General features: G+C 55.9%; 65 protein-coding genes across 73 annotated transcripts; 28 read left to right on the top strand and 37 right to left on the bottom strand.

Annotated features, from left to right (window-relative positions):
- Positions 1–8287: 8287 nt before the first annotated feature.
- IUM83_07931 (WRKY transcription factor 19) lies at positions 8288–9805 on the bottom strand (the record flags this gene model as incomplete). The annotated part of the gene is made up of 2 exons (XM_067932270.1): positions 8288–8533; positions 8702–9805. The coding sequence occupies 2 exons, from the start codon at positions 9803–9805 to the stop codon at positions 8288–8290; spliced, it is 1350 nt and encodes a 449-aa protein (XP_067783003.1).
- Positions 9806–12836: 3031 nt separating this feature from the next.
- IUM83_07930 (WRKY transcription factor 19) lies at positions 12837–13817 on the top strand (the record flags this gene model as incomplete). Its single annotated transcript, XM_067932269.1, has 1 exon — positions 12837–13817. The coding sequence occupies one exon, from the start codon at positions 12837–12839 to the stop codon at positions 13815–13817; it is 981 nt and encodes a 326-aa protein (XP_067783010.1).
- A 1574-nt stretch (positions 13818–15391) lies between these two features.
- On the top strand, positions 15392–20729 carry IUM83_07929 (uncharacterized protein; the record flags this gene model as incomplete). Its single annotated transcript, XM_067932268.1, has 2 exons — positions 15392–16266; positions 20303–20729. The coding sequence occupies 2 exons, from the start codon at positions 15392–15394 to the stop codon at positions 20727–20729; spliced, it is 1302 nt and encodes a 433-aa protein (XP_067783145.1).
- A 10400-nt stretch (positions 20730–31129) lies between these two features.
- On the top strand, positions 31130–32561 carry IUM83_07928 (putative adenylate kinase; the record flags this gene model as incomplete). Its single annotated transcript, XM_067932267.1, has 3 exons — positions 31130–32151; positions 32341–32428; positions 32496–32561. The coding sequence occupies 3 exons, from the start codon at positions 31130–31132 to the stop codon at positions 32559–32561; spliced, it is 1176 nt and encodes a 391-aa protein (XP_067783037.1).
- Positions 32562–34570: 2009 nt separating this feature from the next.
- IUM83_07927 (uncharacterized protein) lies at positions 34571–34957 on the top strand (the record flags this gene model as incomplete). Its single annotated transcript, XM_067932266.1, has 1 exon — positions 34571–34957. The coding sequence occupies one exon, from the start codon at positions 34571–34573 to the stop codon at positions 34955–34957; it is 387 nt and encodes a 128-aa protein (XP_067783140.1).
- Positions 34958–38447: 3490 nt separating this feature from the next.
- On the bottom strand, positions 38448–39307 carry IUM83_07926 (Enzymatic Polyprotein; the record flags this gene model as incomplete). The annotated part of the gene is made up of 2 exons (XM_067932265.1): positions 38448–39036; positions 39180–39307. The coding sequence occupies 2 exons, from the start codon at positions 39305–39307 to the stop codon at positions 38448–38450; spliced, it is 717 nt and encodes a 238-aa protein (XP_067783138.1).
- Positions 39308–39819: 512 nt separating this feature from the next.
- Positions 39820–41403, bottom strand: IUM83_07925 (Retrovirus Polyprotein; the record flags this gene model as incomplete). Its single annotated transcript, XM_067932264.1, has 1 exon — positions 39820–41403. The coding sequence occupies one exon, from the start codon at positions 41401–41403 to the stop codon at positions 39820–39822; it is 1584 nt and encodes a 527-aa protein (XP_067783147.1).
- A 2340-nt stretch (positions 41404–43743) lies between these two features.
- IUM83_07924 (uncharacterized protein) lies at positions 43744–44208 on the bottom strand (the record flags this gene model as incomplete). Its single annotated transcript, XM_067932263.1, has 1 exon — positions 43744–44208. One exon carries the CDS (start codon positions 44206–44208, stop codon positions 43744–43746), a length of 465 nt encoding a protein of 154 aa, XP_067783137.1.
- Positions 44209–44737: 529 nt separating this feature from the next.
- IUM83_07923 (Coiled-coil domain-containing protein 43) lies at positions 44738–45433 on the top strand (the record flags this gene model as incomplete). Of its 3 annotated transcripts, none has more annotated exons than XM_067932262.1 (1): positions 44738–45433. In XM_067932262.1, one exon carries the CDS (start codon positions 44738–44740, stop codon positions 45431–45433), a length of 696 nt encoding a protein of 231 aa, XP_067783149.1. The 3 variants fall into 3 exon arrangements, with proteins under 3 accessions (XP_067783149.1, XP_067783150.1, XP_067783148.1); XM_067932261.1 differs by having other exon boundaries at positions 44831–45433; XM_067932260.1 differs by having other exon boundaries at positions 45113–45433.
- Positions 45434–45590: 157 nt separating this feature from the next.
- Positions 45591–45800, bottom strand: IUM83_07922 (uncharacterized protein; the record flags this gene model as incomplete). Its single annotated transcript, XM_067932259.1, has 1 exon — positions 45591–45800. The coding sequence occupies one exon, from the start codon at positions 45798–45800 to the stop codon at positions 45591–45593; it is 210 nt and encodes a 69-aa protein (XP_067783105.1).
- A 1789-nt stretch (positions 45801–47589) lies between these two features.
- On the bottom strand, positions 47590–47988 carry IUM83_07921 (uncharacterized protein; the record flags this gene model as incomplete). Its single annotated transcript, XM_067932258.1, has 1 exon — positions 47590–47988. The coding sequence occupies one exon, from the start codon at positions 47986–47988 to the stop codon at positions 47590–47592; it is 399 nt and encodes a 132-aa protein (XP_067783143.1).
- Positions 47989–49442: 1454 nt separating this feature from the next.
- On the top strand, positions 49443–50818 carry IUM83_07920 (uncharacterized protein; the record flags this gene model as incomplete). The annotated part of the gene is made up of 5 exons (XM_067932257.1): positions 49443–49535; positions 49603–49647; positions 49708–49764; positions 49837–49894; positions 49971–50818. 5 exons carry the CDS (start codon positions 49443–49445, stop codon positions 50816–50818), a joined length of 1101 nt encoding a protein of 366 aa, XP_067783036.1.
- A 95-nt stretch (positions 50819–50913) lies between these two features.
- IUM83_07919 (uncharacterized protein) lies at positions 50914–51796 on the bottom strand (the record flags this gene model as incomplete). Of its 2 annotated transcripts, XM_067932256.1 has the most annotated exons (4): positions 50914–51021; positions 51088–51286; positions 51360–51606; positions 51688–51796. In XM_067932256.1, 4 exons carry the CDS (start codon positions 51794–51796, stop codon positions 50914–50916), a joined length of 663 nt encoding a protein of 220 aa, XP_067783016.1. The 2 variants fall into 2 exon arrangements, with proteins under 2 accessions (XP_067783016.1, XP_067783015.1); XM_067932255.1 differs by lacking the exon at positions 51088–51286 and having other exon boundaries at positions 51428–51606.
- A 532-nt stretch (positions 51797–52328) lies between these two features.
- IUM83_07918 (uncharacterized protein) lies at positions 52329–52748 on the bottom strand (the record flags this gene model as incomplete). Its single annotated transcript, XM_067932254.1, has 1 exon — positions 52329–52748. One exon carries the CDS (start codon positions 52746–52748, stop codon positions 52329–52331), a length of 420 nt encoding a protein of 139 aa, XP_067783017.1.
- A 3349-nt stretch (positions 52749–56097) lies between these two features.
- Positions 56098–57210, bottom strand: IUM83_07917 (Thioredoxin-related transmembrane protein 2; the record flags this gene model as incomplete). Its single annotated transcript, XM_067932253.1, has 5 exons — positions 56098–56175; positions 56259–56454; positions 56551–56755; positions 56833–57004; positions 57082–57210. The coding sequence occupies 5 exons, from the start codon at positions 57208–57210 to the stop codon at positions 56098–56100; spliced, it is 780 nt and encodes a 259-aa protein (XP_067783060.1).
- Positions 57211–57671: 461 nt separating this feature from the next.
- On the top strand, positions 57672–60589 carry IUM83_07916 (adenylate kinase; the record flags this gene model as incomplete). The annotated part of the gene is made up of 2 exons (XM_067932252.1): positions 57672–59988; positions 60063–60589. 2 exons carry the CDS (start codon positions 57672–57674, stop codon positions 60587–60589), a joined length of 2844 nt encoding a protein of 947 aa, XP_067783024.1.
- A 101-nt stretch (positions 60590–60690) lies between these two features.
- IUM83_07915 (uncharacterized protein) lies at positions 60691–61350 on the bottom strand (the record flags this gene model as incomplete). The annotated part of the gene is made up of 3 exons (XM_067932251.1): positions 60691–60844; positions 60937–61150; positions 61212–61350. 3 exons carry the CDS (start codon positions 61348–61350, stop codon positions 60691–60693), a joined length of 507 nt encoding a protein of 168 aa, XP_067783022.1.
- Positions 61351–61967: 617 nt separating this feature from the next.
- On the bottom strand, positions 61968–63395 carry IUM83_07914 (UDP-glucose 6-dehydrogenase; the record flags this gene model as incomplete). The annotated part of the gene is made up of 1 exon (XM_067932250.1): positions 61968–63395. One exon carries the CDS (start codon positions 63393–63395, stop codon positions 61968–61970), a length of 1428 nt encoding a protein of 475 aa, XP_067783023.1.
- A 1587-nt stretch (positions 63396–64982) lies between these two features.
- IUM83_07913 (Excinuclease ABC subunit A) lies at positions 64983–65888 on the top strand (the record flags this gene model as incomplete). Its single annotated transcript, XM_067932249.1, has 3 exons — positions 64983–65079; positions 65149–65441; positions 65505–65888. The coding sequence occupies 3 exons, from the start codon at positions 64983–64985 to the stop codon at positions 65886–65888; spliced, it is 774 nt and encodes a 257-aa protein (XP_067783020.1).
- Positions 65889–101578: 35690 nt separating this feature from the next.
- Positions 101579–103294, top strand: IUM83_07912 (Lysophosphatidylcholine acyltransferase; the record flags this gene model as incomplete). Its single annotated transcript, XM_067932248.1, has 1 exon — positions 101579–103294. The coding sequence occupies one exon, from the start codon at positions 101579–101581 to the stop codon at positions 103292–103294; it is 1716 nt and encodes a 571-aa protein (XP_067783021.1).
- Positions 103295–103390: 96 nt separating this feature from the next.
- On the top strand, positions 103391–108958 carry IUM83_07911 (adenylate kinase; the record flags this gene model as incomplete). Its single annotated transcript, XM_067932247.1, has 3 exons — positions 103391–103798; positions 103868–104542; positions 107918–108958. The coding sequence occupies 3 exons, from the start codon at positions 103391–103393 to the stop codon at positions 108956–108958; spliced, it is 2124 nt and encodes a 707-aa protein (XP_067783018.1).
- Positions 108959–109917: 959 nt separating this feature from the next.
- On the top strand, positions 109918–114000 carry IUM83_07910 (myotubularin-like protein; the record flags this gene model as incomplete). Its single annotated transcript, XM_067932246.1, has 3 exons — positions 109918–112137; positions 112366–112647; positions 113254–114000. 3 exons carry the CDS (start codon positions 109918–109920, stop codon positions 113998–114000), a joined length of 3249 nt encoding a protein of 1082 aa, XP_067783019.1.
- Positions 114001–117879: 3879 nt separating this feature from the next.
- Positions 117880–118908, bottom strand: IUM83_07909 (Phytanoyl-CoA dioxygenase; the record flags this gene model as incomplete). The annotated part of the gene is made up of 2 exons (XM_067932245.1): positions 117880–118599; positions 118678–118908. The coding sequence occupies 2 exons, from the start codon at positions 118906–118908 to the stop codon at positions 117880–117882; spliced, it is 951 nt and encodes a 316-aa protein (XP_067783163.1).
- A 3806-nt stretch (positions 118909–122714) lies between these two features.
- On the top strand, positions 122715–123656 carry IUM83_07908 (WRKY transcription factor 19; the record flags this gene model as incomplete). Of its 3 annotated transcripts, none has more annotated exons than XM_067932244.1 (1): positions 122715–123656. In XM_067932244.1, one exon carries the CDS (start codon positions 122715–122717, stop codon positions 123654–123656), a length of 942 nt encoding a protein of 313 aa, XP_067783161.1. The 3 variants fall into 3 exon arrangements, with proteins under 3 accessions (XP_067783161.1, XP_067783160.1, XP_067783162.1); XM_067932243.1 differs by having other exon boundaries at positions 123288–123656; XM_067932242.1 differs by having other exon boundaries at positions 123411–123656.
- Positions 123657–124570: 914 nt separating this feature from the next.
- On the top strand, positions 124571–127710 carry IUM83_07907 (uncharacterized protein; the record flags this gene model as incomplete). The annotated part of the gene is made up of 2 exons (XM_067932241.1): positions 124571–125050; positions 125122–127710. 2 exons carry the CDS (start codon positions 124571–124573, stop codon positions 127708–127710), a joined length of 3069 nt encoding a protein of 1022 aa, XP_067783165.1.
- An 851-nt stretch (positions 127711–128561) lies between these two features.
- Positions 128562–129554, top strand: IUM83_07906 (alcohol dehydrogenase; the record flags this gene model as incomplete). The annotated part of the gene is made up of 1 exon (XM_067932240.1): positions 128562–129554. The coding sequence occupies one exon, from the start codon at positions 128562–128564 to the stop codon at positions 129552–129554; it is 993 nt and encodes a 330-aa protein (XP_067783164.1).
- A 740-nt stretch (positions 129555–130294) lies between these two features.
- On the bottom strand, positions 130295–132287 carry IUM83_07905 (Choline/Carnitine O-acyltransferase; the record flags this gene model as incomplete). The annotated part of the gene is made up of 2 exons (XM_067932239.1): positions 130295–130311; positions 130388–132287. The coding sequence occupies 2 exons, from the start codon at positions 132285–132287 to the stop codon at positions 130295–130297; spliced, it is 1917 nt and encodes a 638-aa protein (XP_067783167.1).
- An 898-nt stretch (positions 132288–133185) lies between these two features.
- Positions 133186–134172, bottom strand: IUM83_07904 (alcohol dehydrogenase; the record flags this gene model as incomplete). Its single annotated transcript, XM_067932238.1, has 1 exon — positions 133186–134172. One exon carries the CDS (start codon positions 134170–134172, stop codon positions 133186–133188), a length of 987 nt encoding a protein of 328 aa, XP_067783166.1.
- A 514-nt stretch (positions 134173–134686) lies between these two features.
- IUM83_07903 (U6 snRNA-associated Sm-like protein LSm2) lies at positions 134687–135139 on the top strand (the record flags this gene model as incomplete). The annotated part of the gene is made up of 3 exons (XM_067932237.1): positions 134687–134689; positions 134777–134935; positions 135011–135139. The coding sequence occupies 3 exons, from the start codon at positions 134687–134689 to the stop codon at positions 135137–135139; spliced, it is 291 nt and encodes a 96-aa protein (XP_067783169.1).
- Positions 135140–135276: 137 nt separating this feature from the next.
- Positions 135277–135658, top strand: IUM83_07902 (uncharacterized protein; the record flags this gene model as incomplete). The annotated part of the gene is made up of 2 exons (XM_067932236.1): positions 135277–135323; positions 135487–135658. The coding sequence occupies 2 exons, from the start codon at positions 135277–135279 to the stop codon at positions 135656–135658; spliced, it is 219 nt and encodes a 72-aa protein (XP_067783168.1).
- Positions 135659–135819: 161 nt separating this feature from the next.
- On the bottom strand, positions 135820–136833 carry IUM83_07901 (Inositol oxygenase; the record flags this gene model as incomplete). Of its 2 annotated transcripts, XM_067932235.1 has the most annotated exons (2): positions 135820–135835; positions 135977–136833. In XM_067932235.1, 2 exons carry the CDS (start codon positions 136831–136833, stop codon positions 135820–135822), a joined length of 873 nt encoding a protein of 290 aa, XP_067783173.1. The 2 variants fall into 2 exon arrangements, with proteins under 2 accessions (XP_067783173.1, XP_067783172.1); XM_067932234.1 differs by lacking the exon at positions 135820–135835 and having other exon boundaries at positions 135949–136833.
- Positions 136834–138303: 1470 nt separating this feature from the next.
- Positions 138304–139252, top strand: IUM83_07900 (Inositol oxygenase; the record flags this gene model as incomplete). Of its 2 annotated transcripts, XM_067932232.1 has the most annotated exons (2): positions 138304–139160; positions 139237–139252. In XM_067932232.1, 2 exons carry the CDS (start codon positions 138304–138306, stop codon positions 139250–139252), a joined length of 873 nt encoding a protein of 290 aa, XP_067783171.1. The 2 variants fall into 2 exon arrangements, with proteins under 2 accessions (XP_067783171.1, XP_067783170.1); XM_067932233.1 differs by lacking the exon at positions 139237–139252 and having other exon boundaries at positions 138304–139188.
- A 372-nt stretch (positions 139253–139624) lies between these two features.
- On the bottom strand, positions 139625–140773 carry IUM83_07899 (cAMP-dependent protein kinase regulatory subunit; the record flags this gene model as incomplete). The annotated part of the gene is made up of 1 exon (XM_067932231.1): positions 139625–140773. One exon carries the CDS (start codon positions 140771–140773, stop codon positions 139625–139627), a length of 1149 nt encoding a protein of 382 aa, XP_067782993.1.
- Positions 140774–142875: 2102 nt separating this feature from the next.
- Positions 142876–145608, top strand: IUM83_07898 (Ubiquitin-specific protease; the record flags this gene model as incomplete). The annotated part of the gene is made up of 2 exons (XM_067932230.1): positions 142876–143927; positions 144036–145608. 2 exons carry the CDS (start codon positions 142876–142878, stop codon positions 145606–145608), a joined length of 2625 nt encoding a protein of 874 aa, XP_067782992.1.
- Positions 145609–148742: 3134 nt separating this feature from the next.
- Positions 148743–150146, bottom strand: IUM83_07897 (Calcineurin B protein 10; the record flags this gene model as incomplete). The annotated part of the gene is made up of 1 exon (XM_067932229.1): positions 148743–150146. The coding sequence occupies one exon, from the start codon at positions 150144–150146 to the stop codon at positions 148743–148745; it is 1404 nt and encodes a 467-aa protein (XP_067782979.1).
- Positions 150147–153312: 3166 nt separating this feature from the next.
- Positions 153313–154693, bottom strand: IUM83_07896 (Transcription initiation factor TFIID subunit 3; the record flags this gene model as incomplete). Its single annotated transcript, XM_067932228.1, has 5 exons — positions 153313–153376; positions 153464–153570; positions 153652–153767; positions 153848–154270; positions 154369–154693. 5 exons carry the CDS (start codon positions 154691–154693, stop codon positions 153313–153315), a joined length of 1035 nt encoding a protein of 344 aa, XP_067782995.1.
- A 2808-nt stretch (positions 154694–157501) lies between these two features.
- On the bottom strand, positions 157502–159524 carry IUM83_07895 (succinate dehydrogenase [ubiquinone] flavoprotein subunit 1, mitochondrial; the record flags this gene model as incomplete). The annotated part of the gene is made up of 2 exons (XM_067932227.1): positions 157502–159037; positions 159123–159524. The coding sequence occupies 2 exons, from the start codon at positions 159522–159524 to the stop codon at positions 157502–157504; spliced, it is 1938 nt and encodes a 645-aa protein (XP_067782978.1).
- Positions 159525–160092: 568 nt separating this feature from the next.
- IUM83_07894 (Centrosomal protein) lies at positions 160093–162834 on the bottom strand (the record flags this gene model as incomplete). Its single annotated transcript, XM_067932226.1, has 1 exon — positions 160093–162834. The coding sequence occupies one exon, from the start codon at positions 162832–162834 to the stop codon at positions 160093–160095; it is 2742 nt and encodes a 913-aa protein (XP_067782994.1).
- A 1475-nt stretch (positions 162835–164309) lies between these two features.
- On the bottom strand, positions 164310–165293 carry IUM83_07893 (putative alcohol dehydrogenase; the record flags this gene model as incomplete). The annotated part of the gene is made up of 1 exon (XM_067932225.1): positions 164310–165293. One exon carries the CDS (start codon positions 165291–165293, stop codon positions 164310–164312), a length of 984 nt encoding a protein of 327 aa, XP_067782999.1.
- A 424-nt stretch (positions 165294–165717) lies between these two features.
- On the top strand, positions 165718–166701 carry IUM83_07892 (putative alcohol dehydrogenase; the record flags this gene model as incomplete). Of its 2 annotated transcripts, none has more annotated exons than XM_067932224.1 (1): positions 165718–166701. In XM_067932224.1, the coding sequence occupies one exon, from the start codon at positions 165718–165720 to the stop codon at positions 166699–166701; it is 984 nt and encodes a 327-aa protein (XP_067782997.1). The 2 variants fall into 2 exon arrangements, with proteins under 2 accessions (XP_067782997.1, XP_067782998.1); XM_067932223.1 differs by having other exon boundaries at positions 166474–166701.
- A 1338-nt stretch (positions 166702–168039) lies between these two features.
- On the top strand, positions 168040–169434 carry IUM83_07891 (Glycoside hydrolase; the record flags this gene model as incomplete). The annotated part of the gene is made up of 1 exon (XM_067932222.1): positions 168040–169434. One exon carries the CDS (start codon positions 168040–168042, stop codon positions 169432–169434), a length of 1395 nt encoding a protein of 464 aa, XP_067783096.1.
- Positions 169435–169947: 513 nt separating this feature from the next.
- IUM83_07890 (putative alcohol dehydrogenase) lies at positions 169948–170934 on the top strand (the record flags this gene model as incomplete). Its single annotated transcript, XM_067932221.1, has 1 exon — positions 169948–170934. The coding sequence occupies one exon, from the start codon at positions 169948–169950 to the stop codon at positions 170932–170934; it is 987 nt and encodes a 328-aa protein (XP_067782996.1).
- Positions 170935–171224: 290 nt separating this feature from the next.
- Positions 171225–172208, bottom strand: IUM83_07889 (putative alcohol dehydrogenase; the record flags this gene model as incomplete). Its single annotated transcript, XM_067932220.1, has 1 exon — positions 171225–172208. One exon carries the CDS (start codon positions 172206–172208, stop codon positions 171225–171227), a length of 984 nt encoding a protein of 327 aa, XP_067783125.1.
- Positions 172209–173450: 1242 nt separating this feature from the next.
- Positions 173451–174434, top strand: IUM83_07888 (putative alcohol dehydrogenase; the record flags this gene model as incomplete). Its single annotated transcript, XM_067932219.1, has 1 exon — positions 173451–174434. One exon carries the CDS (start codon positions 173451–173453, stop codon positions 174432–174434), a length of 984 nt encoding a protein of 327 aa, XP_067783117.1.
- A 289-nt stretch (positions 174435–174723) lies between these two features.
- IUM83_07887 (putative alcohol dehydrogenase) lies at positions 174724–175710 on the bottom strand (the record flags this gene model as incomplete). The annotated part of the gene is made up of 2 exons (XM_067932218.1): positions 174724–175281; positions 175360–175710. 2 exons carry the CDS (start codon positions 175708–175710, stop codon positions 174724–174726), a joined length of 909 nt encoding a protein of 302 aa, XP_067783126.1.
- Positions 175711–176224: 514 nt separating this feature from the next.
- On the bottom strand, positions 176225–177619 carry IUM83_07886 (Glycoside hydrolase; the record flags this gene model as incomplete). Its single annotated transcript, XM_067932217.1, has 1 exon — positions 176225–177619. The coding sequence occupies one exon, from the start codon at positions 177617–177619 to the stop codon at positions 176225–176227; it is 1395 nt and encodes a 464-aa protein (XP_067783127.1).
- An 11065-nt stretch (positions 177620–188684) lies between these two features.
- On the bottom strand, positions 188685–189462 carry IUM83_07885 (alcohol dehydrogenase; the record flags this gene model as incomplete). The annotated part of the gene is made up of 2 exons (XM_067932216.1): positions 188685–188691; positions 188762–189462. The coding sequence occupies 2 exons, from the start codon at positions 189460–189462 to the stop codon at positions 188685–188687; spliced, it is 708 nt and encodes a 235-aa protein (XP_067783128.1).
- A 2010-nt stretch (positions 189463–191472) lies between these two features.
- IUM83_07884 (alcohol dehydrogenase) lies at positions 191473–192250 on the top strand (the record flags this gene model as incomplete). The annotated part of the gene is made up of 2 exons (XM_067932215.1): positions 191473–192173; positions 192244–192250. The coding sequence occupies 2 exons, from the start codon at positions 191473–191475 to the stop codon at positions 192248–192250; spliced, it is 708 nt and encodes a 235-aa protein (XP_067783129.1).
- Positions 192251–193791: 1541 nt separating this feature from the next.
- IUM83_07883 (putative glycoside hydrolase) lies at positions 193792–194412 on the bottom strand (the record flags this gene model as incomplete). Its single annotated transcript, XM_067932214.1, has 1 exon — positions 193792–194412. One exon carries the CDS (start codon positions 194410–194412, stop codon positions 193792–193794), a length of 621 nt encoding a protein of 206 aa, XP_067783130.1.
- A 1727-nt stretch (positions 194413–196139) lies between these two features.
- IUM83_07882 (Glycoside hydrolase) lies at positions 196140–197324 on the bottom strand (the record flags this gene model as incomplete). The annotated part of the gene is made up of 1 exon (XM_067932213.1): positions 196140–197324. The coding sequence occupies one exon, from the start codon at positions 197322–197324 to the stop codon at positions 196140–196142; it is 1185 nt and encodes a 394-aa protein (XP_067783131.1).
- Positions 197325–198009: 685 nt separating this feature from the next.
- IUM83_07881 (glycoside hydrolase family 6 protein) lies at positions 198010–198966 on the bottom strand (the record flags this gene model as incomplete). The annotated part of the gene is made up of 1 exon (XM_067932212.1): positions 198010–198966. The coding sequence occupies one exon, from the start codon at positions 198964–198966 to the stop codon at positions 198010–198012; it is 957 nt and encodes a 318-aa protein (XP_067783132.1).
- A 3446-nt stretch (positions 198967–202412) lies between these two features.
- Positions 202413–203774, top strand: IUM83_07880 (uncharacterized protein; the record flags this gene model as incomplete). The annotated part of the gene is made up of 1 exon (XM_067932211.1): positions 202413–203774. The coding sequence occupies one exon, from the start codon at positions 202413–202415 to the stop codon at positions 203772–203774; it is 1362 nt and encodes a 453-aa protein (XP_067782941.1).
- Positions 203775–204235: 461 nt separating this feature from the next.
- IUM83_07879 (39s ribosomal protein mitochondrial-like) lies at positions 204236–205129 on the bottom strand (the record flags this gene model as incomplete). The annotated part of the gene is made up of 1 exon (XM_067932210.1): positions 204236–205129. One exon carries the CDS (start codon positions 205127–205129, stop codon positions 204236–204238), a length of 894 nt encoding a protein of 297 aa, XP_067783013.1.
- Positions 205130–205360: 231 nt separating this feature from the next.
- Positions 205361–206327, bottom strand: IUM83_07878 (39s ribosomal protein mitochondrial-like; the record flags this gene model as incomplete). The annotated part of the gene is made up of 2 exons (XM_067932209.1): positions 205361–206059; positions 206139–206327. The coding sequence occupies 2 exons, from the start codon at positions 206325–206327 to the stop codon at positions 205361–205363; spliced, it is 888 nt and encodes a 295-aa protein (XP_067783151.1).
- Positions 206328–206493: 166 nt separating this feature from the next.
- Positions 206494–207204, top strand: IUM83_07877 (Ankyrin repeat-containing domain; the record flags this gene model as incomplete). Its single annotated transcript, XM_067932208.1, has 1 exon — positions 206494–207204. The coding sequence occupies one exon, from the start codon at positions 206494–206496 to the stop codon at positions 207202–207204; it is 711 nt and encodes a 236-aa protein (XP_067783011.1).
- Positions 207205–207464: 260 nt separating this feature from the next.
- Positions 207465–208774, bottom strand: IUM83_07876 (8-amino-7-oxononanoate synthase; the record flags this gene model as incomplete). Its single annotated transcript, XM_067932207.1, has 2 exons — positions 207465–208416; positions 208482–208774. 2 exons carry the CDS (start codon positions 208772–208774, stop codon positions 207465–207467), a joined length of 1245 nt encoding a protein of 414 aa, XP_067782945.1.
- Positions 208775–220045: 11271 nt separating this feature from the next.
- Positions 220046–221458, bottom strand: IUM83_07875 (heat shock transcription factor; the record flags this gene model as incomplete). Its single annotated transcript, XM_067932206.1, has 1 exon — positions 220046–221458. One exon carries the CDS (start codon positions 221456–221458, stop codon positions 220046–220048), a length of 1413 nt encoding a protein of 470 aa, XP_067782946.1.
- A 2895-nt stretch (positions 221459–224353) lies between these two features.
- On the bottom strand, positions 224354–226193 carry IUM83_07874 (TKL protein kinase; the record flags this gene model as incomplete). Its single annotated transcript, XM_067932205.1, has 2 exons — positions 224354–224395; positions 224493–226193. The coding sequence occupies 2 exons, from the start codon at positions 226191–226193 to the stop codon at positions 224354–224356; spliced, it is 1743 nt and encodes a 580-aa protein (XP_067783012.1).
- Positions 226194–227647: 1454 nt separating this feature from the next.
- On the top strand, positions 227648–228571 carry IUM83_07873 (Mitochondrial 2-oxoglutarate/malate carrier protein; the record flags this gene model as incomplete). The annotated part of the gene is made up of 1 exon (XM_067932204.1): positions 227648–228571. One exon carries the CDS (start codon positions 227648–227650, stop codon positions 228569–228571), a length of 924 nt encoding a protein of 307 aa, XP_067782944.1.
- Positions 228572–228942: 371 nt separating this feature from the next.
- Positions 228943–229827, bottom strand: IUM83_07872 (glutathione peroxidase; the record flags this gene model as incomplete). Its single annotated transcript, XM_067932203.1, has 1 exon — positions 228943–229827. One exon carries the CDS (start codon positions 229825–229827, stop codon positions 228943–228945), a length of 885 nt encoding a protein of 294 aa, XP_067782943.1.
- A 1109-nt stretch (positions 229828–230936) lies between these two features.
- Positions 230937–232658, bottom strand: IUM83_07871 (Glutathione peroxidase; the record flags this gene model as incomplete). The annotated part of the gene is made up of 1 exon (XM_067932202.1): positions 230937–232658. One exon carries the CDS (start codon positions 232656–232658, stop codon positions 230937–230939), a length of 1722 nt encoding a protein of 573 aa, XP_067783139.1.
- A 1782-nt stretch (positions 232659–234440) lies between these two features.
- On the bottom strand, positions 234441–235933 carry IUM83_07870 (Phospholipid hydroperoxide glutathione peroxidase; the record flags this gene model as incomplete). Its single annotated transcript, XM_067932201.1, has 3 exons — positions 234441–235534; positions 235620–235766; positions 235846–235933. 3 exons carry the CDS (start codon positions 235931–235933, stop codon positions 234441–234443), a joined length of 1329 nt encoding a protein of 442 aa, XP_067782947.1.
- Positions 235934–236856: 923 nt separating this feature from the next.
- Positions 236857–237714, bottom strand: IUM83_07869 (putative phospholipid hydroperoxide glutathione peroxidase; the record flags this gene model as incomplete). The annotated part of the gene is made up of 1 exon (XM_067932200.1): positions 236857–237714. One exon carries the CDS (start codon positions 237712–237714, stop codon positions 236857–236859), a length of 858 nt encoding a protein of 285 aa, XP_067783090.1.
- A 5236-nt stretch (positions 237715–242950) lies between these two features.
- Positions 242951–243925, top strand: IUM83_07868 (putative carbonic anhydrase; the record flags this gene model as incomplete). Its single annotated transcript, XM_067932199.1, has 3 exons — positions 242951–243245; positions 243323–243590; positions 243658–243925. The coding sequence occupies 3 exons, from the start codon at positions 242951–242953 to the stop codon at positions 243923–243925; spliced, it is 831 nt and encodes a 276-aa protein (XP_067782918.1).
- A 668-nt stretch (positions 243926–244593) lies between these two features.
- IUM83_07867 (Kelch domain-containing protein 4) lies at positions 244594–270543 on the top strand (the record flags this gene model as incomplete). The annotated part of the gene is made up of 2 exons (XM_067932198.1): positions 244594–244757; positions 270129–270543. The coding sequence occupies 2 exons, from the start codon at positions 244594–244596 to the stop codon at positions 270541–270543; spliced, it is 579 nt and encodes a 192-aa protein (XP_067782921.1).
- Positions 270544–273464: the final 2921 nt, after the last annotated feature.

The following is a 273464-nucleotide window of genomic DNA, read 5'->3' as shown; positions in this document are numbered from 1 at the left end:
AAATATTCGGTCGTGTATTCGTACTCGTAGTCACCCTTGATATGGCGACAAACTCGGCCAACATTATTCCGACAATGTGGAGATACGCCTTATGAGTGAACAGCCGGAGCTCCGTGTGTTAGAATAGAAGCAGCTCAAGGAGAAGAGTACTCGGGTTTTGGTCAAGACCACCATGACGACGGCAAAGCTGGTTCATCGAGCTCACCGGGTTTGCGGAGATAATTGACGTGATTTTCCCTCACGAGGTTCCACCATGTCCATCCTTGAGAGTTTACACGGAACTCCGTGTACCACGGAACTACCACCAAGATGTTATATATACATGGAACACGCTGATACATTAATTTCAACTTGAAACCAGTAAACCACCTTCAAATTCATAGATTCCACACTAAAATTCATATACAGTGGATAAAAAAATTACGCCCAACCCCGGATCACGCAAAATAATGTATATTACTCCATTGTACCTTATGTAGCATCCTCTAGCTCGACGAACAGCCTCTAGTCTTTTCGGCATTGCTAAGACACCCGTTCGAGTGCCGTTGGCGTCAATGTTTCTCCAAATATCCAGCGGATTCTTCAAAAGGTCATATATCGTCTTCGCCGGGTGTCGGAATAGCTCTCTTTTCATGATGTAGCACAAATTTTCTATGGGGTTCAGATCCGGGCGTTGTGGATAATGCTCCAGTGAAATAAGTTTTAGCTCTCGTAGACATTTGCTCATGAGGTTTGCTGTGTGCGCTGGTGCGTTGTCTTGGACGAACAAGGTTTAGAACTAGAAACGGCTTGGTGACGGGGACCGCTTGGCATAACAACAATCGATAGTAGATTCCCGCACTGTCCGCTCGCACAAATACACCGTTACGACACCATCAGCTGTAATGGAACTCCAGGCCATGAACGACTTCCAGCTGAACTTGAAGGGGGGATCCCACAGCAAGAATTAACGGCCTCATTTGGCCGCCGCCAAACCAAAACCAGATCGGGAGTTCCGTGTAGCACTACCGACGTACCATCACATAAGAGAACTCGGCACTAAAACTGGGAGTTCATTCTTCCGAATTGCTTCGCCTAGGCTAGTCACAGGGTTCAAAAATGGTTTCTTCCGTGCGGAACGACCGTGACCGCGGATTCGAACATGCACAAGAAACGAAGACACAGCTACACTAGTCTCATCATAGAACTGTGCGGCAACCCGAGCCGCAACCATGAAGCGATTATTTTCGATGACCCTCAGCATCCTTCGATCGAGTCATGGGTGGGTCGGTCTTGCGGGATCAGTCCGTCAGCGGATGGGACTTGCAATGCCCATTTTTATTGAAGTTATCGATTGTGGTCCTGGCACTCCATCGAGGGATGTCAAGGTGCTCGCATCTTCTCTGTACTGAGCTTCTACTACCATTTGCGGATCACCCTTCCTCGCAGATCATGTGAGTGCTCATGCCGCCCTGCTGTGGCCAGGATCAATCTTGTGAAATAGTTGAGTGGACAGGATATGGAGTGAGGAAGCGACTCGTGTAGAGGATACGAACAAAATAAATGAATGCGATGTAACCGTAGCTGATTGATGGAATGTGGAAATTAGGCGATGGTGATTGGTAGAAGCTTTTTTTTCCAACCAGATTCCAGCACAAGCATTTATGGGCCCTGCGTTTTTTGACCATGACTTCGACATGTATATCTAGATCGAGACGCTTAACGTTCAAGTACAGAAACGCGGGGTGGGATTCATTTTTTCTGCCCGCTGTCTACAGGGTTTAGGGAGCTAGTAAAGCGATAACCCCCCAGCACAGCACGTATGTGGTGCAGCTGACGTTATGGCGTAAACCCCTTCTCATTGCGCGATCCCCTCGAGAGGGATCGTCCGGAAGTCGCACTGAGCTAGGTCTCCGTCCGCCGATGGGCTTCTCGTTATGGAACTAGCACAACACCGTACATAAGCTAACGCTTTATCAAGGTGGGCCTTCTCGATTGGTCCGTGTTTCCGCGAGGGTAGGTTCCGAGATCAGAGCGAGTGAACTTAATCCGGCCCAAGCCTGGGGTTTACATCTGATAGTCGCTCGAGCTAGCCAACCAGCAGGAGGCAGCACAGGGGTAATCTAGATGAGATGTCGGCGCTGACAGAGCTACGGACTCTGGTGGACCAATCTGCTGCCGCCCTTCCCGCCATCTTGCGCAAGAAGTCTCAGCGAAGACCACCGCCTATAAAACACATTTGGTAAATTGCAACGCAAGAAAATCGTTATACCCAATGCCAAAAAAATGGAATTTGTGTATCACTAATTCTATTGTTTTGCGTACCTCAGCTTGACAGAGTTATTAGGCTTTCTCAACGCCTTCAGCAAGCTCATGGTCTTGTTCAGGATGTCTGAGTAGTCGTTCAAATACCGACCCAGAGTAAAACTGAGTCGGTGACTGACGCAACCTACCATAGGTATCCCCGTATTGGCAGCCACCCTTGCCGTCCACTGAGCAGTTGTCTCCCACCGCAAGCAAGACGTTTGTCTCCAACATTTTCACGTCTCATAGGCGGGGTGCTGCATCGTGTTGTGGTCCATCAGGTTTACCGTTCCCCGCTTATAGTCTTGCATCTGGCGGACTCAGCAACGGCACAGGTGGAACCCAGTGGGATCATCGTTGATATCAAGTATGGGCTTGAAGAAAACGGTGCATACGTACTGACTCGTATTTCACGGGAGACAGGGAAAGTCCATCATATTGATACCAATGCGAAATGAAGGGTTGATGGCGCTGCGGACCGGTGTTAAGTACACTGTGGTGGTTGGGATGGCTGGTGGTGCGAGTTTCAGAGTATCGAATGATGCATTGGTCATTGTCCTGAATTGGTATGCGCCTGAGAAGGCTTTTGTTTCTTTTGCATTTCTTCTGCGTTCTGCGCAGACAAATCCGTATAACCATCTCGTGGCATCAATACAAAACCACCGTTGTTTGGGGTATATTCCGAACGACTTACGAATTTGTCTGCGCCTAGTCAAAACAGTGAAACACAAACGCCATTACTGCACGCCCCTATCACGTCTAGTTCCGATCACAATCAGCGCGGATACTGCACCACAGAGGCCAGGCGGCAACCACGGAGCAGGCTAAGGTGCAACCCAGGCACAGGCGATACAGGTATAAGTACAGGATCTGCCCGCAGTCCCCAGCAGCTCCGCGACCACTCAGCGTCGTGCTGCCATGCGGACAGTAACTTGGCCGTGGAGCAGGCGCACTGCACCACGGTGTGGGCAGCTTGGCCAAGCTGGACCTCTGCCTGTCATTCGCGTCAACACAGGTAACCATGAGCAACATTCTCAAAACCGAGCATGTTCAAAGACTACGGGCCGAGCGTGCTGGACTAACAGCGGCAAGGGCAGTACAGCCTACCCATGAATCCCGTACGACCAGCTGCATAAACGTGAGTAAATGGTGAATGGGCCTGTCATTTACCACTCGTCCTCTGGTTTGCTGTGCCGTGTACCTAGGCTAAATCTCTGTTAACTTCAGCACAGCACGCAGCACCGGTACAGCCTGATCGATGGTGAGGTGTTCAATCCTGATTATCCGATCTATTTTATTCTCAATTTCCTGCATTATGTATTGATAATGCGACAGTCTCGTACGAATTTTGCTGCGTGAAAAGTCCTGCCACTGCAGATTGCGGTATGGGCCAACGTGTGCGCTTAAATCTTAACAACACCAGCACCCCCAAGCCCATTCCAATGCCATACTTGGAATGTCAAAATCTGATGGCACTCGTGTAAGGCGGGATCTACTACGAATGAGGTTAGTGCTCTGTTGCTAGCTGCAAACAGTTGCAGCTGGTTCAACAACACTGCTGTTGGCGTGTTGTGGAGAGTGTCGATGGATTTGTTGACCTAGTCCAGCACCCCACGAATTTACTCTACCAGCGCTGTAATACCACAATTTTGTAGTGCACGATATCAATTAGCGTCTAACGAGTAGGTGCAAATTGAGCTAAAGTGAGTAGACAATTCTTCCTTCATCAGAGAGGCCATCGAAATTTTCAGCTTGATGTAGATCGTCATCTATGTGTGGTACCAATAGGTTGTCATTCATGAACAGAAGAAGACGCTTCGATGACATCTGTACTGCCATGCTCAGGATCAGCTTCCTGCAGCAACGCGTCACTCAATACATTTCTTATGTTCGTATAAAGCGACTACAAGTAGCGACTGATGTTACGCGGGTACATCGTCGTTGTCTTCTCAGTTACTACATTGTTCTTCACACCCTTGACTTGGCTTGCGATATCCACCGCCTCCCTGGCGTCCTTCCCCACACCGCCCTCAAACGTCACGAACACCAAATATACCCTATGAAGTACGAGCACAACAAACGCAGACAAGATTTTGCTACCTATCATTATCGGAAGCAGACAGGAAATGTCGTCTCCACCTCGTCCCTGCTTCGTCTCCGCCCTGTCCTTACGATAACTTGACTATCTGAAGTCAGAAATTGCAAATAACTTCGCATATCCGAAAATTTCAGGCTACCCGCGGTACTATTTGCCTACAACAAAATTACTTAAAACCAAAAAATTAGCGGAGAGACAACTCAAATGGTCTATGGCCAGGACGCGGCACGGCCAAGTGCAGAAGGACGACGGTGACCGTCGCGTCGCGCCGAAGGGGTGAAGACCTGGACGGCAGCGCGGTCAGCTGAAGGAGGACGACAGAGACCGCCGCGTCGCACTGAAGGGGGGGGGGCGCTGGAGCACAGTAAGTGTTTGCATTGGATTTTGGTTGCGTGTAATAACTGGCTGACCATGCTGTTGTGGTGACTAGAGCCTACCCTTGAGACATTCACTGAGTGCGTTATGATCAGCCTCCTGTCTGTATGATTCCAGGATTAATACGGCTTGTTCGTGACTTGTATTTTGTTGTTTGGTGATCGCCAGAACACGGTCAAAGATTCGCGTGCGTCTGAAGAAGTATCGCATCTCAAAAGCACTGTTGTGCTACGTCAAGCCGAAGCTTCCTTCAAGATCGCGAACTGACGGCCCTCAATGTACGCCGACGGACCAATTCAAAGAGGGTGTGCCCACAGTGTGTGTGCCGGACGTACTTCACGCAGAAGTACTGCATCTTGTAGAACGAGAATACGAAGGTACAGCAACAACTCTAGGAAACATCCCGTTGAGACGTGTGGAGCTGACTTAATTGTATACACTTCCATGAAGGTTTCGACGAAGGGAAACACCTCTAGCTGCAACGAGTCTGGCGGCACTAGAACATCACGTTCTAAGAACGTACGCCGATCCAGGGGAAAGCCAGCAAGTGAGCACATGGCATCTCGCGGCAAACGTGTAAGGTAACATCCTTCCATGGCGCCAGCATTCCACCGACCTAAGCGTCTAATCTGTGACTCTGTTGCTCCAGCCAGCACAGCCATTCTGGAACCAGCCCCTCGTGCAGTATGTATCTTAGCCTTGGTATGCAAGCCAAGAGCGTTGAATGCTTTCACGGTAGCGTCATAATGTGCACGATATGTCATCGGGGCTTTAGCTACTTTTCCCGACTTCAGTACTTTAATGTCGTACCCATGTTCAGGCTCCAGAAAATTTGGCACAGGTTCAGAACAATCCAAGAGCACCTAAAGGACACACCTCCACATTGCGGTGCCTAATACACGATCCAAACTCTTGGCGTCCATATTGGTTTGTTTCCCTCTTCTCCATGACCATGACAAGCGCTTGGCATTTAGAATAGCCCTCATGTTCACGAACTACGCTGAACAGGTAAGGCAGCTCCAAATTGCGCGCAGATTCTCCTCCGCAAGCAAACATGGCACAGGAAATGACTCATCCGATTCCGTACGCCACTACCGGTTTTTAAATTCATGTAGCATCGCGAAATTGCAACAAAAGCATCTGTTGTTCAGTATCCGTCTAGCAAGGAGCTGAGTCCACGATCTACGTAGTCTCGCTTGTTCTTTTCATGCTTCTCGCGTTTTAGAGTTAACAGTAGTGCCTTGGTAAGATTACTGCGTGAGTGTGGCTGTGTATTGGCACCCCGTGCTTTGTTAATCGCTGTATAAATCTGAGATTGCATTCACATACATCTCGACAGTCGCGACGCCTACCATGCGTTTCGAATTGTTAATTCCAACTTCTCGATCGACCTCCACTTCTTGAAGAAACAAATGCCTTTTGGCCGCAGTGACTTGGTAGCGTGTGGTTTCATGGAAGCCCTTACGATCACACCACGCCTTGAACTCGCGGTGCTTTGGGGCGTATGCGCGGGTCGCGTTAGCTGGTCATGCCTCTCGACACCGGTCCAGTGTTGCATGAACACTCTCGTCTAGATCGGCTTGTAACCCCGGTGGCTCCATTACACCCCTCCAGCACAAACAATGAATTTTGAATTTATAGTCACAGCGTTTTTGCGATCTCCGACGGTTTGCTGGCAGGAGGGGACGCCGTCTCTCAAGTATAGTGGAGCCAAATATAGTAACCCCTATCCCTAGGGAGATAACCTCTCGATATTATTTTCTCCGTATGATTGGACACAAGTGTCAGAGATTATATTATTGTTTTGAATTGCTATAATCCATCAACGATGGGAGGCTCATCCCAAATCAAGGAACACATTACGTGCATCTAAATTTGGCCTGCATGGGCACCACCATATACATAATAAGTTTTAGGAATCGCCGATCTTCCTGCGTCGTAGACAGGGACTCTTGCACTGGAGAAGCTATCAAACGGATCGAACAATTTCTGCCAAAACCACGACAACATCTTATTGTAGCTTTCGAAGATGATAAAATTAAACATGTGGCCGTATTTTCATAGCCACTTTTCGTGATACTACCGCATCGCCCCTGTCCTAAGCGAACTGCAATGTATGCAGTTTACGGTACATCTGTTGCCAAGTTTCAGAATTAAATGATAAAGAGTAAAAGTTACAATAATTCTTGGTATTTTGGACGAATCAAAAAGTATGGACACGGCGGGAATTGTAACCAAGCGAGCTTGGACGCGGTGCTCTTTCCCAAATGAGCTACGTGTCCAAGCTCGCTTGGTTACCTTCGCAATTAAGTCTCATCAAAGTAATGTGTTGTATTGTGCAACTAGAAAAACTCATCGTCGGAGCTGCTGGAATAATCATCATCACTACAAACCTGTTTGCCTGCTGCAATTTGGGTAGAAGTGTGCAATAGCTTCGTTTACAGAATAGCCAGCAGCCAGGAATTCGAGAAGGCGGCGCTTGTGCGTATAGTCGACTGCAACGCGGGTGTAGCGCTTTGGCTTTTTGCCGGTTCCTGTGGTGCGTGGTCTACCCATAGCACTTTGAACACTGAGACCGAATGGCTGGTGGCAGCCTATAATTAGCTGGTCAACATGGAATTTTAACTACGGATATGCGGTGTCAATGCATTGTTTTCATTGGCTAAAATAAAATTCGCTTAGGACAAAACTTCGCTTAGGACAGGGGCGATACGGTATTGTTAATTTCGCATGACGTGAAGTTTGTATGGAGTGGATACAGTAATACAACCATCGTATTGAACTGAACATACTCTTATGGTACCTGCAACAATCATTAATAGTTCCTGTCATACCTAATTTGTTGGCAAATTCCGATTTTTTTGGCGTAAAAACGAAACATGATCAGCCAACTTCAAGTTTATCGTTTTCCTACTAGCATTAACACAGAGAAGAAGAGGAATGAAGTTGATTAAGTGGGAGGTAGACTTGTCGTAGTGCTGGCTAAGCAAAACTAAATCAAGGCTGAGGTATCCATACACGCGTAACTGCGAGTTGAACGTCGTCATCAACAGGTTCAGGGAACCCCAGGCGGCGCATCGGCGAAAGAGGTGCTGGTAGCTACTAACATTAATACAATACAATGATCTTTGCACTGTTTTGCTTTGACGCGGTGCGTTGCAATGAACCAGTGTATGGTACGGTAAACCCTATTCGTTGGGTGCAGGCATATTGTGGGTGCAGGCATGCCCGCAAGTGACCAGGCAAAAGTATGCGTACGGCAAAGCCTTTGCAGTTACATCTAGTTAAAACTACGTGCGTGTTACCAGAACCTTGCATTGCTGCTGCCATACCGCTCTGCTGGCGATCCCAAAGCGTCGGGGCGTGCATCTATCGCCTCTAGCTAGCATCTCCCTGACGTCAGCGTCGACTGATGAGTTTTTCACGTACCGAGGTTGAAGCAACAGTCTTTCCATTCGTCTACAGCGTCAATAAGGCAAAATATATCTTCATTGTACACGGCCTCTTACTACTGCAACACGGATCTCACACCTACAACTCCACGCCCTCTCCTGCCTCCTTCTGCGCAGCCTCGTGGATCTGGCACAGCAGTCCGCGCCGCACCGCTCGCGAGCAGTCGGGGTACTCGCAGCGCTTGCCGCCTCCGTGCGAGATGCAGAAGCCGTTGCCGCGGTCCTTCTTCTCACATGCGCCGTACTGGCACTTGCGGATGCCGCCGTGGACGTAGCAGCGGCCTTTGCGCTGCTGGCCGCGCGTGCAGCCCGGGAACTCGCAGCGCTTGCCGCCACCGTGGGCGCGGCAAAACCCCCCGCCTTGTGAGCTTCGATTGCAGCCGCCAGGCCCGGCGTACTGACATCTAGCGCCGCCGCCGTGGGCCTTGCAGCGGCTGTTGGACTGGGCGCGTCTGGTGCAGCCGGCCTCGATGCACTTCTTGCCCTTGGTGACCTTGGCCTTGCCGGCCACGTTGCCGCTGCGGTTCTCCTGGCTCACGGGCGAGGCCGACGTGGTTCGGGCCGCTTTGGCCCTGGGCTCCACGCCGGGCTCGCTCTTCATGGCCCTGGGCCTCTTCGGCCGCGACACTAGGGGCGGCGTGGCGAAGTCCGCCGACACAATGAGCTCCTTGAGCGCCTTGCTGGTGAGCGAGGCCGGCGGCGAGATGGTCAGCGAGAAGGGCGGCCGCTCCACGGACGTCTTGATGGCGTCCAGCAGAGCCGCGGGCTTGCGGTCCTCGGCCGCTTCTTGCTGAGCGTTTCTGACCGAGGAGATCCAGAGTCCTGGACTCACAGGATGCTGCGGGGTATACATGTCTACTGCCCCGGGGCTGGGCTGGTGCTGGCCCATCATGGGCGACAAGCCCATGGGCTTCATGCTGTGCACTCTCTGGAAGCTGTTGCCGCTGGGCGTCGAGGCCTCCGGGCCCTGGTCCTGCAGCCACGCCGGCGACAGCGGCGGGTAGCCGGCCGCTGTGTAGCCGTGGCCGAAGTAGGCCGGCCCGCTGACGGGGAACACGGGCATCATGCCGGCGTCCAGCGGGCCGAAGTTGACGTTGACGTTGACGCTGGCGGCCGCGCAGCGGGCCGGCGCGCGGAAGGCCTGAAAGTGCATGGGCGGCGCCTCGGCCACGCCGTAGAAGGCGTCCTTGAGCGTCTCGGCCGCGCTCCGCGGCAGGTCCAGCGGCTCCAGCAGCAGCGCGTTGGCCGGCGGCTTGGGCGCCGCGTCCTTGGGCAGGTCCGGGAAGTCCTGGTCGCTCAGCATCTGGCTCAGCACGTCGTCCTCGTGCAGGCGCACGAAGAGCGGCGCGTCGTCGGCCGCCGGCGGCTGCAGCGTGAGCTGCTGCGAGAGCGCGATGCCCCCGCCCAGCAGCGAGTTGGGCGGCGCCGGCACGACGCAGCCGGAGCCGCTGCCGGGCGGCGTGGGCACGGCCAGCAGCGCCTTGACGCGGCCGCAGGCCGGCAGCGCCGGCGACGGGAAGAGGCTCGAGGGGGACGCGGCGACGGCCGACCGCATCTCGGGCGCGAACAGAGATTCTACAAATGCCACCTCGTCCATGGCGCTGGGCGCTGCTCGGAGAGCGCAGCGGAGGATGCACCTGCGGCCGTTTCCTGTTGAAGTTGCCCCCGAAAATATCGGGCTTGGCTACATCGCCAAACGTTAGGCGCTTTGTATGTGCTTGGGCGGTGAGAAACCTCGAACCGAAATGCTCACCTGATTTTCGTTTCCAGTCCGCCCCGGCGGGAGAGACTTTGCCGGCGTTGCTGCGGTTCCTCGAAGGCTTGGCTTGGCTTGGCTTGGCTCAGCGCTGCGGCGCGAGGCGTCGCTGCCTAGGCTGCTGCTGCTGAGTGCGTGTCCGCGCGAGGAAATTCGCGGGCGGAGGCGAAGAAGGAGTGGGGCGCTTCGAGACGCGCGGCGGCCACCAGTGGGTGTGGCAAGTCGGACTCAGAGTACGCCGGCCCAGCTGCTGGCAGCAAGCACATGGCGAAGTGAATGCTTGTCTGCTGGACCAAAGTTTGGCGAGGCCGTGAAGGGCTCAGTTACCACTCAGCGACTTGCCGGTCGAGCTGCTCGGAGTCGTTGCGGCGCAGATCAGAATTCACTTCGCGCTGCTGCTGCGCCTGTTCGGGGGATACCAGCGCATCGCGCCGCGTGGTGGTGTCGCCCGTGTGCATGGTGCCCTACGACATGCACCTCGTAGCGCGGAGCTACGCTTGATCACACCGATAATAATGGATTCGCATGCTGTCTACCAGCTGGAGCGCCGACAGATGCCGCGCGTTTTGCGTTTGGCTGAACCGCTCAGACCAACCGATGTTGACCAGGCTCCATGCCAACTACTGGTACGAGTTGATGCTGGGCAGCGTCGGCGCGGTATCGGACACGCCAAGACTTGTTTGTGGCGGCGCCGTGGAGAACACGTCAGCGTGCGATTCTACGTGTAGTAATCGCCGCCACCACCGCCAGCGCCAAGTGGGTTCTCGGTGGAGTGGGCCCTACAGCTTGTACATGTAGTATGTTGTGCCACTACGCGTGTAGTGCAACTACCAGTGGTTACGCGATCTCGCATGTGATGATGCGTCTCGTATGGCGCGTGTTCCCGGCTAGGATGATCCTAGTCGCGAAAGTGTAGGACACCGTGGCACCAGATGAGCGTCGTAGACATGAGCGTCGTCCACCCTGCTGACGGCAGGTTGCTGCTGGCTCGGCGGAGATATCGACGTCGAGCGCTCACGCCTCTCGGACAGCGACTCACGCAGCAGCGCTTGTGGTCCGGCGTCCTGGCCGAGTCTCGGTGCTGCTGCTGCTGCGTAACGGCCGCATATTATATCGGCGACTTCAAGTATCCGCCCGTGGGATCTCCTGCGTGATGCCCCTCGCACTAGGCGCGCTAAGCAATCCCGCACTCGAGGCGGCCCACCACGAGTCGTGGTGGGAGAGCGCTCGTCGAGATCATCTTGGTGCGGATTCCGCGGCGTGCTACGTTGGCAAGTTTGAGTTCAGTCCCAGTGGCCGGCGAAAAATGCCACGTTGGAAGTGTTCGGACGTGGATGTGCTCATGGATATTCTTCAAGTTCTTGTGCAGCTCGGCGAGCGATTGGCAACACGCCGTGGACCGACTTCGCACGAATCTCCTGCGAGTCGGACTCCGACGCGTTCAACTTGAACGCGGGCGGTTGCGTGAGTACTTTGTCAGGCCCGGCCCGGCGCAGCGCGCTGCCGTGCACCGCGTTTTGATGGGCGACAACCAATCTTTGCTTGCCAGGCCCGTTTGTTGCAGCCAGCTCGGCGGTGACGGTGACGCCATGAACTTGTCCGAAGACATATCATTTCTTATATTTTGACTTGTGCACTGGACCGATGAGGCCATCTGCCGCGCACTAGCGTAGCGTTTCCGACGACCCCCGTTTGAAGTTCAGTCGCGGGGCCATGTCTGCACTTGGGGAGACTTCACCAGCAAAGCCATGCTGTAAGATTCTTGTAGCATTTGTGCAAGCTGCACACACGACGCCTCCAGCCCTTGTACCTACGTACATGTAGTGGACTGCACCAGTCCAAAACATCCTTCCCTGCGGCTTTCTCATGCATAGCATATGAGACTGTGTACGTGCACAAACAAGCGTGAGTAATGTCACAATGCAACTCCAAGCTGTGACCGTCAACGATCGCACGTATGCACGTCATGCCTGCCACGGCGAAGCCTGGCGTCGGACTCGGCGCAAGTTTCAGCGCTCGACCGGTACATTCAATCTCGGCAGGTACCGTGGAACCCACGAGCGCAGCGCCTTGAACGCCATGCTCTTTCCACAACGGAGACGGTCTTGTCGTTGGAAGATCCGCTCCACCTTACTCTTATCCACCGCGCCGCCACAAAGTAATCCGGCCTCGAAGATAAGGGCAAGTGGACAGCCCATGCACTGCCCTCTCCTTTCCCTGCCATTCGCACTTCACATCAAGCGCAAATGCCGCGAGATCGCCGTTCGCCCTCACGGTGACGAATCCCCCGCCCTTAACTGACTGGCCTCGCCGCACATCGTGTTTAAAAAACCAGCAACATTTTCCATACAAATTTCAAGACCTTTTTCTCCGCCGCGATCATGGCATGGATTTGTTTTTTTTTGCAATCACACAACCAGCCAAAAAAAACCTTCAATCCATACTGTACAGCCAGCACGGCGAGGAAGAAGAAGGAGCCCACCGGAGCCTTGGCGCCAGTGCCGCCACTCAACGGATCAGCAGCATCCAGTCGTGGGTCCTTTGCCGCTCACATGGCGCCGCGGCAGGTGCCGATGCCCCCACCTGGGGGCGCCACTTGCTGTTTTTCTAGGATCAAGCGACACAACAGACACGATCACCGGCTGGGCCGCACATAAAGCGTAGCGTGCCACGCTCTTGCTCCAGCCTCGTTTACACGCGAGCCCCCCGTTCTCTCCACCCCAGTCAGCTCAGCTCACACAGCTCGGCGGCCGTGTCGGTCACTCGCCAGTGCCATTTCCAAATCCATCGAGCGCTAAGCACGACAGATACCCACGCTTTGCTCTCTCCGAGGGCATTCGTACCCCACCCAAGCAGCGCCGCAGCCTATAGCATGTTCGACCCGCGCCTGGTCTCCCCTGAATCGCCCGTTGACTCCGCCATGTTCCCGCCTGTGTACAACCGCTCCACGTCCTCTTCCTCCACGGCCTCCATGTCGTCGTGCCCCGACCTCCAGCAGCAGCAGCAGCAGCAGCAGGCACCTGCCGACCTGCCGGTCAAGCCGGCACCAACCGCCGGTGTGTTCGGCCTGAAGCAGCAATCCCCCGCCGGCGGCTCCTTCCGCAGCGAGCTCGAGCCCTTCGAGTTCCGGCCTAACCGCAGCGCGGTACCCACCCCTCGCACCCAGGCCGGCACGTCACTCAGTTCGGTGTTCGGAGACCAAGACCTCATCGACGCCATCATGTGCAGCCTCAACACGGAGCAGGCCGCCGCCAGCAACCTCAACGTGGCCATCCCCGTGCTCAGCCCGCTGGCCTTCTCGATGCCGCGACGCATGCAGCAGCAGCTTCAGGTCCCTCAGCCGACGTCGTTCACCGCTCTGATGCAGCAGCGGCCGCACGCCATGCCATTGATTGGCACCACCGGTCGGCCGGTTATGAACGGCCCGTGCCTGCGGAAGCCCGGCACCTTCCTCAACAAGGACGGCCGCTGGATCAAGGGCAAGCCGTGCCGCATGGAGGGCTGCGATAAGCGCGCGCAGTCCAACGGGCTCTGCAAGGGCCACGGCGGTGGCGCGCGCTGCAGCTTCACGGGCTGCTCCAAGTCCTCGCAGGGTGGCGGCTTCTGCCGCGCCCACGGAGGCGGCAAGAGGTGTATGCACGAAGGCTGCGAGAAGGGCACGCAGCGCAACGGCTTCTGCTACCTGCACGGCGGCGTGCGGTCCTGCAGTGTGGAGGGCTGCGACAAGAAGGACCGGGGCAACGGCAAGTGCTTCTCGCACGGCGGCGGCCGCAAGTGCCAGGCCCACATGTGCTTCAACACGATCCGGCGGGGCGCCTTCTGCGACCTGCACAACGGCAAGCTCGCCAAGTAAAAGAGAACAAGAGAGAAGAAGAGGAAGAGAGAAGGACCCGCCACGCGCAGACACTTTTTAAGTTAAGGAGAGAGGATTGTTCAGCAAAGTCGTGGCGTGTTCATGAACATATTAAACTCCCACAGCCCATGCCAATACATGTCGGACGAGCGGCGTCATGGAAACGCCGACGTTTTACACATTCTGTTGTTTCCATCACATTCTTGGCCGCAGGCTTGTCATGCGTAGCAGTGGTGACCAGGGCAAGGCGAGGTAACCCCAGGCCGGCCAGCCAGCTGAGCCGTGGCGTGCCAGCGCCGGCTGGTCTCGACCACCAGGGCCTGGCCAGCCGGACGAGCTCCTTATCCGACAAGAAAAATTCATAAGGATGTCGCCACATGGCGCTCGAAGGACGCAACCGGGGACGTAGACGCAGCAATCGAGATGGCGTTCATCGTGATCTGCTGACCCCGCCAGCCGCAAAAGCTTGAAGCAAACGTATCACTCACGACGAGTTGAAGGCCTTCAAGGCATTGCACCACGCACCGCGTTGGGGCTGCCTGAGAATCGTGGGCGATTGCAAATCGACGAGGCCGGCGTGGGACTCCGACGATTTCCCGGACGCTGGCGATAGCCTCAAGGAAGGACTCGCGCCCTACTGCAGCAGCATACCCACCCGCCGTCTTTACTTGCCGCTCGCTGCTTGCCACATTGGACTCCGCTCCGGGTCCGGAAACTTTCGCCGGCTGGACGAACGACGCGTGCGCGCGCATCCCCGCAACAATCAGCGCCGATGGGACTTGCAGTGCAACGCGTTGCAGTGCAAGCGGGAGAAGCGCAAGGCCGCCGGCTGGAACGGTGGATTGGATACCTTCGGCGATCTGTCATCGGGCTGAAGCGGCCTAGGCCGGTACATGTACAGTAGGCGTCGTCACGGTTGACTGCAGGTGTCCACCTCCCTTCACCTCCGCGGGCGCCGGCCTCTACACGCCGGCCAAGGACGCCACCAGTGATGGCCTTGACGGCGAGCTGATGGATTCTCATGCAGCAACAAGCCGCCTGTGCGGGGTCGTCGTCGCGAGGCCGCGAAACCTGGCTTCGCCAACAAGGCGACGGTCGCCGGCCGGCAGGGGTCGGAAGAACGGGGCCTGTCCCTGGCCTGTCCTCGGCGCGCCGCAACGATGCCGCGTCCTGCAAGAGCGCGGGCGGCATCAACGCGGCGGGCCACCGACGGGCCGGCCTTCAGCTTCTTCGTGAGATCGCTGCAGAGCCCTGTTAAGTGCCGCAGCCCATCGGAGTGCAAGGCGATGCATGCACATGGGGGGCGACTGGAACTAATGCTCCCCGGCACTCGCCGCAGAAACACCCGGCGGGCGACGGGTACATGTATTACATGTACCGGTACAACCTGAAAGCGGAGATGCTGAGGCGATGGTTTCGCCAACTGACTGGTCGGTCGGTGTGTCCGTCACCTGGCCACCAAATGCCTCGAGCAGTCTCCGCGTCGTGGATGGTCGTTTCTGCATGTACAGGTAAAAATAAGTGCCGGCCCGTGCAGGCAACATGTTGGCGAGTGCGATCGCGGCTTGTCAGACATGGTCCGGCCGTTCGCGAATGGCGAGCCTCCGCCCCCCTTGGCTCTGAGCTACGACACCGTATTGTGCACCGAGCTGCCGGCCTTCGACCCGGTACCGACACTACGGTCGGTCCTGTTGCGGCCACCGCACCTCAAGCGGTTCGAGTACTTCCTGCGCAAGACCGGGTGGCTCACCATGCCCATTTACGGCTGCGGCCTGGTCCTGCGGATCGTCGTGTGCTCGGTGCCAGCGCCTCTGGGACGCCTATTGTCTCCGTGGGCGGCCGTCCTGCACATCCCGCCGTGTATCGTGTTCGCCGCCGGCATCCGCGTCGAATTCGTGAAACTCATCCTGTCGGCCTTTGACTTCTGGTTCCCGTTCGCAGCCAACACCATGTTCATGATCGTGTTCAGCGCCGTGCTGCGAGACATCCGCGTCTTGCTGGTGGTGGCGGTCTGGGTGGCCTTCGGGTGCTCGTTCCTGCAGGAAACGTACTTCCGCGACTCGCGGAATATCGCCATGTCGGCGTTTGTCGAGGCCTTCTTGCTGGTGCTGCTCATGGGCAGCATCTCGCTCAATATCATGGACGAGGTGTACCATACTGACCTGATCGTAGCCGGCGGCCACAGTTTGTCGACCAAAGACGTGCTGGTCAATGTCATCGGAACCATGGCGACGTTGATGATCCGGACGATGTACCGGCGACTGAGGCTCATGAAGCGGCAGGAAAAGATGAAGGGCACGGCAGTTCAGTCACTCGGGTATCGGTGCTTCATTGCTCTGAACCCGACCGGGCCGGGAGTGTCAGCGAACAATAATGTGGTGCCTCACCCACTGGGGCCCCTATTGTTTTTCTCGTCCAAGTCGATGCTCGATCGGAAAAAGACCAAGAGGTCTGCTGCTGCTGTATTGGACAGCAGACACTTGTCGAGTTTGGTACTGCCCCCCTTGCAGATACACCTCGTTAAAGATGCGAGGAGATACGACCCTAGAGACACACTTTGGAGACGAGTTGGCTCGCTCCACCCGCTACACGGATGGCAAGTCTTTGGACTTCAGATCTGTGCAGTCACGGGGTTTGTATTAACGGTACCCTCGATTTTCCTTCCGCTGTCTGGGGGCTCCGACGCTATGGGGACAATATGTCTCGTATCAACTACATTATTTTTCGGAGTGAGCATGTGCTGCTGCCAACGCGTCCTATTCAAACGGGTGGTAGTGTCCTTCGACTATCTGTTTCTCGTTCTCCAGCTTATTGCTGCACACCTGTGTCTAGCTGACATTTTTTCTTGGCGGTGGACTTCAACATGTGGCGTGACAGCCAGCTATCTCTGGGCACAATGGACGCTAACGATCGACTCGCTGACACCGGCTATGAGGCATCGACTGTTTGTGAAAAGCTGGATGCCGACGTGCTGCATCATGCTCTTCATCGTCATTCAGTTGCTGGTTCTACTGGATATGATGATCTTCGACTTCTCCAAGATCCGTGATCGCGTGTTCTGGGACTTGGAATTTCTCGGACACCGAGCTCAATTCAGAGTTGTAACGTTCCTGTGGAGTCGAGTTGTCACCATTTTCATTTGGTACGGTCGGCTCTTCTACATATTGATCACGCGAGTCCATGAAAATACACTGATCATATTGAGAGGTAACGTCGAGTTCGACTACCACACGTGGCGGCTGCAAGCAAACATCGCCCGAGAAACTCGGAGAAAAGCCAAGTGCGCGATTTCACCCATGAATTCGACGATCCCGGAGTAGACCCTGCAACAGAAGCTGTCCTAAGGAACCATAAACGTAGTGATTTTGAAGTGTGAAGGCGTTAGACGTACTTGAAAGCAAGCTCTCACGTGGAGGGCAATCAATCTCAAGAATGATGAATTATTCTTGTCGCTGCGTTTGGACAGTTCGAAAGTATTGCTAGATCGCGCGATAAGCTTAGCGAGTAGAGCTTATCTTTTTTTCCTAGTGGTCTCATGATCCATCCATTCCAGTCTGCCATTGAGACGAAGCCTCTTCCTCTCGGTGATGAACAGTACAAGATCGTTGCATGGAAAAACGAGCTGCTTTCGTTCGACCCGCTTCCAATGATCAAGACGGTTGTACTAAGCCCAAGAAGTTTGCAAGGCGTCAATCGCTTCCTTGTGCTGTTTTCCCAATCCTGGGCTCGTTCGTTTTCGGGGGTCTCGTTTTTCGCTTCGCAGCATTCATAGTGCCGGCGCCCACAGGACGAATTCTAGCTCCGATTTCAGCTATCGTGCGGATTCCTGGGATGGTTATTACTCTAGCGCATATGACACCGAGTACGTGAAAATCACCATGCGCGCATGTGATTTCTGCTTCTTGCAAGCTGCTAATACGCTGTGGGCTGTTATGTTCTGCGTCGTCTTGAACGACCTACGCCTGCCGGTCTTGCTGTCTTGCTAGGTGAGTTTTACTTGTTCGCTTCTCCAAGAAACGTACCTGTTCTAGTCGTACTTCATCGTCTGTGGGACTCGCTGTTCTACGTGGGGTTGCTACTCTACATATATTGCTGGAGCTTCTGGGCGACGTTCGCCACTATAAGTTATTCGCGGCGCGTGGTCACTCACTTTCGACCAAAAGTGTGATTACAAGCGTCATTGGGGCCATGACGATGCAATCGTTGCGAAATCTGTACTGGCGGTATCAAAGTTTCAAGCGCAAACCGGAAACACCCACGCAGGTGTAATATCGATCTATCAACCCTCAGCGGCGTGATAACCGCAAACGTGTTCCGTATCAGTTCCGTGATAGTGGCCAACCAACCCAACACGTATCCACTGCTCGCAATGGATCTCGTGACGAAGTCAGTTTGAATTGATCCTCAAAATACTGTTCAGCGGCGTATAGGATAACTGACTTCTCTCTCACCCTGTAAGATTGCTTCTTTATATGGATATGGAGGAGTCGGCGGTGCTGTCTCTCTTTTTACCCGAAAGTACTCGCGGAATCAAGGCGATTGCAATCGTGGGGTTGGTTATGAACTACCTCTTCACCGAAGTTTGGCTTTGTTGTTGCCAATGCCAGTTTCTCAACCGTCCTTTCGCTATTGGTTTCTTTCATTTCAAGTTAGGGATCGGTGTCATGGGCATCTTCAACTGGCGATAGATTCCTAGTTATCGCGTGGCCTTCAGTCTTCTTTCGGGCATACGATCTGCTAGTCGATGCGCTGACGCCGGCCATGAAACGGCAGTGTGCTTCAGGTTTTGGATGCCTGTGGGGGGCATCGAGGTGATTTGGACAGTTCACATCCTGCCGCTTGTGGGTGTATTCCTAGGCTTACAAGACAGCGTATTCCTCAATGTATCGATTCTCGGTCGACAGACCCAACTCCACGTTACCCCGTTGCTGCTGAGTCGAGTGGTGGCCATGATCGTGTGGTTTGGGCACTATGCGTGCATTCACGCGGCGGAATGGCAACACGCTCGTTTTTCTGCGATGGGATGTAGAATTCGACTACGAAGCCTGAAAAAAAAAAAAAACAGATAGGGCTTGCATCGCGTAGAACTACCCACTTTCTCTAGTGCAACTCGATAGCAGAAGGTGGAAGGACCTCTGGTGAAGGCAGTAAAATGATCATTAGCGTCTGAATTTAGCGACTCAAGACTTCTGGGCGTTATACATAGGTCGCTCACAAGCAAATTTCCGTGACGACATGATCGAGCCATTCCATCCTGTAGATGCTACCCATACGCCTACCGAACATTATGATCACTGGTTCAGGATCGTTGCATCGGACGATGACTTGCCCGCTTTCGACCCTCTAGTCATGGTGAAGACTGTCCTGCTAAGCCCTAGCTCCGTCAAGAAGTTCAATCGAGTCGCGCTAAAATATACCCGAGTCACTGAGCAGTCTGTCATCTGTGGAGTTATCCTGCGCTTCGCAACGTTCGCGCTACCAGCGCATCTTGGGCGCATGATTGCGCCAATTGCAGCAATTTTACACCTCCCGGGCATGATCGTGTTCACCGCGGGGTTCAGGACTGAGTACGTCAAGATCATTTTACACACATTTGATTTCTGGTTTCTGTATACGACCAGCACGATCTGGGCCGTCGTCTTAAGCGTTGTTTTGGGCGATATTCGCGCGATGCTCGTGGTGGTTTGCTGGGGGAATTTTACCAACGCGATACTCCAGGAAACTTACTTACGCAACACGAATTTTATCATGATCGTCACAGTGTTGGAGTTGGTATATTATATACTGCTACTGACATGGATGTCGCTGAAATTTGTCGACGAAGTGCACCATTACACTGTGACAACTGCTCGCGGTCAGACATTGTCAACCAAAGACATCCTAGTCAACGCTGTCGGGACCCTGTCGATGCTGTTGGTGCGAAACCTCCATCGTAGGTTTGCGCACGCCAAACGCGAGTACAATGATCCAGGAACGCCAATGCATGCTCTCGGATATAGATGCAAGATCGGTCTGGGAGCTGCAGAGCCAACGACGGCATCTATTGTGCCACGCCGGCAACGACTACAATCTCGAACTGGAAGTAACGTTGACACAACGACGTTAGCAGCTGCACAAAATCGATGTCTCAAGCTTCCGCCGCTGCAAATGCGTCTGACAACAGAGTCAATTCGTCTTGATCCTCGGAGAACCGTTTGGCCTCGAATCGGGTCGCTTAGCCCGCTCGCAACCTGGAAAACCGTTACCATCTACTCCTTTGGGGCAACAGGAGCGTTTTCTGCAGTACTTTCACTCTTTCTACCCAGGAGCAGTAATGCAACTCGACTGGTCGCAGTGGTTGGGCTACTGATGACTGTTCTCTTCAGCGGGATTTTCGCTTGCTGCTATCAACGCCAGCTGCTAAAACGAATCGGCTTGTCTTTCCAGTTCATATTTTTCAGCACTCAAATTCTGACCACTGGGTTTTGCGTCGCTGATATCTTCAGCTGGGAATGGGGACCTGCTTGCGGAGTAACCAGCCTTTTGCTGCTTATGTTCACGATTTTGACTGTGGACGGGTTGACTCCAACAATGAAAAGGAGACTGCACTTCAAGTTTTGGATGCCCGTCGTTGGTATCATCCTGTTCTGGCTGGTTGAAGTAGTGGTGCTGATCGACGTATTGGTTATGGACAACTGGAATCTGCAGGACCGTGTGTTCTTGGAGTTGGACATCATCGGCCGCCAAATTCAATTTCGTGTTTCTCCGTTCTTCTTGAGTCGAATAGTGATCATTTTTGTGTGGTCTGCGCGGTATGTGAACATTGTTCTTAAGCGGCAGAACGATAGCGTGTTGATTCTGCTGCGCGGTGAAGTGGAATTCGACTACGAAGGGTGGAAAAGACAATCCAGGCTTGGTTCTGGCGTGAAGTAAGAACGAATTTTACAACAAAGAAGAATAGTCGGGATCACTGCACAATACCTACCAGGAAAAATGCCCCGAGTCGATAAAACCGCCGCCATTAGTTTCCGGGTACTATGAGTCTCTCGGAGATGAACAAGAATGCGGGCACAGACACACACACACGGCCAAGTATGACCACTGTCGAGTCCATCTGCAACGCAATTCGATTTTTTAAATTGGGCGGGGGTGATTCTGCCTCGTTGCTACTCAGGACTGCGGTCGTTACGGAACTATGAATATATCCATGCTCGATTTGCTGTTTTCCCCTTTCACGGTCCGCAGTATTTGTCAATTCGATGTTGTAGAACCATGGATGCCTTTTAATTACAAGCCACTCGTCTCCTGCATTTGGAGCGCCCGGAATTTATTGAGAAAACCAGCAACTGCTGAGTCGATAAAACTGAATAATAGTGTGGAAATTGCAGTGATATTGATAGCTGCATCACAAGATGAAACTACCAGAGCGACTACTTCGAGTCTTCTCAGGATCCGCCCCTTCAACTCTCGCGTACACGATGCTTACGACAGCTGGAACCGCGTGTTGTTGCGTGGGATGGGAGTCTACCAGCTTTCGACTCCCTGCCAGTGATCAAAACGGTCTTACTGAGCTCCGGCTCTGTCAAGTTGTTCAACCGAATCGGAGTTCGAGTCATTCCGTCCCTGAGACCTCTTGGGTTTGTCGGGCTTTCAGCACGAATCGTGCCTTCCGCGACTCCGGCGTTCGTGGGGTGCATCCTCGCTCCAATTTCCGTGTTGTTGCAAATTCCGGGCCTCGTCGTGCCAATAGCTCACATGCCCACATGAAGATTCTGGTATGCACCTTCGACTTTGGTTCTTGGAGATGGCCAACACTCTGTGGGCTATCGTGTTTTGTGCTATTCTTAAGGACGTGGCGTGGCTCCCGTGCTTTTTTGCTGGATAGATTTCGCCTTTTGGCTTCTACAAGAAACCTACCTACGTAACTTGCGTCTGATCGTCGCTGTAGCGCTAATGCAGTGGATGTTTTTCCTATTGCTTACAGTGTGAATATCGCTGGAGTTCGTAGACGGAATCACGCACTACAAAGTGCTCGCAGCAGGAGGCTAAACGCTTTCCACTAACGACGTTCTAACCAGTCTCCTCGTAACGATGACGATACTCTCGTTTCGAGATCTTTACCGCAGATATCAACATCTCATGAGGCACGATCATAAAAAAAAACAGAAGCCCTGATGAAGGCGCTCGGGTGCAGATGCAACATTTCGCTTAGTACTTCGATCCCACAAGTCTCCAGCTTATTGACAGCATCGCTTCGCAGCACAAGCGGTGATCAAATCAAGACTCAAGAAACACAATGCCGTTTCCGCAACGAGGCGCAGCTTTACTAACGATGGCGACACAGCATGCAAACGTCCGTTGTTGCAAATGGTACTAGCCGTGGAACCCACTCGTATTGACTCTCAAGACACGGTGTGGCCTCGAATTGCACCCTTTACAACCTGGGAAATCGCTGGTATTCACGCGTGGGCAGCAATGGGCGGGACATTCGCGACACTATCGCTCTTTTTACCGAGGAATAGCTCAAGCGCTGAGGTTAGTGCTGTTTGTGGTCTGATAGCGAGTTCTGGTTACTGTGGGGTTGACACATGCTGGTCCCAACGACGGTTGCTCAAGCGCATGGTGCCGTCTTTCAACTTTTTCTTCTTTGAACTCCAAATGATTGAGACGATTTGTGTGTCACCAATATGTATGAGTGGAGGTGGATCCCTTCGTGCGGTGTTGGCTTCAGTTTGCTCTTACGTTTCCCACAATGTGAGACGCGCTTACTCTCGTCATGAAGCATCGGCTGCGCTACAAGCACTAGACGGAGTTGTGATCTACATCATGATACAAACATTACTTCTTCTAGATATGTTGGTGTGGGGAAACTTGGGACTACAAGACTGGATTTTCCTTAATCTCACATTTTTGGATCGACGAGCGAAGTTCCGCGTCGTACCCTTTCTTTCAGTCACTTACGGTTTGGTCAGCACACAACGTATATGTTGAACTGACACGCCCCGATGATAACGCACAGATAACTAACTATGCGTGGGGAAGTGGAGGTTGGAAGAGGCAAGTGAAGCTGGGCCCACGTTTAGAGAAACATGTGTATATTACTGCACCGAAGCACACTGGCGAGCTGACTCGAGTCACGATACAGACAACCACGATAACATTGTACCTATGTGGAACTTAGAGGGGGTTCACTATCTGAAAAATCAACCGCGAGGTAAAGCGTTACTTGTAGCAGGACTGGCGTCGGGTGTCCTATTTTCTTCCTTCGTAACATTAGCGCCATTTATTCAAGTCCTGTCACTGTCTATCTCGAATCCGCGGGTATGTATCGTCGACACTTTCAATTAACGCTGAATTTGTGCGACTACAAGGCAGATATGTTAGACTTTCAGCATCAAGACAACAAATCAGTTATGATTACCAGTTGATGACTTTTATAATCATATCCTCGGAGTGTTTTACTGTCCTGGAGCCCGGTGTTTTGGTATTTGAGAGCTAGAACCTCCGTGAGCAAGTATTTCTAAACTAAATTGGTGATCTACGACTGTGGCTCCATTCTCTTCCTACGGGCAGGACAATAAGTGTAGCGCGGTGGATACCATATACGATGACAACACATTTACAGAACTGAGCAAGTCGCCAAAAAAAATAGATCACCCTAGATCCTTCTCAATTAACTTATTGTGATCCTGACTCAGCGTAGAGTTCGTGTCGTCGTACGTCTGAGGAGTTTCAGTGGATGATAATTTATCCCCCATAGTTTGACAAGAAGTCTATAGTTATCAATGCCAACGTGCGGCTTGTCAATGTATTGATAGTACACAATGTCATTCGGGAGACAAGCTCAACTACTTATATTCATCCAGCATGATCCACCCGCTTGAGCTTTCAAGCCAGCCCACGCCACCTTTTACTAGGTTTGGGAACTATCAGATCGTTGGACTTCACCTTCCCGCATTCGATCCGCTACGCACGGTCAAGACCATCCTCTTGACTCCAGCTTCTGTAAAGATGTACAACCTTTTGGTGCGAAAACACAGTCACTTCGTGCGGCAGACCGTTGTTGTCGCGATCACTTTGCGGCTCGCAACATTCGCCGTCCCATCATCAATGGGACGCGTTCTTGGTCCGATGTCTGCTGTTTTTCACATTCCTGGCATTACGGTGTTCGTGGCGGGCATGCGCACCGAATACGCCACGATCGTAGCACGCACATTCGACTTCTGGTTCATCCAGCTTGCAAACGCAATCTGGGCTATTACCTTCTCTGCTGTTTTGATGGACCTCCGGGTGATCCTCGTGGTCACTTGCTCGGCGGTTTACACGATTTCTCTGTTTCAAGAGACTAATCTTCGGACGACTTCTTTCATGGTTCTGGTCTCCGTATGGGAGTTGGTATTTTGTTTGATGCTGATGGCGTGGCTGTCCCTGGGACTTGTTGCTGATGTTCACCACCACGCTCTGATTATTGCTAGGGGTCATACACTGTCCACAAAAGACGTGTTGGCCGATGCTCTCGGAACTATGGCTACGATGACGCTGCGAAATATGTACCGAAGGCATCGACATGTTCAACATCAACGGACCGCCCCGGAAAAGCGAATGCAAGCGCTAGGGTACCGCTGCATCATTGCTCTACGCATGATTGGGCCTCATGCTGGATCTCTGGGCAGTGTCGTCATGTTTCCAGCCTGCAACGCGAAGCAAGTATCAAGCGGTACGAAATTGTTGAACGTGATCAAGGGTAGATCACAAGCAAACCGAACTGAGGATCGAGTGGTATTGCAAATGTATCTCGCCACAGAATACACGAAAATTGACCCTCATAAAACAGTGTGGCCTCGCGTCGGCGCGCTCGAACCCATAGCGACGTGGAAAAGTGCAGTGCTATACGCTTGTGGAGCAATTGGAGCTGGACTTGCAGCGCTTTCCGTTTTCCTGACGGAAGACGCCTGTGGGGCTGCAGAAATCGCCGTATCTGCACTCGTAACGAGTGTTTTCTTCAGCGGAGTTCATTTGTGCTGTTGTCAGCGTCACTTACTGAAAAGCATCATGACATCTTTTCACTTTCTCTTCTTGCTGTTTCAGACTGTTGCAATTGGTGTGTGCGTTGTCGACATGCTCAGGTGGCGTTGGCATTGTGCGTGTGGCGTGATGTGTAGTGGGATCTTGGCGTATACTGTACTGACCGTCGATGCACTTACGCCGGCCATGAAGCATCGTCTTCGATTCAACTATTGAATGGTGGTAGGGGGGATCGCACTCTTTTGGTTGGTACAAGTAGTGCTGCTTCTCGATGTGTTAGTGCTGGGTCAATTGGACTTGAAGGATCGAGTCTTCTTGGACTTCGTGGTTATGGGAACCCGATCTCAATTTCACGTGGCGCCTTTCCTTCTGAGTCGTGTGGTTACTGTCCTAGTGTGGTCCGCACGCTACGTATTCGTAGCTCTGGTCCACCACACTGACAATGCCCTTGTTCTGCTTCGTGGGAATGTTGAGTTTGAGTATGGAAGTTGATAGAGGCAAACGAGTTATGGACCCATCCACCGACGATGAGGATAGTGGCTGCTTGTCATCAATATGCGATTGTACTACTAACATCGAAATAGCCGCAGACAAAGTAGTGTTTTGATGCCCACCAGTTGAAAGGCGTCAGGAGAGTCACCGCTGGAGCATTTTAGCAAGTTCATCCAGTCTCGGCATCCCGCCATGATCCATCCCTGGCGGAGATCAGACGAAACTAAACCAGCACCTAGCGCTTCCTACTATGAGGTCATCGCGTGGGGCGACAAACTCCCAGCATTCGATCCTGTACGTATGGTAAAGACCGTCATATTTAGCCCTACCAGCGTGAAACGATTCAACCGTGTTGTGCTCAAATTCAACTCCCCACTTGAGCAATCAATTGTGGCTGCTTTCATTTTGCGCTTCGCAACGTTCATTGTGTCGGCTCCAATTGGGCGGATCTTGGCCCCTTTCGCTGCTCTCCTGCACATTCTACCCATCGTCGTATTTGTTGCTGGCATGCGTGTCGAGTACATCAAGATTGTCGTGTGTACCTTCGACTTCGGGTCTTTGTTTGCAGCGAATACTCTTTGGGCTGTGGTTTTCATTGCTGTTCTGAGAGACACACGCGCGGTACTCGTGGTTGTTTGCTGGATAAATTTTACCAACGCGCTTCTTCAGGAAACTCACTTGCGTAATACAAATTTTATGATCGCGGTAAATGTAGGTGAATGCCTCTTCTTAATGATGCTGATGGTTTGGCTGTGGCTAGAACTTGTAGATGGCGTGCATCATGACATCGTGATCGATACTCGAAGACGAACCCTGTCGACCAAAGACGTACTCGTCAATGTTATCGGGACAATGTCTATGCTTTTAATGCGGAACATCTATTGCAGATATCAACTACTGCAACAGCACAAGCGTAAATTTCAAACGGCGACGCAAGCGTTAGGGTACAAGTGCCAGATTTCGTTGAGAGAACGAAGTCCAGTAATGGTGCCACCATGCATCAACGTCATGCCTATAACCAACAAACCCCAGCAAAGTACCTTGTTGCAAATGTCCCTCACCACGGAGCCGTATCGATATGATCCACGGGATACTATGTGGCCTCGAATAGGGGCATTAACCCCTCTTTCAAGCTGGAAAACGGTTGTGATCTATGCGTGCGGGGTCACAGATGGATTGTGTGGAGTGCTGTCGCTTTTCCTACCGAGGAACGCGTACGGAAATGGAACTATTGCAGTGACTGGGATGGTTATGGGGGCATGCTTTTCTGGTATTTACGCTTGCTGCTGTCAACGACAATTGCTCAAGCGAGTTATGACCTCGTTTCACTTTCTTTTTCTTGAGCTGCAGATCGTTGTTGCTGGAGTGTGCTCTATGGACCTTTTCAATTGGCGATGGATTCCTGTTTGTGGTATCACGTCCGTTATACTGCTAGTACATTCGATTTTGACTATCGACGCGTTAACCCCGGTCATGTAACGCCGACTGCATCTTAAATACTGTCTTTTTGTGGGTGGGATAGCACTCTTTCCAACCGTGTTAATAGTTATCCTGCTCGACATCTTCATTTTGGATAATTGGGATCTTCGGGACCGAGTATTTCTGGACTTCTCGATTCTTGGTCGCCGAGCACAACTCCACGTAGCTCCATTTCTTTTAGGTCGCGCGGTCACCATTTTTGTCTGGTCTTCCCGGTACATCTATATCGTCCTCGCTCGACACGACGATAATGCACTGATATTACTGCGTGGAAATGTCGAGTTTGACTACGAGAGCTGGAAGAAACAAGCAAACTTCAATTCTCGAACGAAGTAACTACATGTACAAAATAAAAAAATAATCCTTACTTAAAAAATGTTTTGGTAAAAGCGGGCTGATGAAGGTCTAGAAATACCCTTAAACCGATGTTACCATCGGTCTTCTATGTAGTTTACTTCAAGTAGGCCAAATAGAACGTTTTTGTTTTGTTTTGCCGCAGTGGTGCCCCATTTGCATCGGTTGCACGAGTATTGATAGCACGTTCCATGCGCTTCATCATATTCATGACTCCTGTGATTGGCAAGCATGTCCAGCGTGATACATCCCTTCGTCCACGACGATCCTACGTGCTCTGCTGCTATCTGCTACCAGATCGTCCCATGGAACTATTACCTACCAGCATTCGACCCGCTTCCTATGGTCAAGACCGTGCTACTGAGTTCAAAATCCGTTAAGCGCTACAACCGGACCGTGTCTACTATTCTCCCCCTGATCAAGCCATTCGTGTATACCGCACCCGCTATACGTTTGGCAACATTTGCGGTACCAGCTCACATATTGCTCCAATCTCGGTGTTCTTACAGCTGTTCGGGATGGTCACGACTTCAGCTCAACTGAGCACTGAGTACACCAAGATGCTTCTACGAACCTTTGACTTTTGGTTCTTGCAGGCTGCAAACACAATGTGTACAGTCGTTCTAAGCAGTGTCCTGAGTGACCTTCGCGTGGTTCTGGTCCTCTTTTGCTGTGCTGATTTTACCTGCTGGCTTCTGCAAGAAACCTATCTCCGCAATTCCCACGCGATTGTCGTTGTCGCCTTGGCAGAGTGGTTGTTTTACGTCCTCTTGATGGCAGCAATATCGTTCGAGCTTGTGGATGAAGCTCACCATTACGCAGTGATCACGTCTTGTGGTCGCACGCTTTCGACGAAAGATGTACTAGTGAATGCCATTGGAACCATGACCATGATATCGCTCCGTCACGTGTATCGAAGATACCAGGGCATTAGGCCCACGAAAACGAAGTCGACCACTGCCATGTGTGCGATGTCATACCGAAGCAAGATTGCGCTGATACCTGCAGGTCCATGGGTAGCTTCAATTAGGAACACCATCGTACCCCGAGATGACAGCCGAGATATAACTCTTGCTAGATTGCGTGACCCACCAAACACGACATCTCGAAGTACCGGTCTAGATGTACGCCCGCTGTTACAGTTGTACCTTTCTGCAGAAGCTGATCGTTTTAATCCAAGCCACACCTTATGGCCTCGCATCGGATCACTGACACCGCTCTCAGACTGGAAAGTTGCTGGGCTGCACCTGAACTGTGCCACAGGTAGCACGTTCGCAGTATTATCGATCTTTTTACCAGAAAATACTCTTGGAGCTTGTGTGATTGGTGTCTGGGGCCTGGTGTCGACCACCGTCTTCACTGTAGTTTATGTTTGCTCTTGTCAGCGTCAACTGCTTAAGCGCGTAGTGACTTCTTTTCATTTCCTGTTCCTCTGGGTGCAGATCCTCGCAATTGCTCTGCTGGAGATGGAAATGTTTAGATGGCGCTGGGTTCCTGTCTGTGGTGTAATATCTTGCCTCTTGCTGGCTCAGACGATACTGACTATCGACGCATTGACCCCGATCATGAAACACAGACTTCACTTCGCATATTGGATGCCGGTCCATGGCGTCGCACTCTTTCTGTTGGTTCAAGTGGCAATACTTGTTGATGCCTTTGCGCTTGGATACCTAGACTTGGAGGACAAAGTCATCTTGGATGTTAAACTTCTCGGACGACACTCCAGATTTCTCGTGGTCCCGACTTTAGTAAGTCGAGTGTTCACAGTTATCGTGTGGTCCGGGCGCTACGTGTATGTGCTGCTTACTCGTCAGGATGACAACGTCCTTATTTTGCTCCGGGGCGAAGTGGAATTTGACTATGAAAGCTGGAAGAAACAAGTGAATCTTAATCATGGTCGAGAGAGCTAGTGAAAATGAAAACTGGCCGACTCGACGTTTTAATAACGATCCATTCGGACATCATTCTACGTAGTACTACAGAATCTATTATTTTTTTCTCGTGCGTGTGTGCGTTCTGGTTTGGTCGCAGTCGCGTACTCAACCATGCATGCGTGTACGCTCAACCATTGGGCGGCCATCCTTTGTCGTGCTGTTGGGCTAAATTCACACCAGTTATAGATAGCAGGTATGTGGATTTATCCCAGCAGGAGTTAACGTTGGTGTTTAGCGAGCCATACGCAGCATGATCCATCCGTCGGAGCCCACCAGTGAGAGGAATAACTCTTCTGCTCGTAATGGAGTATCGTACCAGATCGTAGCCTGCGATGGCAGATTGCCCGCCTTTGACCCTTTGCTCATGCTGAAGACTGTTCTATTGAGTCCCAATGCCGTGAAACAGTTCAACTACACCGTCCTCAAACTCCAGTTACCCGTCTTCCAGACTATTACCGTAGCAGTCGGCTTGCGCTACGCTACGTTCGCAGTTGCAGCGCCGTTAGGACGGGCATTAGGTCTGGTTTCTGCGGTTTTGCACATTCCCGGCATGGTGGTCTTCCTTGCAGGAATGCGCACCGAGTACCTAAAGATCATAATTCCGACATTTGACTTCTGTTTCTTACAAGCTGCCAACACATTGTGGGCTATTACGCTCAGCATTATTCTCGGAGACCTCCGGGTGTTTCTTGTCGTTGCCTCTTGGGCAAATTTTACTAACTCGCTCTTCCAAGAAACATATCTACGAAATACTGTATTTATGATTGCATTTACGCTGTTCGAGTGGCTCTTCAACGCGTTCCTGATGATATGGCTGGCTGTGGGGCTTGTTGACGGTGTGCATCACTACACATTAGTCACTGCTCTTGGTCGAACGCTCTCGACGAAGGATATATTGGTTAATGTCATGGGAACTATGGCCATGGTGGCGTTGCGTTATCTCTATCGGAGGTATCAGCACGCCAGACGCCAAAAGAAAAAGAGAGATACAGCAATGCAGGCGCTCGGGTACCGATGCAAGATTGCATTCAGCGTGGTGGATTGCCCAATATCGTCAAGTAACAGCGACATCATGCCACACGTAGAACTCCGACCCACGCGAGAAAGAACCTGCTCAAGTCGATTGGACACACACTATTTGGTATCGAAAAGTAGCAATTACCCGCCATTGCAAATGTATCTTGTTCCCGAACACACAACGTTCGACGCCCAGAATACCGTTTGGCCAAACTGCGGAGTGTTCAAGCCCGCCGCAACGTGGGAAATTGTGGTGTTGTATTCATGTGGGGCAACGGGAGGCTCGTTCACAAGTCTTGCGCTCTTTCTCCCAAAAAGCTACTATCGTGTTGAGGAAATAGCTGTGTCTGGGCTGCTAATGGCCGCTGCGTTCAGCGCGACTTACCTTTGCTGCTGTGAACGTCAATTGCTCAAACGCGTCATGACCTCATTCCACTTCTTGTTTTTCGCTGCTCAAATTCTTTCAGCCAGCATGTGCATCATGGACATGTTTCATTGGAGGTGGGTTCCTGTTTGTGGTGCGGCCTCAAGTTTGCTTCTCGCCTTCACAATCTTGACTGTCGACGCGTTGACTCCGGCCATGAAGCGCCGAATCTGCTTCAAGTTCTGGATCCCGGTGACTGGACTCATATATCTTTGCGCCGCCGAATTGCTCGTACTTGTTGATGTGATGCAGCTCGGTATCTGGAACCTACAGGACCGCGTGTTCTTGGATCTCTCACTGTTCGGCCGTCAAACCCAGTTTCGCGTTGCACCATTTCTTTTGAGTCGTTTGGTCACGATCTTCGTGTGGTCGGGACGCTATGTATATGTCGCATCCTCACAACGCACTGGAATGCGACGCAGCCATCCAGCAGCAAAACTGCCTCGACATCAGCACGCGACGCCAGTATTCTTATCTCCCCCATTCCCATTTGGGCGGTTTTTCAGCTAGCTGTCGCTGCGAGTTCCGTGCCGCTTATTCCTCAATCACCAATTCACCACCAAGCAGCAACAACTAACTCTCGCCTGCCCACAAGTCGCTGCACCAACATGCGTCGAACTCACTCCAGCCAAGTCACTGCTCCGCTTTCAGCGCGTCAATTCAGCGCTGCCACGTTCCCACCGCTGCCCCAACTCCAACCAGCCAAACTCCCTTCTGGCAAAATCGCTCCCCCACGACTAGTGATCCTCGGCCCGCCGGCAGGAGGCAAGGGCACTCAATGCGAACTGCTCGTTGAATTGCTCGGAGTCGTGCACTTATCTACGGGCAACATCCTTCGTCAAGCTATCCAAGACCGGACGCCACTGGGCCTCAAGGCTCAACAGTACATGGACCACGGCGAACTCGTGCCTGATGATCTCATCGTCGACGTTGTGCTCGGACGACTGGCAGAGTCGGACTGCATGACTCGAGGTTGGTTACTGGACGGGTTCCCTCGCACTGCCCGTCAAGCCGAAGCTCTGCTTAAAGCTCAAGGTGGAATGGCAGCCCCCGACTGTGTCTTGGAGCTGGAAGTTCCCGACAAGGAGGTGATCCGCCGCATCGCCGGTCGTCGGGTGGACCCCGTGACAGGTAAAACCTACCACGTCGAGTTCCACCCGCCGCCGGCCGATGTGGTCAACCGAGTCGTGCAGCGCAGCGATGACACCGAAGAGAAGATCCACACACGACTGACTCAATTCCATACACACGCCGACGCTGTCCGCAGTGTGTTTGAAACGTATCGCGGCGAATTCGGAGCCACGATTCAAGTTATGCGGGCAAGCGGGTACCAGGCTCCTCCGGCCATTGCCAAGTCCTTTGCCGACTTCGCATTGGAGCGTGCTGCTCAACGTAGCCTGGCGCTAATCCGACGGGACATTTCCAAGCGTCTGCGTCGACGTCTTGAGACGGGAGGCCGCGGACCGCACCACATCCCGAATTCGCAACAGAAGCCTTCGTATCCGGTCCGAGCTCGCGTTCGAGCGCTTTATGCCCCACTACCCACTCGCTTGGCGCCTGAGAGCGAGCAACGGCTGAAGCCAGTGCGTGGCATGCTGCGCGAGCTGCTGCGCCGGCTTCGAACTGCGTAGTCACGGTGTAGTGGGTTTTGGCGTATCGGATACACTTTTTGCCATCAGCTTCAACATCATTTAACCACCATAGAGCAATACACACTAAACCACTAAATTTGCATCATTTCATAGTCCAGTTGGTGTTGTGGTGCAATTGCACCCATGGGCTGACTGGGTTAGAATGACTGACACCACGGCGCTGGAAGTGCTGCGTGGCAAACGGACAATGTCCCGGATGAAAAGCAGGATCGGAGCAAGGAGGCGCCGGCTGCCTTGCCTTTCGCAGTGCCGGTGGTTTGTTTTTTGGTTTGCGTGCCTTTGAGGAGCGAAAGTTTTCTAGATCCAACACTGTTGCGAACAGGTTGCGAGCTGCTCGCCGAGCAATTCGGGTGGCTGCAGTGAGCTGGAAGCAGGCGCGATGCAGTAGGCCACGTTGCAGCAGCTACCGAGGAGATCCGGCGCCTTCCCTTTGTCGAAGCTGGTTGATGAGCGCAGACCTGATGTTCAAGATCAACGCTTTCGATTCCACGTCGACAATCCACAACCCAGCTGCATCGAGGACTCTGCCCCGCTGGACCGAAGACAGCATAGCCTCGGTCTTGTTCGTGGACTGGGTTTGAAGGCTCCCAAGCAGGAGTCGATCGTGGACCAACGCGAAGCAGAGCGGCAGGCGATCGAGTAATACGGAGGCTCGTCGAGTTGTGAACTCAATCTCGCTCACTTCAACTTGCTTCGGACCCTACGCACTATCGCAATAACGCGCGGTCCTGATTGGCCATCTGAACTGATTTTTCGCTTCGCGTGGCGACGCATAGACGTGGCCACCAGACACTTCATCCATCCAGACGCTGCTGAACCTAAAAAAAAAGGTAGACAAGACGGCTAGAAATCACTACTGCAGGATACTGTTGTGACACCTACTGCGTGATAGGGTACATCTGTAGCAGCAGCACACTTCGATGCCAAGCCGCTGCAGCTAACTTCTCAAGGTTCATCTCAAATACCTATGCCGCAACTTGGTGAAGAGGCAGGACAAAAAGTCTGAGACCATAGTAGAATCGATCGCGCGCTCTACGTCCGATTTCGCAACCCCTGGGTCGCTCAATCCGGTGTAAATGCTACGCTATCGCCTGGGTTTTGGGCCAATTCCAAAAGATGGCTCGCCTTCATTGAACCTCCACAGCAACACAGCAAGTGATGTCCAATCAACTATATATATAGTTGCTGCCTGTTTTCTCTGCTACGTCGACGAATGGGCCCCGAGTCTTCTGCACGACCGCGCGCAAATGGTGGTCGTGCTTCGCGCCGCGTGCGGTGCGAGACCAGCACGACCAGTCGGTGCCCCGACTGCATCGTACAGCCACCGTGGCTGCCACGAGACACTGCCAATGGCAGAGGGAGCCTGGAGATGATCCTTGAGAAAAGCGTAGCTAGCTCCGTGTCTGAATTTTGCTGCTGCCTGAAGAATACCCGTCGTTTGCTTCGCAGGTTGATACCAACCACTCGTTCGCCGTAAGCGCATCGTTAACAGACGAACAACACCAACTATAAGCTCCATACACGACAAAGAGCTGAGTACGCGGGCCGTGCTAGAGTGTTAGGTAACATTGTATTGCGCGCTGCCTGGTTGAAGTGTCTGGTGGCCACGTCTATGCGTCGCCACGCGAAGCGAAAAATCAGTTCAAATGGCCAATCAGGACCGCGCGTTATTGCGATAGTGCGTAGGGTCCGAAGCAAGTTGAAGTGAGCGAGATTGAGTTCACAACTCGACGAGCCTCCGTATTACTCGATCGCCTGCCGCTCTGCTTCGCGTTGGTCCACGATCGACTCCTGCTTGGGAGCCTTCAAACCCAGTCCACGAACAAGACCGAGGCTATGCTGTCTTCGGTCCAGCGGGGCAGAGTCCTCGATGCAGCTGGGTTGTGGATTGTCGACGTGGAATCGAAAGCGTTGATCTTGAACATCAGGTCTGCGCTCATCAACCAGCTTCGACAAAGGGAAGGCGCCGGATCTCCTCGGTAGCTGCTGCAACGTGGCCTACTGCATCGCGCCTGCTTCCAGCTCACTGCAGCCACCCGAATTGCTCGGCGAGCAGCTCGCAACCTGTTCGCAACAGTGTTGGATCTAGAAAACTTTCGCTCCTCAAAGGCACGCAAACCAAAAAACAAACCACCGGCACTGCGAAAGGCAAGGCAGCCGGCGCCTCCTTGCTCCGATCCTGCTTTTCATCCAGGGCATTGTCCGTTTGCCACGCAGCACTTCCGCTAATGCGAAAGAGAGCTCGTCGTTCGAAGTCAAATTTGTCGCTGGAAAATTCCGCTTCGCTTCGCGTTCTTCAAGCAGCCGCATAGCCGCGCGCCACGTTGGACCCGATCAACTCACCAGTCTCACTCGGTGATTTGCACGACACTGCCAAGAGCTCCTCAACCACTTAACATGGCGTCGCCGTCGCTCGACGTTCACCGCCGGTCGCTGTCGGAGGGTTGCTACCTCGACTTCCTGGCATCGCTGGGCGAGGAGCTCGAGCAGGAGCTCGAGTTCGCGCCGCTCTCGTCCGAGCAGCTCGCCGACGACCTCTACCCGCTGCTGCACCAAGGAGGGGAGAGCCTGGCCACGCTGGAGCAGCGCTCCAAGTCCGAGAGCTTCATCTGCACGGCGCAGGGCGTCGTGTTCGAGGACACCAAGTGCCAGAGCTACCGGAGCAAGCTCGACAGCCTCGTGGCGCTGGCCGCCAGCTCCTCCAGCTCGCAGAGCAACGTGCTGCTGGCCAAGAAGGCGCTCAGGTATCGCAAAGTGCTCGAGCGCCGCCGTCTCATGGCATAACGTCATCGCCAATTGGAGGCCTCGCGTCCGCGACGAGAGGGTCGTCCGCACCTGTAGACGCTGCGTGGCAGACGGCCAAGAAGCTAAAGACCTGGAATTCGCGACGCTTGAGGCTCGCGTGCAGGCTGCAATTGAAGCAGCTGGTGTTGTGTATTTTGGAAGAGAGGATCTAGTAGATGTCGTCTAGTGAATCACTAGAAGTGATGGAATAGCCTGTAGCTATGTATTTAAACGCTGAGAAATCGCAGCGAAAGCACTCGTATCATACTATTCCTATCTCTCCGCCCTTGCCTAGATAGAACCCCATTCCGCGTGGTTAAGCGTGGTAGAAGTGGTAGAAGTCGACGACAACACCTTCGTTCCGTTTGTCAACACCTGACAAGTAATACATCATCCTTTTAGCGACGGTGTCGGGGACTTCTCCTCCTTCTTTCCACGCCTTGAACTGCATATTCTGCAATTGGGTGATGACGTATTTGTTGATGGTAGGCGAGGAGGCATCGTCCTTCGCGGCAAAAAGCAGCTTTGCCAGGTCCACCTCATCAAAGCGCTTCAACAAGATTGAGTAAGTGCCGCTGAGCGCTGTGTTTGTTGAATACGCGTTCTTCTGTTCTAGCGCCCTAGCGTATGTGGCCCAGGTGCTGAATGCCGGACTTTGGAAAATCTTGTCTCCTGCCTTATCCAGTTTGAGGAGCTTGAACGCCTCGACTCCCGTTTTGTCGGCGCGAAGCCATTGCGCCAAGTGTATGTTCTGCAGTTCTGTAGCAAGCGCTTGCGTGGTAGATACTTCCTTCGCCGCGTTTAGTATCTTCGCTAGCTCTTCGTCTCCATAACGAGCTACCAGCGTCGAAACGATGTCGAATCGACCCGCCCTTCCCACTTTTTCTGAGTATGAGATCCAGCTGCGGAATGCCGGATTCGCCAAGACTTTGTTCCCTGCTTGATTCAGCTCGAGGATCTTGAACGCGTCGTCTACCGTTTTTCCGCTGCTAAGCCAACTCGTGAACTGGGCTACTTGCAATCGTCCAGCAATCGAGCTCTGGTCAGATACCTCCCTCGCCGTAGATAGCATTTTTGCTAGCCCTTTGTCTCCGAATTGAGATTTTAGCGTTAAGAATATCGCCGTATTTGCTGCTTCAGGATTTTTCTTGAAGGTACTAGTCACGGTTTTCTCCCACTCCTGAAACTTCGTATTTGTGAAAATGTCGGGGATTTTCTTGTCAAGCTTATAGTGTTTAAATAGTCGCTCGACAGCCTTTTGCTTGTTCGACGTAAGCTTGTAAATGGTCTTCGCAACGCCGGGGATATCGAAAAATCCTCTCTCTTCAGAAAGGAGTCGCTGTCTTGCCAAGATGCGAATTCGATCGTGCCCGCGTAGAGTGTATTCCGGGGTAGCATTGTCGACGGCGATGCCCGTCGGCGAGACATCTCTGGCATATGCTAAGAAAATGTCGGCATATCCCACGCGGGGACAGATACCATTACTCTAGACTATTCAGTTGACACCTCCTGGAGCTGAGCCTCGCCTAGAACGGGAGCATGACATCATGGGAGTCTCCAGCGTTAGCTGGCCCTTCGTCCACCGTTGACGACAGGGATAGGGACAGTGAGGAGAGAGCGATTATCGGCGACCGCAACCCCGGTAGGTCTTTAGGCTGCTCCCCGCAAGCGTTCCGGTTTACATGCAATATACAGCGGACTCGGAGCGACGGCACAAGTGCGCTAGCCGTGCTCCATGTCCCTCGGCACGACGCCAGCGCGCATACTGACGTCGAAGCCCCCGCGATTTCTCTCCGCGGTCCTCACCACCCTACTGCTCTACCACGAGCATACGTAACCCCGAACAGCGTACCTCGTGCAGTGCCGCCGTACCCCAATTCCCGATAGGTAGCAACACTAACTCCGCGTCCGACACCAAGTAGCTTAGATTAGTTCGTCGTTAATGCTCTTCCCGCACTAAATCTAGAACTGAGGGCCAGGCTTGCCAGTCCGCAAGGCCGCACCCTCCTATCTACCGAAGTCCCCCCGATCCGCGCCTATCCTACTTGCTACGGTGTCCTTGCTAACCTACTCACCTCACGCTATCTCTCAGCCGCTCATCGGTTCTTCCTCGTCGCCTCTCCTTCTCCGCATACTGCACGTCGTTCGTCCTAGCCGTGTCGTCTCTCCTTGCGATCTTCCCGAGTCGCCCAGCTTCAATGGCGACCCTCTGCATCCCTTCTAGATCCCTCGCGCTTGTGGCACCAGCCCGCTGGCTTGCATCCGCCACCAACTGACTGCTCGTTCACTCCTTCGTCACCGTCCTCTCGTCATGGTGACGCTGTCAAGTCGATCACCGTTCGCCCGTCGTCACCCGGGTCACCGTCGTGGAGCTTGGCCACGAGAAAATCCCTACTACTACACGCCATCCCCGGCTGCGAGATCGTCCTCGATCTTGCCGCTATCCAGCAGCTCTTCGAACTGTTTGGCCGTGAGCCAACGCTTGCCCATCGGTCCACCCCGTCGAGTACTGTACTCCACTTGATGCTCCAATACATAGCGTCCGGCGCGATTACGCACGCGTCGCCTCGCCCGTTCAACAATGTAGCCTGCCGTGGCCACCTGCAACAACTCTGGCAGTGGTGCTGGCTGTCGCCGACGCCCTCGTCCCTGCCGCATCTCGACCGCTCCCACCGAAACTGCACTTGCGCCCTCTCGTTCAGTGCCGTGGCCGTCGTCTCGGACTTCGTCGTGCGGCTCGGTTGTCGGCCGTCCTTGCCCGACCGCTTGTCGCTCTCGCTCACCGACTTCCCTCGTGGCTTCGTCACCGGCACTACGCCTTCGTACTTCGGCACGTGCACCGCCGTGTAGCCCCCGATCGTCGTCTGGACCCACTTCCTCGGCTTCTGGGGCCTCCTGCTCGTCACGTGCAGCACGGCGCCGCGCAAGCCGTGCTTCTCGTGCTGTATCGACTTCTACTTCTCGTCGTCCTTGGCATCGTCGCCTGAGCGCGCCTTCCTCTTTCGCTGCCCGCTCCTTAGTGCTGCTTGGCGTTGCGTGGGTGCCCCAGTCGGCGTATTACCACCAGCGTCACCGCTCGCCGCGACTATTCTCGGGTTCGTCGGTTCCAACGTGGCAGTCGCATCTGCCACCACCAGTCGTTCATCTTGTCCAGCGGCACCTTCTGCCCGTTCACCGGTATCGGTGCTTCTTCCAGCGCCACCACCGTTTCTCGTTTTACCCACTGCGTCTCCGACAGGGCCAGCAGCTTCAGGTTCTGGTCCAGCTTCACGCAATGGCACCACTGTCACACTTGGCACTCCATCGCTTGTGCCACTAGCACCTGGTCCCAGCGGCGCTGCATTCGCCGCCCGGCCGTCGCCACGCGAACCAGTCTCGGCTTCGTCGTCTTTCTCCGCCAGCTCGCCGATTGTAGAACTTCTTGCGGCGGCGTTGGTCCTTCTCCAGCGCCTTCCGTCTCTCTCGCCATGTTCGCCACCAATCGCCGCTCTTACTCGGCGAACTCCCCGACCTGCCGCACACCGCTCACGCGCAGCAACTCGTTCGGGGCTCTCAGCCGTCTGCCCATCATGAGCTCGTTGGGGCTGAACCCCGTGCTCGTGTGTCTCGCGCCGTTGTACGCATAGGCCGCACACAGCAGCCACTGATCCCAATCATTTTGAGCCTCGGCCACGTAGAGCGCGACCATATCCTTCCACGAGCGATGAAATCGCTCGACGAGCCCTAGCAACGCCGGCCTGTACGGTACCGGCGTCGTCTGCTTCGCCTGCAGTGACTTCACCAGCGCTTCAATCACCGCGCCATTCAACTCAGGCGCGCCGTCCATGACGAACTCGCGCATCGGCCCATACACCATCACAATCTTCTCCAAGATGAACTTGGCGATGTCCTTCGCCGTGTGGTTCGGGACCGCCGCCACTACCGCGTACCTCGTAGTGTAGTCGGCCGCCGCAAGCACATAGCGGTTGCTGTCGGGCGTGACTGGTAGCGGGCCAGCCACGTCGAGCGCCCATCGATCACCAGCAGCCCCTACACCTTGGCTCCGTAGCGGAGGTATGACCTCCTTCGGTCTTGCCTTCCTGCTCCCGCAGTCTCGACACGCACGCACCCATCGTCGCACATGCGCGCCCATGTCCGGCCACCAATAGTTCACTGCGAGCCTCGCATACGTCTGCGGGGTTCGTAAGTGACAGGAGTAGATAGAATCGTGACTCTCCCGTACAAAGCGCCACCTTCCCCTTTCTTCATGTGCACGTCGACCACCGCGTCGTCGCCCACGCCCTCGAGTGCGCTCGCTTCGCTGCCGTCGCCTAGTTCAATGCCAGCTTCGTCACTAGCGCCGCCTCGCATCCGTCGTTCGCGCCCGTGTTGACGGCCGCCAGTAGTCACCGCGGAGAGTCTTGCTGCGCCATCCCCTGCGCTGAACATCTCCTGGCGCCTCGATACCGTCTCGTGAGTCACGGTGCTGCTGGAAACAGCTCGGGCTGGTCGCCCTTCGCCATCCCCAGCTGCAAACGTCACCTGCCGCCCTTGAGCCTTGGCCTGGTGCCGCCTCTCGTTCTGACTGTGCCTCCGTCTCTTTGTCTTCCGTTTCATGGCGTTGGGCCAGCCTTGTTGGTGGGCTGTGCGCCGCTCGTCTTCAATCTGCTTTCCCGGGTCCGGATCAGCGAGCTTCAAGGCCGGGTCCCTTACGCTCGCTGTCCGTTTCCCGGCTGCTTGCTCGTTCCTGACCCGTTCTGTCCGTACACCTCGGCGAGGTCCGCCTTCTTCACGTTGCAATCCCGGACGAAGTGCCCCTCGTTGTTGCAGTAGTGGCACTTGGTCCCAGGGCGCGGCACGAACGGTGCCCTTGGTGCCCTCTGCTAAAGCCGTTCACGGTACCGTTGATGGCGCCCTTCACGCGTCTCGAACACCTCATCCTGTGTGGCATCTCGCGTGCCGTACACGGTCGCGTCGTGCTGACCTTCGACCTTTAACGTCTTGGCTCGCTGCCTGGCGTTCTGATCACCGCCTCCAGGCCGCTTGCCGCGTTCTCCGCCACTCGTCGTTTGAATTTTCGAATCTCCGCCCCGGGCGGCGCTTGTACCAGCGGGTACCAGTTCAAATCCTGGCGGTATCGCCCGCCACCACTCCGTCGCACTGGCTTTACCGGACAGCACCGGTCGCCCCGAGGTGTCGTACCTTGGTGGCCTCGCGGTCGTGCCCCACATCGGGCCGTACCCGCTCACCACACTCCCGTAGTTGCCGACCAATCCCGACTGCTCCTTGCTGCTCGACGCTGTCACCGACGCCGACGCTGTCAAGGGCCCGCGCCCGTTCGCGGCCTCGCCCTCGTCCCAGCGCGCCATTGCCGACTCCAAGCCAACACCATAGCCCTCACCGTACTCGCCTACGTGTGGCACCGCCATGTTCACGGCCTCATCCAACGTTCGTGGACGATGTCCGCTCACGTGCGTCGCTCCCTCGCTGCTGCTCATTCCTTTCAAGAAGGCATTCACGAGCCAATCTTCGCCTACGTCGCCGCGCTCACCAATCTCCCGTAGAGACTGCGGGTACTCGACCAGTCTCTCTCCGCGCATCTGACGCCGCGCGTTGAGGAGATCGACCACCTCCGGCCCCGTGCGTTGCGTCATGTACTTGGCGCGGAGCATGTCGGCCAACGTATTGATGTTCTCCTCCGACTCCGGTACCGACTCCATAACGGTCGCAAACCAGCGTTGCGCCTCGCCTTCCAAGTTCGACGCCACCTCGTGATACAACGGCTTGTCGCGCCACTCAACGCCCATGGTCACCGCCTGCCGCCGGACCTCGGCCCGCACAGTCTTGAGCCACATCGTGTCCGGCATGGCATCATCCAGGCCCTTGAACTTCGTGAGCTTGAGGGACTTCGCCTTCTCGCGTACGATGATCGGTCGCGCTGGCTCCGCCCCACTCATCGTCGTCGTGACCGGTGTCGCTGGTCCACGCCCAGTTCCAGCACCACCAGGACCGCCGTCACCACCAGTCCCAGCTGCGTCTCCTCGACTCCCAGTCAGCGGCGTGCTGATGGTCGCCTCCGCGCTCGTGTCGGTTCCCCTCGGCGTGTCCGCGCCGGTGCCGGCGTTGCCACCGCCCGGCCCACGCTGAACGCCACTCGCATGCGAGTCGCCGTCTGATCCACGGCTTCCTCTCATCGTTCGTTGTCCGCTGTCAGAGCCGGCAGCGTCCCCTCCTGCCGAGGTTCCGCCGCCCGATTGCCCGATCGTCGTCGCCGTCGGCGTGTCGCCCGACGCGCGCCGAATCTCGTCCGTCGCCAGCATGACGGTGCCGCCATCCCCAGTCACCAAGGTGACAGCCGTCGTGTGCTGCCTCTTGGCCGCTTCAGCCGCCGCAGCCGTGGCTCGCTCCGCCGAGGCTGCGCGGCGTTGCGCACGCTCGTCTCTCGCCGATTCGTTTGTCGTCATCATGTCCGCTAGACACCACAGTAACACATCAATTAATCACACTCGTTCATCGTTTCGTTTTCGTTTTCGTTTCCGTTTCCACTGCAAGGTCCACCCTCTCGACGCTAGACCCGCAAGAATCTCACGATCCCTGCACGGTTAGCCCGTGTACTGACCACCATGTCTGCATATCCCACGCGGGGACAGATACCAGTACTCTAGACTACTCAGTTGACACCTCCTGGAACTGAGCCTCGCCTAGAACGGGAGCATGACATCATGGGAGTCTCCAGCGTTAGCTGGCCCTTCGTCCACCGTTGACGACAGGGATAGGGACAGTGAGGAGAGAGCGATTATCGGCGACCGCAACCCCGGTAGGTCTTTAGGCTGCTCCCCGCAAGCGTTCCGGTTTACATGCAATATACAGCGGACTCGGAGCGACGGCACAAGTGCGCTAGCCGTGCTCCATGTCCCTCGGCACGACGCCAGCGCGCATACTGACGTCGAAGCCCCCGCGGTTTCTCTCCGCGGTCCTCACCACCCTACTGCTCTACCACGAGCATACGTAACCCCGAACAGCGTACCTCGTGCAGTGCCGCCGTACCCCAATTCCCGATAGGTAGCAACACTAACTCCGCGTCCGACACCAAGTAGCTTAGATTAGTTCGTCGTTAATGCTCTTCCCGCACTAAATCTAGAACTGAGGGCCAGGCTTGCCAGTCCGCAAGGCCGCACCCTCCTATCTACCGAAGTCCCCCCGATCCGCGCCTATCCTACTTGCTACGGTGTCCTTGCTAACCTACTCACCTCACGCTATCTCTCAGCCGCTCATCGGTTCTTCCTCGTCGCCTCTCCTTCTCCGCATACTGCACGTCGTTCGTCCTAGCCGTGTCGTCTCTCCTTGCGATCTTCCCGAGTCGCCCAGCTTCAATGGCGACCCTCTGCATCCCTTCTAGATCCCTCGCGCTTGTGGCACCAGCCCGCTGGCTTGCATCCGCCACCAACTGACTGCTCGTTCACTCCTTCGTCACCGTCCTCTCGTCATGGTGACGCTGTCAAGTCGATCACCGTTCGCCCGTCGTCACCCGGGTCACCGTCGTGGAGCTTGGCCACGAGAAAATCCCTACTACTACAAAAACAAGCACGACCAACAGTTTCCCGTAGCAGAACCGTTGAAGAAACACTGAATCAGCGGTCATCCTGGACACAGAGCAGTGCTGCTTGGACTGCAAATTTCAAAGTGGTAGTCGGAGCTCTGACGCTGAAGACAGACTGGGAGGGGGGATTATGGGGGTTGAGTCGTCAGTGTTAATGTAGCTGGAAGTGAATAGTAAACTGAAGGTCTCCTACTCCAAGGTACTCGGGCGGTTTGATTGGACAACATGGATGGCGTCGTAAGGCTTCAAGACTACAGTAATCTGCGAAGTACGGGTGTATGTACGGATTGCTCCGTATAACAGTCTTCGCGTTATCCTGCGGATCCGTCGTGCGGAGCACTCCATGATGCAGATTTCATCATAAAAAGGCTACGTCCTTCCCAACAACGCTGACGAAAATGCAGCTGGGGCAATTTACGAAGGGATTACCTTATCTTAGTGCGTCTTCGGGATAAGTAAAATCGTAAATCAGTATGGCCAAAGTTTTAATCATGGCGAGTGCGAGGCTAACTACAAAACAAGCATTCACCGATCACGAACACCCATGGGCAAACGAGCTCAACAACCAGGTATTTGTTTCCCCTACACATCGCGCCTAGCCGAATCGAGGATTTTGAGCATGGGGGTGGAGCCTAGGTCTCTTAGCGACACCAGTGCGTCGGAGGACTAAAGTACACAGATGAGAGCAAACGAAGATTGTGTCTGACCCATTGACGAACAGATAGGAAACTTGTTAGGCATGCCGCATGCCTAATAAAACTCCAAGGCCTACAACTGTACCGCAGGTGGTATTGTGGTAGGTCTTGGTGACACTTACGAGGGAACCCACTTAGATAAGGGAATACGTACCGTATGCATTGCTGGCAGCATCGTAGACGCTTTCTGAATGTTCGCTATATGCTACAAACCCTAACTCTCCATTGATGTCTGGCCAACCGATCCTATTTAGTATCTTCGTCGCATAACTGGATTTGAGGTGCTCACGTGCGTCGTCATCAACGTCGTAGCGTCGTAGCGGCAACCTGGGTTGCGGAAACGAATTGCCAAATACAGTCAAACCTGTTTATATGAGGCCCCGTTGGTGGCCATCTACAACAATGACTCAAATAAAATGGACTCAGTTAAAAAAATTATGTGGTGCACGTAAAGAAATCGCGCATAATTCGCTGCCGCTTTGCCTTCACCGTAGTCTCCCGAACCAAAGCGGTCACGGTCTGTAAAGCTCTTCGTTCTCTATCAGTCTGCTCTCCGCATTGAAGCAGAAATGCAAACAGCTCCATGCATTGCGCTTCTTAAAGCTTTGGAGCCAGCCGTTGCTAAACCTGAGTTGCGTGGAATCGATGCCTAAGCGCTCCGCCAGCTCATGCGCCTTCAGCAGGAGCACGTCGTCCGCCATTGCCGTTTTAGCGTCGTTCTGAAAGAAAAATTCCCTCAGTTCCCGCTCGAACTGTGGGAATTTCACTCGGCGCCGCTTGGTTGCACTCAGGTCGACGTGGCTGAAGTAGGAAGAAGGCAGGTTGCGCAGTCGGGCAAGTGTGGCACGGCTGACCCGGGCCTTGAACGTCGCGTAGATCCACTCAGCGAGCATGGGGTTGTTCATGCCAGGATTCTGCTTGAGCTTTAGGTGCACTTGGAGCTTTTGTTCTAGCGTCAGACAGGTTCGAGGAGACATTGCGAGGGAAGGGGGCTTGCGTTGGGCGTTGGGCGTTGAGCAGTGGGGGCTTTGAAGAGTGTGTGGTCGTGAACAGTGTGAATCAAATAAACAGGTTAGACCTAATTTGGTCCTCCAAAATGTGACTCATATACCTTGTATACATATAAACAGCGGCTATACAAAAACTAAGTAAAATATTTGGTAGCAACAAAGCTTGCATCAAATAAATGGCAAGGCTCAAATAGGGAGGATCATATAAACAGGTTTGACTGTATAGTGGTAGGTGACCTACCGCTCGAGTATCAGAGCTCCTGCTCCCACTAAGGTCGTCCCCCATGTGCACCGCATTCCGCCAAAGAAATTGATGGCAACGTCAGAAATGTTTTTTTCCCTCGAAAGTTATTCATGAACAAGATACCATAGGTATGATAACGACAGCTGTGATTTATCGACCTGCTATTTTGTGTACGAGACACCACATGTACCCATATACCTCCATTCGTACTTAGTCGCCTCGCCCCACTCCAGCCAGCCAGGGTGCACCACCATGGAGGCGTGGGTGCGCGACAAGGTGGCGCTGCTGGCGCTGGACGCGTCCGTGTACGTCGAGTACGCGCTGGGGCTGCTGCAGGACGACGACATGGACGTGTCGGAGCGCGTGGCCAGCGTGGTCGCCGTGTTCTCGGGCGCCGCGGACGGCCTGGTGGCCCCGGAAGTGCTGGAGCGCGCGCTGGACGAGGCGCAGATGACGCAGGACGTGTCGCGGCTGCTGCAGGCCGCGCAGCAGCAGTCGCAGCAGCAGCAGGAGCTGGAGCTGGCGCAGAAGCAGCTCCGGGACCTGCAGCTGCGCGAGAGGCAGAAGCAGGAGGCCGAGGCGGCCGCCGAGCGCGAGAAGCGCAAGGCCGCCGAGCGCCTCAAGAACATGACGCGCGAGCAGATCGCGGCGCGCGAGCAGCTCATCAGCGAGTACGGCTTCACGGTCATGTCGGAGTTCGACGAGGACGGCAACGTGGTGAAGATCAAGGACAAGGACAGGAGCTCCGCCGCCGAGGACGCCGCCGGCCCCGCCAACTCGAACCGCCAGCGCTTGCAGCAGGCGCAGAGTGCCATGCGCGAGAAGATGAAGAAGGAGCACGAGAAGAAGGTCAAGTACGAGAAGGAGCTGCTGGCCAAGGACAAGGCGCGCAAGGACAAGGCCAAGAAGCGGACCGTCAAGAGGGAGAAGCAGCGCGGCTGCGGCTAGAGAGCGAGCTGCGGCCAGGTGCCGTGTAGAAGGTCACGCGAGGGTCGTGTTGCGGTTATTGTACGGGATATGGTTTACTCTAAACTGTTCTAATAGGATATCGGTGCAGGTCCAAGCCTGTTTGAAGGTCCCCGGTCGTGGTGGAGGGCTGTCTTCTTTAGCTGTAGGCGCGTCGGCGCTCCAGGGTTTTGTTGCGGTACCGCAGAGCCTTCTGCGCCAGGAGTGCGTTGTGGTTGGAGCTGCTCGGGTTGGCTGCAAGCGCCATGAGGCTTTTCAGTCGGGTCTGGTACTGCTGGCTTTTCGTGGCCTGGAAGACGATCCCCTGCGCCGTGCAGATGAAGCCCTCGGACTTGGAGCGCAGCTCCAGCGGTTCCTGACTGCTGTTATCGCGTCGTCTGCATGGATGGAATTGACGCTCGTCCAGTTCGTTTTGCGGTTGCGAGACTGAAGGTTCTGCTTCCTCGGCGATGGAGGTCAAGAGGTCAATATTGCAGCCTTCAGACAGCGAGCGCCGTCTTAAAACGCGCGCGCATGTCTCTGCAGAGCGTGACGAATCGCTGTGAGTCATACTTGGAGTGGAGTGTCGAGGCCAATGCAAATGCTGCAATGGATCGTCGCATACAGCGCTATTCGTGCTACACGACGTTGCGGACAACAACGCATCATTGTCGGCGTGGTTGAGCAAGTTCGGATAAGGCCGCTCTAAGCGTTTCTTGGAAGATTTTTTCAACGGGGTAAGGCCTAACCAGCGGCAACGAGGCATTGAAGAATTTCCAGTTTGGCTTTACAAACAGGCGCTGCTCATGAGAGCATGCACACACACCATTGCATTTTTGATTTGGTTGCGTAGACTCGCAAAACGGTCCCTGATCAACGGCCAAGCTTCGATCTAGAAACGCAACGTGGGGTATATGCGCGACTGGGGCAAGACATTTGTGGAGTAGTCGACCCCTAAAATTGGCAACATGCTGGAGAAAAGAGGATACGGCCTCGGTTCTTTTGAGTTTGTGGATTGGTGTTTGGCGGAAGTCAAGCGCCTATCCTACGTATCTGGAGGCTGTAAGCCTGCTCGAGAATGTGGCCTGAAATGGAGTGAGGGCTTCCTCCTCTCCTCTTTAAAACTTTCGTTACCATTTGTGACGCATCCGAATAGCTCTTTCGCTGCTCGCAACTGGACAGAACTCTTGTCTTAAAGGCACGTCAGCATCATGCCATCTCGTTGCCTGCTGGCCCCAACTCGACTCCTCGCATGTCATCTACTACAGTAGCGTTATGGATTCTGTTTTGGGCCCACGGCTCAAGCAGTGTCCAGTCGTCTGCAGAGCGAGATGGTAACTGCAGCGCGACGATGAGTTCCCACTCATCCACGATGGCAATGTGCATTTCTGGAGTCATGCCGTGTTGGAAGAACTCTTGGTGGTGCGAGGAGGACTGATCGTATGATGACGACCCACGCACGCCCATGACGAGTCTTATGACCGAAACCACGGTCGTAATCTACATGTACGAGGACTCCACTCATCGGCGATGGCGACTAACGTTTTCTTCATGACGAGCTTCTCGGCATGACGCAAGCCCGCTGCTTACTACGTAGTACCTACGGTCATGGCGAGCGATCAATCTCCACTCATCCGGGATGGCCATAAACCAGCAGAACCGCTGAAGCCACCGCGTTTCCGTTGCTTGGTCGCAACAGCGGAAGAAAATCGAGCCCCGAACGCACCTCCCACGCAGATATCGACTACTACATGTATCTCGCTCTCTCGAACGTGCTTGCCGCCTCTGCGGCCGATGTGTCAATGCACAAATGCATGTCGCTGCGATTTCTGGGCGGGGGTTATTAAATATATAGCTACACGCTATTCCACTACTCGAAGGGGGGGACCAACACACATCCCGCAACTTGGGTGCGAGCCACCTCCACACCATCTCAGTGCGGGTTTCCTTGGATAACACATACTCCCCCGGCAGCGGCGACCCGCGGGCTGCTTCATGTGCAGCCCGCGCCGCCGACTTAAGGGGGGGTAAAGGGAGCTGAGCCTCCAGCGTCGCGACAACGGGGTGACTCTCAGACTGTCCGGGGCCGTCAAGGCGACGCAGCGTCTAAATGGTTCGCCGACGGCCTCCTGGCAACGCGAGGCTTTGCTACTCTCCTCTCACTCGAGGATGCGGCGGCGCTCCATGACCTTGCGGTAGCGCAGCGCCTTCTTGGCCAGCAGCACGTTGCTGTGCGAGCTCAGCGCGTTGGCATTGGCTGCCAGCTTGACGAGGCTGTCCAGCCTGGCCTGGTACTGGCACTTGGCGTCCTCGAACACGATGCCCTGCGCCGTGCAGATGAAGCTCTCGGACTTGGAGCGGTGCTCGAGCGCCAGCAGCGCCTCGCCGTTGTGCACCGAGGCCAGCACGAGCGGGTGGTGGTCGTCCACGGGCTCGTCGGGCATGGGCAGAGCCGCGGACTCTTCCACGTCCTCGCCCAGCGACGCCAGGTAGTTGAGCTTGCAGCTCTCGGACAGCGAGCGGCGGCGCGCGTCCAGCGCGAGCGACAGCGACGTCATGGCCAAAGGGGCTTTAGCTGGTTGGTGGTGAATCTCAGAATGGCAGCGGGAGACTTTCGCCGGCCTAAAGCCCAAGCAGACAGTCGCAATTCGACGGAAATTTCCGTCGACGGCGACTCATCCCAGCGCGATTTTTCGGCTGATACGGTATCTGCGTGGGCTCCGCCGGCGGGACCCGCCGGACATCAGACTGTGTTTGCTGCGTTCTCGTCGTCCAGCTCGGCGACGTCGCGCCCGCCTGCGAAAAGTTGGCAAGCAGCAGTGGAGAAAACAGCAGTATGGGCTCGAGTGCAATGGTGGAGGTTCCGACGGTCGCAGTGCTGGCGGATCGTCATTCCGTCAGTTTCTACGCTGACGCTTACAACAATGGCGCGGTTTGACGCTGCCAGCGGTATGCGTAGGTGGAGACGAGCGCAGTGCATGATGAAGCGAGTGTGTGCTGGCACATACCAGCGTAGTGACGACGGGCAAGACAATAATGCCATTTCGTCTTTCGAAGGTGAGTAGGGCGCAAGACAACTTCAACTTCGAGGGCGGCTCGTCGGGTCCTACACAATCAGCGGTTTATTCCTGTAGTGTGATTGGCCCAGAATATGCCAATGGAGACTTTGCATGCAGGTGACTGGCCAAACGCGCAACGACATTTTTTTAGTAGGAAGCGTTTTATTTCCGCGGGGCGCGTGAGCTTTGAAGCCGCGATCTACTGCATAGCCGCGCGCGCCACTTCAACTTCGGTCAAAAGCAGCAGTCGCGCCTTGCACCCGCAGGGGCTTGCTTGACATTGGCTTGCAGTGCACGACGGAGGTTTCCTGCCTTCTGGCCGGAGAAGCCCGATGCGACGGGAACGTGTTAACGGAGCAGTGGCCGCTAACGCAGTTGCCGCAGTTCGAAGCATTCACCTCGGAGCTCCGATCAGCCGACAGCTCCGGTCGCAGACAAGCCGGCGCCAACGGCTCACGTCCTCGTTGGCCCCGCAAGTCATTCACACCGCATCCCTGAGCTTTCAACTGGAGTTTGCATGCATTGCTCCGCGTAACGGCGCCGACACAGCTATCGCACAGCGGAAAGCCTCGGAGTCCCTCGCTGGATACGCTCCGTGCTGTGCAAGCCCTTGATGGCGTGTGCTTGCGTGCTGCGCAGGCGAAGTGCGAGCAAAGTGGCATCCCGCGAATGAGAAGGGATGAATTCTTCTGCTCTCATTGAGAGCCTCTCAGCTCTCAGTCCACCGTGCCGATCTGCCGTTTTGGATGGTGATCCTCGGGGGTGAAGCGCTCTCCACGGCTCTCGGGAAGCACAACTGTTGCGCACTTGCCCTGAGTCAGGCCCTGGCTGACTCAAGGGGGCGGAGAGGCACAGCTCATCCGCACCACCGAAATCCACGGCGCGTAACGGACACTAACGGACCTGAACCCCATTTGCGAGAGAAGTGAACTCGACCCCGAGGAACCAAGGTCATGGGGGCACTACGCCGGCCGACAGAGAGCTCCAAGGCAGCGGTGGCGACCACCACCAAGTCCCTATCGGCTGTGTCGCTCACCAAGAAGACGGTGGGTAGCACGGGAAGATTCACCCTAGACGTCGTGAAGTGTTGATCGCCGTCAGGTGTTTGTACAGAACGCGTTGGTTTCGGATGTTGAAGAGCTCAAGAACAACCTCGAGGTGTGGCTCGTGCTGCGATACTCCTTGTCGTTGATGAGGCGCTGATTGCTTGATCTGCAGATTCAAAGTCGAGAGGTGACTCAACGCGATGAGACCGTGCAAGAGCTCGTTGGCAAGGTGATGTCGACTGAATGCTTCTCCCTACCGGAATTTGTATAATTTTCCTCAATGCGAATGCCTTGATTGCAGGTCGACATGCTGCACGATGCCTTTAATTCGTTGTCCGACGTGTTCACGTGTGAAATTGGTGTGTTGTTGTCTACCAGCTACTAATTGGTGGCACTTTGTCCTCACACTTCTGGATCATTGTTGTGGCATTTTAGAGGAGATGCAGAAGCACTTTGCAGCTACGACGTCGCTGCTGCAAGACCGCGTGGCCAATTTGGAAGGCTCGATTGGGCTGCTTGAGTCGCAAGTGCCACGAATGGATGGCAAGCGTCGGCAGCTTCAAGAGACATCGGAGCGGCGCTTCCTCAGTGTTCAAGAGACGTGTTCCAAGCTTGAGTTGGCCTTGTACGAGTCTCAGGCAGAGCTAGCGCTTGTGAAAAATACTTCGGAAGATCTCATGACGCGTGAACGCGAGGCTGCGCATCTGCAGAAGTCGTTGCAGATGTCCCAGGAAGATGCATTGGAGGCCCTGAAGAGACTGAAGGAAGAAAGCAGTCAGCTGCAAGTCGAGCTGTTTGCTCTAAAGGAACAAACCACTGGAGCCACGAATACTGTTGCAGGAGATGTGCAGGTGCTGGCGAAAGAGTACACTGCGCTTCGTAGTACAGTCTCCAAGCAGCAGTCCCAGTGGCTAGGAAAGCTCAGTGCCCTGCAAGAAGCAATTGACCGACAAGGCAAAATGGACAAAAGTCAGCTAAATCAGCGTGTTGACGCACTGTCAGACGCAGTAGCGTCGCAAGAGCACCGCACGAAAGATGCTGTCGACAACCTCCTGAAAAATCACGCTCGAATTCGCTGTGCAGTCGACGAAGCCATGACGATCTGCTCACGTGAAATCCGTGCTCTCAGCAACGAAGTGAAGGCCGTCCAAGCAGATCAACAAGAGAAACTTGACCAAGTGGTTCAGCAAATGGCAACGAGTTCCATTGAATGCGGCCAACGGCACGACGAGCTACACCTTTCGCTTCGCTCCATAGCGCACCGACTCAAAGTCTCGCTGTAGCGTAGCACTATTAGCACCGCTTTACACTACACAAGACGAATAAAATAGAGCTTCTACATGTTCAGAAGATCCTCTACACCCCAGTTCGATCTCCTTTAAACGTAAAAAGCTCCAGTCTGCGTCCCAGTCACTGGAACAGCTTCAGGCGCCACGTATTTCTGCCTGTACTTGTCTTTCAGCGAGGCATACTTGCTCGAGATATCCTGAACACAAAACCCCGAACAAAGTCAGCCTGTTCGATGAAGCAAATATTTATTCGTCGCCCCCACCTTCTCCTTCTTGACCGTCAGCAGTTCATCGTCTAAATCTCGGAGTGCACCAAGTTGCTGATAGCGGTACTTCCGGTGGCGTCGTGCTCGGTGCAGCTCACTACTGCAGCAGAATCTCATCACTTCCATCACGAACAGCGTCAGTAGTCCGTACGCCGGAATGAACTTGTCCTCTTCAAGATGACGCAGCTGCTCGTCCCTACCAAAGCAAAAACAAAAAACTCAAATAAGATCCCAACATCCTCCAGCACATAATATTTTTCTCTGCTTACGTGATCTTGAGCTCTTGCTGATGCTGACGTAAGAACCGGTCGATAGTCGCTCCTTGGGTGAAAATCACCACCGCCAGTGCCAACTCGGCCAGCGCCAAGAGAATGAGCAGCGACGAGGACAGCGAGAGGCACACGGAGCAGCTGCGGTTGGACGCGCCGCACCAGCTCATGAGCACCGACAGGATCAGCAGACCCCCCACCGCCAGGATGGGTGCGTAGAGCCATTCCGGGGCGTAGTGGTTGAGCCCTGAGGAGTAGTGGATGTAGTAGATAAGAATGAGCGTAAAGTGATGTTTACGCATGCAACCAGATAGATATCGGCACTGACCGAGGTACAGGCTGTACACGGTGAGCGCCACGCCGCACACGAGGTCGACGCCGTTGAAGACGAAGAGCGCGCTGCCGGAGCAGCACTCGCTGCACGAGTCGCCGCACATTGTTCTCAATGGATTTTCCTATGGGCGTTTCTATGCGGTGATAAACTGTGACATCGGGTTGCAGAGATGGTCGGGTGGAAGGACACCTGCGGTGACAGTTGAAGAGCGGGATGGATACATTTTAGTTGAAGTTGAAGTGGCTGGTTGCTCATATCACCTGCGCCTGGGCTAGGCCCTGGGCTAGGCTTGGTTCATGATGGCAGAGGCGCTGGGATCCCGTGTTAATGCGATGGAGGCACTTGAAGATGCCCCCGAGGGCTCTCGCTTGTCGAGGAGCATAGAGGGGGAAACTGTTTCAGCAGTTTCGAGGCGCGATTGACCAGGCAGGAACGCGTGGCGTGGGTTCTTGTCCCTGGGATCCGCTGCAAAAATGGTGGGGACAAGCTCATGCAGGATGTTCAGCAACGTGCAGCTTGTTTACTTAAAATACTGTACTTTCCGGGTGTGTGCGTCTATGGTTAATAAGGGGGACGGAGGTGCGACCGGGGCGCTGCCTTCCTCGGTAGCATGGGGTAGTTGGTGGGTGGGTTCTCTAAGACCGGTCTATCGGGACGGGGCAGCTCTGCGTGCGGAATGCCAGCTCGGGGACCCGCAGGTCGTTGGCCGCGCCGTTCGGTCGTCGCGAGCGCATCTCACGGTACTTGAGCGCCTTCTTGGCGATGAGCGCGTTGCGCTCCGAGCTCTCGGGGCTCAGCGCGGTCTCGACGAGGCGTTCGGCCCTGGCGATCGTCTGGCGCCGGAACTCCTCGTCCTGGAACACGACGCCGTCCGACGTTCGCACGTACAGCTCCGTGCAGCGCGGGAACGAGATGGTTCTGTCTTCCGGGAGTGAGGTGGGCGGCGACTGCAGCAGCAGCGACGCCTGGAGCGCCTGCGCGGCCTTCGTGGCTCCCTCGGAGCGCGAGCGCCGTCTCGGGGGCACGCACACGTCCTGGGAGCTGGAGCCGACCATCGAGCAGTGAGAGTGAAGTTGTCTTCCCGCTAGCCGGCGAATCCGCTAATGATCCTGCGGGCGGGTGGGCACTGGACGGCGGCGGCGCGTGCGTTACTTTGCGCGAAAGGCTGTGGAATTTTCCTGCAAATGATGCCGAGTCAACACGGGCGTTTCGCGCGAGGATGTCCATTGGATTCGCTTCACGCTCGACTTGTAGGCGCCGACTGGCGCTGGCGTCAAGGCGCGCGTGGACGCCGAGGCCGGAAACGCACCCACCTAGTGCCGGCAGCACTAACGCCGGGGCTGGTCAAGTGGCCGAGCAAAGCCCATGAGACGACTCGCAGTGGCGCCAGCAGTGGTCAGTGCCGCGCATGGGATCCCCGCCAGACAGCTAGCAGCGCCAGGTACGTACCATCAGAGAGGGCGTGTGGTTTCTTCCACAATCCACTGACCCCCGTGCGGAGCTTGCACCTCGGTGCCGCAGTTCGCGGCGTGGTGCCTGCTAGCAGCCACCTTCCAGCGTGTGGTCGGTCCCCCGAGTTCGCTTTTTCGGAACATTAGGCGGTCCCACGCCGTGTGTTGATGTTGACCACGGTCTATGTTGAGTCCGCCCATAACTTCAGTTGCCGCCTGCATGCAGGTGGCTGCGAGCCTCCTCCGATCCTCGCAGTGCGAGGAGTTTGTATAGCGCAGCAGCAAAGAGATGCAGGGATCGTCATCGGAGAAGCAGCCGAGCCGATCCTTCGTCACGGGCTCGAGCTTGCTCCATGATACTAGGCTCTCACCGCGCTCAGACACTGGTCTCTCGGCAATCGTAAGACGGCAGGTCTGACCACTGGGCTCCAGCGAAGCCCTCAAACTTTCTAAAGCAGGCAGTTACGACCCAGTCACACTGGAACAGGGCCGTATGGAGCCAAGACGTTGGTGCCTGTCGTGCACAGCATAGCAGCGGTCCGCGGACCGTCTCGCAGCTGGAGCAACCTGCTCGAGCAGGGAGTCTTGCCTGCAACTAGCTGGGAACAGGCTGGCAGCTCGGGCAGGAAGGAAGATGTCAACCAGTCGCAGCGATCTTAGTTCAGTTTCGCAGTGACTGTTTGCCGGTGAGAAATCTGCTGTGCCCATTATCGCAGCAGCACCTCAGATCCCGAAAAATAAAATTCAAAACAAAATATATTTATATGTTGATAGTTTTTTTATTGAAGCATGCTACGTTATTCAGTCATTTATTTCTTCACCACGAAGTAGGTCAAACTATCTATTTCCTTGATCAGCTTCAGTTGATTTATATTGTATTTTCGAGCTCCCTGCCTGTAGCTTCAACCAGCGAGCATAGTTCTGAGGCTCCCATGTCTACGCTCGCTCTACTACAGGCCTGGCCACCACCAGCATCAACCAGGCCATGCTATTGACTGTGTTGAATTGCGGCAGCTTCGTCAATTCGCAATTAAATGAGTATTTCAGTTTGCGTGGGGTCGTGGGTGCGTGAGGTCACGTTTAGTGGTATCTCTGTGTGCAAGTGCGTAGCTTTCACGCCCATGCTAGCTCATCGGTTACCACGGGAAGGAGGTAACGCTGCTTGTTCTGGCATCAGTTTAGCATTTACGCTATTCTCCAGCAGCCGTGGTCTTCATCGGTACTATAGTTGTCAGGCCGTTCATTCGAGCAGCTCGTGCACGGAAACTAGGTAGTTGCGTTTGATGCGTGCAGACAGCCACTCATTGTGCTTTGCGCAAGTTGCATGTTGCCCAACCTTGCATTTCGCTGGACAATATAGTAGACGCAACTGTCTCGGAACAGGCGAAACTGACTTGGTATTGCGAGGACTTCAAATTTCTCATTGAAGAACATCCTAGAGCAGGCAGTCGCAGTGGCATTTTCGTTTGGTTTCGTTTACAGGGCGATTAACCCAGCTCCACTACCTTGGAAGCCAAGTTGTAGCACTGCGGCGGTACTACTTAGTTCAATAGTTTAAACGACTAGCGAGTGGTGGTGTGGGTCCCTCGCTGGACACTAGATCAGTCGATTCACGGACGGAACGTTCGCTGCGCTGCTTGCTACGGCGAACTCGTTCAGCTCACCCTACCCCCTGTCCGTTTCGCCTGTTCCGAGTATCTAGCATATCTTCCGCAAAATGTCTTACATACCTTCTAGCGAATTGCACGCACGGCTGCATTGAGGTCTAAGAGCGACCGGCAAACTTGGTCGCTGCGAAAGTTGGCATGTGCTTAGCAAGGTTCGGGTGCCACGGATTTGTTATCGGTAGGCAAGAGTAAGGAAAAGAGGATTGGCCGGCCTTGCGATGAAGCACAGGCTAGCATTCAGACGGACCAGCTACTTCTAACTAGTTCTCATGCTAGTTTGTCTCCCATAGAAAACCAAATGCCAAAGCTTGGGCGGCGAGCCGCCTGATGATTGACTGCTGCTAGGGTGGCAATGCCTCTAAATGAATGCAGCGGCTTGAGGGTTCTGGAGAAACCCACAGAATTCCAGGCAGGCAGTTATGGCCCGAGTTGGGGGACGTATCGCGTCAAGACATCGAGAGCTGTACCGGTACAAACTGGTCGCATCTCGTCTTGAATGGCAGCGCAGGAGGACGCAGCAAGTTGCTTGAGCAAGCTCGGAGACCTCAGGGAACTTGTACTGCCATGAGCCAAGCTAGTCTGTCGCAGCGATCTTAATTCAGTTTCGCCGTGACCGTTTGCCCGTGAGAAATCTCTCACGCTATGCGTCCTTCACTACGAACTTGAAAGTTTCAGTCCAAATAGCTCAACTGCCGACCATCTTCATCTGATGGCGATCCCTCCACTCTCTGTCGCTCTGTTGCCTTAAACAGTCTTGAGCTGGGTACAACTAACTAACAGTGAGCTGAAGTTATCGGCGGACCCAACTTGGACTGTGTTCAACACCCAGAGTGGGACGTAGTGTTCCGAGAAAATGAGAACACCGAGCAGACTTGGCATCACTTGATCCTCATCCGCATGCCCTAAAACAATGGTCCGTGCCTGGCGGTGCTGGTTTGCGGAAGAGAATCCATGAGTCAAGGCACTGACCACCAGAGGCACCTCAACCCGCCTCATCCCTCGGCTCCACCACTATAGACTTAAATCGACGCTAGTTTGACTTGAACGACAAATTAGCGACGTTACTCTCCTTGATCCGGAACACCACGACCTCGCTGCCCACCTTACTTAGGACTCAGGCTTGACTCATTCCGGGTTTCTTTCACTCAAGGCTGGCAATGCGATTGGTCATGACAGCAATGCATGTAGAACGAAGCAAAACAAGCGTCAACTGCGTTCTGAGGTTATGGCAACTTGTTTACCATTTAGCTCGGAATCCGTTAGGATGCCAACCCCGCAATTTCGCGCTAACTGCTCTTGGGTTTGAACGCGGTCGGTTTGCCTTCCTTGAGCTCCTGTAGCTTGAAAACAGCAATAAGACCCGCCTGCACGCCGCGAATAAGCATGAACACGAACGCGTGAGAGATTCCACGAAGCAGAATGCTTTCAGCCGCAACGTGCACCCTACCCAGTCGAGGATGGTCTTGGTGACCTTGCCGTTGTCATCTATGGGCGGCAAGCGCATGACCTCTTGTCCGTCCTGGAACAGGATCATGCTGGGGAGCTGCCATGACGATGTCGACACATTGATCCGGTTCTCCACCGCCAGATCGGACCACTTGTTCACATCAACTCTACCGAACTGCAACGTTCTCGACGAGTACCTGCTCCATAGTATTCCGGTGCCGAAGCAAGTGACGCCATCAGTACCCAGCACTACACTCAAAACGTCAGCTCAAATATATATCATCGGCGCGTACCTGAGCGAGAGGTCCGCGAGCATGGGCTCGTGCTCCACGCACGAGTCACTCCAGTCAGCGTAGTAGAAAACCAACCACGAGTTCGGCGGGCCTTTCTTCCTCGAGCCAGCAGGTTTCTTGACCAACTTCTCAATCATCGCCGGGTTCAACTCGGTGATCTTGGACGGGCCGTCGTATCGAGGCTGTCCCAGTGCAGCGAACAGTACTGCAGCACCAGGGCATACGTTGTGTTAGTAGCTAAGCACAACAATTATTGTGCAATAACTATCAATAATTCATTACCCAGGCAAACCACCGCATACCACCCGAACAGGGTAATATCCAAGTAGTACAGCGACGCCAGCACCGCCAGCTTGCCGTACATGAAGAAGAGCGAGATGACCCCGTCCGCCGTCGCCTTCTTGCGGTAGTTCAGCAGCCACGACGCCAATGCCAGCAGGAAGATCTCTTGCTCCTAATTTCAATAATTCAATACAACTCAATAATGGTTATTTATGCAAAACCCTCAAATAAGAATATAATTGAATTTACCAGTGGCAAGTTGAGGAAGTTCTCGCGCTCCAAGAGGGCCTCGCTGGACCGCTGGAAGCGGATGGGCGCGTACATGAGCAGCGCCACCGCGTTGCACACGTAGTACGGGGCCAGGAACCGCGTCCACATGCGCGGGGTCGGCGCCTGGGCCTCGGCCGGTGGAGTCGCGCGGGGCGCTATCCTCAAGATATGTACACAATCACTGTGATAGGATCCGAACGGTCACGATAGCTTCGTCTACTGTTACCAATTGACGCAACATATCTGCGACGTGTGAGAATACTTACCAGCAGCGGATACTACGAATACAGGTATTAAAATACCTACGAACCACAAGCGAACTTTGCCACGATGCTAATTATGTCATGGCTGCCCAGCACCACAGCAATGCTGGAAGTTACTACCAAAATTCCCTACACGGTATGAATTATCTTCCAGCGGGAGAGTCAGGGAGAGACTTTAGTCAAGTTTTTGCTGCGAGAGGCTTCGAAATAGAACGCTATTCCGGGCGCATGATCCGTTCCATTCCAGGACGAGTTCATAACCAACCTCTCTCTCTCTCTCTCTCTCTCTCCATCGAGCTCGGGCCCATGGAGCTGTCGGTGCGCGCATGCAACGGCGCGGACGAGGCGGCCGTGGAGTCGCTGCCGGCGCCGGACTCGGGCACGCGCCGCAAGCTCTTCGGGCTCACGCACGCCGGCGCGCTCATCGAGACGTCGCAAGTCACGCTTTGCGCGGAGCAGCCGCCGCCCAAGGACGCGACGGGCGAAGACACCTCAGCACCAGCCGCTCTCGCGGGCTTCGCGTCGTTCGACGACCAGATCCCGGCGGCGCTGGCGCGCTGGCCCGAGGTGCGCGACTACCTCAAGAAGCGCCTGCTGTTCGGCAAGCCCAACGGCTGCCTGATGCTCATGGCCTTCCGCTACGACCCGGAGGTGAGCACGGAGCACAGGGTGCTGGCGGCGCTGCTGCACCAGCTCTTCAAGCTGCAGCCGGAGCTGGGCGGCGTGGTCTTGGCAGTGCACGTGGGCGTGGACGTCGAGGAGCTCGGGGTCTTCTCGCAGACCTTCTCGTGCTACGACGCGGTGGGGCTGAGCACGGGAGGCCTGCTCATGTTCTACCGCGCAGTGAGAGCGGACTACTGCCCCAGTGTATTTGTACGACAACCGCTGTCTTCCGAGGCTGAGGTGGATCAGCTGCAAGCCATGGTGAGGAAGAACGAGGACCAGAAGCGCCACGCAGCCAACGCCTGGTTCGACGCCGCAACGGACCCGACTCGAGTCCTGACGAACCAGGACGAGCATCGGGCGTGCTTCGTCGCGCAATGTGTTGACACTCAGCAGCCGTGCGGTTTGTTGGCGTGTACAGACTCCATCGACACGGACCAGGTTGACAGCTACGCGCGGTTGTTCTCCGATATCTACCGGAAGGCGAACCCAATGCCAGAGGAGCTCCCAACGCCGACACTGACGTCAAGCGCAGCACCTGCTGCAACTTCAGATTCCTCGTCAATGCCGCCTCCACCAGCAGCAGCCAGCTCTTCGATCGCGCCTGCGCCAGCACCAACTCCGCTGCAGACAAACCCACCGCGAAGTCTGGCTCGACCTGTTGGTGGGCCTCCTAACATTATTTTGCTTGGGCCGACCGGATCTGGCAAAGGTACACAGAGCAAGAGATTGGTGAAGCAGTTTGGCGTTGTGTACGTTTGTACTGGAGACCTACTACGCGAGGCTGCGAGCGATCCGTCGGGGGACTATGCGGATCTGAACCGCTTTATGAATGCCGGCGACCTCGTTCCAGACGACATCGTACAAGATCTGGTGCTGGCTCGCTTAGTCCAGCCTGACTGCAAGACTCGCGGGTGGTTGTTGGAAGGATTTCCTCGTACGGATACTCAAGCGCGTGTGCTTATCGGCCATGGCGGAAAGCCTGATGTGGTGGCAATACTGGAGCTGTCAGACGATGATGCGAGTCAGCGTGACGAAGAAGGCGAAGTGAGGGCGGAAACTTCACTAGCACCAGTGGGTCGCAGACTTGCTCTTTATCGAGAGCATCGTGAAGCGGTTCGCCAAAATTTTGTCAAGATATCGACAGTGATTCACGTTGATGCTGCTAAATCTCGAGACAGCACTACGAAAAAGCTGGTGCACGAAACCTACAGAGCTCGGGGGTCTCGCGGACCGCTTCGAGTTCGTAACCCTCCACGCCTGATCATCACTGGTGCTCCAGCAAGTGGTAAAGGCACACAGTGCGAGCTTTTGGTGCGCGCACTACACGTTGTGCATCTGTCAACTGGCGACATGCTTCGCCAGGCCATTCGTGACGGCACATCACTGGGAAAACAAGCACAGGGATACATGGATGGAGGCCAGCTTGTTCCAGATGAACTTATCGTGGGTGTGGTGCTTGAACGACTGGAACAGCCCGATTGCAAGGCTCGTGGCTGGCTTCTGGATGGATTCCCTCGAACTGAAGCTCAGGCCCAAGCACTGCTTGCAGCGCGCACAATTCCGGACTGCGTTCTGGCACTTGACGTCCCTGATGACGAAGTCGTAAAGCGCATTGCTGGTCGACGTCTCGATCCAGAGACCGGCAAGACGTATCACATGGCATTCAACCCTCCGCCGCCGGAAGTAGCCGATCGCGTCATTCAGCGCAGTGATGATACCGAGGAGACCGTGCGGACGCGACTTGAACAGTTTCATGCACACAGCAAAGCTGTAGTTTCAGCACTCGGGGGAGTCTGCGAGTTGATTCAGGCTGACGGAACTCGCCCAGTTGGTCAAGTCGCTGAACAACTTCTTGGAGGAGCTGAACGATGCTTGCTCCGCAACAATGCTGCCATTGTGTCGCTTTTCAGTATGGCCCCCACGCATCAGACGCGCGCGCCGCTCTTCCTCTCATATGGTATGTATCAAACACTCCTCCATTGCTCACATTTTTAACGGCTAACTTTTGATCTTGACACTACGATTGCTTAGTGTTTGAACACTTCAAGGACAAGGATTGTCTGCTACTATGTCTTCCTGAGACCTGCCACCGTCCCGCAGTTACCAGCGGCTTCCGTTTCGTGCGTGGAGATCCGTCCATTACTACAATCGCTCGGCTGAAGCAACAGGACGAGGAAAAGAATGCCGCCGCTAACAAGAAGGCGAAAGTTACCAAGCACGACAAACATGATAAAGCCAAGACGTCCATATTGTACGCCTTCCACCGAGACGAACTCCCGTTTCTCCTGAATTTCACGCTTGATCTGAGTACCAATGAAGAACTTCAACAAGGACAAGGCGAGCCTGTGATCGTAAAAGGTATGGGCGTGAAGGGCTTCGGGCTCACTGTCCGATCCTGGACGCACAAGTGCTTCGAGTTCTTGGGACTTGGGGGCAAAAAGGAGAAGAAACAGAAAGGGCGTCCGCGAGCTACCACTTCCGAAGTTGGCGCTGTTGGCAACAACATAGTATCTTCCGACGGCAACGCGACTGATGCTGGTCGTAACACGATCCACTAGCACGGGTTCTCTGGTTAGCTCTTAATCCAACACGTTCCTCAATACAGTTTGATTTTCTTCCCCTCATCAGCGAAGAGGTCAACGGTGACTTTTGTAGGGGATTAAGTCAGCATTTCGTACTGGTACTGACGACGGAGGCGAGCGTGGTGCAGCGTAGTGCTGTAACGCTGACGCAAAGCCTCCATGAAGCACAGAGCCAGCAATGCATACGCCGGGTAGAACTTGTGACGCTCGAATTGGGCCAATTGGTCATCACTGCATCCATACACAACCAAATGACACGTTACCATATCTAAATCTTCACAAGGTACACAGCAACCAACTACTTCATCGGTTGTGCAACCAACCTGAGCTTGAGTTCGCTGCTGTGCTCACGAAGGAACTTGTCGATGGATCCTCCTTGCGTGAAGATGACGACTGCCAGGCCCAATTCTGCAAGCGAAATCCACACCAGCACGTCGGACGACAGCGCCATGCACCTCGAGCAGCCCCGGAAGGCCAGTCCGCAGCTGCTCATGAGCGAGGCAGCCACCAAAACGCTGCCGATCGCCAGCAATGGAACTACGATACACAATGTGAGACCGTGACCGGTGCAGTGGACTGTAGACACGCTGCAACGCACCGTAGAGCCACGCGGGCGCGTAGTGGTTCGTGCCAAGGTAGAGGCTGTAGATGCAAAGCGCCACGCCCGCGACCAAGTCCACGCCGTTGAAGATGAAGAGCCCCGCGCCCGCGAGGAATTCCGAGCAGCTTTCGCCCATGACGCCGACAGATTTTTGATGGAGAGAAGCGCGAACGACACACAATGCACGGCACAAACATTCGGTGGCAGCAGTGAAGAGGAAGACGCACCACCAGCAACTTGCTGCACTACAATATGCATGTAGTGTACGTCGTACACTATGCGTGTTGTATTGTAAGGCGTGACAGAGAGGCAAAAACCGCAATACCAGTAGACGTACGACAGACAGAATTAGATAGTGCAGGACGTGTATAAGGTTACTTTCCTTTTGAGCGATCGCTGCTTCACGTCCAGGAGTAAAACTTACATTGCTACGAGCTGAGATAGCAGAGATTAGTGTACAAATATGTACATGTACATGTATACGCAGTGCTGCTCGTAGAAGACTGCTATGGTATCAGACACGCGTTCCGTCGTTGCGGTAATGTTGGGCTAGTCGAGCGTAGTAGGGAGTCTTTGAATCGGCTTGCCTTGTCTCATGGACAATTGGACCGCAAATGGTGGACCTGTACGACTTGACGCGCTGTTGGACTCTCGACAACGAGTAGGCGCTTTCAGGGTTTGATTTGATTTACGTTAGGAAAAGCACGAAGAAAATACGACGCTGCTCGGTGCGGCTACCTGGCCGGCGCTACTTTAAAAGGAGAGCTCACCCGAAATGACGTCGGCGCGGCCGATGACGTACACCTTGGCGCCGAGCTCGGCGATCTTATCGTGCGGCAGGATGTTGCGGCCGTCGAAGAAGAAGGCGGGCTTGGTCATGTTCTCGTAGATCTTGGCGTAGTCGAGCGTCTTGAACTCGTCCCACTCGGTGAGCGCGGCGATGGCGTGCGAGTCCTTGGCGGCCTCGTACGGGTCGTTGTACACCTTGAGCAGCTTCCCCATGAGCGGGTGACTTGTGGGGTTCACCCCCTGGTACTCGAGCTCGTGCATCATGTCCTCCAGCTTGACCTGCGGGTCGTACACGGCCACGTTGGCCTTCTCCTCCAGCAGGTACTTGACGATCGTGGCGGCGGGGGTCTCGCGCACATCGCCCGTGTCCTTCTTGAAGGCGAAGCCGAAAATACAGATCTTCTTGTTGGTCACCGTGTTGAACATGCGGCGGATCATGGTCGTGGCGAAGCGGGTCTTCTGGTACTCGTTCATGGTCACGACGTGGCGCCAGTAGTCGGCCACCTCGGGCAGGTGGAAGCTCTCGGCCAGGTACACCAGGTTCAGGATGTCCTTCTGGAAGCACGAGCCGCCGAAGCCCACCGAGCAATTGAGGAACTTGCCGCCGATGCGGTCGTCGGCGCCCACGGCGCGCGCCACTTCATGGACGTTAGCGCCCGTGGCCTCGCACACGGCCGAGATGGAGTTGATGCTCGAGATGCGCTGCGCCAGGAAGGCGTTGGCCACGAGCTTGGACAGCTCCGAGGACCAGACGTTGGTCGTGATGATGCGCTCGCGAGGCACCCAGTGGGCGTAGACGCTCACGAGCTTGTCCACGGCAGCGTGGCCCTCGGCGGTCTCGGCGCCGCCAATCAGGATGCGGCTGGGCTTCTGCAGGTCGTCGATGGCCGTGCCCTCGGCCAGGAACTCCGGGTTGGACAGCACCTCGAACTTGAGGCCCTTCGAGTTGGCGCGCAGCACGGCCTTGATGCTCTCGGACGTGCGCACGGGCACCGTGGACTTCTCCACCACGATCTTGCCCTGCGTGGCCACGTCCGCGATCTTGCGCGCGCAGGCCTCGCAGTTCTTCGTGTCGGCGGCGCTGCCGGCGCCGATGCCGCTCGTCTTGGTGGGCGTGTTCACGCACACGAAGATGATGTCGGCCTCGTTGATGTACTTGTCCAGGTCGGTGGAGAAGAACAGGTTCTTGTTGCGGCGCGCGTCCACGAGCGCCTTCAGGCCCGGCTCGTAGATGGGGATCTCGTCGGGCGCGTTCCACTTGGCGATCTGCTTCTCCGACACGTCCACGACCACCACCTTCACGTCCGGGCAGTTGGCGGCGATCACGGCCATGGTGGGGCCGCCCACGTAGCCGGCGCCCATGCAGCAGATGGTCATTTTGAACTCGGACATGGTGCTGCTGCTGTGTGTGTGTGTGAGGTCGTGTGGCTCTCTTGCTCTTGCTCTTGGGCCGGCGGCGCTTGCGGGGCACGTGGCGGATTCAATAGTGCGTGGCTCGGGTCGAGGGGCGCCTTGAAACTGAAGGGACGGCGCGCGCGGATTGGGCCGTTTTTCCACCAATGGGCGGTCGCGAGATCTTGGACGATCTTGGCGGTTAGCCCGGGCTCTGTTGCCGCGGCACGGCGAGCTGACGACTGCGGCAGATGGAGACGGAAGGCATATGGGCGTCGAGATCGCCTTTGGCGGTGGTGGAGGTGTCACCGGAAGCGAATTTTCGCGTCCTGCAGTGGGCGGAAAGCACTATCGCGGCCATAATCAAAAGGGAGCCAAGTCTCCCTTTTCCTGAAGTCTGAAGTTTAGGTCAGTGAAAAAGGCTTGCCGCTCGCCACGAACAGGAAGTATAGTATCTACCTTGAGACTGCGAAGTATTCACATGTAGTATTCACTAGGAATCACTAGCACGGTTCGAAATGAGGCGAACTGTTAAGACTCCGATTCCAATGTCGGGCTGCATTTACTGTTACTGTGTACAGTATCATAACACGTGGCCCCGATCTGGGCTTGATCCCATCTGCAACCGCTTCAATGAGCGTGGACCTGTCGTTCCTCGCCCCACGTCCGCATGGTAGATAGATATGGGCGACACCCGTTTTACACATGGATTTCCTCAAATCATCTCGCCTCGACCCGAATCTGCGCGGACGGCAGTGGCAGCGAGCGAGGACACGAGGAAAGGCCAAGGGTATACACAGATTAGATAATCAACACGCTACAGTAGATCCGTACCGTAAGCTCCGGTGTTCGACGACGACCAGGTGGACGCGTCGCACATGGACCACACTTTACCAGCACGGATCCAGCAAAGCCGCTGCCGCTTGACTCAAGACGCCACCTGGCGTGCGTTTGAAAGACCAGCAAACACCTTGCTTGCAAAACCATCTCGACTTGGCAGCGGTGCATGTATCTTAGTGTTTTAAAGTAGTATTATGCACCTTGCTTCGGAATCTGAAATTCAAACGAGTTAGTGAAGTGGAATCGTGGGAGCACTACATGTACATTGAGCTACGAAAAATACAATCTAGGGAGCGGGGATCGCTAGTCGATGGTGGAGTGATACCACTGTACTTGTAGCATTCGCGTTATCACTGAACGTTTGCGCGGGGCTCTGTGATTTTAGCGTCAGCATTCCAGGTACGTGTGAGGAAGCTCTGTTATATGTAGATGACGAGGTGGCAATACCAAAGACTCCTGGCGTTAATACTTCGTTCTACTAACTTCTACCGGCACGTTCCAGCTTGATCGATCTGCATCTTGACCTTCTTGGAAACGTGGACGAGCGCTTTGTAGAGCTCTCCAAGTACACGTCATCAGCATGAGAGTCTATAGCTGTTTGCAGCCCATCACTTACATGAATACAAGAACACTCGCGAGTAATAGACGCGTTCATATCGCGTCTAGGAGACCCTTGGACGAAAACTATTCTTGATGATCTACAGTCTTTCGCCACGCACCCAAAATACAAAGGGCAGCATTTTACAAATGCTGCTGCCGATGGAGTTGCGCATGAACCGCGAAGCAGACGGACAGCTGCAGTACACACCATTCCGCCCCACCTTGTTCACTAATCGAGGGGATGGTACGAACGCATCGCGAACTCTCGGCTAATCGTCCACTAATATAACTAACGATTGACGCCGGTATCCAGAGCTTGCAACTGCGCGTGGCCCCGGAGCCCTCTTTCGCGAGGAATGGAACTCACTGGCTGGCAACGCTCAGAGATACAAGCCGTTGTCCCTCTATCGCACAGAGCGAGACGTGAATCCTACCCCCACATCGACTGTCCAGCGGTTCTACAACCCTCAGGACTCCAGCGACCTTGGCGTACTGGTCAACAAGAAGGGCAGCACTGGAGTTGCTCTGAAGTCAAGCGTAGCGAGATTTCACAGGCCCCATTGTCAAGCTTCACAGCGTGGACCAGGGTCATACTTCCCCGATAGAGTACGTGCCCCAGTCTTCACTGTGTCAACCAGCGGTTGGTCTCATTCACGTGCCCTGGTTTAGCATCTTGGTGCCTTTCCAGCACTCTTCGACAAGGTGACCCCACGAACCGTGCGACTCGAGAAATGGCAGGCTAAGCGCGCCTTAGCTGCTACTTTCGGAATTGTGCCGGCACCTCCGGACTCGGATCCAGCTATGACAACTTCGTCCTTGGCACGGCGTGGGGTTTCACCCCGAATTCGTCAATGTACTGCTATCGCAAATACAGCCGCGCCCCGAGGGCGTAGTCTTGGCAACTTTCCAGACAAACCAGTCGAAACGACACGACTTGCTCCTGCATTGACACCTCGCAATGCATATCAGAACGCTACGAACCGACAGTTTATCCTCTCCGTGCACCAAGCTGAAAATCCTCCGCTCAAAAACATGGTGCAATACAATAAATAAGCTTAATCAGTTTTTTAATATACTGTTTATTATTGGGCTCAATACAATATAGGGGGGGGGGGTCAGAGAACCTCTATTTATGTTAGTAGTTAACTACAGACTCCTGGATTTATCTGTAGGCTGAGCCTATTGCATTACCGGTAGCCATCATGGGCTAGAATCGCGATTACAACGTTGACGTAAATGTTTCTTGAGCCTTGAAGGCTGTATTGGTGCTCATGCTTGGGGCTTGATGCACAAGTGGCTTGCAGCCACTTGTGCGTGTAACCCCGTTACACCATCCCCCCCTTAAGGTTAGACGCGCGGGGTCTCCGCACGTCAATCTTTGGAATTGACCATTCGTCAATTCTCCGCGTTTGGAGAAGAAATCCGCGCTCATTCAACGATGAGCGCGCCTCAGAAGAAGTCTGCAAAGTCGATGGGGAGTCATCTCTCCATCGACGACTACTTCGAGCGTCAGAAGGCGAAGTACGGCGACGTCGTCGACTTCGACGACGACGATGAAGACATGGAGGGCGAGGAGGACTCGCCCTCAAAGCGTAAAGACTCAGTGTCGAGCGAATCGCTCGACCCTCACGCCAAGAACGTTCGCCCGCGTGAAGGGGACGAATCGGACGCTTCGAGTTCGAAGCGTTCGCGTACTGAGAGCGATATCCCACTCGCTTTCGCTGGGGCTCTCAGTACTCCGCGCGCTGCTGCTGCAGCGCGTGATGTCAAAGCTCAAGGGTCTCCGCGCGCTGCAGGTGCAGCGCGCGATCCATGGATGCTGTAACGGGGTTACACGCACAAGTGGCTGCAAGCCACTTGTGAATTTAACAGATAGGTTATCTGTTAAAAGTTTTGAATACTTCCTCACCTTGGTGTAAGACACACCAATGGATACATTGAAGTGGACCACCACAATGAGTGGTCCACACATACCCAAAGATCCTATTGGAAGAAAGCAGCATCTTTCTACCAATCAGAGTCATGCATATTAGCGGGGCTCTGACAGCCAGCCGCTGTCAATCCTTTCATAGACGATAAACAGTTTTTAGCAGATTTTAGAGGAAGATCAATTTACAAACAATACAGTTCTCATTTTACCTAATCTAAGTCACTTGGAATCCTATCTTACTGAACTTATATTTGTGTATTCAAATACAATTAACCTAAGTAATTACTAAGTACTTACGCTTCCTCATACACGTTGCGCAACGTGTAAGCTAAAGTAGTGAGTCAAGTTAGACCCACTACACCTGGTAGCACTTCGTAGTCCGTCCAACGACCGACTGCTTGACGTTCGTACGCGGTGTACGAACGCGGAGCCGAGAACCACATGAGCACGGAGGTGCCCATGGAGAGCTCCAACACGCCTGCAACGCATGTTGCACGCGCTGACTGCCCCTACCTGTCCGACCCAGAGTGGGAGGCCCTCCAACGACTGTCAACAGTCATTGGAGAAGCGGCGATAGCTACAATGCTGCGTACGCTATCGCCGACGGAGCAACATGGTGTTGCTCTGGGATTCATCATGAAGGAGCAGCGTGACGCTGCTTCCTCAGTGACGGCGTCGTCAGGGACGACACCGCGTGCTCAACCATTAAAGTTGAGCGTAAGCAATTACGTGGGAAGAGAGGGCGAGCCTCTCCTCCGATGGCTTGTCGAACTCGACACAGCCATAGCGGCTCGACGCATCGTCCACCCGCTGTCGAAGGTCGCGTTCGCCATGTCCTGCCTTGGCGGACGCGCAAGGAGTTGGGCGTATGGACGCCGACTCTCCGATCCTACGTGCTTCAGCACGTATGAAGTGTTCAAAGAGGAGCTCAAACAAGCGTTTGAGCCCCCGCAAAACGAGTTCCGGTCGAGGGCGGAATTCCTCGACCTTCAGCAGGGTAACCATGACGTCCATGCTTACGAGCAGCGCGCACGATATTTGGTATCAAATATCGTGACTAACCCGATTGACGAGGCGACCAAGGTCGTCACGTTCATAAAAGGGCTCAGAGATGGGCCTGTGAAGACCTATCTCTTCCGTGAGTACCCGAGTACTCTCGAAGCTGCGATTGCTCTTGCAATGCAAGAAGAGTTTAGCCTGCGGCAGGCTAAACTGCATGTGAACGTGCCGAGGCCGCAACCGCGCCCGGTAGCGAGGCCGGGAGGTCCAGAACCAATGGACCTCTCGAACGCAACAACTGCTGGTTACCAGCAACAGGGAGGTAACGTGCGATGCTTCCGTTGCGGAAGGATCGGTCACTTTGCACGGGAGTGCACAGCTCCCATGCCCCCTGGAGGTGGCCGTCGTGGCGATGCTAGGCATCGCCGCGGACCAACAAAAAACGCGAACATCCAGTAGGCGCGGGGCGCCCTACTGGTAATGCAGTCGCGCGTGCCGACATCGGGCACGCGACACTGAGGACTGCAGCCCCCAGTGAGACCAGCTCTCACTACAAGAAACAAGATGACAGGCCGAACCTAGTCATCTTGCAGGTTTACTCGAAGAGAGCGAGTGACTCTCTTCGAGCTTTGGTAGATTCAGGCGCGTCGAACAACTTTGTTCGACTACGAAGCCTGTCGAGACTTGACTTCGAGGAGGTAGATACACCTCGAAGTCTTCTGGAGGTACGACTGGCAACAGGTGCCATCGTAAAGACCGAGAAGCGCGTCGTGAACGTGCGCTTCTCGTACAAACAACGAGTGTTTGTCGAACACTTTATCGTCCTGGACCTGGACGATAAGTTCGACGTAGTAATGGGCATGCCGTGGCTTGCACGGCATGATCCGGTGATAGACTGGAAGAAGCGCGCGCTCGTACGCTTCGGACGCGACAGCGGAACAGAGAGCGATGGCCCTGTTACCGCAGCGCGCGCACCAGCAGGTGCGCGCGGCTCACCAGTCGAGATAGCGCTTAATGATGCTGTCCCGGAGTGCCCAAGAAGTGCGCGAGGGCGCACACAAGCGAGACCAACGTCGGCAATGCTGCCGACGTCGGAAGAAAAATATGTGTTGGTTCCGGGAACCAACACCCACGTTCAAGCGTGTAAGGGACAGTCCCTGACCCGAAGCGGTCAGGTCGACAACGACGCGTCGGCTCCGGGAGCCGACGCACCCTCGGTCATGAGGGGCTCCGCCAATGAATGGCGTCGAGGTGACGAAGGCGTGTCAACTCCGGGAGTTGACGCTGCAAACAGTGCGGACGGTTGCAAACGTACCGCACTGACGCAATTTGCATACTGTCGTGCAGCCGGGCTGCACGACGAAGCGCCATGCGATCGAGCCAGGCTTGATATCGCGCGCCCGCAGACAGGGTCTGCCGGCGAAGGGACACATTACCGTGCAGCCGAGCTGCACGAAGCGCCATGCGATCAAGCCAGGCTTGATACCGCGCGCCCGCAGACAGGGTCTGCCGGCGAAGGGACACATTACCGTGCAGTCGGGCTGCACGAAGGAACATGCGGTCAAGCCGGGCTTGATACCGCGCGCCCCCGGACAGGGTCCGCCGGCGAACAACTGTCCACGGCCGGGCCTGGACCAGAAGAACAACTGTGTGGAGCTGGGCTCCGCACAACAAGAAGACGGCGCAAGCGGAAAACGCTGCGCAAGTCTCGGTCCGGGACCGAGACGCAACAAGAGCGGTCTGCTGGGCAGACTGCGGCGGTGACGCCGAATGTCAAGACGCTAAGCGTCTTGACGCGCACCGATACTGGATTCCAGTATCAGGAAAAGGAACTCGCTAGTCCTCCGACGACGGCGTCGGAGTTGACTTCGCTTCCAGCCATGAGCTGGAAGCGCTTCACGCGCGACTTGCACGATGGACGCATCGAGCAAGTCTGCGTTCTTTCGGACAGCGAAAGAACGGAGAGCGAGAGCGAAGAGCTGAGGCAGCTCTTCATGGGAAGTACCACTGAGAGTGAAGACACTCTCAGTGCGAGACGAAGCGAGAGCGCTTCGAGGAACAAAGTTGGGACTCGCTGAAGTCGAGTCCCTATTACGAACTGTTGAGGGAGTACAAAGACGTACTCCCGGAAGAGATTCCTGCGGAGCTTCCGCAGGATAAGGGCATTCAGCACGAGATTGATCTCGTGCCGGGCACGAAGTACTGTGTCACGCGGCAGTGGCCACTGCCGCGAGAGCAAGTGAAAGCGATCGACGACTTCTTTGAAAGTCGTCGTAAAGCAGGACAAGTGCGGGAATCAAAGTCCCCGCACAGTGCTCCGACGTTCTGTGTCAAGAAGCCACAGGGCGGATGGCGCATCGTTCATGCCTACAACAAGCTGAACGATGCGACGGTACCGGCGCAGACGCCGATACCGCGAAAAGATGTTATCATCGATTCGATGACCGGGAGCACCGTTTACAGTGCTCTCGACTTGCGAGATGGATTTTATCAAATCCTAATGCGTGAGAGCGATATCCCTCTCACGGCAGTGAGCACGCCAAGCGGCATGCTCTGGGAATGGCTAGTAATGCCACAGGGGCTTAAGAACGCCCCTGCTGTAGTGGGCCTACTTTGGCTCACTACTTTAGCTTACACGTCGCGCTACGTGTATGAGGAAGCGTAGGAGTTTATTAATAATTTGAATTAATTATACTTGAGTCCACAAGTATAATATAAATCAAATAAAACACCAAATAGGTAGTTTAAGGTAAAATGAGAACTGTATTGTTTGTGAATTGATCTTCCTCTAAAATCTGCTAAAAACTGTTTATCATCTATGAAAGGGTTGACAGCGGCTGGCTGTCAGAGCCCCGCTAATATGCATGTCTCTGATTGGTAGAAAGATGCTGCTTTCTACCAACAGGATCTTTTGGGTAAGTGTGGACCACTCACTGTGGTGGTCCACTTCAATGTATCCATTGGTGTGTCTTACACCAATGTGAGGAAGTATCTAAAACCTTTAACAGATATTTATCTGTTAAACCATAAGTGACAAATGTCATGCACAAGTGACAGTTGTCACTTGTGACCGTTATCGTGCACAAGTGACTGTTGTCACTTGTGTGTGTAACCCCGTTACACCTGCGACTTTCAACAGGTGCGTGACGCACTTGTTGCGCTCGGTGCGCGACTTCGCACCGAGCTACTTCGATGATGTATTCATCCACAGCCGGGCTGTGGATGGGAAGACCGACGTAGAGATGCACAGGGTGCATCTCCGAAAGCTACTTGAGCTTATGCGAAAGCATAAGCTCTACGCGAACCTGAAGAAGTGTATCTTCGGGGCGAGCGAGATACCCGTCCTCGGGTGTCTCGTAGGGAAGAATGGTGTTCGCCCTGACCCGGAAAAGGTCAGAGTGGTTAACGAATGGCCAACGCCTTCAAGTGTCAAGGAACTGAGGCAGTTGCTTATTTGGCCACGTACTTGTGCAAGTACGTGGAGGATTATGCGGGCAAGATCCGCCCGCTGTCACAACTTCTTAAGAAAGAAGCTGTGTGGAATTGGACACCCGATTGCCAAAAGGCATTCGATGCAGTCAAGCGGGGCTTGACTGAGGCGCCGATCTTGGCAGTGGCTGACCAAGATCGCCCATTTCACGTAGTGTGTGACGCATCCGATTTCGCGATCGGATGCGCGTTGATGCAGCACGATCACGAGGGCCGTGATCGTGTCGTCTACTACCAATCGCGTCAGCTGAAGCCAGCTGAGCGCAACTATCCGGTGCATGACAAGGAACTCCTTGCCATGAAGTATGCACTCGCAAAGTTCCGAGTGTATTTGCTTGGAAGTAGACCATTTGTGGTCTACACCGACCACGCTTCACTGCGTACCGCAGTGAAGTCGCCACATATCACAAAAGAATGGCGAGATGGCTCTCATTCTTTGCGGAGTATAACTTCCGGGTCGAATACAAACCCGGAAGATTGAATGTAGTGGCCGACGCGTTATCACGTCGGCCGGACTATGCAGAAGCTGTTGACGTCAATGCCATTGACGTCATGCGATCGAGCAAACCACATCATCTCTGTTGGATGATGTGAAGGCCGCGTACGCGCACGACGCGGACGCGAAGATCTTGCTGGCCTATGGCACAGCGCCTTCTGACAAGTCCCGTCAGAAGCTGCCCAAGCACCTTCGAGCGCGTGCACACCGCTTTCGTGTGCACGACGGACTACTGCTTTACAATGCAGTCGACGACAACGGGAATCGCGTTGTTGTGCCAAATGACCATGACCTGCGACTCAGGATCATGTACGAGTATCATGATGCCCCGACAGCGGGACATCTCGGACGTGAGAAGACTTACGTCCTTCTCACGCGCGACTTCTACTGGTACCACCAGTATAAGTGGGTGCGCAAGTACATCCGTGCTTGCGAGGTATGCCAACGCGTAAAGCCTGCGCCATTCGCGCAGGCTCCATTACAATCACTACCGACTCCGTCGGAGTGCTGGAAGTCCATGTCTTTGGACTTCATCTTCCCCCGGATAGCGGAGGGAACACCGGTGTTGTGGTCTTTGTAGACCGCTTCAGCAAGATGGTACATCTTGCTGCGGTGCCGGCAGAGGTGACCGCGAAGCAGACGGCCCGTCTGCTCGTCGACATGGTGTTCAAACACCATGGCATGCCGTCCGACATCGTGTCGGACAGAGACCCGCGCTTCACAGCGCACCTGTGGCAAGAAGTGTTTACACTTCTTGGGAGCCAGCTTTCCATGTCGACTGCGGATCATCCGCAGACGGACGGTCAAACCGAGCGCGTGAATCGCGTGCTCGTCGATATGTTGAAGAGCTACGCTCACTCGTTCCAATACTGGAGCGAGTGTTTATCGATGGCAGAGTTTGCCATCAATAACTCAGTGCATGCCTCGACCGGGCATACACCGTTCTACGTGAATGCTATGCGGCATCCACGTCTACCGAGTTTACTCGGAGTGATGGCTCCCACTTTAAGTGGGGGAGGATCTACGACTGCAATACAGCAGCCGCAGAAAACCGCTGACACTTGCACAGTGTCAGCTGCAACAATGGACAAACCACATGAGTCTGCGCAGGGCGCAGACTCACCCAACAACAAGGCCAACGACCACGGGTCTGCGCAGGGCGCAGACACCGCAAAGAACCACGCAGAGGCCGGGCCTCTAGCGGAGAGCGAGCTGAATGACTTCAGCTCGGATGCAATCAGTTTCATCACCAAAAGACAAGCCGTAATTCGGTTTGTCCAAGACACAATAGCAGCTTCTGTTGATCAACAGAAGCTGAACGCAGACAATGCGGGCAGAGGCAACACAAATGAATTTAAAGTTGGTTCATTACTTTTGTTAGCTACACAAAACCTGCCTAGACATGCAGTTTCGGATTTCAGAGCAAGCAAGCTTGCTCCGCGCTTCATCGGGCCATTCACTGTGTTGGCACGGCACGGCAACGCATACACGCTAGACATACCGTCTAGCATGCGCCTCCATCCGACCTTTTACGTCGGGCGGCTGAAGCCATACCGGCAGCACGAGCCATCTAGCTCGGCTGACCCGAAGCCTCGGCAGGAGCCGAGGCAGAAGCGGAGGACTTGGCCTCGGCGACGAGCAACCCCTTCATCTGGGTCCCCAGCTCGACCTGGATATTCGAGGTGGTCTGCGAGACCGCCGCGACTTGGGCCTTCTGGTTCGCCAGCTCCTGTTTCAGGGCGGCGAACTCAGCGCCCTGCAGACGCTCCACGGCGGTCACCCAGTCGTGGAGAGGCGCATACTGATCAGCCCGGGGATGATCATACCCGGGGCGTGTTCCCACCCCCGCCACCGCCGATCCGTGACGCCCGCGGATCAACCCGCTGGATTGTTGAGCAGATTGTTGACCATAGTATCCCGAAAACGAACCCTCAAGGGGCTCGTTTTCGTATTCGTTGGAGAGGATTTCCTCCCCATCAAGATACATGGGAGCCGCGGAACGTCTTGCTGGAGGACGTTCCGGAAATGGTGAGGGCGTACGAGGAGCAGTACGCGCTGGTGCAGCGGAAGTAATACGAGCGCTGCGATCATCGCCAGCGCCCGAACCCTCACGTGCTAAGAACTTAGCACGGAGCTCTTTGAGACTCTCGGGCACACGGAACGACGTGTACCCGTTCAGGTCGCGGTCGCTCAAGCGGACCGCGCCTGGAAAGCACTTCGTGCACTGAAAGCCCTCGGGCACAGCGCACGGCACATTTGCCTCGTCAGCAGCAACGTGGAGTTGCTCCAACTTTCAACGCTTCGAGTACGTCTCGAAGCGATCACGCGCTTGCTTAATCCGATCACGGTAAGCACTCGGCCTCTTGTTGAAGTTTTCAACAAAGGCGTTCCAGCTTTGACAAAGTGCCTGCCATTCGGGCACTTTGCTGCAAGAAGAGGTCTTCTTGCTTTGAAACCATCGGAGCTCATGAAAGAGTCCGATGTAGTAATCGCGCCTTTGATGCGATTCCGCATCAAAGTGCAGCTCGGCAGCCACAGCGTCATCTTTGATGGCGCTGCATACGTACAGCGGCACCTCATTCGGAGGTACCGAGTTCCCATACCGGTCCGCAATCTCGGACGCGGACGGCATCTGTAGTGGGTCTAACTTGACTCACTACTTTAGCTTACACGTTGCGCAACGTGTATGAGGAAGCGTAAGTACTTAGTAATTACTTAGGTTAATTGTATTTGAATACACAAATATAAGTTAACTTATGCAAGACTCCAAGTAGCTAGTTTAAGGTAAAATGAGAACTGTATTGCTTGTAAATTGATCTTCCTCTAAAATCTGCTAAAAACTGTTTATCGTCTATGAAAGGGTTGGCAGCGGCTGGCTGTCAGAGCCCGCTAATATGCATGACTCTGATTGGTAGAAAGATGCTGCTTTCTACCAATAGGATCTTTGGGTATGTGTGGACCACTCATTGTGGTGGTCCACTTCAATGTATCCATTGGTGTGTCTTACACCAAGGTGAGGAAGTATCCAAACCTTTAACAGATAACCTATCTGTTAAATTCGCAAGTGGCTTGCAGCCACTTGTGCGTGTAACCCTGTTACACCATCCCCCCCTTAAGGTTAGACGCGCGGGGTCTCCGCACGTCAATCTTCGGAATTGACCAGTCGTGAATTCTCCGCGTTTGGAGAAGAAATCCGCGCTCATTCAACGATGAGCGCGCCTCAGAAGAAGTCTGCAAAGTCGGTGGGGAGTCATCTCTCCATCGACGACTACTTCGAACGCCAGAAGGCGAAGTACGGCGACGTCGTCGACTTCGACGACGACGATGAAGACATGGAGGGCGAGGAGGACTCGCCCTCAAAGCGTAAAGACTCAGTGTCGAGCGAATCGCTCGACCCTCACGCCAAGAACGTTCGCCCGCGTGAAGGGGACGAATCGGACGCTTCGAGTTCGAAGCGTTCGCGTACTGAGAGCGATACCCCACTCGCTTCCGCTGGGGCTCTCAGTACTCCGCGCGCTGCTGCTGCAGCGTGTGATGTTAAAGCTCAAGGCTCTCCGCGCGCTGCACCTGCAGTGCGCGATCCATGGATGCCGTCCGCATCCGAGATCGCGGACCGGTATGGGAACTCGGTACCTCCGAATGAGGTGCTGCTGTACGTATGCAGCGCCATCAAAGATGACGCTGTGGCTGCCGAGCTGCACTTTGATGCGGAATCGCATCAAAGGCGCGATTACTACATCGGACTCTTTCATGAGCTCCGATGGTTTCAAAGCAAGAAGACCTCTTCTTGCAGCAAAGTGCCCGAATGGCAGGCACTTTGTCAAAGCTGGAACGCCTTTGTTGAAAACTTCAACAAGAGGCCGAGTGCTTGCCGTGATCGGATTAAGCAAGCGCGTGATCGCTTCGAGACGTACTCGAAGCGTGGAAAGTTGGAGCAACTCCACGTTGCTGCTGACGAGGCAAATGTGCCGTGCGCTGTGCCCGAGGGCTTTCAGTGCACGAAGTGCTTTCCAGGCGCGGTCCGCTTGAGCGACCGCGACCTGAACGGGTACACGTCGTTCCGTGTGCCCGAGAGTCTCAAAGAGCTCCGTGCTAAGTTCTTAGCACATGAGGGTTCGGGCGCTGGCGATGATCGCAGCGCTCGTATTACTTCCGCTGCACCAGCGCGTACTGCTCCTCGTACGCCCTCACCATTTCCGGAACGTCCTCCAGCAAGACGTTCCGCGGCTCCCATGTATCTTGATGGGGAGGAAATCCTCTCCAACGAATACGAAAACGAGCCCCTTGAGGGTTCGTTTTCGGGATACTATGGTCAACAATCTGCTCAACAATCCAGCGGGTTGATCCGCGGGCGTCACGGATCGGCGGTGGCGGGGGTGGGAACACGCCCCGGGTATGATCATCCCCGGGCTGATCAGTATGCGCCTCTCCACGACTGGGTGACCGCCGTGGAGCGTCTGTAGGGCGCTGAGTTCGCCGCCCTGAAACAGGAGCTGGCGAACCAGAAGGCCCAAGTCGCGGCGGTCTCGCAGACCACCTCGAATATCCAGGTCGAGCTGGGGACCCAGATGAAGGGGTTGCTCGTCGCCGAGGCCAAGTCCTCCGCTTCTGCCTCGGCTCCTGCCGAGGCTTCGGGTCAGCCGAGCTAGATGGCTCGTGCTGCCGGTATGGCTTCAGCCGCCCGACGTAAAAGGTCGGATGGAGGCGCATGCTAGACGGTATGTCTAGCGTGTATGCGTTGCCGTGCCGTGCCAACACAGTGAATGGCCCGATGAAGCGCGGAGCAAGCTTGCTTGCTCTGAAATCCGAAACTGCATGTCTAGGCAGGTTTTGTGTAGCTAACAAAACTAATGAACCAACTTTAAATTCATTTGTGTTGCCTCTGCCCACATTGTCTGCGTTCAGCTTCTGTTGATCAACAGAAGCTGCTATTGCATCTTGGACAAACCGAATTACGGCTTGTCTTTTGTTGGTGAAACTGATTGCATCCGGGCTGAAGTCATTCAGCTCGCTCTCCGCTAGAGGCCCGGCCTCTGCGTGGTTCTTTGCGGTGTCTGCGCCCTGCGCAGACCCGTGGTCGGGGCGCCCTGCGCAGACTCATGTGGTTTGTCCATTGTTGCAGCTGACACTGTGCAAGTGTCAGCGGTTTTCTGCGGCTGCTGTATTGCAGTCGTAGATCCTCCCCCACTTAAAGTGGGAGCCATCACTCCGAGTAAACTCGGTAGACGTGGATGCCGCATAGCATTCACGTAGAACGGTGTATGCCCGGTCGAGGCATGCACTGAGTTATTGATGGCAAACTCTGCCATCGATAAACACTCGCTCCAGTATTGGAACGAGTGAGCGTAGCTCTTCAACATATCGACGAGCACGCGATTCACGCGCTCGGTTTGACCGTCCGTCTGCGGATGATCCGCAGTCGACATGGAAAGCTGGCTCCCAAGAAGTGTAAACACTTCTTGCCACAGGTGCGCTGTGAAGCGCGGGTCTCTGTCCGACACGATGTCGGACGGCATGCCATGGTGTTTGAACACCATGTCGACGAGCAGACGGGCCGTCTGCTTCGCGGTCACCTCTGCCGGCACCGCAGCAAGATGTAGCATCTTGCTGAAGCGGTCTACAAAGACCACAACACCGGTGTTCCCTCCGCTATCCGGGGGAAGATGAAGTCCAAAGACATGGACTTCCAGCACTCCGACGGAGTCGGTAGTGATTGTAATGGAGCCTGCGCGAATGGCGCAGGCTTTACGCGTTGGCATACCTCGCAAGCACGGATGTACTTGCGCACCCACTCTATACTGGTGGTACCAGTAGAAGTCGCGCGTGAGAAGGACGTAAGTCTTCTCACGTCCGAGATGTCCCGCTGTCGGGGCATCATGATACTCGTACATGATCCTGAGTCGCAGGTCATGGTCATTTGGCACAACAACGCGATTCCCGTTGTCGTCGACTGCATTGTAAAGCAGTAGTCCGTCGTGCACACGAAAGCGGTGTGCACGCGCTCGAAGGTGCTTGGGCAGCTTCTGACGGGACTTGTCAGAAGGCGCTGTGCCATAGGCCAGCAAGATCTTCGCGTCCGCGTCGTGCGCGTACGCGGCCTTCACATCATCCAACAGAGATGATGTGGTTTGCTCGATCGCATGACGTCAATGGCATTGACGTCAACAGCTTCTGCATAGTCCGGCCGACGTGATAACGCGTCGGCCACTACATTCAATCTTCCGGGTTTGTATTCGACCCGGAAGTTATACTCCGCAAAGAATGAGAGCCATCTCGCCATTCTTTGTGATATGTGTGGCGACTTCACTGCGGTACGCAGTGAAGCGTGGTCGGTGTAGACCACAAATGGTCTACTTCCAAGCAAATACACTCGGAACTTTGCGAGTGCATACTTCATGGCAAGGAGTTCCTTGTCATGCACCGGATAGTTGCGCTCAGCTGGCTTCAGCTGACGCGATTGGTAGTAGACGACACGATCACGGCCCTCGTGATCGTGCTGCATCAACGCGCATCCGATCGCGAAATCGGATGCGTCACACACTACGTGAAATGGGCGATCTTGGTCAGCCACTGCCAAGATCGGCGCCTCAGTCAAGCCCCGCTTGACTGCATCGAATGCCTTTTGGCAATCGGGTGTCCAATTCCACACAGCTTCTTTCTTAAGAAGTTGTGACAGCGGGCGGATCTTGCCCGCATAATCCTCCACGTACTTGCACAAGTACGTGGCCAAGCCAAGCAACTGCCTCAGTTCCTTGACACTTGAAGGCGTTGGCCATTCGTTAACCACTCTGACCTTTTCCGGGTCAGGGCGAACACCATTCTTCCCTACGAGACACCCGAGGACGGGTATCTCGCTCGCCCCGAAGATACACTTCTTCAGGTTCGCGTAGAGCTTATGCTTTCGCATAAGCTCAAGTAGCTTTCGGAGATGCACCCTGTGCATCTCTACGTCGGTCTTCCCATCCACAGCCCGGCTGTGGATGAATACATCATCGAAGTAGCTCGGTGCGAAGTCGCGCACCGAGCGCAACAAGTGCGTCACGCACCTGTTGAAAGTCGCAGGTGTAACGGGGTTACACACACAAGTGACAACAGTCACTTGTGCACGATAACGGTCACAAGTGACAACTGTCACTTGTGCATGACATTTGTCACTTATGGTTTAACAGATAAATATCTGTTAAAGGTTTTAGATACTTCCTCACATTGGTGTAAGACACACCAATGGATACATTGAAGTGGACCACCACAGTGAGTGGTCCACACTTACCCAAAAGATCCTGTTGGTAGAAAGCAGCATCTTTCTACTAATCAGAGACATGCATATTAGCGGGGCTCTGACAGCCAGCCGCTGTCAACCCTTTCATAGATGATAAACAGTTTTTAGCAGATTTTAGAGGAAGATCAATTCACAAACAATACAGTTCTCATTTTACCTTAAACTACCTATTTGGTGTTTTATTTGATTTATATTATACTTGTGGACTCAAGTATAATTAATTCAAATTATTAATAAACCCCTACGCTTCCTCATACACGTAGCGCAACGTGTAAGCTAAAGTAGTGAGCCAAAGTAGGCCCACTACACCTGGTAGCACTTTGTAGTCCGTCCAACGACCGACTACTTGACGTTCGTACGAGGTGTACGAACGCGGAGCCGAGAACCACATGAGCACGGAGGTGCCCATGGAGAGCTCCAATACGCCTGCAACTCATGTTGCACGCGCGGACTGCCCCCACCTGTCGGATCCAGAGTGGGAGGCCCTCCAACGACTGTCAACAGTCATTGGGGAGGCGGCGATAACTACAATGCTGCGTACGCTATCGCCGACGGAGCAACATGGTGTTGCTCTGGGATTCATCATGAAGGAGCAGCGCGATGCGGCGTCGTCGGGGACGACACCGCGTGCTCAATCATTAAAATTGAGCGTGAGCAATTATGTAGGAAGAGAGGGCGAGCCTCTCCTCCGATGGCTTGTCGAACTCGACACAGCCATAGCGGCTCGACGTATCGTCGACCCGTTGTCAAAGGTTGCGTTCGCCATGTCATGTCTTGGCGGACGAGCGAGGAGTTGGGCGTACGGACGCCGACTCTCAGATCCTACGTGCTTTAGCACGTACGAGATATTCAAAGAGGAGCTCAAACGAGCGTTTGAGCCCCCGCAAAATGAGTTCCGGTCGAGGGCGGAATTCCTCGACCTGCAGCAGGGTAAGCATGACGTCCATGCTTACGCGCAGCGTGCACGGTACTTGGTCTCGAACATCGTGACCAACCCGATAGACGAGGCGACTAAAGTCGTCACGTTCATGAAGGGACTGAGAGATGGGCCTGTGAAGACCTATCTCTTCCGAGAGTACCCGAGTACTCTCGAAGCTGCGATTACTCTCGCAATGCAAGAAGAGTTTAGCCTGCGGCAGGCTAAACTGCATGCGAGCGTGCCGAGATCGCAACCGCGCCCGGTAGTGAGCACGGGAGGTCCGGAACCAATGGACCTCTCGAATGCAACGACTGCTGGTCACCAGCAGCACGGAAATAATGTGCGATGCTTCCGTTGCGGAAGGATCGGTCACTTGGCCAGAGAGTGCACGGCTCCCGTGCACTACAATAGTGGCCGTCGTGGCGATGCTGGGCATCGCCGCGAACAAACAAAAAACGTGAACATCCAGTAGGCGCGGGGCGCCCTACTGGTTATGCAGTCGCGCGTGCCGACATCGGGCACGCGACACTGAGGACTGCAGCCCCCAGTGAGACCAGCTCTCACTGCAAGAAACAAGATGACAGGCCAAACCTAGTCATCTTGAAGGTTTACTCGAAGAGAGCGAGTGACTCTCTTCGAGCTTTGGTGGATTCAGGCGCGTCGAACAACTTTGTTCGACTACGGAGCCTGCCGAGACTTGACTTCGAGGAGGTAGATACACCTCGAAGTCTTCTGGAGGTACGACTGGCAACAGGTGCCATCGTAAAGACCGAGAAGCGCGTCGTGAACGTGCGCTTCTCGTACAAACAACGGGTGTTTGTCGAACACTTTATCGTCCTGGACCTGGACGATAAGTTCGACGTTGTTATGGGCATGCCGTGGCTTGCACGGCATGATCCGGTAATTGACTGGAAGAAGCGCACGCTCGTGCGCTTCGGACGCGACAGCGGAACAGAGAGCGATGGCCCTGTTACCGCAGCGCACGCACCAGCAGGTGCGCGCGGCTTATCAGTCGAGACAGCGCTTAATGCCGCTGTCCCGGGGTGCCCAAGGGGTGCGCGAGGGCGCGCACAAGTGAGACCCACGTCGGCAATGCTGCCGACGTCGGAAGAAAAAGATGTGTTGGTTCCGGGAACCAACACCCACGTTCAAGCGTGTAAGGGACAGTCCCTGACCCGAAGAGGTCAGGTCGACAACGACGCGTCGGCTCCGGGAGCCGACGCACCCTCGGTCATGAGGGGCTCCGCCAATGAATGGCGTCGAGGTGACGAAGGCGTGTCAACTCCGGGAGTTGACGCTGCAAACAGTGCGGACGGTTGCAAACGTACCGCACTGACGCAATTTGCATGCTGTCGTGCAGCCGGGCTGCACGACGAAGCGCCATGCGGTCAAGCCGGGCTTGATACCGCGCGCCCGCGGACAGGGTCCGCCGGCGAACGACTGTCCACGGCCGGGCCTGGACAAGAAGAACAACTGTGCGGAGCCGGGCTCCGCACAACAAGAAGACGGCGCAAGCGGAAAACGCTGCGCAAGTCTCGGTCCGGGACCGAGACGCAACAAGAGCAGTCTGCTGGGCAGACTGCGGTGGTGACGCCGAATGTCAAGACGCTAAGCGTCTTGACGCGCACCGATACTGGATTCCAGTATCAGGAAAAGGAACTCGCTAGTCCTCCGACGACGGCGTCGGAGTTGACTTCGCTTCCAGCCATGAGCTGGAAGCGCTTCACGCGCGACTTGCACGATGGACGCATCGAGCAAGTCTGCGTTCTTTCGGACAGCGAAAGAACGGAGAGCGAGAGCGAAGAGCTGAGGCAGCTCTTCATGGGAAGTACCACTGAGAGTGAAGACACTCTCAGTGCGAGACGAAGCGAGAGCGCTTCGAGGAACAAGGTTGGGACTCGCTGAAGTCGAGTCCCTATTACGAATTGTTGAGGGAGTACAAAGACGTACTCCCGGAAGAGATTCCTGCGGAGCTTCCGCAGGATAAGGGCATTCAGCACGAGATTGATCTCGTGCCGGGCACGAAGTACTGTGTCACGCGGCAGTGGCCACTGCCGCGAGAGCAAGTGAAAGCGATCGACGACTTCTTTGAAAGTCGTCGTAAAGCAGGACAAGTGCGGGAATCAAAGTCCCCGCACAGTGCTCCGACGTTCTGTGTCAAGAAGCCACAGGGCGGATGGCGCATCGTTCATGCCTACAACAAGCTGAACGATGCGACGGTACCGGCGCAGACGCCGATACCACGAAAAGATGTTATCATCGATTCGATGGCCGGGAGCACCGTTTACAGTGCTCTCGACTTGCGAGATGGATTTTATCAAATCCTAATGCGTGAGAGCGATATCCCTCTCACGGCAGTGAGCACGCCAAGCGGCATGCTCTGGGAATGGCTAGTAATGCCACAGGGGCTTAAGAATGCCCCTGCGACTTTCAACAGGTGCGTGACGCACTTGTTGCGCTCGGTGCGCGACTTCGCACCGAGCTACTTCGATGATGTATTCATCCACAGCCGGGCTGTGGACGGGAAGACCGACGTAGAGATGCACAGGGTGCATCTCCGGCAGCTACTTGAGCTTATGCGAAAGCATAAGCTCTACGCGAACCTGAAGAAATGTATCTTCGGGGCGAGCGAGATACCCGTCCTCGGGTGTCTCGTAGGGAAGAATGGTGTCCGCCCTGACCCAGAAAAGGTCAGAGTGATTAACGAATGGCCAACGCCATCAAGTGTCAAGGAACTGAGGCAGTTCCTTGGCTTGGCCACGTACTTGTGCAAGTACGTGGAGGACTATGCGGGCAAGATCCGCCCGCTGTCACAGCTTCTTAAGAAAGAAGCTGTGTGGAACTGGACACCCGATTGCCAAAAGGCATTCGATGCAGTCAAGCGGGGCTTGACTGAGGCGCCGATCTTGGCAGTGGCTGACCAAGATCGCCCATTTCACGTAGTGTGCGACGCATCCGATTTCGCGATCGGATGCGCGTTGATGCAGCACGATCACGAGGGCCGTGATCGTGTCGTCTACTACCAATCGCGTCAGCTGAAGCCAGCTGAGCGCAACTATCCGGTGCATGACAAGGAACTCCTTGCCATGAAGTATGCACTCGCAAAGTTCCGAGTGTACTTGCTTGGGAGTAGACCATTTGTGGTCTACACAGACCATGCTTCACTGCGCACCGCAGTGAAGTCGCCACACATTTCACAAAGAATGGCGAGATGGCTCTCATTCTTTGCGGAGTATAACTTCCGGGTCGAATACAAACCCGGAAGATTGAACGTGGTGGCCGACGCGTTATCACGTCGGCCGGACTATGCAGAAGCTGTTGACGTCAATGCCATTGACGCCATGCGATCGAGCAAACCCACATCATCACTGTTGGATGATGTGAAGGCCGCGTACGCGCACGACGCGGACGCGAAGCTCTTGCTGGCCTATGGCACAGCACCTTCTGACAAGTCCCGTCAGAAGCTGCCCAAGCACCTTCGAGCGCGTGCACACCGCTTTCGTGTGCACGACGGACTACTGCTTTACAATGCAGTCGACGACAACGCGGATCGCGTTGTCGTGCCAAATGACCATGACCCGCGCCTCAGGATCATGTACGAGTATCATGATGCCCCGACTGCGGGATATCTCGGACGTGAGAAGACATACGTCCTTCTCACGCGCGACTTCTACTGGCACCACCAGTATAAGTGGGTGCGCAAGTACGTCCGTGCTTGCGAGGTGTGCCAACGCGTAAAGCCTGCGCCGTTTGCGCAGGCTCCATTACAATCACTACCGACTCCGTCGGAGTGTTGGAAGTCCATGTCATTGGACTTCATCTTTGGTCTTCCCCCGGACAGCGGAGGGAACACCGGTGTTGTGGTCTTTGTAGACCGTTTCAGCAAGATGGTACATCTTGCTGCGGTGCCGGCAGAGGTGACCGCGAAGCAGACGACCCGTCTGTTCGTCGACATGGTGTTCAAACACCATGGCATGCCGTCCGACATCGTGTCGGACAGAGACCCGCGCTTCACAGCGCACCTGTGGCAAGAAGTGTTTACACTTCTTGGGAGCCAGCTTTCAATGTCGACTGCGGACCATCCGCAGACGGACGGTCAAACCGAGCGCGTGAATCGCGTGCTCGTCGATATGTTGAAGAGCTACGCTCACTCGTTCCAATACTGGAGCGAGTGTTTGTCGATGGCGGAATTCGCCATCAACAACTCGGTGCATGCCTCGACCGGGCATACACCGTTTTATGTGAATGCCATGCGGCATCCCCGTCTGCCGAGTTTACTCGGAGTGGTGGCTCCCACTTTAAGTGGGGGAGGATCTGCGACTGCATCACAGCAGTCGCAAAAAGCCGCTGACACCAGCACAGTGTCAGCAGCGACAACAAGGAACACGACAACCAGGTCTGCGCGGGGCGCAGACCTTGGCAGGAAGAACCAAGGGTCAGCGCAGTGCGCTGACCCCCAGAACAAGGAAAACGAGTCTGTGCAGAGCACAGACTCCACAAGGAACAAGGACCACGGGTCTGCGCAGGGCGCAGACACCGCGAAGAACCACGCAGAGGCCGGGCCTCTTGCGGAGAGCGAGCTGAACGAGTTCAGCTCGGATGCGATTGACTTTATCAATAAAAGACAAGCCGTAATTCGGTTTGTCCAGGACACGATTGCAGCTTCTGTGGATAAACAGAAGCTGAACGCCGATAATATTGGCAGGGGCAACACAAATGAATTCAACGTGGATTCATTGGTTTTGTTATCTACTCAAAACCTGCCCAAACATGCAGTTTCGGATTTCGGAGCAAGCAAGCTTGCTCCGCGCTTCATCGGGCCATTCACGGTGATGGCACGCCACGGTAACGCATACACGCTAGACATACCGTCTAGCATGCGGCTCCACCCGACATTTTATGTCGGGCGGTTAAAGCCATACCTCCAGCACGAGCCAAGTGGCTCGTCTGACCCGAAGAGACAGCCTCGACTGGGGAAACCCTCCTCTCCAGCGCGTTGTCGCGCTGGAGCAGTTAATACAGTCGGGCCTACAGCCCGACCGGCACGTTCAATGCGGTCTGGGAGACCGCCAGAGCCGGGACACGAAGGAACAGAGCGGCAACCGCCGCGCTCTGAAAGTACTCCACGACCGTCACTTGGTCGTGGAGCAACACGAGATGAAGGTCAACACGGCGTTGACCATCGGAGCGTGTTTCCACCACCTCCGCCACCGCTGCGAGACGCACGCGGAGAAATTCGCTGGATCGTCCAGCGAATTGTTGATCATAGGAAAACAATCCGAGGTCCGGATTGTTTTCGCATTCGCTGGAGAGGTTTCCCTCCCCAACACGACACGTGGGAACCACGGAACGTCCTGATGGAAGACGTTCCGGACATGGTGAAGGAGTACGAAACCCAACACGCACTACCAGCAAGAAGGTAGTGCGAGCGCTGTAGTAATCTACAACGCCTGACAAGTCGCGTGCTAGATAATTAGCACGGAGATCATTGAAGCTCTCAGGTATACATATAGTATACCTGTTGTGGTCGCGGTTGCTAATATGCACCGCCACCTGGACGGACAGTGCGCACGGCGCACGGACACCAGCCTCCACCGCAACAGCGTGGAGTTGCTAATACTTGCCACTTCGAGAAGGACTCGAAGTGCTTTGGCGTTTGCTTACCCGATCACGGTAAGCAACAGAAATTCGCTTAGAGATGTCGACGCATAGACGCGGTCGACATCGAAGAATCGTACACAGACACTGTGTTGTCTGTCCCCGTGGTAGCGGCGCACCTCGCGCTACCGCGCATTGTACACAGCAACAGAGAGTTTACACTCTGTTGCAATGGTGGTCTTCAGCTTGATCGTGCTCATTGCGGATGAGCACGGAAACCCCAGCACAAACAATTGACAAGCAGTCAATATTAATTGACGTGTCGAGACCGACACGTCTAAGCTTAACGGGGGAATGGTGTAACGGGGTTACACACACAAGTGACAACAGTCACTTGTGCACGATAACGGTCACAAGTGACAACTGTCACTTGTGCATGACATTTGTCACTTATGGTTTAACAGATAAATATCTGTTAAAGGTTTTAGATACTTCCTCACATTGGTGTAAGACACACCAATGGATACATTGAAGTGGACCACCACAGTGAGTGGTCCACACTTACCCAAAAGATCCTGTTGGTAGAAAGCAGCATCTTTCTACCAATCAGAGACATGCATATTAGCGGGGCTCTGACAGCCAGCCGCTGTCAACCCTTTCATAGATGATAAACAGTTTTTAGCAGATTTTAGAGGAAGATCAATTCACAAACAATACAGTTCTCATTTTACCTTAAACTACCTATTTGGTGTTTTATTTGATTTATATTATACTTGTGGACTCAAGTATAATTAATTCAAATTATTAATAAACTCCTACGCTTCCTCATACACGTAGCGCGACGTGTAAGCTAAAGTAGTGAGCCAAAGTAGGCCCACTACAGCAGGGGCGTTCTTAAGCCCCTGTGGCATTACTAGCCATTCCCAGAGCATGCCGCTTGGCGTGCTCACTGCCGTGAGAGGGATATCGCTCTCACGCATTAGGATTTGATAAAATCCATCTCGCAAGTCGAGAGCACTGTAAACGGTGCTCCCGGCCATCGAATCGATGATAACATCTTTTCGCGGTATCGGCGTCTGCGCCGGTACCGTCGCATCGTTCAGCTTGTTGTAGGCATGAACGATGCGCCATCCGCCCTGTGGCTTCTTGACACAGAACGTCGGAGCACTGTGCGGGGACTTTGATTCCCGCACTTGTCCTGCTTTACGACGACTTTCAAAGAAGTCGTCGATCGCTTTCACTTGCTCTCGCGGCAGTGGCCACTGCCGCGTGACACAGTACTTCGTGCCCGGCACGAGATCAATCTCGTGCTGAATGCCCTTATCCTGCGGAAGCTCCGCAGGAATCTCTTCCGGGAGTACGTCTTTGTACTCCCTCAACAGTTCGTAATAGGGACTCGACTTCAGCGAGTCCCAACTTTGTTCCTCGAAGCGCTCTCGCTTCGTCTCGCACTGAGAGTGTCTTCACTCTCAGTGGTACTTCCCATGAAGAGCTGCCTCAGCTCTTCGCTCTCGCTCTCCGTTCTTTCGCTGTCCGAAAGAACGCAGACTTGCTCGATGCGTCCATCGTGCAAGTCGCGCGTGAAGCGCTTCCAACTCATGGCTGGAAGCGAAGTCAACTCCGACGCCGTCGTCGGAGGACTAGCGAGTTCCATCTCACGATACTGGAATCCAGTATCGGTGCGCGTCAAGACGCTTAGCGTCTTGACATTCGGCGTCATCGCCGCAGTCTGCCCAGCAGACCGCTCTTGTTGCGTCTCGGTCCCGGACCGAGACTTGCGCAGCGTTTTCCGCTTGCGCCGTCTTCTTGTTGTGCGGAGCCCGGCTCCGCACAGTTGTTCTTCTTGTCCAGGCCCGGCCGTGGACAGTTGTTCGCCGGCGGACCCTGTCCGGGGGCGCGCGGTATCAAGCCCGGCTTGACCGCATGTTCCTTCGTGCAGCCCGACTGCACGGTAATGTGTCCCTTCGCCGGCAGACCCTGTCTGCGGGCGCGCGGTATCAAGCCTGGCTTGATCGCATGGCGCTTCGTGCAGCTCGGCTGCACGGTAATGTGTCCCTTCGCCGGCAGACCCTGTCTGCGGGCGCGCGATATCAAGCCTGGCTCGATCGCATGAGGCGCTTCGTCGTGCAGCCCGGCTGCACGACAGTATGTAATTGCGTCAGTGCGGTACGTTTGCAACCGTCCGCACTGTTTGCAGCGTCAACTCCCGGAGTTGACACGCCTTCGTCACCTCGACGCCATTCATTGGCGGAGCCCCTCATGACCGAGGGTGCGTCGGCTCCCGGAGCCGACGCGTCGTTGTCGACCTGACCTCTTCGGGTCAGGGACTGTCCCTACACGCTTGAACGTGGGTGTTGGTTCCCGGAACCAACACATATTTTTCTTCCGACGTCGGCAGCATTGCCGACGTTGGTCTCGCTTGTGTGCGCCCTCGCGCACTTCTTGGGCACTCCGGGACAGCATCATTAAGCGCTATCTCGACTGGTGAGCCGCGCGCACCTGCTGGTGCGCGCGCTGCGGTAACAGGGCCATCGCTCTCTGTTCCGCTGTCGCGTCCGAAGCGTACGAGCGCGCGCTTCTTCCAGTCTATCACCGGATCATGCCGTGCAAGCCACGGCATGCCCATACTACGTCGAACTTATCGTCCAGGTCCAGGACGATAAAGTGTTCGACAAACACTCGTTGTTTGTACGAGAAGCGCACGTTCACGACGCGCTTCTCGGTCTTTACGATGGCACCTGTTGCCAGTCGTACCTCCAGAAGACTTCGAGGTGTATCTACCTCCTCGAAGTCAAGTCTCGACAGGCTTCGTAGTCGAACAAAGTTGTTCGACGCGCCTGAATCTACCAAAGCTCGAAGAGAGTCACTCGCTCTCTTCGAGTAAACCTGCAAGATGACTAGGTTCGGCCTGTCATCTTGTTTCTTGTAGTGAGAGCTGGTCTCACTGGGGGCTGCAGTCCTCAGTGTCGCGTGCCCGATGTCGGCACGCGCGACTGCATTACCAGTAGGGCGCCCCGCGCCTACTGGATGTTCACGTTTTTTGTTGGTCCGCGGCGATGCCTAGCATCGCCACGACGGCCACCTCCAGGGGGCATGGGAGCTGTGCACTCCCGTGCAAAGTGACCGATCCTTCCGCAACGGAAGCATCGCACGTTACCTCCCTGTTGCTGGTAACCAGCAGTTGTTGCGTTCGAGAGGTCCATTGGTTCTGGACCTCCCGGCCTCGCTACCGGGCGCGGTTGCGGCCTCGGCACGTTCACATGCAGTTTAGCCTGCCGCAGGCTAAACGCTTCTTGCATTGCGAGAGTAATCGCAGCTTCGAGAGTACTCGGGTACTCTCGGAAGAGATAGGTCTTCACAGGCCCATCTCTCAGTCCCTTCATGAACGTGACGACTTTAGTCGCCTCGTCTATCGGGTTGGTCACGATGTTCGAGACCAAGTACCGTGCACGCTGCTCGTAAGCATGGACGTCATGGTTACCCTGCTGAAGGTCGAGGAATTCCGCCCTCGACCGGAACTCGTTTTGCGGGGGCTCAAACGCTTGTTTGAGCTCCTCTTTGAACACTTCATACGTGCTGAAGCACGTAGGATCGGAGAGTCGGCGTCCATACGCCCAACTCCTTGCGCGTCCGCCAAGGCAGGACATGGCGAACGCGACCTTCGACAGCGGGTCGACGATGCGTCGAGCCGCTATGGCTGTGTCGAGTTCGACAAGCCATCGGAGGAGAGGCTCGCCCTCTCTTCCCACGTAATTGCTTACGCTCAACTTTAATGGTTGAGCACGCGGTGTCGTCCCTGACGACGCCGTCACTGAGGAAGCAGCGTCACGCTGCTCCTTCATGATGAATCCCAGAGCAACACCATGTTGCTCCGTCGGCGATAGCGTACGCAGCATTGTAGCTATCGCCGCTTCTCCAATGACTGTTGACAGTCGTTGGAGGGCCTCCCACTCTGGGTCGGACAGGTAGGGGCAGTCAGCGCGTGCAACATGCGTTGCAGGCGTGTTGGAGCTCTCCATGGGCACCTCCGTGCTCATGTGGTTCTCGGCTCCGCGTTCGTACACCGCGTACGAACGTCAAGCAGTCGGTCGTTGGACGGACTACGAAGTGCTACCAGGTGTAGTGGGTCTAACTTGACTCACTACTTTAGCTTACACGTTGCGCAACGTGTATGAGGAAGCGTAAGTACTTAGTAATTACTTAGGTTAATTGTATTTGAATACACAAATATAAGTTCAGTAAGATAGGATTCCAAGTGACTTAGATTAGGTAAAATGAGAACTGTATTGTTTGTAAATTGATCTTCCTCTAAAATCTGCTAAAAACTGTTTATCGTCTATGAAAGGGTTGACAGCGGCTGGCTGTCAGAGCCCCGCTAATATGCATGACTCTGATTGGTAGAAAGATGCTGCTTTCTTCAATAGGATCTTTGGGTATGTGTGGACCACTCATTGTGGTGGTCCACTTCAATGTATCCATTGGTGTGTCTTACACCAAGGTGAGGAAGTATTCAAAACTTTTAACAGATAACCTATCTGTTAAATTCACAAGTGGCTTGCAGCCACTTGTGCGTGTAACCCCGTTACAGTCCGAGTCTTCCGCGCGGCAGTCCAGTCCATCATATCCACGTCAGCAGCAACTGCGGAGAACGTAGTTTTAACGGCCTTCGGAAGGATCCAGTGATCGCGCTCCCAAAGCGAGAAACCAAGATCGGCGTTGTCCGAGTCGCCGCTCCCACGGAAATTGCTCCAATATCCCATCACCCGAGTCATCGGCGAAGCCCGCTGCGACACCTTGGAGCCAGGATCGAACTCTGAAGTGTCAAAAAGACACGATTGAGACGGGAGTCGCCGGCGAAGCTTCTGCCACGGATGATCAGGGTTCTTGTAATCCGCGAATGCCGCGATGCCTTCAGGACTAGAAATGATTCGGAGATCCCGGGGCACCGGTGCAGGCAACCGAGCATTCAGCGTCTGGGTCCAGCACTTGAAAGCTCCAGGACGCGTAAAAGGCGGCTCGATGTAAGGCACAGCCCACTTGGCTACTTGCTTGGAAAATCGGACGAGGGGTAACTGACCCCGCGCCGGCGACGGCACCACAGGAAGACGCTGGGAGCTGGAATCTGACGACAAAGTGGCGACGTCTCGACTGCTTCCGGAAGACGCAAGCTGGCGTGGAACGGAAGGACGACGGTGTTGTCGACGGTGACTCGTTTGAGTCTTGAGTCGGTGGAGCAGGAGGTTTCTTGTTAGGCTCCACACCAACACCTGAGATAGCTCCCGACGACTCGGAACATGGGAGCTCCAAGAGAAAAGAGGATTGGGGGACGCCCTCCGATAACTCAATCACTGATCCGACGACCAAATTCTCCGCCTCCGAACCAGTGTCTGGAAACCATTCGAGAGAAGCGCCAGAGTCGACGTGAACTTGCTCGGAAGGAGGAGAAAGCGTGCTCGACGAGACAGCATCTTCATCCGATGACTCCACCACACGAGAAGGCTTGCGGGAAGGAACAACAGGTGAGCTATCCGACGAAGACTTGGCAGCGGCCACGGAGAAGACGGCGCGAGCTGGCGGACCGGTAGATGGCAGAGAACGAGACCATCGCCCGCCTCGATTTGCCCTTGGACGACGAAACCCGAGAAGCACTCGGGGCTTGCACTGCCAACGCGGGCGGAGACTCTGCGGCCGCAGGAACACTTCCGGAAGACTCGACAACCTCCACCTCCATTTCCAAGTGCTCACCATCTTGAGAAGAAGTCCAAGAATCACCAGGAGCTGTCACCGAAGACTCACGGCTACCACCTCGAAGAGAAGAAGACAAACGAGATCCACGAACAGCAGAAGCTGAGTCTTCGGCGAGGCGGCCAGGTCTCTTGCCCGGACGGCTGGCGGACGGACTGCGACGGAGTGACGAAGAACGAACCCGCTTTTGCGATGCCGACCGAGAAACAGAGCTTGACCGACCACGAACATGACGAGAACCGGCTTCCCCTTTCGAGGAGCGCTTGCGTGAGCAACCAACCTGCGCGGCACGTAAAGCCCGGTCCGCTTCGACATCGGCAGCATGTGTTCCAGGGTTGTCTTATTCGCCTCAGCCGACCGCTCCTCCGACGACAACTCAACGTGAGAGTCCGATTCCAGGAAGGCAGCGTGGGCCAAGTCAACGGCAATGGCATCCTCGGTGCGAGACGGATCCGCATTAGCCAGCATGTCCTTGAGAACCCGCCGAGTCTCGTGGCTAATGTCCAGCAGGTTCCAGTTCAACTCGCCAGTCGACAAACCTGTAAGGCATGAGTCATCGTCCAGAATCAGAACACAAGCCAGCACATGCAGCAACTCACCAACCAGTACGAACGTTCGGAGATCAGCACAAGGACCTCTGGGTTCATGTCTTCAAACTTGACGTGCGCCCGAAGAGTCCGGTTGGCCCGCGTTAGCCGCTTCACTTACTCTTGAAGGTCTTCATTTCGGCGCTGGAGGCGAGTCGACGACTAGTCATCGCCGGCATCCAAGCGAGCCAGAAGATCATGAAGACGCTTGCTCTGAGCTGTCGACGACGCCACGGCAGCCTTGAACGCCGTCTGCTCACGAGTGAGCTGGAGAGCCGGACGCTTGCACTCGTCGTCAGCAGCTCTAACGCGGTTCTCCAAGCGGGCGTCCGTCTCGGCGTGCGCATCCACGGCTCCACGAAGACCCTCCATCTCCTGGAGGTAGTGCGCCTCCAAGACCCGCAGACGCTTAACCTCCTTCTTGGAGTGCTCGAGCTCTGCGCGCGCTTGCTTGAGGAACACCATGGTGTTCTCGTGCTTGAACGATTCCTTCATCGCCGGGTTTTCGGCGGCAGCACGCGCAGCTTCAGCGGAGTGCAACTGGCCTCGCATCACAGCCAAGTCCAAGTTGACGTCATCGTGGACCCCCATGTTGGGCTGAGCCGCCGCCACCACGTCTTCCAGCGAGCGAGCAGCAGCCAAGCGAGAGCCCACGTGGCGGTCCCCACGAATGTTGGGACCCTGGTGCAGGGTGACATTAAGACGGCCGATGAGATCCAGCCGAGGACCCAACACCGCGATCACGCGCTCCGACGCCTCAGCACTGGCTTCCATGACGATTTGTTCGAGAGCGACACCGTGACCAGCGAGTCGCCGGTGGTGGAACAGCCAGCTTCAGCACTCGAAGTAGAACGCCGAGCAACTAGCTGCGCCGACTGGATCGCAACCGAGTCGCCGGCAGCATTACCAACGGGCACATCGACCAGAGAAGTATTCTGAATGACAAGAGACGAAGGTAATAACCGTGAAGGTAAGCGAGAGCAGCTCAAGATCAAGGTGCCAGTCAACGAGACGTACCGAAGGAGCAGCAGGAGAGGTGGCCAGTGACGGGGACGACTCAGCGGACGCTTCCAGCGAAGCTTGGCTCGGTGTACCACCGCCAGCGAGTGAACTCAACCCCGGAGAGGACAGGACAACCTGGGAAGCAGACGCAGAAAGCCGCCAAGCATCAGCACCTCACGTGAAGCTGCCAGAAAGCGAGAAGACGGCAGGAAACCCACCGTGGCCGAACTGGCCGTCGACTCAGCAACGCTCTCATCCTCGGACAACGCCGACTGCGAGGGAGCAGGAGCAACAGGCGAACTGCCAGCACCAAGCGAGCTTCCTCGACCGGGCGAAGACTGACCAAGATACCAAGATCCCGGTTAGCAGTGAAGACAGCGAGAGAACAAGAGAAGACGGCTTACCTGGAGCGAAGACCGAGACACACCGAGAGCCCTGAGCGCCGAGTTCACGGCGGATTGGGCACCGCGCGAAGAACCGACCATGGCGCAGGAGCACCCCGACGCTCACCAGCACGCGGCTCGAGTCGTGGTGGGGGCAGTTGTGTTATCGGAAAATGAAGCCGAAGCCAAAACCCAAAAGCGGGACGAGTGGCGAAGAAGACTCGAGGCGCCGGCGCTAACTGGCAAGTCACAACCCATCGCCAGTCATTGGACTAAACTCCCCGATCGCTGATTGGTCTAAATAGGCCGGTGACGATGACTCGTCGATAGTTCCAAGTCAAGCGTGGGCGGTTGCAGCTCGCTAAGTGCGGGGCGAACCTACTGGCAAGATCCGAACTTATGAGTCGTCGGCGCCTGTTCCCAGCCGTCGGTGGCGTTTCAGCGGCCGTTTGAGTCGTCGGTAACGCCACCACGTCGCAGAGAAAGCGCCGAAGAGTCGTGAGTTACAACCGGCGGTCCAAAAACGGACGCGTTTATACTTGATATTTGTATTGATCGATAGGAAACTTAAGAGAAGACAAGATAAGCCTTCGGGAAACAATAACAGAACAGCTTCCCCTCCCAACCACGCAAGGGCGACACCGGTGCCTGCAGTGAACGACCTGTAGCTCAAGGTAAACCTGGTAGATAGGATTATGACTGTCGGAGGGCACATCTACTAGTTTAGCTTGTGTTCATCCCTGGCAGGGCCAAGAGAGTAGTGGCTAGTGTATTGGTAGCGACAAGTCGTCGCCAGGTAGTGGAGGAGCGAGAGCGCACTCCATTTATTTCTTCCCGCCGGAGTATAGCTCCGGCACCCTCGTATCACGCCGTAAAAGGCCGGGACCCTTCCTTCTGAGGGCCGGCGAGGTATATTTTGTGTGTGAGAGCGTGTTAGTCTTTGCTCGTGGCTATTGACGCTGAGTCTTCCGTCGGTCGACTAGCGGAATCTCGGTACACAGGGGAAACATCAACCCTGTGCAAGGGAAAGTTCCTGGGCCTTCAGGTTCTAACCCTAACAAGCCCATTGAGTCTTCGGTGACTCGGTAGGTGTTGTTGGTGGGAAAGTGTGCCATATATAATTTAGCGCCTGTTCCTACACGACACTAACACAGGCAGACCTCGCTTGGCAGATGCGAGGACAGTAGGTCCAGAGATTGAAAGCGACCACCCCACCCCCACCCCACCCCACCCAAAATGGCTACACAAAGCGCCCTTGAGGAGATTTTCCGAAACGCGGTGAGTGACCCCCCCCCCTTAAAGGGTGATTTCTGTGCCCTTTTACACAACTTCAAGCTAGTAATGTACCATATTTATAACAACTTAAAAAAGGTAAGCAGAGTAATCATCATATAATTATGTACTAAACAAATTTAAGTAATACGCATCCATACACTGTATTCTACAAATCACAGTATACTACGTCTCCCATGTCCCATAAGACATGCAGAAGGTGTATTTTGCGACCTTTTTCATTTGAATGCCTTTGACCTGTATAGTATAGTTAATTGATAAAGGTAGCTCGCGAAAGGCTTAAAAGTGCAGTAGGTTATCTAAATAGCAGCAATTAGCAGTGTGGGTCTAGGTGAAAAGACAAAAAGGCAAGGTGGTTAGGCGAATGGTAGCCGCCTAAACTAGTCAAACAACGGAAATGCTAGCCTTTGTCACCACTGCTGTAAGGGGCTGGTCGCATCTAGCTCCGGGTTGATGTTGTCTCCATTTAGACTATTCTGATTGGTCAATTCTCCGTTACCAGACTTCCCCCACGACACGACAATCGGAGACGACCTTCTATACCCTTCTCCACATCCCGGACATAGCCCACACTTAGAGACTGCTCAGGAGAGAAAGAGGTAGTCATGATAAGCATGGAGAATTTAGTGATTTTGGCGTCAGCGCTAGCCGCAGAGGTTGCAACTATTGCTGTTTCTAACACACATATAAATAAGAAGGCTACGAACACAATGTCATACTTCGAATTCGACGCTACTCTGGACGATGCTTCGTGCACGAGCTGGCTACTGAACAATCTGAGGTACTCCAAGCAAACACTTCTCACAACCGCTCGTTTCCTGCGTCTGGATGGGGTGGCTTTTGCTTCCAACGGCTTCAAGAAGCATTCGTATAATAAGAAAGAAGTTGTGTCGCTGTACGTTTTAGCGTCACCTGGTGGTTATTGGGAGACTGTTGGTACATTTGCGATGAACAAGAGCGATGTCGCCGATATAGTTGATGAGATAACTCGTGTGTTATCACAAATGGTTCCGTTTGTTGAGTCGTTTCCGCATGACAAGAGGCTGGGACATTAATAACCGAGGATTCACAAGCGACAGAGCTCGTTGGATCTGTGGATGGACCGCTGTTAGTGATAGACCAACCTGATTACTACGAAGAGTTGTCTTGTCGGAAGGGATACCCTGCTACCAACACTCAGGCTATCGTTACTGCTGAGTAACGACGCGTAAGTGCGGAAAGTAGGCCTAGTCCTGGTCCGACCGCACTTGTTGGTAGCACCATGTCATCGATCGCCATACCTGTGAGATTATTCCGCCCGGCAGACACTTCGTCGGTGACGCAGATTATACTTTGTTGTCATATTCGATGGTGCCGTACACTGAACGCGAAGAAGGGGACACTCTCTCTCACCATCAGTGGCGATACACCTTATTGCACACCAGCCCTCGCATGACCATGGTAGGAGCGTTTGAGGTTTGAAAACGGTGGTTTTGTACACTACAAACGGAGGAGAAAACGCTAGAGAACACTAAACGAGTCATGGCCTCCACTATCGGGCTACACAAGTTGATAATGAGCCTGAAAGATGACACACCAATTACTATTTATGTGGAGCGTTCAACGGAGACCAACCCTGACTACGAAGATCCGCCAACCTTCACCATGCCAGGACAGTAGTATTTAGACGCCACGAGTAGCTGTATTTTGTCCTGCCCAGGATGCCAGCGAGTTGGTACCTCGCGCTCCGCGTGAATGATAGCGTTTATTAGCGCGGTGTCCACCGGAACACACACTCACACCTGAGCACCCGCCCGAACTCGAAAGAACGTCAGCCCATCTGACAGCTCGAAGCGCTGATATTTGCGCGAATTCGTTGCATCAGTCATGAGCAAGTCCCATATTGGTCCCGAGGAGGATAAATACGGCTGCCCTCCGCTGAGATATCGACCGCTGTTGAAGACGATGAGCCAATTTCGTCTACAAGTTCTTGACCAGTGGGGGACTTTCGCAAAAGGGAACGGCTAACGGCTCGGCTGGTACCGTCGTTCTTGCTCGGATTGCGCGAGATAGTGTTGGTCATCACGTTTGTAGCTCCCTCGGTCCACTTAAACTGCGGTTGGAAAAGCGCACGCTCATTTAGTCATCGAGCAATCCTCTGAAAACGCGTCTGGTGTTGCAAAATGCCTTCAATAGTGCGGTGATCGGTAGGTCTGAAGAATGGCCGGTCGGTCAGATAGATCTTCCAAACTCGCATCGCGAGTAGCGTAGCTAGCAAATCCTTCTCGTTAGTAGGATAAGTTCTGCCTCGCAAACTTGTCTATCAACAGAAGCTGAACGAGCAGGGGCACCACAAATGAACTCAAAGTTAGTTCATCAGTTTGGTTAGCTACTTAAATTGAAAGCGACGATCTGCTCGCGACCGGCACCGTCGTACCGGAAGAGGTAACGCCATGCTGATGTAAAACGGTTTTGAGAAATGTGGGCGCGCGAACACTGAGAGCTAGCTAACGCTGCAGCTCATCACCACATTCCTGCTCCTCTTTGTCGCCGAAGGAGATTGGATAGCGGCGGCTCTTGCCATTCGCCAGCTCGGTGATAGAGGCCATCAGGTCGTCGAAGTCACCGCAAAATTTCATCACGTAGACGCAGGTTCCGCAAAAGGACTGTAGCTCATGCTTCGCACGGAGTGTCGGTCAGTCTTATCACTTGAATCTTGCTGGGGTCCATCCGACCTACACGTCCATTTATATATACCATAAAAGCCCACCCCACAATGGGCTATCCTTGGCGACAATATCACTGAGGCGTGAGATTTCAGTAGCGCAAAATGTGCACTTCTCGATTTTGATATAAAAATGTTACTCTGTGCTCCGTGAAAGCACTTTCTACAAGTCGGCAAGGTGGTCGTCAATCGAGTCAGAGTAGATAAACACTATCAGGGCTTCAAAGTATGTCTGCCAACAGGGCTGCAGATCCGAGAACACCGCTTGGACGAGGCGGTTAAACCACGTCGGACTGCTTGAAATGCCCATCTGAGTAACTAAGTATTCGAATAGGGGTAGCGAACGCCATAAATGGTATGTATTATTTTACCAACTCGACTTGAACACACACACACACAATAAGTCCATTGCGGTAAACAGCTTGCCCTTGGTCATGGTGCGCAGGATATCATCCTTGCGAGGAATTGAGTTCGCTGGCACGGGGATGTTTGTGTTCAGGCCCAGAAAACGTGATCGCCATTCCCCGCTCCGCTGTTTGACATAGAAGGTTGGGACGCAGTATGGCGAACGGGAGGGTCGGACCATCTTGACGGCAAGTATCCGTATTTCGAGGCACTACCATGTACACCCGGCTAATGGCGACTTCAGTGCATGCAAAGATCCAAACCCCGCGCGGTGCTGAAGATATATCGCCGAACGTGAGACCGTGCTAGCAACCAAGGATAGACGGTAATGGTAATGACCAGAGGTCCTCCAATACAGTATCATATTGAATTGGGGCCAGCAACCACCACTAATAAAAACTGCAATTTACTAGCAAACAATAATAAAAATTCCCGCAATATGTATTGCAATTTATATTGAGCGCCTTCCTACTCTACCTCTGCCTCTAGTACCAGTAGGTACGCCTGTCGGATTTTCAACTCGGTAATCCACCGGCCAACGTACATCAAGCTCGTCGCGTTCAAACTCATTAATGAGGTCTTGCGGCAGGTCAGCTGCTGGCTGCCAAGTTAATTCTGCGTAGCCCACCCAGCCCACAAAGTTGTACGCGTCACCTGCCGGGTTAGTTTTTTTTTTTCGCGTAAATAACATCTACTGTAAATAAATTTGGACCCTCGCCGAAATCAGAGGTGTCATCTTCCTATGATATATCGTGTTCCTCCACAACTAAAGTTGGGCAGCACCAATGTGTTGACTGGGCTTCAAGTCGGAGTGCTGCCAGAGGGGCATGAGTTGTTGGCTGGGATGCTAAGGGGCCCGTAGTTTGTGTCAGCGAAAGCGACCAAACGCGTCCCGAAGCCAGTCGTTTGTTGCTGACACTAGTGTGGTGTCGTTAACCTCAGTTTTGACGTCATCCCGCGATGCCATCGATGACACAATTGCGGGGTTCAGCCAGTGGCACTTTTACGATATTTATTGTCAATAATTGGGTCAATATTAAATTGAAGTGGAGGCCGTAAGGTCATGTAATAAAAATTTATATTAAAAAAACTGATTATTTATTGTATTGCACTATTTTTTTCCGACCTCTGGTAATGACACGAATTAGTCTCCGATACCAGGACACCCTTCATAAACCTCGTCTCGCACGCCGGCACCACAACGTCCGGGTGCTACAACAACGTTGTCAAACCGTAAATAATCACTTCTCCATTCCAAATGATTCTGAATACGGTGAGAACGCATCAGTCCTCAGTCGGTCCATGTAATTGCAAGTGTGTAGACTCCCGCTCCATCGAAGACAGCCAAAGCCCATCCTCCTCCGCCCGCTCAATGAACCCTCCATCGATGAACATTGCTGGGCAGGCCAGCCACGTCATCGCCATCTTGTAGTCCAGGAACATCTTCACCTTCACCCCCCCCTTGTTCGCCGCAGCGACCACCTCCGTCGCCAGCGTCTCGTCCGAGAAGCAGTAGACGGCGACGATGAGCGTGCTGGTGGCGTTGCGAACGGCGCGGAGCAGCGCCGAGAGCAGGGGGAAGGCTTCCTCTGTTACTTCTTCGTCGTCTGCTCCTTCGTCTCTTTCTCCTCCTTCGTCTCTTTCTCCTCCGCCCCCTCCCCTTCTCGTGGTCGTTCACTGCACCGCCGGCGGAGACATCCCTTCGCGGCGGGTGGGAGATGATGTCGAGAACGACCGCGTCCTCGGCACGGTGCGGCAGCCCGGGGGCAGGTGGCGGGCCGCGCCGGTCAGGCTCCACCTTGTCCCGCCCCTTCCATATGCCTGCAACCGTGGTGGTGTCGACGCCGAACCTGGACGCCACCGCGGTGAAGTTGATGGTATTCCCGTCCTTGACGTACTCGTCATCAATGTGGTGTATTATCTCGAGCCGCTTGGGGATCGGCACAGACACGCCTTGGCCGTGCCTGTGCTCCGCCACCCCCGCTTGTCGCTGCTGCCTCCCCCTCCCCGCCCGATCCGCGAAATCCCTCCCGAGCACCTCGCCGGCCGGCCGGCGGAGAGCGTAGGCGCCTTCGTCCATCTTCCATCGTGAGTTCGAAAGTGGTGACCCTCGCCTGGCCCGCCGGCGATGGTCCCTGATTCGCACCCGCCGGCGGCGGGTCCTGACTAGCACCCGTTCGTCAGCCGCCGAGTCGCCGAGACGCCAGTGCCGTTGCTGACCGACATGGAGAGCGACAGTGAGAGCACGATAGCCGCGCAGAGCAACGGGTCTGGCACCAGAACGGCAGTGATTCTGGCGGCTTGGCTTTGGACTTGCGTTCTGCTACATGCACGGCTACTCTACTATTATTTATTCTACTGCTGCTTCGATACCAATTCTTCCGCCGAGTGTACATTTTGTGCAGGGGTTTTCTTTTCTGATCCAAATTTTAAAACGTGATCGGGTTTCTATTTTGTAAAGGGTTTGTAATCGGTGAAATTCGTTATTATAGCAAAATATTTATACGAACAAATAATTAGAATAACTTATATATCATGTGAGGCTTTTATTAGGTGTTTATATTTCCAAAAATTAAGTTACTGCTATAATAAACCGAATCTACAAATGACAAGTACAGTCAAACCTGTTTATATGAGGCCCCGTTGGTGGCCATCTACAACAATGACTCATATAAAATGGACTCAGTTAAAAAAAAATATGTGGTGCACGTAAAGAAATCGCGCATAATTCGCTGCCGCTTTGCCTTCACCGTAGTCTCCCGAACCAAAGCGGTCACGGTCTGTAAAGCTCTTCGTTCTCTATCAGTCTGCTCACCGCATTGAAGCAGAAGTGCAGACAGCTCCATGCAGTGTCTCAGAGCGATGGCAGGTTGAATTGTGGGTTCCTGGTCCTCCTCCTCCTCCTCCCGCTCGTCCTGCGAAACTGCATCACTTCCTGCTGCTTCGTCCACTATCACATCTGGCTCGTGCACAGGCACGTCCTCGTCCACTGCCAGATACTCACTAGCGCTCACAGCGCCCTCCCACTTCGATAAAATCGCTGTCAAATCCACTCAGCGAGCATGGGGTTGCTCATGCCAGGATTCTGCTTGAGCTTTAGGTGCACTTGGAGCTTTTGTTCTGGCGTCAGACAGGTGTGAGGAGACATTGCGAGGGAAGGGGGCTTGCGTTGGGCGTTGGGCGTTGAGCAGTGGGGGCTTTGAAGACAGTGTGAATCAAATAAACAGGCTAGACCTAATTTGGTCCTCCAAAATGTGACTCATATACCTTGTATACATATAAACAGCGGTTATACAAAAACTAAGTAAAATATTTGGTAGCAACAAAGCTTGCATCAAATAAATGGCAAGGCTCAAATAGGGAGGATCATATAAACAGGTTTGACTGTACAATTCCAATGTCATATCATCGAAATGAAATTTATGCAGATATCAATCTGCGTTTCACTTTGCAATTTTATGGACTATTAAATAGAGTTAACCTCCAAATGTTGAAGGTTAAACGACTTTTGCAAGTAGTGGTACATTGTACCATCCGTGAATCCAAAATACCTGCAATATCACATACATCAATAACAAAGATATTGCAGGACATCGTGTACTGCAGCGCATTTTGCCCCTGTGTCTATTCATATACTACTCACGCTCCGATGGCCATCCATCGCTATAGCCACGTTTTAACACCAGCTTGTGGGAAGATAAGTCCGGAGCAGGTGTATCCGCTCGCATACTGGGGCGCATACACTGCAGCCGTCCCGGTACCGTCACGAAGCGGCCATAGCCTTGCACCGAGGCCTTGCAGTGCAGGGCCATCATCATGCAAGTCATTCGTCGATCGGCCGGCCGTGAAGTACCGCAGCGCACGCAGCGAATTGCATTCAGCGCGCCTTATTCCTGGCGAACAGGCGACTAAAAATGAGCTCCACGGCGCTGCTCATGGCGTCAACATCGCCGCCGCCGTCCCTCGAGCCGGAGTACGCGGCGCTGGACTGTCACGAGTCCCCGCTCACTCATGCAATTGACATGGGCGTCAAAATCTCGACGTCCGAGGCGGAGGCGGCCGCGGCCGGCGCCTACGTGACGGCCTCGTCGTCCTGCGGCGCGTCCACCAACGTCCACTCCGCTCGCGCCAAGCACAACCCGTTCACGTACACGACGCCCGTGGACTCGTACGAGAAGCTCAAGATGACGGTGCTGTGCCTGCTGGGGGTGCCGCTGCTGCGCGTCGTCCTGCTGCTCTGCGTGGGCGTGTTGCTCACCGTCGTGAGCCACCTGGCGCTCGTCGGCTACAAGCCGCTGGACGCGCACACGGGTGCGCGGCCGCCGCTGCCCCGCTGGCGGCGCGTCGTGGGCGCGCCCGTGCCCATTCTGCTGCGCGCGCTCATGCTCATCGTCGGGTACTACTGGATCCCGGTCAAGTACCCGCCGCACTTCGACCGCCGCGCCATGCCGCGCGTGATCGTGAGCAACCACCTGACCTTCTTCGACGGGCTCTACATCTTCACGCTGCTGTCGCCCAGCATCGCCATGAAGACGGACGTGGCCAACCTGCCGCTCATCAGCCGCATCGTGCAGATGATTCAGCCCATTCTCATCGACCGCGGCACGGCGGACGGCCGCAAGCGCGCCATGAACGACATCACGTCGCACGTGGCGGACCCGAGCAAGCCGCCGCTGCTCGTGTTCCCGGAGGGCACGACGTCCAACCAGCAGGCGCTGACCAAGTTCAAGGTCGGCTCCTTCGTGTCGGGCGTCCCGTGCCAGCCGGTCGTGCTGCGCTACCCGTACAAGCACTTCGACATGAGCTGGCCGCCGGGGGTCTCCGGGCTCTACCTGGCGCTGCGCGTGCTGTGCCAAGTGTACAACCGAATGGAAGTGGAGATTCTGCCGGCGTACTACCCGTCGCCGCGCGAGCAGAACGACCCGCAGCTGTACGCGAACAACGTCCGCGACGTCATGGCGCAGGCGCTTGGGGTGCCCACGACGAACCACGCTTTCGAGGACGTGGCCATGCTGATGCGCGTCGGCGACTACGCCACCAAGCACGTCGTGCCTCTCACGGACGTAGGCGAGGTCATCTCCCTCACGGCGTTGAAGCGTAACGATGTGGACCGCCTGGTTGAGTACTTCCGCCAGCACGACCTGGACAAGGACGGCCAACTGTCCATGGAGGAGCTGCGTAAGCTGTTCCCGGCCGACGACCCAGTCGTGGTGGACCAGCTCTTCGACCTCGTGGACGTGGACGACAGCGGCCTCATCGACTTCCGCGAGCTGTGCCTGGCCCTGCGTGCATTGAACCCGCAGAGTGTCAACGAAGGGGACGACGCGCTGGCCAAGTTCGCCTTCCGCCTCTACGACCTCGACAACAACGGACTCATTGACGCCACTGAGCTGGAGCAGATGCTGCACTTCCAACGCGATTTCTACGGCGTACCCCAGGCCAGTGTCGCTGCCGTGCTGCGTCACGCGTCACGCGTCCAGGCAGAGAATGGCGTCGGCATCACCTTCAAGCGGTTCGAGCAGTTGGTGGAGCAAAACCCAGAGTTGTTAGGATACGTGCGCAACAAGCTCGAGGTGCTGCGTGGATCGTTGCGCGAGAGCAACAGCCAGGAGAGCCTTCCTCGTCCGTAATGCGAGCGCTGTAGCTCTCTCACGAATGTAAACTAAATGTACAGCTGTCCTCCAACATGCAGCCCATGCAAGGCCGTCGTCCGTCGAGCAGTCTTCATGCAGAAGCGCGATCGGAGACTGCACAGGTGCGAGGCCTGCATGAACGGACGCTTCAACCAAGGGTCACTACTGCATATCTTGGACGCAGTCTGCATTGTGCTAGGAATCCGAGCCACGCTGGAGATGGATCACGCAGAGCTCTACTCCATCCGGCGCAGCGAAGACGGCGACCAGAACGGGGCGCTCGAGCTGGACTCGCCCAGCAAAGATGCTCGAAGGTCGTACTTCGGTCGAGCGCTGCTCGGGGCGGTCATTGAGACGTCCTTCCTGGCGCTGACAGCTACGGATCCGACAAGGCCGGACCGGGTGCTGGGTTTCGCTGCCTTTGACAGTGCGCCATCGGGCGAGCTGAACGACACGTCGTGCTACCCAGCGTTTCTCGAGCACAAGTTTGAACTCCCACCTGTACGCTCTTCAGTCGTGAATCAAGAACTGTTGCGGAGACTCACCGAGCATTTGTGCGTTGCTTGCTAGGCGTCGGCATTCCTGTTCCTGACGTACTTTGCCCAGCGACAGACAACTGCAGGCGTTGCAAGTCGCCCACCGGTGCTCCGACACCTATTGCACACAGTGTTTGCCACCTTAGTGAACAAACGATGCGTGCTGTTGGTTTTGCCGGACGATGTGAATATTGCTGAGACCGAGCCAGCGTTAGCCAAGTTTTTCGAGCGGGTGCCGACTCGATCGGCGCCTCTGGAAACGCCGAAGGGTTCGCTTGCTGTGATGCTGGAATGGAAGCGGCTTGAGCAGCAATTTGCGAAGAATGCCAAGACCTTCAGCCAGTTTGTCGTCTACCAAGCGAAAGTCGACGCCTTTTATCCGCCCGTGCATGTGCGTCGCGCGAGAGTGGAGGACCACGACGACTTGGAGCCTATTCTGACGGCGCAAGCAGAGGCTGTCTCCTCGGCCTTTGGCGAGTACTTCCTGGCTGAGCTCATTCATGACCAAGATGAACACAACGTATGCCTTATCGCCGAAGCTGCTGCTAGCAGTGGCTCATCAAGTGCTGCCAATGGTGGTGCCAACGCAGCCGGACAAGGGCGAGCTATAGGACTCCTAGCGATCTCGGACCAATTGGATGTTTCAACTTTGCAGGACAACTTCGCGCTGGGTTCGCTCAACGACCTATCCAAGAGCAATGTCACGGCAGTGCGAGCTAGTAAGATCACTCCACCCAGGCTCGTGATTGCTGGACCGCCTGCTGGAGGCAAAGGCACTCAATGCGAGCTACTAGTCGAAGCTTTCAACCTGCTGCATCTATCAACGGGCGATCTACTGCGAGCAGCTGTAGCTTGTGGGTCACCTTTGGGTGTACAAGCTCAACACTTCATGGACTCCGGGCAGCTCGTTCCGGATGAACTAATCGTTGACGTGGTGCTTGAGCGCCTAGGACAGCCGGATTGTGAAGCTCGAGGCTGGTTGTTAGACGGGTTTCCACGTACAGCGACTCAAGCTGAGGCATTGCTAGCCGCTGGTTTCTGCCCAGACGCCGTTATCGCGCTTGAGGTTTCTGACGATGAAGTTGTTCGGCGCATTGCAGGACGTCGCGTCGATCCGGAGACAGGCAAGACGTATCACTTGGAATTCAATCCGCCGCCGCAAGACGAAGACGTGCTAGCTCGACTCGTGCAGCGTAGCGATGACACCGAGGCTACAGTTCGCCATCGTCTCGCTACGTTTCACAAGCATTTAGGCGCTGTTTTGTCCACCTTCAGCGCAGCCTCAAGTTCTGGTGCAGTTCCGTCTAAGGTTGTATCTGTAAACGGGCTCCAGTCGAAGCACGCGGTGGCTCAACACATTATCGAGCAAACCCGCGCGATCAAGACAGCGCAAAAAGTTCGTTTACTGATAAACCGTGGTGAGCTCGCGCCACCAAAGTTGGTTATCTCGGGCCCACCTGCAGGAGGCAAAGGCACCCAGTGCGAGCAGCTTGTAGCTCTTCTCGGTGTGGTTCATCTCTCTACGGGTGACATTTTGCGCCAAGCTATCCGTGATATGTCTCCTCTGGGTACGCAAGCTCAAAGCTTCATGGATGGGGGTCAGCTTGTTCCTGACGAACTGATTGTCGACGTGGTGCTCGAGAGAATCACCCAGCCAGACTGCGAAAGTCGAGGCTGGTTACTCGATGGGTTTCCCCGCACTTCGACGCAGGCTGATGCACTATTGGCAGCTCGCGGAGGCAAAGCTGCTCCTGACTGCGTTCTTGTACTGGACGTCCCTGACGAAGAAGTTATCCGCCGCATTGCTGGGCGTCGCGTTGACCCAGAAACTGGCAAAACATACCACGTCGAATTCAATCCACCGCCCCCAGAAGTGCAGGCACGTGTTATTCAGCGCAGCGATGACACCGAAGAAACACTACGCACCCGACTTCAACAATTTCACGCACATAGCGATGGTGTGCTGGCTGCTTTTCAGGCTTATCGCGGCGAGAACGGCACTACAGTGCAAATTGTACGTGCAGATGGACTCCAGCCAGCGACCTTGATTGCCCAGGCGTTCGTTGCTCCGACATTCCAGCGAGGTGCCGAAGCAGAAGCACGAGTCTTACAGCGCACTGGTGTTGACAGTCTCTCAAATTTGGCAAGAGCTGAAGCTCACTCAAACTGCTTCGCTATCACACTATTTTGTGTGGGTGGCGATGCGTTCGAACGCTCTGCGTCTGCTGATCTACTCGTGGCTGCTTTCGCTACATTCCCGAATCGTGACTACTGCCTGCTCACGCTGCCTACGCACGCACGGGAGCCCCCATGTCTAGCGTTCTTTTCCCAGATAACAGCGAAGCCTGCAAGTGCCTTCACCCACGCGCTTTATGTGCTGCATCGTGACGCTATCTCCTTCTTCTGTCCCCGCACAAGCGATGGCCGTAGGGTGCTCAACCCCGTACAGCTTGATATCCAGCGTTTTCTGCCGAGCGGTGGCAGTCCCAGGGAAGATGAAGCGGAATTGGCGCCATTGACGGAAGGCCTCGATCGACATAGTCGGCAGGCACTGGATGAAGAGCTTGCTTTGGCCAATGAAGAGGCAGAAATTGACTTGGAAGACTCACCACGGCGTGCCGTCTTCGTTGTGCGTGCAAACGGCCTCGTCGTCGGATTAGCAGCTCTTGCTCGACAGCCTGAAGTAGGGAGCTTGTTGCCGCACCATTTTGATATCGACCGCGTAGCGCGCATGGAGTTCCACCGCGCGAAAGAATTGGCTTTCGTTCGCCATTTGGTACTCAACCCGATTTTTGCGTCCTGCTCGCGCTACGTGCTGCTCGAGTTGATGCGTCATTTCCGCAAGACGTGTCTTATCTATCAAGTGCCAACGGGGCTTGGATCGAAGATGACAAATCCCCCAGCTCAGACATCGTTTAGTGCTGCACTGCAGGAATTTGTTCTAGCTCCTCCCCGAAGAGGTGTCCATACTAGTGCGGCCAAAACACTGCGGCCTGCTACCAGAGATACTGCACTGGATGAAGAAGTCGGCGACGACGTGAAGGATGAACGGGAACGGATACGACGAGCTACCATTTGTGCTTCATTTGCGCTGTTTGTGTTGCCCAAACGGTTGCTTTCCGAGCCCAAGATGACCATCAACCAGCGGGTAGTGCTCGTAGGGGCCTCGGACGCAGCACTTAGTTGCTTCGCTCGACTTCTTGCTACTCCGTACTTGCACTTCTCCAACCTCACGCTCGTGTCCCCGCACGGTCTGACTGTGGCCCCGATAGATGACGGCGAAGACGACACAACGCAGCCACGAGCCTCGGACTTTGCTCGCAAAAGCTCTTTCACAGCTGTGGAGCTTGAACAATATAGTCTGCGCACTCACGTGCGTGTTATCGAGAGCCGAATGGTGCGTGTGGATCGTGAGACTCGAGCCGTGGTTCTTCAGGATGGGTCATGTATTCCATACGACTACCTTGCGCTCACCACCGGCCTTCAAGACGGTACATGCACAGCACTTGGGCGACTGCCTCGATTCGTGGATGAAGACTTGGACGGAGCTGGTGGCAAGGTCACAACTGCGACGTATTATCCACCTGTCATTCCGAAGCAAATGATAGCCCTGGGAGACCTATTGACTGCCCAAAAGCTCCACGCTGTAGTGCACAAAACTCTTGCGACCAGAGATGATGATCAGAAGCAACCGGAATTCGCTATTGCAGTGTACGGCAGCTCTTTGTTTGCGCTGCAAGTGATTCAAGCACTACTTGTTCGTGGAGTCAACGGTACTCGCATCCACCATATCTCGCCTGCCCGAGACAACAGTGGTGGGGTTTTCGAGGACACCGTGGTCCGTTCCGAGATGGAGAAGCAGTATACCAAGAACGGGATCTCGCTTCATGTTGCCACGAAGATTGTCGGGGTTGAGACGGCTCCTGAAAATGCCGACGTACTGGAGGGTATCCGCATCGTATCCACACTTGACGATGCGAAAGGATCGCAGCATGCATTACGAGGAATCGGCAACACCGGTGAAAATGACGGCAATATGGTCGAAGGGGAGCTGATACCGTGTGCGTGGCTGCTATGCTGCCAGCATAATGACGCCGATGCCGACATTTTCCGTGCCGTGAACGAAAGTGGCCTGGTATATGATGGGCGGCTCGTTGTGGACGGTCATATGCGCACAACAGACGCGCACGTGCTGGGAGCAGGGACCTTGTGTCGTTTCTCGCGGCGCTTTATCGCCGCCAAGATGCACGAAAACTACAGTAGTCGTGAAGGTGGCGAACTTCTTGCACGCTCACTACTGCAGCTCCTCGATCCATTGGCAGCTCATGAGGCTCCTTCTGAAGTTCACCCGTTTCCAGCACACCACGCTCAGCCAACAAAAACTCCCATGGCACCGCCACCAGAGATGGAGTTCCCCGTCGTACGCTGCGCCGTGATCCTGGGCGGCAAGCACTACGTCCAGATCAGCGTCCCGGCGCTCACCAACACCTTGGCGCTTCAGGCTCTACCCACCAACACCGCATCGCGCGGAGGGAAGGAAGTGAGTCTCATCGGTAGCGACACGTTCGAGATGGAGATGTCTTCGCCCCGCTCGCGTCCTGCGACGGGGGCGTCCCCGTCCAGCCGACCTACTCGCTACACGTGCCTGCTCTTCGACGACGTGGGGGTGCTGAATCGCCTGGAATATTTGGGCGACGGCGCCGTGCCCGTCCGAGACCTGCAGAACCTCGTGGGGCTGCACGAGGCGTATCTGAACAGCGCACTGGCCTCCTACGCGGCAGGCAAAGTGCAGGACTGGGTGGCGTTCTTCGCGCACCCATGGGCGAGCGCGCTGTATCACGACCGCTTCCCCGCGTTCCGAGCCAAGCTGCGGACGCTGTTAGCCAAGGATGACGGCGTCCGCGCCATTGCGGACGACGCAGCAGCGTTCATGAGGGAGACCGGAGACACCAAGGGGGCGATGGCATTGGCGCAGGAGCGGGTCGGGCGAGGAGGCAGCGCTCTGGAGCCGTCCACGCGGCGGTTGGTGGAGAGCCAAGTGCTCGAGTTCCTGGGCAGCAACCGCGACGTGCTCAACATGTTCCTGCTGCCAAAAGGCGGCGGTCCGCGACCCGGCAGCAAGTGAGACAGTCGCTGTAGTTGCATCGAATACCACAACCGCTTGCATGTTGAGGCGAGCGAACGCTCGAAGGACGTTTTGGTAGTGTCCAGAACGTGCGGACAACTGAAAGATCAAGTTGAAGGTGGGTGCAGCTCCCCACAATGCAACGACAATAATCGAATCGAAGCCGGTCGTTGTTCCTGTTTGGTTTGTGGGACGCATCGTGTTGCAGTTGTTTGTTATGTGCCTCCTCTTGCCTCTGGCCAGTTGGCGGTGCATGTGTCGAGGCGATCACAGCCTCCTGTGATTCACAGGAGGTTGATACGTTGCACGACCGCGTTTTGAGCCGCGCGCTCCGCTGTAAATGAGGCGAAGTGTACCCCTCGCGTGAAGGATCTGAACGCTTTCCCTTCCCGGGAGCGGGGCTCGAATCCCTGCGTCACACGCTCAGGGCCCTGCTGATCTCGCACGCGTGTGAGGGAGCCGGAGGCTTCCGGCAGCTCGAGTCGTGCCGTGCTAGCCGTCATACCCACGACAGACGACAGCGCGCTTGACCAGGGAAAAACACGCAGTATACCTTACCCGCACATGCAACCCCAAACCAACAAAACGACGCAGCTCCGCGACCACTTACACAACAACCCTCCAACAGTCAAAATCAAGTTATACTCCAACTCAAAGGTTTAGTCAGATACAAATCTTCCGTATCCCATACTGAAATCCGTCCCATCACTCACTTCCTACTTTATATCCCCCACCAGAGAGTTTGCAACGAAGGTGCACGGGGCGCGTCCGTTCAGGTCTCCACTTCCCCACCCGCAATCCAAAGCTCCAAAGCTCCGCTCGGTCCGACCATCACTCCTGTCCGTACTCCGCACTCCGCTCCGCAGCTCGGTCTGACCATCACTCCTGTCCGCACTCCGCAGCACACCACCGCACACAGCAGAGCGCCAGCAGCGACGGACTGACGGCGTGCGCGCGCGATGCAGCTCAAGATCATCCGCGCCGAGGCGCTGGCGGCCGCCGACCTGAACGGCAAGAGCGACCCGTTCGTGCGCGTGTGGTACGACGGCAAGGAGGTGGCAGCCTCGCACCGCGTCAAGCGCTCGCTCAACCCGCGCTGGGACTTCGACGTGGCGCTCTCGCTGGTGCACGCCGGCCCGCTGGACGTGGAGCTCGAGGTCTTCGACAAGGACGAGCTGTCGCAGAACGACCTGCTGGGCGCGCTGCGCGTGCCGTTCCCCGAGTGGCGCGCGCTCGTGGACGAGCACCAGCGCCGCAAGCGCCGCCGCGCCGAGAACATGATCGCGCAGGCGCGGCGCAGCGACGCGCCGCCCGCCGCCCGCCAGGGCTCCAAGTGCGTGGACCTGCGCCAGCTGCACGCGCACAACACGAGCGAGGCCGGCTACAACTTCAACGGCAGCGACAGCAAGCTGCTGCAGCGGCAGGCGGCGCCGCACCCGGCGGACCTGCAGCGCCGCTCGCGCTCGCTCAACTCCAGCGGCGGCTACCTGCAGGCAGAGACCAAGGGGCGCGCGTCCGTGGCCTCCGGAGAGCTCTCGGTGGACACTGTGGACGACGCCATGGACATCAAGCCCGTGCTCATCTGGTGCAGGCTCGTCAAGGGCTCGGCCGCGCAGGGCCGCATCCTGTGCAGCATCCAGTACGAGGAGAAGGACTTCAAGTATCTGGTGAACCACCCGTACGGCACTAGCATCCAGGAGGTCTTCCTGCCGCAGAACCCAAGGTTCGAGCAGGCCTACTGCCACCTGCCGCGCAGCTGGCACCCTGACGTGGCCGTGAGGCAGGACGAGCTCACAGCCATGCACGCCGGAACCCCCAAGGACTGCCTCTTCCCGTGGCACGAGAAGCTGCTGCACATGGTGGAGGAAGTCACGGTGACGTTCCACGTAAACGAGTCCAACCAGGGCGTGCTGGCGACGCTGGTGCTGACGAACTACCGCATTTGGTTTGTGCCGTATCGGAGAGTGAGGGGATTGCTGCACGAGGACGTGCATACGCTGCCCGTGAGCAAGATCCTGAAGGCGTCGATTCAACAGCAGAAGCGCAGCAACAACAACACGATCACGGTGCTTATTCTGGACAATATGGACGCAGGACACTATCATGTGACGCTCTCGCCGATCTCGCGATTACGGGACTCGGTGCGGGACTTTTCTCGCGAGGCGGAGCTGAAGCGTGTCAAAACGCTGCACAATATTGTCCGCGAAATTGACTGGCTACGCATTGAAAACAGCTTCTGCTCTCCGACGGACCTCAATCACACAGTGGCTACTGCAGAAGAGATGCAGCTTGAGGACGACCTGCTTCATTATACCCCCAAGCACAGCAGCTCGTCGTTGCCGCCACCCATGGCGCGAGCACTTACGGCAAATTTCAGCAAGTATCAGAAGCATGCATTTACGAAAGAGGATGTCGAACCGATGGAGCGCCCCAAATTCGGTCATCAGCACAGCGACTCGTCTGCTTATCCCAAGCTACCGCAGACCATGTCAATGAGGAAGCCTCCGCAAGATTTCCAGCTCGCCGCAAGACGGCGGATTCGCTATGATCCGGAGGCGGAATTTGGCCGTCAAGGTGCTTTTAACCATGCTCGCTGGCGCCAGTGCACGCTAAACGAGAAATACCAGCTATGCTCGACGTACCCGGCTTTTCTCATGGTTCCCGAGTGTTTGAATGACGAGATCATCAAGGCTGCTGCGGGCTTCCGCAGCAAAAATCGATTTCCAGCGCTGACGTGGATACATCCTCGTACTGGAGCTCCTTTATGCCGAAGCAGTCAGCCCAATACAGGTGTGCTCCGTAGCACTAACCCAGAGGACAAGAAGTTGATTTGGTCCATCCGAGACGCAGCTATTCCAGCAGATCAAGCTGCACGGTTCAAACACGCGATGCCCAAGAAGAATAGCGTCGTGCACATCGTTGACGCACGGCCAGAGATTAACGCAAAGAGTAATGCTCTTGCAGGCAAAGGGCACGAGTCGGTGAAGCAGTATGATCGGGATGGAATACCTACGGCTGCAATTACGTTTATGGGGATCGACAATATTCATGTGGTGCGCAACTCGCTATCTGGTCTGGCGCAGGCACTATATGAAGTGGAAGATTCCAACTTTTTCGGAGCCGTGCAAAAGAGTCGCTGGCTGGAGCACATCTGCAGCATTCTTCAAGGCGCGAGCGAGGTAGCAACACATCTCGAGCGTGGTGACGCTGTACTTGTACACTGCAGTGATGGATGGGATCGTACGGCGCAGCTCTCTGCGCTAGCACAAATAATGTTGGATCCTTACTACAGGACGCTAGAAGGCCTAGCGGTGCTGATAGAAAAAGATTGGTGCAGCTATGGTCACAACTTCGCGAGACGATGTTCTCACCCCACTTCAGACCAAACGTCACCGATTTTTCTGCAGTTTATCGACGCGGTGTACCAGCTCACGCTCCAATTTCCGACCCACTTCCAGTTTAACGAGCTGCTGCTATCCTCTGTTGCGGAAGCTGTGTACTCTTCGTGGTACGGCACTTTCCAGAAGAACTCGGAGTGCGAGAGGCGTCTCTTCTTGTCGAACGTCGCAAGCGTCAGTGTGTGGGATGTCATCCGTGCCACCACCGACAAGTTTCTTAACCCATTGTTTGCAGGTGGAGAGGTGCATGGGTCTACAGGAGGCGGATTGCTCATGGAACCAATGCTGCCGGTATGCCGGGTGCGAGTTATGCAGCTGTGGGTCAGCCAGTACCAGAAGGCTATTGGGCACATGCGTCTACAGCAACGCGAGTTTGAGATGCTACAGCTTATTCGGCAGCAAGAAGCTGACCTATCGCGTTTATACGCAATCTTGACCAGCGAACAGCAACTGGAGCTACGTTCGGGGCAACTTCGGTCTGACATTGCGAGGCTGTCACGCAGTATGAACCTGAAGTATCCAGATGAACCGAGTACGCCGTCAAAAGAATTGGCCGGGAATAAAGTCATGTCGAGCACACGTGGGGAGCCCCGCCACAACTCAGCCAAGCGTCCTACCGCTGCATCACTTGACTTCCACGATCTGGCTAGCATTGTAGCTATGGGTACTGCTGGTGCCCAAGCAAGGTCAACGGCGGCTTTTTCTCCTCCTCGCGAGCATATGACAATGTCTCAGATGCTACAGCGCGCAAACCTGGAGGCATCATCCGGTCCTATTTCATCGGGAGGAATGGCATCTCAATCACACAACCTACCCAACCCACGGCGGCGCAAGTCCATTACGAGTAGGTCTCGGAGTAACAGCCTCAAGAACACTTTCATTAATGTGGTTGCGCAGATGAAGGGTGGTTCCCACGACAAGGACATCGACGAACCTGCGGATGTTGGGTCTGCAACGCTACCCAACCCGGTACGCGTGAGTGAAGCCCGCCGCAACGCACGTTTGAGTTCACCTTCTAGACGCGATGAACTCAAGCGTGATATTCGTGACCTCGAGTCACAGCTGGCGAAGCTAAACCACCAGGTATCCATCAAGGGGGACGCAGCAAAGCAAACTATGCGGCGCTTCCGCTGCTACAACTACAACCTCCCTGAAACAGCGCTGCGCAACGAAAATGATACACTTTCTCCCAGCAGTGGCAAGAAGGTTCGACTAGGCGGCTCAAACGGCCTGATGGACCCATCCCCGAAAATGTCGTCTCCGCCATCGTCATCGTCATCGCCTGGCTCAGGTTCGACGTCGGCTTCAGCTACATGTGGTGAAATGGGCGACTCAAGTTCACTAGATGGAGAGTCGCGCAACTTCACGCCTGGAAGTTCACCATTGCTTGGCACCGACAAAGTGATTTCCGGAGGAAACTACCTGAACTCGCAACCTGTATGGGAGCGCGACGAAGACGCCCCGTGCTGCAAGCGCTGCAAGAAGAAGTTCAAGACACTGTTGCGCAACCGCCATCATTGTCGCTGCTGCGGCTACGTCTTCTGCAGCCGCTGCACGAGTCACCGCATGAGTCTCCCAGACTTTGGTTACTACGACGTTGTCCGTGTTTGCAAGGTCTGCTACAACTCAGGCGAGGATGGATAAGCTTAGAGATGAAAATTACTGGCAAGACTAAGCGTGTGTCAGCCACGAGCTTGTAAAGAATATAATCAGCCATCGCTTACTTGGATCTCTGGAAATCCGCCATATACAAGAAGACCGCTGAAGTAATGAACCTATATGCTGGTGCTGAAGGATGGGCCGACACTGTGAGGCTAAAATCTCGGCGCACTTGGCTTCAGGTTAAGTGCTCTGCTCTGCTGTACTCTAGGTCGCCACCACCGATGTGAAACGTGGCATTGCACGTGATCTACTACTAGTCGTTAAATAACGACTCTACTAGCATGTTGATGACGACCATCTAGAGTATCCTAGCAACCTGTGCGTACTCGGTATGTCGAACCTCCGAGCGGAGCAGGTAGCAAAACGAAGCTAAAGAAAGTATCCTGCACCAATTGACCCGCGTTGTATTATCGTATCCTACTTAGTCATCTTTAGTCAATTCCAACTACGACATACTGCGTAGTAGCATTCCTTTGCCGGCATCGATCACTATAAAGGCAACGAGAGAAAATGTGCTGGTCAATTACCATTCATGAATGCGGCGGAGTTAACGAAGGCACGTGTCAGCTGCACCACGCTAGGAGGCCAATCGACTCTGTTGACGGGCACACGCGGCAGAAATTAGTCCTCGCATCAACATTCGGGTGGTTGTGGTGGCTGGCAGCCACTAGCTGCCCCGCACATCGGCGGTCACGTTCTGCTTGGAGACCCGGAGACGGGGTGCCAACTTCAGGATGTGCTCTGTCGTCCCGGCGGCTAGGCGAGGTTTGTCTGCTGTCGTCCTGGCTCAGCAGCAGTTGATGGATGAGTGTCATGTCGAAATGCTCGCGTCGACGGCGGGCTGTGGTCTGGAAACCAGCGAAATGGTCTGTTGCAGCTGCTACGGGCGGAGGCCATTTGGCAAGATCAGTTGATGCAGTACACGTAACTCCACGCTGGAGCATTAGCCGTCCGAAAAGCTTTTACTTCGGCATCAAACAAACAACTCGGAAACTCAACAGTATCCTAATAGATCGGTAACATTTCATTCCACTCCATTCCTCCTCGGCAATAATCCAAAGAACTACATACTCCTGGCTCAGCAGTGTTGTCGTCCTGCCCATAAGGTTATGAGACACCATTTTGCTGGTTCTTGAGATGCTGGGTATCCCCAACGTCCAGCCTGCGTGTGCAACGGAATTTGTTGACTGACGGAACGTTAAAACTACCGCCGACAAAATGCGTGAAGCTCGCTGCTCAACGCCTTCGCGTCACACCTTGGCCGCTGCCTCGCTTCTTACGCCAATCTCCTGGTCATTTCACAACTCACACTCCAGCGCGCAACAACAAAGGAACCGAACGAGATGGTGCCTGGACAATTGTGCACCTACACCCGGGCCGACCCCGACGACGCGAAGATGATCTCGATCTCGATACGGCGTGGTAGCGATGGCCGTTCCTCGTCTATCGTTTTACCTCGCGACCACCACCTTGCTAAGCACTTGGAGCAGTTGGTTGCATCCGACTCACGTCTTCCTCTGCAGCCTCTGAGCTATGCCAGTCAGACTATGGAGAACTGCGACGTGATGAGTGCGCTTTCGTCGGTGGTAAAGTATATTCACACCAGCTCTCGCCATGAGACCCCGCCAGAAGCGCTCAGCGCTCTCTTCAGCTCGCTCCGCCCGCCATCGGAACAACGCTCAAGATCACAGGCACGCGACAGAGACCAATCTGTCCCCGATACACAAACCCAACCTTCAAGTACCAGCGAACTCCCTGCAATCCGCCGACGTCGTTGCAGTAGCACCGGACGGAAGAGAATCACCAAGCACTGCAAGGTGCTAGGATGCGGCAACATCTCGGTGAGCCGCGGTTTGTGCCGAGGACACGGAGGCGGTCGTCGCTGCCACTACATTGGGTGCTCGAAGAGCGCCCAGAGTCGCAGTGTATTTTGTTGGTCGCACGGCGGTGGCCACCGCTGCGAGGTTGAAAGCTGCATGCGCAGCCGCAAGTCCAAGCGTTTCTGCGCAGATCACGTGACCTTGGAAAACACGGTACCAGATGCGATGGAGACCAGTGGCCCGATGCCTTGTGCTTCTGTGCAGCACCCGAGCGCGTTTGGGAGTCGATGCTTGCCAAGCCTGCAGGAGGTGCTGCGAAATACGCAGCAGTCATCGCTGATGCTGTAAACTTACTCGTAGATTCGGTAGCACCTAATCCTTATCTTAAGCAAACCCTGTCCAGTGTTATCTATCCCCCTCAATTCGTCAAACTCAACTCGATGCCGCCACATCGCGCCACCAGCGATATGGATGGCTTACAAAATGCTCCAACTCGGGCGCTGCCGCAACGATCCCCATTATGCAGATAGAGCACAGATAGACAGGCTCGGGACCGACGCACCAGTAGCCACCAGGAGCGCTTTGGTTTCTCCGGCGGTCCCGATTCAAGACCGCCGGAGACATCATCGCAATTCTTTACCACCGAAGCGGTGCTGATGATCACGAGCGCACCACTGCGCAGGATATCATCTGCGGTGTGGAGTGTGACACGAGGGAGCAGGAGCATTTCAAGTCGGAAGGCATCCCATGAAGCGAAGTCGTTGATCAGGGTGCTTCGAACGGGTAACGCACCGCGTCGTGCCAATTGCCCTGGCTCAGCGGCGTAAAGGATGATGAAGGTTAGCTGCTCTCCCTTTCTTCGCAGCATTAGACTGGTATTGACTTCATTTTTACTTGTTTTTAGTATTGGGCTTGTTGAAGTGAAAAAGTCAACCCTTTACTTACCAGCAGGACTATGGTGGTTGTACAACGTCAGGTACTCGAAGACAACGATCGTACTAGTCGGCAGTGCCGACTCGGCACTAACACAAAGCACATACAATGCAGTGAGCTGTTACTGCTGCCTGTTCTTCAGTCTACAACTTTCAGTGGCACAGGTATCAAAAGCTAGCAGTGCGTGCTGCTCTATCACAACACACTACCGCGCCCAGAATCCTACTGCTAGTATGTAGATGATCACAGCCAGTTCTCTCATGTGCTCGCACATATGCGATGCGGTGATTTCTGTTTCGGGGAGTATATCTCCTGCAGAATCTGCGCGCGGGTGTGTGTGTGTGGCTGTTGCACTGTCTTTACTGCATTTACCGTTCAGCAAGTAAAACTTAGACGTGTTTCACTGTCGCCGTGAGGTGGGCGAACCTTGCTCAGGGCACAGTCTCCTTAGGTAAATTCGTGAAAAACTTGTACTATCGAGTGGTCCATAGCATGGCATCTTATCTTGGATTAGGTCAGGCCACGCGTAGTAAAAAAAAATGTTTCGCTGCGAAGCGTGGCGGGCATGTTTTATTAGTTTCCAATTACCTCTACCGTGTTTCTTGTTGGTACTCTTCACGAGGCCCGATGGCTCGTCGGTCCACCCCAGGATACTCTTGGACAAGCACGTATGGCAAAACGTCTTTCCAAGATTGCCTGCCGGCAGTAAAAATAAATGCCTCAATGCTAGCACTGATACGCCATCCTTAGATACCGTGATAATTACTAGAAACAATGGCCAAAATCTCTCGATGCACAGCTTTCACCCATAGCACTCAGTTTCGTGGTGTTTTGTGGTGCTGATTTTGATTCCTTTAGTTATATACGTAGTCAAGCGTTTGTACCTCATTGTATCTATCTTCATAAGAAAGTCTTAAGGCTGCGATCCGCATATCTTAGCTTGCCCAACGATTTTCGTTTTTGCGAGTTCAAATAGTAATGCTGAAGCTCTACAATATGCAGCAGCGGGATCAGCGGGGCTCATTTCAAGCAGTAGATATCACGTTGACCAACGGGGGGCCACTGAATCCCTGAAAGCCAACCCAACAAATGGTGCATCCGAGAATTATTACGTTCCCTCCGCTGCTTCGCAAACGTCAAATTTCAGCTTCTTGCTGCAACTTCTGCTATCACCGCCATTATCCACAATCAGCCGCGATAAGGTCGTCCGTGCTGTGCATGGAATAGCAAAACTCAACGGGTCCGCGTCCTTCGGTCGAGCAGTGATCCTCTCTCGCGAATACTGCGCGTAAAAAGCTCGTCGCGGCGCATCCGACTCGTTACTGGACGAGCAGTGCCATACGCTGGACAGGAAAAACAACACGTCACCGGCCCCGGCAGACACCAGTTCGCTAGCACGACGCTGCAAAATCCCCACATCATGTTCTTCATCCGCCACAGCCGACTCATCCAACGACACAAACTGCAGCGCTCCGTTCGCCTCCGTAGCATCATCTAGCGCACACCACGCCGACACGTACGGCACGATCGTGTCTCGATGCACGCACATGGCGAGTTGTTCGTCGTCGTCTCGATGCCAACGGAACTCGACGTGACTCTTGGGGGGCTTCACCACATAGTGCTCATTGAAGAAAAACACATCGGTCTGCGTCTCTGGCTCAGTATCAGTACAACCTGCCAGTAGCTGGGCGGTGATCGTCGGCAGCTTCTCAAACAGCAGCGAGGTAAAGACTTCACCTTGCTGGCCGTCTGCGATGCTCTTCAACTGTTTGGATCGAGCGGCCAAGTAGCACTTGGAGTCGACCCGAGCGGAATCGGAATCTCCCATCTGCGAAAACAATTTTTAGTTGATTTTTCAAGTTAAACTGAACGGGTTCATTTGCAGCTGCAACTTTTGGAATCGCACCGGACACTGCGCCATGACGTCCAGCACGCAGCCCTGCGCAGCGATGGCCTCGGCCGATTGACGGGCGTATAGTGCATTGCACTCGTCCTGCAGCACGCGGAGTTCGGGCGGTGACAATAGATTCCTGATGCAAACCCAGCCGCGGGTAGCAAATGCGTCGAGTAGAGAGACGTCGTTCGCGGGTGGAGGAGGCGTGGGTGGTGGCGAAGGACGAGAACGCTTAGTGGCCATATTGCGCCTCAAATTGGATGATACCTGCTGCCCAATATGTGTGATGGTGCGCTTAAAGTGTGGTGACAGTTGAAGAGAGCGACTTTGCTGACTTTCATTTTGTATTGATCTCGTTGAAGCAAGATAAGAGGGTACGCCGCACAATACCGGTACGTACAACAGAGCCCAGGTAAAAAATGCTGTATAAGTTACCCGAACTTCGGGTAGGGTGCGGGTATACCCGATACAGTATAACCGCTTGCCTGCCATTGTTATATGTAGATATATTATATCCTGTAGCGCGCTTCTCAGTGCCATTTTCCTCCCAAGGAACCACAGAGCTTGTACAAGATGCTGAGAAAGTATCAGTGCTTCCAGTGCTCCATTTAACTCGTGCGCTGCCGGACGAGCACCCGTTCTTCATCACGGTGGTCACGGACACAACCCCTAACAACGCCACCAATGTTAATCGCCGCATCGCCTAAACCCAGACACCATGGAGAGCGAGAAGGCTGCAGGCTCCCGGGGTAGCCAGGCATCGGAGGGCGATGAGGAGGCTATCGCCAACGCTGCAAGCCTGTCTAGCCTCCGCCGTATGTCGGATCTGAAGGGCTTGAAGCTGGAGCTCATTAGAAAGCAATTCCTCCACTACGGGAACCGTAATGTGTAAATCGCGGAGCTCCCTCAAGTCGTGAGGACCTTAGATGTTAGATGATATTTTCGTAGTGAGATCTAATAGCGATCCCATCGACTGAAAGTAGGTCCATTAAAGAAGAACTCGCAATATATTGCACAGTATGCTTAGAATGGATGTGTTTGTAGTATATAATGGGCTGGGTAAGTCCGCGTACTCGAACTTCGCTGTCGGGTGGGTGCGGGTACCCGAGGTGAACCGAGAGATGCGACCGGGCAGGGCGGATAACCCGAAAGTCTCTATTTGCGAGCTCTGACGTTCAAGTCCAAGCAAGTGTGTCTAGCGACACTATCCACTATACGTGATGGTTGTGTGGTTTGGAATTACACTCTAGTGCATGCGATGCTGCTTCACATGAGACTGCGCGTCCTACGACGACTTGCTATTATAGAAACAGCGGATTGACCTAGAACCTAGAAACGCGTCTTTAAATCCTCAAGAACGGTTGCGTGTAACTGAGCATGGTTTGCTGGCGCCTTCAACTCAGCTGTCACGCTGCATGGAGCGCCGCTCGACGAGCGGACAACGTGGCAACACGTAAAACGCGGCTCTATCAGTGCCTCTATGAGGCGGGCGTGCGACTGAGACTAAAAACCGTGCCATCAACAACCACCCAGCTGCTTTCCTCGCGCCAAATGTGACTCCACCATCGTGCTGTTGTCGACAGCCTCCTGTCGATGGCGTACCACCAGCAGCCGCCGCCGTCCACATGCTTCAGTCGCCACCAAAGGTGAAGCGCGAGCCACGCAGAGCGCGTTAGTAAATGTACTCGAGCGGTGCTCCCCCGGCTCAAAATCTAGTTAATCAACTCTGCCCCCCCCCCCCCCGGCTCAACGATTCGTTTGCATCCACGGCATACAAAGTGTGCATCACAGCGTCTGAAAGTTTCAGTGAAACAGCGTCTTCAGAGTAGTGTCGAGTCGACGGACCTCGCCGAGCGAGGAAGCAGCAATCCCTCCGAGAAGTATCCTAGGTGTCCTTCGACTAGCAGCTCCGGACGGAGTCGTAGGCCAGGTGGTCTTGGTAATCGCTACCAGACAATCGTCGCCCAAGTGTATTGCGCTGAGAGCATACCCAAACTCAACGTCAAGGATATCAGAGTTTGATTCAACCAACGTGCGCGCGTAACGTGAGGCGGGCCGCTCGATGTGCGCCGAGATTAACCTACGAACTAAATGATAAAAAAACTAACTGCTGTCCGGTTGAAGTGTGCACGCCAAGCACCGCCACGCGGCTGCCTGGGACGAAGCTTGCAGCCGCAGGGGGTGCGAACCCGCGCTTCGCAGGCGAGAATCCTGACCCACGGCCTGACCCACAACCAAGGCAGACAGGATCACGGCAGGCCAGCAAGAAAGCCGATAAAGTATGTACCCCGTCGCAACGTGAGACTCAGCAGCCTTCTGAGGTAGAAGTCGGCGGAGATGCAAACGGAAGGGCAAGTGAGCCGGGGCCCGGTAGGTATAATCTAGCAAATTAATCCTCGCTGGGCCAATCGCGATCGCCGAAAACGCGACGCAGCTGCGCCGCAAAACTGACAATAGAGCGCAGGTGACCGACCTGGCGCATGCATGCCGCTAGATGCTCGGCAAGACACTCGTCTCCGATCGTCATCACCGCTGGTCAACGGTTCGCCCCGAGCTCCAACTTCAAACACCGCGGCTAGAATGCTCATCGGCAGCGTGTTTTTCCGCCCCGCGCCGGCGCAAATACTACGAGACGCGCCAACAAAAGAATTCCGAAAAGGGATCGAGGGAGTGATAAATCGCTGTTGAGCAAAATGATACCCATCTGGCCCGATTTGCAGGATTAAAATGAAGTGGTGAAATGCCGCGTGCTGGGGCGCTCTGATTGGTCCGATTGTCGCGATTATTCGCTTGAGCCAGGGTGCGGCCCATAGGACCTCTTCTCACACCCTCCCAAGACCCCGCACAGCAGCCAACAAGCGCGGCAAGACATGAAGTAAATTTGCTTATGTCATGGACGGCAGTGTGGCGGCCGCGGTAGCGGCGCATTTGGCACCCGGGGCTCCGAGGAAATGGGCTCGAATCCCTGGGATTAATCAGGTGAGCCAGTACCAATAAATTAATAGCGCATCCCAGCCGTTACAAAGAAAGATTGCACCCCTACCCGCACTCAAGGATCGGGTTTCACTTGCACTTTGTATTGTGCTTCATATGTACGGTAGCGACGCAACGCGCCCGAAACGAGGCAACTGGGTCCTCTTCGCCGTAAATGGGCCCCTCGGCTGACTGAACGCCACGTATTGGACGCTCTCGCTCGTTGGTCGGACGACCTGCGTGCTCGGCGAATCATGTTTTGTCCTGTTCCGTGGCTGGATGTCGCGAGAGTGCTGCCGGCTTTTCGGAGCGAAGCACGGCAGCGCTGCTGTTAGATGGGTTCAGCCAACTGGGCTCTCAGCCAAGTGTAGGGGCAGTCGCACGAATACTTTACGCTCAAATCCCGGGTAAGTACGCGAAGGGGAACGCCATACGATCGCATGTTTTCCGCCGACAGAGCCTCTGTCAAAGGGGGTGCGGGGTCTCTGGGCGGCGCTAAATGGAAGTCGAGCACGGAGTTCACTCACCTCTCCTCGGCTTGTTGAGACGCCTTCTACCGCGGAAACTGGGCTACAAATGATGAAAGTCCGTCCCGTCTTTGCGATCGTGGACCATTTGCAAAGGATTAGCTGGATTAATTGGCATTCTCACCGCTGATTTTCCCGTCTCCCGCGCTCAACGACGCAGCGCTGCCGTCACCGGCGCCAGCCCCAACACGCTCCTTCCTCTCCTCGCGACGCTCGCCGTGCCGCTCGTGGGCCGCCTTCCTTCAGCCTGTCCTTGAGAGGAGCCCCGAAAATCGGGTGATCGGTTTGCGCGGGGGGTTGATTAACGTGAGACTAGGGTTGCGAGTGTGCCCTCGTCTCAAGGTCGTCCCCTGTCGCTGCTGGCTCCCGCCTCACAGGAGGGTGGTCGCCCCCACAAAACACTTGCGCCTACTATGATTCAGTCCCCACTGCCGCCGCGCCCTCCGCCCTCGCAGCATTCACCCAGTTTCCACTCATTCCGCAATTCGCGCTCCGAAGCTCAAGTCCAAACAACTTCAGACACAGACACAGACCGTTGAATTCCTCATGATGATGATGCACGGAAGCGCGCCGCTCTACAGCCGCCCAGCCGCGCCCGAGGGCGAGACCATCTCCATCTCCATCGGCCTGGGCAATGACCGCTCCTCCTCCATCGTGCTGCCGCGCGGCCACGACCTGGTCAAGCACCTGGAGCGCCTCATCCCGGCCGCTTCCTCCCCTCAGCCGCAGCCGCAGCAGCTGCAGCTGCAGCCGCTCACGTACGCCAAGACGACGCAGGACGTGTCCGCCGCCGCGCGCTTCGACGCCGTGCGCGCGCTGTCGTCGCTGCCCTACCAGCAGTCGCCCACGCAGGCGCCGATGTCGTCCATGTCCCAGTACATCCACGCCAATTCGCGCTACGAGACGTCGACGGCCATGCCCAGCCTGCCGCACTCGCCGCTCTACCACTCGGACAGCTCCAACAACGGCGGCGTCCGCGTGTACCACCACACGCCCGACTACCTGGAGCACGCCGGCGAGCCACGTGCCACGCGTACGCGCCGCCGCCGCGGGGCCAACGGCGCCAGCAGCGGCAAGCGCTGCCAGGTCGTGGGCTGCGACAAGATCTCGGTGAGCCGCGGCCTGTGCCGCGGCCACGGCGGCGGCCGCCGCTGCCAGCACGCGGGCTGCACCAAGGGCGCCCAGAGCCGCAGCGACTTCTGCTGGGCGCACGGCGGCGGCCAGCGCTGCGAGGTCAAGGGCTGCATGCGCAGCCGCAAGTCGAAGCGCTTCTGCGTGGCGCACCTCAACTGGGAGAACACGGCGCCCGTGGCGCCCGCCCCCGTGTACGAGGCGCTGCCCCGCCAGATGGAGCTGCCCATGCCCATCGTGCCCAAGGCCGTGGCGCCCGTGAGCCCCACCGCTACTGCTCTGAACGGCTCCCCTCGCCTCCCCAGCCTGCTGCAGGCGCTGCGCAACACGCAGCAGTCGAGCATGGCGGTGCAGAGCTAAGCTAGAGACACCGGCCAGTAGATTTAGTGTAGGCGCCTTATTAAGTATTTTAACGATGCAACCAGTTTCCCCAACGATTCCGCGCCGCTCTACTTCATGCAACATGAAGCATGTTATCACTGCACCACTGCGACACGAACGGCGGGCGGGTCCCCTTCTCAGTGTCAGTGATCATTACGGCCAAACCACCTCACTTTGGAGCCCAATTTGGGTCGAGTTGCTCTGTTATCGACCACCCCTGCGAGCGTACGCGGCGGCCTGGCTCAGCGGGCGCTGCAACATGATGGATGAGTGACTTGATGCACACCCGCTTGTCCTTTTTCGCCTCGGCGGGCCTCCGTCCTTCCCCGTCGAGCCCCGACCTCGGGGATTCACGCCAAGCTGGTCGCGTGCACGCAGGATGGGGCTGTCTGTTCCAACAGAGCCATGATGAGATGAACAGGTTCAAGGCCTTCGTCATCGCTGTAGTGAGCATGCAGTCCTCGCGCTGTTGAAGCTGAGCCCCAAGCGGAGAGCTTCGTACATGCAGTACATGTACAGTACTACAAGTCATGTAGTCCATGCCCCGCGTGTTGAAGCAACACTGTTGAAGCGCAAAGCGGACGTGGTTGAAGTCGACTCGGCCGCCTCGAGTCGATCATCGACTCGATGCCCGCGTCTTCCATCGCTCGGTCAGTTGACGTGCTGCACACGAGGATCTCGCTTGTCCGCAGCCGCACGTCTCGCTGTCGGAGGGACGCGAAATCCTTAGCTCGCGCTTCCGGCGCCTCCTCGGTTGGTCTCCAGGGACGAATATGAGCCGTTGGTTCCGCCTGCAGCCTGCAGCCTCCGCCACCTCGCGGCGATGGCGGCCATTCTGCACCTTTGCAGGTTGAGAGGAAGTCTGAGCACGTAGACTGAGCTGCCTAGTGGCCATGATGGAAGCAACCCCGGGCGTCGTCCGCCTCCCCGACGAGGAGACCTCCTTCGTCGGGCGCACGGTGGAGGCGCCGCGTCGCCGTCAGCAGCGACAGCAGGCCAAGATGAAGCGGATCGCAGTGCTGGGCGTGTCGGTCGTGACCATGCTCGCGTTCGGCGCCGTGTGCGCGTTCCTGGCCATGCCGTCCGGAACCACCGAGCCCGTGAAGACGGCCGTGTCCCAGGCCATGGCGAGCGACCCGGCGAGTGCCACCGCGACCCGAGTGTTCGTGCCCAGCTTCTCCGCCTACGACGAGGACGGAGACGGCAAGGTCTCGCTCGGGGAGTATCTGGATCGGCTGGCGATCAACCGCGACGCTGCCCTCAAGCGTGTGGACGAGTCGGGTCTCGACGATGACGAGAAGGAGCGGATCTCCGACCTGCTGAGCGAGGACTTCAGCAAACACTCGGACTGCGTCGCTCTCGTCGCGCAGCAGGTGATGCCAACTTTGTGGTGCAAATGCGTCTAGCTGTTGGTGGTGATTGATCTCTTTTATTTGCTGTGCAGCATGAAGACGAGATGATGACCGAGGAGAACTTTGACGAGGTCTACGAAGAGATCACTACGGGCTTCTGCCCGATGGGTGACGGCCGTATCCCCCAGGAGTACCAGTTGACGGAGACTGCACCGGGCAAGGACGAGCTATCGCCGATGGAGGTGGACCCAGACTTGGCCAACCCGGCGTTGTGGGATCCAACTACCGTTGACACCTCGTCAGCTAGTGAGGCCGATCCAACGAGTGCGTCCGACTCGGATACTTCAGCAAGTGAAGCCGACTCAACAAGTGCCGATACTTCGGCAAGTGAAGAGGCTGCATCGGGTGAGAGCGCTTCGGACAGTAAAGCCGATTCTTCGGCAAGTGAAGCCGGCTCAACAACTGCCGATACTTCAGCAAGTGAAGCCGGCTCAACAAGTGCCGATACTTCGGCAAGTGAAGAGGCTGCATCGGGTGAGAGCGACTCAAGTGGTGATACTTCGGCAAGTGAGGAGGCTGCGTCGGGTGAGAGCGCTTCGGACAGTGAAGCCGACTCAACAAGTGGTGATACTTCGGCAAGTGAGGAAGCTGCGTCGGGTGAGAGCGCTTCGGACAGTGAAGCCGACTCAACAAGTGGTGATACATCGGCAAGTGAGGAGGCTGCATCGGGTGAGAGTGCTTCGGACAGTGCTGCTCCGCCTAGTGACGAAGTTGAATGGAACCCTGACAAGCCTTCTCCTCCGCCACGCCCGGTGTCCAACGAGGATTCAAAGGCTGAAGAAGGTCTTGGGGGCGCACAATGGAATCCTGTCTACCCGACTAACCCACCCATTCCTGCTCCAGGTGACGACAAGCAGGATAATACGTTTACCCCCGAAGAGCCAACGGATTCTCCAAGTGTAGTCTCTACTGGCACTGAGGACGAAGAATCCGCCAGCACTTCGCAGGAAGCACAAGACCACCCTAGCAACGGTGTTGGTGATGGAGAATGGAACCCGGAATACCCAACTGGACCTCCATCGTCATCAAGCGGCAAAGATCTACTACAAAAAGAGCTTTCAGGCTACGACGAGAGTACTGGTACTCAATTGAATCCTGAAGCGACCGCGTACCAGTCCCCATTCGGTGAGACGGCTCCAGCAGAGGAGCAGCAAGCCGGTGCCTACACGTACACTAGTGCTGAGACGACCACTTACGGCGAAAGCACTGGTACTCAGTTAAACCCCGAGGCAGCAGCGTACGAGTCCCCGTTCGCTGAGAAGACTCCTGTGGAGGGACGACAAGCAGATACCTACAATGCGTATGCTGGTGCTGCAACCGATACCGGTGCCTTCAATGCGTATACCAGTTCTGAGACGACTACCTATGGCGAAGCCGCTGGTTCTCAGACAAACCCGGAGGCAGTCACCTCCGGGTCACCATTTGAAAAGACTCCTGAGTATGGGCAGCAAACGGGTGCCTACAGCGCGTACACTGGTGCTGGAACGACTACGTACAGTCAGTCAAACCCCGAGGCGGCCGCGTACAAGTCTGCGATCGCGGAGGAGGCCCCTGGAGGCGAGCAACAAGTGGGTGTCGACTACGCGAACAACGGTGAAAACGCTGATGTTCAGTCAAATCCAGAGGCAGCGGCGTACCAGTCCACGTTCGAGAAAGCTCCTGAAGAAGCACAGCAAGAGGGTACTCACAATACGTACACGGGTGCTGCCACCGAAACTGGAGTGTACACTAATGCTCAGTCAACCACCTATGGCGAGAATACTGGTGCCCAAACTAACCCCGAGACGACCGCGTATAAGTCCCCATTTACCGAGGAACTGCCTGAAGAGCAACAAGCGGGTACAACCACGTACCCGACCCCAGACACTGAGAAGACTCCCAAGAACGAGCAGCAAGCGGGTGCACTGAGCTCGTATACCAACGCTGAGACGACCGCTTACAGCGAGAGCACTAACACTCAGTCAAGCCCAGAGGTAGTCGCTGAGAAGAAGGCATCTGAGGGCAGTGGTGACACTGCTGCGTTCAAGTCGTACAGCGGTGCCGGAACTTACACCGGGGGCAGTCCCGGCGAATCTAGTGCAAAGAATGCGGAACAACCCGGTGGCGCTTACAGCAATTACAACCAAGACTATTACAAAAACACCGCTGCTAGCGCAAAAGCGACTACGGGGGCTGAGATTACGAGTGCTGGAACGCCGTACAGCGAAAGTAATCCAAGCGAGAACGAGGCTTTGGCAGCTGGGGCTAACAACCAAGGTTACTACAGCGGCTACAAAAGTGCTGCCAACAATGCGAATGCCTACAACCAGAACTACTACACCAGCTACAAGGGTGCGACCAACAACGCTAATACCTATAACCAAGCCTACTACAGTGGCCGCACAGGCGCTACCAACAACGCTGGGACCTATAACACATACACCGGTGCTGGGGCGACTACGTACGGCGGGGGGAAACAGGCGACTGGAGCCTACAACGCTTACAATGGCTACAGTGGCTACATGGGTGCTGCCACGAATGTGGGCACCTACAAGTCGTACACAGGTGCTGGGACGACCACGTACGGTGAATCGAAGGGCAAGAGGCAGCTACGTTCTATCGAGAGCCCTAAGCACCTCTAATGCGCTGGCGAGAAATATCTGCGCCATTTTCACGGGGGCGGGAGGGAAGGAAGGAAGTTTGGTTTGCTGAATGGCGTCTACGAGGTCAAGGGGAGAGCGGCGAGACGGCTTCGGTTCATAGCAACAGTACGGATGTGCATTTTACTGTTTACTCTGTCAGCGAAGAAGGAAATAATGCTAGGAGCAGATTGGTGTCTAGGTCTTTGGCGGTTAAAGGCTGTGAATACATCTCTCCTTGAAGCAAAAAAATAACTTTGGCGGTTGACATACGTAGTGTACTTTGTGAATCAGTAAGAACCCCCCACCCTCTTCATAGTCAACAGTCCTCTCCTTGGTAAGGACTCTTTGCTTGTGTGCGTGCGTGCTGGCCAATGTCGTCTGCGGAATAGTCCTTGCAGGCACCTGCAACATGTACATATTGTTGGAAAGTCCTGTTTCGTGAGCTAGATAAACTGGATTACGAAATCCTGGATGCAACTCCGCTGTTCGGATCGAATGCTAAAGCTCGTTAGCGGAGACGAAGAGCAACACGTGTTCAACGACATCACACGATCCGTTAAAAATCCTCGCCGTCATCACGGATTCGAGCAAGATTGCGTCAAAGGAGTCCTGCTTTTGGATGTGCAGGCGGCTAGGACGTCCAATGTTCACTCGCTTTTGCTAGGCGTTGACTCCACTGCACCTTCATTCTCTCGACAGAGCGCATGCTCTTCAAGTTGCTATGCTCATTGCTGACGTCAGACCTCTCTAGGTCGGAAACAGCTTTCGGTTCCTGGAATTGATCCCGGGGATACGTGTACTCATTCCACAAAACTTCCCCTCGACCACAAGTCACCACCAAGCAAGTAACCATGGCCAGCACCAGCATCCCCTCAACGTTCCAGGCGTACGAGTTCGCCAACTACAGCGACGCGATCACGGAGACCAAGCTGAACACGCAGGTGCCGCAGAAACCGCTGGGACCCAACGAGGTTCGCGTCAAGGTGTTCAGCGCGGCTGTGAACCCCCTGGACTACAAGCTGCACTACTTCGGAGCTATGGCCATTGCGGTCGGGCCCACCGCTGAGAAACCGCTTCGCATGGGCTTCGATGTGTCTGGCATTGTAGTGGAGGTTGGCAGCGGCGACGTCCGTGGTTTCAAGGTCGGAGACGCTGTCTTCGGCTCTGCTGACATGGCCGGCATGGGCAGCTTTGCCGAGTATGTTGCGCTTGAGGCTGACCATCTGGCGCTCAAGCCGAACAACGTGACGTTTAATGAAGCTGCGGGTGTGTCGATCGCCGGTCTCGCCAGCTACCAGGGTCTTATCAACCGCGCCAAGATCGAGGCTGGACAGCGCGTGCTGGTTCTGGGCGGCGGAGGTGCCACCGGCCAGTTCGGCATCCAGATCGCCAAGGCTTTCGGTGCCGAGGTGATCGCGACCGCCAGTCCCCGCAACACTGAATTGGTCAAGTCACTCGGAGCTGACCAGGTGATCGACTACACCGCGCAGAAGTGGGTGGACGTCATCGCTTCGAACACGATCGATGTTATCTACGACTGCGCTGTGGAGTCGGAGTCCTGGTCCACCGACGCCCAGAAGATCCTCAAGATGAACACGGGCAAGTTCCTGACCATCGGTATCGTTGAAAACCAAGCCGAGTCGCCCATCGGCGCTACGCTCATCCAGTACTATTGCCACCCGATCGCTGAGGACCTTGAGGGTCTCCGCAAGCTCATCGCTGCCGACCAACTGAAAACTACAATTGACTCGGTGTACCCCTTCGACAAGCTGCTCGACGCTATCAAGCATCAGATGAGCGGCCGTGCCCAGGGCAAGATCATCATTGAGATTGCCAAGGAGTAAGTACCTGGTCGCACCAGTAGCATGCGCCCAAGTTGCAGTGTACACTTCGTTGATGAGCAATAAGTAGCATGAAAATGTTTGAAAAGCAAGGATATCCGTTGTTGATCCTGCAATTGGGTGAACTCATGAAACATGTAACATTACATTACATGTAATGTGCTTACATATAAGGTGATATCCATACACACTTATTGATGATCAATAAGTCCCATGAAAATGTTTGAAAAACAAGGATATCCGGTGTTGATCCTGCAACTCATGAAACATGTAATGTGCTGTATTACTTTTGAATTGGCTGGACACACAAACCGTCCAACAAGTGCAGGCTCGCTCTGACCTAGGATTCGCTTACTCCTTCGGGTGCCACAGTGCCTTGAGATCGGCCAGTGCCTGCTCAATATCGCCTGCGAATTTGTCCGAGCTGGTCGACGGGCACGACTTCTTGCTGGATATGTGGAAGCCGAGCATATCCTCCCCCGCAACCATGTAGCTGACTCCGTAGCCGTCCTCCGCCACAGGTCCGAAGCCTCCGCCGGGGCAACGTGCATCGTCGATCGAGAACTTCGACCCCTCCAGAGCCTTCTCCACGAGCCGCCAATTGTCGGTCTGCTGTTGGGGCTGCTGGCTCGTCGACAAACGCCACGGACGGCTGAGCGCGTTGTTCAGGAACGGCGATTCAATACCGAAACCCACCGACACGCAGTAGAGTGTGAAGAGGTGGCGATCGATGCCTTTGCCGCTCATGGCGTTTCGGTAGCTGTCTTGGTGCACATCGCAAGCACGCTGAAGCAGCTTCAACTTCTCGGCGTCCGAAAGCTTGGGATCCACCATACCAAGCACAAAAGCCTTGGACTCGTCGGTCACAGGTCGAACAGTTTCGGTGCGGCCATCACGGTACAAGCGAGTCATGCTGGACTCGTACGTCTGCGTAATAGTGCCCGAGTTGCGGTAATACGCGAGCTGCAGAGCCATCTGAAGGAAAGCATCAGGACTAACGCGGAACTTCTTGATCAATCCCTTGCCGTAGTCCGTGTGGGAAATGACCTTGAGATCAAAGTCCGCAATTGCTTTCTCAGCGTCTGCGAGCGACTTCAGCACAGCATTGTCCAGGCCTGATGAAAAATCCCATTGGAGGACTCTGCACGGCGGTAGCTTCGACGTACGCTCGCTTTCCGACTGTACCAGCGTGTCTCCATTCGCATCGTACGGTTTGGTGTAGCACTGTTTGGTGTACACCTGCTCCCACGCATGCGCCATCACTGGGGCATCGGCCCAGGCATGCTCCGCATTGATACCAGCAACACTATTCTTGTAGATGACGAGATTGAACGACTTGTCAAACCAACGGTTGCCACCGTTGCCGTGGATGAGGTCCTTGCCCATTGAGGTCCAGTCCTTGGCCGCGTCGTTCTGTAGTATCACGACAAATACAGCCGACTCGATAACCTCCAGCGAGCGCTTGTTGATACCGCTCGAGAAGAACTGTTCGTGGTTCTCGGCCCACTCAATACGCCCTGCAGCTGTAAGCGCAGCAAGATTCTGCTCGGCGTTTGTCGAAGCTCCCATCGCTGAGGCCGTTGCCTCAATCCACTCAAACTGGCGCTGGATCTCAAACTTTGTCAGCAGCTTACCATACTGACCCTTCTCGAACAGCGGCATCTTGAACACGCGGCCGTTGCAGAACACGGCAATGTGCTTGGACTTGTGGTGGTACAGCTTGAGCGTGTCGGTCTCGCGTCCTGGGACGCGAGTGCACGAGAAGATCCTCTGGTACTGACTCATGCAGAGCGGGACAATGCCGCGGATGAGCTGCGGGGGGAGCTGCTCCCTGTCCAGGTCCTGCTTGAACAGCAGGAACTCATGCACGAGCGCAGCGGCCAGAGCGACGGGCTTCTTGGTGAGACTGAAGTCCAAATTGGCTCCTGGCAGCGCGTAGTAGTTGCTGTTGATCATGAGCGACGAGCGGCCCTTGAGGTACACGTACTTCTCCCACCAGTCCGTCACGTAGTTGGACGACCACCAGCTCTTGAGGTACAGGTAGAACTGGAGCTTCGGGCCCTCCTTGTGCACGAACTCGTCGGCCACGCGCTGCACCTCCTCGAACTCCTTGGGGGTCAGCAGCGGGTGCACCGACTTGAGGTACCTCTGCACCGTGTCCTTGAGCGCCGGCAGCGGCAGCCGAGGCAGCGCGTCCTGGAACGAGTACGTGAGCGGGTTGCGCCCGCCGAACACCTTGAGCAGCGCGGCCCAGGCCACGACGACGCTGCTCTTCTGCCTCGGGGCGAGGTACAGCCAGCCCCTGTAGCTCAGCAGCAGGCGGAGGAACAGCCTCTGCACGGCCATGAGCAGCAGCAGCCCCAGGAAGGCCGCCCAGGCCGCCAGGTACGCCACGTACACCGAGTTGGGCAGCAGGTGCCAGTACGGCATCAAGAAGTTGCCCACATGCCACACGACCACCGAAATGGGTCCACTTCGCCACCACGATTCGGTGGGGGACACCACGACGATCACCGAAATGGCTACAACCGTCAGGATGGCCAGCAGCGGCGGCGCCGGGTACACGCCGCGCTTGAGCGCGCGCTGCAGGTGGAAGAGCTCGCGCACGACGCTGCGGCGCAGCTCGTGCGGCGGCGGGATGGTGAAGGACACGCGGATGCCCTCGTCCGAGTACAGCAGCTCCACGCCGCGCTTGTGCTCGTCGAAGACGCCGGTGGCTTGGTGCGCTTCCGCCATGGCTGGCTGGCTGTGGGTCTAGTGCCGCGCCTTCCTCTCTCGGTCTTTGCCTCTTGGGGGTGCGTGTGCGCACGAACAGGCGGAATGGGAAGTGACGTTGATAAAGGCAACAGCAAGTCGCAGGAGTGATGGTCAGTCGGGTCGGAACCTGCTGCTCACTCGAAGGGAGAGGAAGGCGCCAATTCAGAAGTGGCTGTCGTCGAAGGCTGAAGGATGGCGGTCGGGTGGTGTAGCTTCTCACGGCGAACCGTGTTGCCTGTTGTTGCCAACCCAGAGAGGACGCAACTTGTCCAGCGTAGCGCTGGTTTCTGATAATGTGAGGTTTTAGCCAATCGACGGAGGTTAAACAGGGTATTCTGGCCAATCGCCGACGTCTGACGGAACTTCAGATTCTCCCGGCGGTTCTGCAGTGCCTTGTTGAAGTTGCTGTCATTTCCAACTGCGGGCATGACGCCGCCGACAAATGTTCGTGGTTGGCTCCCGCCATCTGCGCACCGGCATTTTTGGCTGTGAAGTTCTCGATGCCACGTGATTTCTGGCGCTACGGCTCGGCAAAATGGCAGTCTCTGTGGTTACCAAGCTCTCATGTGTCCATGGCAAGCTGTAAAAAGCTGTGGTGCAAACCCACTCGTGGCCACTGCAGGCCTGGAACACGCGGTATTATTACTGATCCAAGCAGTGCTTGAAGCAGTGTGGTCAGCGATCGTTGAAGTGTAAAACAGCGATTTCGATGGTCGTCATATTGCACTTTGGCCGATGGCTTCGACAGCGCCGCTGTTCCTGCTACTATACATCCAAATAAGTGCTATTGTAGGTTTTCAGCTCACAGTTCACTAAAACTGTGGTTGGATTCTGTATTGCGTGTTAGTGTAGCTGATGCATCGACCTGCCATACTTCTTACTCGCTGGCGATTTCGATGATGATCTTGCCCTGGGCGCGGTTCGACATCTGCAGTTTGATGGCGTCCAACACGTTCTTGAGCGGGTGGACGGAGTCGATGGTTGGCTTGACCTTGCCAGCCTCGACCAGGTTCGTAAGTCCCTGCAGATCTTCCGGAGTCGGGCGCAAGAAAAGTTGGTGGAAAGTGGCGCCAATGGCGGACTCCACCGGCTTCGGTCCCATGCCAATCGTCACAAACTTGCCCGTGTTCTGCTTCAGAAGCGTTTGCGCGCCCGTGGTCCACGACTCGGGCTCCATGCCGCAGTCGTAGATCAAGTCCACCGAGTGCTGAGCAAGGACGGCGCTCCACTTCTCGGACGTGTAGTCGATGACCTGGTTTGCTCCTAGAGACGTTACCAAGTCCGTGTTGCGAGGGCTGGCCGTCGTGATAACTTCCGCGCCAATAGCCTTGGCGATCTGGATCCCGAATTGACCAGTTGCACTGCTGCCTCCCAGAATGAGCACGCGCTGTCCAGCCTCGAGTTTTCCGATTTTTTTAAGCGCCTGGTAGCTGGTCAGTCCTGCCATTGGCACACCAGCAGCCTCATTGAACGTCAAGTTGCCTGGCTTGTGCGCCAAGTACTTCGCTTCGATGGCAAAGTATTCGCCGAAGCTCCCACCGGCAGTGATGTCGGGGGTGCCGTACACCGCGTCGCCCACCTTGAAACCGCGGACGTCACCACAGCCAATCTCAGCAATAACGCCGGCAGTGTCGAAACCCATGCGGAACGGGTTCTCCGCAGTCGGCGCCGTCGGCAGGAAGGCAGCACCGAACAAGAGCAACTTGTAGTCGAGGGGGTTGATCGCGGCGCTCACCACCTTGACGCGAACCTGAGTGGGCTCCAGCAACTTCTGCGCGACCTCCGTGTTCAACTTGGCTTCCTTGAGCACGTCGCCGTAACTGGCAAACTCGAAAGCCTTGAACGTCGAGGGGATGGTAGACATCGCGGCGATGCGATGGGTGGAAGTTGGTTGATTTGGTGTTGGTGGGGGAAATTGGGGAATGAGTGACCTCGAGTCAAGTTCGGGCGAAAGGAGTCCTTCCAAAGGACCAGCTCGAAGAGCGCAAGCACTCTACGAGAGAATGCAGGCGCGTATCAAGTGATCGTCGTTAATTAAAGCAATTACAGACGCCATGTTGTACACTTACGCAACAAGCAAGCGGATAAACAGACCCGAGCTCATGGTTAAAGTATCAAAGTTACCGGTTGGTTTCGCTGCAAGCGTCCATAGACCTCCCAAAACCTCCGTGATCACCGATCTCGAGGAAGATGTTGATGCCGAGTGCTTCACGCAATACCAGGATTGCAACATTTTGTCACATGGCTACATTGTGTGTCCAGCGTATACAGTGTATACTTTCTTTTCATCCAATCACATGCGTTCTGCCTTTTGACCATTGGCCAAAATGTGTCCGATATAAAACCAAGCATCATTGCTCGAGCCGCAAGACAGGAAAATGGTGCGAAGGTGTCGCCGCCTCTTGCCGCGTGTATGAGCTCCTTAACTGACCCTTGCCACCCTGCGTATAACCCCTGTATACCCGCAGCTTTTCTACTCGTTCTTCAAGACGCTGGTCGGCAAGGAGGTGGCCGTGGAGCTCAAGAACGACGTGGCGCTCATGGGCGTGCTCGATTCAGTGGACCAGTATCTCAACATTAAGCTGCTCAACGTGTCGGTGGTTGAGGGCGACAAGTTCCCGCAGCTGGTACTATACAATCACCAAGATAATCGTTCTCTAACCGCTCGTTTAACACTCTCTAACCGATACGTTGCTTTTTAGATGAACATGAAGAACTGCTTCATCCGCGGCAGCTCCATCCGCTACGTGCAGATCCCGGCGGGAGAAGTGGACACCGAGCTGCTGCAGGACGCGGCGCGTCGCGAAGCGACTGCCAACAAGCAGACCTAGAGGACAGGGGAGAAGTAGTTGAGTATCGTAATAGGACCGCAGCCCGTCCTGGGCCGGTTCATTTGATTCTTTGAGGTCGTGCTTTCACGCTCTTAAGTTGAATGATTAGGCTTTAGAGGAAGATTTTGTTGCGCAGGATGGTGTCGATGTCGAGCGTCAGTGGTGCTAGATGTTGGCCTCTGAGGTAGGGAGAGGACGCGCTGTCGACGCTGTCTGCCAGGCCGATGCTGGTGGCACGGGCTTGCTCAGACAAAATACGGCCGATGAAAAGCAGCAGTGCCGTGCAGTACATCTTGTTGTTGAGCCGCATTTCGGGATGAGTGTTGACTAACACGGAGGAATTGCAGTGTGCTGGCATCCGTCGTGCACTCATGTGTGGTGCCTGTCCCCGACGAGACCAGAATAAACAGACTCGGTGTATCGCAACGGCTTCGCATCCGAATGAAGGGCTCAGCCTGCGCAGCAGCGTTCGAGAGAGCAGTTAAGCTGAACAGCTACTTCCTCGCTCCTACGAAATAGAAGTAGTGGCGTGCACGTGGCTCGATTGAAAGTACAGCCCATATCTGAAGGAGTTCGGGTGGTCGCTTCAGAAATCTTCCACGTGTTTCAGTGCAAGGCGTTTCCTCAATTGTGCCAGTCGTAAGCACATTGGGACTGCGGCGAGAGCAGCAGCACGTTTATCATGAAATCTCCAAACTCACGCGTTAATTTCAGAAACTAAAAACAAACATAAATTGCGCTCTCCTGCTCATGCTGGGAACACCAGCCCACCCCACAAATTTTGAGAAAGCGTTAATAGTGCTTCCGTCCTACCAGCAGAGCTTGCCGGGAAGGTACTTGTCGATGATCGACTGGTAGTACGGCCACAGCTTCTCCACGTCCGGACGCACGTCCGCCTTCGTGTACAGATCGAACTTGTTGAACTCGAGCACCCAGTCCAGCAGCTCGTCGTCCTCCTCGCTCATGAGGTGCGCGTACTCCTTCTTGTTGTGCCACGGGTAGCACGAGTGGTAGCGGATCATGGCGAGGCCCTCGTCCGGGATCGTGGTCTCGTTGAACTTGAGCATCTGGTACAGGTACTCGTCGTGGCCCCAAGCGAACTTGAGGTTCTTGAAGCCGCAGTGCGGCTCGTACATGCCGCTCTCCGTGTTGTAGCGCGGGTCGCTCATGTCCGGGTTGGTGGCGTTGTACTCCGGGAAGACGACCGAGTCGGGGATCTTGCAGCCCACGACCCACGTGTCGCCGCCCAGCGCCCACTGGTCTCCGTCGGCGGTGCCCTCCTGGCCGTCCTCGGCGTGGCCCCAGAGGTACTGGATCTTGCCCATGTCGTGCAGCAGACCCACGAGCTGGAACCAGTCCGGGTGGCCGGCGGCGCGGATGCCCTCGGCGGTCTGCAGCATGTGCTCGAGGTTGGGCAGCGACGAGTCCGGGTCGGACGAGTCCACGTAGCCCTTGAGCGCCGTGAAGGCCTCCCAGATGGTCATCTTGGTGTTGGCGAAGGAGCCGTACTTGGCCTGCATCTTCTCCTGGAAGGCCACGGTCTGGTTCTTCCGCATGAGCGCGTAGTGGCGCGACACGAGCGCGTGGCGGTCCGAGTCCTTGTAGTTGCGGAACTCCTCCTCGGCCTTGCCGGCGGAGACCTTGCCGGTGACCTCGAGCGTGGGCTTGGCGACGGCGACCGTGTCTCCAGCCATGGCGATTGTGGTGGTGGTGGTGTTGAGAGTGGGTGGGTGGGTGTGGAGTGCGAGGCACGGGGCCGAATGGGGAATGAGCTGTCATGGGGCTGCATGGTTCATGTAAGCGAAGGTGCAGGTGGTGCGTTCATGTTGGTTGGCAGGCTCGCATGTCGTCTGAAGACAATTCCGAGGGTCGATTGATGAGTCATTGAAGTCTATGAACCATGACAGCCGGGATCCTTTCGACTCGCTTGTCGTCATGCCTGGCGCTACTTGAGAATTTCAAGTTGAGATCGCTCTGCTCTGCACCTCGGGAAGGTTGGGAACACTGAGTTTGCAGTGCAGCTTTGTCAAACTTGGTCAGCGGTGGTGTGTCGTTGAAGTATAGTGTAGCCATCTTCTGTTTTGACCACCAGCGATTAGCAAGTGTGCGGCGACGAGCGGAAGCGCAAGGCCGTGGGGTGCAGTGCAAGCCTTGGTGATCGGGGATCGCGAAACGGTGGCGAAGTCGACACTACTCGCACTCATCGAAGGGCCCGCCCGCCTTGGGCGCTCGCATTGATGGCGAAGGTTGTCCGACACAGTGTCGAGAGAGAATTGGTTGATCCGCAGCGCCAACTTCAAACACACATCGCGTGAAAGACCGGCCACGGGCGCTGGCCAATGCTGCGCAAGACAGATCGTCGAGAAGCCTAATGGAAGCGGACTTGCGGCGCACGCAGCGGCAAACTCGCCCCCCTCCGCCCGCAGATGCAGGTAAAAACCTCGCGAAACTCGAAACTCAATAGCGAAACGACGCAGTTAAACACTGTGGTGCTTGTCTTTGCCGCGACGCAAGTGCAACCACCACACAATCGTCCGGCGGTCTAGCGCAAGGCTGCCGGTGGCTGCATGGGATGCTCGTTGGCATGTTTTGTCTCCCTCCTTCTTCTCCACCATTAGCAAATACATGGCGAACCTACTGTTGAACTACTGAATATCACATGAAGCTGTAGCGGAAAGCTTCAACCCCTCGTCTTCTTCTTGACGCGCACACGCGAGCTTCATTCACCAATTGCATCTTGGTGTACACGCACGCGTCGTAGGACATGCGCGGAATAAAAGAGTTAACACCCCTTGAGCACTTCAGAAATCGCAAGGCAAAACGACGAAGTGAACTCACTCATCTTGCATAGACCTGCCCGTCGGCTCTTTTCAGCCAGTCATCGCACACCCATTCTTGTTAAACGCGCCACCATTGGCGCAAAAGGAGTCGCACCGCCAGAAGATTTGACTCAACGTCCGTTGCACTGCAACAGCCGACCGGCAGACAAACTGAACACTGCAACCGCCTCTCCAAACTGGGAACACACACACACACCAAAGTTAGAATGCACCAACCTCCGTACATGATACGCTTTCCACCGCCAGCTCATTCCATATTCAGCCCCGTGCCTCGCACTCCACACCCACCCACCCACTCTCAACACCACCACCACCACAATCGCCATGGCTGGAGACACGGTCGCCGTCGCCAAGCCCACGCTCGAGGTCACCGGCAAGGTCTCCGCCGGCAAGGCCGAGGAGGAGTTCCGCAACTACAAGGACTCGGACCGCCATGCGCTCGTGTCGCGCCACTACGCGCTCATGCGGAAGAACCAGACCGTGGCCTTCCAGGAGAAGATGCAGGCCAAGTACGGCTCCTTCGCCAACACCAAGATGACCATCTGGGAGGCCTTCACGGCGCTCAAGGGCTACGTGGACTCGTCCGACCCGGACTCGTCGCTGCCCAACCTCGAGCACATGCTGCAGACCGCCGAGGGCATCCGCGCCGCCGGCCACCCGGACTGGTTCCAGCTCGTGGGTCTGCTGCACGACATGGGCAAGATCCAGTACCTCTGGGGCCACGCCGAGGACGGCCAGGAGGGCACCGCCGACGGAGACCAGTGGGCGCTGGGCGGCGACACGTGGGTCGTGGGCTGCAAGATCCCCGACTCGGTCGTCTTCCCGGAGTACAACGCCACCAACCCGGACATGAGCGACCCGCGCTACAACACGGAGAGCGGCATGTACGAGCCGCACTGCGGCTTCAAGAACCTCAAGTTCGCTTGGGGCCACGACGAGTACCTGTACCAGATGCTCAAGTTCAACGAGACCACGATCCCGGACGAGGGCCTCGCCATGATCCGCTACCACTCGTGCTACCCGTGGCACAACAAGAAGGAGTACGCGCACCTCATGAGCGAGGAGGACGACGAGCTGCTGGACTGGGTGCTCGAGTTCAACAAGTTCGATCTGTACACGAAGGCGGACGTGCGTCCGGACGTGGAGAAGCTGTGGCCGTACTACCAGTTGATCATCGACAAGTACCTGCCCGGCAAGTTGTCCTGGTGAGTGTATCTACTGACAGTTAGTTAGTGCGCACGAGGCGAAGTCTGTTAGTAAGGGAATAAAATGAAGTTGGAATTGCTTTGAATTGTCAGATCCGTGGTGTTCAGTTATAGTGCAGGCGTGGAGTTGCTTCCGTCGACTATCGGAAGATAAGATCGAGGGGCTGACGATGCAAATTCAGATTCCGTCGCCGATTCTTATCCTCCTTCGATCTTCAAGGTGGAGCATGACGTTGAAGTCCAATTGATACAGAACGCGCTTTTATATATAATTGAGGGGGGTAGAAAGCTTCCGGCGGCTTCGCATGGAGGTGGGCCTGGCTGCTCTTTGTGGAGCTTCAATGGGGCTGCACACCGTAGTAGTACCAAGCGGCAAAAGCGGGCTGGCATGCGTATCTACAATATCTACTTACTGCTTATAGAGTTGCCGGGCTGCGGGCTCAGTTGTGCTCGGAGATCCTGGGTGCGTTCATGTAGAGCTCGTAGAGGTCGGCGCGTTTGCGCAGATGCTCCTGCATGGGGCCCAGCAAGCGCTTGAAAGTGGCTCGGTCCAGCACAAGCAGCTTGGTCTTGCGCATGGCGGTGACGGTGGCCTGGCGCACGTCGTCGTGGATGAGCGCGAGCTCTCCGAAGAAGTCGCCGGCGCCGAGCCGTGCGGAGACCTCCTCGCCCCCGCGCGTGCACTTGACCTCGCCGTCCGCAATAATATAGAAGTCGTCGCCCCTGGAGCCCTCGGTGAGGATGGTGTCTCCGGACTCGACGAACTGTACGCGCAAGGCGTCGGCCACTGTCATCTTCTCGTAGCTCGAGAGCGTCGAGAAGATGGGCACCTGGCCCAGGAAGTCCAGGTAGAGCGCGCGTTGCTGCATGGTGGTGGCCATGAGCACGCGCTTGAACGTGACGCGGTCGAGCGACCAGCACTCGACGGGTGTCTTGGCGCGCACGGTGGCGGCGCGCGGCGAGTCGTAGAGCAGCGCCAGCTCGCCGAAGAAGTTGCGGGGCGACGTGGCGCACACGTCGCCCACGACGCGGTCGTTCACGAGCACGTCGCACACGCCGCTGTCCAGGATGAAGAACCGGTCGCCGCCGACGTCGCCCTGCGTCACGACGTCCACGTCGGCGTCCACGGCCACGTACTTCATGGCGTCCACCAGCACCTGCAGCGTGTCCTCCGGGATGTTGGCGAACAGCAGGTTGCGGCGCACAGAGCGCCGGATGGCCTCGGCGTCCTGCGCGCTCTTGGGGTTCACGGGCGGCGTCCACTGCTCGTTGGGCGGCGGCACGAAGGACGACACGACGGAGCGGCGGTGCGTGCTGGCGGCGCCGCCCAGCCTCGCCGTGATGGCGCCAAAGTCCACCGAGTACTCGCGGTCGTCGGCGTCGCTGTCGCTGGCGGAGGACGGCGCGTCCTCCTCCTCCGTCTCGTCCTCCTCCGAGTCCGACAGGGCGACGCCCTTGCGGTCCGAGCGCTGCGTCTTGAGGCGCTTCTTCTTGGCGGCCAGGTCGTCGTCGGCCAGGCCGTTGTCGGCGGCGTCGCGCGCCTTGCTGTCCGCGGGCGCGGGCTTCTCGCCGCAGTCCTTGGCGGGCATGATGAGCTGCGGGCTGGTTATCAGGCTGGGGCTTGAGTGGGGGAACCGCGAATGGCGTCCGCGGCGACGCTTGGGCCTGTTTTTCTTCTTTTTTGCCTCTCGTGTCGCAGAAAAGGATCTTGTCCTTCTCCTTCTTATGCGTCACCAGTCGCCGCAATCACTGATGGTTTGTATACTGTGGCAGCATGCGGCGCGGGTTTTGGTGGGCTCTGATACCCAGCGGTAAGATCGCTGGCGTGGCGCCGCTTCGGCGGCCAATCACCGCGCGAGAAGTTTAGAGAACTGTGTTATTAGCGGAGAAAACTGCGAGCGGATTGGCTGACGGAGGCTGAGCGGGTGAAGCGGGTGAAGCTCACCAGGATGCCCTGGCAACACCGGACACGGTCGACTCGAGAGCTTTGCCTCGAGGCTGCGTGCCTCAACGACAACAACAACAAAAACTTGTTTGCTGTTGCCTACGGGGACTGCCATCCGATGATTGCTGCGGTACGTGCTCCTCACGACTATAATAGATCATGTTCGTCGTCGAGGCTCTAGCGGGGCTCTTCAGCCGGAAGTTCCGGCGAGGTTGGAATCAGCAAGGTACCCACCCACAAGGCGTTTGCTACGTGGACGTACATGTAATCCAAGTGAAGACGACCGCGGTCTTATCCTCACGAGCTTAGGAGAGCAGGCCAATTTTGGTTTCCCCTGTGTGTCAACGACGCAGCCTACCCCAACCATCGTTAAGAGCAAATGGAAATCCCGGTCGGACGTTGAAGCCGTTTGCTAGTCATCTGTCTGCACGGTGAATTGGGCGGTGATCACTAGCCTGGGTGCTCGGTCGCTTTTAGCCGCGCTGCATGTAGCGTGCAACGTCAAAAAGTGTGTCGATGGTATGAACGAGGTGCCTCGTCTTGCCAAGCCCCGCGTCTGCCGACCACTCTGGAGATGGCGTGCGCAGCACGAACGCGAGTATGCATTTGGCGGTGGTGGATTGTGCTGCGCGCCACAGAACTCCCGGGGCAGCACCCCGCGACGTTATCGCCGGTATAACCTGGCAGGCGAGCACCACTCGACTTACGCTAGATTAAAACTGAGAAGAAGCCTGGTCGCCACGACCATTGATGAGAAAGAAAAAAAATCCTGCCCATGCCTTGCTTTACCGCCGTAACATAGATCTTCGTGATTCTGCAGTGGACTGCACGTCGTACACGACGGAGCAAGACTTGTTGGACACTGTCCTGGCGATAGGGTCCGGGGGATGCTTGCTTCCTGGTGCAGGATCCCTGCCTTCACGATGCGACTACCGCGTGTTCCAAACGCAGGGTGAATTATCTGGGAGCATTGCCAGTATTCAAGGCTGCCGCCGTGACAGCCATCGGCATCATCAGACTTACACTGACGAGATGAAGGCTAAGCAGAGCAGCTCCAGCTCCAGCAACTCGACACAAGCAACCATTCCAGCAGCAATAAGGTCGCTGCTGCAACTGCAACGACCGTCTCCAGAGTGGTGGAGATTACTATTCAGGCCGCAGGCTTGACTCATCCAGCCACCAGCACCAACACAGACAAGCTCTGCGCTGACTTGGCTCAGTTGGTCATCTGCCTGGGTGTTCTTGAGCCGCACCTTGGGGCCTATCGTCTTCTTTGAAAGCGGCGCCAGCGTCGCAGCCGTGCTTTCAGCGGCAGCTTCGGGGCAGCTTCGGGAGAAACTGCACCTGACCATTTTACACCGACGGCCTGCAGGTCGGTCGTCACGCCCGTCGCGGCCCAGGCATCGGCTCTCGTCTTGTCGAGGACTTGGACGGGGTCGCCCTGTCGATGATGCAGGGAGAGCCCGGAGGAGCACATGGTGCAGTTCTGTAGCCACCACCCGCGTTCGACGAGAGCGCGTGCTCTTGTCACGAGGCGGGCGCCACCGTCACCAAGCACAGCTTCCGGGACAAGTGGCCGCAGACCCGAGCGCTCTGGCTGGCGACGCCCTCTCCGCCACAGTAAAAGCACTCGCGAGTCGGCCTCCTTCCTATCGGCGATGCAGTGTCCAGTCGAATCCATTTTTCACGCGCCACCAAGTTGAAGTTAGTGTACCACCTTCTCGGTACGCCGTTCCCTTTGAGCATATGCAGGCGCGCAGTTCATGCCACATCGCAGGTCTATTCCACCGCGCAGTTCGCGCAGTCGCCATCACCTCCTGCAGCCCCAAAGCTCCGGGCGCCGTCATGGCGGGCGACAAGAGCTGTCGCCACGTGGGGCAGGCCGTGCGCCTGGCCGACTTCCGCCGCGAGCTCAAGAAGCGCGCGCAGCTGCTGTGCGACGGCTGCGCGGCGCCCTCGCGCGCGTCGCTGGCCGCCTCGCGCCGCCGCAGCCAATCGTCCTCTTCATCTCCATCTTCTCCGTCTTCTCCATCCTCTTCCTCTGCTCCTTCCGCCGAGGACGCGGCGCTGCGCAGCTGGGAGGACTGCGCGCAGGCCACGGACCTGCTGCTGTGCGTGAGCTGCGGCTTCGTGGGCTGCTTCAGCGACGGCCACTTCAGTCTGCACGTGCAGGCGCACCCGAAGCACTTCGTGGGGCTGCAGCTGGCCGCCCGCACGTTCTGGTGCGAGCCCTGCGCGCTGGAGATCCCCGAGGGCGCGCGCGCCAAGGTGGAGGCCGCGCGCCTGGACTTCTGCGCCGCGCTGGACGAGATCGCGGCCAAGAAGCGCCGCCAGCTGCGCCACACGCTGCGCGCCGCCGTGTCGCCCATCGCCACGCCCAACGGCTCGGCGCGCGACCTGCTGGCGCTCGAGGCGCACGCGGAGACGCCGCCCGTGCCGCGCGGCGCGCTCGCGCTCGAGACCAAGCCCCGCGACGCCGCCGAGGACAGCGGGAACGCCAACGCGCTGCTGCACATGCCGCTGCGCACCAAGGCCAGGGACGACAAGGCGCGCCGCCGCTTGCTCAAGACGCCCACGCACAGGCGCGAGCCCGTGCAGGCCATCAGCATCCCCGGCGCGGACGAGGGCGGCGAGCGCGAGCCGCCCAACACGGTGCTGGGCTTCACCAACTTGGGCAACACGTGCTACTTCAACGCGTCCATGCAGGCGCTGCTCACGGCCACGCACTACTTCCCGGAGCACACGCACATTGAAGAGGTGCTCGAGACCTCCAACGCGCCCATCACCAAGACCTTCACGTGCGGTGGAGCTGTGCATTTTTGTTGTTTTTTGTTGTTGTTGTTGTTGCTGCTGCTGCTGATTTTTTGACGTTTTTGTTGTGGTGGTGCGGTGGTTTTTTGCTGCAGGATGCTGCACGAGACGGTGAAGAAGCGCGCGCGGAAAGCGCTGGCGGGAGAGTCTCCGTCGGATAAACGGGGTAAAAGCTCCAAGAGCGGGCGCTCGCGGTCGAGCTCGTCGTCGGTGCTAACCGTGGCGCCGCTGCTCAAGGAGATGCGCACCAAGTTCTCGCAGTTTCGTGGACACTACCAGCAGGACGCTCATGAGCTCTTCACCAGCTTCCTTTGGGCTGTGGACGAGGAGATGGATCCACCTGTGCCGCCGGCTGATGAGCCTACGGATAGTGCTGCTGAATCGTGCACGAAGGACAGTGTCACCAGCAGTGTCAGCACGGCGAATTCATCGGATTTACCGGATGACGACGGGGACGACCCTTCTCGTGGAAATGGAACGTGGCCTGAAGAGGACGCTACGGACAGTGAAATGACAGAAGAAGGCGAGCAGGACACGGAAGAGGAAGGCAGCGAGAGTGACGTCGATAACTCGGAGCAGGAGGAAACGAAGCAGATTTTTGTGAAGACAGAGACAGGAGAGACGATCTCGATGCAGGTGCCCAAGAGCGCAACGGTAAAAGAGGTGCAGCACTTGTTGGCAAAGCGACTAAATCTCAACGAGGAGGATATGATGCTGGATGCCTCCAAGGTCGAAACGACGCGTGCTACACTTTCGTCAAGGCAGTCGGCAGTGCTGCATGCCAGGGCAGAAAAGCGAAAAATGTACTCAAGGCTCAATTTTACGCGCAACTTGTTCGGCGGTGCCCTCACCACTGCGGTTACCTGCGAAGGGTGCGGAAATCGGACTGAAATCGTGGAGGACGCCTTCCATCTTAGCGTATCCGTGCCAGATGGACGCCACCACGAGTTGACGACTACGGACTGCCTCGACAATTTCGTGACCGAGACTCAGTTGCTCGTGGAAGCCAACAATGGCTACGACTGCGAAAAGTGCTCGCGGCAGCCAAAGGTACGCAGCGCTGCTGGTCGGTTTATCCGAAAGAAGCGCCTCGGGGCGAATGCTGAACCAGAGATGGAGATCGTATTGCGCGATGCATCCATGCAAATGTTCGTGTCGGCTCTACCCCGCGTACTCGTGGTGCATATTAAGCGTCTGGCACGCTCTCGGAAGATAACGCAACACATCGCTTTCGACGAGAAGCTGGATATGACGTCTTATGTGAGCGAGACGCTTCGCCAAGGCGGTGGCGACGCGAAGAACCACTCGCTATGTTACGAACTTATTGCGGTCGTTGTCCACATGGGCAACAAGCGGTCGGGCCACTATGTCGCGTATGTGAGTCGCTCTCGTCGGCGTGAAGCTCTCCTACTTCGATCACGCAGTCGCCTCATCTCAGAGGAAGGAGCAACTTCGGCGCCCGAAGTTTTAACGCCGAAAAACAACGAGGGGCCAACGCGGACTTGGTACTATGTCTCGGACACCGTCGTCAAGCGTGTGTCTTTCGAGCAAGTACTCACATGCGAGGCGTACATGCTGTTTTATCAACGCCGACCGAAATCGAAGACGACACCGCTTTCTTCTCCTACAGCAGAAACAGAGCGATCGCCGACGGAAACATCACTGTAAAGCCGGCGGTTGGATGATCAGGGCCAGACCTTGCTTGCCCAACTATGAGAATACTCCCAAGGTATAAGGCTACTCAATAGACAACACTGAGAAAGGGATGTTTTGTGTGTGTGAATATGTTTCAGCAGTCGAAGGCGCGGGAGGGACTGGGATCAATTCAAGAAATCGTGCCCAGGTCGCTGTTTGGGTCACTGGCCAGCTTTAGTCTAAAGCGTTTCGCACGTGTTTTATTAGCATCATGGGCGTGAGAGCTGTCAGGTCTTTTTGAGAGTTTGAACCTGCTCGTGGTCAGAGCGCTACGGTGCGTCGCAGAAGCATGAGCAGCGACGATTTAACTGCTGAGGGTGAAGGTGTTGGTGCTGATGGCACTTCGCTGGACGAGGACAACGAAGAGGAAAGTAAATGGCGTGAGGAGTTGAACTGCTATCGTGCTTCGATTGACGAAGCCGAGGGGACCTGCGTGTTTCTCGTGGAAGATCTACTGGCCGCGATTTTCCAGGAGATGCAAGTGCGCTCTGAGAATGCGTCTCTTTTCGCGACGTCGGCGCGACAAATGTGCGCCCAAGCGTTCGAAAGCGTTGACATGAGTTCATTTGAGCCGGCGGACTCTCTTGACCGAATACCTGGGACCACTCAACACGAATCGAGCGGAAGGCAGCAGGTGCTCAAGCAACAGAGTAAATGGGCGCCGAGTCCAAGGTCTCAAAATCGTTCGGCATGGGGGTCATCACTACCCCCACCTCCTCCGCCGTTGATGTTCCTGCGACGCTTAAACAACTTCCTCGAAAACCGTGCCGATCGTGCTGATCTGGAGCTGCAGCACTTCGCATTGTCGGAGGCGATCCTGTCATTGAGTGGCAAGCGCAAACTTATGGGCATTGGAAGTACTGACGGGATCAACGTGGGTGAATGGTGTGTCTCTGTCGAGCACATATCCGCGTTCCTGCAAGAACTGCTTGCAAAAGGCCTCGTGAGCGCAGTGCCAAGTACGATACAATTCGTGATGGCCGTAAATCGAGAGTCGCTGGAGAAGAAGATGCATTCTCGAGCGCGTGTGGCTCTACTGCATCTCCAACAATTCGTGCAGAAAGCGTTGCTGACTGCAGAGGAGGAAGAGGAAGAGAACAAGCGTGGACATCGAACTCGCTCTCAACGGGGTTCACAGTTCCGTGTCAGCGAATCGAAAGTCAAGGCTGACAGTGAATCTACACCGCGGTCACGCATCTTCCAAACTGAGGTTCCTTTCAGCAAAGTCAACTTCTCCGACATCTTGAAGCACACCATGGAAGCGCCTGACCAACCTGAGGTGGGCCCCGAGCAAGAACTATTGAGTAGTTACTTGGAGGAAGTTGCTCCTCGAGCCATTGAAATGGACCGTCGTGCTCCTGGCCAAGTCGGCACGAAAGCAGCTCTAAGCGCTGCAAACCCGTCCCAGCGTGCCATGTCGCGCAAAGTGCTTTTGATGATGGCCCCACCCCCTCGGCAAGGAAGTCGATGGAAGACCGTGCGCCATAAGCTCGTCGTTCCCTCTGCAGACGAATCTGGATCTGACGGAGTGATGACTATCACCGCTGAAGCTGACATGGAATTTCACCTTGCAGGCGACAAACAAGCGTCACTGACACATAGCACTTCAACCGAGAGAAAATCCCTAGGGTTATCCATACAGACCACCGCGACCGAGGCGTTTGCGGAGAGCGACGGAATGCCTGATGCTGCGACTCTCTCCAACATATTCTCGCTTGGGACACCCAGACAGCTTTCGGCTCTGGAATTGGCGCGGCGGAACGACTTGTTAGCGCAACTAGAGCGCGAAGCAGAGCGTGCTCAGCGTCGAACATCCACGACACTCATCGCCTCGATGAGTCTTAGTGGACCGTTCGTTGGATGCGACAGTGATGGGACTGTGTGCCCCTCGCAGGCGGATCACCAACAATTCCAAGCCTACGTAGCGGCCAACTCAATAGTTACAATGGGAGTCACATCCGATGGTCGTTCGGGAGCTCTGTCACCTACTCGACCGCAGCAAAATGATCCAGCGGGTGCAGCACAGCATCGAGGACGGGGGAATTTTGTACGCAGCAAATTTGAACTGGAGCGGGACACGCTGCCATTTACTGTCTCTGACGGCAACGCGCATGTGCGAGAGGAGCAAGATCGACTTTCGGCCGCTATGTGCTCGCCTATCAAGCGACCCCGAGCGTCTGTAGTAGCCCCGACGCCGCCACCCGAGACGCCTGGGCGCCCCATTCAAACAGCCTCCACACTGGCTCACTTACCACAACTAGACTCGTCGCGTCTGGCCATAGGCGTGAGTGCTGTTGTCAGGGGTGTTGACAAGCGCGGCCCTCGAAGAAACCCAAGTCGCAAGTCACGACTCCAGCTCCACAATTACAGCGTAGGTGGTGGGCATCATGACTTCTTAATTCGATACTGAGGGCTGATCCATCGTGTTATGATTTCCAGACAGCTTTCGACGGCGTGGATGATCAGGGGGAGCACGAGGTGAATAATGGTGGACAGGTGCCATTTTCTCCCGTCCGGACTTCTGGCCCTCCATCTTTTGCTGCACCACCTTCGAAAGGTGCACTGGTACAAGACAGCAAGGAAAAATCGACTCGTGATTATCGGTTGCCGTTGATACCGGTGGTCTCGCCTATAAAGGCGAGTCCTCACCGGAAACACGTAGCTTTCAAGTTCCAGAACGGTAGCGACAATGAGCGTGCTCCTGAAACAATCTCACCCAAGGCGCATGTGCGCCAACGTTCGTCGCCGAAGGTGAAACAACCAGTGTGGGAGGTGAAGACGCGGTCACCGCCGCGTTCACGGGATCCCTATTTCGCTTCCGGGCGGAACTTTCGCAAGATCCAGCGGTACGGACACGAAGACGATGAGGAATCGTCCAGCGCGAGGCGCCAAAAGCAGGAAGAGGAGGCAGCCAACATGTTTCGCCAGGTAACAAATTATTGTGATGTTATCCCCTGCAACCTTCAACTAAACTACGTGTATTTGACACAGCCAATGGCGGCACCACGACGAAACGTTTTGTCCTCGACCTCGGAGCTTGACGATTGAGAGCTAACTTATGGGAACATGCTTCGTTGAAAGTCACACCAGTGGCACTATTACCTTGTTTAGTCTAGCGGACTCTGATATTCTTCCTCACCTGAATTTTTGACGTCGTTCTCCTCAAGAGGTTTGGTTTGTACCGAGGAGCGTCTAGCAGTTGGGAGGGGTGTCGACGGCGGAGTGGAGACCATTGTACGTCCCAATAAGCTGTACGCGTCAGTGGCCGGGTGCTCGTGCAGATAGGCCATTGCGTCTTCAATCCGAATCGAGTCGTACTGTTCTCGGCCAAGGGAGATAAAGATCTTGTCAACGACATGCCGGGCGACCTCCAGCGCTTGGGGAGTCTGGGGAACGAGAAGGCTGGCCAAGAAGAACAACCGTACTTCGTGTCGCTGAATGAATCCGTCTCCGTTGAGGTCGTAGGCATGGAAGAGGAAGTCGACGCGGCGAGAGGCGTCACCTTTTTCAAGGGCACTTAGTGCAGCGATGAACTCGGGCCAGTCCAGCGCTCCAGATCCGTCTTTGTCAAGCACATCAAAGGCTCGATCAACGAAGAACTGGTCTTCAACTGACAGCTGCGGTACGCCGTGGCGAAGTGTGTGCTTATCTACACCATGGGGGTTCTTGGCCATGGAGCACAACGCCTTGAACCGAGCCCATCGAGCGAACAGTTCTGCGCGGGAGTAACCTGTCGCCGACATGAGCGCTGCCAAGTCCTGCTCCTGGAGGAATCCATGCTGCTCAGCCACTGAGAGGGTTGTGCTGGTTGAAGGTGGCTCTGTTCGGGGACGTTGAACCGGTCGATCTTTCTGCTGCTGCTGCTGACGAAACGTGATTGAGGCTTTAGCTGCTGGTGGAGCGGCGATGAATGCTCGTGGGGCAGCACGAGATGTGTTGTTGTTGTTAACTCGCCCCGCCTTGTCTCCCGCCGTCTGCAAAATCTTCCTGTGCACGTGGGCAACTCGGGAACGGAGCTCCGAAGCTTCTTCTCTCACTGGAGACGGTCGGCGGGAGCTATCATCCTTTCCAGCATTTTGAGGGGGCTTGGCGAGGTGTTGAAGGTGCAGTTGTTCCGTGTGCATATTGTAAGCGGAGCTGACGGACAAGCGTGAAAGGTTCCGCTCCGGCATGGGCTTGGTCCGGAGCAGCGAGAACTCCCTCATGCAGGACAAGTCCAGCAGCGTTCGACCGCGCAGGGCGTCCAGGAAGTTCGAAGCCGATCCTGCAGGCGACGTTAGTGCGAAGGCCGATGAGTCTTCAACTTCGGACGGCATCGTGAAGGCGAACGGGAGCGTGGCGAGACCGCGACGACGACGTGAAGTGTTCCGGGTGAGCTGGTTGGCTCCATTCCAGCGCGTTGACAGGGCTGGGAAGATGTCGAGCTCCGTGTACGGCGCCGTCACTCGCGGCTGCGGCTGCGTGTAACCTCGAGCAAACCGCGGAGTCGACGGGTGCGGTCGTTCATCCATTGCGATGCATGAAAGCCGCCGACACGGTTTGGCTGCTAACGTGCACTCGTGCACTCGAAGGCGTTGTCTGGCTTGACGCGTGCAACGCTCGACGTGGAGCTAGCTATCTTTGCTCGGCCTAAATTCAGGCCTCGATGGTCGTTCTGGTCGCCACGGGCGTTCGACGCTTGCAGGCGTAGCGCTTATGGTGCCTGCGTGCACTTCTGCGCCGGCAGCATTTTCAACAGAAGTTGGCGGTGATCCGCATGCGCAGCGAAGGTGGCTTAGTTGTACGTGTAACATGCAGTCGCTCTTGACACCCACGACAACTCAGACACCTGATCCTTTCGAGAAGAAGAGCAGGCTCTGCGGTGCAGAGAGCTCAGGGCCCGAGAATCCACCCGAATGGTGGCGCACGATTTCGGCGGTGGCGTTCGCGTCGTTGCGAATGCCCCGGCGCCATGAACCGGAACCACCGCCACTAACTGCCTCCCCAAAAATTGAGAGAGCACTGCAAAGCTGGACATGATGAACAAGCTGCTGCGTAGATACTAGTAAATGAAGGCCAAGACGTGGTGCTGCTACATAGTGTCACGAACATCTCAGTGCACCCAGAGCGCTCGCTGTAATACCTATCTCAGGCGCTGAGGCACACCCACCGGCGCGAATGAGGACAGTCTCTCCTACGTGCGATGTGCTTCCGTTACGCTCGCTAGCGAGCGAGCGACCTTTTGCCGTTCGAGCGCGTCCCGCGTGGCTTCACCATTCTCCAGTTTCCAGCGTCTCCGATAGTCCTACAGCACCAAAGATGCAGTCAGGGCTGGTGGTGTTGGCGCTGGTCGCGGGAATGGCCTCGGCCGAGCGCGCGGACTCGCTGATCACGTCTCGCTCGGGACTCGGTCCGTGGGTGGACTCGGACACGCCCGAGTCGGCCTACAGCATCACGTCGTCGCGCGGCCAGAATTGGACGCTGGTCATGAGCGACGAGTTCAACGTCGCCGGGCGCAACTTCTCGCCAGGCCACGACCACCTGTGGACGGCGTTGGAGATGCCCGACGGCGTCAACTCGGCGCTCGAGTACTACAGCGTCAACATGACGGAGACCATCACCGAGTCGGACGGCCGCGGCGTCTTCAGGATAAAGGTCATGGAGGAGGAGAACATCTCGTACACGGTCTGGAACACGTACGCCAACCCGGCGGGCTTCGAGACGCACAGCATGTACTACCGGTCGGGCATGGTGCAGTCGTGGAACAAGTTCTGCTTCCAAGGAGGGAGAATGGAGGCCGTGGCCCAACTGCCGGCCACGCTGACGTCCAGCAACCCGGACATGGGCAACGAGAAGAACCGCGTCAAGAACAACGCCTTCTACCCGACGTGGCCCGGCATTTGGCTCATGGGGAACTTGGGCAGGGCACTGTTCTCCCAGTCCACGAGTCGGATGTGGCCCTGGAGCTACGACGAGTGCAACGAGAAGCTGAGCTCGAGTCAAAGGATCAGTGCGTGCGACAGCAGCCCGGGTCACGGACTCAACCCAAACCAGGGAAGAGGGGCACCGGAAATCGATCTACTGGAAGGAGGAGGCATCGCCATCTCGACGAGTATCCAGATTGCGCCTGGGATGCCCGACGCCTTCCGTATCATCCCTGCTGATGCCAACAACTCGTATTGTGTCTACTCTGCTGGATGCACGACTGTCGGCGCCAACTTCCCTGGCATCCCAAAGGCAACCTACGATGCTAGAGGGCACAATAGTTGGTACCAAGGACTCCGTTACGCCCCCAACACGCTCTGCTCGCCGGATGGCAGCCTGATCCAGGACCCAGCAACTGTGAAGGCCAACGTGAAAAAGGGTATCACCAGCAACACTTGCTCAGGAGTTGATACATGCCCTGCATCAAAAGACGGATACTCCGATCTTGATTTGATCGACGGCGAAGGAACGAGGTACTGGGGTGTCAACGATGTGGGAGGTTGCATGCCTGTCATCAACGGATACATGGGAGCCTTCCTGTGCGACCCCGACAGCTCGAACAAGAAGTGTTCATCACCTCTGGGCGCTGAGCAGTCGAAGAGATACCTCATGCCGCCGTTCGAGTACCAGATGGACGCTATCTCCGCCAATTGGCCCGTGCAGCTTGCAGCCTACACCAGCTACGTGAAATACCAGGTCGAATGGGTCATGGGGTCCGAGGGATATTTGCGCTGGATGATCGAGGACGTCGTGATCTTCGAGATTCCATCCGACTCCATTGAAAATGTGCCGCAGGATTCCGCCGAGTCCAACCCCAAGAAGATGATGCTGGAAGAGCCCATGTACGTCATTTTCAACGTCGCGCTTTCCACCAGTTGGGGCTCCACTCCACCGAACCCGGGGTCCCCGTGCCGAGGCGATGGCAGCAACGCCAAAACCAACGCCGTTTGCGACGGGTTCCCCATGTACATGAAGATCGACTACATTCGCATCTACCAAGATCTCTCGGCCAACTCGAGTATGTCTGTCGGCTGCGATCCCTCTACCCACCCGACGAAGCAATGGATCGAGGATCACATCGACGAGTACGAAACGGAGGAGAACAAGTGGATCGAAGTTACGGGTGGAGCTAATTGCAAAACGGATCACGACTGCACGGTGAGCACCTCGCACGTTCTGACTGGCAGGTGCAACAGCAACGGTCGTTGCACCTGTGGGTCCTCGGGTGCATGGGGCGGTCCGCGCTGCACGGTGGCGCTGGCTGACACTGCCACTGGCCAGGGCTTTGGACCACCTACAGTCCTTTCGAGCCTGTTTGGCGCCTTCGTCATCGTCGTATTTGCTTACGTCGTGTACAAAATCATCGGCCAGCGGAGTAAAAAGGCTATGGTTGGCGCTGGTGTCACTAGGCCTGTCACCCTATCAAAGATCGAGATGGAAGACGTCCCACATTCCAATGTCGGCGCCAGCGCCTCCGAGGACAAGGTGGTCTAGACTTTGACAATGAAGCAGAGAATCGAGTGACAAGAGTTGGTGTGCACGGCTTCCGACTAAATATTATTTGCATTTCAGACAGTCAACCTTTCGTTCGAAACCTGTTCATTGACGAGTTGCAGTGGCTTGTTGCGAAAAATTGCTGGCGAAACTCGACGCAAGGCATCTAGCAAGTGCGCACCTGTAGTATTGTTCTCACTTGACGCACTAGGCGGTCGGTCACTCGGAGTCACCATCATGGAATGTACCGGACAGGATCTTCTCTTCCTTGCCCTGCTCTTGACTGCAGCAGCAAACAGAAATCATAATAAGCATTGTCAGCACCGATAGTTGCAGACATGCTACCATCCAGCAGAAACAGGAGGCTTACTTGGACAGCTTCGGGATGGTCACATTGTTGTCGAGCTGGTTCTTCGACTGCGCCTTCTCTCTGTCGACGTTGGGCACGAAGTCGCGATCCGGTCCGGCAAAGATGCCCTTCAAACACACACAAAACACATAATGTTACTCCCTAGGTCACAACATACCATTCACTAACACCCTCAACTAAATAGCTACCTTAGCAACAGGGCTAACAATCGGCGCCTGCACGAACGGGTTCTCCGTGGCGTTGTCGCCCGTAGATCCCTGGAAGGCATTCCATGTCGGCTGGTGCACAATGACGGCCGGTTTTTCTACAGTCACCAAACAACCGTCAGCCCTCTCCTCTCACTTCACCATGAAAAAAAACAACAAAAAAACAGCATCCACGTACTGGCAGCCGCAGTCTGCAGGCCGTGCAGCGACTGCCGCACTTGGGCCTTCTCACTGAGCAGCTCCAGCCTCGTGCGCTTGGTGTCCTGCTCCCTGTCCACCACCAGGCGGCTGTCCGAGCTGTACGTGTGGCGGTTGGGCAGCGGCGGCAGGAAGCTCGGCACGTGGGGCGGCAGTCCCTCCCGCCGGCCGATCTTGGTCTGCTCGATGGCGTTCCCCGAGATGTCCCGCTTGCGAGCCGGGAAGGCCGGGACGTCTCTGGGAAATGGTCTCTTGGCCGTCTCCAGGGTCTTGACCAGGTCCTTGAGCTCCACGGGGGCCGGCTCCAGGTCCTGCAGGGCTTGCACCACGTCCGTGGCCTTGGGTTGCGTGCGTCCGGCCAGCTCTGCGATGTCCTTGGCCGCTCCGCCGATGCGTTGGATGTCTGCAGCAGCGAGTGTATACAATATGTATACTTGTCAGTTATAGTATACCAATAATATTGGTGAAACAATTTAATAATTGCCAATAATTGCGGCGTACACTTGGCCAGGATCTCCGTCAGCGCGTCCGCCGCCGACTTCTGCACGGCGTCGAAGCCCACGCCGCGCGCCACGTGCGCCACGCTCATCACCGACAGGTTGCGCGCGAACAGGTCGCCGCTCGAGAGGCCCGCGGCGCCGCCCAGCGCGTCCAGGCCGCCGTCCGCCTTCTTGCTCATGCTCACGCTCGTGCCGCCCGGGGCCGCGTGCGGCGCCTTGCGCGCCTCCTTCTTGCGGGCCGCTGCGTGCGAGGCCGCCGCGCTCTTGGCCTTCGTGGGCGTCGGCGCGCCGGCCGCGGGCGCGGGCGTGCTGGTCGCCGCCACCATTATTGCTTATTGGAAAATTGCAACTTGAGGCCCACGTCGTAATTTACCACGAAAATGTTTACCGTAATTTACTACAAAATTAATTCCGTAAGTTACCGCGAAATTAATTACCGTAATTTACCAGGTTACCAAGTTGAAGAGATTTAAGCCAGCGGAACCCACACACCAGGCTTGAGGCTTGCTCTGGCGGGGATGCCTGTGGCTATCCGACCCATTTCGGGACCGGGTTCCGATACCCCTCATTACACTACGGGGAATTTTTCGGCACTTGGGGCCTCCAGCCCACCCAACTATCCTACACCGGGGTGCGGGTTGACAGGGCGGACCACTCCACGGAGTGGCTGCTCGTCCAAGATATTGCCTATCTCCAGCCTCCGTGGAAAGTCCCGCACTCGGCGGGGGTCGATCCCGGTACCCCCCGGTCTCCGCGTCAGGGTTTGACCACTGGCCCACGGGGATCGGTTGTTACCAAGTTGAAGAGCTAGTTGGTGTGGCGCCGCTGAGGGGGATTCAAACCGAGACACATGTTGGGGTGCGATCGGATTCAGGTTGCCCTTCGGCACGCTATCTCCGAGAAACAAAAGGTGCGTGCGTTGGCGTGACGCTGAATGAGCTGTTGGCATCGCAGAGAAGATTGGTCTGCCGAAGCCCGAGTCTCTGTTGAAGATGAGAGAGAAGCACCGAACAGCGTGCATTCCAAGCTGGGCTATCCAAGTTCATGAAAAGAGCGAGGGACGCTAGTACTTGAGCTACGACTAACGGTTTGTCTAGAATGCAACAGCAATTCGTATATATGCTGGATAGACCCGACCTCGTCTTCTCGTGGTTGTCTATCAACACGACATGATTTGACGTTTATAAACACTCGACATACTGCCGTAAGACACTTCTATAAGTGCCGCTGGACGGATGCACAGCGTGGGGGATAGTAGTTGAGCGGGCTGATCAAATCTGAAATTCCTTCCTGCGGTGACATCTGCTGCAACTCCAATTGTATATGTCATACCTTACTGCACTCGAATCCACGTAAACAGTTAGGTAACATGCAATTCACTTGTAGAGCTGACGGCATTGCCCCAAACAACATTAGGCTACAACATGTACTATCGAGATACAGTATCTGCTGTTCGAAAAACATCCCAGCAGCACCAAGGATTATCCACGCCGCGATTTCTCAAACCGTCAATAATCAACGGCGACTACCAAGTATGTATTAAAAATACACCGTTTCTGTGTCTCGAACCAAACCTTCGACTTGAGCCTGGTTACTGCACTCACATCCGCGTAAACGGTTAGGTAACATGCAATTCACGTGTATTATAGAGCTGACAGCATTGCTGTAGACAACCTGCTCCAAACAACAAGGCTACAACATGTACAGTATTTGCTGTTCGAAAAACATCCCAGCACCACTAAGGATTATCCGCATCGAGATTTCTCCAAACCGTCAATAATCAACGGCGACTACCAAGTATTAAAAAATACACCGTTTCTGTGTCTCGAACCAAACCTTCGACTTGAGCCTGGCTAACGAATGCACAACATCGAAGACATCACGCTCCTCACTTGGCATTTCCCATTTTGCACTCAACAAAACACCTCACTCCGACAACCACCACCACCACCCGACCATGAAGCTCACCATTGCCGTCACGATTGCTGTCTGCGCAATGACCGCCGCCACTGCCGAGACTTCGGGAGAAGCGCCGTGGGGATACAAGTACAACGATCCTGAGATGGCCAGCCCCGCCCAATGGGCCGAGCACTACCCCACCTGCGGCGGCTCGCGCCAATCCCCCATCGACATCAAGGTGACCACCGGTGGAAACTTGGCCGCGCGTTCGCTGGCATTCAGCGGATCGTGCGGCAATTTCAACCTCACGCAGTCCGACGAATCGTTCAAGGTCGCGGTGGTTGGCGGTTCTTGCTCCGTCTCAGCCAACAATGCTGCCTACTCTTTGACCCAATTCCACTTCCACTCACCATCCGAGCACACACTCGACGGCAAGGCCCTGGATGGAGAGGCACACTTCGTGCACAGCAACAGCGACGGCTCGGCGCTGCTGGTCGTGGGGCTCTTCTTCAAAGCCGGTGACTTCAAGACCGATCCGTGGATGACATCCGTACTGGACGGCATGGACGCTGTCACGCCCGAAAAGTGGCAGTCGCTGAAACTGTAAGTTGTTGAGTGTTTTGCATCTTGCCGATTTGTCGTCTCGTGGATCACCAATGACGCTACAAACTGACAAACTCACCTTGTTATTTTGCTATTCGCGTACGTACCTGTAGCGCCTCGTACGCTGACCTCGTCAACACCAAAGTCAAGGCTGACCGTGTGTACAACTACCCCGGCAGTCTCACCACGCCGGCCTGCGACGAAATCGTCGACTGGTGGGTGGTGCCAACACCCGTCCAACTCTCCAAGAACGACCTCAACCGCCTGCAGAAGAACCTCAAGGAGCTGCACGTGGCTGACAACGGCAAGAACGCACGCCCGGTGCAGCCACTCAACGGACGCTCGATCGTCAGTCTCAAGTAGACCGAGCACTCCGGTGTACGAACACATGCATGTTGCAACGCACTTTCCATGCGTATCGATCTGCTGTAGCGTTTTTCAGTGTTCGTCCAATCTCCACCTAAGTCAATTCAACACATAGCGATGCACCACAATTAGTGGTAATCACGATCGTAGTAATTGTCTGACGTTTATTTTCTTGGTTTCGTTACGAGCCCATGCAAGCCCCTGCATGCACTTTGCATCCGTGTGGTAAATACGTCCTTCCCGTAGCTGCCACTCAGACCAAAGGCTTAGTAGACACGCGCGAAAGGCGGGACGTGCTTGCACTCGTTCTCGTCCAGAGTCTGGTCCTGCACGGCGCGGTAGGCGATGTGCGTCTTGCCCTCGTCGTTGTGGTAGGCGACCGTGTGCTTCATCCAGTTGACGTCGTCGCGCTCCGTAAAGTCCTCGCGAGCGTGGGCGCCACGGGACTCCTTGCGGGCCTCGGCACCGTGCATGGTGCAGGATGCGCATGCCAGCAGGTTGCGCAGTTCCAGCGTCTCCGTGAGGTCCGTGTTCCAGATGAGCGAGCGGTCCGTCACCTTGATGTCGTTGAACTTGGGCACAACCTCGTCGATCTTCTCCTTACCGGCCTCGAGCGACTCCTGCGTGCGGTACACGGCAGCGTCCACCTGCATCGTCTTCTGCATCTCCAGACGCAGCTCGGCCGTGGAGATGCTGCCGTCAGCGTAACGCAGCTTGTCCACATCCTCGATAGCCTTGAGACCACCGTCCTTGGGCATCGGGCGCTTCTTCTCGCCAGGCTTGGTCAGCTCAGCAATACGCAGAGCGCAAGCACGGCCGAACACCACCAGGTCCAGCAGCGAGTTGGCACCCAGACGGTTGGCGCCGTGCACCGAAGCGCAGGCAGCCTCGCCGGCGGCGAACAGGCCGGGCACAATCTTGTCCGGGTACATCTTGCCGGGCTCCGGCAGGCCGTCAACGTCCGGCACAACCACCTCACCCATGTGGTTGGTGGCGATACCGCCCATGTTGTAGTGCACGGTCGGCAGCACCGGGATGGGCTCCTTGGTCACATCCACGCCAGCGAAAATGGCAGCCGTCTCCGAGATACCGGGCAGACGCTCGTGCAGCAGCTCAGGCGGCAGGTGGTCCAGGTGCAGGAAGATGTGGTCCTTGTCCTTGCCGACGCCACGGCCCTCGCGGATCTCCATGGTCATCGCACGCGACACGACGTCGCGCGAGGCCAGGTCCTTGGCCGTGGGGGCGTAGCGCTCCATGAAGCGCTCGCCCTCCGAGTTGCGCAGGATGCCGCCCTCGCCACGCGAGCCCTCGGTGATGAGGCAGCCGGCGCCGTAGATGCCCGTGGGGTGGAACTGCACGAACTCGGGGTCCTGCAGGGGGATGCCGGCGCGCAGCGCCATGCCGGTGCCGTCGCCCGTGCACGTGTGCGCCGACGTGCACGAGAAGTAGGCGCGGCCGTAGCCGCCCGTGGCCAGCACCGTGTTGTTGGTGTGGAAGCGGTGGAACGTGCCGTCCTCCATGTTGAAGGCCATGACGCCCACGCACTCGCCGGCGTCGTTCATGATCAGGTCCAGCGCGAAGTACTCGATGAAGTACGACGTGTCGAAGGCCAGCGAGCGGCCGTACAGCGTGTGCAGCATGGCGTGGCCCGTGCGGTCGGCGGCGCAGGCGGTGCGGCGCGCCTGGCCGCCCTTGCCGAACTCCAGGCTCTGGCCGCCGAAGGGCCGCTGGTAGATCTTGCCCTCCTCCGTGCGGGAGAACGGCAGGCCGAAGTCCTCGAGCTCGCGCACGGCCTCGGGCGCCTAGGATCAGATCACCACGCACAAGACATGCACCATCAGCACATAGACACACTCAGCAGACAGAGACGCGGGTGCTGGGACGCACCTCTCTGCACATGTAGTGGATGGCGTCCTGGTCGCCGAGCCAGTCGCTGCCCTTGACCGTGTCGTACATGTGCCACCGCCAGTCGTCCTCCGACATGTTGCCCAGCGCGGCGTTGATGCCGCCCTGGGCCGCCACCGTGTGCGAGCGCGTGGGGAAGAGCTTGGAGATGCAGGCCGTCTTGAGCCCAGCCTCGGCGCAGCCCATGGCCGCGCGCAGGCCGGCGCCGCCCGCGCCCACCACCACGGCGTCGTACTCGTGGTCCACGACCGTGTACTTGGACGTGAGCGCCGCCGTCTCCACGCCGCCCAGCGGCTGCGAGCTGCGCACGGCGAAGCCGCGAGTGGCGGCCGGGCGGGCCAGCGCCTTGGCCAGCGACTGCTTCATCTGCGAGCAGCGCAACATCCTACACTAGTCTTGCTCTGCGGGGGGACGAGACCACCGGAACCGCACGCTACGATAGACCGCAAAATCTCAACTGGAGACGGCGGCGCAGCCGCTGGTTGAGCGCGCACTCGGAGTTTGTATGGGCCTTACTGGGAGCAAGACAACTGGTTTAACCTCACGCGAGGTTTTACCTGATCCTCTATAAAACGATAAACTCGGCTTTAAGCAGGTAATGCGGTTTTGGAGAATGATATGTGGTGACAAAAGTAAGGGTGGTGAACATGTGGTTATGCAGTCTCGGAGGCGTAAAGCTTCAAGTTGTTAAGCGGAGCGCGATGGATAAAGCAGGTGCCCCCACGCGGGCCACGTCACAGAGCAACGCGGTGGAGCGCAATGTGAAGCAGGAGGTAGCGAGCTCCTTGACCGCGAGCGCTAGCGAACTAGTCAATTGCGCAGCAGTAACAAGGAACGAAAAGTATTTATTTTCTTCTTGCAGACTTGACACATATTTGCAGAGCTTCTGGTTGTAGGGACCGACCATCGACTACACCGTCGCCATGCACAAACACTTTATTTTACCTCTACGTTATCGGTACTTGCGGCGCCAGTAGTCCTGCTGGTACCACAGAGTGGAGTGGGGCTCGTCACCGCTGTCGTCTCCGTCCACGCTGACGACTGCGCCGGGCCCGGGAGAAGAAGGAGAAGAAGGAGAAGAATACACTGGCAGCCACCGCGGATCTGGGGCTTCTCCGATGGACTCGAGCGTCGTCAAGAGCTCCTCTTGCTGCCGCTGGAGCGCAGACGGAGTGCTGCCAGTGTTGCCGTTGCTGTTGCTGCAGGCCGCCAGCTTCTGGTCCATCAGCGCGTCTATCGCCAGTCGCTGGATCTCGGCGTCTTCGTCCTCGCTGCGCCTCGCTTCGGCTTCTCGTCGCTGGTCTTCCTTGCCGAACTTCTGCCGTGAGGCCGAGGCGGTCGGCGAACTCGGGATCTCGAAGCGGTCGCTGGGCGAGAAGGAGGTGGCGGACGAACGCCGGCGCTCGTTCGAGTCGAAGAGCTGCTGGAACTGCGCGTGCAAGATGCCGAGCTGCGTGTTGAGCTGGTTCACGGTGGAGAAATCGCTGAAGTTCAAGGGCACGGGAGCGCCATTGGCACCTGGTGGTGCTGATGGCGGCATTGGGTTTGGAGCGGGCTGCGAGCTGCCCCCGGGCCAAGACCACGGCGGTGACCCAACACCCGAAACTTGACTGGGCATTGGTCGCTGCGTCAAGTACACTCGGATGGTGTGCAGTTGCTCGAGCAACACCTTGTTGTTGTCCTCGAGACGGCTTACCTCGCGCCGCAGGAACTCGCTCTCAGCCACAGCGGTTTTGAGTTTCTGCTCCGCGCGTTCACACGCCTCATGTGCCTGGTGTTCTCGTGCTACCAGCTCATTACGCTCTTGTAATGCACGCATGCTGAGCTCGTCACGCAGCTTCTTGGCCACGGCTCGACATTTTCGAGCCCACTCGTCGCTGGATCGCGTCACACAAGCTTGCGCTAGCTGCGGGAGCTGCCACTCGACTGCTTGCTGCATGCGTTGAAGTTCCTCCGTCCGTCGGATTTCGTCACGCTTGCGAGCGTCACGCTCATCGCTGAGTTCGCGCTCGAGCTTTTGCATCTTCAATTCTACCTTCTGCTTGGACGCACGGAGCTCCTGGATTTCGGCGCTGGTTTCAATCTCGACGTGACGCGCCTGCAGCGCCGTGAGCTGCTCGCGCAACTCCATTAGCTGAGAATCACGTTTTTCCACCCGTGCGGCTTCTTTCGCTCGCCAGGCCTCCGCTTTGGCAAACCTCTCTTCCAGACGCGTGGCTTCGTATTCTTTTTGAGTCACCTGGCTTTCGAGCTCGCGCACACGGAAGTTAAGCTTGTCGGTGTCTATTCGTTTATCATGCTGCGCGGATAGCAGCTCGTCCTGCAGCGTCGCGAGCTGCTTTTCAGCTGCGTTTTTGGCAGTAGACAATGCGTCTGTCTGAGATTTCCGCTGCTGCTCTCGGCGTACCAAAACATCTACTTCGATCTCCAATTGATTCGCGCGGTCAGTTTGTCCTGACAACTCCTGTTTGGCAGAGCGCAGCTCCTTCTCGAGTATCGTTGTGCGCTCAATAAGACGATCGACTTCGCGTTGCAGTTGCTCGCGCTGCTTCTCGAGTGGCTTCACTTGCCGCGCCTGGACACTTGCCAACTCCCCTCGAAGCTCAAGAACTTCCGACTGGAGTCTGGCTTTTGCAGCAGTCTGTTCATCCAGTTGGGCGTTGAGTTGCGTTTGTAGCTTCTGAATGCGGGTTTGTGCCTGCGCCTCAGCATCAGCCGTTATACGCTCTCGCTCAAGGACAAGTTGTTGTTGGTGTCGCTGCTGCTCAAAGCTGGTGTTCATTGTACGAAGCTCGTCTTGGGCCTTACGGAGCTCATCCTGGGACTTACGAAGTTCGTCCTGTGTTCTGACCAGCGTAGCTTGCAAGGTGGAATTCTCTGATTTTTTGGCATCGAGGTCATGGACCAGTGCGTCGTGCTTCCTAATTGTCTCGGCGCTTTCTCGCTCTGCACGATCATGCTGGGCTAGCAAGCTTCGGATTTTATCCTCCGCTTCCCGGTTCAGTTTTTCCTGCTTAGCGAGCGAGTCTTGAACATCGCGAAGCTGATCGCATTTTGCGGCTTGTTCGTCCGCTGTGTTTTTCAGAGTGCGAAGCTCTTGCTGCAGCTTCTCAAGCTGCTCACACTTTGAGGCATGTTCACCAGCCGTGCTCTTTAATGTTCGGAGTTCCTGCTGAAGTTTCTCGAGCTGCTCGCATTTTGTAGTTTGCTCATCGGCCGTACTTTTCAAGGAACGATTCTGTTGTTCAAGCTTTTCAAGTTGGTCACGAAGACCTGCAACTTCGGTGGCATGCTGACAGCGATCAGCATCAGCTGAAGCCTTTTGCTGCGCAAGCTTCTGATTTAACTCATCTTGTGCTTTCTCGTGAGCATCCGTCGTCGCCTTCGCTTGTTGCTCCAGTTCCGTAAGACGTTTCTGGAGACGCTCAAGTTCTGCCTGCTTGTTCTCGAGGGCTTCTCGGTTTTGCTGGGCTTCTTTTCGTTGAGCTTCCATCTGCTCGCTCTGCGTTTGGCCCTGCTGCTTGACCAGACGCGCGTTTTCAGCCTCGAGCATTGCCAGTTTATCTGCCTGCTGCTTCTCGCGGGCTGATGCAGCACTTTCCTGCTCGGCTAATTTATCGAGATGCTGTTTATCGCGTGTGGAGGTTGCACTCTCCTGCTCCGAGAGTTTGGCCTTGAGCTCGTTGACTTTCATCTTAAGGTAGTTGCTTTCCTTCGCTTCCTGCTGAGCCGTTTGCAGCTGTTGGATGGTATCTGAGTGAGCATTTCGCTCACGTTCAAGGTCACTGTTTGCGTCGGCCAGCTTCTTTTCTAGCTGTTGGAACTTTGCTGTTGTTGTGGGCGATGGGGAAGATGGTATCGGTGCTGGTTGCGCCGTTGCATCTTGGAAAAAGGGGCCTTTGATGGTTGATGCTATCGTACTGGGTCTTCTGGAGCTCACATCGCTGCTTTGCACCACAGTTTGGTTCGCAGATATCGGGCTCATTGGGGTCACGGCGTCTGAAATTGTAGTGGTGCTCGTCGAGGACAGCGATAGAGCAGGTGTGGCTGTGGTGGAGGTACCAGACCTTCGCGAGCTAAATGAGCCCAAGCGTGATGTTGCCGGAGCAACATTCGTATCTACAGAGTTAGACGATGGGGCATCTTGCTTTTGCAGTGAGAACTGCATTGATAAAGGCGTTGGCTTCGCAACCGGAGAATCGTCATCAAGAAGCCAGGATCGATCACGACCGAAGCCAAAACCTGTGGCTGATGGAGTAGTTTGTGGCCTCTCTGTGGGTACTGGGGTCGAATCAACACCAGCGCTGTTGCCCAATTTCCTGGACGGCATCGATAGTGTCGGTGTGGCGAATAGATCACTGATTCTGGACTTGTTTGACACCGGAGCTTGGGCTGGCGATGCAACTGGTGTCGATGCCTCCTCATCGCTAATGTCATCGAAGCTGTACACGTCAACACTGTTATTTGCTGGTGCTGTGGTGTTGGTGTTTGCGTTCATACCAGTATTTGGCGGTGCTGTCTCGTTAGCCGAAACAACAGAGGCTTTGGTCGCAGCCTCAGTTGATTCCGTAGCGTGCTCTTCCTTTTTGGCCTGGATGAGTTCTCGGTAGTGCCCATCAAGCGGGTGCTCCCAAATGCTTTCCTCCGTGCTCGAGTTGAAGTAGTACAGTGTGCCATCTTCAGTCTCGCCCTGCTCCCAGTCAGGGGGTAGTTCAGCTAGCAACGCCTCCTGGACAAGAGGCAACAAGTAGCTCTCTGTGTCGGGATCCACACCAAGACTTCGTGCATGGTCTCGCAGCGCCTCCTGGAATTCAGGACTGCTGGTGTCCATGACAGAAACACTTAATTACTCCTTCGCAGCACCAAGGGCAAGCTGGCAAAGCGCCAGGTAGGCAGTTTGGAGTGGAGCCTCGAATACATGCAGGACATGGGACGAACATCAATTGAAGCTAAAAATGGGGATTGAAACCTCAATGCAACATCTTAGGTTCAGGCTTCTTAGCATCCCGCTGCAGTTCTCACGTAAGGTTGAGGACAAGTGCACATATGCTGAACGGCACGGCCAACGAAACATTAGTCGCGATAAACTCGCCTGTATGTACGAGTAAGCAGTGAAAAATGTTGTGCTTATAAATCAATCGGATGTCTTCTGTCCCAATAGCCTTCCATCTACTCCTTGGCCACCTCGATGATGATCTTGCCCTTAGCGCGGTGCGACATACAGATCTTCATGGCCTCCACCAAGTTCTCCAGCGGGTGCACCGAGTCGATGATGGTCTTCACCTGGCCGGCCTCGATCAGCTTCTTGAGCTCCAGCAGGTACTCGGTGCACGGCGCGTTGAAGATCTGGTGCTGCGTGGCGCCGATGGGCGACTCGATGGGCTTGTCGATCACGCCGATGGTCACGAAGATGCCGGTCTGCTCCTTGAGCACCTTCTGCGCCGCATCGTTCCACGACTGGGACTCCACGCCGCAGTCGTAGATCAAGTCGATCGAGTGCTCGGCCACCACCTCGCTCCACTTGTCGTTCGTGTAGTCGATGACCTGGTCGGCGCCCAGCGACTTGACCAGCTCCACGTTGCGGTGGCTGCACGTGGCGACGACCTCGGCGCCCAGCGCCTTGGCGATCTGGACGGCGAAGAGACCCGTGCCGCTGCTGCCGCCCAGGATGAGCACGCGCTGACCCTTCTGCAGCTTGCCGTACGTGACGAGCGCCTGCCAGCTCGTCTGGCCAGCCAGGGGCACGCCGGCCGCCTCGTTGAACGTCATGTTGGTCGGCTTGTGCGCCACGCGCTTCGTGTCCACGTTCAGGTACTCGGCGAAGGTGCCCGTGGCGTCGAACCACGACATGGCGAAGACCTCGTCGCCCACCTGGTAGTCCTTGACGTCGCTGCCGACCTCCACCACCTTGCCGGCCAGGTCGTGGCCCACGCGGTACGGGTGCTCGGGCGACGCCATGGTGGACAGGATCATGGACGCGTAGAGCCCGATCTTGTAGTCGATGGGGTTGAGCGACGCGCTCAGGACCTTGATCTTCACCTCGTTGGGCTGCACGGACTTCTGCTCGGCGCTCGGGTTGAACTTGATCTGCTCGAGGAAGTCGCCGAAGTGCTGGTACTCGTAGGCCTTGAAGGTAGCGGGGACGGCGGCCATGGTGGTTGGGTGCGTCTGTTGTGCTGGGGGGCAGGTGGCGGTGCGGTGGTGCTTGTCGTGGACAGAGGATGACTTTGAAGAATTCGTCTCAGGTGAGCAGGTCCGTTCCTGTCACGCTGCTGACGTACTACTAGCTAATCAGGGCGTCTTTGTAATCGGCCGTCAACCTCTCGCCGGATTGCGCGCAGACCAACCTGAATTATAGGTTGACTTTGACTTGATTAATGTATCGACTTTATAGGTTCAACCGCGGGTACACTGTACCGGTGCTATAGTCCGGATTGCGTGAAGATGCGCGCTTACTCAACGGATCCGCTGCGTTATCCAAACTCAACACTCGCGTTCCAGCCCCTCATTCTGCAAAAAAATCCCAAGCGCTCAAGTCGCCCAAGCACCAGCCCAAGCTCCACCCCAACCGACTACCATGGCTGCCTACCCGTCCACGTTCAAGGCCTTCGAGTACTACAAGTTCGGCGACCCGATGGAGGAGATCAAGTTCAACGCCAGCGTGGCGCAGAAGCCGCTCAAGGGCGACGAGCTGCGCGTTAAGATCTTCAGCGCCGCCGTGAACCCCGTGGACTACAAGCTGGTCACGTACGGCCCGCACATCCTGCCGCACGCGCCGACGGCTGAGAACCCCTTCCGCGTGGGCTTCGACATGGCCGGCAAGGTCGTGGAGGTGGGCAGCGACGTCAAGGACTACAAGGTGGGCGACGAGATCTTCGCCATGCCCGGCTTCGTCAACTTCGGCACTTTCGGCGAGTACATCAACATCGAGACCAAGTTCGTGGCCCCCAAGCCCAGCAGCATGTCGTGGAACGAGGCGGCCGGCGTGCCCCTGGCCGGCCAGACGAGCTGGCAGGCGCTCGTCACGTACGGCAAGCTGCAGAAGGGTCAGCGCGTGCTCATCCTGGGCGGCAGCAGCGGCACGGGCGTGTTCGGCATCCAGATCGCCAAGGCGCTGGGCGCTGAAGTCGTCACCACGTGCAGCCACCGCAACGTGGAGCTGGTCAAGTCGCTGGGCGCCGACCAGATCGTCGACTACACCAAGGAGAAGTGGAGCGAGGTGGTGGCCGAGCACTCGATCGACTTGATCTACGACTGCGGCATGGAGCCCGCCTCATGGAACGACGCGGCGCAGAAGGTGCTCAAGGAGAAGTCGGGCATCTTCGTGACCATTATGACGGTGGACAAGCCCATCGAGTCGCCCATTGGAGCCACCCTGCACCAGATCTTCAACGCGCCGTGCACCGAGTACCTGCTGGAGCTCAAGAAGCTGATTGACGCCGGCAAGGTGAAGACCATCATCGACTCGGTGCACCCGCTTGAGAACGTGATGGAGGCTTTCAAGGTTCAGATGTCCAGCCGCGCCCGAGGCAAGATCATTATTGAGATCGCCAAGGAGTAAGCAGCAGCCACCGAATGGCCTGCGCTCTAGTAGCCAATTTACATGTAGGAAATGCAAAAGATGTCTTCTTGATCACTTCAATCAGAGCGAGCGCCTTATGCAAATGTTTGCGAAAATTGACAGCAGCGTTTACAAGAACGACTTCCCGCAAAAGTTGTTGCGAGCCAGTTTTTCGGTCATGTCAACGACCCGCGACGTTCACTGTAATGGTATGAACGCTTCAGACAGGCTCCGCTGTCCAAGTAGATTGTGTTCAATCAAAGGCCGACCAAAAACCGCTAACGTCCCTGCGAGGGTCACTGCAAGCCTAGATTCATCGGAAATTTACAAAATACAAAACCGTGTTCATACTGATATGTTGGAGTATTTTCTGTTTGAATTCTAGGCTACAGATACAGTGGCGACCAGCGAGTTCAGCGAGGCATGATGTCCAGGATACTTACCCATTCGAACCGTGGGTTGACACAATCGGACACGATTGCAAGACTTGTTGTTGAAGTTGTCCTGAAGATCTTTTGTCCTCATCTTGGTGATCTCCGTGCGGAGGAGATGAGGAAGACACAACGCAGCAAACACACTCCGAGTCACCGAGGAGACGACGACTCCTGCTTGCGGCTTAGACGCTGGTGAATCAAGTTCTGTCGCTCGCGGAGCGCTGTCGTGACTCCGGCGCGCCTGCCTTAAGGCTGAAGTTCAGGAGTGGAGTTACGACCATCTGGTTCCGACGAGATGCCTCTCTAATGCGTCAGCAGTGCAAGTCACCGCGAGAAACGGTCTCTAAATCCGATGCGTCCAGTGACTCGGCCCCCATTCACCCCATTCAAATTGAAAGGGAGGAAATTGTGGTGCGTCGACCCTCGACGGGTGGCAACGAGAACAAAACATTCGAGCATCCGTCAAGTTTCACCGGAACTCGAGCGCAGCATCGCGCGTGGGAAGATAATTTCGCTGGTTCTACTGGAGCAGCTGGCACACGAACAATGAAAGCCTCAGCTCAACTCCAGCTCGCACGCATGGCCTCGGATAGTCGGGAAACGCGTCCTTGTAGCACAGAGCCCGAATTTCGTCCGGTTCGGTCGACAAAGAGCTGTACTTGACACTTTGCCCTAGAAACGACCAATGCCGCCGAGAGATCCACCAGCGGCGGAGGCTCGATCGAACACCACATTCAGCTGTCGATTGCTCGGTACGCTTTCACGTCGCTAGCTGGATGCTATCCTTGCAGAGGCTCATGCAACAATGCTTCATTCTGCAATTTGCCGAGCACCGCACAACAGCCTCCCAACAAACGCGTGAAGCTGCAGCACGATGCTCCGAAACATCCTGCACTCACGCCCAATGGCCGCCGCCGTGGCCTGTATGGCGCTCGCCTTGTCGTCCTCCATCGCCGCTGCTGAAGATCTCTGCTCCATTGTGCCAGCCTCGTACTCGGGGGCCAAGTCGGACCACCCGGAGGTGACGACGGCCATCGACACGCTGGAAAAGTACGCCATCGCGTCCTGGTACACGGATCGCCTGAGCACGCAGGATCGGTCGGCCATGGTGTCGGGACTGCTGAGCCAGTGTTCCGAGGACACGCGCCTCAGCATCGTTGTGTACGGCATCCCCAACAAGGACTGCGCAGCCGGGTTGTCGTCGGGAGGCAGCGTGACCAGCACGAGCGACTACCAAGCGTTTCTAAAGGACCTCACGGACGCTGTCGGCAGCCGCAAGGTGCTCTACGTCGTGGAGCCGGACGCGCTGGGTCTTCTTACGCAAGACGGAGGCTGCGGCGCGTCGGCGGGGTACCTCGACAACCTCAAGGTCGCGGTGGCAGCTCTGTCCGCGAACTCCAACGCCGAGCTGTACGTTGATGTCGGGTACTGGATGCTCGCTTACGGAAACAGCGCCGATAAGGTGGCTGCTGTGATGAAGGAGCTCGGCAGCTCTGGCCGGGTCAAGGGCGTGACCATCAACACCTCCAACTACCGCTCCACCGACGAGTGCGCCGGGTACTGCACCAACTTCCAGTCGGCCATGGGCTCGAGCGACATGAGCTGCATCATCGACACGTCTCGCAACTACAACGGTTCCCCCACCAGCGACTGGTGCAACGTCCCCACTGCGGGTATCGGCAAGCCGCCTACGTCGGAGACGGGCGTCTCGAACCTGGACTACTTCATGTGGATCAAGCCGCCCGGAGAGAGCGACGGCCAGTGCGCAACGGGCGGAACTGCAGCGGGCTCGTTCTACCTGGACGGCTTTAAGTCGCTGTGGGACCAAGGCTACTTTGTAGCCGAGCAAGGCATGCCGAAGATCGGCGATAGCTCCGGTACGTACACGCAGACGCCTGCGACGACAACGCCTGCCAGTGGCTCAAGCAACGCTGGCCAGACCACTCAAACCAATTCGACGACAACAACCGCTCCGAGCGGCGGCAGCTCGAGCTGGAGTCAGGCCGACACCGTCGGGACCGTTGCCCCGGCCGACACGACGCAGACGGAGGCCCCCGCCAGCACATCGTCTGCCACGACAGCCACGCCTTACACCTCCTCGAGTCCAGCCACTTCTAGTCCATCCACCACGGCACCAGTGTCGACAACCTCAGCTCCGTACACGAGCAGTTCGCCTGTCACAACTGCTCCGTCGACCACAGCACCGACCGGGAAGACTGAATCCACCACACAGCAGTCCAATACCACGCAAACTCGCACTGCCTGCAAGGCCAAGAAGCGGCGTCTGCGCCCGCTGTAAATCGATGTGGGGTGGGTGAGTGAGTTGTTGTACTTGTCCAGTTCCAGTTCAAGCTGTGTAGATAACTACCAGGCTGCACCGCACCGTCCGAAGGTGCCTGCGATGACAGCACCGTTCCTTATATGCGATAATAAATGTCTGTTTTAGCCTACCAGTTTTCTCAGTGCTTTTCATCTGCAGATAGATCTATCGACCTGGATCCGAAATGAGAACGCTATACTGCAATATACAACCGTGTTGTTGCTGAACTGCCAGGGCGATCTTCTCCAAGTTGATTGGAGTGGCAGCACTGTTTGCGTCAGGCTATTCGGGTGACGGAATCGATAACTTACTCAATAGCTTTTGCAAGAGTAAATTCGACTCCGTCGAAGCGGAATACGTCATGGTTTCCTGCTTACGGAATTGGCGTCAGCCGAGCGAAGATCGAACTTTGCTGCCTCAGAGGCTTCCTCATAAGCGAAAAAGCCGGGTTTGGCAATACCCACACGCCTCCACTACAGCACCAACTTGACCATGTCGACGATCCCCACGACGTTCAAGGTCTACCAGTACGAACGCTTCGGACAGGATCCGCTCAAGGAGATCAAGTTCAACCGCAAGGCCGAGCAGAAACCGCTACGCCCCGGCGAGGTGCGCGTCAAAATCTTCAGCGCCGCGTTGAACCCGATCGACTACAAGATGATCACGTACGGCCCCGCGCTCGTGTCGACGGGTCCGACGCCCGAACACCCGTTCCGTCTGGGGTTCGACTTGGCCGGCAAGGTCGTGGAGCTCGGCAGCGAGGTCAAGGACTACGCGATCGGGGACGAGGTGTACGCGATGCCGTGGCTTGACGCGATCGGCAGCTTCGGAGAGTACATCAACGTGGACACCAAGTTCCTGGCGCACAAGCCGACCAACATGTCGTGGAACGAGGCTGCAGGTGTGCCGTTGGCTGGCCAGACGAGCTGGCAAGCGATTCACACGTACGGCAAGCTGCAAAAGGACCAACGCGTGCTGATCATCGGCGGAAGCAGCGGCACGGGCACGTTCGCCATCCAGATCGCGAAGGCTGTTGGCGCCCAGGTGATCACCACCTGCAGCCGCCGCAATGTGGAATTGGTGAAGTCGCTCGGTGCCGACCGCGTCATTGACTACACCGAGGAGAAGTGGAGCGAGGTGCTGGATGAGCACTCCATTGACCTCATCTACGACTGCGACTTCGAGGCCAGCTCGTGGAACGTCGAGGCCCAGAAAGTCTTGAAAGAGCAGACCGGCATCTTCGTGACCATCGGCGTGATCGACAAACCCGTGGACTCACTCATCGGAGCTACCCTGCACCAGATTTTCAACGCGCCATGCACTGCGTATTTGCTGGAGTTGAAGAAGCTGGCGGAGGCAGGCAAGCTCAAGACCGTCATTGACTCGGTGCATCCGCTGGAAGATGTCATGGACGCCATGAAGATCTGTTTGTCGCACCGAGCGAAGGGCAAGATCGTTGTTGAGGTGGCCACGGAGTAAACGAACGGTAGGCAGTCCTGGTCTGTTGCACGCACTCGCATCCTTACTGGACGAGACGAGAGATACATGTAGTATTACTCGCGCCGAAGCGTCGAGCATAGCGCGTTGTTCATGAAAAAAAAAAAAAAACTGCCGGAAGCCAATGCATTAAATCAAACAAACGATGTCTTCTGTTGCAACCTCAATGGTTCGTACGTGTCCGCGTGAGCGCTTCACGCGTCGACACCCAGCCTCCGCTACTATTTGCTACTGCTGCCTCTCAACAGCATCAAACACTGAGCCCTTACCATCTACTCCTTGGCCACCTCGATGATGATCTTGCCCTTGGCGCGGTGCGACATACAGATCTTCATGGCCTCCACCAAGTTCTCCAGCGGGTGCACCGAGTCGATGATGGTCTTCACCTGGCCGGCCTCGATCAGCTTCTTGAGCTCCAGCAGGTACTCGGTGCACGGCGCGTTGAAGATCTGGTGCTGCGTGGCGCCGATGGGCGACTCGATGGGCTTGTCGATCACGCCGATGGTCACGAAGATGCCGGTCTGCTCCTTGAGCACCTTCTGCGCCGCATCGTTCCACGACTGGGACTCCACGCCGCAGTCGTAGATCAAGTCGATCGAGTGCTCGGCCACCACCTCGCTCCACTTGTCGTTCGTGTAGTCGATGACCTGGTCGGCGCCCAGCGACTTGACCAGCTCCACGTTGCGGTGGCTGCACGTGGCGACGACCTCGGCGCCCAGCGCCTTGGCGATCTGGACGGCGAAGAGACCCGTACCGCTGCTGCCGCCCAGGATGAGCACGCGCTGACCCTTCTGCAGCTTGCCGTAGGTAACGAGCGCCTGCCAGCTCGTCTGGCCAGCCAGGGGCACGCCGGCCGCCTCGTTGAACGTCATGTTGGTCGGCTTGTGCGCCACGCGCTTCGTGTCCACGTTCAGGTACTCGGCGAAGGTGCCCGTGGCGTCGAACCACGGCATGGCGAAGACCTCGTCGCCCACCTGGTAGTCCTTGACGTCGCTGCCGACCTCCACCACCTTGCCGGCCAGGTCGTGGCCCACGCGGTACGGGTGCTCGGGCGACGCCATGGTGGACAGGATCATGGACGCGTAGAGCCCGATCTTGTAGTCGATGGGGTTGAGCGACGCGCTCAGGACCTTGATCTTCACCTCGTTGGGCTGCACGGACTTCTGCTCGGCGCTCGGGTTGAACTTGATCTGCTCGAGGAAGTCGCCGAAGTGCTGGTACTCGTAGGCCTTGAAGGTAGCGGGGACGGCGGCCATGGTGGTTGGGTGCGTCTGTTGTGCTGGGAGGCAGGTGGCGGTGCGGTGGTGCTTGTCGTGGACAGAGCTTTTTGAAAAATGAGAGGGATACCGGTGCGGTGGCTGCACGCCGGGGTGTGCTGCGACTGGCGTACGTCCGGCAGCAGCCCAGCGGATACCGGTGACGCGCTTGTCGAGGAGCGTAGCGGGCTAATCAGGAGGGCTTTGTAATCCCTGGAGTTTATGTGCCAAGCTAGATTTTTTTCTCAGATTCTAGATTGGCGGCGGCGGTGGTAATGATGCAGACGAGTGTGTTTTCATCATCGCAGCAATGGGGGACTTCCCCGGGAAGGGCGCGGGGAGGACACCAATGGCCTTCTCCACTACGGAGTGGTTAGCTGATTGTACATACTGTATTGTGATGAGTCAGTTTGGTGTGTGGAGTGCAGATGCAACGATATACCCTGAGGAGGATTTTATCTAGCTGTTGGGACTGGGCCGAGCTAGCCTGTACTCGCTCACAAACATTCGGCGTGGTTTGTGGAGACTACTGTCCGTTAAAAGAACAAGTTTTGGGCACTTACCAACTGAACAGTAGTGTATAAAGCTTACTGATGAGTATGGTGAAATGTATACTACCAGCTATAAGTCAACATCGGAAAAAATGTCTGATGCTAGTGATAGGGGCGTCATTATGACGCCCACTCCAGTGGATAACCACTCAGTATTCAGTCGAAAGCAGATGCGTGCTTCCTTGCCGAAGCATTCCGAAGTTGCTCACGCAACTCACGCACCGGCTCAGCCAACTTGAACCCCCAAGAGGGCAACTGCTGTCGCTAAATACGCAAGCTCGAATACCTTTTGACCAGGGCACAACTACTGCAGCTCAGAACCAGTCGATCCTGCAACAAGAATGAATTGTGGTCCGCGCCCTTCCCGGGGAAGTCCCCAATTGCTGCGATGATGAAAACACACTCGTCTGCATCATTACCACCGCCGCCGCCAATCTAGAATCTGAGAAAAAAATCTAGCTTGGCACATAAACTCCAGGGATTACAAAGCCCTCCTGATTAGCCCGCTACGCTCCTCGACAAGCGCGTCACCGGTATCCGCTGGGCTGCTGCCGGACGTACGCCAGTCGCAGCACACCCCGGCGTGCAGCCACCGCACCGGTATCCCTCTCATTTTTCAAAAAGCTCTGTCCACGACAAGCACCACCGCACCGCCACCTGCCTCCCAGCACAACAGACGCACCCAACCACCATGGCCGCCGTCCCCGCTACCTTCAAGGCCTACGAGTACCAGCACTTCGGCGACTTCCTCGAGCAGATCAAGTTCAACCCGAGCGCCGAGCAGAAGTCCGTGCAGCCCAACGAGGTGAAGATCAAGGTCCTGAGCGCGTCGCTCAACCCCATCGACTACAAGATCGGGCTCTACGCGTCCATGATCCTGTCCACCATGGCGTCGCCCGAGCACCCGTACCGCGTGGGCCACGACCTGGCCGGCAAGGTGGTGGAGGTCGGCAGCGACGTCAAGGACTACCAGGTGGGCGACGAGGTCTTCGCCATGCCGTGGTTCGACGCCACGGGCACCTTCGCCGAGTACCTGAACGTGGACACGAAGCGCGTGGCGCACAAGCCGACCAACATGACGTTCAACGAGGCGGCCGGCGTGCCCCTGGCTGGCCAGACGAGCTGGCAGGCGCTCGTCACGTACGGCAAGCTGCAGAAGGGTCAGCGCGTGCTCATCCTGGGCGGCAGCAGCGGCACGGGTCTCTTCGCCGTCCAGATCGCCAAGGCGCTGGGCGCCGAGGTCGTCGCCACGTGCAGCCACCGCAACGTGGAGCTGGTCAAGTCGCTGGGCGCCGACCAGGTCATCGACTACACGAACGACAAGTGGAGCGAGGTGGTGGCCGAGCACTCGATCGACTTGATCTACGACTGCGGCGTGGAGTCCCAGTCGTGGAACGACGCGGCGCAGAAGGTGCTCAAGGAGCAGACCGGCATCTTCGTGACCATCGGCGTGATCGACAAGCCCATCGAGTCGCCCATCGGCGCCACGCAGCACCAGATCTTCAACGCGCCGTGCACCGAGTACCTGCTGGAGCTCAAGAAGCTGATCGAGGCCGGCCAGGTGAAGACCATCATCGACTCGGTGCACCCGCTGGAGAACTTGGTGGAGGCCATGAAGATCTGTATGTCGCACCGCGCCAAGGGCAAGATCATCATCGAGGTGGCCAAGGAGTAGATGGTAAGGGCTCAGTGTTTGATGCTGTTGAGAGGCAGCAGTAGCAAATAGTAGCGGAGGCTGGGTGTCGACGCGTGAAGCGCTCACGCGGACACGTACGAACCATTGAGGTTGCAACAGAAGACATCGTTTGTTTGATTTAATGCATTGGCTTCCGGCAGTTTTTTTTTTTTTTCATGAACAACGCGTTATGCTCGACGCTTCGGCGCGAGTAATACTACATATATCTCTCGTCTCGTCCAGTAAGGATGCGAGTGCGTGCAACAGACCAGGACTGCCTACCGTTCGTTTACTCCGTGGCCACCTCAACAACGATCTTGCCCTTCGCTCGGTGCGACAAACAGATCTTCATGGCGTCCATGACATCTTCCAGCGGATGCACCGAGTCAATGACGGTCTTGAGCTTGCCTGCCTCCGCCAGCTTCTTCAACTCCAGCAAATACGCAGTGCATGGCGCGTTGAAAATCTGGTGCAGGGTAGCTCCGATGGGTGAGTCCACGGGTTTGTCGATCACGCCGATGGTCACGAAGATGCCGGTCTGCTCTTTCAAGACTTTCTGGGCCTCGACGTTCCACGAGCTGGCCTCGAAGTCGCAGTCGTAGATGAGGTCAATGGAGTGTTCATCCAGCACCTCGCTCCACTTCTCCTTGGTGTAGTCAATGACGCGGTCGGCACCGAGCGACTTCACCAACTCCACATTGCGGCGGCTGCAGGTGGTGATCACCTGGGCGCCAACAGCCTTCGCGATCTGGATGGCGAACGTGCCCGTGCCGCTGCTTCCGCCGATGATCAGCACGCGCTGGTCCTTTTGCAGCTTGCCGTACGTGTGAATCGCCTGCCAGCTCGTCTAGCCAGCCAACGGCACACCTGCAGCCTCGTTCCACGACATGTTGGTCGGCTTGTGCGCCAGGAACTTGGTGTCCACGTTGATGTATTCTCCGAAGCTGCCGATCGCGTCAAGCCACGGCATCGCGTACACCTCGTCCCCGATCGCGTAGTCCTTGACCTCGCTGCCGAGCTCCACGACCTTGCCGGCCAAGTCGAACCCCAGACGGAACGGGTGTTCGGGCGTCGGACCCGTCGACACGAGCGCGGGGCCGTACGTGATCATCTTGTAGTCGATCGGGTTCAACGCGGCGCTGAAGATTTTGACGCGCACCTCGCCGGGGCGTAGCGGTTTCTGCTCGGCCTTGCGGTTGAACTTGATCTCCTTGAGCGGATCCTGTCCGAAGCGTTCGTACTGGTAGACCTTGAACGTCGTGGGGATCGTCGACATGGTCAAGTTGGTGCTGTAGTGGAGGCGTGTGGGTATTGCCAAACCCGGCTTTTTCGCTTATGAGGAAGCCTCTGAGGCAGCAAAGTTCGATCTTCGCTCGGCTGACGCCAATTCCGTAAGCAGGAAACCATGACGTATTCCGCTTCGACGGAGTCGAATTTACTCTTGCAAAAGCTGTTGAGTAAGTTATCGATTTCGTCACCCGAATAGCCTGACGCAAACAGTGCTGCCACTCCAATCAACTTGGAGAAGATCGCCCTGGCAGTTCAGCAACAACACGGTTGTATATTGCAGTATAGCGTTCTCATTTCGGATCCAGGTCGATAGATCGATCTGCAGATGAAAAGCACTGAGAAAACTGGTAGGCTAGAAACAGACATTTATTATCGCATATAAGGAACGGTGCTGTCATCGCAGGCACCTTCGGACGGTGCGGTGCAACCTGGTAGTTATCTACACAACTTGAACTGGAACTGGACAAGTACAACAACTCACTCACCCACCCCACATCGATTTACAGCGGGCGCAGACGCCGCTTCTTGGCCTTGCAGGCAGTGCGAGTTTGCGTGGTATTGGACTGCTGTGTGGTGGATTCAGTCTTCCCGGTCGGTGCTGTGGTCGACGGAGCAGTTGTGACAGGCGAACTGCTCGTGTACGGAGCTGAGGTTGTCGACACTGGTGCCGTGGTGGATGGACTAGAGGTGGCTGGACTCGAGGAGGTGTAAGGCGTGGCTGTCGTGGCAGACGATGTGCTGGCGGGGGCCTCCGTCTGCGTCGTGTCGGCCGGGGCAACGGTCCCGACGGTGTCGGCCTGACTCCAGCTCGAGCTGCCGCCGCTCGGAGCGGTTGTTGTCGTCGAATTGGTTTGAGTGGTCTGGCCAGCGTTGCTTGAGCCACTGGCAGGCGCTGTCGTCGCAGGCGTCTGCGTGTACGTACCGGAGCTATCGCCGATCTTCGGCATGCCCTGCTCGGCTACAAAGTAGCCTTGGTCCCACAGCGACTTAAAGCCGTCCAGGTAGAACGAGCCCGCTGCAGTTCCGCCCGTTGCGCACTGGCCGTCGCTCTCTCCGGGCGGCTTGATCCACATGAAGTAGTCCAGGTTCGAGACGCCCGTCTCCGACGTGGGCGGCTTGCCGATACCCGCGGTGGGGACGTTGCACCAGTCGCTGGTGGGGGAACCGTTGTAGTTGCGAGACGTGTCGATGATGCAGCTCATGTCGCTCGAGCCCATGGCCGACTGGAAGTTGGTGCAGTAGCCGGCGCACTCGTCGGTGGAGCGGTAGTTGGAGGTGTTGATGGTCACGCCCTTGACCCGGCCAGAGCTGCCGAGCTCCTTCATCACAGCAGCCACCTTCTCGGCGCTGTTTCCGTAAGCGAGCATCCAGTACCCGACATCAACGTACAGCTCGGCGTTGGAGTTCGCGGACAGAGCTGCCACCGCGACCTTGAGGTTGTCGAGGTACCCCGCCGACGCGCCGCAGCCTCCGTCTTGCGTGAGAAGACCCAGCGCGTCCGGCTCCACGACGTAGAGCACCTTGCGGTCGCCGACAGCGTCCGTGAGGTCCTTTAGAAACGCTTGGTAGTCGCTCGTGCTGGTCACGCTGCCTCCCGACGACAACCCGGCTGCGCAGTCCTTGTTGGGGATGCCGTACACAACGATGCTGAGGCGCGTGTCCTCGGAACACTGGCTCAGCAGTCCCGACACCATGGCCGACCGATCCTGCGTGCTCAGGCGATCCGTGTACCAGGACGCGATGGCGTACTTTTCCAGCGTGTCGATGGCCGTCGTCACCTCCGGGTGGTCCGACTTGGCCCCCGAGTACGAGGCTGGCACAATGGAGCAGAGATCTTCAGCAGCGGCGATGGAGGACGACAAGGCGAGCGCCATACAGGCCACGGCGGCGGCCATTGGGCGTGAGTGCAGGATGTTTCGGAGCATCGTGCTGCAGCTTCACGCGTTTGTTGGGAGGCTGTTGTGCGGTGCTCGGCAAATTGCAGAATGAAGCATTGTTGCATGAGCCTCTGCAAGGATAGCATCCAGCTAGCGACGTGAAAGCGTACCGAGCAATCGACAGCTGAATGTGGTGTTCGATCGAGCCTCCGCCGCTGGTGGATCTCTCGGCGGCATTGGTCGTTTCTAGGGCAAAGTGTCAAGTACAGCTCTTTGTCGACCGAACCGGACGAAATTCGGGCTCTGTACTACAAGGACGCGTCTCCCGACTATCCGAGGCCATGCGTGCGAGCTGGAGTTGAGCTGAGGCTTTCATTGTTCGTGTGCCAGCTGCTCCAGTAGAACCAGCGAAATTATCTTCCCACGCGCGATGCTGCGCTCGAGTTCCGGTGAAACTTGACGGATGCTCGAATGTTTTGTTCTCGTTGCCACCCGTCGAGGGTCGACGCACCACAATTTCCTCCCTTTCAATTTGAATGGGGGCCGAGTCACTGGACGCATCGGATTTAGAGACCGTTTCTCGCGGTGACTTGCACTGCTGACGCATTAGAGAGGCATCTCGTCGGAACCAGATGGTCGTAACTCCACTCCTGAACTTCAGCCTTAAGGCAGGCGCGCCGGAGTCACGACAGCGCTCCGCGAGCGACAGAACTTGATTCACCAGCGTCTAAGCCGCAAGCAGGAGTCGTCGTCTCCTCGGTGACTCGGAGTGTGTTTGCTGCGTTGTGTCTTCCTCATCTCCTCCGCACGGAGATCACCAAGATGAGGACAAAAGATCTTCAGGACAACTTCAACAACAAGTCTTGCAATCGTGTCCGATTGTGTCAACCCACGGTTCGAATGGGTAAGTATCCTGGACATCATGCCTCGCTGAACTCGCTGGTCGCCACTGTATCTGTAGCCTAGAATTCAAACTGAAAAGACTCCAACCCATCGGTATGAACACCGTTTTGTATTTCGTGAATTTCCGATGAATCTAGTAGGCTTGCAGTGACCGAACAAAGGAACTCAGCACTTTAACATGGATGGACTTGACGACGTTGTCATGCCCCAACGATGGTGTGGCAACGAATTTACACAGATCACACGGAACTCTGCATCTACAGCTTGCGCAGACGCTTCTTCGCCTTGCAGGCAGCGCTGGTCTGCGAAGTGCTCGTAGAGGCCGAACTGGTCGTAGACGGTGTAGTGGTTGCAGTCGGGGTTGCAGTCGGGGTTGCAGTCGTGCTCACTGGGGTCGTCGTAGTGCTCTGAGATGATCCGGTGTCCGCCGGGGCAACAGTGCCAGCGGTGGCAGATTGGCTGGTGCTGCCGTAGTCCTGGGCGACCGATGAAGTTTGGACTGCAGAGCTTCCTGTCGATGTCTGGGTTCCGGTTTGGCTGCTCGTTTGAGTGCTAGTTTGGCTTCCAGTCTGAGTGCTCGATTGACTGCTGGTTTGAGTGCTCGATTGACTGCTGGTTTGAGTGCCCGTTTGGCTGCTAGTCTGACTCGTGCTGTTGGAGATCGTTGACATGCCCTGCTCGCTCACGAAGTATCCTTGATCCCAGAGGAGCTGGAACCCCTCCTCATAGAACGACCCGGCCGTCACACCCGTCAGGGATTCGCTCGAGTACGAGGTGTCCGTGCAGATGCCATCACTTTCTCCAGGCGGCTTGATCCACATGAAGTAGTCTAGGTTCGAGACGCCCGTGTCCGACGTAGGTGGCTTGCCAATGCCAGCAGTCTTGACGTTGCACCAATCCGAGGTCGGCGATCCGTTGTAGTTGCGAGAGGTATCGATGATGCAAGTCATGCTCGTCGATCCCATAGCCGTCTGGAAATTGTTGCAATACGTAGTGCATTCGTCCGTAGAGCGATAGTTCGACGTATTGATGGTGATGCCCTTGAGAGTGCCCGAGGCACTCAGCTCGTTGATGATTGTTGCCACCGCAGCAGAGTTCGTCGAGTCGGCCAACAGCCAATACCCGACATCGACATACAGCTGCGCGTTCGAGTTCGCGGACAGAGCTGCGACCGCGATCTTGAGGTTGTCCAGGTAACCGGCGGACTCGCCGCAGCCGCCGTTGGCGAGAAGACCCACCGCATCGGGCTCAACGACGTACAGCACCTTGCGGTCTCCCACAGCCTCCGTCAGTTGCGAGAGGAACGACTGGTAGTCACTGGTGCTCTGAACAGTTCCGGAGGACGACAGGCCAGCATTGCAGTCCTTGTCGGGGATACCGTAGACAGCGATCGTCATTCGGGAGTCCTCCGAACACTGGCTGGTTAGGCTCGAAAGCATCGTGGAGCGATCCGTGTCCGAGAGGCGATCCGTGTACCAAGCAGCGATCGAGTACTTCTCGACCGTCTCGAGGGCGGATGCGAGCTGCGGGTAGGTAGTTTTGGCGCCAGAGTACGAGGACGGCGCGATGGAGCACAGATCTTCGGCGGTGGCAGCTCCCTGATAGCAGGACCAGGCCAGTGCAGCCAGAGCGAACGACGAGCGCAAAATCTTGACCATCTTCTTGTGGTAGACGAGTGGGCGCGAGCGCTTTGAGCTGCCAGCTATGCGTATGACTGAGTCGCTCAGGGCAAATTGCAGAATGGGCGAGCACCATGCACAGGCACTGGCAAGCACGGAGGCGGTCGTGCACCTCATGATGCACCAAGGCGAGGCCAGGCGAATCGGGAGGCTCTCATCTGCTCTCGGTGGGGACGGCTCTGCAGCTATCGTCGCTGATACGCTTTGACGCCAGCGCCAGCCGGCGGGCAGCGCTGTCCGAAATGAGCAGCCCACGCGTGCGCTTCCTGTTCCGCGGACACTATTGCCATCTTGCAAGATGTGCCGGAGTCTGATTTGTTGTGCCGTCGTGACAGCCGTCGGACCAGTCTACTTGACTCAGCTAGGCAGGACGTACACATAGCGCCACGTGCGGATACAGCTGGCGCTGAGGTGCCTGCAGCGCTGAAGATGGTCTGGCGACAGGAGCTACCGAGTGCCAGGCTCACTCCGGCCAGAGCTCCGATGCTATCGAAAACCAGCGCAGACTCAAGGTTACGCTCGCGTGGAGCTTTAGCGCGGAGCTGCTGCTTGTCGGCCTGGTGCTTGAGACGGCGTGCGACCCGGGATCGACCGGCGTGACGCCCGAAAAGATCGCATCCACGCATTTCGGTGACAGCTCTTCAACGAACTGGACGCTACTGTTGGACAGCGAGAAGTCCACCGCTTGCCTCGACGACGAGACGGCAGATCCGATTGCACACCTCCACACGCGCGGATGTGGCGCGAATGGCTGGCGTCCGGAGTGGCTTCAGCAGCAGCGACCAGGTCGCCGCACCTTGTCACGCGCACACGTAGTTTTCAGCGCTGCCTTTACATCGCGCGTGTATGCAGGTGATCGCGGCAAAGAAGCGGGGATCGATCTTTACAAATAACTGGATGAATATTCACGGGCTGCTTACACCACACTACCAGTACATCAACTCCATACTACACTACACTAAGTTTACAACTTACGTCTGCGTAGCTTCGCCTTGCATCCCGTGCTCACTGCGGCCGGAGTGCTAGCTGGAGTCGACGGCGTTGAAGTCGGAACTGCAGTGCTCGTCGTGGGGGGAGACGTTTGACTCGCGCCAGCAGAAGTAGGAGCGGGGGTAGTAGAGCTCTCCGACGAGCTGGTTTTTGCCGGTGCAACAGTGCCGACCGCGGCGCTGCTGTCGTAATCTTGGCTAATTGAGGAAGTCTGGTCCACGTTGCTGCTTGCTGTCGGGGCCCCGGTCTGGATGCTGGTTTGAGCGCCGGTCTGACTGCTGGTTTGGCTAGTTTGGTCGCCGGTTTGGCTGCTCGTTTGGCTTGTCTGGGTGCTGGTCTGGTTGCTGCTTTGGCTCACGTCTCCTGTGCCATCCGCGATTGTCTTCATGCCACCTTCTTTCACAAAGTAGCCCTGGTCCCAAAGCTTGGTGAAGCTATCCGAGTAGAACGAACCTGCTGCGGGACCACCGTTGCACGTGCCGTCGCTCTCTCCAGGCGGCTTGATCCACATGAAGTAGTCCAGGTTCGAGATTCCCGTCTCCGACGTAGGCGGCTTGCCGATACCCGCAGTGAGGATGTTGCACCAATCTGAAGTAGGAGACCCGTTGTAGTTGCGGGAGGTGTCGACGATGCACGTCATGTCAGTTTTACCCATAGCCGTCCGGAAGTTGGTGCAGTATGTGGCGCACTCGTCGTTCGAGCGGTAGTTGGACGTATTGATGGTCACGCCCTTGACTGTGCCGCAGGTACTGAGCTCTTGCATTATCGGGGCGATCTTGGCTGCGTTTGTCGAGTCGGCCAGCATCCAGTACCCGACGTCGACGTACAACTCGGCGTTCGAGTTCGCGGACAGAGCTGCGACTGCTACCTTGAGATTGTCGAGATACCCTGCAGACGAACCGCAGCTGCCGTCTTTGGCGAGAAGACCCAGCGCGTCAGGCTCAACCACGTAGAGGACCTTGCGGTCACCAACAGCGTCCGTCAGCTCCTTGAGGAACGCCTTGTAGTCATCGGTGCTTTTCACACTCCCTCCAGACGATAAACCGGCGTCGCAGTCCTTGTTGGGAATGCCGTACACCACGATACTCAGCCGGGTGTCCTCGGAGCACTGCTTGAGCATGCTGGAAACCATGGTGGATCGTTCGTCGCTCGTCATGCGGTCCGTGAACCACGACGCGATAGCGTGTTGCTCTAGCGCTCCCAAAGCCTTTGATAGCTCCGGGTGGTCGGTCTTGGCTTGACTGTACGAACTTGGTGCGATCGAGCACAGATCTTCTGCGAGAGCAAGGCTGGAAGAGACCATTAGCGCCAGGTATGCTGTGGCGATCGCCAAGCACGAGGACGGGATGCCAAAGACCATGACTGTTGGCTCAGACTTCAGGAAACGGGGCTTGCCGTCGTCGTTGGCTTCGTTTGGGAAATTGGAGAATGATCAACTACTTGGTGTTCGATCAAGACTTGGTGAACGCCAACGCGAAGGAGAGGGAAGCACGACATGCTTGCAAGGCGTAACCAGATGCTATGCAACGCTCACGTGAGAGCTGCCGGAAGACGTCAGCCGCTCTCCGCCAGTACTGTGGCGGCAAAATCAACAACTCAGGAGCGCACTCTTCCCGTTCAACAGACGACTAGATCCATACGATTGCGGGATAAGACGCAGTTATAGTACTGCAGTATGAATGCAGATGTCTGTCGTATCGGGTCACGACGGGTGCCTTCTGTTTGGAGGCCAACTGCTGAATCAATCGAGCACCAGCAGGCGCCTTGAACAGGTACGACGCGGATGTCTGTCCTACGTCGTCACGCAATTAAATTCCATTCGCGGCAACTGCACTTACTCAGTTGCTTTGACTTGTCCGCTCAGACCAGTCGGCGTGGACGCAACTGGGCAACTTGGCACACATGAAAAACACTGCCTAAGGGTAATCGGAACCAACTTGGCCGACTTTTTTCTAAATGATTCACATTTCAACAAATATTGCCTCAAAAAAAATGGTGAGCATACCGATCGAAAGCTGTGCGCTTCAGCTATCTCCCAGATAGCTCCGAGCTGAGACTACACGCGAATTCAGCGACTTCTAACGTGTTCAAATGTTCACATATTTTCAGAGGCCCCAAATGGTTTGGGAGCCCCCATTACCATATGGGTTTTCGATCAAAATCTATACATTGTATTCAAAAGCTGAAGTCGGAGGACTCTGGTGTGGATCTAGATGCCTGTTCTACTTGCTCGGTAAAGCTCAGCGTAGACAATGACGTTGGCAACGACCAGCCCGGAATAACGTCGGGTAATGTCTCCGCTACCGGGCTCTTCTGCGTCTGCTTCGTTGGCCTTCTCCCAGTGCTGTGTCTAGAATTCGACCCTTTCGAACAGAAATTCGATCTTAGTGACGCTTGAGAAAACCGGCAATCCATTTGTCAGAGGGACCTGCCGCACTGAATTGGTGTTCGCGACCATCGCTGATCATATCAAGAATAATTCCTTTGAGGCGTAGGCGTGTAGCAGGAAATCCGCGCCTAGCGAGGTCGATCAGTCCGTCGACTATGCCTTCTTCTTCGCCGTCTGACAATGCGGACTTGCGTCCAGGGATGATACCAACTTCAGCTCCATCTAAATAGCGAGTCAGTGTACGAACAGCAGCTCCATGCACCCGTTTCGCTGCTTTTTTTAGAAAGCTCGCCGTTTCTGACAGCACACACAGATCTCTTCAGATCCGCATCCGTCCACTGTTTGTAGTTCCTCTTCAACAGCTCTTGCTTGCGCTGGACCTTGCCAATCTTGGTCTTGCTTGGCCGAGTAACTGCCATGCTATCTATCTGGTAGATTTGAGAATGACTTCAGGTTGAGCAGTACTATGTGCGGGTAGGAGCAGTGGGTAGGAGCTGCTTCGAGGAGACAGGAGCAGATTCACAGCTTACGCGCGGATAGACGCCGAAAGCAGTTCACAAAACGTAAAAATAACTCGATTGTTGAAGAAATTCGCTTGTTGAAGCTGTTTTGGCTCACATTCTATACAGGTGGCGAGTTGGGTACCTCGGCAAGTTGGTTCCGATTACCCTTATTCGGAATAAAGTTCAGTTTTCGTTTTATGCTGGAAATTAACGAGATGCTTGTAATCTCAGGAGTTGGTTCGCAAAATACTGCTGTGTCTGCCAATAACAATTTTCGCCCGTCAACTTTACTCAAGCTAATGACTGCTTCGAAATACATGTAAGGCAAGTCGCTCCCCGAATTGAGCATGGTTGTCTGGCTTTCTACTTCTTCGAGACCTTGATGATGATTTTACTTACCTTGGCATCCTTCAACTCTTCCAGATACATGAAATTGCTTATCGTTTTGAGTTTGTTTGACTCAATAGGTGTCAGTGCCTTCAACGATAAACTGCAGCATTGTAGACGAAGAAACAAAATACAGACAACGACGGATAAATCCGGACTCACTGAATGACATCCTCCATACTATAGGGCAATCTCCGCTCCCGACACAAAAATCCGGAGAGTAAAATTCTGCGATTGGATTGGTTGATAAACTAACCTACGGTACAGAAAACGAAGTTGAAACCGTATGGAAAAGCAAAAACAATCCGTCTTTTTAGACAGTTACCTTAGGGTACCTAGGAATTGTTTTTTTTTTATGCTGCGAATTATCGCCTTTGTCAGCATGGCGTTCCACATAGCAATAGTGGCATGAATAGCACGAAGGCGTTTTTCTTTTGCCGTGCCTCCAGTAGCTTTAGCACTATTTCTTAGCTTCGCTTTTTAGTGGCCCCATGACATCAGCACTAAGCGGTTGGCACAACGGTGAGCTGTTCGGAGGCAACCTCACACTCGGAAATGCGTCATGCTAACCTCCCACACCTCGGCGCTGCTCGATCTCTCTCTCCCCCCCTCCCCGGGTACTCCAGATGCCCCCACCACGTCCCCAAGACGGCGACGCTTCAGCTGGTCCGTGCTCTAGTCCTACACGGGAACTGGGAGGCTCATGAGCATGGCCTTCCTGGACCCGGGGAACCTCGAGGCGGACCTGCAGAGCGGCGCCTACACGCGCTACCAGCTGCTCTACGTGGTTCTACTCAGCACGTCCTTGGGAGGGCTCTACCAGGTGCTGGTCGCCCGCCTGGGGGCCACCACCGGCCGCCACTTGGCCCAGTTGTGCCGCTCCGTACCCTGTAGCCGTCACTTGCTCGACGCGCTTCATTGCGCAACTGACGTCAAATTACTGTGTCGGCAAAGGAGTTTAACTTCACACCACTCATTATCTTTAACTTTCTGATTGGCTCTAAAATAATTCATTTAAGCATTTCATTGGATAAAAATGGGGTTAGATTTTGTATGGGGATCAAATGGGGATCTGTCTCACCCGGATTTTAGTGTCGCCCGGATTTATCCGTCGTTGTCTGTATCCCACTACACAGTCAAATTATCCGTGACTTGGCAGCATTTTACGTGTGTAGTCAAAATTCAACAACGTTGTCTACATCACAATATAGCCAAATCTATGATCACTTACCCATCCGCACTACTGACGCTCGCTACAGTACGTATCAGCGAGTGCTACAAACATACTAGACGTTGAGGAACTCAGACTACATGCACGCCACATGCTAGTCATTTGCTTAAAACTTGCGGAGACGGCGCTTGATCTTGCAGTTGTTTGTCTGCGATTGAGAAGGGGCCTCGGTGGTAGCAGGCGAAGTCGCCACCGTCGCCGTCGGAGTAGCAGGGGTCGAGACCGGGGTGACCGCAGCGGGCGTGGGGGTTGTCGAAGACTGCGAAGGAGTGGTGTCGGTGGTCTCAGAAGCGTTGCTGTCGACCTGGGAGGCACTGCTTTCAGTGGTCTGCGACGCGGGGGTGTCGGTGGTCTCCGGCGCGTTAGTCCCAGTGGTCTGCGAGGCAGTCTGCGAAGCACTATCGTCCGTCGTTTGAGACGAAGCCGCCTGTGAAGAAGTGGTGCCCGATGTCTGAGAAGCGCTGCTAGTCGTGGTCTGCGAGGTGTCGGAGCCTCCCTCAGCGATCGTGTTCATGCCACTTTTTTTCACAAAGTAGCCCTGGTCCCAAAGCTTGGTGAAGCCATCCGCGTAGAATGCACCTGCTGCAGGACCACCGTTGCACGTGCCGTCGCTCTCTCCAGGCGGCTTGATCCACATGAAGTAGTCCAGGTTCGAGATTCCCGTCTCCGACGTAGGCGGGTGGCCGATGCCAGACGTCATTACATTGCACCAGTCCGTACTGGTGGGCTCATTGTAGTTGCGGGAGGTGTCGATGATGCAGGTCATGTCAGTTTTACCCATAGCCGTCTGGAAGTTGGTGCACAGCTCAGTGCACTGGGCTGTTGTGCGGTAGTTGGACGTGTTGATAGTGATGCCCTTCAACGTGCCAGACGCCGCCAGATCCTTGACGATCGTCACAACCTTCGAGCGCTGATTCTCGTACTGAAGCGTCCAGTACCCCACATCAACGTAGAGCTCGGCGTTCTTGTTGGCCGAAAGAGCCTCGACAGCAACTTTCAGGTTCTCGAGATAACCCTTTGACGACCCGCAGCCGCCGTCTTCAGCCAGGAGACCCACGGCATCGGGCTCAACGACGTACAGCACCTTGCGATTTCCGACAGCCTTCGTCAGGTCCGACAGGAACGTCTTGTAGTCTGCAGTGTTGGACACCGTGCCTCCTGACGAGTATCCGGCGTTGCAATCCTTGTTGGGGAGGCCGTAGACGACGATGGTCATGCGCGAGTCTTCCGAGCACTTGCTGGTGAGGTCGGACAGCATCGTGGCGCGGTCCTTCGTCGACAGGCGGTCGGTGTACCAAGCGGCAATGGAGTATTCCTCCACAGCCTTAAGAGCAAAGGCGAGCTTCGGGTTGTCGGTTTTGGCCGTGGCGTACGACGTAGGGGCAATGGAGCAAAGCTCCTCACCGCGCACGACATTGGTCGCCGACATGCTCATGGCGATCGATGCCATTGCGGCGACCGAACGCAGGAATTTGACCATGGTGATCAGCGGACAGTGAAGGTGGAACGGAACTGCGCGTTGCTGGGTGAAATGGAGAGTGAGGGCTGCAGTGGAGCCTCCACAGGAGCTGAAACCCGATGGTGACAAGACCAGTCACCACAGGGACGAGCCATCCACGCGCAAAGCAAGGAGGATCATCGGCGCCGCTGGGGACTTGCACCACGCCGGCAGTTAAGAGGTCCGTGCTGCGCCGTTGAATGGAGATCGTGTCTTTGGTGTCCGTGCTCAAAGAGTAGGAGTTTGTATGCCTTGATCGTCAAAGCACTCGTGCTTTTCGTCGACCTACCAGCTGCAGATACCGTCTGCTGCAGCGGAACGGAAGTGTGGCAACCGGGTCATTTAACCAGATCGTTGCTGTTCTCACGTGTCAATGACCATGGCACTGTACCGTAAACCAACAAATTGTATAGGACGGGAACTTTTTACGAGCGTTGCAACGAACCCGTGGTTTACGGTACGGCACTTGTAGAGCGGGTCGCGACCAGAATTCTTCAGCTTCACGGCATGAGTTTCGCGTCCATCTTGATTCAAGTCCAAGGATTCCTTGGGACAACTCAGCAGATCTGTCAAACAGCGGATGGCCTCGTCCATATGTGGCTTAGTCTTTGAGACTCCTCATTGTGATGCTAGGACCCCACCGACACCGGTGAACACAGTGCTTGAGTGACTTCGAGCCATAGAGCCACAGCTCGCATGTTGGGCAGGTCGGCTTCGTGTATTCATATGTATCAAACGCCAGCAAGGCGCTAGTCTCACCAGGTTGCCTCGAAAACATACTGGGGCGGACCTCGACTTTACGTAACCTGTTTTTGCTTGAGAGCAGAACATGCGCCCCCATACGAGTCGCGTCGTGACTGCTTCGATGCGACGGAAGCGGCGCTGCGAAGAGCAGACCAAACGTGAGAGATCTCTCTGCTGCCATGCGGTGCCTCCACCCACGGGGGATAGCCACTCTTTCCGAACACTGGAAGGCCGCGCAGCGACCCAGTTGCTTGAACCACCTGCTTGGGTGGCGCCATGTCAACTTGACATTCAAGCGCTCAAGCCTTTTCAGCCGCTGGGAGGCAGGAAGTTCCTGGAGTAAAGGAACTTCCTGCCTCCCAGCGACTGAACCAGCTGACGCGAGCGCGCCGATTAACGAGTCTTTGCGCTAGGATCACTTCTATCGCTCACGCCGTGTGGGCTGAGCGCGATGTGGATCGCAGCTTGAGTTGTAGCCTTCGCCAGACTAATTCCACCATAGGTTTCTGTGGACGTCGCTCCACGTTGACGAGCAATGATCTAATGCTCTCAGCTCGCAACTTTCCTTGATGTACATGTATACGTTCAAATGAAAAGGAAGTACGTTGAGTACATGTATGTGTAATATATATTATTCAAATATTTCGGAGGCGCCATCAAGTTAATGCACATGAGCTCGGTTGCGGACAGTTTGATCGAGGAGCGGCAGCTATTAGTACGCAGCCCGCAGTACCACCTTACCGCGCACATTCTTCGCTTTCAACTTCTCCAGCGCAGGCAGCAGCTGGTCGAACGAGTACACCGAGTCGATCACGGGTTTCAACGCACCCGACGACACGAAGTCTGACAGCTCCTTCAGCTGCGCACCGCTCGCGTGCACCATGATCTCGCCGATGCATTTGGCGCCGAACCTGGCCGCGCGCGGCTGCAGCATCGGGTTGATGGTCACGAAGCGACCCGAGTCCTTCTTCAGCACGGTCTGCGCGTCGCGGTTCCAGGCCTTGCGCTCCACGCCGCAGTCGTACACGACGTCGATGGAATGCTCGTCCACGGCGTCGACCCAGCTCTGCTTGGACGAGTCGATGACCTTCTCGGCGCCGAGCGACTGCACGAGCAGGTAGTCCTGGCAACCCCTGGCCGTCGCGACCACGTGGGCCCCCATGGCGCGAGCCAACTGGATAGCAGCCATGCCCGTCGACGTGGATCCGCCCAGGATGAGCACACGCTCGCCGGTCTTGAGGTTGGCATGTTCGTGCAGCGCCTGGTAGCTGGTGAGCGCGGCATACGGGATGCTGGCGGCCTCCTCGAAGGTGATGTTGCTGGGTTTAAGCGCGACGAACTGCTCGTCGATGGCCACGAACTCGGCGAAGGTGCCGAAGCTGGAGTACGGCGCCATGGCGAATACGGCGTCTCCGACCTTGAATTGGTGTGCGTTGGCGCCAGTCTCCACGACGGTGCCGGCGACGTCGAATCCCATGCCGAAGGGTTTGTCGGCGGAGGGCTGGCGTCCAGTGACGGCGAGTCCGAAGTCTTGCATGATTTTTTGGTCTGCGGGGTTGAGCGCAGCGCTGTGGACCTTGATGCGTAGCTGGTTGGGCTCGAGCGTGGTCATGGGCACGTCCTTGTGGAGGGCGAGCTCCGAAATTGGTGCGCTGAAGCCAGTATACTGGTAAGCGCAATAAGTAGCGGGAACCTTGTCGAGGTTGGTGATTTGGTTCGCCGCGAGAACGGCCATGGTTGTGCTAACCGAGGTTAGATAGGTGGTGCTGGTGCTGTGACTTGTTCTCCTGACAGTGAGTTGAGGAATGAGTGCGAACATAGGTCACTGCGTCCACAGCACACCACGAGGCAAATCCTTTGCGCGCGAAGGGGTTCGCCTGAGCAATCCGTAGGCGGTCTCTGCGCCACACGCGATCGTCAAGAGGCAGCGCATGTCTACGGCTCCACATTTTAGTCAGCGTTGCATCTCTCACACACTGCGACGAGTGGTCGCACTCAGGCCGCTCGGAGGCTAAGGAGATGGCTAGGGCGCTACCTAGTGCTTGTCTGATACCAAGAGGGCCTTCTGGGCATGCCGCAGCTGGACGCGCATCAGCTCTACTGGCATCATACAATGATATTGACAATCTGATAAAAACGGCTGAGCAGCTTTGACAGGCAAATGTGACAAGGCCGGGGTCGCCACAAGAGACACGATCGACTACCAAAAAGATCCTGCGCGAAGCAGAAAAGCAACACCCGCAGAGGAATCCCAGGAGGCGAGCGCGCATGCCGAGGCGGCGCTTGTCTTCTTGCGGCCAGCGCATCTTGTGCGAGATCGGTGCTTGGTGATTGAACCTCGGCCGACGCAAAGGCGCGATAGTATCGCGATGCGGCGTCATATCCCCGCGCGCAAGGTGATGGCGCGCGTCTTGCTCGTATGTGGAATGCAGCGCTTTTCGGATTTTTAAATATTAAAATAATAGCATCCGATCCGAAGTCGCTGGTTGTGTTGCCTACACTGTAAGAACTAACCAGTGCTGTGTGTTGTTTCGGGGATGACCTGCCCACTAAGACCGCCGAAAACGAACGAGAGAGGCTATATCTTTGCATCAGCGGAGCGAGTTGAGCCGAGTGACGCTCGCAGGACAGTACCGCGAATGGAAGGCTTTCAAACTCTGTCAAGATTTGCTCGCTTGGAATGGAGCGACCGCCGGACTCAAGTGCCCCGCTAACAACCACAGACATCCCTAACGCAGCAGTCTTTACCCTGTGGTTGTGTGATGAGAGTCTGCACGAGAGAAAATTGGCAAGCGGTAAACGTGCTCCGAATCCGCAGAGGTCAACCAAGGTTTTCTGCTTCGGGTGCAGCCCGTTCGTGTCTCTCGCAACAACTGCACGTCGCAAACGTCCTTTCGCCGGCATGCGACCTCTCGTCGGTGGCTCACAACCAATGAAAGGCGCCAAGCAGAAATACTTCAGTTGTTGTTGCAGACCTTGTCGACACCGAGTTAGCTTGGGTATGTTCACTAGGTAGTGTAGGCAAACACTATCCATGCAGTGTTGCCTGGATACACACGCGAGCTAGTCCTGCCACAGTAAATAAACAAATAGGTGGCTGGGCGATGGCGGCACGTCGATCGTCGTAGACATCTGGCGCTAATCTATGCAGCGGCAGGCCAACGTTGTCGATTGCTCAGAACATGACTTCCGTAGATCGAGAGCAAGCAACGACACCCTTCACCCGAGTGTCCCCAGCCTATTGATAGCTATCGAGGCCTCATTCTTCAAAAGTCTTTGACGAGTAAACATCTAGCATCAAACGACAACGATGGCCGTGGTCCAAGGATTACAAGGAGCAGTAATTGCTCAGACAAGCACAACATCTAAACCCGCAGGCAAAATCACCACCGTTCCTACAACCTACAGAGCCTACCAATACTCCAAGTATGGTGCACCTGAGTCTGAGCTCACCCTCCATAAGGACGTGCCCATGACCTCGCTCGAGCCCAACCAGCTACGCATCAAGGTCCACAGCGCTGCGCTCAACCCCGCAGACCAAAAAATCATGCAAGACTTCGGACTCGCCGTCACTGGACGCCAGCCCTCCGCCGACAAACCCTTCGGCATGGGATTCGACGTCGCCGGCACCGTCGTGGAGACTGGCGCCAACGCACACCAATTCAAGGTCGGAGACGCCGTATTCGCCATGGCGCCGTACTCCAGCTTCGGCACCTTCGCCGAGTTCGTGGCCATCGACGAGCAGTTCGTCGCGCTTAAACCCAGCAACATCACCTTCGAGGAGGCCGCCAGCATCCCGTATGCCGCGCTCACCAGCTACCAGGCGCTGCACGAACATGCCAACCTCAAGACCGGCGAGCGTGTGCTCATCCTGGGCGGATCCACGTCGACGGGCATGGCTGCTATCCAGTTGGCTCGCGCCATGGGGGCCCACGTGGTCGCGACGGCCAGGGGTTGCCAGGACTACCTGCTCGTGCAGTCGCTCGGCGCCGAGAAGGTCATCGACTCGTCCAAGCAGAGCTGGGTCGACGCCGTGGACGAGCATTCCATCGACGTCGTGTACGACTGCGGCGTGGAGCGCAAGGCCTGGAACCGCGACGCGCAGACCGTGCTGAAGAAGGACTCGGGTCGCTTCGTGACCATCAACCCGATGCTGCAGCCGCGCGCGGCCAGGTTCGGCGCCAAATGCATCGGCGAGATCATGGTGCACGCGAGCGGTGCGCAGCTGAAGGAGCTGTCAGACTTCGTGTCGTCGGGTGCGTTGAAACCCGTGATCGACTCGGTGTACTCGTTCGACCAGCTGCTGCCTGCGCTGGAGAAGTTGAAAGCGAAGAAAGCGTGTGGCAAGATTGTGCTTAGCATAGTGCACTAGCCGAGCTGGGTTTACTGATGCCAATTGCATATTTACATAACTGAAGTGTATAATATACGAATCGATTTCTCGCAGCTATGGCGTTGCTACGTGAAATGTATGGCCAAATAGTAGACCGACGATCACATTGCCCAAGGTAGTTTCAACTTATCGTTCATTACTCAATGTTGTCTTTGGGAATCCAGGACAGCGTGCACAGTACACTTGCTCGTCCTGGTTCAGCTCCTGTCTTACCCTTGGCTCTCGGGGTTCACCTGGATGACGAGTTTGCCGCGCGAGTGCCTGCCTTTCAGCTTGGTCAGGGCCGCGTGAAGCTTCTCAAACTCGTACACCGTGTCAATCACCGGGACAATGGCGCCCATCTCCAAGTACTCGGTGATCTCGTCCAGCCCCTTCGCCGTCGGGTGTACCAACATGTTGCCGCAGTTCTTGGCGCCGAACTTGGCCGGCTGGACCGGTTCCGTGAGTGGCAGCAGAGACACAAAGCGCCCCGTGTTCTGCTTCAGAATCACTTGAGCGTCCGTGTTCCAGGCGTTCGCCTCCATGCCGCAGTCGTAGATGACGTCCACGGAGTGGGGCTCCAGCTCCTCCGCCCACTTTTGCGTGTGGTAGTTGATGACACGTTCAGCGCCAAGGCCCTTCACGAAGTCGGCGTTCTTGGCGCTGGTCGTGGCGACCACGCGCGCGCCAATGGCATGGGCTAACTGAATAGCGAACATGCCCACAGCACTGCTGCCTCCTAGAACAAGCACCTTCTCGCCCTTCTGGAGCTTTGAGTGCTCCACCAGGGCCTGGTAGCTGGTGAGGCCGATGAGCGGGATGCTGGCGGCCTGATCAAAGGTCAAGTTCTTGGGCTTCAGAGCCACGAGGTCCTCGTCGAAGACTGCGTAGTCCGCGACGGTGCCGCACGCCGTGAAGGGCGTCATGGCGTACACCTGGTCGCCCACCTTGAGGCGCTTGGCCTCGCTGCCGACCTCGACCACCGTGCCGGCTGCGTCGAAGCCGAAGCCGAAGGGCTGCTCGGGGGTCGGCACCTTGCCCGTGAACGCCTCGCCCGCCTCGAGGAGGACGTAGTCGATGGGGTTGACGGCCGCGCTGGCCACTTTGATGCGCACTTGGCTGGGCCCGAGCTCCGGGCGCTTCACGGACAGACGGAGCTTGAGCTCCTGCGCCTGCGGGCCGTAGTGGTCGTACTGGTACGCGCGGTAAGTATGCGGGACGGGCATCGATGGCGGGGGGGGGGGGGGGGGTCTTCCTTGCTGCTATGATAGTCTTGGCGTCGACGCTGCAGATCGAAGACTGAGACTTTGCAGGGCTCCGTTATTGGGCGAGGCTGAGCGTACGTACCCCCTGAAGATCTTTGGCGAGGCGGTGCTATGGATGGGACCACCTTGAAGTGCTAGAAAACAATACTCGGCAGCAACAAAAAGCTCATGAGAGTGATCACTGAACATCCATTATTTTCATGAAACCCTCCTGCCAAGCGAGCAGTGTCTAGAGGACGCTGGGGTCCCGCGCTAGTGCGGTTGCCTGGGGACGGAAGTTTACCATTGCGGTCGGCAGGGGGGCCAGCGCCGACAGCTCCGGGGTCTTGGCGTCGGCCACCATCTTCTGCTGGCGACGACGGACGCCCACGATAGCAACGAGGGCCACCACTGCTGCAGCCACGAGGCCAATCAAGACGGCCACACCGGTCCCCATGGAGGAGGTGCTCGAGCTCTCGGTCGAGATCTTCTGGCTATCAGACGACTTCGAGGCGGGAATCGGCGCAGGAGTCGACGCGTCCTGTGTTGACTGAGGGCTGGTTTGAGCTTGAGGAGCTCCAGCCGACTGCTGAACGGGGTTATTAGACGGCGTCGAGGTCGTGGCCGACGGAGTGCTCCCACCGGTCTTTGATGGGGGTACGGTCGTGTTGTAAGCAGTGGTTTGTTGGCTCTGGCCCTGATCCTGTTTCTGATCTTGCTGCTGCTGTTGCTGGGTACTTGACCCCGATCCCGTGGAGCTGCGCACCGTGCCATCAATGGCGCTGTATCCCTTCTCAGCAACCATAATGCCTTGGTTCCAGAGACTCTGGAACAGCTCATCAAAGAAGACGCCGGCTGCGGGACCTTGCATCGCGTCCGACGTCCGACCCGCACAGGTGCCGTCACTGTCTCCAGGAGGCTTGGCCCAGAGGAAGTAGTCGACGTTGCTGATCCCGGTGTCACTTGTAGGCAGTGGTCCGATGCCGGCGCTCTTGACATTGCACCACTCGTTCGACTCGGGACCACCATGGTAGTTGCGGGACGTGTCGAAAATGCAATGCAGGTCGGTGGAGCCGACTGCAGTTTGGAAATTGCTGCACAGAGTCGACAACGTGCTTGTGGATTGGTAGTTGGAAGTGTTGAGCGTGATGCCCTTCACCTTGGAACCGGCGCTCACCAACTGCTTCACAATGGCAGCGACAGCAGTGGAAGTGGCGGGGTATTGAAGAGTCCAGTAGCCCACATCGAGGTAGATTTCGGCGTTGTCGTTCTTGGACAGCATACCGATGGCGGTTTGCAGGTTGGCCAGGTAACCAGCGCTCTGGCCGCAGCCGGTGGTGTCTGCAAGCAGGCCGATGGCATCAGGCTCGAGAATGTACAGCACCTTGCGGTTGCCGATGGCCGACGTGAGCGTGTTGAGGAACGATACGTAGTCTGAGGCGGAATGCACCGTGCTGTCCACAGCCGATTCCTTCGCTGCGCAGTCCTTGTTGGGCAGGCCGTAAACCACGACGCTGATCCGCGAGTCTTCGGAGCAGCTTGACACGAGGTCGGCCGCTGTCTTCGCGTAGTCTCCATTTTCCGTGCGATCGGAGTACCAAGTGGCAATGCCGAACTTCTCCAGCGCTTCGATGGCGGAGGCCGATGCCGGGTAGGCGATTTTGGCCTTGGCGTAGGTTACCGGTGGCAAGGAGCACAAGGTATCAGCTTGAACAAGCCCCGTACCAGCAACCGCCAGCAGGAACGAGGCCGCCACTGCAGAACGAAAGGAGCGTAGCATGATGTCTCGGTAGCCTGACAAATGCTACGCTGGACTTGCCGCGTCGTCGAGCTGTTCGAACGCACGAGCAGCAATTTTTCCCGAGTGCTGTATGTCATCTGGGGACTCTGCAAGGCTGTGCAAGCAGCAATGGGCGCAAAGAAGACAAAGAAGACATACTCCGTGATGGAAGAACGCGTCCACCATCGCGCTGCACTATCCCGACCAATCCACGGGGGCCCGACAATGACTCACGCCCAGATGGAAGTCGCTGTGTCTCCAGCTGGGCCCTGCAGCGTGTGGTCTTCCCCATTTGAAACAGAACGACAGGACGTGCTCGACGCTTTCAAGGCGGTGGTGTTGGTGCAACGATCTCAATCATTATCACTTTGGCGCGGACCGAGTGCCCTAATCAAGTTCACCTCAAGCTTTCCCTGCTCAACAATGGTGGTCCGACCCGACCCGGCATGCGTATAATTAGCCAACTGTGGACTCAAGGACACCGGTCTCGTCTCGCTGCACCGCCCTCCATGGCCTGCCCAGCCCGAACTCGGTTCCCCGAAGCCAGGGAGTCAGTCATTCCGAAGCAGTAGTACAGCACTACGCAATGGCAACACAAGACACCCACTCGAACGGAAAAGAGCGAAAACTACATGCATTGGGATGCTGTCTACACCCCGCTGGCTGTCCTCATCCAATGCGTCGATTCAAAACTCACCACTCGAATTGGAGGGAGAAACTACATGGGAGGGGAGCTAGCCTTATCCACTGGGGCTAGCATAGACCAAGATCCCTCATACACAACGAGATACTTACGACCCAGAGGCATAACCGGCGCCTCACAGGATCGTGCTGCCGCCGGCGGGCGTGCGCTTGATCTCGATGTGGATGGTGTTGTCGTTGTCGCCGGGCGTCGCCAGAGCGGCGTCTGCCTCGCGGGACTTCTTGATGTGCGAAGCAGCGACACCGACCGCAGCCACGGCCACGACGGCCGCGACGGCGATGATGCCGACCGAGCTGCTGACACCGCTACCATTGCTGTTGCCCGACTTGGTGGTGGCCTGCTGGGCGGTCTGGTCGATGTTGTCGCTGCCCGAAGCCTGAGTGGTCGAAGAACCGGTCTTCGAGGCAGAGCTCTCCACGTTTGTTGAAGTGGTGGGAGCGGGGGTGGCAGCAGGGGCCTCCGTCGATTTCGAGCCAGAGTTCTGTTCCACCGTCGGGGTGGTGGCAGCAGGAGTAGCAGCCGGAGCCTCCGTTGACTTCGAGGCAGGGTTGTCCGTGCTGGTAGTAGCGGCAGGGGTAACTTCGGGCGTCGAGGTGGTGGCGGCGGGGGCCTCCGTCTCCTCCGACGGGAAGTTGGGGTTGCAGTCCGACGTGTGAGAACCCTGCTCGACGGTAGGCGTCGTAGCAGCCGGCGTCGCGGCAGGAGCCTCGGTGGCCGGGACCGAAGGAGTGTACGACGAGCTAGATCCCTGCTCAGCCGTAGGTGTGGTCGGCGCTGGTGTCACAACGGGGCCCTTCGTGGCTGGGACCGACGGCGTGTACGACGAACTCGAGCCTTCCTCAACCGTAGGCGTCGTAGCAGCCGGCGTCGCGGCAGGAGCCTCGGTGGCCGGGACCGAAGGAGTGTACGACGAGCCAGAGCCCTGCTCAGCCGTAGGTGTGGTCGGCGCCGGTGTCACAACGGGGCCCTTGGTAGCAGGAACCGAGGGCGTGTTCGAATCGTGAGAGCCTTCCTCAGCAGTAGGCGTGGTCGGCGCCGGAGTCACAACGGGGCCCTTAGTAGCAGGAACCGAGGGCGTGTTCGAATTGTGAGCGCCTTCCTCGGCCGTGGGCGTCGTGGCGGCGGGGGTGGCCACCGGGGCCTGCGTGACCACGGGTCCCTTGGTCGCTGTCGTGGTGTACGAGTCATCCTGCTGGCCGCCGGTGGCCGGCGTGAAGGAGCCGCCCTGCTGCAGGGCCAGCGCCTCGTTGGAGAGTACGGCCACCAGCACGGCCGTGCAGACAGCGAGCTTGCGGAACATCTTTGCTGTCGGGGTCTTTTTCGAGTCTGCCGCATCTGGAGCTCATGTCTCCCGTGACGGCGAGAGGAGCGCCGATCAGCCCCGTGCAGAGGAGGCCCGATGTAGAAGCGCTCCACTCGAAATGGACCTTCTTCGAACGTACCAGGCGCTCAACGCCACGACCGTCGCCGTTCGTAATTGACATCCGAGCTCCGCAGGCTGCAGAGCTTGAGCTCGGTGCAACTGACTGAATCGCACGCGCCAACGCCAGCGTTACGCTGGCCCGCGTTGGACCCAGCAAGGCCAGGGAACTTGCTGGCACGACCGCGCTGTCGTGCACGCTTCGGACAGCGCGGGACGTTATCTAGCTCCGGACGCGAGCACCGCCCTGGGGCCAGGCCTCTCGCAACCAAAACGCGGTCGGCCCGCTACAAATCTCTGCCTGGACGATATCACGACGGCCAGGCTCATTTTGGTCGGCGCGCTGAGAGCAGGTCGCTGCAACCGTCTCGTGTGCGCTCGTTAGCTTTTTTTCCATGACTGCGTAAGGTACCCCGGAAGGCGAGTCGCAGCGTAGCACTGGTAAAGGCAAGTGCTGCGCAAATAAGTCGCCTGGACGCTACCAAAATTCCGAAGACTGTACTTGTATGTACAACAAATTTTCATGTATTTCTGTAAACACGCGTTTGTTGCTTTTGCATGCTTCTCACCTCGCGTTCATAAGCCCACATGCAAGATGCGAGGTCACCGCAAGCGTGATCGCGGTGGTAAACCAGGATGAGGCAGATGCACCGATGGCAGACGACTCGGCGTCTGGGTCGTAGATACTAGCCATCTGCTGCTGGTTGACGAAGTAGCCCTGGTTCCAGAGCTTAATGAAGTGGTCATTAAAGAACTCTCCAGCCGGCGGACCCCGCATGGCGTCTGCAGACTGGTCAACGCAGGTGCCATCGCTGTCACCTGGAGGCTTCACATACACGAGGTAGTCGATGTTGTCCAAGTCCGTAATATTCGTGGGCGGTGCGCCGATGCCAGCTTTCCGCACGTTGCACCATTCAGTGCTTGACGCATTGGCGAACTCCTGGAAGTTGCGGGACGTGTCGATGACGCAGTGAATGTCTGTCGATCCCACCGCAGTTTGGAAGTTTGTGCACAACTCGGCGATCTGCGTGGTGGAGCGATAGTTCGATGTGTTGAGCGCAATACCTTTGACGCGACCTGCCTGTGCGAGCTCCTTGACAATCTGAGCTACGATGTCCGCCGTATCTGATCGCTCCAGTGTCCAGAAGCCCACGTCGAGATAAATTTCAGCATTGGGGTTTTCCGACAACAGCGAGATCGCCGTGGTCAGATTGCTCTGATAACCGTACTCCACTGCGCAGCCCTTGTTGGCGAGCAAGCCCACTGCATCTGGCTCCAGTACGTACAGGACCTTCCGCTCACCGACCAGCGCCGTCAGGTTGGTAATGAACTCTTCGTAGTCCGCGCCCGTCTTCACGGTGCCGTTGCCATTGGAGTACCCAGCGTCGCAATCTTTGTTGGGGAGTCCGTATACCACCACACTCAGTCTCGACGATTCCGGGCACGCGGCGACGAGGTCCAGCGCAGTTTGCGTCGCGTTGCCATTGACGTCGCGGTCCGAGTACCAGGTCGCGATGCCCATGCTCTCGAGCTGATCAAGCGCAAAGGCAGACTCCGGATATGCTACCTTGGCGGCTGCGTAGGTTACTGGAGGCAGCGAGCACAGCGTGTCCGCCGCACGAGCTGCGTCTCCGAGCAAGACGAGCACGGCCACGAGAAGCAGCGGCAGCGCTGGCATTCTGAGCTCGTTGGTCGTCGGCGCTTCAGCTTGAGGACTGGGCTCCCCCGGGTCTGTCCAATTGAGACGGAGTTGATGACGGCAAAAGCATTGCCGTTCAGGGCCTGGGCGCACGAACACCCTGTGTGAAACGTGATGGATGTAGCCATGTCCTGAGCTTGTCAAGTTGTCAACTCGCCAAAACCGATCTTTTTGCTGCTGAAACGAAGGTTTCAGAACATGTCACACGCGGGCCGTGACTTCCGCCCATGTACTAGTAGGCCTTGTTGTGGTGCAGCGCGCGAACCCGGTTGGCGATACTTTCCTAGTCGCCCCCCCCCGATGGACCAGACAATGGATTGCCTCTGGCTGCTCCATCAATCGGAACCGCCCTGCTTTCCGCCCAGCACTTCAGGCCCGAGCTGTAGTGTAGCAAGGCTGCGCCCCCAATTCGTTGCCCACCTCTGTTCGTTTCGTCGTCGGCGAAGTGAACTCAAGATTCCTCCCGTCCGTCCAATGCTCGGAAAATAAAACATAAAATTGAATTGGCTTTTGAAAAACGCGTAATAAGTTACGGCAATACTGGTACATCGATCATGAGGTCCTGGTGCAGCAGAGCTAGCAAATGGCGATTTTCGGGTTACCCGCACCCGCCCGATCGCTCCTCTTGTTCACTCCGGGTACCCGAACTTTACCCGGCCCATTATATACAAACAGAGTCATTCATTGATACAGTCGATCGGGTTGGTGAAGCACTGAAAGAACCGGTACTCTCCCAGCGTCTTGTACAATCGCTGTCGTTTCTTGGGATGAAAATAGCACGGAGAAGCGGGCTATATCTATAACAAAGACAAGCGGTTGTACTGTGTGCAACATTACAGATATACTCGGGTACCCGCAGCCCACCCGAGGATAATTTCGGGTACCCGCACCCTACCCGAAGTTCGGGTATACCCGGCTGGGTAAGCATTTTACCCGGGCTCGGGTACCCGATTGCGAGCTCTGTGGTGCAGTATCACATCTGCGATTGGACAGGAATTCGGTCTGACACTAATCAACAGTAGAAATGAGGAAGGAGAAGTTGGCGAAGTTCGTCGTTCGATGCGGACTCACACCTTGAAAAGCACATAATATTTATGGCTTCAATTTCAAATTTTACGGGAATCTCGATTTCCCAATAAAAAGCTATTCCGTCAATATAATACTATTATTATAGTATTTATATATTTTTACGACCTCTGCTTCGGTCAGGTGCTCCAGCGTCTGGTGTCCGCCTCATACGGCCTTCCCCCGGAGGACCTCACGGGTGACGATCTGCCTCGCCCAAATAAATGTATGCTTGTGGTCCCTTCAGCAATTATCGTAGGCTTCCACAGTCCGCAAATAACCTGGTTTAGCAAGAAAATGGAGTCCAATACATTACTACTACGGCGACCACACCCCGATGGTGTCTCCTTGTTTTAAAATACAAGGAAACACAATGCGCCAGCACCAAGACAAGCCAGACCGACAGAATCGCTGCGATTTTCAAAAGATCGGGTGCATTCGAGTTACCGAATAATATGGAGAAGACCGGCAGATGAACTGCTGATCGTCTGGAAAGATAGTACTTTTCCAAGACGCCCTCTTGTAGCGGTGATGATACTACAGGCCTGATATTGGCGAAACGACGATGCAAGCTTGCACGGTCTCTACAATAAATTCAATTGCGATCTCTCGTCTTTACCAATTTTCTGGTCGCTTTATCTTCTTGAAGCACGTGCGTAGGAAGGTGAACGCAATATCGTGGGAGCCAAAATTGAAATGCACGCCTTTTCCAGGCCTAGTTCATCAGGAACAAGGCCAAGCTCATAAAGAACAAAAGTCTGCAGAGCTATGACTTTTTATTTCCATTTGATACGAGTGCTCTCGGCTAGCTAAGCCTAAGCCACTGTGGTGATGCTAGCGATGATCATTTGTCAATCTACAAGCGATGATAAGGAAGACAAGAAGGTTGAAGTGATCTATACACAAACATAAAACAAAAATGTGGCCCACATTATATTATTTGTCTTCAACTTGAAGGCATTGTTGAAGCCTTCAATTTGAAAAGACCACTGGCGCGCTGCGACCGGCGGATGCGAGGCGGCTGCATTCTGCCTTGCGCCAGTGACTGTTAGCCGCGCGCAGCCGAGAGGAGGCTAGTGCAATCACCGCCACCAGTGGCCGTTTGCCGCGCGCAGCCGATGCCCCACGGCCTCGTCTCCTGCTTCAGCAACGCTCAAGCGTGCGTGCTATGTGGCTCCTGGTCCAGGACCTGGCAGGACTGCCGGATGAAGGGAACATCGCTTGGTTGGCCAGTCACACCAACGTCCTCCCCGTTGATGGTGTCGGCGCTGTTGAGGTTTCTTTACCATTGCGATACCAAAGGCAAACTGCAGACAGATTCGCCTTGATATTGCCGCAAGTTGCATGAGCAGCGTTTTCAAGACGCTGCTCAGACGGTCTTGCCCGTGCAACGTACCTGTCTTGCTGCCAGGGGTGGTACAGGCCATCAAACGAGCCGAACGCGCCCCTTCGCCATGCAACGGGCGCGATCTGTAGCCATGTCCTGCGACTAGCTCTAGCATGATACGCCAGCATAACGGACGCCAACGAATGTAGTTCCTCACCAAAATTTGCCTTCCCACAAAGAAACGAGCGCGGCGCAGCGCATCGGTCACCGACCGACGGTCGGTCCTAGCGCGATCTCGTCGCTCTTGTGTCGAATGTTCCGCTCTCTTCCGTATACGCCGCCTTGAACAGCGATAGCAGCAGTCCCTGCCAGACGATCTCGAAGAAAGCTCCGAGTGGAGAGTACCGTTGTCCGCGGCCAGCTGGGCGCCATTTGACACTGGATCGTAGCCCAAGCAGCGGGCCTGCGTGTCAGTTAGCGACAGCAGCCGAACTATAGAGCCATGCGCCGACGTTGACACGCAGCGTCATCGGGCGGCAGTCAACACAGCTTCCTCTCCCAATGTTGCAGCCACACACCGTTTAGCAGACGGCGGCCGCCTTGGTTTTCAGTCTGAGAGAGGTTGCAGTTCACCGACCGTGATGAGGCCACCACATGCTGCTCCAGGCAAAGCTCAGCGAGAAATTTGCACTCACGCGCTTTGCTCTGATTTGGCCTGCGGATAACCGCTCGACAGCAGTTTTATGCCATTTTGCACGATATTTTTTCGAGCACTTGGTGCTGCGCTCTCCTCTGCCCACTATCCAACTCGCCGCGTAGCGCACAAGCAGCAGCTAGTGGCGCCTCGTCACGTTCCGCGCCCGATATCTACGACTTGATGCCTGGCCAGTTCGTTGACGTGGTCGCCGTCGCCGTCACATCCCCCACGACGCTCGCCTCCAGCCTCAAGGACCTGGACGAGCCGCTGGCCGTGCCCGTGCCGCTGGCCGTGCGCGAGGCCCGCTCGCAGTCGCTGTCCACGCTGCAGCGCCGCGCCTCCACGGCCAATGTTCTCACGGTGCAGGACAACCAATGCGACACCTTCACCGAGGAGGAGGAGCTGGAGTTCCAGCGGCAGCAGCGCGCGCGCCACTCGCGCCGCGCACTCAGCTCCGGCACTGGCAGCTCGCTTAGTCTTCTGCAGCAGGAACTCGGCTACCCACGACGCGCCCGAGTGGCGGTAGACACACACAGGCACCGACGCGGCTCCCTGCTGGAGACGGCGCTGGAGAACTCCATGGCCAAGAAGAGTGGACACAGCACTAGCCACGACAGCCGCGAGCTGCACCGCAGTAGCAGCAGCATTTCAGATAACATCGACAGCCCCAGCGACCTCCCGAGAACTCGGTCGGTGCCCGAGCCGGAAGCGGAGAGTCAGATTCACCAGCTTCACTATCACGGACGCAGCTGGACGTTCAATTCGGTGACGTGCTCACCACGGAGCGACGCAGCAGGTTTAGCCTCTGAGGACGGAGGCGCTAAGGACGAGGAGGAGGACGACGAGAACTTTATGAACTACCGCAACGCCTCCGTCACGGGCTACAGTCGCGACACTGACGGGGTCGTCTACTATGAGGTGATCGTGCGCTCCACCGCACACGGCCCCTTGTCGGCCTACAAGGTGCGGCGACGCTACTCCGAGTTCAGGGACTTGCACGCGGCGTTGAGCAAGGTCATGCCGGTGTCCCACAGGAAGCTGGCGTCCGTCACGGCCATGGCCAGTATTAGTGACGACAGCAGCAACAGCAGCAACAGCAACAACAACGAGGACGAGGTCTCGCGCTTCTCCGTTTCTGTGACTGAGTACAGCGAAGACTGCGAGCCGACACTTCCCCCGCTTCCTGACAAGGGCGGCGTGTGGAGCTACCTTCAGTTCGACAGCATTCCCCTGCTCGAGCGGAGATCAAAGTACTTCAACGCTATGTTGGTTGCTGCACAAAGACACCCAGCAGCTCGAGCAAGTCGTCTGCTTAACGACTTTGTCGGTACGCCGCCGGACCTGGTGTCCGTGCACTCGAACGTTGAGAACAGCTACGTGAGCCTGAACCGCTTTGCCGCGCCCAAGTTGAGCTTCGACATCGAAATCCAGGAGCGAAAGGAGAAGGCCAAGAACATCAGGCGCCGTCGCAGCTCCATTAGGAACCAGAGCTTCACCGGATCGGTCGATTCCAGCTTCAACAGCCCGCGCCAATTGCAGTAGAGGCGATCCACACCAAGCAATCCTTCCCGCCGACAGGCGAGACGTCATCTCCATACACAAACCACGCAGAGCTCGGTGCCGTTTTGGATTTTTATTTCATTTTGCCGTTGCTACCCGTATTCTTAGTCTGTAGATTTGTTGTCATCACAAAATATAACGAGTTTCTGCGTTGTCTGTCTGCTCAGAAGCGTTACAGATACTGTGCCTGTAGCTGTCATATCTGCAAACACGATCAAGTGCGGCCCCCAAGTTCGGCTCTGTATTTGGTGGTCTATTAAATCGAGAAGCGAGGGTGTCGAAGTCGCGTCGGCGTTGACCATGCCTTGCCTCGGCTCGCCAGGAAAGACCCAGCGCGCGCACGCACTCTACCTCTCAAACGGCTGTCTACAGGGATATCCATCCAGGCGAAGAGTCGAACTAAACAGAGCAGAGCGTTGAGCTAAGCTACGGGTACGCGCGCCTTACGGCGGCACCATCTTCTGGACGTAATCCGCCACCTCGGGGTCGAGGTACTCGGACAGCTCGTCCCTGGTCACCCACAGGTAGTCGCTAGCCTTGTCCTGGTTCAGTGCCACATCACCGTACAGCAGCTGCGACTTGTAGAAGAACACCTTGGTGCCGTCGAACTCCGCGTCGTTCTCGTGCAGGTACTTGACGTAGCCCATGGGGGCGAAACCCACGGGCGTGGCATCCACCTCGTCGCCCACGGTTTCAGTCACGTGTCGGAGCGCCGCGTCGCGCATCTTCTCGGCGTCCTGCTTCTCGCCCAGCGGGAAGAACCACGGGTACTTGGCGTCCTTGTCGCTGCTCTTGACCAGCAGGAACACGCGGCCCTTGAGCGCGCGGTTCAGCGACTTGCGGTTGTTGCTGGCGTCATCCTCCGTCTCGCGCGGGGCCAGATGGAAGCCGGCGCCCACGATCTCCTCCGGGTCCTCCTCGGCGTTGGGCCACGGCGCCTCCTCGGGCGTGATGTGCCTGGTGCCGGGCTCCATGAACCAGAAGTCCTCCTCTAATCTCTGGTCCTCGCGCAGGGCCTTCTCGTGCTTCATGACCTCGAAGTCCATCTCCCAGTCCTTCAGGTCGGGCTGCACGACCGGCAGGCGCTCCAGCACGCCGGCGCTGAGCACGCGCCACTTCTTGCCGTCGTCCACGGGCGGCGACACGAGGAAGTTCTGGCGCTGGGCCTTCTGGCGCGGCTGCTGGCGCGGCGGCGGCGGGTTGCGCTTGCGCTCCTCGATCTTGGCCTTCTGGCGCCACGTCAGGCGCTTCTTCTGGCCGGAAGCGAACGAGCGCAGATGCTGCGACGGCTGCACGCCCGACGCAGCGCGCGTCAGGCCGCCACGGAGCGCGAACATGGGCGGGGAAGGCGGAGGTTGGTGCTGCCGGATGCGCGGCGGAGCTGCTCAGCGTGTGTGGCTCAGGCCACCGCTGGCCAAAAAAGCGGGCTACTATTCGGGCGATTTTACTGGTAGTTACCAGTTTGAATCGGTGTGCGGCACACCAAGTCGCGACTTGAAAACCTGCGAGTCGCAGGTTTTCGCAGTGCGACGTGTGCGAGAATAGGAATCCAAGCTACACTGTACCTACTACAGCTCCTTGTTGAAGAGCGGATGGTTGAAGCAGCCTGGCACCTTTGCGCCAGCTTCAGACGACTTTGCTCCATTGGCGACAACAATGTTGCGCCGCGCGTCGGAGCCTGCTGATCGAGCTACGGCTGGTGCACTGCGGCGGTCCTGCATCCCCTTCGTCCACGAGTCAACCTCCACTCGATCCTTGTCGTTAAATAGAAGGCGGTGGCGCGTGCCTAACGCCAGCACACCTTCTACAATAGTAGTCGCCCATGCGACGTTGAGTTTGCCGTACATTGTGCGCAGCAGAGGCATCAGCTCCGTATGCAGTCGCTGAGCCTGCTTCTCCTCGTCCTGCTCCTGTTTGCTGCTCACCATTTCCTCAAACCTGGTCTTCACTACCTTAGCAGCCTTGTTGAATTGGTAGGTTTCGTCCGTGAAGAGCTGTGCGTGCGTGATTGCCAGGAACTTCCAGGCGTCCAGCTTACACTCTCGCTCAAGCCGCTCGTCGCCGTCAACGCTCAAAATCACGTCACGCTTGGAATCCAACGCCTCAATCAGCGTCTGGAACTCTTTCTTGCCGCTCAGCGTTCCCGCCTTCTCATCGATCACTTTCGTCAGCGCATTCACGAAAAGTCCACTTGATTCGACCGTCAGTTGAGTGGATATCAACTGGCAGAACAGCGCACTGGCCTTGGCGAACTTCTTGTCCACAAGCTGCACGCAGCAATTGCAGCAACATACCAAGTCAATAACTGGCCAACCCTGATACTGCAGCAACTTTTGCCACTCGTACCATGTACCCCTCGATCTTCGAGACCGTGGCCGGCAAGTCCAGCGGCTTCCTCTCCACGCGCTGGCGCTTCACGTTGCCGTCCTTCGCCGCCGATTCCTCTCGCTGCTTCGCGCTCTCCTGCGCCTCCCGTCGCTCGCGCTTGGTCTGCTTGGGCAGCGCCAAGCCGCCATACAAGTCGGCTGCGTCCATCGTGGTTATAGTTCACTTGGTTTAACTACGGTGTTGGAACCAACCTCGCCTGCGTCATACTTCATGCCATGTCGTGGTGCTTCAGCCGGCCTACGCGTAAGTCGCTCACAACTTCATCACCTTGGGCGGAGGTATCCGTCAATTGCGCCAATCCTTCTTGTCCCCCATGAAGCCGCTGGACGCGACGACCCACGAGTACGCGCGCATCAACGTGGGCGTCTCGGCGCCCGGGGGCATGCAGATCCAGCCGCTGGCGCTGGCCATGGGCGTCGTGGGCGTCTTCGTGCTGCTCTTCCTCGTGGCCGCGTCCTCGTACCAGAAGCAGCAGCTGCAGGTCATGGCGCGCAAGCTGCTGCGCAAGAAGCGCAAGTCCGTCACGGACGAGGACCGCACGGGAGCCGGTGGCGTGCGCCCCGTCTCGGACCTGCCGGGCTTCGCGCGCCAGGCGGCCGAGTCGGGCAACGCGCGCGTCGTCAAGCGCTGGGTGCACTCGACGGACAGGAACGTGGACGCGCGCAGCGCCGAGAACCTCACGGCGCTGCACTACGCCGTGCGCGGCGGCCACAACGAGTGCACGCGGCTGCTGCTCACGGCCAACGCCGACCCGAACGCCATGGACGAGCGCAGCATCACGCCGCTGCACTTGGCGGCGCTGGGCGGCCACGCGCTCTGCGTGAAGCTGCTGCTGGACCACCACGCCGACCCGTTCCGGGAAGACGTAGACCACCACACGCCGCTCTTCATCGCCGAACAGAGCGGCAACATCGGCTGCGCGCGTTTGCTGCAGCGAGCGATGGCCAAGGCCGCCGTGCAAGACGACGCGTCCGTCACGCTGCGAGCAGGTGCCAGCACGGCGCGTGTCGACAACGCAGTGTAAGTCGCTTTTTGATGGCTCGCTGTGAAGCTCGAGTCGTATTCAGCAAATAAACATCTCAAAAACTTTTTGAACCTGTGCCTCATGGCGCTGCGGCTTGGCCGCCCGAACCAGAACCTTGTATCATGAGCCCGATGTGGAGCTTCTAGGCCGGGTCAGCACTTCACACACGCTTTTTGACGCTCGTATTGTAGTGGCATTCAGCAAAATACATCCCAAAATCATCTAACCCCAGTACATACACCTCGACGTCTTCTATACTTCTATAGCTTGGAGTCACGGCGAGCATCAAACATGGCGGCCAGAGCGTCCACAAGCAGGTCGACTTCGCGGCGCGTGTTGTCAGCGTGGATGACGATACGGAAGCGCTCTGCACCCTTCGGCACCGTCGGGAAGCGGATGGGGATCACGCGGATACCTATGGCGTTCATCTTCTGGGACGCCATTAGCACGTGGTGGTTACCTTCGAACACCACCCCCTGGATGGGCGAGTCGCTGGCCAGAAGCGCCTTGCGCGGAATACTGGGGTTGCTGTTCACTTTGTCCTTGAAGTATTGCACCAGATCAATCACTTCATTACGCAGCGCGTCCGCTTCAGCACTGGCGCTGAACTCGTGCACGCAGGCTACAGACACGAGCTGGTCGACCGGAAACGCCGTGGTGTAGATAAAGGACCGCGCGTAGTTGACCAGGTAGTCGACCAGCACCTGCGAGCCGCACACGACAGCGCCATGACACCCCATCGCCTTGCCGAATGTGTGAACACGGCAAGCGATGGCGTTCTTGTATTTTATCTCCAGGCCGAGCTCACGCACGAGACCGGCACCCTGAGGGCCGTAAACGCCGGTGCTGTGCGCCTCGTCGACAATTAGGAACGCTCCCACCCGCTCACAGAGCGCAGCCATGGCCTCCAGCGGCGCGAGGTCGCCGTCCATCGAGTAGAGCGACTCCACCGCCACGTACACGCAAGTCTTGCTCTCACTCTGTTTGGAGGAAGGCGACAGATACTGCCCGATCTTGCGCTCGAGGTCGTGGAGGTCGTTGTGGCGGAACGCCAACGCCCGGCCGCTGGCGTACGCGCGGCTCAGCCGAATGCCTTCGTGGCACGAGTTGTGCACCAGCTCATCGTACAGAATCACGTCCTCCGCCTGCGGGATACACGACATGACGCCCACGTTGGCAGCGTAGCCCGAGTTGAACAGCAGCGCTGCGTCACTGCATCAAAATGGAAGAGTGAGTTGCTTAGTCGGCGAGTCCACAACCAGGACGACCCAGCCTACCTGTTGTAGAACTCGGCAAGGTCCTTCTCCACCTGCATGAACAGCCGCGAGTTGCCCGAGATGAGGCGTGAGCCCGTGGCGCCCAGCATGTGCGCGTGGTGGCCCCGCAGCTGCCTCTGCTGCGTCTCCACGAGCTGCTGCAGCGGCTGCGAGCGCGCGAAGCCCAGGTAGTCGTTGGAGTAGAAGTCCACCGCGGCGGCGGCGCTCTCGTCCGGCACCTGCAGAGCGCGCAGCGTCCCCACGTGGCGGCGGCGGGCCAGTGCCCGGCCGAGCTTCTCGTCCATCCGCGTCATTGACACAAGTGCAAGTTGTCAAATGATGATGACGTACACCGCCTTTTATTCGAAGCAATGTGCGTATTCGAAGCAATGTGGCAAATCTGGAATTGCGACGTCTAATCTAGTAGATTATCTACATCGCAGAGCTAGTATTTATACAGTCGAAATTTGAGACAAAATATTGCTAACGCGCCTCTGGAAGTTATCGCGATAATTCGTACGTAAGCGAAGTTTTGAGAATTCGCAAATTCAAAAATTTGAACGGGATGTATCGACGCCCTCAATTGCTGCTCGCACCTCATTCTTAGACGCACTCGCACACAGCGATACAGATCCACCAACCGCACGCCGCCTCGTCACCACCGCCTTTTATCGTCGCCACTTGCTGGCACTGGGCCTTCCGCCCCTGCCCGGATCAAAGCAGCCGTCGGATCACCCACAACCCCGATGCGTTGCTGCCCGCCGCAGCGAAATCGAAGACGACGAATCGGCATGTGATGACAAAAGCCTACTCTACGAGCAGTGGCGGAGGCGCGGAGAATGAGTCTAGCTCGAGTGAAGAGTGCGACGCTCGTGGTGCGGAGAACGAGTCTAGCTCGAGTGAAGAGTGCGACGCTCGTGGTCATGAAGACTTCTCGCTGGATTCAAGCGACGAGGGCAGCAATGAAGAGACATTGACTACAGAGAGCACGCCGAACACTGAAGAATCGGAAGAGAATTTAAGCGACGTTTTGCTCGGCACTGATCTCAGCTCTTATTCAGTCAGACGGGTGTGACACCCGTTGTGTGCGAGGGACAGCGACGGAGTTAGAGTCTCTGTTGTGCTCGTTGTCTCTGATGTCTAAGAAAGTGAATAATACAAACCGCTACACTCTCCTTATTGCGCTCATGTAAGTGCTGGTCGACCGCAAGCGAGGGAGCGGCGAATGCGAGAGATTCCACTACTAACTTCCATTCGTTGGTCAATAATGTCGCCCAGCCTTCGCTCGCTGCTACGGAGTAGTGCTGATAGCACCACAGATCTACAAGATACGGATTCGTGACGGTAACATGACCGCCAACGACCACGGGAACGGGCTCAACAAGAACGTGGCTTAGCTCGACGTGGTTTGATTAGTGAAGTGGATCAACATCTTCGCAGAGGAGGTTGGGTAGGTGGTCCCTGTGTGCGTTCATATGTAGAAACCAAAATGACGGGACTGCCCAGAAATGCTACAGCAGTGACAAGTAGACACTTTTGTCGGCGCATTTTACGTGGAATGCAATCTGGGATGAAATGCACAATTTCGTCGTGTCCCGCCTCATGGTGTGCGAACCCGCGAGTTTAGTGGGTCTGCTTTGGCTCACTACTGCGACTTACACGTGCTCGAACGCGCATGAGCAAGCGTAGAATCAACTCTGACTTGAACGAATTATACGAGGATGATTTAAATCAAATTAAGAGACCGAGTAATGATTTTAGGTTAATAAGAGAACTCTATTGTCTCTAAATTGATATTCCTCTTAAATCTATTATCACCGGCTTGCCACCGGCTGGCTGACAGAGCCCCGTCGACATTCACGTCGCTGATTGGTAGAAATATGCTGTTTTCTGCCGATAGAATCTTTAGGTGTGTGGGGGTCACTCATTGTGGTGGACCACTTCAAATATGGTCATTTGTGTACCTTACACCAAGGTGAGGAAGCAACTAACCTTCTAACAGACAGAAGTCTCAGAATCATAAGCGACCGTAGCCACTTTTGCGTGCAACCCCGTTACACAATACATATCCTAAATTACCACGTAATCATGAATTACGTGCTCCGTAAAAAATTACGAATCCAGTAGTGTATATAATGCAATGCGTCACACGACTCCGTTTTGAAAAGCGACGAACTTACTACGAAGGACGGTTTGACGCGATGTGACCCACTTTGTTGCAGCGGTGGCAAGTAGCCGTAGTTTGCCAGTACCGGTCCAGCGTGAGAGCACGTTTCCCAGCGTGATCAAATCTCATCGCAAGTTGGATAGTGTCGACGGGTGACGCTCTTCAACGTGACTTGGTGTTTCTGGTTTAATCCTGCTGGAAGTAGAAGCGCAGCTCCAGCTGTCTAATGGGAACGTGCATTGGATGAGCAAATTTTGAAAATCCGCCACGTAGTCATGCAGTGACGACGTTGACTCAGCCTGCACATCCGCTCGTGCAAGCGATATTCGCTGTAGGATGGCAGAAATCGATGGGTCATGGCCTCCTTGAAAACTGCCCTTTAGTTCACGTGGCCAGAGCTGCACCTCCAGTGAGAACTGTCGATACCAAATCACTGAGGCGACTCCGAGATAACAATACAACATAGGCACGAACTAAGAAGACTCTTCAGCCATCTGCGGTAGATAGCCCTCATAGGACTGCCCTACAGCGATCAACCAGAGCTCGAGATCGTCGTCGATCTTACCACGGTAGGTAGGAGGACGACGCTTGTGGACCCCTGTTGGCCCACTGATCTGGACTACTTACTCGTCCATTCTAGGGGATTTCGACTATTCGGATTTTTGCAACCTCATATTTCTCTTCGCACCGGATAAAGCGATTACAGATATGTCGAGGTAAACCGCAGCGATGGAGTTTGAAGTTGGCCAAGTTGCGCTATGGTATCGAACACATTGGTGGCGAAGACAACGTCTGAACTGATTTGGTCTCTCGTTGGGCTGGTGCAGCGCCACCTATCGCAACTACGATTATCAAGCGTCGATAAGGGAAGGATGATGGTTAGGAACCTCTACAGCTTCGACCTCTCGGCCAGAACTCAGAGGCCGAACGTGCAGGACAGTGTGAACGAGTCGTGGAAAATTATTGGGAATATGCGAAGAATCGCTTGTGTATTCCGCCCGACGCTAATATGCTCTTGATGCGGTTGATGGGGATTGCACACTGTGGAACAAAATGGACCATCGGAGGGGGGGGGAAGGTGATGGTCAACCACTTCCACGATCCCTTCTGAATTGAGAAGTTGCAGAGGAAGGCACGGGGTTCTGTGCTCAGTGCCTGTTGTGCTGTCATGTAAAGGGTGACAACATCATCCCAAGACCACGGAGAGAAACCTACCGCTCAAAGGAAAGAAACGGAGCGTTACACATGAATTATCGATACATCGGCGAGTACAACAACAAGACCTACCTATTGGTTCTAAAAGACTTCTCTCATGTTTGCGAACTAATCGAGTGGTCGAATGCAGATGCTGCGATGGCGGCTAAAGCCATCCTGGACTGGATTAGTGGCTACGGACTGCCGAAGTTGCTGATAAGCGACCCGGCACGCGTTTTAAAAACAAAATTCAAGAAGAACTGCGCAACAAGACGCAGATGACCCTGCGTTTTACTCTCGCGTGCTTCACCTAGATCAGAGACAGTATTGGGCATCTCAACTGTGATGTACTTCAAGTACTGCGTGTCGTGCTGCTAGCGTACAAGGTGACCCGGTAGAATTGGCGTATTGTCATCTTTTTGATGCAAGCCTTGAACCACAATCCGGTGGATTCGCTGTCAAACAACGCTCCAACAAAGGTGTTTGCGGGTGCGAAAGCGACGCAGCCGCTACAGAAAGTGCTGATTGGTAATGGTGTGATCGCAGCATAAATATTGGAATTTAACGAGGCCAAACAGGACATCAAGGTGGCCTTCGACGCATTGAGATCGTCTCTCAACGGCATGCACCACAGCACCACCGACGCAAAAGACAAACAAACGAAACGAAACTAGAACAACCAGCGAGGTTCACTACCAGTGAATTTCCACGTCGGCGACTATGTCCTATGGTCTCGTGTCGACGCCAAGACACATGTAAACACGTTGGCCGTCAACTGGATCGGACCGTATCGTGTGATCAGCGCCAATGTTAATTCGTTCGGGATCGAACACCTACTGACAGGCGCAACCCGGACGGTTCATGCATCAAGTCTCGATGGACACTCGCACACCAGCCTCAATGTCAATGAAGAAATATTGGAGCATATTGCGAAACAAGATGGCTACCTGACTGTGGAGTCATTCAGCAACTCCGCCAGCATCTGACGCATTTCTACGAAGTATCGGTTCGATGGAAGGGCCTTCAGACCATCGAAGCCTCTTGAGAGTCTGTAGTGATCATGTTTGAAGATATTCCAGTCAAGTTGCAGAACCAGGTGGACAGAGCGAACGATGGTGAATTACCCCAGTTCGGACTCAAACTGACGTCGCGTCAACAAGGTGGGAAGCGGGCGAAGTCTACAACAATGACAGCTTTCTCTCCCAGCCGCGGCAAGCACGCTAAAACTAAAATTACGCAATCGAAGGAAAACACCACCGCAGACGCGCCAAGGTCAAGACCCAGGCAGTGGCTGTGAGACCTCGAGGGCAAAGTTCGGCTGGAGGGCGGTGTAGTGGCGACCTGAGACAGGCTAGTTCCAGCAGACACTTCACTTAGTCGTCACCTGAGACAAGAGGAAGCGTGAGAGCAGAGCTAACTAGACAACCCAAAACCAAATGGTACTTATGAACCATTTAGAGTTATCGCGATAATTGCGTTCAATGTTGGGCCATCGTTTTTCGTACTTTATGAAGGTTTGAGAAAATGACGGATTTGTGTTTTGAAAGAGAGAACGTCACTGAACTGAGCTCACTCCATAATATACCGGCTCTACCGGATACCAGTCTCCCGTTCCCATACTAGCGCAGCCCTCGCCTCCATCACCAGCGGCTGTCGTGCTCTGGTGAGGATCATCACTCCGCAAGCGACCTCTCTCTTGGCGCGTCGGTTTCTAGCACACCCCCTGTCAGCGCCTCGAACGACGTAGACGTCCAGCAAACGCACGGACGTAGAGTAAGTTGGTGCGTGACATCGCCCGAACGCGCCGCACCAACCGGACGTCAGACTCACACACCGTCGCAATGTCCTTGCTGTCATGCTCTCGTTTTCACAGAGCGTGAGAAGATGGGGGTCAGAGAGCCAATCTTCAACTTGCGCCGCAACATCACGTCCCACTTAATTGCAGCATTGTAGGTTTCACACGGGTTGTTCGTGGTGGCAAAACCAGTCGACATGTGGAAGCACTGCCAACGTCGAAGCCGCTGATTCAACCAAACCTTTGAAAAAAATTCTGAAAACATTCTCAACTCTTTCGTCTTCTTCCACTTTTCTTGCACTTTTGCTAGTTCCTCCTGAAACATCTCGTCACTTCTCGAGAAGTACAAGTTATGAATGTCGCTCATTATCGCCGTGGCCGTGTCTGTAGTGGGTCTGACTTGACTCACTACTTTAGCTTACACGTCGCGCTACGTGTATGAGGAAGCGTAAGTACTTAGTAATGACTTGAGTTAATTATACTTGAGTACACAAGTATAATATAAATCAAATAAAGACTCCAAGTGACTTAGTTCGGGTAAAATGAGAACTATATTGTTTGTAAATTGATCCTCCTCCTAAATCTGCTAAAATTGTTTATCATCTATGAAAGGGATTGACAGCGGCTGGTTGTCAGAGCCCCGCCAATATGCACATCTCTAATTGGTAGAAAGATGCTGCTTTCTACCAATAGGATCTTTGGGTAGATGTGGACCACTCATTGTGGTGGCCCACTTCAATGTATCCATTGGTGTGACTTACACCAAGGTGAGGAAGTATCTAAAATTTTTAACATATATTTTATCTGTTAACATCACAAGTGGCTTGTAGTCACTTAACCCCGTTACAGTGTCTGAGAGCATTGAGCCCGTTTTCTCAAAACCGTTTTTGCCACGTGAAAGTAGTACATCAGTTTAATGTAGTCACATTCTTACCCAAAGACATCGCCCACAGCGCTCCACTGAGCTGCGTCGGCATCACCCAATACGTAACGCACACGAAGTGTCTTGCCAGTCACATCCTTGAATACCCAATGTAGCAGCGTGAGTACCTCGGCATGCTGCTGCTGTTGCGAGACAATAAAAACCGCCAGCAGGCGGAATACTCGTGCTCTGTCCGAGATTCCTACTATGATGACAGGATAACCGACCTGTATCAGCTTGTAGGTAGCATCTACATGTAGAATGAACGACACTGGGTTTCGGTCGGCGCGACGGAGCAGTTTTTGGTAAGGTTATTCCCAGCACAAAAGGGTCAGCAACGCTCCCATTCCCAGTCACAAGACGACCGTCCTCATCGCTATGTTTCGCAAATGTGAATGCGCCGACCTCCTCCTCGTGACCAGTAAACGCTGCTGCCTGCACCTTGCTCCGAACCGCATCGCGGAGGTCGCTACCACCTAGCCGCGCGGATACACGATGGTGCACGAAGCGCTGAACCCGTTGCGAGTGCTGGGGCAGTCTTTTCATTGAGGCTGAAACGCTGTGGAAGCGCGTTCCAGATCCGTTTGGGCTTGAGGCCTTGATCAGCCCATTCCATCACGACAGCCTTCATTGGAGGCATCAAAACCGGCTTGCGGGGAGCTCGGGCCGGTGTTACGTGCGTGCAGTCCTCCTCAACAGTGACGAGTTCTTGCACCTGGCAAGGCCATGATACGAGTTCGCCAGGGGCACACCGCGGCCGTTGTTACATCCGTGTACGCCTTTAGCGCGCAGAACAAGAGCTGCACGCGCATTGAATGCGGTGATGGGAGCATGCACACTAAGCACTGGATCAGGTCGCTTTTGTCGATGCGATACTTCTTCAAGCCACCAGGGTATCCGCGTGGTTCCGTGGCATCGCCGCGGCGAGAAGCTGCCGGATGGTTTAGTGGCCATTGGTGATCGATGGGGTGGGGAAGGGAGTGGTTTTGCTGGAATCACTGGTTGGAAAGTGATCCCAGGCTGGCGTGGACCTACTCTTGATTGGTTCAAATTATGGGTAAACTACGTTGCGGATTGGCCCACGTATCCCATGAGTGCTGCTCGCAGGCCAATGGTGTGCGCGATAGAGTTGCAGTGTCGACCCTCCGCAAATTGGTGGCGTTCAGGGGGCATTCAGTGCTAGTGTGTTTTCTACGGTGCTGCCAGAACAGTTTTGGTGTTTGCGTTGTAATAGATGGTGCAGAGAGTAGTCAGTTCCTCGTATATGATCACACAAAAAACTACCGGGCTACTGGATGTATTGAGATGTTGTATCAGGTCTACATCTAAAATAGCCAATAAAAAAATGATTTTCGTTCTGAGACAGGAGATAATTTTTCCGCAACGCTGTAGCTCAGTCAGATACTGGTTCTAGAAGACGTGCGGGGGCTCAATAGAAAGAGGAGACCAATGATATGCTTAAATCGCGATTCGTACATAGGTTAATTAGTATTATTTTGTTTGACGTTTGCTCATATAAGTCGAGTACGCGGTGCAGCACTGTATAACGCAATGCGTTGGACGACTCAGCCGAGCGGAGTATTTCTTCTGCTCCATCGTCGGCATCTCGGAAATTTATGGATGGCGGCGGAAGTCATCTTACTGCATGAACGATGGGTACACAATTGTAGGTCTGGTCGGCCTCAAGACTTTTCAATTCAACTGAAGTGATGGAAACTTGGAATACTTACCTGAGTTTGAGAGTTCTGCTAGAAGCCTCACTCAGTATCTCTATTTTTTCTGGTATCCTAGCCTAGTATCCGTCGGTCCAATAATCATGAATGCCGTGCAGAGTCACCACATTACCAAATATCAATAACGACGGCTGCAGCAGGGACGATTGGAAGGCGTTCCAGCTCCATATCCGGTGGTCTTCCCAGGTTGACGAAGCTGCCGCTACAGCAGCTACATCGTCAGGCTCTTTCGCGGGAGGTCTCGGTGCTGCGGCTAATGGTTTGATTCACTCCACGCATTCTTTGCATTCGAATCACTTCACGTGGTCGAAGCAAAAGCTGGCGATTGCACAAGCCGTCACAAGCGCATTGGCGTATTTGCACGCGCTGACACCAACGGTGCTGCATCGTGATGTCAAATCACGCAATGTCCTGCTGTCGTCTTCTCTGGATGCGAAGCTGTGCGATTTTGGTATCAGTCGGCGCAAGTGCAGCGGTAATGATGACGAAACTAATCTCACAGCGACGGCTGCAGCAGGCACATTATCATGGACTGCGCCTGAATTGCTGCTAGGCGAGGAGTACACCGAAAAAGTGGACATTTACTCGCTTGGCGTCCTGCTTAGCGAGCTAGACACGTGCACACTGCCGTATCACGACCCAGCGTCTCAGTCCGAGCGACTTATTCAGCACCCTCTTCGCTTGATGCGCCGCATCATCAACGACGGGCTGCGTCCCCAGCTTTCACCGGACTGTCCGCTGCCGATCACACATTTAATTGCGGCCTGCGTGTCGCGCAACCCGAAATTGCGTCCGAGCGCTGCCGACGTGGGTGCTTGGCTCGCGAGTGCCCGGGGCGAGCGACTACTTCGGAAGAGCTCGAGCGTTTTGATACCTTGAGTAAGACGGATAGTCAGGAAAGAAAAGTGTAGTGTATGTGGCCAGCTATTTGTTACATGTTTTCAGACTTTTGACGAGGTGGCTTTAGTGTGTGCGCGATTAATGGGGTCTGCCAGAGTGTGCAACGTCCTCGTAGATGCCGTGTTGTTCAAAAGAGTGCCAGCCTTCTTTTCCATTTTCGGGGCAATACGTGTAGTTTAATAACAACACCGTAGGAGCTGCGCGTCAGAAATTCTACTTCTGACTCAGAATGTAGAATAGCAGACGCAGCAGACTAGACATCGCTTGTCATCGTGGCGATTGGAGCGTCCAACGGTAGGTTCACTCTCAGCTTACGCTGCTGCCAGCTTTCTTTCCGCGCAACGACCATCTCTGAAGTTACCAGCGTCGAAGTCAAACCGCTGAAAGTTACAGCCTCCAACCGATAGTTGAAGCACCGCTGGCGAGTCTTCAGCGTGCTCTCTGCGTTGGCAACGCTGGGTTGCTGCAGCAGCTGCTGCTTGGTGACTGGAAGTCACCGTCGTCGGTGGAAGCGCTGCCGCGGAATCCCCTCCGGTCCGCCGCTGGCACGAGTGCTCAACTGGCTTCTCATCGGGTTCAAATACTAGTAGCTGTTGGCTCATGCTAGCAACTGTTGCTCCCGAGCTCGTGCAGTTCAGTACTTGTAGCAAGCGGTGGTGGCGGTGCGCTCGCCCCACCGAAAAAGAACTTCTTAAAAGAAGCGCTCGAACTTCGAGTCGAAGCGCTCGTTGAAGATGTGAACATCGAAGCGCGGAGATGGACCCTTTGTTGACAGCCGTTGTCGTCAGCGCTGACGAGATCGAGACAAGTCACACTTGGCATGGCCTGGTTGGTGGAGCGGCGCCGTCGCGAAGCGCACCAGGGACTGCAGACGGCATACCTGTCTAGTAGCAACGCCTGCCACGAGCACTGCTGGCCGGCCACGCGGCCACAGCCCTCCCGGCCGACGGGCCGACCACCGGGTCTGCTCGCGCATCCCGCGCCAGCGATTAGAATCTAATTTAGATCCGCAAACGCACGCTGATTTAGACCAGAGACCGGCCCGGCCGTTGAGCGCGATCTTATCCGCTTCGTCTACTAACGTGGTGCCGAACTCTCGGTGGCGCAGACGGAGACCGAGCCTTGGCTTGCAGGACAGCTCCTCAAGCGCCGGTGTTGAAGTTGCCGCCGCAGCAGCAACAGCGATCGAAGGCTAGAGAGAGCGAGCGGCGGCGCGTCTGGATGGCCCCACGCACTGGTCCAGCGCGCGGGAGACCCAGCGACCGGGCCGAGCTCTCCATGCTGCCGCCGTCGTGCGGCGCCCGTCGGCTGCGCCGGCGTTCGAAAATCCGCGGCGCTGATGATTTGGTTCGGGATAAAAGCTTCGCCGCGCGTTCGCGCACTGTTACAGCGGGCTAGAGAACTTCAACCTGCGTGTAACGGCCGCTGACGGCGGGTTTGTATGGCGCGGGTTGAATGAAGGCTGCAGGTGGCGCATCTCGGGCACGTCATTTCCTGGCTCGCGGCGGCAACGCGCCCTGCTGGACCAGCAGTGCTGGTCTCTTTCAGAGAGCGACGGCCTGGAGCAGACCTCATTGAGGTCTGCCGGCCACGAGGCTGCTGCAAGCTTGCTGCCTGCAGACGCCGAGCTGGGGCCGCTGGCCGTTTAGCGCGAGATGTCCGACCGGCGTTCAACGACACCGTGGTGGCCGGAGATTGTCGCTCGCGAACGGCTCGGCGTTTTCGCCGCTGGACGGCGTGCTGCACCCATTGGCAATGCTGAGCATTAAGCTCCTGCAAATTGCAGCGCAATGCGGCGACGCGGTCGGGCGGTGGGTGCCGCTAGCTGCTGGCGGAGACCGAGTCGCGCGTAGCGAAGTTCTCTGCTGCGCAAGGGCACAGGGAATTCGTGCTGATGTGCCACATCATGTGGTCGGCGGGACGGGTCTAACAAAACTCGCCACAGGCTTCGTTAGAAGGAGGCTGCGGAACAGCCTCCTTCTAACTTGTGCGTGAGGTGGTCAATGCAATTGACTCGATGGACGTGGTTTTACCTGCCCACCTTTGATGTGGAGCTGGCGCCCACGTCCCAGCTACATACGTGCATGCCTTAGCACGAAGTCGTAGCAGCCACACGCAGCGTTAGCATTCGTCGGGAGGCCTGGGAAAAGGCGGAAGGCAGGGTCGCCAACCGTCCATAGCGTCTCTTCGTCGCAAGCTACCCAAACCGGCCGCGGCGCTCATTCTCGAATTCCTGCATCGGTGGGACCGTGGAGCATGCCATGTCGTGGAGCTCGCCACCCAGCGCGAACGCCGGCATGAATTGGCTGGGGTACTCAAGCCGCGAGGAACTTGAAGCCAGCGGTATTCTGGACAAATGGGCACAGCAGCAGCAGCAGAACAGCCTCCTGCCCTCTCGACACTCGTCGATACAGCTCTGTCCACGATGTCTGGGCCACCGCATTGAGAAGATCGTGTACAACTCGATGGTGCTAGAGCAGAATTGCTCCGAGTGTGACGGAGAAGGTGTGGTCCGTCCACAGTCACCTGGCCAACACGCGTCTCCGAGGAGCGCAACGACCGCGTAGCAGGCCGGCCGGGCCAAGACACACAAACCCCATACTACAGTGAACGATTGCATTGGCTCTAGATCGATTTCAAAAAATACGTGTTTCTTATCTTTCTCACTCTTGCTGTCTTGGTCGACGTGTTTGCTCACGTACGCACTACTACAATTACACGCTACGCCGATTGTCTGAGCTCTTCTTACTATGCAGGGAGGGCGTCATTTCGGTGTTGGTACGCGCCCGCTGACTGTGGCTGCCGGCGCGTGTTTGTCTGCTTCATTTCGTCCACAGTGCTCGTTGAACACCACAATATTTTTGCTGTCTCCGTTTACTCGACGAAGAGCAGATTGTCCAAGCCGAACTCTTCAGTATTGGACGGAACGCCGCGATCGTTCTGATGGCATGGCTCTTTGATGGGCGCGGCACAGTTCGCAGTCGAGGAGGTTGCATGGCCCTGGAAACTGTTGCTCCCCGGTCCTTCCTGCCATTCGAACTCGTTCTTGCAGTCGAACTCAAGGGGGAACGACCCGATCTCAAAGTTCGACGACGATGCCTGTGCGTCCCACATCCACGGCTCCAGGAAAGCTCCTTGCAGCGCTGCAGCATCAGCAGCACCACTGTTGCTGCTCAGGTGGCTGACAGCCGGTGGGTACGGGTGGGGCTGAGTATCGACGTGCTTGAAGTCGAACGGTTTGAACCCGTTGCTGGGGTATCCTGAATCGGTCGAGAACGTGCTCGGCGTGTTGTTGTTGCTGTTGTTGCTCACCAGCGAGTACCTGAACCCACCCAGTCCCGTCGTGGAGTCGCCGTGCTTTGAGAACGACGGCGTCAGCGACACCGATGGAGTCGTTCCTCTGGGCGTGGCCGACAGCAGGTGGTGCGGCTGCAGCGGCGGCAAGATGAATTGCTTGAACGAGTCGTCGCAGAAAGCCTCCAGGCCATTGAGCGGCTCCGCCATGTCCTGCTTCAAGCTCGGCCGGGCGAGCTTTTTAAGAGGCGGCTGGTGGCTCAGACTGTGGCGGAAGCCGCTGCTCTCCACGCTCGCGTTCGAGTTAGGGCTGCGGTACATTTCCACGAACACAGGCGAGTCGCCGATGTCTCGCGCCAGCGGGACCTGCACGTTGACAGGGCGCCGGCGTGCCAGGTTGCCGACCTGTTGCTGCTTGGCCTTGGCCTTGGCAATGCCGTTGCCCACGATGCGCCGCTTGACGGGCTGGCCGCCCACCGCCGAGGCGGGTGGCGGGATGACCTGCGTGCTCTTTTGGCGCCACTGGTCCCGGATGGACATGTTGGAGCTGCTGGGCGCCGACAGGTCCGGCGGGAAGCTGTTGTGGCTGAAGGTGCAGACGCCGCTGGACTGGGTCTTGGTCCACTTGCGGAAGCCGAAGTTGTTGAGCTGGCGCTGGAAGCTGGCGAACTTCTGGTGCTTGAAGTACTTGGGCAGGATCTCGCGCTCGAAGCGCTCCATCTGGAGGATGTGGAAGGCCGTGACGCTGTTGGGCGTGAGCTCGCGGTTCTGCACCCACGAGACGACCTGCGGGTCCTCCGTCTGCAGGATGGCGTACAGCGAGCGCAGGAACTTGGGCACCTTGCAGGCGGCGGCCGAGGCGGCGATCGCGGTCGGCAGCGCGGCGTCAACGGCTGGCGCCTTATTGCTCTTGCGGCTGTGGGACAGCCGCGCGCGCTTGGCGGCCGGCCGGCTCGAGTCCTCCGCTGGACGGGCAGTTTTCGCGGACGGCATGGCGATTGACTATTGCTTGACCGCCCTTCGATATTCGGCGCGGGGTTGGTCACGGCGCTGGAAATCCGCGAATGAACCGTGGAAAGAGGCGCGCGCTGGCTGAGGCGCTGGGCCGCGGCGCTGCCGGTGGTCACACGGGCGAATTGTATGCCGCCCAATCAGAGACGTGGATCGCGTCCCAGTGACGGGAGACGGGGCAAGATACTTTCGGCCCATCTTATCTGGACGACAGAGCGAGCAGCTCCGCCGGCCTCCAAGCAGGTTCCGACCAGCTCAGGCCCGACACCTGCCGCCGACCACATACATACATCAGCGCTGGCCGGTGTGTAGTGAGTAGTGAGTAGTAGCTCCTTGCAGAGCAGTGTATCGCAGCTGAGCCCTTCGGCAGCATCGCAGCGTGCGACTCCCACCACGGTCTCCGCCAGCAGCTAGCGGCACCCACCGCCCGACCGCGTCGCCGCATTGCGCTGCAATTTGCAGGAGCATAATGCTCAGCATTGCCAATGGGTGCAGCGCGCCGTCCAGCGGCGAAAACGCCGTGCCGTTTGCGAGCGACAATCTCCGGCCACCACGGTGTCGTTGAACGCCGGTCGGACATCTCGCGCTAAACGGCCAGTGGCCCCAGCTCGGCGTCTGGAGGCAGCATGCTTGCGGTGCGCATCGACCAGCAGCAGCCTCGAGGCCGGCAGACCTCAATGAGGTCTACTCCAGGCCGGTCGCTCTCTGAAAGAGACCAGCACTGCTGGTCCAGCAGGGCGCGTTGCCGTCGCGAGCCAGGAAATGACGTGCCCGAGATGCGCCACCTGCAGCCTTCATTCAACCCGCGCCATACAAACCCGCCGTCAGCGGCCGTTACACGCAGGTTGAAGTTCTCTAGCCCGTTGTAACGGTGCGCGAACGCGCGGCGAAGCTTTTATCCCGAACCAAATCATCAGCGCCGCGGATTTTCGAACGCCGGCGCAGCCGACCGTCGGCCCGGTCGCTGGGTCTCCCGCGCGCTGGACCAGTGCGTGGGGCCATCCGGACGCGCCGCCGCTCTCTCTCTCTAGCCTTCGATCGCTGACAACGATTCGCTGTTGCTGCTGCGGCGGCAACTTCAACACCGGCGCTTGAGGAGCTGTCCTGCAAGCCAAGGCTCAGTCTCCGTCTGCGCCACCGAGAGTTCGGCACCACGTTAGTAGACGAAGCGGATAAGATCGCGCTCAACGGCCGGGCCGGTCTCTGGTCTAAATCAGCGTGCGTTTGCGGATCTAAATTAGATTCTAATCGCTGGCGCGGGATGCGCGAGCAGACCCGGTGGTCGGCCCGTCGGCCGGGACTCCCGGCTGTGGCCGCGTGGCCGGCCAGCAGTGCTCGTGGCAGGCGTTGCTACTAGACAGGTATGCCGTCTGCAGTCCCTGGTGCGCTTCGCGACGGCGCCGCTCCACCAACCAGGCCATGCCAAGTGTGACTTGTCTCGATCTCGTCAGCGCTGACGACAACGGCTGTCAACAAAGGGTCCATCTCCGCGCTTCGATGTTCACATCTTCAACGAGCGCTTCGACTCGAAGTTCGAGCGCTTCTTTTAAGAAGTTCTTTTTCGGTGGGGCGAGCGCACCGCCACCACCGCTTGCTACAAGTACTGAACTGCACGAGCTCGGGAGCAACAGTTGCTAGCATGAGCCAACAGCTACTAGTATTTGAACCCGATGAGAAGCCAGTTGAGCACTCGTGCCAGCGGCGGACCGGAGGGGATTCCGCGGCAGCGCTTCCACCGACGACGGTGACTTCCAGTCACCAAGCAGCAGCTGCTGCAGCAACCCAGCGTTGCCAACGCAGAGAGCACGCTGAAGACTCGCCAGCAGTGCTTCAACTATCGGTTGGAGGCTGTAACTTTCAGCGGTTTGACTTCGACGCTGGTAACTTCAGAGATGGTCGTTGCGCGGAAAGAAAGCTGGCAGCAGCGTAAGCTGAGAGTGAACCTCGCCGTTGGACGCTCCAATCGCCACGATGACAAGCGATGTCTAGTCTGCTGCGTCTGCTATTCTACATTCTGAGTCAGAAGTAGAATTTCTGACGCGCAGCTCCTACGGTGTTGTTATTAAACTACACGTATTGCCCCGAAAATGGAAAAGAAGGCTGGCACTCTCTTGAACAACACGGCATCTACGAGGACGTTGCACACTCTGGCAGACCCCATTAATCGCGCACACACTAAAGCCACCTCGTCAAAAGTCTGAAAACATGTAACAAATAGCTGGCCACATACACTACACTTTTCTTTCCTGACTATCCGTCTTACTCAAGGTATCAAAACGCTCGAGCTCTTCCGAAGTAGTCGCTCGCCCCGGGCACTCGCGAGCCAAGCACCCACGTCGGCAGCGCTCGGACGCAATTTCGGGTTGCGCGACACGCAGGCCGCAATTAAATGTGTGATCGGCAGCGGACAGTCCGGTGAAAGCTGGGGGCGCAGCCCGTCGTTGATAATGCGGCGCATCAAGCGAAGAGGGTGCTGAATAAGTCGCTCGGACTGAGACGCTGGGTCGTGATACGGCAGTGTGCACGTGTCTAGCTCGCTAAGCAGGACGCCAAGCGAGTAAATGTCCACTTTTTCGGTGTACTCCTCGCCTAGCAGCAATTCAGGCGCAGTCCATGATAATGTGCCTGCTGCAGCCGTCGCTGTGAGATTAGTTTCGTCATCATTACCGCTGCACTTGCGCCGACTGATACCAAAATCGCACAGCTTCGCATCCAGAGAAGACGACAGCAGGACATTGCGTGATTTGACATCACGATGCAGCACCGTTGGTGTCAGCGCGTGCAAATACGCCAATGCGCTTGTGACGGCTTGTGCAATCGCCAGCTTTTGCTTCGACCACGTGAAGTGATTCGAATGCAAAGAATGCGTGGAGTGGATCAAACCATTAGCCGCAGCACCGAGACCTCCCGCGAAAGAGCCTGACGATGTAGCTGCTGTAGCGGCAGCTTCGTCAACCTGGGGAAGACCTCCGGACATGGAGCTGGAACGCCTTCCAAGCGTGTTCCCTGAACTTACCGGAGCCGATGAAGTGTTGTTGTTCGAGCGCTGCTGGGCGAGAAAGTGTTGCAAATCACCGCCTTCCATATACTCTTGCACCATGACGACGTGCTCAAGCGTGTTCCAAGCAATACCAATCAGCGCCACGATGTGTGGATGCTTGAGTTGTGCCATGAGGTAAATCTCCGCCAAGAACATTTCCATCTCGGGCAGCAAGCGACGCTTCTCCGGCACCAATTGCTTAATCGCGACCTGCGAATTGCTATGCAGGGCAAGCCAGATCTCGCCGGTAGTACCGCGGGATAGTGGCCGCAGTAGCTGCAGCTCACCAATTGGAATACGCAGCCGACGAATCTTGCGATGGGATTCGAATAAGCGGAAACTCCTGATAGCCATCTCATTTTGCCTCGCTGTGGCCTCATCGGGAATCGTGTCTTCATTTTCCACGCCTGGTTCAACAGCAGTCTGCAGTGGGTCCATGCGTGTATTGGACGCGAGCGGGTCAAACGCTGACGCCGACAATCCGATGGTAGCGTCGAAATGCTCAAAGGCCGCTGCGTTCTGGATCCCTTCATCGTAACTCAAGGACACCTCCGAACCATCACGATCAACAGATGAGTGAGAGCTGTATGCGCTGTCGTCGCTGTCGATGCTGGACGACGACGAATACGATGATGACCGGTGCTGGCGGCTTGACCTGGTCGTACGAGCGCTTCTTGCGCGCCCTTTTCCCTTCGGCTTCGGCACCAAGAACGCTTCCACCGCTCCGTTATCGAATAAATGCCGGTTCTCACGCATGAACAGGTCCACTTCTCTGCGTGCCTCATCGCGCAACGCCGACTTGTAGCGGTACACCGCGACAGTGCCGAACGTGACAAACACGACGATGCACAGCGGCACCAGCAGCCACGTCTTGTCCTGTTTGTGGTCCGACGCGTACTTGGTGAGCCACGCCGACGCGACGTCGCCAGGCTCCGGCGAGCAGAACCTCGACTGGTTCACCAGGTTGTACGGCGCGCAGGGAATCACCATCGCCGGCGTGAGCGGGCACTGTGTGTAGGCCACCTCGTAGGCCGTCGTGTGCAGCGCAAATATCAAATTGGGCGTGCCATCGCTGTCGCTCAGGTAGGCGTGGCGCTGCACCGTGACCTCCGGCAGCGTGTCGTGCTCGCCACCGTCCCCCCAGACAGCGGCGTAGGCCGGCGCCGCGATGTCGTCGGTGGCGTCCACCGCGCACTGCACGGCCCTGGAGAGCTGCGAGGCCTTGCAGTTGAGCGAGCGGTGGAAGAGCGTCCCGTCCGGCAGCACGCACTCGCGCACCTGGCAGCCGGCACGCTCGACGGCCTTGGGCGGCACCACGAGCTCCGCCATGGTGCGGCCGCAGCGCGTGTAGACCTTGGCCAGCGAGTGCGTGGGCGTCAGCACGTAGCCGGCGTCCCAGAGGAAGGCGCGCTGCAGCAGGCCGGGCAGGTCGCTCCACGACAGCGAGTTGGTGCTGAGCTGCGTCTGCAGCGCGCTGGGCAGCTCGGACGCGCTCACGTCCGTGAGCTGCGCGGTGTCGTCCAGCTCCGTGTAAAGCACGTAGTACTGCTGCGCGAAGTCGGAGTGCAGGCCCGTGAACTCGAAGCCCGTCTCCACGGGCACGTCTGCGGCCGGCGCGCAGAGCGGCGTCGAGGCCAGCAGCAGCGCCAGCAGCGCGGCCGCTAGCGGCGCCGGCATGGTGCAGTTGGAATGCGGGACTGAATCGTTCTGTATTAATAGATGTGGCCAATGGGAGCGAGGGATTCGGTGTAGATTCCTGGCGGTTGGAAGAAAAGAAGGACATTTGTGATTGGGCGGAGTTATAGCTTCAAGGCGGCACTGTAGGAAGAGACCAAGGTCGGCTGGCGCCTTGGATTGAATCATGCATGACCCATGAATCATGGGTCATGATGCTAGGTTAACATTGTAGCTCACCTCTTAGCGTCTGTCACGCTTTCACAGAGCAATCCCAAGGAAGATAGCTGGACGCATCCGGCGAGCGTCCACTGGTCGCAAATGTAGGAAGGGCTTATTCTCGTGGCGCGACTACTTCAAGCAAGCGGCAGGTTCTCGTGGCTGCGCTCAAACTTCAACGCGACTTGCGCATCGAGCATTTCACTGCGCGTCCTGCAGGAATCAGGTGCGCCGCTGTCAGCGACAACAGCGACGACCCAGCGAGACAAGAGCCCGTGCTCAGCACGGTGCTGGCCAGCGTTGGGGACCATCAAGCGCGCGATTGTCAACGATCTTGGACGGCCGCAGTGTGCAATCGTGGACTGCTGCGCGCTGCAAATGTCCCCAGCTGCCCGCGAAGGACCAACCCGCTCTGTCGCAGCGTCCTCCCAATCCGGCGCCGGCGATCTCGCTCCACACCGGCGCCGGCCGAGACCATAGCAATCATCGTTGGGCCCACCAGCCCGTCGCTGCGCCTCCCAATCGAGCGAGCAGCTCGCTAAAGAACCGCCGGGCAAGACACGTTTTTGCTGCTGCGCCCCAAGCAGCACCGCTCGACAACGGCGAGCGCCACGAATCGCTGGCGCTGCCAGCCTCCCCATCCCGTCGGAACGCTCCGCTGCTTGGTCGCAGACTGCGGGTTGTTGTTGGCGGCGGCGCTCGGATTTTTGGCGTGGCAGCAAAGAGCGGAGAGCTATCTACTTTTTCAGGAGGAGGCACAAGAGCCACGCCACGAATGGAGGCGAGTATCGCTAGCGGCGCGGCAAATCCCGCGTGCAAAAAGCGCATTTCGAGTCGAGCGAAGCAGCAGTGTCGAGTACTCCAGCACAGGCATTTGAGCAAACATGCACCTCGACGTCCTGTTCCTGGTGTGGAAACCTGCGTCTATCGATGCCCCTCCAAATATGCTGAATCCATTCTGGGCTGTTTAGGGGCTCATGAATAGTTTTGCACTTCCGCACCACATCCCCTGTTTATTCCGATACAAGTTGCCATTTCTGCTTGGTGGAGCGCCATGTGTTTCACATCCACTCGGCCCATATTGAGCGCAAGTTACGCGAGTGTCAACGAGCCCTACGCCTACTCAATCCAGCAGGGGGGCACGGTACTTCGCACTGTGGCTCTGATCCACCGCCGACGTCGACGCCGACCACCCCATTCCCGAAACCTCCTCGAGCAGCTCACCTCTCCGTTCTCTCATGTCCGCGACGCCCGCCAAGTCCCCAATCGCGCTGGCCGCGCAGCCCTACATCTGCGGCGGCTCGGCGGCCGTGTTCGCCGCCGTGGCCATCCACCCCATCGACCTGGTCAAGGTGCACCTGCAGCTGGCCGGCCAGACGGGCTCCAACGTCACGGGCCTGGGCGTGGCCCGCTCCGTCGTGGCCAAGGAGGGCGTCTCCGGCCTGTACGCCGGCCTGTCGGCCGCCGTGGCACGCCAGATGGTCTACGGCACGGCCCGCCTCGGCATGCACCGCGCCTTCTCCGACAAGATGATCGCGCGCCGCGTCGCCAACGGCGAGAGCGCGTCGCTGCCGCTGGCCGTCAAGTCGGCGTCGGCCATCGTCACGGGCGGCATCGCCGCCACGCTGGGCTGCCCCATGGACGTGGCGCTCGTGCGCATGCAGGCCGACACGCTGGCCAAGGCCGGCGAGAAGCGCGGCTACAAGAACGTGTTCGACGCCATCTTCAAGATCGCCGGCTCCGAGGGCGTCGCCACGCTCTGGCGCGGCAGCATCCCGCTCGTGGCGCGCGGCGCCGCCATGAACCTCGGCATGATGGCCTCGTACGACCAGGCCAAGGAGATGATCGCGGCCCAGTACGGCCACGGCTTCGCCACCAACATGGGCGCCAGCGCCGTGTCGGGCTTCGCCTGCGCCTTCACGTCGCTGCCCTTCGACCTGGTCAAGTCGCGGCTCATGAACATGAAGGTGGACCCGGCCACGGGCAAGAACCCGTACTCGGGCGTGACCGATTGCTTCAAGCAGATCGTTACCAAGGAGGGCCCCTCCAAGCTCTGGCGCGGCTACTGGACCTACTACACGCGCTGCGCGCCCAACGCCATGATCGTGCTGCTGGTCGTGGAGCAGCTCAACGCCGCCTACAAGAAGGTCTTCCTCGACTAGAGCGCTGTTTTAGAGTCCTCCGAGCCATTCAAGCCCGTGATACAGCGCTGCATCGCCACCTCCACACCGGGCGGAACGGAACGCCCAGCGCCTATAGATGACTTTGCACGGCGCGCCTTTCGTCCGGTGGCGAGGCTCGTGTGCAGTTTTGCAGCGGCCGGAACAGAGCGCATCGGCTGCGTTAACGCATGCACCAACGCGAGTCAGCTAGCGTTCGTATCCTGGACAGCAGCGCAGCACGCATGACAAGCGACTGCGCGGGTTATTAAATAACATAATGCATCTTCCCCCACAAACTCCAGCAAAAAACTGCATTTGCAAACGTCGACCGACTCGCTGCATGAAGCTACATCACCTCTCGGAGATGATGATCAGGTCGCGGTCGTGGTCTTCGGCGTCGGTGTCGCCTGCAACAGCCCCTGGATGTCAGTCTCCATGCTCAAAGGTAGGTCGTTGGGCGCGTAGCGCTTGACCAGCCGACCATCGCGATCCACAAGGAACTTGACGAAGTTGTTTTCGATGAGTGCGTTCGCTGCAGATTTGGCACTTCCTGGGAGTCGTTTCTTGCAGAAAAGCAGCGCATCGCGCGCGTTCGGGCCGTTCACGTCGCGCGTGGCCAGAACCGGGAAGCGAACCCCGAACAGCTCCTGGAAATGCTCCACAAGTTCCTCGCCGGCGTCAAATTCAGCGTCACCAAACTGTGCGCTAGGGAACGCCACCACCTTCAGCCCAGCATCTTGGTACTTCTTCGACAGCTCCGCAAGTTCCAGAAGCTGCTCCGCGTTGGTGTTACACGAACCGCTGGTCACGTTTGTCAGCAGCGCCACGTGACCACGCAGCTCCGACAGGCAGAAGGGTTTGCCTGTCGCGTCCGTGTCGCGCAGTGAGTACAGCGATGCAGTTGACGAGGCGAATGAAAGAATCGCAGGGTGGGTTTCCAGGAACGCGGCACCAGCATCCAACAGCGCTAGCAGCCACTGCTCTTGCTCAGCTTTGCTTTTCAAGACGATGATTTCGACGGTGTCGTCGCTGCCTTTGATGCCATCACGATGGCCACCAGCATCGCAAATCTTCAGACCAAAGCACGAAGGATCAGCTGCCGCATCGTACTCCACGGTCGCCGCGGGGAGATCCACTCGCACGAGCTCGCGTCGAGCTACGTCCGTCTCGAACAGTAAGAGCGAATGGCGCTTCGTCTTGTTCACAACACCGTAGCAGTTTTTGGGCTTGGACGTGACACCGAGCAAGCTCCGCATGTGCTTTCGTCCGGATCGCCGCTGTATGAAACCTACGCAAGTCGCGCCGTCAGTCACCGACCAGACAGATAGCGCGTTTTGAGCTTGTCGCGACGGCTTCGGGAGGGTTGTAGTCGATTGCTGCGGTTGAACTGGCAAAACGACGGCACCCGGCAAAGAGCTCGCGGAGCCATTATCAACCGTGGCTGAGGCTACCACATTAGACGTCGGGACAATCGCTGTCGCTCCAGGAGCTACAAGCTCGTAGTAGTCGTCATCCGACACGTACAGCTCACACAGTAGTTCCTCGTCGGCTTCTGGTGCCTCATGCACTGGTGACAAGAATCCACTGAGCACAAGCCCTTCAGCGAGCTGCTGTGCATCGCGGAGCGAGTTGTTTGCCGCGTGAGACAGCAGGAGATACCCCAAGATGGCCCTCAGTAGCTTGCGGCCGCGCACAAAGGTGCCCAGTCCAGCTTTCGACAAGTGCAATGGGTGCTGCCACCAGTGCTTCCGCTGCTCAAATACCTTGCGACGAACTCTTGGCGCCAACAAGTACGTGGCGACCATGTCAGACTGTGCTTTAAGCTCCGGTGGAAGCGCTGCAGCCGGCGGAACACACGTCCGTCCACTGCGATTCCAGTTGACCAACACGGCCCAGCGGCGCCCGCAGTCTTGGATGCAGCCGACGGCGGTGAAATCGCAGTCACAAACGATGGCTCCCTCTCAAAGCGCTCCCGCTCAACCCGCTCCGCTTCTCGAGCGCTCCTGGCAAGGGTTATCATGCTTTGCGCCGCGCTCATCCTCGGAAATGGGTGATTGAGGAGAATCGGCAATGGCCCCTTTCGCTTTTTTTCAGGTTCAGTTAAACCTGACGTGAATGGGGCTTCAACATGAACGACAACCGGGACAAGTTGAAGTTGTGACCAACACTCTCTGCAAGTTGCCTTTTCAAGGGCAACTTTGCACAGAACAAGGAATAAGGTGCAATCTCAAACTTTGCTATTACAAAAAGTGCCAATAAAAATCGATGAATAAGCTACGCTTCGGTGCAGCAAGAGATAGCATGCCAACGTGGAATCCTGTGGCGCCGATGAGTGAGGCGAGGACGACTCGCCGGCACGGTCTGCTTAGGGCGCGGCCACAGCAACCGTGACGTTTTCCGTCGTGACCGCCTCCTCCTTGGTCACCACCTCCTCGGTAGCCACTTCCTTCGTCTCCGTCGACTCCTCGGTCGTGACGGCCTCGTCCTTCTTCTCGGTAGTAGCGGACTCATCCTTCTTCTCGGTCGTCGCCTCCTCCTCGGACTTGGCGGAGGTTACCTCCTCCGCTTCCTTAGGCTCCTCCTCCGTCTTTTCCGGCTCAGGCGCCTTCGCCAGCAGCTCCTTGATGTCCTCCTCGAAGGACAGCGGAAGATCCGTCGGCGCGTAGCGCTTGAACGGCTGACCGTTGCGGTCCACCAGGAACTTGGTGAAGTTCCACTTGATGTAGTTGCCGAACGTGCCGGGCAGCTTCGCCTTCAGGTACGTGAAGATCGGGCGAGCATTCGAGCCGTTCACGTCGTGCTTCTCGAACAGCGGGAAGGTCACGTTGTACTGCTTGACAAACTCGATAATCTCCTCGTGGGTGCCCGGCTCCTGGCTCTTGAACTGGTTGCACGGGAAACCAAGCACGACCAGGCCTTCCTCCTGGTACTTCTCGTACAGCTGCTGCAGCTCTGGGTAGTTCGTGGGGGTCAGCCCGCACTTGCTCGAGACGTTCACCACCAGTACCACCTTGCCCTTGTACTCCTCCATGCTCACTTCCTTCTTGTCCATGTCAAAGTCCTTGAGCTCGTAGAAGGACGTGGCCTCCTCAGCAGCCAGGTTGTACACCTCGCGATACTGCACGCCAACGTTCAGTAGCGTGTTGAGGAATGCCTCCTGGCCCTCCTTGGTCACGAGATTCAGTAGCTCGAACTTGTCGCCGTACACGAGCTTCACACCAAACTGGAAGTGGGCGTTATCGAACTGGACGAAGCCATCAGCAGCGGCGTACTCCGCCAGGACCACGCGCGCCACGTCGGACTCGAAGAAGTAGATCTTGTTCGTCTTCTCGTTGGCCACGACGTACACGTCCTTGCCCTGCGTGAAGGCCGAAAACACGCCGGCCTTGCGCTTGAGCTGCGACGCGTATATGGCACCGTCCACGACGTTCCACACCGTCGTGTCCTTGGACTCGGTGATGGCTTCGGGCAGCGGCACGAACAGCTCGCTGTCCGTCACGTACTCCTTCGGGGCCTCGGCCAGGTAGTTCTTGACGCGGTCCTTGTAGGACGTAATGAAGCCCGACAGCACCAGTGCCTCAGCCACCTCCTTGGCACGGAGGCGGTAGGGCGACGGCTCCGCCACCTTCTTCTCCTTCTTTTCCTTCTTCTTCTCCTCCTTGGGGGCTTCTTCCGTCTTAGGGGCTTCCTCCTCCTTGGCAGCCTCAGCCTCCTCCTTTGGGGCTTCCTCCTCAGCCTTTGGGGCCTCTTCCTCGGTCTTGGGAGCCTCCTCCTCAGCCTTGGGGGCCTCCTCCTTCTCTTCCTCGGCGGCGGCGGCCTCCTCATCCTCCTTCTTCTCGGGCTCAGCGGGGGTCTCAGTCTCCTCCTCCTTCGACTCGGGCGTGAGCCACTTCTCGAGGAAGTCCACGAGCTCCTTGCCGCGCACGCTCTGCGGCACCTTTGCGAGCGCCGAGTGGTGCGCCGTGAACACCTCGGCCTTCTTCTCTGTGAGCAGCGTCTGCGCCGACGCCGCCTGCTCGCGCAGGTCCTCGGCGAGGGCGTTGAACGCCGCCTGGCGGGCGAATACGCGGCCTTGCAGTTCAGCCATGCTTGGGTCTTCTTCTTGCTGGTGTCTTGGGTCGACGCACTTGCTCGCAAATTGCGGAATGAACTCGCTCGCTCCAAGGAAAACCTCGCTTCAACGTGAAACAACCCATCAAAGCTCCAGAGGTCGCTTTCTATAGAGAAGAGCCGCTCTGCGCAACTCATGAGAAAATCCGAAGTCACAGGTTTTATCGATATGACAGGTATATTATCCGTTGTTGCAGGTGGAAACCAGGTACCCTGTGACATTCTTGCAGCCATGTTGCATAAATGCTGCTGAACGCCCACGGACCAATCGGCGCGCGGCAACCAAATAAGTCGGCTGTCAATCGTCGTCGACACACACGTCCCGCAGGCTGCGGTGGAGCGGGGCCCGCTCCCCACGGTGGCAAGGTAAGAAACTACCTATCCTCTTGCACCGTGGAGTTCACGATGAAGGCAGTACCGCTTGGTTTTTATCTGGCTAGAACAGCTCCTCGGCGTTCTTGACGATGATGTTCTTGGTGCCGGTTGAGATCTCGGTCCTTGTCGGCGTCACAACGCGCACCATCAAGTCGGTGAGATGGAGCCCACCCCCTGTACATGCACCAATGTCGTTGAACGACATAACGACTCGCTCGCTGGCTACGCATTTGCCGGCGGCGCCCAGGCCGAGGAATAAACCAGAGAGCGCGCGGGCGCAGCTTGCCGATTGTAGCTCTAGGCCAGGCGCCCCCATCGCGCTGGATCTGCGGTCCCCAGCGAGCGTTTTGATGCCAGCTGGCAACTTCAACATGCGATGGAAGCTGCAGCCCTCCTGCTGAGACTTTCAGTGAGAGCGAGACTACGCGCTCGCATTCTCGGGGCACTGGCAACGCGGCGGCAGCACGACCAGCCTGCGCAGGGTGTCGTGGTCGCCTCGGCGCGCCCCGAGCGCGATGTGGGCGCTCGCGCGACTCGGGCCGAAGATTAGCCACATGTCGGCATCACTTTAGCGAAAATCGATTCCCGCTGCGTGTCGTTTGCTCCTAAGGCGAGCTTCTGGAGGTGATTGTGGCACGACAGGCCAGCTGACCCAGACTGGCGATTGCTACGCCGGAGTGCTTCTCGGCTGCTCGGCGGGCAATGCCCTATCCGAGATTGCCAAGCGCGAGAAGGTTGAAGCACGACAGTTTTGCTCAACTGCAATTGCCCGGACTTGCAGCGAAACGGGCTCGAGGACGGAGGATTGTTACTTCACGCTATGACAGACGGCTCGAGAACTGCCGGTGGGCCTTGTCTTGGCTGAAGAAGCTCATGCGCGCGCCTGTCACTCTTGTTGTCGCTCTTGTCACGACCCGCCATTGGCGGCCAAGACTACCATCGCCAAGAACGTCGAGAGGAACTCCTTGACTGCATTGGCGATGCTCGTGTTGTTATGCAGATCTCGAGCTCGGAGTGGATCGGAGGTCTTGTCCAGCAGTCTACTTGAGTGCCTGAGCATTGCCGAGCATCCCGAGTCTATCGTTCTTGCAATCCTCCCGCCAAGCTGGTGCTGTTCGTCAATGGTCATTCCGTGCCTCGGTGGACCTCGAACTGGTTGAGCGATTCCCGCGGCCATCACTTCGTACTTGCTGGAACGTCCTGTAAGCTCGCGGTGATCGTAAGCTTGTGGCTTTGAAAACCGAGCAGCTACCCATACTAAGACTTTCATCAAGGGAGACCTGTTATTTCCACAGCGCTATCCTACAGGCCTGAGAGCTGGTGACTGAAAGTTGTGCGTTGCTACAGCTCCACAAGTTCAACATAATTCATAGTCATTAAACTACTAGGCGCTCGGAGCGTACGACGGCCTCACGCTTGCGTGGGTCGAGTAGCGGTACATATCGTCACAACAGTTTCTGCAGATGGTTCGGATCTTGAGCTTCTTCTGTTGCTGCTGGCTGAGGCTCGAGCGGCGTCGACCCATGCCGCGGCCGCCAGCGTTTCTAGAGCTGCCGACTGAGTTCATCTGCATGCCGGTTCTGGCGTTGGCAAAGCTGTCGACGGAAGCTTGGTAGCCGCACTTGCGGCACAGCGACACGGAGTGACAGATATCGCACATATACCGCTTCCGGAAGAGCCCGAAGCGCTTGCCACAGTGCTGGCACGACGTGGCATTTTCTTCGATCGCGCCGATGGACCGCGACATCGGTCGGAACGTGGCTGGGAGAGGCGTCTGCATGGCGTCAGTGCTGCTGTGCGCCCGAGTCAAGGCTCCGGATAACGCAGCTGTGTTGGAGGGCGCGGCATCGAACATGCTGTCGCGCTGGCTCGGATCAACCTCAATGGACGGAGACGAGCTGGACGTCGACGTCGACGACCGTCGCGGCATCATCGTGACTCCCTGTCCAGTAGACACGCTGACGGCGGGGGCCACAACCTCCGACGTGGATTTCTTAATCCTCTTGAGGCGGTAACTGCGAGACTGGCTTCCCTGAACGCCCATGACGCTGGCACGCATGAGTCCATAGACAGTCAAGAAGCACGCAAAGATGAGTCCAAGCGAGCGAATCCCCTCAGCGTTGAGCGTGCCGACAGAGCCCAGTAGCGCAGCCGACGTGCGGCACACGGAGGTGCTACCGCCGTGGGCGCCGTCCACCTGTGTCCAATGGTAGTCGTACGCGCTCGACACGTTGTCACTGCAGATGGCCTGCACGCGGTAGGCGTACTTCTGTCCAGGCTGGACGTCCAGGTCCACGAACTGCAACGCGTTGCTGTCTAGTAGGGTGCTCCACTGCGGCTGGTTGTCGCCGTCCGGGTATCGCTGCAGCACGAAGCGCTGCACGGGCCACAGCAGCGTCTCGAAGCTACGCCAGCGCAGCACCACGGCGTCGCTCGTCCCAGCCGCCACCAGCAGCGGCGCGTGCGGGAATGCGGGGTCTACTCCACACACACACACACCAACACCACACCACATTAATCCCCTGAGCCAACGCCCTCCTCAGACCCTCGGCCGCGTACGTACACTTGCGCTCGATCGTCTCTCCGTCCAGCAACAGCGGCATCTCGGACGGGAACTGGCCGTCGGTCGCCGGGGCTTCACTTGCACCTACCGCACAACCGAGGTACATGTAGGGGCACGCAGCCTCGAGCGCCGCCTTGAGGCCTGGCACTGGGGGATGAGAGGCGGTGATAAGTGATCCCTTCGTTCCCTTTCGCGCTGCCAGTTGACGCGGTGACGCCGCACGTACCATCGAGGGCGAGCGCTTGGACGCCGACGCTCACGCTGAGCCAGCTGAGCGCCAGCAGCAGCAGAGAGGCACAGCCGTCCGAGGTCATGCGCGCGCGGGTGGAGAGTGCCTCTGCGGGCCTCGACGTGGAATGGCGAGGTGGGCGCGGCCTCTTTCTCGCTTCCCCAGGTGGCGGTGATGCGCACAGACATGCACGTGAGTTGATGTTCGCGCGCGCCGCGATTGGCCGAAAATCGATCTCAGCAGTTGAATTGGCCACGATCGTGCGACCATGTTGCTGCATCTTCGCTATAATGTAGCCAAGTGCGACTTGCGAGCGGCCAAAGAGCCTTCGCGACGCCAAGCTGCCATTACCGTCGAGCTGTGAATCTCATAGCGCGAAGCCCAAAGTGTCGCCTTGGGTGTCGCTTTGGAAGCGTACACCATGTCGGCGGGATGCGCCTTTGGTTTTAGCCAGTTTGCACATGTCACGCATCTGGATATGCCAGGCGGATCGCGAGTGTACCGCGTATAGTAAGGTTGGCGACTCCAGCCTGGAGACCATGTCGATTGGACTCTAAGGCGCTCTCCGACCAGGCAGGAAGTAAGGCTGCAGAGACTTCGACTCGAAGTTCGAGCTCGGAACTTTGTAGGCGCCAACACACACACACATCATGTTCAGCGAACTGGTGAGCAGGGCGCAGTGTGCTTTGACGGTCCAGGTTGGCGGCCCAGAATCAGAATGCACCCACTCTGAGTGGGCCACTCAGCGCGCTTCCAGCGTTATCGCTTTCCTCGTAAGCTACAGTTTGCATTACGGTACCAGTAGAGCCAAAATATCCTTATTAGACAATGAAAAGCGCAACTCGACTGAGGGCTAGCGCCATGAACTTGTGTTCGTGTTGAGCTTTGGCCGAGCGATATAGATCCGTTCGAAATAACTTCAACCAGTTAGTTGCCAATAAACAATTTTTTTCTTCTTAACGAGGCTAGTTATAGGTGCGACTTAACTGTGCACAGCCAGCTCAAGCTTTACTCTTCCGTGGCCTTCTGCGCCAACAGCGTCTTGATGTCCTCCTCGAACGACAGCGGACGGTCCTTCGGCGCGAATCGCTTGTACGGCTGGCCGTTGCGGTCCACGAGGAACTTGGTGAAGTTCCACTTCACGAAGTCGCCGAACGATCCGGGCAGCTTCGTTTTCAGGTACGTGAACACTGGCCGAGCCGTCGCGCCGTTCACATCATGCTTCTCGAAGAACGGGAAGGTCACGTTGTACTGCTTCACGAACTCCATGATCTCCTCGTGCGTGCCAGGCTCCTGGCCCGCGAACTGGTTGCACGGGAACGCCAGCACCTCCAGACCCTCGTCCTTGTACTTGGCGTACAGCTCCTGCAGCTCCGGGTAGTTCGTGGGCGTCAGCCCGCACTTGCTCGACACGTTCACGGCCAGCACCACCTTGCCCTTGTACTTGGCCATTGACACCTCGTTGCCGGCCATGTCGAAGTCCTTGAGCTCGTAGAACGACTTGATCTTGGCCGTGTCCTCCACGTTGAACACCTCGCGGTACTGCGCGCCGGCGTTGATGAACGAGTTGAGCCACTCCTCCTGCTTCTCCTTGCTCTCGGCCGCGAAGACCTCCGTGGCCTTGGGGTTGGCCAGCTTGACGCCGTGCGTCATGGACGCGTCGAACTCGACGGTGGCGTCGGCCGACAGGTCCACGGTGGCCAGGGGGGAGGCCTTGTTGGACTCGGACTCGAAGAGCTTCACGTTCTTCTGCTTGTCGTTGGCCTCCACGTACACGAGCTGCTTGCCGCCCGTAAGCTTGGCCAGCAGGCCGCAGCGCTTGCGGTACAGGTTGCCCGCCTGGATGACGCCCTCGGCCTTGCTCATGGTTGTGGTGGTTCGACTTGTGCTGCGCGAGGTGAACTGGTGAATGAGCAGTTTATGCGGTGGGGGAAGATAAAAATGGGAGGCTGACGCGGCACAGAAAAAAGCTGTGACAAGCGTTGACTGGCGTTGGGTATGCTAGGAATGCGTAGGACTGGTACACGTAGGACTGACGGTCAGAATAAGCAACGAGCGTGTGGATACCTTGGTGCATGAGCCGCAGAATGGTTGCGGCGGCTGTATTGACAGGCTCGCCTGGCCCGTGTAAACACGCAGGTCAACGTATGCAAGCTAGAAAGAATCCACTCATCTTCGACTCGAAGCCTTCGAGTGCAAGGCTAGTGAAAAAGAGCTACAATAGTTTCAAGAAGTGCTGCTCTCAATCGGGAGCTGTCGTGCTGCAGCGTACATGTTCGCTCACGGTGCTGCAGCCTGCGACGTGCAAGGTGGTGTGGCTGGTTTGGTGCGTACCATGTACGCTTACGGTGGTTTGTCATCCGTGCAGGTCGAGCGAGCGATGATTTGCACTCGAGCAGGCCCGTCAACGGTTGAAGAGATTGTGCGCGGCCACTTCGACCTTCTCGAATTTCGAGTCGAAGCTAACCTACAGGCTTCGCGAGTCTGCTTGGATGCATTGATGAAGCGCAGTTGAAGTCGACTTCGTGTTGATGAGGGGCGTTGTCGCTGAACACACGTACAATTACTTGCCACTCTGTCTGCAATCCCATGTTCACACAAAACACCAGAACTAGAGCAGCCAAAATACAATACTTCGAAGTATCGAAGTCACTTGAGCAATTACAACAGCCAACCAGCTCGGATCCGCAAACCACCGCGTAGATGCTACAATACTTTTTGCTTCTTTGTGTGGCCTCTTGCAGCACCGTTCACAACCACCATGGAGGAGGCAGGACATCGTCAACAACCTTGGGGTCGACGCCTGCGTCCACGAATCTTTGGGTTCATGAACTCGTGCGCAAACAGATCTCAACATCACCGATGTGACACCAGACTGCACTTGCGCTTAGCTTCGAGCTCGCACTTGAACAGTTCTTGGCAGTTCTGGTCTTCCTCATCCTCAACACAATACTTCTTCCCAGCAGCTTCCTTGGTCTCTACTACAACGATTAGAGAGACTAGCTGAGTCATCCTCCGACCCACCTTCGACCAGTATTTCTTCGCAGCTACGAACATTGCGGAACACGAGCGAGACCCGGTCGTATCTCGGACACGGCTTGTTGACGATGGCCTGTATTCCATCGTCAATCTCACCTCATCAAACAAACCCGAGTTCGTTAGCCACGTATTGGCGTCCTCCCATTGCTGCTCACCGCGGCGGATTTTAGCCCATACGGCCCCACGCTCCTGTTTTCCAAACAGCATCTTCACAAGCAAATGAATTGTGGCGGTTCCAGCAGTCGTACTTGCCTGGAGTTTTCAGCCAATCTATCAACAGACCATGGAGGAGGGCTCGCCGAAGAGCTACATGTAGTTACTTGCTCTGTAGTAACTTGCTAGCTTGCACTGTGGTAGTTCTGCTGATAACACAATACGGTATCCTTATTATTGTAGTGGCCAAGAAAATCTATGGAGCTCGAGGTTACGGAGCTCGAGGTACCAAAAATAGTCATTAGTGTACATGTGTAGCACAAATTAAGGTCCCACTAAAATTTGGTCATTGCTGAGTAGGTTATAAACAGTAAAAGAGTTCCCGCTACATATTGCTGTGCAACATGATAAAAACGTAGCCAATAGACATTAATCAAAGTTGTTGCACCTTGGCTGGGAGACCATTTTTTTCTCTCGTGATGTCGCGAACCTGTCGTGTTATTAAAACTAGAGGCGATACTATGGTGTGGGAGGCTGCCATTGTGCAGGTTGTAGAGCAGGCTAGAGCTATACAAAATGAAATTGGCTCGTAAGATATGTTTCAAACTCTGATGCAGCACCCCAATGCTAATACAAAAATACCGCCAAGTTTGTCGTTCTAGCAGCGGTGGCTTCGAGAAAAGGATCTTGGAAATGTCGGAGCGCAGCTTGGTTTAGGGATTTCACAGCGTCAAATGCAGTATAGAGATCGACAACAAACACCAAATCACTTAATACGACTTCGCTATGGTTGCACATCGCTACTGTTGCTCACGACGATGATGGAACTGGAAGGGGTATAGTCAGTGAGAGTGAATGTGAGGGTATGTGATGAAATTGAAGTTGTTGATTCAAATTTAATTGCGAATAACTGGGCAGAAATTGCGGCTGCAAAGCAGCTGCATTAGATGCCCGTACTTAGAATCAAGTATTCGTGCTTCTTAACGCGAATGCTGTGCTAGATAAAAGCGTGTGCGGCTAAACCACTACACCATTGCATGGCGTTATTCTCATTAAAGTTCGTGAGGCTGGTAAACCAGCAAGCTGGCCTCCCAGGACCAGTGTGTACATGCGTTGACTACAAATAAATCGAAAAGAAAGTGCCTAATTCAGTGTTGCACATCCCAATTTGCGCGAAAGCTTCATCGCATTTTGCTAGAGGGTGTCCAGTACTCTCCTCGTTGTTCAAAATGACCTCTCAACATGAACCACACTTCGAGATACTGGCGCTACCTGAATCAGAATTTGAATCATTCGAGGAGGCTAAGGCGAATACGGTGTAGTGAACACCTGGTCAATGCGGCGAAGTGATCACCTTCTTGCACTTAGAGCAGCGCGCTTGCGCCGCTTCGCCCCAGTCATTGAGTGTTAGTTACCCGAGGCAACAATATCTTCATGGACCAAATTTTGATTGGACCTTAATTTGTGCTACCCATTTACACTAATGACTATTTTTGGTACTTCGAGCTCCTTAACCTCGAGCTCCAAACCAAATTTTGGCCTCATGTTTCTTCTAGAATATGATGACTTTCCAGTTACGATATTTAGATATAAGGGGTAAATTTCGCCGTAGATTCCGATTTTGCGGTCAGATTTGCCGAATTCAAACTCCTTATACACGATATCATATTAATACCTTGAAAGTACGGTCCTCGAGAGCTCAAAAATTTGGGGAAAGGGCTCAATTATGGCTAGCACATCTGTAATCCAAATACCAAGATAGCATTAGCTAATAATCACCAAAACATCTGGACAACATAAGGTTCTCAGGCCAATTGTCAGTGTAAACACCCGACAAGGCCATTGGATTGCGTTTTGAGGAGTGCAACATTATAAATCCCAGCAAGCATATCGATATCGTATTTTAAGGGTCATCTTCGCTATTGCTTCCTTCACTCTAGCTGAAGTTCTCCGTATGTGTGTTTTACGGTATCACGTAGTGTGTGAATTCCTACGCGCTGATCAAGGTTTAGGGTTGTCGAGCACAGGCAGGGTTGTGTGTGTACAGAGACCACCGGCTATAGTGGAGATTTAAGCCACCAGAACCCACACACCAGGCTTGAGGCTGTGGCTATCCGACCCATTTCGGAACCGGGTTCTGATACCCCTCATTACACTATGGGGCATTTTTCGGCACTTGGGGCCTCCAGCCCACCCAACTCTCCTACAACGGGGTGTGGGTTGGCAGGGCGGACCACTCCACGGAGTGGCTGCTCGTCCAAGATATTGCCCCACCGGCTATAGTGGAGGTGTTTGGTTACCAACTCCCCAAGCTCTCTTAACGTTATAGATCTATAGCTACTATAAGAAGAAACCTATCATTTAACATATAAACTACTATTCCGCATAGCAAAAACCTATAATTTAACATTCAAACTACTATTTCGCATGGAAGTACGAGATGAGCACTTAGAGGTGATTGCCATTCTCCTGGTGGTGTTAACAACGTTCTGTATGCTGCTGTCCCGCATTCCGTGGGCAAACATGTATATCTGGAGCTTTTGCGCCCCTTCTAGTGCCTCGCCGTGCGAAAACGGTTGTTCCTCCCCGACAACACCGTCACTCTTGCTCTCACTTGAAGACTGCTCGCTTGTGTTTTCTCTCTCTCTCTGGGTTGTTCTCAACAGCATCTTCAACAGAACGGATCCAATAAATCTAATTTATATATCAGCAGTTCTAGATCTCCAAGCTCCGTTTCTCTACGTGGCAGTCGGTTCACTGTCGCGCTCCAACCTAGCGCTCATGCTCGTTGACACAATCCGACTATGAAGCAGTGTCGAATTGTCGCCTCCTAAAAAGGGTTCCACGCGACGGAGTTTGTTCTTTTTGTAGATAGTGAGGTGCTGGCGCGATGAGACCATTGTTGTACTCCTGTTCGTGTTTAAAAATGACCCACGTGTCCCCCACTCCTCTCTCTTACAATGTGCAGTTTTGGTTTGGCGGGGGAGCTCTCTTACACTCTTACAGCCTAATAGCCGGTGTGACTTGATTTTACTATAGTCATGATTTGGGATCTCACTGAAGCGCTCTAATAGTCGATTTTCTCTTATAACCGGCGCTACTATAGCCGGTGGTCTCTGTATTTTTTGGGGGGAGGGCAATACGTACAAATTTAATGCGACTACGTATTCAGTGATTAATTTTAGTAACATGTGCTGCAGTAGCATATGGGGTACTGTATGTATTTCGCACGCGGTTTCCCAACGAACAAAATTGAACACCAACGAATAATCCCACGTGCCGTGCTCGTGAACGAATAATCCCACGTGCCGTGCTCGTCTGTACTGAGCGCTGTAGAGTATGATAGCATAATCTATGGCAACCCTATACTTGCGTGCTGTTGCAGTTCTCCTGTGGACCTGTTGCGATATCAAAAAAATTAATAATAAAAGATGCCCTCGAGCGCCAGACGATATTCGGGAGAACCGGGTGAAGCTCACCCTGTCCGCTGCCGTACATGTACTGTCGATCTCGATGCTACATTCAACGTTAGACATATTTTCCCTTGCTAAGGTTCGGAAAGGTGGGGTCAGTTGATAAAAATCGGAAGCTCATGCCTAAACGCCGACTGCATGTGTCGCGTTGTAGCATTGTTAAATTGAACGAGCAACAAACGGCGGGAACCAGAAAGCCGTTTCACTCAACCGATGGTGGCGGCCGATCTACATATGTCTGCTTCCAGCTTGTTCGAACGACAGGACATCACCCCAACTTCCGCCTCTGCAATCCTACGCATCGCACCCGATCCGGAATGTGCTCCTGGCTTGTGTCCCGCATCGCGCTCATTGGTGGCTCTTCATTCATCAACTAGCGCTCAACGCAGTACCTCGCCTCGCCCTCTTCGACTCCGATCCGATTGCGTTCTGGCAAAATGAAGTTCTTCGCCTCGGTTTCCGCTACCATCGCTGTCAGTGCTCTGACCGTGTCTGCCGACGTGGCGACGGGCCCTGTTTGGGGATACCGCGCCAACGATGCCAGCATGTTGCACACGTCCAAGTGGGCCGAGCAGTGGGAGGCATGCGGCGGTGTGCGCCAGTCGCCCATCGACATCAAGACGGTCACCAATTCGGGCAATGGCAAGAAGAGCCCTCTCATATTTAGTGGCCAATGCTCACAGTACAACCTGACGGAGCCGCACGAACCGCTCGAGGTGGACGTCATTGGAGGTGAGCGTCGCGAAGAGTACTTATCTCATTGACGGGACTGTCGTAACATGATATGTTGTTGTTGATGCATTAACCAGGCAACTGCGTCGCTTCGGTGAACAACGCGAGCTACAAAATGGCGCAGTTTCACCTGCACGCCCCGTCGGAGCACACCGTTGACGGCAAGGCTCACGACGGCGAGATCCACTTCGTGCACAAGGGCAGCGATGGCTCGGCCCTATTGGTGGTCGGCATCTTCCTGGATATTTCTCCCACGTCGGATGCCTGGCTGGCACCGGTTCTAGGCGCTCTGGAAACTGTCAATTCGACTGCTCACACCGAAAACGAGGCCATTATTGTGGAGCTGTAAGAAGTCCTGTTGTTCGGTTATAGCGATAACTTGTGCTAATACTCGTGTGCTACTATTCAACAGGGAATCGTACTCGAACCTTATCAAGAAGGCCAGCAAGACCGGCGGCATCTACAACTACCCTGGCAGCCTCACTACTCCGGGTTGCGATGAGACTGCCGACTGGTGGGTGGTGCAGACACCGATCCAGATCTCTTCCACCGACTTCGCCCGTCTTCACCAGGACTTGGTGGAGTACCACATCACGGACGACGGTAACAACGCTCGCCCGGTGCAGCCTCTGAACGGCCGTACCGTGACGCGCTACAACTACCGCCCAAACTTGTGCTAATCCAGGCAGGTCAGAGGAGCCCAAGATAAGCAATACAGCTCTTCGAAATCAAAGTTGCCTATCTCGCATGTCCTCGAAGCGAGATCGGTACTGTATGCGCTGAGTGATCTTGGACATTTTTTTACACGAGCGATGCGGTCGAGAATGCACACGCGCGCCTCGGTCTTCGTGATCGACTGGCCATTGCTGATAAGGAGGGAGTTCAGGATCTCCTCGACAGGTACTTCGTTCTGCTTCATGTTTGCCGTTTTAGAGTTCATGTACAGGAACGAGTCTAATTTTGAGTGCATACTACATATTTTGAACGAAATGATCGATTACAAAGTTTATCCAGTGCAGATGACAGGGCACCAACGGAAGCGAGGTCGCGTAGTCACAGCACACCCGCACGGGTGCCAGAGTCACAGGGTTGCACGGAATTTGCGGAGGCGAGCCCGGCGCCCAGCATTCCAGCGAGCCGAACACTGCACTTGCCAGGACTTACTAGAGAGTTTTTGCAAGTTTTCCTTTCCCATTCCCAGATAGTCTCTCAGGTGTGGGTATGGGAGATCAAAACCACTTTTCGCGGTTTCCCAGTCCCAGCAAATCACCTTATTAAATAGCATGTCATGCTTTATAGAAGGCTCAAGCTGAGCCCCTTGCTTCCAGTCACTCCTGAACAAGTGAAGATGACGGAGGACGAGATTCTTCTGCTGTGCGCTCTACTCGAGGACACAGGATGCAGTGACGCCATGGTTCTTATGGTTGCTGCTCTCTATCGCCCGCCCGTCGAGCGCCCTGTCGTGCCTAACATCCGCTTCTGCATCACTGCTACGGCGAACATGCTTCTTCGGTGGGGATCCGGCTTCGTCAGCGGCCGAAGATTGCTCCAGTCGCTCCATGGCTACCCGGCGAGCCACAAGCGACGCTGCCTCGTCTCGCTCGCGCTTCTTCTGTTCGTTTTGCTTTTTGCATTCTTGCTCCTGTTTAGCATCATCGAGGAGCTCTACAAGCTCATGTGGCGATGCGGGCTCCAAAATCAGGGAATAGCCTCGCGGTTAGACCTCGATCTCAGACCACTCAACTCAGAATCTGAGATTAGATCTCAGATCCCAAGCTGGGTGAGGCGTGTGTTCCTCACTCTTGCAATCCCTTGACTTGGTTCTCCCTAAGGCTACGCTGTGGGCCCAGACTTGCGTCGGCCACACCAGCTGCCTCCGAACTCGACAGTTCCCAGATGCCCCCAGACGAAGCTTGCTCCTTGCTTGGAAGGCCCTTGTACGCACGTGCTGAGTCCGCTGTGCCCCGTTTTCTTGAATATAAACACGTTCACTCCACACACACTTAGTCCACTTCTCTTCTCAGGCCCTTGGACTCTGGGCCTTAACAGCCTCCTCCTTGCTCAGCGACTCCGGCTTCGAGTCACTTCCAGTCACGACACTTCCTCCGGCGGCTCAGACTGAGAGCCGCACAACGGTCTTCACTCGCCCCTCAGACCAGAGTGGCCCCGAGAGTTGGCTCGGTCTGAGCCTGCCTTGATCCAGGGTTCTCGCTCTGCACCCTGGGACTTCCGCGCACCACGCCTTGATGTAGGCGACACAGCGAAGCTGGGAACCACTATCCCAGACTATTCGCGCTACACGGATACCACCAGCAACCCCAGAAACCACTATCCCAGGTGTTGCTCTGCCGAAACCTCAGAGCGGAGCACCTTCCGCCCGAAAATATGAAGCACCGCCAGGAAACCAGCCAACCAGCACGAAAAACCAGCAAAACCAATGTCCCGCGTGTGGAAATACAACAACGAAGGCAAACCGGGCCGAAACACGAAAAGGCTTGGTTGTTGAACTTGAATTTATTTGGAGTTAGCTGAGCTTGACTGTAGAACGCTCGTAGCGACTCCACTTGACCTTGCGCGCGCCGCCGGGGGCAGGGACTTGGTCCCTGTGAAGCAACACGCCCGTCGGCGCAAGACGAACTCCGCAGCTTGCGGTCTTCGGGGCAAAACAAACTCTGATTATTATCATGCACATGCACATACAAAGGGCCTATCAAGTAAGGGTGCAAACATCTCCTGGGTACACCTTGAACAAGGGTGAGACACCCACTAAGCTACTGGCTTGGCGGCGCCCGTGAATGCGCGTCGGCCCTTCCATTGGCCTGTCTGTGTCAGTCATCACTTGATTACACTGATTACACCTGGGTGCAAATCAGTGATATCCTGATTATGCCAGGATCTTGTGGCCGGGATTGGGCGGACTTGGTCTGTCATCACCTGATTACACTGATTACTCTGGGTACAAATCAGTGTGTAATCAGGATGACGCCAAGATTCTGCGGCTCCCGTCGGCCCAAATCCATAGGCGACTGGTCAGGCCGAATCTTATGTGCCCGACACCAGGGGCCGAAAAGCCACAACGGGGCGACCCTTCAGAGCGACCTTCCAAGCGGCAACCGCCAACTCCAAGGAGCAACTACCGCAGCTCCCAGACCGGCAATGTAGCCATCGCTGTGTACCCACTTCATAGGCGAGACCACGAAGTCGCACTTCAGGCCCTGCAGGCACGCCGTAGGCTTTTAGTCACGTCCTAGGCTTGGAGCGTCAGATGTCTTTCACCAGTTGCCACTTATCCTCACGAACATCGTGCATCCAGACACCAACGTGCGCCCACAATCACCGTGTCTCAGTTTTGGCACTAGTTGAGGGACGGGCTGAAAACCTGAGCTGGGGGCAAAAATACGATGTTGATTCCATACCCCGGCTGTCCAACCGATTTGACATGTCTCAATTCTGGCTCGAATTCTGGGACTCTGAGGCTGGGAATCTGAGCTGGGGGCGAAAATACAATGTTGATTCCATACCTCGGCTGTCCGACCAATTTGACGAGTCTCAGTTTTGGTTCAACTTCTGGGACTCTGAGTCTGGGAATCTGAGCTGGGGGCAAAATCACGATGTTGACTCCATATCTCAGTTGTGGCACCCCAAAGCCGAGATGAAATCAGACGCCGCACGCCACGCCCTCTTCCCAGACCCCAGACTGCACATCTCAGGGTCTGGTCCACAGGCAAACCTCAGACCGAACTCCAAATCACCATGTCTCAGACTTTTGCCACCACTCTCAGGTCTCAGAACTCCGGGCATTCCAAACTGTGAGATCACCAATCTGAGACCTGGGGTCTGAGACTTAAGCAACCATGGGACTTCAAATCACAAACCCAGAAGGCCAGGGCTCAGCTCTTCGCCCAGAGTCCGATTCAAGGCCTGGAACCTCAGATCTGTGGCCTCTAGAGCGATTCTCAGACCTCGGACTCCAGACCGAATTCAAATCTCAGACCTGGGGATCTGGGGTCGCCGCAACTCGACGTTCGCAGAGCTCAGTTTCCAGATGTAGCCAGCACAACTTGAAGTATGTACACAAACCAGACTTGGGTCAAGAAATATCCACGTTTCAAGTGACATGTGGCCGGTACGTGGTAGGGTTTGGGCTTCTGACTGATGGGTCTTGGCCAAGAATTGGCTCGGACCTCGTCACAACCGTCCCTTATGTGCGCTGGGTCCAAAGAAATCATTCTCGAGTTGGCCCCAGCGCACATAACCGGAAGATGCCCACACTCGCCCCGTCCCGGCCGCGAAATCTCTTGCCGCGGCTCCCGGGTCTCAGGCCCAGCCATTTCGTGAACAGCCCGGAGTCACAGAACTTCACATTGCAGCGCTGGCACGCGCAGCACATTTTTCGGATGGCCGACGACCACGCGGACGACCAGCGGCTCCCCGCGCCATCGCAAGGTGGCGGCGGACAAGACGCGGGGTCGCGGGGCGCTCCTGCGGCTCCCACAACCTCCGGCAGCGTGTCCACGTCCACAAGCAGCACGTTCACGGCCTCTGGCAGCACTCCCACGGCTTCCGCCTCCGTGTTCACGGCGACGGCGACATCCACAAGCGCGTTTGCGTCGTCGGCGACCTCCACGAGGGCGCACACGGGCTCCACGACATCTTCGGCAGCTTCCAGCATGTCTCCGGTGACTCCAGCATCTGCCTCGACGGTCCCGCGCTCTGCACCGGCACTGCCGGCTTCGCAGCCACCGTCCGGCAGCACCACGAGCTCCTGCACGTCGATCACACCACCATCCGCATCCACGACGCTCGCATCCGTGAGCACGGCAGCTTTGACGCCACCGCCAGCGTTGCAGACGCCTTCGGCGACGTCTCCGGCGGGTCCACGGCGGTCGTTCACGCTCTCCAGTCCCTCGCAACGCCACCCGTCGCCCGTGCCGTCCACCATTCGGGTCCCCGCGACGCTTGACGACGTGGAGAACCGCGCAAACCTCGTTGATGGGTTGGATGGGGTCGCGCGCATTGAAGACGTCGCGCGCTTCTCGAGCAACGAATTGGCGTGGTTGAGCAGGATGACACACGTCACCGCTTCGCAGGACGTGATCCAGCCAGTCGCTTCCGTGCCGCTGAACTTCTCGGATCCAAGATCGCGTATCCGCTTCGGGCGAGAGACCGTCCCTCTGGTGCAATGTTTCGGCGTGGAGCACTTCGCGCGCCGCGTTGTCGGTACGGCCCAGTGCTTGCAGCGCGTGCTAAACTACGCTCAAGCACTCGAGCGTCCCAGTCCCGGTGGTGCGGCCCACATTCAAGTCGGGCAGCTCTCGGCCGAGGTCAATCGGCTGACCGTGGAGCTGAAGCGCGAGCGCGAGCGCCACGCTCAAGAGATGCGCGACTATCAAGGCTCTCACCAGTACGACGCTGCCGCAGCCGGGCGAGAACAGGTGGTCCGTGGTGAGCTCCAGGCCGCTGAGGCTCAGCTCAATTTCCAGCTGTCCGAGAACAAGAAGCTTCGGGCTCAGCTCAGGGCACAGCCACCAGCCCCACCTCCGGCCAGCAGTCCGGATCGGCTACTTCAAGCTGAAGTTCAAGCGCTAGCCAAGAGGCTGGACGACGTGCAAGCTGAGAACCAAGCGCTTTGCGGGCAGCTGAAGAAGTGCGGCAGCGACCTCGCCGCCTGCCAGAGCACTCTGCACGCCAGCGACGTCCACACCACGCAGCTCAAGCACCAGCTACTGAGCGCGGTCCCGTTCTCAGCTGAGGCGCTGATGAACTTCCTGATGGCAAACTGCAGCGCTTCGGGGCACTGGGCGCGCCTTTATGAGCTGCTTCAGCGTTTCCAGAGCCAGACGGACGTCCCGGCCAGCTTCAGGACGACAATCCAAATTTCGGCGCGGGACCAGCCTTCGGATGACTGCGGGCCCTACGTTCCGCTCAACACCGCCGACGCAGTCCCAAGCCCAGCGTCCGCGATCGTTCTCAGCGCTGCGGCTTCGACGTTGACGTCTCTCCTGGGTTCGGCTGTACCTCCGGCGGCGTCAGCGACATCGGCTCAGGTTACCACTTCGGTCCCGGTCCAAGCTCAAGCCTCAGCTCAGCCCAGCAGCACATTAGATCAGCCCAAGGCCACGTCGACAGCAAAGCCGAGCAAGAAGAAGAACAAGAAGCCAAGCTCCGCCCGGACTCCTTCGCTGAGCAGCGCTCGAAAGGCTGGTGGCAAGGTAGCCAAAGCTCCAGCCCAGCCAAGCAAGTCTTCAGGTCTTCTCGCCGCTTCCAGCTCAAGTCCATCCAAGCACCTCAGGATCAAGCGTATCAACGATCGGATGAGTCTGCCCGGCTACCCTTCGTCCCATTCGCCCCAGAAGGTTCGCGCCTCCAAGGAATCTCCTCCCCGGGTCTCAGATCGTCTGGCAGCGCTCAAACTCCCCCGACATCTGCCGTGGGAGGATGTCCGTGGCGACCTCAGGGAGTTGATGCGCGCCGGCGTCGACTTCTGGGACGCCGTGGACCAAGCCGGGAAGTCGCAACTCCTGCATGACCAATTTGGGAAGAAGGCCCTCGTGAGCATGCTGGTCTCGGCGATCTACTGGGAGCAATTGGACTCCACGCCTTGGCTGGCGTACGTGCCGTCAGCGTACTACGAGGCAGCGATCAAGCGGGTCCGCGACGTGCACTTGAGTCAACGGCCGCCCAACTGGGATCCCTTGCCTGAGAAGCCCAGCCCGGAGGACGAGGACGACGACTCTTCAATCGACACTGACTTCTCAGATGTTGACGACGATGCCGATGACGATGATGATGAGCTGGGCAGTGGCGGGCACTACCAGGTCAAGAGCTCCAAGTCAGGTGCCGCTTCAGGGAGAAGCTCCAGTGGGGGCAAAAGGATACGCGACCCAACTTCGTCCGCCGGTGGCTCAACTTCCAAGCGCGGCAAGACTTCGTCCCGTACAACTTCGCATGGTAGGTCCAGTCCTGTTGATCTGCAGGTTCCAGTGTCTGACCAAGCGATTGACCCAGCTCGTACATTGGCTCCGCAGCAGATCTCAGTTCGCTCGAGTGGACGCTCTAAGGCAGGGCTCGCAGCGCGCCCAGATGATGGAGTTATCGAAGAACCGCAACCGGGCCAAGGTAGCTGGCTGCATTATGGCAGCAGAGTCCAAGACCTTCCTCGGCAGACGTTTGGCTTCCCCAGATACGCGCCGTGCAAGAGCCATATTCAGCACCTGCACCAGCGCTGGGAACCGGTCGAGTACTTGGAACTTCTCAAGACAAAGCCCTGGGATGCCATGTGGAATCAGCGAATCCAGACTCTGGTATTCTTTCGATGTCGCGACTTGGGCCCGGTTATGGTTCGCGCTCTGAAGCGCGTGGTCAACTTCATGAGCCTCTGGCGGCGAGCTTACTGGGAACGCTTGCACTGGGTCACGATGGATACACGTTTTGATTATGAAGCCATGGCTGCACTTTTGGGCATTCCTGAGCTTGTGGATCTCTACCGTGACCGCAAGGAGCGCAGTGCCGAGTTCGAGGTTCGACGTCGGGAGCTCATGGATGACCTGGGACGCGTCAAAGGCTACACGGATGATATCTGGCACGAGCCTGGACTCTGGGTCGTCCCTCACGATCCTTGTCATTGGATCCTTCGCGACCCAAGTCGCCAGATCTCGCTCCCGGATCAGCTCGAGACTTTGGACGATGCTGAGCCGGCTCGCACGCAATTCGCCACTCGCAGCTCGGACGACGCGTTTCTGGACCTGGCCCCGGCCGAGCTCCAAAGAGACCTACTGGACGATGAAGAGCGAGCCCAGAATCCGATCGACCCAAGCATCATTTACGATCAAGCTGAGTTGGAGAGAGTTTTGGAGAGCCTTCGGCGCCACCGAGGAGAGGAGGATGAGTAGTTCACAGAGATGTAGCGTTTTTAACTTAATATGACGTCCTCACAATTTTGCATTGCGTGTGTCACTTGTGTTCTTATGCATCTCAGCTTGTTTTCACTTCCTCAGCTAGGAACCGCTTCGGCTCACTCCAGGCATCTTCAGAATAGGGTAAACATGTAAAACTTCAACAAATTTCAAACACGAAGCAACACTAACACATGCACGGTTTAGGCTGAATACCTCTACTGAGCCTCAGGCTCAGGAGGTTCATCACCAGCCTGCATAGCTTTAAACCGTGCATGCGCTCGCGTGCTTTTGTTGAATTCGTAAAGTAAAGCTCCACAGTTCAGCTGCGACATCGGCAGCCATTCCAACTCCGAATAACCCTTCCACTTTACCAAATACTCTCGGACTCTTCTCGACGTCCGTGTTCTCTTGACCCAGCGGACATCTCGGATGGCCTCAACCTCATAGACATCCTGAGTTTCATCGGGCTCGTCAATATCCTCGGGCAGTAAAGCTGCATCTAGATCATCTTCCTCAGAAACTTCGATATCAGCTGTGGGTCGGTCTGGGAACAGTGCTCGTGGCTTGAGTCGACTCACGTGGACCCACAGGTAGAGCTTGTACCCAGTCCCCTCGATTTTCAGCTTGCACCGATAGTCATCTGAGACTTCCAAGATCCGGAACGGCCCATGCCAGAGATGAGCGAATTTCTTGCTCAGTCCAGGTTGCACTCGGGCTAAGTATAACCAAACAGCATCACCGACAGCAAACCCTGACTTCAGCCTCTCAGAGAGTTCAGCCCAGACCTTAGTCTGAGCTTTCGAACGTTTCTCTTTGGCTTTAGCTTGGAGGTCCTTAGCCCAAGCTTGGGCGTACTCATATTGCCTCTGCACGTTCCGTCGCCACTCATAAGCGGTCCTTTGATCCAGCCCAGTTGGGGGAGATCCCAGCATAGCTGAGACTGTGCTTTTCGGGTCCCAACCGTGAACCAAATAAAATGGAGTGTCGAGACGAGTAGCGTCGAAGGACGTGTTCAGAGCCCACATCAACTTCTCCACTTGGTCGTCCCAGTCGCTTTGGTCAGGCTCGGAGACGTAAGCTCGGATAGCTCGGACTACGGTTTGCACAGAGCGTTCTTGCTGTCCATTCGCCTGAGGGCGGTAGGCTAGGGTCGCACGCTGTCGACTTCCCAGCATTTCCCGGAACTTGGTGAAAACCTCACTCATAAACCGAGGATCTCGGTCATGACGCAGCATTTCACTCGCTCCAAACCTCTGAAAGACATATTCCATGTAAACCTCAGCCACATCCTGAGCTGTAGTAGAACTCATAGGCCGCCCAATAACATACCCTGAGAAAGCACACTGGAAAAGCAGCAGAAATACATTGCCACGGTCTGACTTAGGAAGATGTGTCACAAAGTCCATAGAGACCACCTCAAAGGGCCGAGACGCCAGAATATTTCCGGGTGAAGGCCCTGGGTTGGGCGGAGCTCCTTTAGCAGTGACACAATCCACACATTCCTTGACATAGCGTTCCACATCTGCATACATCCCAGGCCAATAGTATTCTTGGCGAAGTCTCTCGAAGGTGCGAGTAATTCCCTGATGGCAGCCTTGATAATCTTCATGGCTCAGCTGCAACAGGTCGTCCCTGAGAGCGGAAGGTACTACCAATCTCAGATTCCCAGCAGCATCCCTGGGTCGACCTGGGGTAGGACGGCTCAGATAATAAAGGATATCCCGAGAGTCTAGCACGTAACGATCCACAACCTTCGCCACATCTTCAGCTTCGGCCGCGGACATGTCATCAAGTTCACCTTTACGATAAGCTCTGAGCTGTTTTGTCCAGGGCTCAGCTTCTTGCTGCACGAGGATTCGTCGCCACCTTTCGGCTATTGATGCGGCGGGTGTCGTCATCTCAGGTACATACCTGGGTTCTGCTTCAGCCTGGATTTCTGAAGTCTCCGTTGGGGGTTCCCTGTCTGTATCAGCGCCCGCTTCTTGGCGTCGGGCTTGATTACGGGTGACCACAAAAATCTTTGCGTCAGGAGTCAATGGTTCAGCCGCAGCTTCGAGAGAGGTTGGTTCTGTCTTGGGTCCGGGCGCAGTTTTTGTGACAACTAAGTGTTCCGCCGAGGGGTTAGCAGGTTCAGGTGCCTCAGATTTCACCAATTTCTCAGGGATTCGATTCATCTGTTTGAGCTGACTCAGCTCCACCGGGTCATCAACCACTACTGGGCCCTTAGCAAGGAGTGTCTTTGAGGTCAAATAATCTGCGGCAGCATTGAATTCTCGCTTGACATGTACTAGTCTCAGCGATTTAAACTTGAGGCGGGTAGACTCGATCTGAGCCAGCAATAATCGAAGCCCAGGGTTCAAACATTGAATCAAACCCTGTGCCTGCTGAATAGCAATTCGAGAATCTCCAACTACAACCAAATCTGAGATTCCACGTTCCAAAGCCATGCGAGTGCCCTCGATTAGACCATGATACTCGGCTTCATTCACCGTGACACCTTCGAAATGAAAACCTCGAGCTTCTACAACGTCCCAGGACGGCAACTTCCACAGGATACACCCAGAACTGCCTCGCCGATCAGAAAGTTTAGCTGCTCCGTCAAAACTAAGCAGCCATCCCTCGTAATCAGCTTCAAGCATCTCCAGACTGATGGGAGGAGCTCGGACTACACGTCCCTTAGCTGGGATCAGGTTCTCAGCGATTTTATCAAGCTGCTCCCGGGGGGTTATCCCAGCTCCCAGAATTGCGGCGAGTCCGTCTTCATCACGCTCTACTCTGTGAACCTCCAAGGGCCATGGAGCCAAGCGAGCAGCCCACTGCTCACAGCGACCTTCCAGGGACTGAGACCTGAACAACCACTTCAGAACTGAATACCGGGTGTAGACTTTCAGCAATTTGCATCCAACCAGCATTGTGTAGAAAACTCTGCGAACCCTGAGTAGGTCTACGACCTCTTTCTCAGCTGGGTGGTATCTGAGCTCCTGATCATGAAGCACCCTTCCGGTGTAACGCACCGGATGAATTACTCCATCGTACTCTTGTCCCAGCACGGCACAGACAGCCCAGGGATTAGCGTGAACTATGATCACAAACGGCTTTTCCCTGTCTGGGTGTCTGAGCAACGGCGTCGAAACAATTTTCTCTTTCAGGATCCCAAACGCCTCCTTAGCTCGACTGAGATCTCGGCCTTCCCGGACTTGATCGTCGGTCAACTCGTAGAGGACAGAGGCTACAACTGGGAGGTCTTCAATAAACTTGTTATAGTAATTGAGACATCCCAGAAAAGACTGAACCCCCTTCAAAGTCGACGGGAACGGCAAATCTCGGACTCCCTTGGCGATTTTCGGCTTAGCTCGGATCCCCTCAGCCCCAATTTCGTGGGACTAGTACGAGATCGTCTTTTTACCGAATTCACTCTTGGGTAGGCTCACAGAAATTCCCCAATATCGCAGTCGGTACAACAATCGATTCAGGTCGATACACAGTTGATCCCAGATCTCAGCTCCATAAGCGATGTCATCGATGTGCGAACTTCGTCCCAGAACTGGGTTCAGCTGAGGAGGGGCTGGTATGTTTCTCCGAAACACCGTCAGCTCTGCACACAACACCGGCAATTCATTCTCAACTCCATCTGAGGCCTTTGGCTTAATCCCCAGAAACCTCAGCACATCTGGGTCCACCTGAGCCTCTTCCGAGGCTGGGAGGCGGACAAATCCCCACAGACAATTGTCCAACATTTGTTGGTAGATCAGCGGGGCATTTTTCAAACCAAACGGCATGCGGGTCCACTGGTAATGGCCTAACGGGCAAATAAAAGCTGATATGAGCTTAGCTCTGATCGTCATAGGCACAGCCCAGAATCCACTAGCCATGTCCAAGCTGAGAAACCACATCGCACTCTCAAACCCAATCAATAAGTCATCGATCAAAGGCAGAGGGTAATGCATTAGCTTGATCAGCTGGTTCACCAGTCTGTAGTCAATGCAAAGTCGAATATCAACTCCATTCTTCTTCATCACAATGACAATGGGTGATGCCCAATCTGAGTGTGAAGTCTCGATCAGTTCAGTTTCCAGTAACTTCTTGAGAAGATCGTACACCTTCGGCAACAGATGCGGAGGAATCGATCTCGAGCGCTGAGCTATAGGCTTGGCGTCACCAACATCTAAGTCACAGACAACACCTCGCGCAGGGGCTGGGACAGCATTCCCATCTCCCAGAAAACTTGCGTGATGTCTTTCCAAGATCTCCCGGATCTGGGAGTCCATCTCAGGTGTGGTTTCACCAACTTCGCCGATGTCAGCTGAGTTCAGGTCCGCTTTGGGGTTCAAGTCCTTCAGTTCAGGGAGAGCCGCTAGTTGATCTCGGAGATCGCTCAGGAGCGCGCTTCCTTCGTGATAAAACACCGTAGCTTCTTCATCTATTTCAGCCTCCATTCTCAGACATCGGGAAAAAGTCTCGTCCAGCTGAGATCTGGGGTTGCCCACAAAAGTCTCAGATTGTCTCGAAAAAACTCTCTTCAGTTCCTGATCAGCATTCTCAGAGGTCGCTGGCTCAGATTTTCGCACAAATCTCGGGTTCGTTAGGATCTTCTGAGGCCAAGGATAAGAATGCTTCTCAACGGCAGGGGGTTCGTTCAACTCCCGGAGTTTCTCAGCTTCCTCTTCTCGCCTCGGAAAATCCTCAGAGGGCTCTGCTTCAAAAATCAACTGTGCCCATTCCCGATACTTCCGAGATCGCGGCCGCACAAAAAAGTCTCCATGTGGCAGGTAATCCTTCTCCACCAAACAAGCAACCATAGTATGTTGATATACTGGGGTCAACCGGTCTGAGATATTGACAATCTTGACTGCTTTCGGTTTCCGCCCAGCTCCATAGATGAATTGTGTCACCCATTGCTTGCCCCTCCCAGCCCATTCCTGAGCTTTCTGAGGGTCGGCACGGTCATACTTCACAGGGCGAATCACAGATTCTCCTGGTTGTAGCCAGGCGGTCTCCAACATTCTGACTCCGATTTCCAAACCGATGTGATCCACCTCAGGTCCTCCAACTAAGAAAAGACTTTCCTCATCTGGGAGTTGGACCATGCCTTCGCGTGCACAGAGGCGAACCCCAGCAGCAATCATGAAGTCCATTCCCAAAAGACAGTCAACACCTTCTCCAACATTGCCAACCCAGATATCCATGATGTAGACAACCCGAGTTCCGAGCGTCAACTTGATCCTAGCTTGTGCTGAGACATAGGTGGGAACGTCCCCGACCCTAGTTACTTTGAGTCTGTAACCACGTCTGAGCTTGAGCCTTAACCTGCGTGCAAGGTCTAAGCTCATAAAACTCGTAGTAGCCCCAGAATCCAACATAATCTGTAATCTGTGATCGAAAATCGCTCCATGCACATTTGCCACCGCCCGTCTTTCACCAAGTAAAGTGTGATTGCTCCACCAGCCATATCTCTGACCTGGGACTAGGGCAAACTCGAGATGGTTCTCAAGCTCAACCTCAGAGTCTGGGTCTTCGAGGTCAGCTCCAACGGAATAAACACATCCTTGCTCAGATGAAGACATACATTTGGGGTTATTACTGCGCCAACATGGAAGGGCAGAGCCCACATATGCATATGCGCAGCATGCTTGGGACTTCGGCTCGTCACGCACTGGTTCCCAGACCAGCGAGCCTAGTGGTTTAACGGCGTCCCAGACTCCGGGCCATCCAATAGAGCTTGGACTTCGTCAGGAGCGAGGCCCTCGATGGAACCCCCAGCACGGATGACATCCTGTACTGCTTTCAGAGCCGACCACATGTCGCATAAACCCCGGCGATGGTATTCGCCGCACTTGGAACATGGTTGGCGTCGACAGAACTGAGTCGGGTGACCCTCTTCGTGACAACGTCCACAGATGAGCTTGCTCCAGCATTTCTCCGTAGTATGGCGGCTGCTGCCGCATTCTCCACAAGTCTCAGCGTGCTGGTACTCATCGCTTCTGGGCTGGGATCTGGGCTTCCAAGCCAATTTCTCAGCAACTCGGTAAATCTCCTCATCCAGCAGGGCTGTTGTACAGCTGAGCTCAGATGGTTCTGTGATCTCCTTCCCGGACATCTGTGCCTCTTTAGAGCTCAGATTCTCAGCTCCGGTCTCCGTTTCAGTCTCAGCTTTATTTTCGGAGGGAATCTCAGAGTCATCCTTGAAATGGACATGTCGTCTCAGATCTGAGTCGAAATTTCCTCCATCAGCCAAGAACGCCCGGCCCTCAGCTCGTCGTTGCTGAGGCTTAAACCTGCCAAACTGCACAGTCTGAGATGGGCTTCGCTTTTGCTGAGCATCCCGGCTTTCATCTCGCTGCAGAGCTTCAATACGTTTCAAAGTCTCCTCCAACTCGCTCAGCGTGTCAAACTTCTGACCTTGCAGAGTGGTTCTCAGCCGAGAATCACCTACAGCTTTGATGAAGCGCCTAATATGCGCTTCACGGTCTGGGGTTGGCTTCAGATAAGCGATGTTGGCCTTCTTTGCAGCACGGTTGAGGCGGTAGAAGAACATTCTGGGGGTCTCTCGGTCTCGGATCCTCATCTCGTAGTACCGCTCAGCCTTGGAACCAATGCTTCGGCACCATTCCTTCTTGAAAACGTGTGAAAGTTGTTTCCAGTCTGAGCGGACATCATCTGAGAGCTGAGTACACCAGTCTTTCAGAGAACCTGAGAGTCTCATACGAAGCTGGACAATCCGAGTTCGTTCATCCCAGGGTGCCATGGTAGCATAGTACATGAAACGCTCCCACCAGTTGACTCGGTCCTCCAGGGGTGCATATTCATTGAACTTTTCCAGAGCATCATGGGGAATCATCGCTTGGACTACCACTCGAGTCCCAGAGCTGGGATCAGCACTCTTGGACTGGGCCACAAGCTCCAAACTGATTTTCAAGCTCATCCTGAGAAGAGTCACTTGAGCTGGAATCGTCTGACTCAGATCCGCTATCATCTGGGCCTTCTGGCGGCGACGTCCGAGATTTCTGACTTCGGCGAGACGCTGAGCCTGACTTCATCTCAGACCTGGTCTCAGATTTGGTCTCAGAAGTCTTGGTCCTGGTTGAAGCCTGGCTTTCCCAGCTGAACTTGGCTTGCTTTGACTGGCGTTATCCAATTGTTGCACAATACTCGTCAGCTGAGCAAGCTGGGCCGTCACAGAGTCTCCAGGAGTCTGAGATGTAACCGGGATGGCTGGGCTAATCTGAGCTGGGGTCTCAGACTGAGATCGAGAAACAGCAGTTTGGCGAAGTTGGTCTTGAGCCGCTTGGAAGCGGCGGATTTTCTCTTCTTGGATCGCCACTGCCTTCTTGTGGTCGATCTGAGCTTGGTCATATTTCTCATTCATCATTCTCAGCTAAGATTCGTATTCGGCTCGAATGCGGCTCGCTTCAGCTTCCTCAGCTTTCTTCCGCTCAGCCTGCCGAGCTCGATCCTCAGCTTCTCTGAGACTTTGTTGCACACCCAAGAGATACCGAGCTCGGGTTTCGTCTTCCTTGCGTTTCTGAGACTCCTCCTCAGCCCTCTGCTTGGCCAACCGCTCGAGTGCTTCCAACTGAAGTTGTTGCTCTGACTTCTGAGATCTGGGAGCTGAGTTTAAACTTGTTTGGGGAATATACTGCTGAGAGCGGTGATCAATCGTCTCGGCTCCTTGCTCCACAAGTAAAGTTCTCAGCTCAGCCTCGAGCTCAGCTCGTCTTGCCTGAGCCGCAGCAATTCTGGCTTCCGCCTCAGCTCGGACTCGGGCTATCTCGCGTTGATACAAATTCTCCAGTTCAGTGTCAGTCACAGGAGGCTGAGAAATTTTCGGAAAAGCATATTGCGGGGTCTGACGAATTTCCCAGGTCGGCTTCACAGATGGGGTCACAGTTCTCTGAGGTTCCGCATCATTCATGCCGCTGAGAGCGTTCTTCTCAGATTCTGGTGTGCCAGGCAATGGCACTTGCGAGGGGTTCACGTCCCTGGCCGTCCCAGTCTCAGACCGAGCTGAGGCTGATGTAGTCTGGGGTGTAACTGAGACCATTACAGCTGGGAAAATACTCCGCGCGGCTGAGGTCACAGATCCCATCATCACCGTTGCACCTGAAGTGGGTCCAAACGTTCCAGCTCCAACACCATAATCCGGGAAAGACATCAGAGACGATCCCGAGGAACTTAATCCAGACAGGTCCGTCCCTTGGTCATTCCCAGCCATGGAGGCATCAGAACCAGCTTTTGCACCAACCACACTTGGAACTGTGCCCGATCTTGTACTTCGCATAGCATCCGAATCACTCCCAGACCCGTGCCAGGATAGCAGAGATGTTGAGGGGATCGATGGATCTGAGCGCGACGAGGGCAGCGGAATCTCAGCCGGTTCATGGCTCAGCTGGGGTTTCTTGCGAATTGGTTCTTCATCCAAGCTCGAAGCTGGGCTTCTCGGCCGAAGACCAGTCAGCTGAAGACGCGTCACCACTTCTGGGCCAAGGAAAAGCTGGGCATCCTCACCCATAGCCACATCTCCATCTCGATCAACTGGAAATCCGAGTTGGGTCTCAGATCTCTGAGCTGCAGACTGGGTCTGAAGAGAATCTGAGGTTTGTCGAACATAGTATGCTGTAGTACCAACCACAGATTTCCAAGTCGCCAGCTCAATGCCGAGGAAATGAGCAATTCGCTCGATCTCAACTCGGACCCGAGAATCTGGGACCCCAGACACTTCATCCAAGCTGGGCCAAGCTGGGACTCGGTTCACAAATTCATACCCAGCTTCCCAGAGCATAGTCTGCAACAGCGCCACGCAGGCAATCGGTGGAAGCAATTTCAGCGAAACTTTCACAGCTCTCAGGTCTGAGATGACCGGGAGTCGACGTCGCTCAGCTCGAAACACGTTCAGCCACCTAGCGGCAGGCGACCGGGTCACAGAAAACAAGTGTCGACCGGTCGACTCAGCAGCTTTGATGAATCCCCACAGGTCGTAACCACCGTGACACGGGTTGTACGCGATGTCGACCGGGTGAACAGTCTCAGCTGGGACTCCCATCCACATCTCAAACTGGGATCGCGCATAGCTCAGCATCTCTTCATCAGTCATTTCTGGGAGTGGGGCCAAAGCCCAAGTCTCAGCTTCTCCCTCAGGAGCACCTTGCAATCTGCGAGTGGTTCTCTGCTCAGGCCACAGAGTACTTGACCAAGCACCGCTACCACTTGCATAGCTGGGAAGTGTGACACCAGGCGCATAACTCAGCCTTGTAGGGGTCGTCCCAGCCCCAGAAACACTTTTCGTTCTCAGATGTAGCTCGCGCTTACCCAAAAGGCTGAGCGCACCACCCTCGGCTTGGCTACCGGGATTACTCCCAGTAGTTGGCTCTGGGCTGAGACTCGGCGCTTGAGCAGTGGTCATCTCAGCTGAGAAACTTCCTCGATGTGTCGAACCGTGACTCGCTGGTGGCAATCCCAGACTCGGACCATCATTTCTCGGAACATCTTGTCTTGGATCCGAATCTCGACCAGTCTCAGCTTGCTTCTTCACAGGCGAGCTGGGCGGCGGCTCGGCATCCTCAGTTTTGGGCGCAGCATCAGGTTCAGCACTCATCTCAGCTTCTTCCTCAGCAGATACGCTCAGATCATCACTTTCTGGGACCCTTTCCGACTTCCTGGACCTGGGCGTCCCAGCATTCTCCATCATCACTTCAGCCGGCAAACCAGCAATTCTGAGACTTCGCCGAAGCGAAGACTCAGGCATCTCACCACTTGTCTCGGAAACTTTCGAGTCGGGAGCAGTCGACATGACTTGCACACGTTCGTCACCAAAGTCGTTTCCTGATCCGGGCACGCGCACCAGCTGTGGCGATGCGGGCTCCAAAATCAGGGAATAGCCTCGCGGTTAGACCTCGATCTCAGACCACTCAACTCAGAATCTGAGATTAGATCTCAGATCCCAAGCTGGGTGAGGCGTGTGTTCCTCACTCTTGCAATCCCTTGACTTGGTTCTCCCTAAGGCTACGCTGTGGGCCCAGACTTGCGTCGGCCACACCAGCTGCCTCCGAACTCGACAGTTCCCAGATGCCCCCAGACGAAGCTTGCTCCTTGCTTGGAAGGCCCTTGTACGCACGTGCTGAGTCCGCTGTGCCCCGTTTTCTTGAATATAAACACGTTCACTCCACACACACTTAGTCCACTTCTCTTCTCAGGCCCTTGGACTCTGGGCCTTAACAGCCTCCTCCTTGCTCAGCGACTCCGGCTTCGAGTCACTTCCAGTCACGACACTTCCTCCGGCGGCTCAGACTGAGAGCCGCACAACGGTCTTCACTCGCCCCTCAGACCAGAGTGGCCCCGAGAGTTGGCTCGGTCTGAGCCTGCCTTGATCCAGGGTTCTCGCTCTGCACCCTGGGACTTCCGCGCACCACGCCTTGATGTAGGCGACACAGCGAAGCTGGGAACCACTATCCCAGACTATTCGCGCTACACGGATACCACCAGCAACCCCAGAAACCACTATCCCAGGTGTTGCTCTGCCGAAACCTCAGAGCGGAGCACCTTCCGCCCGAAAATATGAAGCACCGCCAGGAAACCAGCCAACCAGCACGAAAAACCAGCAAAACCAATGTCCCGCGTGTGGAAATACAACAACGAAGGCAAACCGGGCCGAAACACGAAAAGGCTTGGTTGTTGAACTTGAATTTATTTGGAGTTAGCTGAGCTTGACTGTAGAACGCTCGTAGCGACTCCACTTGACCTTGCGCGCGCCGCCGGGGGCAGGGACTTGGTCCCTGTGAAGCAACACGCCCGTCGGCGCAAGACGAACTCCGCAGCTTGCGGTCTTCGGGGCAAAACAAACTCTGATTATTATCATGCACATGCACATACAAAGGGCCTATCAAGTAAGGGGTGCAAACATCTCCTGGGTACACCTTGAACAAGGGTGAGACACCCACTAAGCTACTGGCTTGGCGGCGCCCGTGAATGCGCGTCGGCCCTTCCATTGGCCTGTCTGTGTCAGTCATCACTTGATTACACTGATTACACCTGGGTGCAAATCAGTGATATCCTGATTACGCCAGGATCTTGTGGCCGGGATTGGGCGGACTTGGTCTGTCATCACCTGATTACACTGATTACTCAGGGTACAAATCAGTGTGTAATCAGGATGACGCCAAGATTCTGCGGCTCCCGTCGGCCCAAATCCATAGGCGACTGGTCAGGCCGAATCTTATGTGCCCGACACCAGGGGCCGAAAAGCCACAACGGGGCGACCCTTCAGAGCGACCTTCCAAGCGGCAACCGCCAACTCCAAGGAGCAACTACCGCAGCTCCCAGACCGGCAATGTAGCCATCGCTGTGTACCCACTTCATAGGCGAGACCACGAAGTCGCACTTCAGGCCCTGCAGGCACGCCGTAGGCTTTTAGTCACGTCCTAGGCTTGGAGCGTCAGATGTCTTTCACCAGTTGCCACTTATCCTCACGAACATCGTGCATCCAGACACCAACGTGCGCCCACAATCACCGTGTCTCAGTTTTGGCACAAGTTGAGGGACGGGCTGAAAACCTGAGCTGGGGGCAAAAATACGATGTTGATTCCATACCCCGGCTGTCCAACCAATTTGACGAGTCTCAGTTTTGGTTCAACTTCTGGGACTCTGAGTCTGGGAATCTGAGCTGGGGGCAAAATCACGATGTTGACTCCATATCTCAGTTGTGGCACCCCAAAGCCGAGATGAAATCAGACGCCGCACGCCACGCCCTCTTCCCAGACCCCAGACTGCACATCTCAGGGTCTGGTCCACAGGCAAACCTCAGACCGAACTCCAAATCACCATGTCTCAGACTTTTGCCACCACTCTCAGGTCTCAGAACTCCGGGCATTCCAAACTGTGAGATCACCAATCTGAGACCTGGGGTCTGAGACTTAAGCAACCATGGGACTTCAAATCACAAACCCAGAAGGCCAGGGCTCAGCTCTTCGCCCAGAGTCCGATTCAAGGCCTGGAACCTCAGATCTGTGGCCTCTAGAGCGATTCTCAGACCTCGGACTCCAGACCGTATTCAAATCTCAGACCTGGGGATCTGGGGTCGCCGCAACTCGACGTTCGCAGAGCTCAGTTTCCAGATGTAGCCAGCACAACTTGAAGTATGTACACAAACCAGACTTGGGTCAAGAAATATCCACGTTTCAAGTGACATGTGGCCGGTACGTAGTAGGGTTTGGGCTTCTGACTGATGGGTCTTGGCCAAGAATTGGCTCGGACCTCGTCCCATTATTAAGCAGCTGGTCTCTCTCCGTGACCTCCTCCGCCACGCCAGACAGTAGCTCCGCCTCCTTCATCGCCTCTCGGTGAGTTTGAACAAGCTGGTTCATGCGTGACTGTGCGTTCTTGCCACTTAGCTTACTGCGCGAAAAGGCCGGCGAGGCTACGAGCGTTGCAGCAAGACTGTTCCAGTGCTGCATGACCTTGCCCCGTGGCTTAGCAAAAGGCCGGTCAAGCAGCACTTGGCGAAGCAGAGCGACATCGTCTTCTTCGCTGTAGTTCTTACGGCGTGGTGGGCTGTCGAGCGAGGTGGCTCGGTGGCAGGCTTCGAAGCCACAGTCTTTGCAGCCATGAGATCGTGTGGGAGGCGGCAACTCTGGGAATGGGAAGGCTCCCACAGATTTCCGAATTCTGTGGGTGGCGGAGGGGGTTTCCCGTAGAGGTGCCCTTTTTGTGTTCACTTTGCTGTGGGAATGGCAATAGGAGCCGCAGCGAAAACTCTCTACTACCTTTATATCCCGAGAGAAGCGAACAACGGTGGCGTCGAAATGGAAGCGCGGCTGGTCACTCGAGACTTCCTAGTCATGAATGTCTTCCTTTTATGCATGCAGAGAGAGCTGTGACCTCAACTTTGATGTACTTACTGTGTAAGGAGGCCAGCGTCTCGACGGAGTGCGAGATGGCAGACGTGGCACGGACATCAGCCGACAGTGTTGAAGCCAGCGTCGGCGTGGTATATGAATCCGGTCGGCCTCGCGGTCGACGGGATCTGTTGCACGGCATCTACGGGACCTCCGGGATCTCCGGACTCAGCGAGCCTCGCGAGACGAGCTCACTCTGGATTTAGACGGCCAGTGGACAAGCCGCCTGGGTCCGAAACGTGTGCTCGGGAACGAGCTCGACACACGAACGTACGGTAAGCAAGGCGTGGCGTGAGGCTACTGGCGACCTCGGTTGACAGCTGCATGGCGTAGACGACGACGAAGTGCCGAACAAGGAAGCACGTGGCTTCCAAGTCTCTCGACGGCTGCGACAAGTAGGGTATGCACGCGTGGGCGTACCCCGAGTGGCTAGAGCAGGCATACGAGCGGAACTCAAGTTGTGCACGGCAAAGTGGGCGTGTATTGTAGTTAGTCAGTAGTTGATACTGCATCTAGCCTGTCTAAATAAAGTAGGTGTCGCTGCCAGGCGGCCACGCACCGGCGCGGTGTCTTGCGCTTGGACACTGTCGGCCAGACAGACTTCGGACTGCATCAGCACAGTCACGACCAAACCCCGAGCGTGTGGGGCACCAAACACGCTGCATGGTGGTCATACAGGGGCCTAGTCCACGCATTCGACGCAGCCCTCGACTCGCGAAGACACCTGAAGACGCGCGGATGGAAAGGACGAAGGTTGTGGAAGTCGTCGTGCAGTCGAAACGTGCGACGAAGAATCGGCCGGTGGACCAGAATCAAGCGACGAAGGTTGCCGCACCTACTAGAGGATCCATTCTTGGGCAACTAGAGAATCAGGGAGAGATCGAGGACTAAGAGACGAACGAGAGCGACCCGGTCGACGCGAACAACCCAAGCAACGAACATGGTGATCACGGCGCTGACGACGCCCAGGCCCAGCCGCCCGGCGAAGCAGTCAGGGGCAACGGCGACGGCGCAGGGATGGCCCCAGTAGCGGCACTGACGGCTGTCCTGCAGCAGATGGCCTCGACGATGGCGAGGATCGATGCGAGGCTGGACCAGCTGAGCACGGCGGTGGCCAACCCCGCGCAGCCTCCCGCACCCGCGGACACCGACACGTAGACAGCGACGGTGGAGCAGCCGCAGCAGCGGGTGAGCACGACGAATCCGCCGGCTCAGCGGGCACACGGCAGGCACCGCCACCAGCGGCACCACGGAACCCTCCGCCAGCAGCTACTGATCGGCAGGTGGTCTACCAGCCACGCGACCGCAATGACGACGGAGATGACAGCAATGGCGACGACGACGGGTCCTCCAGCAGCTCCGACGACGACGAATCCGACGGTGACCGCGGCGATGGAGGACGCCGTGCGCGGCGCCAACCCGTCACGAGGCAGGGAGACTTCCGCCGCATCAAGTGGCGCACAATCCGCGACCTGGACTTGCCAACGTTCCTGCCGACGCCGCAGACAGCTGTAACGACGTGGATCGCTCGCGTAGACCTGGCGCTCGAAGGCGCAAGACTGTCAGGACGAGGTGACTGGACTGATCAAGAACTCTATTACATCTTAGGCAACAAGCTACAGGACAGCGCTGCCCGCTGGTGGGTCCATCTGGACCGTAAGCTACGCGACCGTGAACGAACGTGGACGAAGTTGAAGTCCTCGCTGCTTCGGCGCTACGGCGAGCGACCTGACAAACCGATGGCCGAGTGACGTGTCGGCCAACGACGAATGATGCCTGGTGAGACGTACGCGGACTTCGCCGCTGCTCTTCGTGATTTGTGTGGTAACAACCGCATTCGAGAAAGTGTACTGCTTGCACAGTTCTATCGCAGCTTGGACCGCACGACGAGGCTCCTCGTGAAGAAGCGACCGAAGCCCGCAACGCTGGAGGACGCTGTGGACAAAGCACCAGAGATTAATGACCCAATCGACAATGTGGCGCAAGGTATGGAGAACATCGGTCAGGCATTTGTTGCCGCACCTGATACGTACGTCGTTCCTACGAACTGAACGACCGGGCACATGGCGTTGATTCCGGGCGTCGGCAGCACCAACGTGGCGGAAGAGGAGAAGTTTGCGTGCTTTACCAACTCGCGTGGCGTGTACTACAAGGTCCCTGGCCTCTGGGAAGCCCCAAGGGACGAGTCTGGAATGGGCACATGTGGGCGCCCATACCGCGGAAGCGTACGGTGTACCGACGGCGGTCAAGCGTGTGGCGACGGACAAGATCGCGCAGAGGGAAAATGTGAACGTGGCGGGGCCGCCGGCGCTGACTACGAGGAAGAGAGCGCCGGCAACGAGGAGACAGATGCCCCACGCGCGCCTCCGCCTCCTAAGAAACCGAAGCTCGCGGCCGGGCGATCGAAGGCTGCGACGCGCCAAGTGAAGGCAACGGATGCTCCGAGGAAGACGACCGAGGCTCCAGCACCGCGACGATTCGGCGAATTGAAGTGCTATGCGTGTAACCAACTCGGACACCTTGACCGCGAGTGCCCCGACGACGAAGCACGCACCCGAAACGACGAGTACCTCACCCGGCGCGTGCAGGAGAGAAAGCGGCAGGAAAACGAAGATCGAGCGACGTAGGGGGATCGCGGCCCTCGGCAATGCGACGAACTCCCCAGCGACCCGTGACGGTGACGGTGGATGGTAACGCGGCGTGTAAGACGGACATGGCCACGACCCCGGCGACGGTGGCTGACGGTGAGGGCAAGATGGTGACCGACACGAAGATGCCGAACGACGGGAGCGTGGCGGTGGTGAGGCGAGCTGTCACGGCTCATTTGAATAAGGAGATTGCGGCTCGCTATGAGGGATGAGCAGAGCGGTATGTGTGCACGGTGCGGACAGCGATGGCAACACTGCGCTACGTGCCCCGAACGAGCGAAGAAGACGGCGGTGCCACGGTGGATAGGCGCGCGTCGACATCGACTACGGCAGCCGAGACGGACGCAACGGCGGCAGCCCCGGTGCACTCCGCGGAGGTGGTTACCTCTGAAGAATGCGACGAGTCGACGGACGGCGTGCTGTTAGCCAAGGAAGGCGCCACGGTGACGAGTGCTGCGGACGCAATGGGCGACGAGTCGACCAACGCCATGGTTGTGTCTGAGGAAGGCGACGTGTCGGCCGTGGAGACGACGGAGAAGAACGAGATAGCGACTGCAGAGCGCTCGACGATCGAGCTCGGCATGGAGCTCACGGACGAGGCTGTGACGAAGCTCGGCAGCGTGGCGAAGGTGCGCATGGCCGTCAAGCGGTCGAAGCGCGAGGCGAAGTAGCGGCGCGTGCAGTGTGCGCGCGAGAAAGCGGCCAAGAACATGCGTGGCGACGACGAAGTCGCACGAGTGGTTGCTTAGCTCGAGGAAGAGCGTGAAGCGAGGCGACGGCGGCAAGCGGTCGAAGCGCGGAGTGCGCTGGAAGTACGGAGGCAACGACGAGTTGCCGACGGTGACGACAAGGTGGGCGAGCGAGCTCGTGTGAAATTGGCGCAGCACGGTCGAAGCATGACGATCGAAGACGGAGAGGACGAGATGAGCGTGAGTGTGGCGGCCAGCGACGGGTTGCCCACGGCCGCCATGCTCGTGGACGGCATGTTGCAGCACGTCAAGTTTGATAGTGGCGCGTGCTACTCCGTGGCAGGCATGGGCTGGATGGCGCGTGGCGAGCGAAAGCATGTAGACGCCCCTGTGATGTACGTGGAGGGCATTGGCGGCTTCTTGCTGGATGTGCTCGGCGTGTGGACGTTCAGTATGGTGAACGTGTACGGTCAGTCGGCGGCCATTGACGCGTGCATCGTCGAGGGGTGCACCAATGAGTTTCTCGTGGGCGTCGACTTCCTCGAAGGCCACCGAGCGACGATGGACTTCGATCGTGGCGAAGTGCGCTACAACACGCGCGGTAGTGAGGTGATCATCCCGTTCAGGACGGCGGGGGGGGGACGAACGACTCAGCGGTGGCGGCCGTGAGACTTGCCAGCGCGATGAACTTGCACCGGCGTGCAGTGCAGACAGTAGAAGTGGCGATTATCGCACCCGACGGCGAGGAAGGAGTGTTCCTGCCGACAGTAAACAACGGAGCGGTGCTACTTGCATCCGCCGTGACCAAGGTGACGGACGGGAAGGCGATGATACCTGCGATCAGCACATATGGCGGACGCATCAAGTTGCCGAACAGGAAGGAGCTAGGTGTATGGATACCTATTAATCAAGACATTGAGCTCTCGGCGAAGCATGGTGAGTTACAGCCAGAGCGTGTGCAGGCGTGGTTGGACGAGCTGAGCGACACCGACACGCCCTTGGACGACGAGGACGATGTGGACATTGGTGCGAAGGAATCGAGTTCGCGCGCGCTCATCCTGAAACTACTGCGTGCGTACCGGGGTCTAGCCAATGCACAGGTCGAGTACCCACCTGACACTACGCTCAACGTAGAGCACCACATCGACACTGGGAATGCTGCTCCCATTATGATGCGGCGTCGACGCCAAGCACAGGCGGAGGACGCTATTGTAGACAGTAATGTTGACGCTATACTGTCGGTGGGAGTGATTGAGCATGGCGAGGGAGCCTGGGGCTTTCCCGTGGTACTCGTGGGGAAAAAGGATGGCTCCGTGCGGTTCTGCGTGGAACAGAGCCCTGAACAGCATCACGCGCAAAGACGGCTACCCGCTGCCACGAATAGACGAAACGTTAGAGTCTTTGGGTGGAGCGCGGCTGTTTACGACCCTGGACCTACGATCGGGGTACTGACAAATTCGCGTGGCGGAAGAGGACCGCGATAAGACAGCCTTCATGACGAAACGAGGGCTGTACCGCTTCAAACGGATGCCCTTCGGTCTGACTAATGCTCCAGCTATCTTTCAGCGGCTCATGGACGGCGTGCTACGGGGATTGACGTGGATGACGTGCCTCGTGTACCTCGACGACATTATTACCTTCACGAAGGGCGGCACCAATCGACATGTGGTCGAATTGACTGGCGCATTAGAGAAATTACGGGCGGCTGGCCTAAGTCTCAAACTGAACTAGTGCACCTTTCCCACTACTTCTATGGAGTATCTTGGCCACCATCTGAGCGACAAGGGCGTGCAGCCCGCTGAGCGACTAGTGCATTCTGAGCGTGAATTTCCGCGACCTGTGGACGCGATGGAAGTCAGGAGGTTTCTCCACCTCGCTGGCTACTGTCGTAAGTTTATCGCTGCATTTGGCTCGATCGTGGAACCGATGACGAAATTGCTCAAAACGGACGTGCAATGGGAGTGGAGAGAGGCTAAGGAGTTCGCATTCGAACGTGTGAAGATGCTGCTCACTACGCGACCTTTGCTATTTTATCCTAATGTTAAACAACCATTCCGCCTGGTGACGGACGCTAGTAAGGTTGGCTTAGGCGCCTGCCTTATGCAGGACCACGGACGTGGCTGGCAGCCGATCGCTTACGGCAGCAAGGTGAAAAATCAGGCGGAGTCGAGCTACTCGATCACCGAGCTCAAGTGTGTCGCTGTGGTCTGGTTCGTGAAAATGTTCCGCCCCTACCTGTACGGCAGAGCCTTCACGATCATCGCGGACCATGCCGCACTGAAATGGCTTATAACTCGGCCGAATCTGGCCGGAAAGTTGCATCACTGGTCGCTAATACTACAAGAGTACGCGTTTCAGGTCGAATACCGGCCTGGTTCGACAAATGTGGCGGCAGACGTCTTATCCAGGGCGCCTGCAGCAGTTAGAGCGGCGGTAGGACGGTGACGACGGCACCAGTTGACACCAAGGACGACAGATGCGAACGGTATAACGGCTGCGGGCGAGGTGATGGCAGCTGTTCCGCTAACACTTGTTCCAGCGACGGAGACGACAGCGGCCGGTACCACGGCGGCGGGCATGACAACGGGCGGTGCGAGAACGACGAGTGGCGAGCCGGCACTGGCAGCGGCGGCAGTGATGCCACAGAGTAACGCCACGACCAGGACGACCGCGGCGGGCAAGACGGACAAGATGATGACGATTGCTTCACTGACATGTGCCCCAGTGGCGGGAACGACGGAAGCTGGCCGCACTGAGGCAGCCACATCGCCGGATGGCGTGATGACGACGAGCGACGTGTCGGCGCTGGCCACGGCGGCAGTGGTACCACCGAGCGGCGCAGTGAGCGCAACGACGGCGACGGCGACGACTGCGGAGGCTCCGAGCCAACCTACAGCGACGTCAGGCACGGAGGCCAGTGTGAGGACGGCGACGATAGAGGTGACGGCAATGGACCGGAAGCAGTGGTGATTAACGAGGACGGCGGTGGTGTGGCCACGACAGCGACGACCGACGAGGCAGTGACGGCCACGACCGACCAGAAGCGGGTGAAGAAGGCGCCAAAGCCCGCCATGAGACGCAGCGAGCGCCTCCACGAGCGTGAGCAGCGGCACGTGCACTGGGCGACGACAGTAACGAGCGTGGACCATACGATCAGCACGGCGTTAAGCAGATGACATCTAAAGACAATGCATTTTGAGCTGACGGCATCCAAATGTTTGGGCGGTGTTATATTCGAAGCACGTAACAGGACGTTTTAATTGGCGTTAATTTGCGAACCACACACACGTTCTGCGGGACTTCGATCTTTGGGACATATCCTGCAATGAAGTTATGCATTATTGAGTTACGCTAACAGGACATTAAGCAAGTATCTGTTCCTAAGATAATCAACATCCATCAGAGCACCGTAGGTTTGGTATAGGTAGCTTTCAATGAAAGTCAGTTCTCAGATTCCGCAACTAACACCCCGCCCATTTGCTGGCAATCCCTGCTGATATCGCATTTCCAGCTCTTGTCGTGACTCAGTAGCGGGTTGAAGTCGTTCTTGAACCAATTGTCGATGGCTTTGACAGTTTTCATGTCGTATCGAGGACCTATCACTGTTTACGTCCATCTCTCCAAGCTCATGCACAACGCACACCAGTGATATCCGTCGGGAAGAACGGCACTTACGATGCTGTTCTTAGCATCCGTAATGTGCGCTTGCTCTCCAACCAAGCAATTCTTTCAAGGTCAGTATCCTGCCCATTAACTGAGGCGAAAACATACAGGAAGGTAACAAGTCTGTACGGGCGTCGGCTTCACCGGAAGTGGCATCACGCGCCGCAGTGGTATAAAGTTAGGAAGCAATCTAGTTGCAAACTAGTATAATCTGGTACGAACTCATTTACAATCCAATACAATCTGAAACTAGCCGCCATAATCTAAGTTCAAGCCGACGCCTACAACTCAAGATGGAGCGTGTCTAGTATGGCGTCGCTCCCCGGGCCGGAAGAGGCTTACCTGGACATTCCGGTCATGGCCAAATGAATCGTGAATCATAAAGCAGAACAGCCGTTTCCGATCCGTGTTCGCCCAATGCATAGCGTCCAGAAGAATCATTTCATGAAAGCGAGAAAACAGTGACCACAAATGGGTAAAGGTACGAAGTCAGGTAGAACGGGAACGCCGGGTTCCGCAAAAGCCCCGAAGCGGGGACTCGCTGCCGGTCGTGGGATTTTAGCTTGCATTTGCTTGTTCCGCTGCTGCCGCGTAGTTGATGTGCGCTTGTAGAAGTGCGACGACAGACGGAGGTTAGATCATTATATCGAGCAGAAAGCAATAGGCGAGTGCACCTGGTGTGTTGCTTTTTGAATTTCTGTGGATAATGTTGCTCAATGACAAACTTGACTGGGTAGTGCATCGTTGTACCGCAAGGGCAAGGTTGCCTTGCTATTGTAGCTTGAAGGTCGGTGTCGCTCAATGACAAACTCGCCTGGAGGGACAACCACAGTTCTTACGAACTTCGAACAGTTAGAGGCTTTGATGATTGATAGTGTACATGGGACACTCGACTGACTTTGGAATACGTCTTGCTGTTGTGACGTGATACATTGCATTTGCATAACGAATATGAGCGTTTGACCGGACTGTTAGCCAGATTTGGCAACGGGTGCGGGTACCCGATTGACCATGCGGACTGGCAGCGTGACCCGGTAGGCGCAGTACAGGTATATTGTCCCGGCCACCAAACCTTGAACGGACTTTGAGTAATAATTAGGGGTACTTACATACGTATAACCGACAACGATATGCAGATGTAAGCGGTAAAATCGGCGTACATTCCGAATTTTGAGGTCTATTTTCGCGTATCTCAACACCATATCATTCATATCGGCTGCTTGAAAATTCTTCTTATTCTTGTATTATTGTAAGAAGGCCACGTGTTCATACTCGTGCAATTGATTGGATGAGGCAATATAACAGCTGAAATGAATGGATAAATTACAGTGTGTCTGTCAAATATCGCGATTGATGAAAGGTAGTTAGCGTGTTAGAAAAAAAAACTTAGGAAAGGAATATTAGTGGAGAACCCGACATTCAGTCGCCATCACCGCCATCTTCATCGCTGTTACCATCGCTTTCGTCATCTTCCGACTGCAGCTCACATTTGCCCGCTATCTCCATGTACCCCTTTTCACTTCTTTTGCGCGTGAGCGTACGCACCTGCCTATGTAAATTTCAAGCAGCACAGCGCTTTAGAATTAAATGCAAGAATTAATTACATATTCATTTAGGCGAAATACCTTGCTATCTTCCAACCACTCCTGATTGTCGAGTTTTTAGCGTTCTGGAGTTAGGTGCAGGATTAGTTTGGTTTGTGTGATAGCTTGCGTCATCCATGTGATGGCTGCATGGCCCGTATTTTGTAGATGAAACAGCACTCAGATACTCAAACCACCTTTCAAACTGCTCCGTGTTGCAATTTCCGTGAGTTAAGGTTGGATTGCCAAAATTCACGTGAGGCTTCAATCAACGCCCCAACACTGCTATTTTTTTCACGGTGAATTATCCCGGCACCAACAACGGAACACCTTTTTACAAAAATGATCGTTAACGCGGACAAGAAAATAACACAAACCCAATTTTTTACCTGGGAATTCGACATTCCTTAAGGGCAGAGACCTCGTTAGTGCGCGTCTAACTACCTATTTCTATCCAGACTCAATTTGGGATCCAAGGTGAGGCTCCACGCGCGGAAATACCATCCATAACCAATCTAAGTCGTTTAGAGCTGTCGTCTCAATACCGGGCAGATCTGTAGCGAGCAAGAACTGTCTATTATGCTACTAGAGGTCTCCTGCTAACCACTACAGCCCATCGCGGCACCCGCTCTCTACAGTTCATCACCCCTATCGAGGTGCATCCCGTCTGTGGCATCAGTCAGCGAAACGACAGAGTCTGAATCGCCAACGCTTGTATTCGCTCCGTCCGCAGCCGTAATGATAGCACCGAGCAAGCCAAATACGAGGTCGATAAGTCGATTCTGACAAACTTGGTTGATTAGCTCGAACTCTTGATCGGTGAAATGGCCCCATCCCTCTTCAGGTCGCGG

Source organism: Phytophthora cinnamomi (assembly GCF_018691715.1).
Source record: "Phytophthora cinnamomi strain GKB4 chromosome Unknown Contig102, whole genome shotgun sequence".
NCBI classification, from domain to species: Eukaryota; Oomycota; class Peronosporomycetes; order Peronosporales; family Peronosporaceae; genus Phytophthora; species Phytophthora cinnamomi.
Note: the sequence above shows the minus strand (reverse complement) of the source record. Positions and strands in the feature narration are given on the sequence as shown.